This window comes from Triturus cristatus, chromosome 2_1 (assembly GCF_964204655.1).
Source record: "Triturus cristatus chromosome 2_1, aTriCri1.1, whole genome shotgun sequence".
NCBI classification, from domain to species: domain Eukaryota; kingdom Metazoa; phylum Chordata; class Amphibia; order Caudata; family Salamandridae; genus Triturus; species Triturus cristatus.
Genome location: NC_140581.1, coordinates 681068675 through 681357032, shown reverse-complemented (window position 1 = coordinate 681357032; position 288358 = coordinate 681068675). Strand labels below are relative to the sequence as shown.

At 46.3% G+C, this 288358-nt stretch overlaps 1 protein-coding gene across 1 annotated transcript; it reads left to right on the top strand.

Annotated features, from left to right (window-relative positions):
* Positions 1-121679: 121679 nt before the first annotated feature.
* On the top strand, positions 121680-260160 carry REEP5 (receptor accessory protein 5). Its single transcript, XM_085632613.1, has 5 exons — positions 121680-122483; positions 123764-123857; positions 229651-229789; positions 238059-238227; positions 257679-260160. Exons 1-5 carry the CDS (start codon positions 122366-122368, stop codon positions 257726-257728), a joined length of 570 nt encoding a protein of 189 aa, XP_085488739.1. The 5' UTR covers positions 121680-122365; the 3' UTR covers positions 257729-260160.
* Positions 260161-288358: the final 28198 nt, after the last annotated feature.

The following is a 288358-nucleotide window of genomic DNA, read 5'->3' as shown; positions in this document are numbered from 1 at the left end:
AATAGCGATGTGTATTTTTAGTACTACGAGTTCACCAATATATGTCATTATTTATACTTACATTACACACAGTGTAAGATAGAATGCTGCAAAAGGTGGAAATAGTTTTACAATAAAATGGTGCTTCCAAAACATAGATTTTAGAAATGCCAGAGTGTATGTATTGCAAACTTTTATTCCATAGCTGTCCCTTCAACACCTCTTTAGGGGCACTAAGGGCTGTGTAAATACAGTTAAAATTAAAAGCAAGCACTTCCCAGCCCGGTTGTTGAGAACTGCTACCAAGCATCCCTTACACTTTTACATTTGGATTTCATTCAGAGAAGCAGCTGATAATGATCTAAATTAGCCGTCCCTGGAGGGCTGTCTTTTTTCAAAAGGAAAGTACAGGTTATGAATTGCAGGGACAAGTGAAGGTGGGGAATGCACGACCCCCTTGCCAGGACTTCAGGGCCCCCTGGGGTACGCACCCCACAGATTGAAGACCTCTGCAATATAGCATGACAGTGTGCCAGTCTTTTATCAGTGGGAGTGGAACACCTATCCAGCACAACGCCACACAGCGTTTAGCTAAAAGAAGCCCAATGGCTAATAACGGCCGCACTGTCTTGCTAACTGTAAGATCCCACCTCAGGAGGGTCATTTTTGGGTCCGGTTCCAGGTCTGCACTAATAATTGTACCCAGCTCCTGAAACACCTTATCCCAGAATACCTTGATCCCAGGACACTGCCAGGCCAGGGGCCAGAATCCGGCATCCCTGTCCCACACCTCTGGCAGCGAGAGTCCAGTGCCAGCCCGCACCTAAACTGTCGCACGGGGGTGCAGGATGCTCTATGCAGAAATTTATGATGAATAGTCTGTGCCTCCCATTGAGAGAAACTGATCAAGTGGGGGAACATCAATACTGTCACTCTTTATCACTCAACTGGGAACCCAGATCTTGTTGCAATTCTACTCTGACTCGGAGGACTTCAGACCCATGAGTGACCTGTAGACTAGATTGAAATTTAGTTATCAACTTGAGGGGTTCTTTGGTTTTAATGAGATTAGTGAATGTCTCCATGGCTTGCCGTTCTTGTAAATCGTCACCCAGGAGGTCGCGGCACACTTGCCTAGCCCGAAAGTAGTGAAATAACGCTATACCTGTCGGTGTCACCTCAGGTCGTTGCAAATCCTCCCAGGCTGCTAATGTACCATCTCGGAAGAAATCTACCATTCTATTTATGCCAATGGATTGCATTGCCTGCCTGGCTCCCGTATCCCGACTCAGCGAGAACCACAAGCCCCACTGAAGTTGCATTTCTGGGGTATACAAGAATGCCCCTGCCTGCAAGAGTAGAAGCTTTTGCCATGCATGTACTGTGACTGCCAGAGAATAAAAAATTCGCAGTCACCTAGAGGACGGAAGGTTAAGTAATTGGGGCAATGAAAACGGAGCCGCCGCATTGTTTTCCAAATGTAAAAAGGGAACGTCTTGTGGACCATGAATTCAGTAATGGGCGAATGTGCTATTAGCCGCATTGTAATATTTTCTAAGTCTGGGGTGCCCAACCCGCCAAGTTTATAAGGAAGAGTGAGCGAATCACATCGTATTCGGGGCTGTTTACCTGCCCACGCGATTCGAATCAATTGCGTGCGCCAAACTTTGAAAATATATTTGGGTAGAAGAATGGGTATATTCTGAAAGAGGAAGAGGAACTGTGGTAAGATTACCATCTTCATTATAGAGATCCGTCCCATTAATGAAAGTGAGAGCCGTATCCATTTGTCTACATTTTCCACCAGCTTTTGGGTGGCTTTGACGTAGTTTTCCCGAATCACTATCGAGGGATCGGTATGAAATTGAATTCCTAAGTACAGTACTGACTCATCAGTCCAGCGTAGCAGGAACTCCATGCTGGGCTCTGTGGTGGTGGGGTGAGGGGGGAGTATGATGGATCTAGTCCAGTTTACTCGAAGCCCAGAATGCCCACCAAACTGAACAATTTCCCTCAATATGGGGGATAAATTTACTTCTGGGTCATAAACATATAGTAAAGTGTCATCTGCATAGGTGGAAATATTGAGGGTGTACTCGGGGAATCCCAGCCCTCTACGGGTGTGATATTCATGAATAGCACAAGCCCGACTATTGCGTACAGGAGCGGGGACAAAGGGCACCCCTGCCGCGTCCCGCGTGTAATGCAGAATGGTTGGGAAATTGCGTCTCCTATCCGCACTCTGGCTGTGGGTGAGGCATCCAACACCTGTACTAGATGTAGGAATATATTTCCGACTCCTATCTTGCGCAGTACCGCAAACATAAACCCCCACTCTACAGAGTCGAAGGCTTTCTCAGTGTCGAGAAACACTGCAGCAGCTTTGACTTCTGGGCTTAATCCCTTCACCGCCCCAAACAAGGTTCTCAGATTATGAGATAGATTACGGCTGGGGACAAACCCCGCCTACTCTGATCGTATAATGCCAGGTAACAGGGGGGCAAGCCTATTGGCCAGGATTTTGGCATATCTCTTCACATCCACGTTAAGCAAGGACAGGGGCCTATATGAGGAACAGTGGCTAGGTGGCTTACCCGGTTTTAATAACGTGATGATAATAGCCTCACGCATAGAAGGTGGCATGATACCCGACTCCGCCATCTCTTCATATAGCGTTTTAAGGTGGAGGATCAGTATATCCAAAAATTCTTCATAAAAGAACACCGGAAGACCATCCGCCCCAGGGGCCTTCCCTGCTGCCACCCCACTCAATGTACCCCGAATCTCATCAGTTGTCAACAGCGCCATTAAGTGTTCTCTATGTTCGGTCACCAGCCAGGACATTTTTATGTATGAGAGATATTCCTCTAGAGCCTCGCTATCTGTTGGAATTTGCTAGGTGTATAATTTCTCGTAATACTCACGAAAATGTGCTGCGATATCTTCAGTGGTACCAAGCGGGCTCCCGCTCTCATCCAACATGCTTACCATCTTGTCTAGCTCCCTCTTGGGCCTCAGTAATCCTGCCAATACTGCACCCGGTCAATCCCGCTACCCATAGATACGTGCTGTTGCATATTTCCCAATATGTTTAATTTCATCATTAGCGGTATCCTGAAACTCCACCAATTTTAGTTTTAAGAGTGGGGTGCTTTGTGCATTCCTGGTCTCAGACATAGCACGTTCTAGTTGACCGTTTTCCTTTTCTAAAAGATTTAACCTGCCTTGAATAGAGCGCAGCACTCCCGCATGCTTTGAAATCACCACCCACGGAATGTAGACTTTGAATGCTTCCCAGACTGTGGTGAATGATAGGACGGGGCGAATGTTATAAGAGAAGAACTCTTCCATAGCCATTGCCAGCTCCTCCTTAAATACTGTGTCTAATAGAGAGTAAGGTGGAAAGCCCCTTGTGAATGCCAGGACATGAGGAGTGTTGTAGCTCAGTGTTAGTCGAACCAGGGAGTGGTCAGAATATGTACGCGGAAGATGATCACAGGCGATCACCCGACTCTAACCTCCCGAATATTATCCAAAAGTCTATAAGGGTGTGAGAATCTTACACTGATGAGTAATGAGTGTAACTACGCGCTGCGGGATATCTATGTCTCCAGATGTCCAGGAGGCCATCTGCATGCATAATGTTTTGCAAGGCTACTGCTGTGGCTGCTGGGCATCTGGGCGGGACTTGTGACCTGTCCAACTGTGGGTCTAAAATACAATTAAAATCCATCCCCCCTCAAAGTTGTGGGATGCCTCTCCATTGTACCAATTTGGCCGCTAGGGAATTGTAAAATTGAGGATCATCTTAATTCAGGCCATACACTCCCACTAGTAGAAATTGCAGGTTGCCTTTCTTGCAGAGAGCCATCGCAAACCTACCCTGTGGGTCACTCAACAAGCCTGTCATCTCCACCCCAGCTTTTCTATTGACCCACAGCAGAACCCCTCTAGCGTGAGAAGTGAAATCAGAGGAAAAGCATATCCCATGTAATTTACGTTGCGTGTCTCTACTACGTTCCGGGGTGAGATGCGTTTCCTATAAGATTGCGCCAGACACAGAGGGGCCGATTCCGATTCCGGCCGCAAAACGAACCGACCGACACGGACCCGGACCAAATACCGACCGACACGGACCAGCGCCGTACGACCTGTGCAGTACGATGCAACGCGAGTGAATTACAACCGACACGTACGGAACACAAGCCGCACGACCGAGCCGTAGGGAAAATAGTGATCCGGCCGGAAAACCGACGCGATTTTCACCGACCGACACAAACCCGGAATGAACCCGACCGACCCGTACCCGTGATGTCCGATCCGCGCAGTACGATGCAATGCGTGTAAAACCAGACTGACTTGCACGGAGACCAAGCCGCACGACCGACACGCACAGACAACCGGGCACACAAGCAATAGAGATCGCCGCGACCGACGCGTATCAAACACAGAAGATAGGCAGCGTGAACGAGGCGGAGAAGCCCGCACAAGACAACAGCAGCGTCCGTTTCAGTCACATGAACGTCTCCTTCATGCCTACAATACCCTAAGGAAAAAAGACAAAATAAGGACCAAACAAGCAATGACAAAGCCAATAAATGGCAAATAAAAAACAAATGGGACACAGACACACCCACAACTCCAACTATATAAAGGACTACAATCACTACCATCATCCCTTTCAAACTGGAGACACAGCCAGCAGCAAACACCATTACACAGCAACCACAGACACACTCACAACTCACCCATCACACAACTCACACACCATCAGCACCTCATAAAAAAAGCCCACACATACACCCAGCAAAACCAACCCACCCTCACTTGCACCCTCACACACACATCCCTTACCACCACCACCCATCACCATGCCCCCAAAGAAGAATCCAAAGTTCACAGATAGTGAGTTAGAAGTGCTGGTAGACGAGATCATCAGAGTAGAGCCACATTTGTTTGGTACATTGGTCCAAAGGACCCCCATCTCACATCAAACAAAGATGTGGGCGAGGATTGTGGACAAGGTGAACGCTCAAGCACCAGCAAGGCACACAAAGGACGATATCCAGAACAGGTGGTATGACGTGCACAGGAGGGTCAAGAAACTCATCGAAAAACATCACGCCCTGAGTCAGTGCACCGGCGGTGGCCCTCCTGCCAAACCAGTCTACTTCAGGACCTGGGAGGAGAAGGTGCGGGACATCCTACCACCAGAGAGCATCCATGGCCTAACAGACCTCCCAGAGCCTGGTGAGTACACAAACAACATACCCAAGATTGTGTGGCAAGGGGACAGTGAAACCATGCACCGCAAGCAAAGCTACAGTAACCAATAGATAATCATCCAATTATGTGCATGCCAGTCAGACAAACACAATACCTGCCATCTCATAGTGACGGGGAACTGTGTCATGACATGCACCAACCTACAAAAAATAGAGCAAGCCAGTGGTACAAAGCTAAATAGACACTGCCAGACAGTTTGCCACCACAAAAACACTACCTCACAGTGCAGCTGACTGACAGGAAGGAAAAGTGGGGATGCAGGTGAAGTGAGTGTATCCAAAAGCATGATGGGACCTGTAGTCACAGATAATGCTCCCCCTCCTGATTGGCCCATCAAGACCTCTCTGAAACATGCCCACATCACAGGGAGTGGAAAATGACTGACAAGATGGCTGACACTGGGTTCTGCTGTGGGGAGCACAAGAACCTGCTAGGGGTTGTGTGCAAATCAGAAGCAGGACACCACTGACTGACATCCTGAAAGACAACTTGCACGCCCTACAATGGAAGCACGTTTCATGATGGGAAGGAGGACTGACAGCCCTGACCATACTTACCACCATGTGGAGACACACCCCCCCTCAACAGAAACTCCACACAACTCACCGGGTAGAATGCATTGACACACACCTCATTGAAATATCAGCAAAAGATACCCCGTGTGAAGCACAGGGGCTCTCTTTGGACTTGTAGCCAAACAAACACCAGGACACGGGTACTCATAGTACGGCCCGCGGGCCGCTGGCGGCCCGCCCGCCCTTCATCGGCGGCCCGCGGACCCTTGCAGCATACACATTCATACAGTATGCAAATTCGTAGAGATGGCCGCAGGCGCATACGTAGTGAATACGTATTCAATACGTTTGCTCCTGCGACCATCTTCTCTGCTTATCTCGCCTCTGATTGGCCTGGGCCACTGAGACGTGACGTGACGTCACACACGGCACCCGGCGCGAAGCAAAAGCCCTTTAAAAGTCAGCTGTAACTAGCGCTTTTACAGCTGACTTTTAAAGGACCTTTGAAGAAGCTTCCAGTGTCCGTGTCCGCGTCGACGTCGACCTCCTCGCAGCCCGCAGCCCCCAGCCCCGGGGAGGATCTGCATTGCAGCCGGAAAAACTCCCGATATCAGTCAAGCTGCAGGTAAGTGTAAATGTAACGGTTGTAACCGCTTCTGTTTTGCCGGGTGCTGGCTGCGTCCTCTATCTCTCTCCTCCTGCGGCTGTGTAGTTTGTTGATGGAAGCCAAAGGCGCCCTGTGAACACGCATGACAAATTAACTATGGCATAGTTAAGCAAGGAAAACATAAAACCTAGTTAAAGGAGAAAATGTGATAGCCCATTACAGGGACTGCATTAAAATGATTAATCATTATCCTCATCCCCAGCACAAGGAACAATCTCTACTGAAAGCACCCATCCCAACCTTTCCCCCTCAGAGGTGGACAGAGTGGGTAGTGCGACGCATATCAACCCGCCTGAGGTGGATTTAACAGCCTTGGGAAATCAAACCAATTCCATATCCTGACCCAGGGCCGGCTTTAGGTGCCACTGGGTGCTGGCTTCCTGGGGGCGCCGTGTTTTTAAGTTTATTGTGCTTTTGAAGCACCTGCTGCAGCGTTTCTTTCCGCAGGCAATTACCAGGCCTCTCATAACTCGTGTGATTAATTATCTTCCTGGAGAGAGATCAGCATTTTGTATCTTGAGGTTTTGACTTTTCGGTGAAGTTAGTGCACAGGGTTAACATGCCTGCGGCAAAGAACGTGTATCAAGTAGAGTACAGAGTGCGTATGATGTCAACAGATCAGCAGATTACTGCTTTTAAGGGAAACATCCTTTTGTTACTTGCAATTTATAACTTAAAGTCCTAATATAGAACAGCGAGCTATTAACTTTCATCCCAGAACGGCATACACTCTGCAAAGTATACATCATTAGAACATTGATTAATGTTGCAAAAAGGGTTAATTTTGCTAGAAATCGATTCTTATTATTACAGAAAACTCCCAACTATGCCGTTTCTTTTTCGACTCTGCGTGTGTGCTTCTCCACACCAAGCACTCTTAAACTATGCTGCCTACCAGTATGGATGACATGTGACTCCTACACTTTCAGTCCTTTGGCTTAAGTAACGTTTCCTATACACAGATTTACACACGTATGATTGATTGTCTCTGTAATGTGTGTGTGAGATGCAAAGTGCTCGGACACCCTACACTGGTATGAGTGGCGCTATATAACTAATTCAATGCATCTGAGAGAGTGTGGTTATGGTGACTTGGTCACTGTTAAAGGGTGCTGGTGAGAGAATCCGTGTTGGTGGTGGTCATTGGGGGGGGAGGGGCGTCAACAAACATTGTCGCACAGGGCGCCACCAGCACTAAAGCCGGCCCTGTTTGGGAAGGCAGGACGTTGAGAGCTTTGCAGAAGACTCCGATGCTGCTGAGGTCGGGTGTAACAGACTCCGATGCAGTACCAAAGCTCAGATACCATCTCTCTTTCTCCCCACCTGTCTCAGATGCCATTGTAATAATGTTAGATCAAAACAGCAACTCGCATATGAGAAATGGGAGTGGTCTCACAGACATTACTTGCAGTAATATTAGTGCGCTGCTGCTATGTTACAATATTGAAAACACTATTACTAACCATGATTACAAAATGTAAACACAGTTTTTTTTTTTTAACTAATAGGACATTTCTTTTCTTTGTGAAGTGAATGGTCCTTGATTGATGGGTGCATTTTGGTTGATCCTAATAAAAAAACATTATAAACATGTGCTCCATGTAGTTACATCTGCTTTGGAAATACAGCATTGTCTAGTAATGTTTTGAAACAGCAGTGATTTTAACCCCCCCCTATAGCCCTGCCCCACTGACCCCGCCCCCACTGACCCTGCCCCCACTGACCCCACCCCCAATGACCCCGCCCCCACCAGTGCGGCCCTCGGCCAGAATCCACACTGTAAATTTGGCCCCCGAGAGAAAGTTTGTGAGTACCCATGCACCAGGATTTCACAGTCAGCCATCTTGCCATTGCTGTCACACCCTCTCACAGGGAAGCAGAGTCAAGAGGGAGGAAGTTTGGGCATGCTGGGAAGGGGATGTAGCCAAGAGTATGATGGGAGTCGCAGTCACAGACAATCTACACCCACCCACATGGCCCAGCAAGCTCAAACTGAACCATACTCGCCTCACAGGGAGTGGGAAGGGACTGCCAAGATGTCTGACACTGGGCTCTGTTGTGGGGAGCACAAGACCATGCTGGGAAATGGCCAACAACAAACACCAGGACTTCACAGTCAGCCATCTTGCCATTGCTGTCACACCCCCTCACAGGGAAGCAGAGTCAAGAGGGAGGAAGTATGGGCATGCTGGGAAGGGGGGTGTAGCCAAGAGTATGATGGGAGTCGCAGTCACAGACAATCTACACCCACCCACATGGCCCAGCAAGCTCACAGGGAGTGGGAAGGGACTGACAAGATGTCTGATACTGGGCTCAGTTGTGGGGAGCACAAGGCCATGCTGGGAAATGGCCAACAACAATATCAAACTCTGTCCGTGACAAGCTGGGAAAAAGCAGTGTACAGGCAGGCATCTGTTCGAAAAGTAGAAAATGTCATGTTTGTAAACCATCGATGCATGTAGAAACATAACTCACATTGTGTGTCTCTTCCAAACACAGGTGGTGCTGGGCACCCAGCACCAAATGATGAGGATACCCAGTCCCAGACTCTGGCGGACACTGAGCTCTCTGGTCTGACTCTCTCTCTGTCCTCTTCGGATGACGACAACCAACCTGGCCCCTCCGGTGTGAGCCATCATGCAGCACCATCAGCATCAACATCTGCACCCCCGTAACCATGCCTCCAGCATCTAGACACCGACAGGGCACCCCCGCCAACACGTACAGACCAAGGCCAATCAACACCCACAGCACAGGGACACAGGACCCCCCAGAAGCTACAGCAAACACCACCAGCAACACCACCCAAGGGGTCCCAGTGTCACCTGTGTGTCCCGCCGCTGGTCCTGCCCGTGTGGATAGGGGTGCTGGGAGGGGTGGGAGGCAGAGGGCGCGCCTTGCAGAGGGGTTTGGACTGTATGATGACCCCTACCTGGTATGCATCATAGATGCGTACCAGGATAGCACCGGAGGATTTGGCCAAGTAGTGGGGATCCTCAAGGACAAGCAACACGAGCAGGTCGCCCACCATGCCCGCATGGAGGCCAAGTGGGATGCCATTACTGCGGTGCATCGGGACATACTCCAATGCCTCCGCCAGATCAACACCAACCTGTCCACACCTCCCTGTGTGGCCTCAACATCTGTCGCAACACCATCTGCCAGCGCCACAGGGAGGGAGGAGGACTCTGGCGGAGAGTCCCCTGCACCGCAGAGGCCTGCACCTGAGGAGATTCCCCCCCCCCCCCGGAAGAAGAGGGGTCGTCCGAAGAAGGACAGGTGAGAGGCAGATGTCCCAGCACATCCCCCAAGGCCTCTAAACCTGTTCTGGACAATGTCCTTTGTGCGCAACCCGTTCACCTCGTTCAATCGCACACAACTCACCCTCATGACATGGAGGGTTCATGTTGGGCCAATGTAGCAGATGACTGTGGACTTTACTCTGGACATTTCATCTACCAGCACTTCCAACTCTAATGTGAACTTTGGATTCCCAAACCAATGTACAGCACCCACCATCCTGTGCACTTCCCTCACACATGTTTGAAAATAAACTCACCAGTACACCATACTTGCCTCTGTTGTGATTCCAACTTGTCATGTTCAGGGAGAGTTCGATCTGCTACACAACACTGTGCATACTAAATACTGCAACAATGTGACCAACGTAAGGTGAGTCATGGTGATGTGACACATGTGAGGGAGACACACCACTATGGCACCACAACACATACTCACCATGGCCATGTTACTCATCACACACAATGATGTTGACCTGAAACACATTGGCATGCACAGACACAACACCAATCCCAGTCAGTAGTAACAAGTCCACAGGTGAGGTAAGCAGATGTCACTCAGATGTGGGAAGACAGACAACGCACATAAGAAAGCATAGCACAGGTTCATTACACATCAGCAACACGTTTATTCCACAATAGTTGGAAGCCTACAACAATGTTGCAATTTCAAGTGTTCCATGAAGGTGAAGATTTGAACGATGCGGAAGGCGTGTACGAGTCGTACATTTAAATGGATTCGCCAGATTCATAGAATGCAACCGTGATGGACCTATCACTTGGGACACATGGCACAGATTCTGCCTCTGCAGCACAGATTTAAGGCTGGCTGGCACCCAGGGAGCTCACTTGCCTGCACTACATGCTACTGGACCACATCCTTGCTACCACTGCTGCTGTCTCTGCATCCTCTGGCTCCTGCTATGGCACGTACTCTGGAGAGGGCCCCAGCCTTCACTGAGGAGGAGAACCAGGCCCTGCTGGACGGGCTCCTTCCACAGTACAGCAAGCTCTATGGGAAACCAGGGGAGCAGGTCAGTGTGCAGTCCACTGCCTTCCTAATTATGCATGTTGTCTGACTAGCAGTACTAGCAGTGTGTACACCAGTGGCAAGCATTCTCACTGACTACTTTCATCCCCCAAAGTGTGTAGGTACATGTAATGAACAGTTATCCTGCTGCTAAAGTGCATTAGTGCAAGCTTAAATTATCCAGGCATTGTTAACATGCCAGACATGCAGGGCATTTGTCCTTCACCATGGTTGCACTACCTGTGTAACTCATTTCCCTTTGTGATGATGACATGTCTATCCAAATGTGTGCAGCACAAAAATGGGGCATGCGTGTCAATGTACTTTTCACTTTGTCATCGTCACAGGTTGATGCCCACCAGAAGCAGGAGATATGGCTGACCATTGCCCGGGCAGGTCGTTCGGTGGGGGTCTACAAGCACCGGATCCGCAACTGCCAGAAGAGGTGGCAGGACCTTCGGGGCTGGACCCGGAGGATAGCTAGAATCCAGCTGAAGCTGTCACCTCCACGCAGAAGGGGCAGACACCGGACCCTGACTCCCCACATGCTCCGGATACTGGCGGTGGTCTTCCCGGACCTGGATAGGCAGCTGAAGGCCACAATTCAGCTGGAAGGGGGTAAGTCCATGCCTAATCTGTGTACTATGTCTGACATGCTAATAGCAATCTTTTGGCCTGGTCACACTTCCACATTACGTAGGTCTTGTAGTCCAATACTCAGGTCCCTCAATTGTGTGATGCACCCTCCTCATCTGTTCCACAGGTGTGGCCCCTGCAGTCTGTTGCTTGTGTCACTAGGGCACTGTGTCCCTGCAGTCAGCTATGCTTCAGCTACCGGACAGCATCTGTTCCCGTGACTATGTTGTGGGTCTCATGGGTGGGTCAATTGTTTACACAATGCCTGACATGTGATCTGTGTGTGCCCTTGAGATGTTTTCCAATTGCTGGTCTGACTCGCCACATGTGGCTGGGGTATTCCAAACAAACCCATGCAGCAGGGGACTCCAATTTTGAGGCCTCAGGAGTATGTATATCAAGTATGTCACACTTGCTTAGCCACCTGACTACTGTCCAGGGCCAAACACTGTTTCACGTAGATCTGGCCAGTCATGCCTCCTCAAGGGCATTTAGAAACACTCTGTAATCCCACTCCTGTGTATGAAATTGCAGGTTGTGCTTAGTGACATGTGCCCTCAGGTCTGCCTCTGTTCATTAGGGTGTGGCTTGTTGTTACGTACAACTGGGGTGTCCATGATTCAGAGGGTCAGCATGACATCTGAGATGTGACTGTGAGAGACAAGACCTGTGTGACATATAGGTGTGTGATCATCTGACAGCGCACAATGGTGTATGCAATTGTGTCCTTCATGCAGCTGGGTTACATGCATGGCAGACTGTGATGTGTTAATGTACAGGGATTTGTGATGCAGAGACTCATATGTCTGATTTGCATTATGTGGGGTCTTCTGGGTCCTGTATATGTTGTTTGCAGGGGATGGGCAAGTGCGCCAGTCATCTGCAGAGTTAGCTTTACCCCTGAGCTAGGATTGTGAGTCAGTGCATATTGTTGTTGTCCGGATGCCCTGCCCCTGTGACAGGAGACAGGGTTGACTGACTTTCAGGGCATCCCAGTGCCATGGCATTTAACTTGCTATAAGTGATCCTGCATTGTGCTCAAGTGTGCACCATGCACCCCATTGTGGCATTGCCCATCAGGACATGAGAACATCATAGTGGGTATTGCTGGCATGCATCACAAGCATGTGAAATGAGTCTCTGCCCATCCCTGCATCCGGACACCTGTACCGAGTCAGTAGCAAGAGATGTGCTGTGTGTATAGTGACATACTCCGACATGTTCACTTGTATGTCGAACTAATGTGTGGGTGGTGCATGTTGGCACATTGGGGTGTTAGCATCCAACATGCAACAGACATATGTGTGAAAGTCAAGGAGGGATATGTGTGCCATGGTTGATGTTGAGAATGACAATTGGCTTATTCTAAACAGTGTTGGCACTTTGAGCTGTGTTCAGCTGATAATGCCAGGGCTTGCCCTGTGATGTGATGTACTCACTGTGGTGTGTGCAGTTGGTGCAGGTGACTGATGTTGTTCTCTTACTTCCTATTCCTATCCAGATACATCCACGGCCACAGGAGGGGACAGCTCCACTGACCAGGAGGAGCCACAGAGCCTTACAGGGAGAGAAGGAGAGGAGTCGGGGGGACCCAGTGGCACGGAGGGCGAGTGGAGCCACACAGAGGAGTTGTCAGCACCATCCCCCCAAGCTGAGGGCCACAGCAGCTCTGAGGATGACTCCCTTGTGGAGGCGGGTGTCAGCAGCCACCAAACCCCAGCTAGTGAGGCTGTCCCCGCCACCGCCACCACCACCACCACCCTCCCATCGGCTCCCATCACAGAGGTCCCTGTAGGCTCCCGTGTTCGTGAGCATGTCTCCTTTGTGCCAGGCACCGCACCCCCTGCCCCTGTGTCCCCTGCTGCCCTGAGTGAGGAGTCTGTGGACTTAGACAGATCCATGTAGGGCAGACGTCGATGCTGAAGGTCCTCCATGCACACACAAGTCTGTTGACACAACTGGTGTCATTCATGGAGGGCATTTCCTCGGGCATGTCTGCGAAACAGAGGACCAATCAGTCCGTGGCCTCCTCCCTGACGGCAGAGGTGTCCCTCCTCCAACAGTCCCACACCCCTCCTACCCCCGCACCACCCACGATTCCCAGCAGCCTACCTGTCCCAAGCACACAAACACCCAAACCAAGGTCTAGACGTGCACACAAGAAAGCGCAGGGGGCTGATACCACACTCACAGGGGCTGGTTTGCAGACACACACACAGTCAACAACAACCACTCCGCAGTTCTCCGAGACCTCTCCCTCCCAGCCCCCTTCCCTTGCATCACCTGCAACCCCATCTCCCCAGAAGCTCTTCCTCTGTGACCTTGGCCTCTTCCCCACCGACCCAGCAGATCCTGATTACAAGGGGAAGAGGAAGTCCCCACACACAGAGGGGAGTGCCCTTCACACCCAGACACCCTCCCCCAGGCCCAGTCAGACTGAGACCCCCACCCGCAAGTCCCCCCGGCGCCGGAAGAGCAAGACCCCCCCACCACCATGCAGCTCCAAGGCAAAGTCTCCGTCCTCCATCCCCCAGGCCACCACTCCAGAGGTTCCCCCGCCACTCCCTGCCCCGGGTTCCCCCACCCACAGATACACCATCCCCAAAATACTAAGGCCATCCCCCCTAGCACTTGCTCCGCCACACCTGGTCAGACGGCTAGTGCCACTGATGTGGGGACCGTGTCCCCCCCAACGTCCTGCCAACCTCACCTGCCCCCCATTCCGCTCCCATGGATATAGGCACTGCAGTGGAGTCCACGACCACCCCGTCTGACTTGGGCACTGCAGTGGTGACCCAATCTACTCCATCTGACCTGCCCACTGGAGTTGTGCCGGCACCCACCCCATCTGACTTGTGCCCCACAGTTGTGACAGCACCCACCACTTCAGTCAGCTCCACTGCAGTTGCAAGTGTCTCGCCTGCATCCACCACCTCTTCACTGCCTCCTTCTGCTGCGCTATGATCCTGTCCCTGCGGTGTCTGGCCTGCCCCCATGTATGCCCCTCCGAGGGGATGACCCCAGTCCTTAGCAGTGCAGGCAAGCAAGGTGTGACAGTTGTCACTCTACTTCACTCCTTGGCATTTGGACATGGACTGGCCATTGGCCTTTTGTTTGAACAGACGTTTAACTTTTAATATGCTGAATAAAGCTTTTTTCTTTATCCCTGTGAACTAGATTTAGCTGTACGTTATGTTGATGATATTTAACATGCCCTTGCACCTGTGATGCTTGGTTTCCAATGTTGAATACTGATGTGTTGCTGTGAGGTACTCCCTGTGGTCCATGAGATATGTATCCTATTCTGGTGGGTATCCATGTCATCCTTTGCAGCTACCTGGGTGTGTCAGCATCAACTATTTGTGGACATCTCTGTGAACATTTCATTTGCATGGTCACATCTCTGGCTTGCACCCATGCACATATGATGTGCTTCCCATTGTCCAATTTGTCACTTCCACAGACTTTGTGCGCATCACCACTGGACCTACAGGTGTGGGCATCATTGGTATAGAAGCAACTGGGTCCTCTGTGCAACTTGCTAGACATATGTTTTGGGTATGTGCAGATGACTTAGGGGAGACTCACGTACCCAGGCTTTTGTGACCAGAGCCTTCATTGTGTGGTAACTAATGGCTGACTGACCAAGTGTTCTGCAGGCATGAGTGAGACGTGCGGTGAATATGTTTGGCACAGCTGGGCTTCCACAGGAGTTGGGTCCCCTCAAGTAAGTGTGTTGTACCGTGACATAGCCTGGGCCCATGGTGTGTGTTGTATGAGCATGTGTGTGTGTGCACATCCCTGTTCATACACAGTGTTCCCTTGATATGTTCCTGTTGGTGATGCTTGCTGAGTGGTACTGGGTTCATCCCACTACTTTTCCAATGGGCTACCAGATGTGTGTGTGCATGACACACTACTGTTAATTGGTGTATCATCATTGTAATTTGTCAGTTCTGAGTGGTGATGATGTTGTCAGACACAGATGGGACACAGTCAGGGTTCCCCAAGGCACCTGTTTATTTGCTAAATCATGTAGTTGTCCCTAGGTGGTACCTTTCAGTGATTGAGACATTTGTATGTGTGTGTGACTGCTCCCACTTGTCGGGTTCATGGTTGCAATGCTGGCAGGTGTCAGCATGTGTGCCTTGTGGTTCTCCTTGGCTTCTGCATTGTCCTGGGACTGTGGCAGGGATTCTGAAGGTTACGTGAGCTTTGAGGTCATGGCCATGTACCGCATACTGTGCAGTATGTCTGTCATTCCCCAGGGTTGTAAACTGTCCTTGTGTGATGTGTCTGTACACCTTAGTTCCTCCCAACATTCCCTTGTTTGTCATGGGTGCATGTGCAATGCCACCTGTCCATGTGGGCTTCACAGATACACATTGTTGCAGTTCAGGGTGTGTGGTGTTGAGGGTGGACTGATGTAAATGTTTGCATGGATGGTCCCCTAGCTCCCGTTTGTCCATGGATGAGGGGCCATGCTGAGTGATTTTTGTTTGTGTATGTGTGATGTACGTTTGTGGAACAGGACACATGTCTGGGTTTCCCAGTTTGTACGACATCTGCCTTTGTCATCACAGAGGAGGTGTCATGCATGCTTGTGTCACCCCAATATCTGGTCTCTGGAGGTAGTGCTGTTGTGTGTCAGTCTCTTGCTGTGTTAGTTGGTGTTCATTCCAGCTTGTGTCACATGTGTCTGTTGTGCTCCCTCTCATCTCCCAATGCCTGATTGCCTACTAAGGGTGTCCCAATGATGGTTTACTTTTGTATGGCACGGTGTCACATCTGTGTCACTGTGGTTCAGCCCCCCTCATGTGTTGTGTAGATGCCTGGGGATACTGTGACACACACACACACATGCTGTGTCAGATGTGCAGTGTGAGTTTGCCTGTTTGTGCCTCTGCACCAGTGCATTGGTATTGCTGTTGTGGGCCTTTGTCTGGATGCTGTTTCTGTGATTTTGCCTGCTGTCCCTGTGAGTCATATCACATCATTGTGCACATTCATCCTGGTTGTTAGGTGCCATTGCTGGCATGGAATGTGAGTTTGTGAGCTGACACCTACAGTCTCACATGTTGTTTTGATTAGTGTGTCTATTTTCGAGATGTGTGCATGCTTGGTGATGGTCACTTCTGCTCTTGTGTATGCATTGTCAGCCCCCATGTGTGGTGCTTGTCTGTACATGGCTGAGAGTGTGTTATGTTTTCACAGCACTGTTAGCCTCACCACATCTCTGTGGGAATGGGACACAACCACTAGTTTGCCACAGAAGTGTTTAATGTGTTGGGAGCAGGGATCATACATGCTGTTTGTTATTTGCAGCTTTGACCATGATGACCCTTACCTTTTGGTCACTGTGATGAGGGGGGGTTTAGAACCCATCACCATAATGCTCAACATCTGCTGCAGTTTGGAAGCCCCCACTTAACTTCTATTCTACACAATGAGGGGGTGTTCTTTTTACATTGCCACAGTGCTATAGTGATGCTTGCCTTGTGTATGGCACACTCATGTGTTGGTCACACATGTGCTGTTAGTTACATTGTATGTTCGAAGTCATAATCACTGTTGTGGGCATTTGTCACAGACTACACACTGTTGTCATGATGTTAGGGGGGATGTATTTTGCTGACATACCTGATGTTGGAGTATGCTGGATGTGTGGCGCATCACCCATCCTATGGCTGGGGGTGGCAGGGGTGATGGGCAACATATGCCCTATGGGTGGGGGTGGCAGAAGTGATGGGCAACATAGTCCCTATGAGTGGGGGTGGCAGTAGTGATGTGCAACAGGTCCCCTATGTGTGGGGGTGGCAGTAGTGATGGGCAACAGGTTCCCTATGAGTGGGGGTGGCAGTAGTAATGGGCAACATAAGCCCTATGGCTGGGGGTGGCAGTAGTGATGGGCAACATAGTCCCTATGGCTGGGGGTGGCAGTACTGATAGGCAATATAAGCCCTTTGGCTGGGGGTGGCAGTAGTGATGGGCAACAGGTCCCCTATGAGTGGGGCTGGCAGTAGTGATGGGCAACAGGTCCCCTATGGGTGGGGGTGGCAGGGGTGATGAGCATCATAAGCCCTATGGCTGGGGGTGGCAGTAGTGATGGGCAACATAAGCCCTATGAGTGGGGGTGGCAGTAGTGATGGGCAACAGGTCCCCTATGGGTGTGGGTGTTTGTGGTGCTGGCCATGCAACCCCTATGGTGGACTGTTGTTAGTAGCCAGTATGTGTATCATCTGTGTGTGTGTGCCATTTTGCGGGTATGTGTCGTTTGTTTATGTGGTAGGTGTCTGACTTACCGCCTGCGCCGTCGGTGTCCGTTCCTGAGCTGGTCATAGATGTAGAGTACTGGTATGACCTGCGCGATGGGATTCATGATGTGTTCGTGTCGTACACGCTGCTTGTTGCTCCGTCTCGTACCCGCTGCAAGCTGGTCCGTCTCGTAGCCGTGTATTGAGTTGTGGCGCGAATCGTAGCTGATATGCTTTTTTTCCGGATGCTGTGACGTCCCGTACGTGGCGAGCCGTCCGGCGCGTAGGAAGTACGCATCGTACTTGTCATGCCGGAAACTGCTATGGATACTGCTTCCAGGCGACTCGGTTCAGTGTTAGGAGTTACGGCTCGTACGGAGAATGGATCTTGAATCACAGCGTACGTGTCGGTCGTGTTTTTGGCAGTTATGCGCATCGTACTTCCTCTGCAGGACGGACCAGCTACGGGTACGTGTCGGTCACACGGTAAGGCTACGGACAGCTCTCGGAGAGCTGTCCGACCCGGTATCGGAATCGGCCCCGGAGTGTCTTTTGAAATAAGCTCCGATTTTCCTAACCTTTCTGTCATTATTTAGGCCACGGACTTTCCAAGTAATGAGTTGTAGACCCTGTGGTCCTACCTTGTCAGTGGCCATGCGATGGAGGTGACCCCAGTGGCGGACGGATTCCCTTGCCCACAGTGTACACTGAGCAAAACCAAGATAGCGAAAAATACACTCATGCAATCGGGCACGTGAAGAAAAACAACATTCCCTCCCACCCACGAGCACCCACAACTATCGCAGCTAATTGCATTCCCCCGCCCCACCCAAACCCTCAAAAACAAACAATAACCCCAGGAAAAAGCAAACGAACAGTGTGATACACTTGGGGGCAGATGTTGCCATCAGAACTAGTTCCCTCTGCCACCTTGTCAATAGACCAGATCTCTAACAGCTGATGCCTACCTCCCCATAAGGTGTCAAATAAATTGGTATATGCACCCAGCAGAATGCGCCTACAATTGACAATCAGTCATTGTGCTCGGTGTCATTAATCGAGCCCGCTCCCACTTTCACCCACAAGGTCTGCCCTATTTTCACAGTGTTCACTTCTCCTTACGCATCATGGCGCGCTAGTTACCCATAGTGTCACTTGCCGGTCCTCGTGATATCTTCAGCAGAGCAGTTTTTACAATCACTCTTCCTGCACATGTTCGTCGTGTGGACTTGGCGAGTCTTCCACCTGGGAATGCGATGCAGTCGATGAACCACGTCGTCTCGGGGACTGCTCTCTGTCTTTGAGGAGAGTACGTAGGACGGCTTTGGGGTAGGTGAAAAAATTAACCTTGCTGTCCATTTTGATTCTTAGTTTGGCGGGATAGAGCAGATTCAAGTCTCAGAGCTTTTTCTTTGCTGGAATGAAGAGCCTACGTGCCTCCTGCACCTGCAGTGTGAAATCAGGGAATAGGGATATGGCTGATCCCTCATGATGGAGCGTTCCTAACTCACAGGCTTTACGTAAGGCAGAGTCTCGGTACCTGTACTTCAGGAATCTGGAGATTATAGGCCAAGGAGGCGCTCCGGGAATTGGTCTTCGTGCCAACGATCAATGTGCCCATTCTATGACGAAACTTTCTGAGAAGGTGCTCTGGCCCAGGAGTGTGACGAGAAGTTGTTTCACGTACTGCTCCATGTTGCCCATATTGGACGACTCGGCCACTCCTAAAATGCGCATGTTGTTCCGCCTCGATCGTGCTTCCAGATCTTTGGCCTTCACCTGTAGTGCTCATAGAATTTTGCCTCTTTCTTTATCGGTCTCTGCATCCGCACGTATTACATCTACCATGTCGGAGACCCGTTGTTCCGCAGTGTCGAGCCGCTCCCCGTGCTGTCCAGCCGTTCCGACATGCGATCCATCCGGAATGAGAGTGCGTCAATTTTACTATCTATTTTAGAGAGACTTTGTTGGCTTGTGCGTAATGTGTGCTTCGCATCTATGTCAGCGCCCTCTTCTGGGTCATTTGAAGCAGTGTCCTGTTCAGCGGAAGCAGAGTCCTTCGACCTTGGAGTTTTGCGTAAGTCGAACTGCAGCTTGGACTGGAGCTTATCTGTCTTGCCCATGATGTGAGGATGGATGCAGGCTAAGTGAGTTGCACAGAGTGTCTTGCTTGGCTTAACTCACAGTGATGCAGGAGTGCACTCTTGTTGGGGTCTCAATGCTGCGATAGGTCGTAAGAGCAATCTCTGCCCCTGCGTTGTGATACGCTCCCTTCCCCCACTTCATCAGCACTCACAATTCATGGGTATCTCCCTCTTTAGGATGGTTTCGATGTGGCGCCGACCCGCATCAGGTGAAGCTAAATTACCTGAGTGGGCCTTGAGCAGTTCTGTCCTCAGGAGCCATGTTCACCTCTACACAGTGACCTGGTTTCCCAAAACTAAATGTGCACTTTCTGGAGAACACTCGCGTGCTGAAGTGTCCTGAGTAGTGGTCTCCTAGTAATCGAGCACACCGTCAGGAACTGCAAAGTGGTTGGGGCCGCAAAGTGGCGCCTGCCGCAGGGCCCCCACTCGTCACCTCCAGCCTGCACTCAGGGCCTCGATACACTGGATCAGGTTGGCAGAGGCCGCCACGTGGAAGAAATGCGCACCAGCTTTATAGGAGCCTGCAGTGAGAACGGGCAGCCGCAGACGTATGCGGACACCCACAGGCAGATTCTTGGCCCCGGTCCACTGCTCCACCAGTCCCCTTCACGGCCCAAGCAGCTTGATTTGGCGGTACCTGTGTGTCACAGGGGTTCCGCCAGCCGCGCCGTCCGTGTCGGTCACTGGGCCCGTGACAATCCACAGAGAGGGCGTTTGTCCGAAGCCTCCCTCCCGAGACGGGTCACAACGTTGATCGGGGCCGCAACAATGCTCCACGCTAAACGGCTGCCGAAGTGCGTCATCATCGGTAGTTCCATCAATGCCGCATTGATTTTCACACGGCTGTGCGCGTTAGAATACTCTCAACTACAGAGAGGCGATGGCACCTCCAGATCAGGGCACAGACTGGATCTTTGTACGGATTTTGTCGGATTTCTGGTGGTGATCGGGGGAGCTGCACTATCTCGTGGCCATCTTAGAGTCAGGCAAGCTCCGCCCCCGAATATTTACTAATTAAATGTCACACTCTAATGCATCAATTCCTATGGCATTTTTTTAAGTCATATAGAAAAACCGGAGCACTTCTGGTACCTGGGTATACAAATGGCAATAGAGTATGCACAAATACTGCAACTCAACGTCTACAAGACTGTTGACGCTCTGGATCGCTCGGTGAGCTTCTGGACTACCCTTCCTTTATCATTAATGGGCAGACTAGCGTTGGCCAAAATGATGGTGCTACCCCGCTGTCTATACATGTTGCAAAACGCATTATGTCACATACTCAGGCGGATATTCAGGACGCCGGACTCCATCATAATAGAACTTTACTGGGCAGGACGCCGAAGCAGAGTGGCACTTGCCACTCTGACCCACACATATGAAGATGGCAGTCTCGATGCACCTAGATTGGATCTTTATTATTATGCCACACAGCTTCAGCACGCTTCTCGTTGTCTAGACGAAGTGAACAATTGGGAAAAGTGGTTGCTACGCAATAGGACACCAGCTGTTAGCCTGCCAGCGTTGTTGCTGGAGGGAGCGAGAATCTCTGATGCAGCCCCATACGCAGTGAGGCAGACTGCCCGCACCAGCAGCACTTTGTGGAGCGAATCTTAAAGCTAGCTCTATTTCTCCGGGAGCTATCTGTGTGGGACCTCGCCCCGGTTAGGAGGATGATGTCCAGCATGTCATATCGGGTGTGGCAGGAAAGGGGATGCAGCGTGCTGGCGGACCTGTATCCAGGCAAGAGCTTTATCACTGATGAACAGGCGTGCGGAGACTTTGGGCTGGGGCAGGGACAATGCTTGAAATACACCGGATTGTCCAACCTATTTAAAGAGATATTGCCCACACACCCCTCGATCCCAAAACACATGCTGACCTTAGATGTAATGCTTACATGCGGAGCTGGGCAATGCCTCATTTCCTTGTTGTATAAGGTCATAAGGGCAGAAGCGGTGGAGTCGCCCCCAAGGGAGTTTGCTACATGGAACGCAGATCTGGAGGAGCCACTGGAGGTTGGAGACTGGAGAACAGTGGGCGTGCTCACACGCATGATCTCATGCAATGCCCGCTTTAGGCTGGTCCAGAACCAGGGAGTCCAATACACAAGAACGTTTGACATGGGTCACCACTTTCTGCACCAAGAGCAAATAAATTTAAAAAAATCAACAAACATTGGCATCAAGTGGCCGACGACCTAGGTATACCAGATCCTCCCATGCATGCCTTTAGGAAAGGGAAAAGCTTGAAACACCATTTGGTCAAATCTCTACTTCCCTCAAAACCCAACAATAGTCAATTGTCTCTGTGGAATAGTCCCCTAACTAAGGGGCATTTTAAATGTGGCAGCTGTAAGGCCTGCTCCATGACAAAAGAGGTTAAAAGCTTCACACATAATGGGTACACTCACACCAACAGAGACCATACTAACTGCAACTCCGCAGGGGTAATATATGCCATTGCTTGCCCCTGTGACTTCCTATACATCGGCCAGATGACACAAAAAGTCAAGACACGCATACTACAGTACTGTAGTAGGATACGCTGTGTGGTACAAGGTGCCCCCCTAGTTGAACATTTTGCCACTTTTGATCACTCGGCTGAGGACCTCAAGTGGTGGGTCATCGAGACAGTTCATATTAATCCCAGGGGTGGTAACTTCTCCCATACCCTCAATCTTCGCGAGTATAAATGGATCCACACTTTTGACACCACGTTGAGGGGTTTGAATGAATATGAGGAGATAGCCAGACAGGCTGCAACATTAAGTAATGGCTCAATACACTACCTAAACCCATTCTGGGGTTGGTATCATTGGTTTGCACTGTGTCTGTAAACTCATGCTATTGTACATATGTAATTATTCTGTAACTGCACGCCGGGGGATTCATTTTCCTTACCCCCGTTTTCTGTATATATATCCTTCTTTGTAAATAGGTTTGTTTTTATTGCACTACAGACTGTCTCTGTTTACTTGTATATCGTAGTCACTGTACATATATGCTGAGCACACTTAGGTTGTGAGACTTTATTTCCACAAGATCATGAATTCAGGGAACTTTCACAAAATGGGAAATGCATCTTGTAATTTATGTAATTGATTTACTTCAAATGCTGGGCAGTGTTTTCCTTTTCATACATTCTGCAGTTCATTCACTTTTTTAAGCTTCGAGTACTCCAGCCTTGGGCCTTGCTTCGCATTGTTTTTTCATCAAGTAAAAGGGTCTATACCACGTGTAATGGTCTTATGCCACCCCTTTTGGAACACTTTGGCATGATTGGTTACTAGCTCAATTATCTCTCTAGTCCCGGGGCGTGTTGGTTGACATGACAACCATTGATTATTCCATACGGCTCTATCTGGGTTCCCCATTAGCCTGGGTGACGCACCTTCTCACGCATGCCATCAAGCCTATGGATGGTGCACGTGCGACGTGCACGCCGGACCTGCCAGGGCTGGTTCCCTTTAAGAGATGCCGCGTACACCTGTCAGTTCCCTTTGAAAACTGACAGAGCAGCTTTTACGAGGCCGGGCGCGTTATCATTTTCACAGGTACGACTCATGCTCTTAGGAGTTTACCCCTCTACCCTCCTTCAGTTTTGTTGGAAACAGTTCATTTGTACTGTGTTTTCACTATATTCCACCTCTTTCTTTGGCCCTGAGGAATATGGACTAATCGCCATCCCGGTGCTAGGATTAAACTATTAGGGTCTTCAATACCCCCAAGAACATCACATTTGTGTGGATCTCCTCAGTGCGTCATACCACACTTTGCGGGTTAGTTTCCTTTGCGCCCACATCACACCCTGTGTTGTATTATTAAGTAGACTATTACTTAATATTACATTATTACAATATTATTAAGTACTTGAGCAATTTAACACAAATTGTTCTTTTGATAGACTATTCACCACTGGGGAATAGCTAACTGGGACGCCCTTCACTGGCACCAGGACTAGGTTAGTACATATAGCCTTCTTCCCACACTCCTCCATTTGTGGAGTTTGCTTCTAGCTAACACATCCTTCTCCATCCTTAGTTTGCCCTTTCCACCCGTCTGTCCTGAAGAAGACCCGCAAGCGGAGGTAGCAAATTACCCTCATCACACAAGTCGAGTTAAAACTCTGACACATTCCCCCATCAAGGACCTGTACTATATCATTTCCCCACCATCAGGATGTTGCATTCATGCACTTACAAAATAATGCAAAATATGTTTTAAATAACTGTCCAGGACAGGGCATCTTTTACTGTTTTTTTCGTAAACCAGCATCATCTTTAAACAAAGGAATACTTTGCAACTCTAAATCCTGTGATTTTCACCTTTCCCCCTCTAACATGAGCACTTCCTTTTCCCTCTCTCTTGAGCATCCGTTCATTACATCTGTGTGGTAATGTCTTTACCGTTGGATTTATGTCTGTATTGAATTTTCAAAATATATAAAAAATGAATTTTACTCAACTAAAGATTGTGGATGTATTTTATGTATACGCAATGTGTGTCTAGGAAAATTTCCTTTTCTTTTCAGGGTGTGCATTTGGCTAAAAACTACAGTTGAATAGTATGAATTACAAGTGGTTGACCAGTCTGGCAACCCCGTATGATAAAGTTTCCCTCAATAGTTGTTTTTTTCTCCAAGATTAGTCAAGGACCAATTTTTTCATATCATGTTGTACCTAGGTCCTGTGGCGATGATCGGGTTACCCCATTAATTTGTAATGGGGCTCATACGTAAACCTAAAATCCAAAGCAAGACAGCACACAAGCTTCTGCTACTCCTTCTAGTGCTGGCGCGACGTAAAATAGCGATTGTCTGGATGGGAGTACAGGCGCTTAAGGTCACAGCGTGGCCGAGAGATGTGCACGAGTGGACACTAGCCGAGGAGGTACACATGAAAGCGTGCCACAGAGATGAGAAGCTGGAGGAGGATTTCAGGGCATTGAGGGAACTCTGCCATGACTTTCTAGTCAAGGAGCCTCAGGGGAGCCGACAAAGTACATCTGTGGAGGGCAATAGTACAAGCTCAGAAGGGGAAAGGCACCAGATGGTTTTCAAGAACGGGGGGACTACTATGTGGTTGCTCATGATAAGTAGAATTGCTGGGATGGCAACCAACGTGTCTAATATAACAAGGGGAATCCCTGCAAATAAATGTAGGTAGGAACTGAGGGGAAAATAAGACATTAACATGAAAAAAAGAGCTTTCTCTACCTATATCTTTCAAAATGTACAAAGTATCATCAATTTGTATACTGACACTTAAACTAAACCAACAAACAAAACGTTCAGCACATAGTCAGAAGAGAATTCATTACTGGATTTTATTTTTCATTTTTATCAAAATCAAAAAAATTAATTCAATGCGATGGCTAATTTACAGTTTGTGAGGAATGCATCAAGCATAACAGTATATATACACAGATGTTGGTCAGACTTGAAGAAAGGCCCCAGACATAATCATACACAAACAAGCTCACAGACTCATACCAAAATCATACCATACCATAAATACATACATCACAAATCTACAAACGAAGGATCTAAGTAACACAAAAAGGCCCTACAATCACAGCAGTCAATATATAAAAATCATCATACAGGATTTCAATACTGTGCAGAGTTAAACATGTTCAGATTTAAAGAATTGGAAATTAGATGGGCCTCATGGAATGCGCCGACGCGCGTTTGGGTGAACGCACCGAGATGTAGGTGCCACCTTCCTCAGGGCGTACAAAGACCATGCAAAATAGTTTTGGTGATGTACTGGGACCTGACAGAAATAAAATAACATGAGGGAAATTACAAATCTACATTTGGTCCAATTAATAATTGATATCTCAATAGCGTCATTTGTCCTAATGAATGCATGTCATACAGTGATCATCAGTCATAAGTGTCAGAAAAACAAAGCAAAAAACAATTTATCAAGGTTGAGAAAATGTTAAAACACGAGAACACTAGATTAACCTATTCAGACACTAGTATCAATTCAAAATGACCATTGATGAAAGAAAAAGACTAGACCCCTCCCCTCTATGACGTTATCGTTCATTGGCCCATTTAAACGGCCCTGAACACCTCCCGTGTGTTCTTCGGACCGGCTTGCTGCTTTTCCACCTGAAGGATATCTTTCACTCGGAGTCTCCCTGGTTGGCGGCGATTCAGACTGTTCGCGTTTTTCCAGGTATATATATTAGACGCCTTTTATTTTTTTAAATTGTCGGATGGATCATTAAAACGTTGGAAAGTTACTTGCATGATGCATTGTTAATTTTGAACAACAGGCCTTTGACAAATGCAGAAACTCCAGTTTATGGAGGAATTGTTAAGAAGGGGTCTACCCGAGCCCTTCTTACTGTGCGAGGACAGTGAGGGTTCGGCTCCACTGATAAGAACCCAGGAGCCAAAGTATGGATTGAATCCCCCAACAACCACTCCCCCCAAGCCTGCTGAAATCATAGCTGCAGGAAAAGACAACATCCTATTTGTAAGGAGACCTGAAGAGGAGAAATGGGAGCATATTCCTGCTGATAAATGCTTTTTTCAAGAATGAATAAAACTTATTTGTTTTTCTAGATCACAGCATGGCGTGTGTATGTCCTGATAGCGGTGTTTGGACTGTGTTGGATCACGTCTGGAGAGGACCGGGAGGGTTCAGGGATGCCCACAGCCAAGGGACTCAACCGCCAGTATCAAATGACAAGATTATTACAGCAGCTGGAGAACATATGGACTTATTTGGCACAAAATGTGCTCAACAAATCCCACTTCTGTATGCAGAACATTAAGAGCACCCTTGACGTTATCTCCACTTGTCTGGTTACTGTACCTACTCCTGTTACTGTTCTCTTACATATCTTTAATCCTACCAATGCTGATTAGATGGTGGAGAAGAGTGATAGAAAATCTGTGGAAAAATATGACTTGTATCAAAACATTCAATATCTCTGCTGGTGATACCTGTTTCATCCTCACATGTGATCCTGCTAAAATAGGTAAGTGCCAGCAGCTAAAGCTTGATGGTTCTATAAGTAATATCTCTAGAGAGCAACATACCTTGTGTAAGTTATGGAGCAATAGTATGTGTACCATTGTACATAACAATATGTCTTGCAAACACCTAGGGGCCTACCTATTACGATGTCGGGTGGACGTAACCGGCTCAGAAAAGGGACCAACCGATCTCCGGTTATGCTTTCCCGACCGCCTCATCACTGTTCGGTCGCATACTCCCATTCCTCTATGGGAGCTAGTGTTATGGCCTTAAACCGGCCGTAACACAAGCTCCCATAGAGGAATGAGAGTCTGTGTTCATACCTGCACCTCAGTGTGCCTGCTACATGGCGCAGGGATGAACAGGGTGACACAGTAGGTGCCCCCTTAGCCCCCAACTGGAGGGCCGCAGAGGCAAGGGGGCCCTTCTAGGCATCCCCATACTCGCTCTCCAACAGGTTTTCCATGTCGGAAAGCCCGACATGAAAAGCCTGCCGAACACAGAGTATCATAATTCAATGGGCGGAAAGGCCGCCCTTTGGGATTAAGGGCCAGGCTCCGACAGGCTGACGGGCTCCTTGAACCTGTTGGAAGCCAGCCGGAATAACCCGCTGGTTTAATTTCCGACCTCCAGCATTGTAATGCGGCGGTAGGAAATTAAACCGAGATGCGGCCCGGAAAGGTTCCAACCGATGGTCGGAGCTTTTCCAGGCCGCATCGTAATCGCCCCCATAGTGTCTGTTGCCAGTCACTTTAGGCATGTTAAATTAACCGTTCTCTTTTCTTAAGGCAATACGTCATACACCCATATTCCAGCGAACCTGACTGGTGGACCATGTGCCTTAACACGATTAGGACGTATGATGTTTCCTTTATATTCAGCTTTACGCCCTCGCTATGCTAGAGACACATTTCAACTGTCTAAAGACAGTAATTCTGATATTACTTTGTTATCCAAAGCTGAATATATTAGTTTAGCTACATCCATAGTAGGTGTTCCTGGGTTCACTGTGTACAATACTAGGATAATAAACAAGCTTACATGTTTAATGGAGAAAAATATAAATGAAACTTCTACTGCTTTAGCTGAATTGCTAATAGATGTTCAGGGAACAAGAAAAGCCGCTTTACAAAACATAGCTTCTATTGACTATTTGCTTTTAAAACAGAACCATGGCTGGAGGTGTGGCCAAGAGTGTCAAGATGGAGGTCGTACTCCCTCTGCATCCCCCTGACACAGAGAAGGCTCCAGTGGTAGCCCCTGAAGTGATGCCGAAGACCGGGTGCTGGGCTCATGGCTCTACCCTCCCCCACAGAGGACTGCGAGAATGCAGGGGCTTGGTAATGGCCTAGGGTGGCTCAGCCTGTGAGAAAAGACCTGCTGGTGGCTGTCCGTGTCGCCCCTGGACAGAACAGCGTCTGCTTGCAGTGGGGGCGGAGCAACCTGCGCAGGATGAGCCGCAGGCCGGAGCAAGTGTGCCCCCCACCCTGAACCGCAACGTAGCAATGCTGTGGAGCCACTGAGACTTAGCTGCCGGCACCACGTTTGTGGTGAGGTTTGTGGTGAGGCACCCCGCCACCGCTTTGTGGCCCAAGACCCGGACCTACCTGCATCTTTGCCTGCCTGGGCTGCCCGGTGGTGGCCCCCACCCCGTTGCTGCCCGTGGTGGTGTGGCCTACTGTGAATCGGCAAGGCGGGCCCTGGCTTACTCCTATGGGGTCTGAGCAGTGGCGGCTCCTCCATTGGGGCGTTTGGGCGCCGCCCCACTACTTTCTCGCAGTGCGAGAAGGCAGAAACATAAATGGTAATACCTACCATGAATGTTTCTGCTTCTCGCACTACGAGAAAGCAGAAGTGCCTGGTTGGGGGTGGGCGGTCCTGCTCGAAGGCAGGGGGGGAGTGGCCTGGCCACTGTTGTGCATACTGACTGTTTGGCCGGCCCTGGGGCTGACCAAACAGTCAGTATGCGCAACAGTGGGCAAGCCACTCCCCCTGCCCTCGAGCAGGACCGCCCACTCTCCCATTTTCTCTATGTAGGCTGCTGCATGCAGCAGCCTACATAGAGAAAATGGCCCAGGTGGGGCGCTCTCAGAGTCGCCTCACCAGTTGTGATTGGAGGAGGGAAGGGAGGGAGGCTGCCTTACCTGATGACGCGAGGAGAGCTGCAGCCGGCGGGCCTGGAATTCGAAAACCCAGGAGTCAGGACCGGACGTCGGGAACCTTCCAGAAGATGGCGCGGAGCGGCGGGACGGTAAGTTTTATTTTATATATTTTTTCCCATTAAACCCCTCCCGCCTCCCCCCCCGCGCGGCGCGATGACCCAATTTCAAATTACACCCCCCCCCCCCCCCCCGTCGAAACACGCCCATAATGCTGGCCGCGACTGTAGAGCAGTCAATGATGTGATAATTTAAGAATCTTTTTGGCAGAGTGCTAGCAAAATGAGGATGTAAAAAGGGAAGGCTCAATAGCCACTAAAATTCCAGTCTGCAGGGTAAGCAACTTCGAGTGTGTTGTAACACCCCCAATAGCTTAGCTCTTTGCCATGCTAGCAGTTTCAGGGCCTGTTCTTGCTGTCAGCATGTGGGTGGTTAAATACAGTTCATTTCCAGAGATACTCCCAAACTGAGAATTGATGCAGCCACTTTAGTCTGCTAATGCCCCTACATACATCCAAAACCACAGTCCTTCCTCTCAACATGCTGTTATTTCCCTCTTCCTATCCATCGAAAAGTAAGTCCTGGAACAAACTATGTGGGCGTAAAAATGTGAAACATTTTGTTATGTGTTTGGTACCGTAAGGAAAAGCTCAACGCAAATATTTACAAACTAATCACAATGGAGATTTATCAATAAAAATGTCCAAGAGTTCAAACAAGAAATCGGCAAATCATATCTTCTTTCTGCATAACTCATTGCCGGGTTGACATGGTGAGAGCACGTACTTTCTCAACACTAAGTAGGATTCAGATTTGCTCTTTGGCCTCTCAAGTGATCTCCTGCAAAATTCTAAATTATGGCAAAACCTTATTTGGTCTCTCCCAAAAAAATACTCAAAGTTAAATGTGAAGAAATGAATAAATACATAATTTATAGCACCAAGAAATCTCGTTTTCCTGGTCCGAAGCAGTGTTGTCCAAAAAAGGAAACGCAGATTGTAATGGTTGGGGGCGGGGCATCTTGAGCACCTATTTGATTAACACAGCCAATACCATCAAATACCGCGACTGTAGAACAGTCAAAAGAGGTTCCAACCCTTCAAATCTCAGTCGTGTAGATACGTGGACCGTAAGACTCCAGGTAGCAGTGGCAGAATTAACCTGGTAAGAGTTCAAATCTGAGACCACATTGCTTCACCAGTGTTCAAATGAGGGGGGCTATTGTAAATGAGTCCCTCATTTTCCACCTGCCCCATTCTTTTTTCCCCCCAACCATTTTGATTACGTTTTCAACTGTACATAAACATTTAAGCGGTAAGCAGACAGGCATCATGGGAAGTGTCAACATGTCAGTTAATACGGTAATTATGCAACAGTATGGTGCAGATGTGTAATACAGTAACAAAAAAAATAAAAAAGAAGAAACGGTTAGGGGGATGATCATATATTATATAAATGTGAGGTTAAAAACATGGGAGTGTTGAGTGAAGGTGTATTCCACTGTGGGTGTATAGCCCCAAGCCATGAAATGTCATCTGTAGGAAGCTATGATTGCGCGATTAGCGCCATCGAATGAGGGGTGCACAATTCGAGGACTGAAGTCATGGTAAGGCTAGAGTAGGCTGGTGTGACGTCGTCTTTGCTGTCACTTTTGAATGTGAGGATCATGCAGACACAAGGGGGCATTTACAAAGACGTCAGCCCCTCCTCGCTATGCAGTGAGTTTTTACACTTGGTATGCAGAAAGCGGGCCACACATAAGGCGAATCTCTTCCCTGTGTCAGCGATCCTGCCTTTATTGTCATGTCATGTTATTTGCGTAGCGCCCAATGCTGCATTTTAAAAATTGCTGAATATAACATCTGTTTGTTGGCATTTCTAAGGTTAAGAGTATTCAGTTGAACTCACCCCCACTTTTACGCCCCACTACTTTGAAAAGTCACCAGCCGCCACTGGGTCTGAGTGACAGTCCTGCCAAATACCAGAATCAGATGTTAGACTAACGCATTTCAGTGCGGTGATCGGCATCCCCGCACTGAAAAGCAAAGTCACGCATTATGCATAGCGCCTCATCTGTCAAGACAGTTTATAGCGCTGCCTAAATAAAACTTCTGAGGGGCAGCTGGCAGCGCGCACGTAGGCAGCTTACACGTAGCCTGCGCGTGCTGCTGCGCAGGCTTGGGGTTCCCTCTGCTGAGAGACTTCAGAGTTTAATGCTACAATGTAGCATGAGGCGCACGGGGACCGACATGACGTCACGTCCTGCGGCCGGAATAAATTTGTCCGAGGCAGGAGTTGCAGCAATCAACATGGCAGGGGCTGGTAGCGCTGCCTGCTCACACTGCTGGCCGCCGCCTCCTTCGTCATCATGTGGCTCACCTGTCTCAGTGTGAGGAGTTGAGCAGCTGCTGTAAATTTGACCCCCGGCCGCTGCAACAAATTAAATTATCGAGAGAGGAACTCACAGGCTGGAAAACATGCGAGTCTGTTCTCCAGGACCCACTGCATACTCTTTGCAATGACCTGATCACCATGAAGGCCCGCAGGTAACACATCGGTCTCGTGCCCCTTAAGACCACTGGGACAGAGTCAGCTGCCTGGCAAGTGGATTGGAATGTGCTTGCTGATACGTCACCTCTTTGCATTTATGCAAATGGAACATTTCTTCATGGGCACATTAAAGCCGGGGTGAGGCATGCATCTTGCCTTGGAGTACTTTAGGGGTCATGTTCGAGACAAGCATCATCTGCAATTGAAATGCTGGGCCGGGGTGACATTGCGGCTGGAATGCGCTGGGCTCGGAGGTTTGTGTCAGCTGAAGTTATAATTCTGTTACATAAATTGCAGAGTTATGGAGGAAAGGAGACACTGGGATAGTAAAGAGAGTGAAGGGAAAGAAAGGTATGGACAGAGGAGAGAAAGGCAAGAGGAAGGAGGGGGAAGAGAAGAGGGATGAAGAAGGAGAAGAGAAGGTGGTGAAAGGGAACAGGCTGAGGTAAGACAAAGAAAGGAGAGAGAAAGCAGACGTGTGACCCTATGAGAACAGATGTAAAAATTATTAACGAGAAGAGGGGAAGAAGATGAAAAAGTTAAAAGTGAGAGAGAGAAAGGAGAGAGGCTTGATGGAAGCCAGTGTTTCATTTCAGTTTTCAATCTATGATGCCAGCTCTTCCCTAACTACCAGTGATAAATTAGCTGAGGATGGAATCACCTTCCTTCCACTGTGAAATTATCTTTTATTAATTTTATCACAGTGAAATTATATATTTTTTTATCATATTATCATAAATTGCTTTCGAAGAGCTGCTGCCTAGATGAGATTATTCTCTCTAAAAGGGGTAAAGGGCCACCCTCGAAGACAAACCAACAGGCCTCTCCTGCCTTTCTTTGATTACATCTGTTTGGATGTTGATACCTATTGTGACATCATTCATTAGATGGCCCCTTTAATCAATGGTCTTGTGTAGCACACACAGTATGATCTAGAGACAATCTTTCTCGCGCAAATGGATGTAATGTCAGACATTTATATGTTTCCCTCAGCTTCGTTCCTTGATTTTGCTCGCCAGAAAGTGTCACTCATAGTCATTGAAATATCACTCTTTTTTTTTTTTTTTCAAAAATTTTATTGAAACAATAAATCAGTTACAAGCATGGGCCTACAACCACCAGGGCCGGCCGCTAGATTAGAAAGGATCGCACATTAGTCAAGGCAGTAGGCGACACCTGGGGCCCAGCCCCGTAAATGGCTCAGGATAGCTCGAGAGAGGCAGGAGACATACATTTAACATAAATAACAACAAGAAACAAAAGGCGAGGCATACGGGCAGAAAACGTGGGTCAGGCTACATCCGGGGGACTTTTACTCCAAGACTTCAATTAGCTATCAACAGGAGGGAGTACTGAAAGATCGGGGGGGGGTAACGGGAAAGGAACATCTATATTCGATTATCACAATCAGTTGCGAGGAACCATCAAGGGTCAGGGGGACAAAGCAATATCGATGTCCACTAGGGGGGGCGTACAGATACCCCCACGATATACGTTCCATTGCCCCCAAATTCTACCCCATGCCCCGGGTTTACCGCGGGCCACATATACAGTCTTCTCCCTGAACATACACCAGTCCATGTTTTCCTTCCATACTGACACGGTGGGTGGCCGCTGGGAGCCCCAAAGCTGCGCTATATCCCTCTTGGCAATCATGTAGCCCAGGGCCGCCCACCGAGTCTGCGCCGCGTTATAATCATTGGGCTCCCACACATTCAAGACACAGCGACGCACCTCCGGCAGCAGCGCCACCCCGGTGACTTGTCCCATGACCCCATGAACCCGACGCCAGTATTCCGCCACCTCCCGGCACTCCCAAAGGATATGGAGAAAGGTGGCACGGAGCCCACACCCCCGCCTGCAGAGCCCATCCTCCGAGAACCCCATCGAGACCAGACGGGGGCCCGTAACATACACCCGGTGGAGAATCTTTAGCTGAACCAGGCGGAGGCGGGCTGGAATGGCAACTTCCTTGGGGGATGATAGTGCGGACTGCCAGTCCTCGTCGTCTAATTCCACCCCGTCCCCCGTCCACGTCTCCCGAAGGCGCACCAATAGGTCAGCCCGATTATTAATGAGTTTTTTATAGATTAAGGAGATAGTACTGTCGGGAACATGACCATCAAGTATGCGGTCCTCGAGGGGCGAAGAGGCCGGGATCTTGGTCCCCTCCCCAAAGACAGAGAGCAGGGCGTGCCGAACCTGGGCGTATCGGAAGAACTCCTTTTCCGTGAGTTCGTATTCGCTCTGGAGCGCCGCGAAGGTCTTAACCGCGCCCTTCATCCATAAGTCTCCCACTCTACTGATGCCAATCGTGTCCCAACGGTCAAACCCCTTCGTTGTCCAGAGGCTTCCCAGTTGGTCGGAGGCAAATAAAGGAGTAGCGCATGTTAGTCGCTCACTCCAGCCCATGGCTACATTGGCCGCCTTCCAAATCCGCACCGCGATCTTAGTGGGGCCCGTCAGGGTCCGTCCAGCCGAGCGGGAGTAAAGCGCCCTGTTATAGTTCCCGCCGGGAAGCAGGAATTTATCCATCTCATACGCCGGGTTCAAGCCAGGCGCATACGTGGCGTGGTTAATGGCTGATAGCTGTGAGGCCCAGTAATACCTGCGAATGTCGGGAAGCGCGATGCCCCCGTCGTACCAGGGGAGAGTGAGTTTGGCCAGGGCGATACGCGCCCGTCCGTCCCACACCAGTCTCCTCTGCAGGCTCTCTACTTCCCGAAAGTAGGCCACTGGAATGATGTCGAAGGAGTTCTGAAGTGCATAGAGGAACCTGGGAAGGGACATCATTTTAAACAATGCGGCCCGACCCAGTGGGGACAGGGGCAGCCTACACCACCGAGCCGTGTCTTCCCTCAAACGTCGAAGTGGAAGCAGGAGATTGTGCTCATAGCGAGCTACCGGGTCCAACGAGATGTGTATCCCCAGGTATTTAAAGCCGGACAGAGATATTTGGATCGGAAGCCGAGGCGGCAGGAGAGGGGGGCCACCGGAGATAGGATAGACACAGGATTTAGACCAGTTAATCGTGAGACCCGAATTTCTCCCGTAGGAAGTCAGAACATCGAAGAGAACGTTAAGCGACTGCCGCGGCGAGGTAAGATACAGGAGGATATCGTCAGCATATAACGAGACCCGATCCTCAAAGCCCGGGGCCCACCGGATCCCCCTGATCGAGGGCTCCCAGCGGAGCCAAGCGGCGAGTGGCTCCAGGGCGAGAGCAAAGAGCAGAGGGGACAACGGGCACCCCTGCCTCGTACCCCTACCAAGAGCGAAGGGCCGAGAGACCCGCCCATTAACCACCACCTGAGCCATGGGTCCCGTGTAGAGAAGCTTCACCCAGCCAAGAAATCCCTCCCCAAAGCCGAATTTGGTCAAAACAGCCCAGAGGAATGGCCACTCGATGGTGTCAAAGGCCATCGTGGCATCTAAAGAAACCAGCACGGCCGGTTCGGAGAGGTACTCTGCCCTAGCGAGGGCGCCATGGAGACGCCGCAAGTTAAGGGCGGTGTTGCGATGTGGGATGAAGCCGCATTGATCAGGATGAATCAGATCGCAGATGACGCTCAACAAACGATTGGCAAGGACTTTAGCCAGGATTTTAGGCTCTGCATTTAGCAGTGAGATAGGCCTGTAAGAGGCACAGCGGTCCCGTGGCTTACCGTCCTTGGGGATCACGACTATCGTGGCCAGTCGCTGGTCGACCGGAAGGGAACCGGCCTCGAGGGACTCCTGAAACATACGACGGAGGAAGGGCGCTAGTTTATCCGGGCGCAACTTATATAATTCGATAGGTAGACCGTTGGGACCCATGGCCTTGCCCGAGCGAAGGGACCGAATCGCAGTCGCGATTTCATCTACCGACAAGGGAGCGTCCAGCTGCTCACGGTCCTCGGCAGAAAGGCCAGGCAAAGCAATGTCCCTCAGGAGAAGGCGAGAATCTTCCTCATCCCTATCAGTCACCGGGGAGTACACAGTCCGGAGGTGGTCGGCAAAACATTCCACAATCTCACCAGGCTCAGTCACACACACTCCATCCGAGACACGCAACTCCGGGACCACACGATTCACTCTCTCCTTCTTATCCAGCCACGCAATCAGCTTTCCCGCCTTGTCCCCGGCATCATACAACCGACCCTGCTGTTCCCTATACATAGTTTTGGCCGCGTCGGTGACAAGAGATCTGTATTCAAACTGTTTCAGGTTGAGGGCATGGAGCCCGTCCGGAGTGACACCCGCCTCCAAGGCCGACTCCAGCCCCGAGATGTCAGTCTCCAGCTTCACCACCGCCTCACTCCTGAGCTTCTTAGCCACCACTATCTGGGAGAGGGCGTGTCCGCGGATTACGGTTTTAAAGGCTTCCCACAGGGACATTGCAGACAACACAGACCCCTCGTTTTCAAGAAAGTATTGGTCCATAGCCTTAACCAGACTCTCGCGGGTCGTAGGGTCTCGCAGGTACCACGGGTTAATGGGAGCGATCCGCCCTGCAGACCGCGACTCGGTGTCAAAGAGAAGCCACAGCGGGGAATGATCGGAGATACCCCTCGCCAGGTGCCTGACCTCTCGAATTCGACCCGTCTGCGCCGCGGGCATAAGGAAATAGTCTAACCTAGAAAGACTCCCATGTGCCCCAGAGTGAAAGGTGTATTGACATTGGGTCGGATGCATTAATCGCCAACTATCCACCAGGCCGAAGGTCTCCAACAGACCACCTAGCCAAGCCTGGGCAGCGGGGAGGGCCCTGGGTGGGTGACGATCCAGGTCACCCGAGACCACCGAATTAAAATCCCCGCCCATAAGCAAAAGGCCATCCGGAAGTTCAAGCAGCATTCGACCCAAGTCCGCGTAGGTGGAGTTCTGGAGGCCCGGTGGGACGTAAATTGAGACCAGGGCAAGGGGATGCCCCTCCCACCTCCCAGTCAGACAAACATAACGCCCTCTGTCATCCGAGACCACCCTCGTGATCTCCAACGGAAGTGAGGATCGCAGGAGAATGCCCACCCCCCTGGAGCCAGTTGTGTAACCAGAGTGAGCCACGAGGCGGTATCCCCCCCTGTTCATTGCATGGCAGACATTACCAACCAAATGCGTCTCTTGGAGAAACACCACATCAGGAGTCAGACGACGCAAATACTGCAGAACTACACCCCGTTTGATACGGTCCCCCAACCCATTGACGTTCCATGACATCAGCTTCAACCCGTCCCCCCCCATCCCCTCCAATAGATCAGAGGTCCCCCCGCAAGTAGCACAAGTCCCAAAAGTGGAAGAAAATCAATACCTCGCCCTGCAAACAAAAACCACACTACAAAACAACCCCTCCTTCCCCCCCACCCCCCCCAACTCCCCCCACCCTGCACCCCTGCGGGCCAAAAAACCCCCCAAAATTGCAGTGTGCCTGTCGCCCAACTAACCCCAGTCTACAAAAAGACCCCGGAGGAGGAAAGGGACCCGTCCCCGCCCGCCCCCCATACAGGTACTAGCAAAACACACTGAACCAAAGAAGTACAACCCAGCTGAGCAGTGCAAATTGGCAAACTCAAGGACCAAAAGTCACTCCAAAGGGGACCCGTCACCGTTGGCACCCGCAGAGGGCCCGGGACGGCCACCTCTGTCCGGCAGCGAGTCCAACCAGTCACTCACGGCCACAGGAGAGTCAAAGAAGGCAGTCCGATCCTCATGTTCCACTCGGAGTTTGGCAGGGTAGAGCATAGAGTACTTTAGGCCCAGCTCACGAAGACGACGTTTCACCCCCTGGAATCCCATCCGCTGCTTCTGGACAAGTTGAGTAAAGTCCGGATAAAAGTTAATGGATGAGTTCTCATGTCGAACCGGGCCATGGACCCGCGAGGCCTGCAGAATCGCATCCCGGTCTCTGTAGTAAAACAGTTTGGCCACGATAGGCCTCGGGGGGGCCCCCGGCCGTGGCCGCCCGCCCGGAACTCGATGAGCCCGTTCAACGGCAAAAAATTTACTCAAGCCCGCAGGGGTCAGCTGTTGGAGGATGAGTTCCTCGACCAGGAGGTCAACCGGGCGGTCGTCGGAGGACTCCGGTACGCCGATGACACGGATGTTGTTGCGTCGGGCCCGTCCCTCGAAGTTCTCCAGCCGCCGGGCCATCTGCTCATTGACCACCTTGATGTCGCCAAGCGCGGCCTGCAGGTCCGACACATCCGCACCCAGGGTGGAGGTCCGCGCATCGAGAGTTTGAACCCTCTCGTTTGTTTTGGAGAGGTCCGCCCGTATTAAGGTGACATCAATCGCCACCGTATCGATCTTGCGGGCCAGGGCCTCGTATTGCGTGGCGATGGTCTCCCTGATGCCATCAATGGCGCCCATGATGTCCTGTAGGGAAAGTTCCGAAGAGACGGATGTGCCACCACCGGCGACGTCTGAGGGGGGACCGGCCGTTCCAGGAGAGCCTCTGCCCTGAGTGTAGCGGTCCATGTTGTTGGTCTGGACCGATCCTCCACGGAGGGAGGATTTAGTCTTACGCCCCTCGGGGCCCCCCTTGCCCCCCATGCGGCCACGGACTCCGAGGGGGACCGCCGATCAAAAGTAGTTGGGGTACCGGCCCTGGAAACCAGCGCCTCACCCGAGGCCACAATATGGCGGTGCGGGGGGACCCAAGGCGATAGGCACTCTAGTGGCAGGTGGAGACAAAGCTTTGTGCAGAGCTTAGGGAAACACCCCGCCACCTCAATCGCTCCACCGGCCAGCCCCCTGAGGTCTGAAAGTGAAACCGAAAGTGGCCAAGCGGCCCCTGGCACCGCGCCACAGCCGTTGTTGTTCAACTGCGACACGGCCCCACGGCTCACCTTCGCCCCGGGCACCTCCGTCGGGTGGGTCCCAAAAGTTCAAACAACGATATTTCAGGATTCCCGGGTCCGATTAAATTCCTGAAAAGAGATACGTGCTCAGCCGGTCGTCATCTCCCAGATTCCATAAACCAAATCAGGATATTGTCAGGATAAATTCCGAGGAGCAGCGAGGGTCCGGGGAGCCCTGTGCTCACGCGACCATCTTGGATGCGCGCTAGGCTCCTCCTCTGAAATATCACTCTTAATGACACTGAAATTATGAAAATGTCACTCATAGGAATCTGAAACCTTGGCAGCTATGCAGTGATCAGGGAGAGCCTGCCACCTCTAACCCTAGCTGTGCCATGTCCAGAGAGCCACTCCCTCAAGATGATCCTGTTGGGCCAGGTGGGCCCCTTCCAGGACTGGTAATAGATCGACAGGGAGGTGGCGGGGGCCCCCTTATTGGTGTGACCAGAGGACATTGTACTGTGCATGATAGGGCACCCCATGGGCCGTGGCCCTCATTGGCTATACCTGTTCGGGTCTAGACAGGATGTAGCGCAGATAGGAATGTGCAACCTGTGCGCAGTGGGCCACGGCCAGCCTGTGGGGCTATAGACGGTGATCCCACCCAGGCCTCCTGCAGACAGAAGTGGTGCCGCATCAAAGCGCCTCCCTCTCAAGCGACTTACAACGCAGTGGTGGACCTTCATTGCACCTTCAGTCCCTTGCCATACCTCTGGTCCCCTGGTTCTTGGGATCCTGAAGAGTCCCTTAACAGGGAATCAGAGGCCAATCCTATACCTTTGCTTTGCCTTTTGGAACTGCCAGTTCCTCCGAGGCTGTAGCTTGCGCACCATTTGAACTGCGACCCGAGCAGTGGACCCAGGGTTGTGTGAATATTGCTCCTGGGGCCCTCCTTTAATGGACTGTGAACTGCGCATCGCATTGCCCCAGGTCTGTTGAACTACCTGACTGCCTGAAGCTATGGCCTCATCTCCTATAAGTGAATAGATCCTAGCCCCTGGACTGACTGAACGTGTTAGGTGCACTGTTCGAGCGCTTGCGCCAAGCATCCACCTCTACACTCAGGCAGTTACCCTCTCCCATCGAGGGCACCATGGGCAAGGACAAGCTGATACATCCAGCAGAATCTCAAACACACATAGAGCAGTATGCCGCTAACCAGGGTAATACCACCAGCGCCTCGTCGAGCAAGACGTCACCATCCGAGGGAGACCTCACCACCATTTTTCAGGCCTTTCACGCCTCTCAGGCGTTAGTTGAAAACAAAATAGGGGAGGTGAGGGTGGACATTGCACTTATTTGGCAGGACCTCTGGAACGTGACAGCGCGGATTTCTGAGGCAGAGTCCCGCATATCTACTGTGGAGGATGATGTCACCACTTTATAAAGCATGTCTCCCGCCTGCTCCCATACACAGCTGAACTTCAAGTCCGGACAGAGGACGCCAAAAACCGATCTAACTGCAAAAACCAGCAATTTATTGGCCACCTGAGCAACCACCTTTCAAGAAGACTGGATCAGATCATGGATTCCCTCGGAACGCCTGTCCCTGTGGTTCGCAATAGAGCGGTGCACCGTGCCTTGACGCCAAAGTCACTGACTGGTGCCCTCCACAGGACCATGATAGCCCGAATTCTCAAATTTAGGGATTGCGACGCCATTCTGCAAGAAGCTCGTACTCGCCCGGACCTATCCTACCAAGGGCGCATGGTCCTAGTGTTCCCAGACTACACTAGGGAGGTGCAATCCTGGCGACGATCATATGCAGCAGTCAAACAGAAGCTCAAATCATTTAACTTCTGCTGTTCCCGGTGCGCTTAGGGTGATATTTGACAACAATTCCTTCTTTTTCAACACCCCTGAGGCTGCCTGGACTTGGCTTACAGAGGAGCAGCCACTACTACCCTTGTATTACTCCCTGCTTGTTAACCCTCAAATGACTTGACTGACCAGGACAGACACAGCTCCCAAGCCAAGAAGGCATTGTACGTGCTCACGACCGGGGCGTAACACCAAGTCAGGGAAATCACTGTCGCCTTCTCCGACAATGGATAATAGAGCTGCGTCCTTAACACCTGCACTTTCGCCCCTTGGTCAACTCGATGCCGCCGCCTCAGGCCGGCATAGCCCTTCAGAACACGTTCCTAATCCGCTGGCTACCACAGCGGATGACACTGATCTATCAAGGAACCCTACAATCGGTAGATGTACTGTCATAACCAGTGCTGACAAGATGTGCCTTTCAACAGCTGCTTGGTGATCTTGAGTCATGTTATGCCAAACGTGATTCTGCAAAATGGAGGAGTCCACCTCTCAGTTCCCGAGTTCAGACTGAGTTCTAGTTTTGTTTTCAATTGTGGGACGACAGAAGCTTCAGGGCTCGAAGTATGGGGAGGGGGTTTGTTGAGGGGGAAGTTGGAGAATATGTTTTGCTACAGCTGTTCCTTTTTTGCTCTCACCACATGAAAAGACCCTCACTGTTGCTTTCTTCTCACACACCTAGCACCACTCTGAAAGTGCAATACGGCCCTTCCGACATAAAACACTGCTGCCACCTGACAGCCCGCACGCCGAGGCTGGCCTGCTCCCTACCTGGAGCCCGTTTGGGTGCTCTCCTAGAATGTTAGCGGGCTGTATGAGCTGTATAAAGTGCACTGCAGTTCTGAAATACTTGCACCGGTTTCTTCCGGCTGTTCTGATGTTGCAGGAGACACACCTAATGGGGAACCACTGACCCTTTTCAGTGAGGCAGGGAAACAACAGGGTCTTCCATGTGGGCTTCTCACAGGGTTCTCGCGGCGTGTTACTAATACTGCGCCGCTCCTTCCCACTGACAGTTACGAAGACAACAGCTGACCTCCAGGGGTGATTCCTAGCCCGGACCGGGACTACATGAGGATTAATATTGAATCTTGTTTCAGCCTACGCACCCCCAGCAGCCATAGAAATATTCCTCCACAGCCTTTCTGATATCATCTCTAAGTTTCCAGAGGGCTTGACTGGTATTGTGGGTGGCTTCAATGCAGTAATGGCTTCTCACCAGGATGCCACTGGAACACCTTTGTCGGGACAGCGTTTGGGTGCTTAACGACTTATGAACTGGATGACCACACTTGGCGTGTGTGATGTCTGGAGAGTATAGCACCCTCTGCAGCACCAGTACACCCACACATTGGCAACCCATCATAGTCAATCCCGCATAGATTACATATTTATGTCAGCCCCAGACTGTGGCGCAGTCACCCTTATTAAAATCCTTTCTCACGGCATCTCGGACCAGCCCTCTACTTCTTCATCTGGGTACTCCTGCAGGGGAACTACGACCCATGTGGCAATTAAACACCTACGACATCATTAGGATGGCGGGTGGACAAAGTTCGCCCGCCATCCCGACGTACAAAGGGACCGCCCGCCATATGTGCGGCGGTCCCGTGGAGGAGATTAGGATGCACCTGCCACACTGGCGGGCGCATCCTGCATTTTTAACATTGCGGCAGGGGTGCTTCCAGCACCATCCGCCACAATGCCAAAAATGCATGTTGTGCATTTGCACGCACAATGTGGCAGGCACCGCGCGGTGCCTGCCATGTTGTGCATGCAAATGCAGGGGGGTACCATAAGTACCCCCCATGTGCACCCTTGTTGTGTGTGCAAGGTTTCCCCTAGATACTTTTAGGTCCAAGAGGAGGGGAGAAAGACAAAATGAAAACGAGGAACCTCTTATCTGACCTATCTTTTCTTTGTGTATCGTGTTACTCACTGATTCTTTACAAAAGCCCAGGAAACAAAGTTATTTCAAAAACATTTTCATTCTTTTTATTATTTTCTTTTTTTATATAATAGATAATAAAACATTCATATATGTTCTTTTTAGTGTACAGTTTATATACAATTCAGATATTATTACATAGATGTTTCTTTTTGAAAGACAAAACAGTTTGAAAAACTCATACAAGGAACCCCCAAACTAATCGTTTCCAAAAGAATCTTGCAATCACATGCTCACCTATCAGTCACTCTTACATACCATCAGACATTCTACCCACAATTAAAGAAAAAATGACAAAAGAAATTTAACTTTTTTGATAAAAACATAAACCAAATCTGGTATGAGATCCTACTCCATGTCAACCACAAGGGTTGGATTATGAATAGTTCTTACAAAGTCCTATGATTATGTAGTCAGGACGTTGGCATTAGGTTCCTTCTATGGGTCTCCCAGATATGTGGTTGGTGCTCTTGATCCACATCTGAATTGTATATAAACTGTACACTAAAAAGAACATATATGAATGTTTTATTATCTATTATATAAAAAAAGAAAATAATAAAAAGAATGAAAATGTTTTTGAAATAACTTTGTTTCCTGGGCTTTTGTAAAGAATCAGTGAGTAACACGATACACAAAGAAAAGATAGGTCAGATAAGAGGTTCCTCGTTTTCATTTTGCCCCCCATGTGCACCCCCCACTCCCCAGAATTCCTGGGGACCCGCTACAGGCCCCCAATGGCAAGGACCGCATGCCTTTCCGTGGCGGCAGCGGCAGCTTTCCGGTGCCGTCCTAATATGGTTGGCGATGTCTAACAGACACCGCCACCATATCAGGCCCCTTTTCCGCCCGGTCACCTGTGTGACCGGTGGAAAACCGGCGGACGGTCTTTCCGTCCGCCGGGGTCCCCCCGCCATACTAATATAGCGGGGGGAAATGGGTGGCGGGCGGGGAAGGATGTAGGGCGGATCGCCACCCCCATGCGGGCAGTGGCGATCCGCCCTATATCCTAATGGGCCCCCTAGTTTCTCCAGGACGAGAATTATAAAGGTGCTGGGGGCGGAGACTCAGACATACTTTTAACTTAATGATGGTACGGTTCAGTCATGGGGCACGCTTTGGGCGGCAGGGAAAGCCACCTTTATGGGGTAAGCCAAAGGATACCTTTGGATGAAGCAGCAGGCTCCTGACCACAATCTATCCCAATTAGAAGCTCAGGCCTTCCACTTGGAGGGAGAGTTGGCCACTTAAAACACTGAGGGTCAAGTTTCCCGCCAGCTTGACCTTACATGGGAAGAATTTGATGCCTCTCCCTAGAGACAGAGAAGCACATGTGGATGGCCTCCACAGCCAGGGTCTATGGGTAAGGGGACAAGAATGGTAAGCTTCTCTATTGGCTTGCATCCCACCCCTCACCAACCGGATCATATAAGAGATCACTGACAATCATGGGCACACCCAGCGCACCCTCCGTGGTATTACACAGACTTTTGCAGAGTACTATTGCACCCTTTATACAGCAGTTCTACTGGCCAATCCTGAGCTACGGTCCCACTTCCTGCAGGAGATACCGCTCCCATGACGTTCTTCTATCAAAAATCAGCTTCTGGATCAGCCGATTTTCGTGGAGGAGGTGGGTTCAGCCACCTCAGTGGTGGCGTCTGAGAAGATCCCTGGCCCTGACGGGTTCTCTGCGAAGTAATACTCCACATTCTGGGAGGACTTGATGCCACGTCTCCATGTCTTGTACAAGGAGGCGGCGAAAAGGGGCTACTTAGCCACAGACATTGACATGGCCATGATTGCATTAATACCCAAGACACAACCACACTCGACCTCCTGTCCGGACTTTCGGCCCATTCCCCTTAGCAATACCGACGTGAAAATCTACGCAACCGTACAGGCCACCCAACTTAGACCAATGCTTAATACCCTCATTCACCTTGACCAGTGTGGCTTTATGCCTCATAGAAGAACAAGACATTGCCCCCGACCCCTCTACTTTGCCCTGGCTCATCGGCACCTCCTCTCATCGAAGGTAGCCCTTCTCCTTATTGTCTTTGAAAAGGCTTTCAATACCGTGGCATGGGGATACTTGGAAGAGGTGCTGCTGAGAGGGGTATAGGTCAGCGATTCTGGGGACTTGTCCATGTGCTTTATTCGAACCTCACGGTCTGAGTTCAGGTGAATGGAGTCCTCTCAGACCCCTTCCTCATTCGTAGGGGAACTCGCCAGGGCTGCCCCCTGTCGCCCCTCCTCTTGGTCCTGGCAATTGAGCCCTTGGCCAGTATGATAAGGTGCGACGCCCAAATTAGAGGCTGGCATTTGGGGTGGCCCGGGAAGACAATATGACTTTGTATGCAGACAATGTTCTTCTGTTTATGGAGGATCCTGAAAGAACAGGCCCACGCTGTCTTCGCATACTCCATCATTTTGGTGAGGCATCTGGACTGTGGGTCAACCAGGTTAAATCCACTCTGGTGCTCCTGACCAACTCTCGTGATTGTGTCGCATGGCAATCCACTATCTCAATTTGGTGCTTAAGCTTCCAATACCTGGGGATCTGGGTGACGCTGCTCCTGGAGCTTACTTGAGCACTGAACCTTACACCAGTGACTAAGAGGGTGCAATAGTATCTGCAATAATGGACAACGCTGAAGTTAAATCCAATGGCCAGAATACCCCTATATAAATGATGATCCTTCTCTGCTTCCTAGATGTCTTGCAGAATCTCCCGCTTTGCCTACTGCGTCATTGGTTCCTAACTCTAGACAAACTAACAACCTTGTTCCTGTGGGGTGGTTCTAGACACCGACTGGCTCTTTCCCATTGTCAGCGAGGCCCCTAAGATGGTGGCCTGGGGATGTCTAACCTTTATTTCTATTACTTAGCTACCCAACTATTAGTGATTACTGATTGGTTTTCCGGAGGGTGGTCCAACCCAGCGTATCAGCTGGAGCTCACCCTCTTGGGGGTTTCCAAGCTCTAGGCAATGCTGTATGGGTCCCCCATGCCTAACTCCATCCCAGCAGTGACTCGTGCTTTCTTTCTTGCATGGAGATATGCTCTTCAACTGACACATCGGGATGCAAAACTGACGCTACAGACCCCTTTCAAGCATGGCACCTGGTTATGGGAAGAGGCCACATTGGAGGGTTTTGAGAAATGGGACCTATAGGTATTTCACAATTGGGTTATATTTGGTCATGAGCCCATATACATACCTTCCAGGAGTTGCAGGATACTTATGGGAATCAATCCAACACAATTTTACAAATACTTGCAACTCAGTCATGCGCTTAACACCTGGGAGGCCAAGATTCTGATGGGGCCCCCAAAAACTGGGGGATAATATGGGGCCCTTGGCGGAACTACTGGGGATCGTCTCTGGAGACGTGATTTAGCTACGCACCTGTAATTTTTTAACGTGAGAAGGCGGGGTGGTATACAAACTGTTACTGGAATAGAAGCTAACTTGTTGTCACTCATGTATTTAAGGGATGTGGTGGACCCACCCCATAGAGTGCCACTCAGGCTGTGCTGTATCTGTATACCCGCAATGTACTTTCAGACGCTGCACTGTTTGATGAGCTGGTTTAATTAGAAAAAAGATTATTTAAAAAAAATGTTAAAAAGATTCTGATGGGGCACTGGGGAAAGGGGGTGTTTCCCAATTTTACCCTACACTCGTTATTAATGCCTCCCCTCGACTACCTCAGGGCATGCTGGGAAAATTGACTGGGCCCCCAAGACAAAGACATCTGGTGGGACACCCTCATGACCCACCGGGTCACTACCATTTCTTCCCGACTGAGACTAGTCCAAATATATTACCTATACTGCGCTTATCTCACCCCAGTCAGGCTACACCGGGGGAGGGCCTTTTACCGAGCCCAGACTGCCCACACTGTGCAAGACCCCTGCAAGCCTTTACCACATGGTGTGGGTATGCCCGGCGATAGACAGGTACTGGACCACTGTAGCTTCAGAACTTACTTGGGTGTTGGGCTGGGAGGTTCCCCGCGTGCCTGTGGCCTTTCTCCTTGAGGTTCTGGAGGGCGTCGGAAGGGTTGCGAGCACATTTCTGGGCATGGCCCTCATAATAGCGAAGAGAGACAAAGCCACCAAATAGAAACAGCCCACTTCCCCCAGATGTCGCAGTGGCACAGAGGCTTGGAGTGGGGTGTGCGCCAAGAGAAACAGGTATTTATAGCACTGGGATGCCCACAGAATGACAGGGGTGGGGCAAATAGTTGGGTCAAGCGGAATAGGATGGGTGACTTTAAGCAAACAGTATGTTCAGATGGGGATGCATATGCACTTTTTAATGTTGTGGCTGAGATTTTACAAATAACACAAACAATAAAGTGGGTTGAAAAGCACTTTATTGTGCGTGTATGTTGCTGTATTGTATTGTTTGCATTAAAAACAATAAAATTGATTATCAAAAAAACCATAACCATGGCTGTGCAGATTTTGAAGGTTTGTGTTGTTTCAATTTTCTGACAATTTCACATCCATCCATTCACATCTTAATTCCTTGCATGAATTATTCAAAGGAGTAAAGCAGGATGTGGACAAGAGGTGGTGGGATTGGTTATTTGGATGATTACCACATTTTGGGCAACTTTGTTATATTTTAAGTGTCATTTTCATTATAATTAGTATTTTGATATCTATTTGTTACAGGATGCAATGTGTGCCTAACATTATATCCTTGTTGCATCCTAGAAGTATGACTTTTACGTCTGTAGGTTATGCTAATTATTAGTCAATGGTCACGGGGTGAAGTGTAACGCTACAGGCATTTATATATTGTGAGATCATGTGTTGACCATTGAATCCATGTTGCTTTAATCATATTTTTGAGCACCGTTTCATCTTGAGTCTTTGTGACCCTGCCTTTCAGCACCGAACGCAGGCAGTCCCCAGGTTACTTGCGCACACAGAATTGTTTATGTTTCTCACTTAACCGAGCGAGAGGGAGAAGCTACTAGAATAGACAGTGTGGGAGGTATGCAATATTCAAGGATGAGAAAGTGAAGAATCCTGCCTCAGCTCTCATTGGAGCCTGGCCAGCTCCATTGAGTCACCTCGATGCAGATGGTGTAGCCAGCACCTACAGTGCAGATGAAGGGAGGGGGAGCTTCTAGGAGTCTCTCTCTGTGTTAGTAAAGAGTATAAAGACGGAGGCCTCCTGACGCTTTGGCAGAAACTCTTCTAGGAGCGGTGGACCTGCCTAGAGCCTTTTACTGGCTGAGAGCTCCTGCTAAGACTAGCAATGGGTTCCCCAGTCGTGCTGGCAGGATGAAGCAAGATAGACAGCCGGTGAAATATTCCAAGTTTTAATTACACATGTGTACATGCATTTAATCTTTTGTATATAGGTTCACTATATGCATTTATTTTACTTGTGCATTATTGCCATATGATATATGGGAACTTGCAGTAATAAATATTCCCCTTTTTTACAAATGAGTGATGGGATTTTGTTTATGTTGTATTTTGGTACTCTAAAGTGTGTAGAGTCCTATTTTGAAGAGTGTTCACGTTGTGTCCTGATATTTTGAAGTCTTGCTCAGGTGTCCTAAAACGAAAAGCAAGACAGCAGGTTGTGGCGGAACAGAGGGAAATGATTTTGAAATATTGATCAATGACTCGCCTAGAAGCCCCAAATCTAGGGGAATGATGGCAGGAATGGCGTAACTGCTGGCGGTAACCTTGCCTTCGGCCACACTTGCCGTTCGGAGCGTAGACGCAGTGAGAACTGTCCCGCGGTGGTGATGAAAAAAGCTCGACAAGATGGTGGTGGGCTCTGCCAGCCCCTGAGAGCCGCTAGAGATTTGGGCGGCGGAGATGCAGGGCGCTTGGACGGGGCAAACCTCCTAGTCAGCAAGCTTTCCTGGGCTCCAGTCGCCTGAGGACTGAGGTGAGCTCTCTGGTCCTGCGAGCTGCAGTGGGCCGGGTCCCTGGTCGTGGGGCTCGCTCCCGGTTGCACCGAGACGTTGTGGACGGCCTCTCTGCCGGGACGCTTGCAAGGTGGGGGCCTCACCTGGACATTAAGGGACACTGGGGGACCCGCCTTGGGGATCTCTCCCGGCCGCACCGGGAGTCCATGTGTGGCGAGTCAGGCAATCGGCCTGATCTTAAGATGGTGCCCGAGGAAGGAGCACGGCCGATCAGCCGACACTGGCTCTGTGGCGGAAGAGAGGACCGGCCGGAAACAGGAGCTGTCCCAGTTGAGGTGGGCATAAAGTGTTGTGTGGCCCACCTGGTGCACTACTTGGAAGAGGTGAGAGGGTGCACGTAGGGGGACTTACATAAACGGTGGAGGCAGCCAGCCTAAGATGTGACTCTACACATAATCACTGCGAGGCGACCTGGGGGAGCTCAGTCTGGTGTACCTTCCCCTCCTTTGTGACACTCGTGCTACTTTGGTGGAGGTTGGGTAGGGAGTGGACGTGCAGGATCGGTGGCCAGCGACCATATGCCTCCCAAAAAGATGCAGAATAACTGTGTCTCAAGTTACTTTACTTGTGCGGAAGCCCGGTGGACAGAAGGGGGACGGTACAAATGGAGGCTGACACGACACTCACCAGAGAAGACCTTCTGGAGATTCTACGAGAGTTCAAGAAGGAACTCAGAGAGGACATCAAAGCCGACACAAGCTCCACCTTTGAAGCTTTTCATTCAGAGGTGGACTCCAAGCTGACGGCGCAGCAGGCTGATGTGAATTAGGTTGGGACCCACACCTTGGACTTGGAATCAAAATATCAGGAGTTTGAGGCACATTTAGTGCCACTGGAAACGGGTTCTGCCAAAGCTGCTGGCCAACTACACACCACCCTCCTCAAGTGTGAAGACCTCGAAAACCGCTCACGCAGGGACAACATCAGAATAAGGGACCTTGAGGAGGGATGTGAAGGCCCCATTCTGGAGGCGTTCATGGTGGGCCTTTTTTCCAGTATCCTGGGAGAGGATGCCCCAGAGGTCAAACTAGAACAGGCGCATAGAGTTGGCCAGAGAGCGGAAGGGGGGAGCAAGCCCCGCAGGGATGTTCTGGTGAAATTCAGCTCCTTCAAAACTAAGGCACTCGTCCCATGAAAATCCAGAAACTCTGATTCAGTCTCCTTCCAGGGGTCCCGGTGTTCATTGTTTCAAGATGTAGCACAAGCCACGCTGATTCGTCGGCAGGTGTTTCGACCCTTAACTACGGCATTAAGAGACCGTCAAACTAAATACAGTTGGACTTACTCTTTTGGTATTGCCTTCTCGTTCAATCACAAGCAATGCCACTTCACTGAGCTGTCTGAGGTGACTGCTCTGCAGGGATTGGAAATAGCGCCAGCAGAGAACAATTCAAGACCGGCTGCAGCGGACTGGCCACTGGAGAAGTGTGGTTCGGGACCCTGGCAGACTCCTAAGAAGGGTGGCAAGTCGTCATCTTGGCAACAGAAGCTGGATTCCTGACACTGTCCTATTTTTGCTCCTGTAAGTGTACCCCCGTCTCACGGTACAGCGGGGCGCTTATGCCATCAGGGTGGGTGTATAGCAAGGTCCCGAGGCACAATGGCTGGTGAAGTTCTCTTTCGCATGGACTTTCCGGACTCGGGTTCCCTCCTGGGCCCGGAGATGAAGTTGCCGAGGGATATTGAGTATCCAACGATTAGCAATGCGTGGTGCCGGGAGTGGTCATGGATACACTCAGGAGTCACCACCAGTGAGACGGTCTCGCCTTTCTAGAGACTCTGAATTCCTCTGTTGTATTGTGTTTAGGTTATTAGGTTATTCCTGTGATGAATTTAATTTATTCTCTCAGGGGGGTGGGGTGGGCAGTGTGCGGTTGGGTGTTGAACCTAGGGGCGTTCAGTGTTCTCCCCACACAATTTGATGTTTCAAGTGCATGACCTGGAATCCCCTAACAAGAGGCAGCTCATTTGGAAGTTCTTGGGGGACGACCAGGCGCAAATAGTCACCCTACAGGAGACCCACTTGAAGAAAGGGAATGAACTATGCTGGACAGGGCGGGAAGATACCCTATGGTTAGAGGTCATCTTGCATGTCGCCCATGCACCATCGCCATGCTCTATGTACCGAACTCAAGTCAAGCGGACTTTCCCCGCACATTCCTCACGACTCTTGAGAGTTTCGCCATGGGGGACATAGCTCTACTGGGGGGTTTTAACCTTATCTGGGACCCCTCTCTAGACACCACTTACCCACACAGGGCTCCTGCAGGGGTTTTCCCTCAGACTCTTAAATCCACCCTCACGAGGATGGGGTTATAAGATATCTAGAGAGTTTTCAATCCTTCTACGCATGACTCCTCTTTCTTCTCACATGCACACAGAGTATACTCGAGGATTGACCACATATTTCATAGCCAATCACTCCGCACCGCTACCCTGACTGCTAAACTTTACTCTATATGCCTGTCTGATCAGGCGTCACAGAAATAGGGATGGACTGGCCTGCTCCTTGCTCCACACTAAAGAGATGGTACTTCCCTGATATTCTATGTAGAGACCGATTGCTAAGAGATGAACTACGGCAGTCAATCAGGGACTTTTTTCACAACAATGACCCCAAGGACAACTTTCCCCTGACTAACTGGAATGCCTTCAAGGATGTCATTCGGGGTAAATGTATCGCCCTGGCCACCACCCTTTGACGCCAACAAACCTCAGAGAGGGTGGTTTTGGAGGGGAAATTGCAGACAATGGAAAAATTGCATAAGGAGGCCTCTTCTTTAGCCACTCAAAGAAAGGCCACGGCAGTCAGGGGTAAACTTTAGTCGATCTACGCTAATGGAGCAGAAAAGACCCTTTTACGCCCTCAGGCCAGGGGGTACGAGGGAAATGACAAAATAGGCTTGCGGGTGGCGAGGCAGCTACGAGCCAAGCAAGAGAAGGAATATATTAGTTCCTTAACTGACGACCCAGGCACGTTGCATCATGGGGAGGAGGGGAAGGTGGGAGCTTTCCGGGAATTTTATAAAACACTTTACAGGGCAGACCCCCTTAGGGAGGGAGACCAGCTCCACAATCTGAGCCCGCTTGAACTACGCCAAGTCTCTGCGAAGGCCAACAAATCTCTCAGCCAACCCATAACACATGAGGAAGTACAGAAGACAATAGATGCCTTAAAACTTCAACGGTCCCCGGGGCCTGATGGTTTTTGCGCAGTTTTCTACAGAACTTTTGGGGCAGAGCTGGTATCCCACCTGACAGAACTTTTTAATGCGATTGCAACCCTTCATCAGGTATCCCCTTCAAAGGGAGAGGCGTTGAACACGCTCATCCCTAAGGCAGGGAAAAATCTACAACACTGCTCCTCTTACAGACCTATAGCACTACTCAGCCTGGATGCGAAACACTATTCAAAATTCTAGCCCGCACACTTGAGGAGCTGCTCCCAGGCTTGATCCACCAGGATCAGTCTGTGGTTATTAAGGGGCACCAGGCACACTCCGCTACTTTACGCTATTGCTGCTGAACCCCTGATTAGTGCAATACGCGAATATCATGGGCACAGGGGGCTCCGATTCCCTGGCTACAATTTAATTGTCTCTGCCTACGCAGATGACATGTTGCTATATATTCGAGATCCGGCTATTAATCTCTCCCCGATAATTAGGGAAGTGATCCGCTTTGGTGGGCTGTCCGGTCTTACAATAAACTGGGATAAGTTGCTCATTCACCCACTAACTCTGACTACGTTACAGATCCCACTGGATTTCCCCCTGCAATGGAAAACTGACCTGGTCCGATATCTAGGGATTCAGAGCCACGTGGACGCAGACCGAGTGATTAGGGCCAACTACGGAAGGGCTATTGCCAAGTTGAGCGATGACATTGACAGGTGGATACGTCTTCCCCTTTCATTGGTTGGCAGTCTTCCTAATGAAAATGATAGTGCTCCCTCGGTTTCTATTCCTTTTTGTGCACATACCCATAGTAGTCCCTCAATACATGTTTCGGGAGTTGGGAGTAAATTGGCGTGGGCAGGGAAAACCCTGCGCGTAGCTTTTAAAACCCTCACAATGCCATACTCTTCTGCAGGCCTAGGTGCTAATGATCTGGAACTATACTATAGGATAGTGCAGGCTTCCCATGCATATTCCTGGATTCATGGCCCACTTGACCTTCCTCATTTACAAATAGAGAAGGCCGTTGTACATCCTAACCCACTGCCACGCTTGTTGACTCACCCTCCCACACGGCGCTGCGGAGTCTTGGATTCGGTAAACTTCACAGTACACGCCTGGCATACTCTCCTTACACTACATGCAGGGTCCCACTTATACTCCCCATTGCTTCGGTTGGAATGGTGCCAGTGGCTTCCCCTTACCACAGAACGGAGTGCTGTTCGTGCCCTTGAGACTCTGCGAATACAAGAAATGGGGGATTTGTTCACAGGGGGGAGAGCCCGTACATGGGAGGAGGTGGCTGAGGGTCTGGAGTCCCCCACTGCACTGCACTGACACAATTTTATTTTTTCAGACTGCGGCATGCCTTACGTGCTCTACTGGAAGACAACCTGATGGAGCCTCTGGAACTCCCAGCATTGACCATACTGATTAGTTCTAAATCACCGGTGAAGTTAGTCTCACGCCTCTATGCCTCGGCACAGGTGACTACCCATACGGCTTCCACTAAAGCTAGAATGGACTGGCAAGCAGAACTAGGCACCCCAATCACAGATGAAATTTGGCATTATTGCTGCGAAGTCACACATAAAATCTCCCTCAATGTTAGACACAGATTGGCTCACTTCAAATTCCTCAACAGAGTGCACTAAACACCGCAGCGATTATTCAGATATGGGCTGCGGAACTCAGACTGATGTGATAGATGCAATATGGCGGGAGCTGACTTCCTTCATGTGGCCTCGCTCTGTCCTGCTGTAGAAACGTATTGGAGATATATCTTTCAGTCCCTCACGGATATAACGGGGTTGCCGATCACTCCTGACCCCATATTGGCATTGTTAGGATACACTAAGCCGATTCGCAAAGGCATTGGAAAGTTAGTCGCCATGGGCTTATTGCTAGCAAAGCGTAGGATAGCCATACGATGGAAACGGGGACCCACACCTATTATAGCTGAGTGGGAAAGAGACATGTTGTTTTGGAATACTCAATCCAATGCATATAACGAATTACTGCCTCCTAAGACTAGACCGAAGAGTTTTTGGGGTTTATACCCACAATACAATCTAGTGAGGCAAAATGTAGATGATGATCAGGGCCGACCTATCCTTGCTCTGGGCTCCTTGATTCTTGCAAGGAGGACTGCTTTGTCTATTTGATGCGCACTATATATATTGCATTGGATATGCGGAGTCTACGATAAATTAGTATAACCTGCTGATAGATGTGGCTGATGTTGCTGTAGGATATGGTTCCTCTTGTTAAGACCCCTTGATGTCGCACAGAATTGTGATGTATGCTGGTTCTCATTGTACACTTGATGGCTATTATTTTCGGGATATGATGTAATTTCCTTTGACCATGCCAGGATGATGTTATGATTTGAGTTTATTATTGATTTTTCTTTTTTTTTTATTGAATTGTGCTTATGTTTTTCTTTGAAGAAAACTTAATAAAAATTATTTAAAAAAACAAAAAAGGGGCACCAGGCACATGATAATCTATGCAGAACTGTACACCTGATCGGGAAAGCACAAAAAAAGGCATTTCGGAGGTCTTACTATCACTGTACGCAGAGAAGGCCTTTGACTGGGTCAATTGGTCCTTCTTGAGGTGTTATGTTATGTTATGTTAGGAAAACGTATACAGCGCACGGTTACCCTGAGGTGTCCTGTCGCTTGCTGCAGTCCTCCCGACTTAAGGTTGCGGCCAAAATGATGTTTAAAACAGGCATGTTTTCAACGCCTTCCTAAAGGCCAATAAATCCTTAGAATTTCTCAAGTAGAAAGGGAGCTTGTTCCAAGCCTTGGCTGCCCCAGCGGAAAAGCTTCTGCCTCCCCATCTGACTTTTTTTATAGGCGGTACTACTGCTAATTTTGCTCCTGACGAGCGTAAAGATCTTCTGGGCACATACCACTGAAATTGTTGTTTCAGATGGGCTGGGCCTGTGCCCTGAAGAGCTCGGAAAACTAGACAGTTTTAAAAAGGACTCGTTTTTTAACGGGCAGCCAATGAAATGTTTTAATTGCACTCGAAATTGATGCAGATTTCGATGTTCCAGTAAGCAGTGTGGCTGCTGAGTTCTGGAGCATCTGAAGTTTTTGTATACTGCGCTCCTGCATGTTTAAATATAGACTATTGCAATAGTCTAATCTTGACATAATCAAGGCAGTTACCACTGTGCGCTTGCAATCTGCTAGCAAAAGAGGCAGAATTTTCCTCTTGGTCCTGAGAATAAATGAAGTGGCAGAGACCACGGCATTGACTTGACCGCGCATGTCAAGACGTTCATCTAATACCACCCCCAGGTTTTTAACTTTCCTGGAGGGTATTGGTAGAGTCCCCATTGAATTTGGCCACCAGCTTGTGGGTCCAGAAATTAACATTGTTCCCAAACAGGATGACCTCTGTTTTGCTAGCATTCAGCTTTAAACAGTTTTGCGTCATCCAGCCTCCCACTGCTCCCATACAGTCATGAAGCCTCTCTCCAGTTGCCTTCTCCTGCCCTGGTCGGAGGGATACTAAAATGTGAGTATCGTCGGCATATGATGTAAGACAGAACCCGAATGACTCGATCAAGGGAGCCAAGGAGGATACATAAATATTAAAAAGCGTAGGGCTCAAGAATGACCCCTGAGGAACCCCACATGGGAGAGAGAAAGGCTTTGAGACAAACTCACCCAACGTGACTATCTGTAGTCTGACCGAGAGGAAGAATTTAAGGAGAGTCCAGGCTTTATCCTGCACTCCGCAAGCCAACAGACAGTCCATCAATACTCCATGGTGGACTGTATCGAAGGCTGCGGAGAGATCAAGCAGGGTCAGTACAGCCTTTCCTCCCTGATCCAACGCTCTCCTGATCTCTTCCGTGGATTTAAGAAGGGCTGTTCCAGTACTGTGCCCTTTCCTAAACCCAAATTGAATGGGGTCTAAGACCTTCGCCTCACGTAAATAGGTACTCAATTCAATATTCATATATTTCTCAACCAGTTTGGAAGGCAATGGGAGGCGTGAGATGGGGCGAAAGCTGTTTGGGTCTTTCAAATCCAAACTTGGCTTTTTTTAAAGTGGCATAACAGATGCAGTTTTCCACACTTTAGGAAAATGCCCTTCAAAAAACATAGCGTTGAATAAAGGAGTGAGTGTCAAGGCTATAGGTTCAGAAGCCAGTTTTGCCATTGCTACTGGGAAAGGGTCATAAGGTGAGCCTGATTTGGCTGACAGGAGGAGCTTGAGTGTGTCTGTAAAGGATATTGATGGAAATGTATCCATACTGAGCTTTGAATCTAGCCCCGATTTGTGGCCCTGTGTTAAGTCACCTGATCCGCTGCCAACTGGACCCTTAAAGGTGCTAAAGATAGTTTCCACCTTTGCCTGAAAAAACGTTGCGATTTCTTTGCATAGTTCCTGGCTTGTTTTAATAGTTGCAGGTTGTGGATGTACCAACCTAGTTACTACTTTAAAAAGTTCCTTTGGAGAATTAAGAGCTAGATTAATTTGTCCAGCAAAGAACTCTCGCTAAGTTTCAAACAGCAACTGTTTATAAAGTAGGAGGCCTTGTTTATAAATTGCTCTCTCAGCTGGACGGTACTCCTTCTTCCAGGACCGTTCCAACTGTTTACATTTCAGTTTTTGTGCCCTCAGTTCCTGAGAATACCATGGGGCTGTGGGCTGTGCCCTTTTGGGAATAATTGCTTTCTTAGGGGCTAGAGTGTAACAGGCATCTTCTACCCAGGCCGTATATGCGTAAGAAGCTTCCTCCACATCCAGGGGCAGATCTCCCTGAGCTGACACTAAAAGTTCTGTTAGCTCTTTCCCTCCCACTTTATTCCAGGCTCTAACTTCCTTGTGTTTCTTCGGGAGAAGGTCCAAACCCTGATGTTCTTGGATGGCCAGCTCAAATATAATGGCCGCATGATCCGACTACGCTAAAGGCAACACATCAGCAACCGTAAGATATGGGTGATTTGAGAAAATCCAATCTAACGTGTGCCCTGCCATGTGAGTGGGCCCATTAACTAGTTGTTTTAGCTCGGCACTGCTCATTAGATCTAAGAGGTTTGCCGTGTCTATGTCAGAGTCTGCCTCCAAATGGAAATAAAAATCTCCCAGTATAGTGTAGGAGTCTGAGCTCAAGCCCTCCTCTAATAAACTACCCATCAAAGATAAAAACGGGCTCCTAGGACCAGGTGGTCTGTATATTAGGATTCCCTTAAACGTATGATGGTGGGAGAGGCTAAGAGAGAAGGACAATGCTTCATATGAGATATTAGAAATTATTTCAAAAGTCGCTTTAATTGAACTATGATTTATTTATTTATTTATTTATTTAAAGAGTTTTATATAGCGCTGGCTAGACCCGGAGGTATCAGAGCGCTTTACATGATAAATTACTGCCAGTCCCCCTCCTTTCCTGAAGGGTCTATTGACCGTATGGCATAAAAGGCCGGGGGGCGTCGCCTTCACTAGGTCTGGGCCAGACGCTTTATCTGTCCACGTTTCTGTAATGAAAGCTAATTTAATTTTACCATCCACTATTAGGGCTGCACATTCAACACTATGTTTTACTAGTGAGCGTGCATTCAACAATAGACAATTTAGCACTGCTTCAGCCTCCTTATTGTTAGGAATCCTATCTGGTTTCCCCCTAGAGAGTTTTAATAGCCCCAGCCCCGGCAAAGTCGTTTTACAAAAATGACAAGATCTCACAGTAAGTACAGGCTCTGTATCAAACGTGAGACAAACACATCCAGGTTTTCTTTTGCAGCCATTCAATAACAATAACTGCTCACCAGAGTATTTATGGGAAGGCGGCTTACCTGTGGTCATTTGAGCTGGGGTTGTGGCACAGAGCGCGATCTGAGCGCAGACGGGCACAGACGGGCTTGCCTTAGGCGTGCTCGCGCTATGTACCGATATATAGCGTCAGGGCCAGAAGACTGGACCGCTAACCGTAATTCTCCCAAAGATGGCGGCCCCGCACAAACGAGCAGTCCCCCGGTATTGCAAAATAGTGCAAGACGTAGACTGCAGGCTTGAAAGCCCTGCTACCCCGTAAGTCCCTTTCTGAAGGTTCCCACCTCAAAATTAAAATAAACAATACAATTACAATTTTGACTATTTAAAATTAGCAGCAGTTCTAAGAAAATAGCAGCAAGAGAGGAAAATAGCAGCAGATTACGATACGAGCAGCAGCCTAGGGTCTCCTGGCTCAAGCCTCAGGAGGTGCAGCGGTGCGCGCTCGCGCCGTGTACCGATATATAGTGTCAGGGCCAGAAGACTGGACCACTGACCGAAATTCTCCCAAAGATGGTGGCCCCGCACAAACGAGCAGTCCCCCGGTATTGCAAAATAGTGCAAGACGTAGACTGCAGGCTTGAAAGCCCTGCTACCCCGTAAGTCCCTTTCTGAAGGTTCCCACCTCAAAATTAAAATAAACAATACAATTACAATTTTGACTATTTAAAATTAGCAGCAGTTCTAAGAAAATAGCAGCAAGAGAGGAAAATAGCAGCAGATTACGATACGAGCAGCAGCCTAGGGTCTCCTGGCTCAAGCCTCAGGAGGTGCAGCGGTGCGCGCTCGCGCCGTGTACCGATATATAGTGTCAGGGCCAGAAGACTGGACCACTGACCGAAATTCTCCCAAAGATGGTGGCCCCGCACACACGAGCAGTCCTCCGGTATTGCAAAATAGTGCAAGATGTAAACTGCAGGCTTAAAAGCCCTGCTACCCCGTAAGTCCCTTTCTGAAGGTTCCCACCTCAAAATTAAAATAAACAATACAATTACAATTTTGACTATTTCAAATTAGCAGCAGTTCTAAGAAAATAGCAGCAAGAGAGGAAAATAGCAGCAGATTACGATACGAGCAGCAGCCTACAGTCTCCCGGCTCAAGCCTCAGGAGGTGTGCCCTGCAACGGTTTGGGGATGCCTTTTTGGGTATGTTGCATTCAAACTATCACTGTCCAAAATCCCGGGTCCAAATTAACTTTGTTAATCTCTCACGGGGCACGCGTCAGGGTTGCCCTTTATTGCCCATGCTTTGTGAGCTATGTATAGAGCCTCTTGCGGCGCGTATTAGGGCCAATCCGGAGATACATGGGATTAAATTCGGTCCAGATGACCATAAGGGATCTTTATTTGCAGACAATGTCCTTTTACCCGTCATGGAACCTCGCTCCTTGCTTCCGGCAATCCAGTCTGAGCTTAGTGTCTTTGAGAAAGTCGCGGGCTTAAAATTAACCTGCCAAAATCCTTCCTACTTAACAGTTCCTCAGGGTGAAATGGCGGCAATAGCGGCATCCTTGCCATTTACATGTGTACACAAAGAAATAACCTACCTGGGCATCAAAATCACCCCTAACCCATCATACTTATATAAAGCCAATTTCCCACCACCGCTGCAACAGCTTAAGGAGGACTTTAAGAGGTGGGGCTCTGCATTCATCAACTGTCTAGCTAGAATCAACGCAGTCAAGATGAATGCGCTGCTGTGGCTTCTCTATCTTTTCCAGGGCCTCCCATTCCCGGTTGGCAGGGAATTATTTACGGAGCTGAAGTTGATCATGACAAAATTCATTTGGCAGGGGCAGAGGGCCCAGCTGGCTCACCGACTACTAACCAAACTGCGACTTGCGGGGGGTTGTCCCTGCCGGACTTTCTTCTCTATTACAGGGCGGCCGAACTCCGAAGTCATATCAGGGTGGTCCCTCACGGCCTCCGATAGGCACTGGCCCCATATGGACCGGATGGTGGTGGGTAGAACCACCTGGGACCGCCTGTGGCAGTCAAAGCAGGACAGTACAAAGAACGCTTACCTGTGCACCTCTATGGCTACATGCTCCAAGCATGGGACGTGGTCACAAAGTCGTCCCCTTAACGACATTCCCGTCCTCTTACACTCCCTCCACTTTAGCTCGGGCTTCCTGTAGTAAAAAGCCTTCCACAAAGTAATCTGGGTGCAGAAATAACGGACTCGAGAAGTTGCGATGAATGTCTATGGTTAATGAAGAAGACCATCAGGTCCGAAAGACAGATGCAGAATGAATATAAGTTACAACGCATTCCTCATCTCCCCTCACCCGACATTCAATAAACAACATTCTTTTCCATGAGAGACAAAAGACCTCTACAAAGACCACTTATGAAATGGGCAAGAGCGTGACACAACGCTGACCCGCTCGTGTCCATCAAGCAGCACATAGTGAGAGCGCACGAGCACAATGATTCCCGAGTGCACTCAACACACCTTCCCCCTTAAAAAAAAAAGAAAAAAACCACTCAAATAAATGATAACAGAAGAGATTAAAACATTTCCTTAACACATGACATAATCTTGGAATCTCACAGGAGGGCGGCGAGACCTGACACACTTTGGAAGAACAATAGCATTGCTTGCAGAACACGTGTCCCGACTGATGGCACTATCTTGCTCTTTAATGTCTAAAAATACATTGCTTCCAGGATCTTCCAGACTAACTCTCCCTCCTTTGAACAAGGAAATTCTGTTTAGATTCCATATGCTTCCACCATCCACTCTAACTGCATTTTTGTAAACATCAATAAGCTTCCTGGGTGATTACCAAATTGGGTACCACTTGCCAACCTCATTTTTCATTTTGATGCGAACCATGGCTCCAACCTCAACTGCCTGTTTGCTTATGGTTCCTTGCTTCTGTCTCATATTTTGTTTAATCTTTTCCTTATATTCCTCAAACCTGCGCCGTATCTTTTCATAATCCACATCAGTAAACTCACACATTTTGCTTTGTTTCTTCTTCAGCCACCAGGGAACTAACCTGGTGCTGGGTTTGCATCCCCTTAACAATTCAAAAGGGCTGACTAAAGTCACTGAATTGGGTGAAGTTCTGTATAACATAGATTGTAAAGCGTTTCTTCAATTCAGACCTCCTTTCACAGATAATTGAATAACCTCTTTTATAACACGGTTGAACGCCTCAACCTGACCCTTCACCTCTGGGTGGAACACTGCAATTTTCTTATACGTGATTCCACATTTCTCAAAGAAACATTCCGTCTTTTTACTAATAAATTGGGGTCCATTGTTGGTAATAATCTCTTGAGGGATACCTTCCCTACAAAAAACATCATCCAAAAATTCAATTACCTTTTCTGAAGTAACATCTTTTACCATTTTCACTTCAGGCTATTTGGAATAGTAGTCAATTAACACGATTCCGAATGCTTTGTGCCTAGGCAAAACAGAAACTCCACAGGATGGGGCTCAGGACGCAGAGCTACAGCTGACTTGTCACTGGAAGCGCATTCAGCACACGTTCTCACAAGATGTTCTACACACATGTCGATACCTGGCCACCAAAAGGATTCTCTAACATGTTTTCTCGTACTTGATATCCCTAAATGCCCTTCGTGAGCTGTTTCCACAACAGTTTCTCTCAAATTGAAAGAAGGAAAAAATGTGTCCCCTCTTAAAACAATGCCATTTTCGACTGCTAATTCTTCTTTCACTTTGAAATAACTCATCAAATCACCTGACAACTTTCTTTCCTCAGGCCACCCTTGCAAAATGTGGTACATCACCTTCCTCAACTCCTCATCCTTTCCCATTTCATGCAACCACACATTCTCTTGTACAATGGTTTGTTCACCACATACTAAACTGACATCACGAAGGGTAAAAGCTACCTCACAATCCTCCTTCTCAACTTCCCCCATATCAGATATAGGAGGAGGGAACCTAGACATGCAATCCGTGTGCAAATTGGATCTACCTTGCACATATTCCAATTGATACTGAAACCTCTGCAACCTAGACGTTAATCTGGCTGATCTCGCAGACATAGTGTGTCCGCCACCCGGTGCCATCATGTATATTAGAGGTTTATGGTCAGTTTTGATAATGATTTTGGTGCCCCATAGAAATGTTCTAAAATGTTCAGCACACCAAACGTAAGCTAAAAGTTCCCTCTCTATAACAGATTAATGTTTCTCTGCATCAGGTAGGGCTCTGGACGCGTAAACTAAAATCTATTCCTTCCCACAGTCTCTTTGAATTAGAACACCACCCAATCCACTATTACTAGCATCAACCATGACAATACATTTTTTTCCGCTTACAAAAGGTTTTAGACATGGTGCATTCACAACAAATCCCTTCAAGGCATTGAACGCTGCAGACATTTCTTCTGTCCATTCAAATTTTGTGTTCTTTTTAAGTAGACATCTAAATGGGTCTACCTTGGATGCATAATTAGGAATGAACTTGGCATAAAATTCGGTGAGGCCAAGGAAAGCTACAAGTTGCTCTTTGGAAGTGGGAGTTGCAGCATTAGTAATATTCTCAACATGCTTACGTTTGGGTTTAATACCAACACCACTGATAGTGTGTCCTAAGTATTCTACTTTTGATGCTTTAAATCTGCACTTGTCTGAGCGAAGGGTAAGACCCTTACTGGATAATGCAGTGAGTACACGCATTAAATTTCGATCATGTTCCTCAGTCCTTGTTACCATATACAAGTATATCATCTTGGAATGCTATTGCGCCTGTTAACCCCTCAAGAGTTTCTTTCATCAATCTTTTGAAAACGGAAGCAGCTCTGGCGAGGCCAAAAGGCATGCGACAGTACCTAAACAATCCTTCAGGAGTTATGAATGCAGTGAGGTTTTTGGATTCTTCATCCAGGACTACTTGATGGTAAGCCCTAGCTAAATCAATGCAGGAGAATACTTTCACACCAGCTAATGTGGACACCATCTCATGTAGATTAAGAAGAGGGTGGGCGTCCACTCAAATAGCATTGTTTAGGCTGCATAAGTCCACACATAGTCTAAATTCCCCTGTGGATTTAACTGAAATCACCAGAGAAACCCATGGTGATGATTCGATGGGTTCAATGATATTCTTACTACACAAATCTTTGAGGATGGCCTTGAGCTTGCATCTGTACAATAAGGGAACATTTCTCTGTGACGAACCGGAATAGCATTGTCACAAAGTTTAATAATATGCTTAAACCCTTGGTACTCTCCTAATTTATCGCTGAAAACACTTGGAAATTGAGTTTTTAGGTCAGAAATAAACTTGGAGTTATTATTAACGCATGCATTTGAAAGTCCTATCACATAAACAGGAGGATTAGCTCTAGGGTCAATTTTGATTCCTATTTGTTCTTGGTGTGGCCAAGTGATTGTCCTGATTTTGCCACATATACTTTGCCAAACGTGTGGCGTCCTGAAAACTCCAAGTTGGACTAAAAATAGCCGACCAATTCAATTTTATGTCCACTGTACCCTCCAGGTATTACATCAGGAGCAATCAATTCCTTGTTAGGACTTTTATCGTTCACAATGTTTTGCACCATAATTGTATACCATGCACAGGAATCTACCAGAAGTTGTAACTCAACCCCATCAATAGAAATTATACAGGAGGGAAATTTGCTGACACCTTCATTCCCACAAATATTAATGACAGTGTTGATTTCGTTTTCATAGCTATCATACACACGGTCACATTCATCATAGCATTGAATCATATTTACACTCTTGAACATAGATCTACATACTCTGTTGAAATGTCCCTTCTTGCCGCACTTTGAACATGTTTTGTCACTGGCAGAACATAGCTTGGAATTGCCTAAATGCCCACTTCTCCAGCACCTGTAACACAATAAAACATGCTTTTTGTTTTCCACCCTTGTCCCTTTATATCTCCCATCAGGTTTTTAAAAACTCTCAGTTTTTTGCATAGGTGTTTTCCTAGATTTGTCAACATGTTTAGAAATGCAAAATATTTCACTTTTTCATTACCCCTTATTTCTTCAACAAACTTCTCAGAATGCTCAATAGATTTGGCAATGTCAATGGCAGAATTTAAGACATATCAAATGTGGTCCACAACCTTTCTTGTACTTTTTTGTTATTTGTCCTCAAAAGAATCTAATCTCTAAGTACTTGTTCATACGTGATATGCTAAAAGTCACACGTTACTGCGAGAGACCTAAGAGCTGAAATAAAATCTTCAATGGGTTCTTCAGGTTTTTGTTTCCTTGAGTAGAAAATGAACCTTTCCATTACAACATTTTTCTTTTTTCCATATCTTAGATTTAGTTGCATAGACGCATACTGGTATACATTGATATTGTCAGGGTTAACTAATGCAGGTAGTTTTTTTTTATTCTTTTAAGCCTATACCACCTAAACAATGTTTTAGAGGAGCTAATTTTCTTTCTGGTTCACATTCCTCTCCCTCTAATACCTCAACATATGCTAGAAAAACAGGTTCCCATATTTCCTAATCCATCAATGGTTCGCCTGGTGTTGCCAGGAAAGAAGGGGGAGGTACAATGCTAGACATAATATCCCACAAAGTAATAAAAATAAAGAAAGGAGCAATAATGATAAAAGAAGTCAACGTGGATACTTGACCTGAAATGTACAATGTGTGCATATCACAGAAATTGTGTATGCAGGGAGGATAAAAACCTGTGATAATGCATTGCGTTGGTGTTCTTGTTGTAATTGGCAGTATTCTCCAGGAAGAAATAACTCAGAAAGAGATTATAAAGGTCAGGCAATGGTGCGTGGTAGCGTTGTAGTATGTGATCCAACAATTGGTTATAATTGGTTATAACAAAAGCGTGCCTATTGCTGTATACTCTAGCCACGACAACGACAGGCTCGATTCATAAGCGTGCCCGTCGCTGTGCAATGTATCAAATATGGTCGCGTTGCATACAATGTTGTTGCCTGGGATACCGTTGTCTAGCATGCAGACACCGTTGTCCTGGGTACCGTTGATGGCCCTTAGAAATGTACAATTCTTTCTTACATTCAGACGTCACCACGTTCTCGTGCCGTTCAGACGTCCCCACATTCTTGTGCACTCCTTACGAGAACGTCACCAACAGGAGGGCGAGACACAACACACCAGCTCTTGGAGAACCACGTGCAGGGTGCTCGAGCCTCAACAACTGCACAGTCAGGCAATGTTGGAAGAAATATAGAAGTATGACTCACTGCTGTAGTGTTCCAATTCTTCACAATCCTTCGTAATAGCCCGAGTAGAGAGCAATCCTTGTAAAAAAAAAAATGATGAATCCAATATTTTCAGATCCCGTAAGATAGTAGATGCCTTGTACAGTAAAGACACCGGACGTCCACTTGTTGCGTAAATGTGGGAAGTAAAAAACCAAATATGAATAGCGCAGCTCAGTGCCCGCTCATCGCCAGTGTAGGAAAAAGCCTTCCACAAATTAATCTGGGTGAAGAAATGACGAACTCGAGAAATTGAGATGAATGTCAATGTTTAATGAAGAAGACAGTCAGGTCCGAAAGACATATGTAGAATGAATATACGTTACAACACATTCCTCATCTCCCCGACATTCAATAAACAACATTCTTTCCCACGAGGGACAAAAGACCTCTACAAATGCCACTTGTGAAATGGGCTCGAGCGTGACACACCGGTGTCCCACTCGTGTCCAAGAAGCAGCACATAGTAAGAGCGCACAAGCATAATGATGCCAGCGTGCACTCAACACTTCCCCCCTGCCCAATTAGAGGGTCCCTTTGATAAATGGTGGGCGAGAGGCTGCTGATGGTATCGGACATGTTTGTTTGGGGTGAACTACATTCTTTTGAGTGTTGAATAACAGCTTTTAACCTCTCAGTGACAGAAAAGTACCATTATTTCCAACTGAAGCACTGGCTGCTACGACCCCAGATGCGACATGCTGCTACACGAGACCTATTCCCTATAGAGAGCTTTGTGAAGTCCGGGGCCACGTCGAGGGGGTGTGTCTCATTTCTCTACTCACTCTTGCATACATCAGGTCAAATGCTGCCCCCAAGACACACAGCTTTTTGGGACAATATACCAGAGACACCGTTGACGGAGAAACAATGGGGATCACTCTATTAAGATATTAGGAAATTTAACAGTTCCATGTTTTCCAGAGAAGCTCATTACAAAGTAATGTATGACTGGTACTTATATCCCCAAAAGCTCCATACCCTCTTCCCAGGCGCTTCATATAAGTGCTGGAGGGGCTGTGGACTACTGGGCGACTTCCACCATATCTGGTGGGATTGCCTGCCATTCAACCCTTTTGGAAAGAAATCCTTGCCCTGATCAGGAAGATCCTAGGCTACCCAATCTCAGAACCCCTGGAACATGTTCTTTTGGGGGTGCACGGGGGGAGACTGCTCCATCTTCTGGCTATGCTTGGGTGCGGCAAAAATGGTGGTGGCAGCGGCATGGAAGAAGGTAGAACCCCCTTCACTTTCACAATGGCATGCCCGGTTGTGGCAAGCTTTAGTGCTCGAGCGCATGGAAGATATAATGGTAGAAGCCCGTACAGGATTTGATGACATTTGGAGCCCGTTGTTAGCCTACCTGTCGGCGGGGTTGCTGCTTTTTGCCTGTGGTCCCAGACTGCGTGCTCTGCATCTCTTCCTAACCTAAGATCCCACACCCTACGATGTTGGCCCTGGGAACTTTGAGAAACTCAGGCCCTCGATCTGAAAGTCTCTACCTCCCCGGGCCTAAGGTGGGTTGGATGCTGGCTCCGTTGCTCCCCTCTTCCTACCCTGCCCGCCCCTGCATACCCATTGGACCCCTCTGATTCTTAGTGCACATGTCACAGGTTTGTTTTGTTCATCCGGTTATTTAGTTTTTCTGTTATACTGTGATCTTGTGTAATTGTAGCACAGATGCATCCAGTATTAAGGTGATGGTTAGTTGAACTAATTGTTTAAGAGGGCAGTTGTATCTGTGAACTCTTTAGACCTTGCCGAGAACTTGTGAGAAAGATGTGTCCTAAGTTTAGCTACTTTTCGCTCCTGGCTTACTGTACTGCTGAATTGAGTATCACAAGTTGTTACTCTTTTGAAAATGCAATAAACAGTTTTTGACAAAAAAAATGTCCTTGCAAGAGATCTTTTTTGGGTTGATCTTTCTGGGTATAAGTGCACATTGTGAGTGACAAAGCACATTTCACGGTAGTGGAGCCTTAAGGAAAGAATGGTAAGCCGACTAGAAAGTGTTTAAACAGCTGTAAGTAGAAAAAAGTTTTACAATTATCACCGGCTAGCCCTGCAGCTCAAGGTAAGGAGGAGACAAATTGCATAAAATAAGTAAAATTGTTTGGTGCTAGTCTGGACAGGGAGAGTAAATGCACAAAGTGTAGCTGCATCAATGCCTAGATGTGTTTTGAAGACAGGCTGCATGGACACAGATCTACAAGAGCAGAGTAATGCATAACTTCTAAAATTGACAGGTATAAAATAGTAATGGTAAAACTAACTTTACCAGTAAAAAGACACTCAATATAATTGTTATACCTGTAAGGGGAGTAGGACTCACAGTAAGTGAAAAATGAAATTGTGTCTGACACCACCAGGCACTAGTAGCATTTAATTACAGATCCTGGGCATATGGTACACCACTTTATAATGGACTACGCAGTAAACTAAGGGGCATATCATCAACAACCGGCGATAATTATCGCTAAGCGCACTTATCGCTAGAATAATTATCGCCGGCTATCGCTTGTTATTATCGCGGAGAGGGCACGCTATCAGCGACACTTATCTCCAGAGTGAAAAAAATACCCGAGTTAGCTGCCAAATGTGCAATTATCGCTGGGATTCCAGCAATAATCGCACAACGTTTGGCGCTACATTGTTGATAGGGCACGGCATACTTAACCATGATATCCACCTTCCATTGGATACAATGGCTAAGTCAAACTAAAAGCAGGCGTAAGGAAAGTAGCGATAACCGCGGTTAGCGCTACTTTTCTTATCGCTATGCTTGTTAGCATGCTGATTGATAATTGGAGAAATTTCGGTTAGCGACATTTCTCCAGTTATTTTCGGAAGGAACGCCCACTTTGCATCTCATTAGAGATGCAAGGGGATGCGTAGGGAAAAAGGGTGCTAACATGTGATTTTGCATGCTAGCACCCTCTTGTTGATAGGGCGATGGTTTTATCTCCGCTTTTTTGGCTTTTAAAGCTAAAAAAAGCGGTGATAAAGCCCTTGCTGATATGCTCCTAAATACGTAAATTGTGTATACACCAAATGTAACCATGTTCATGGGAGAAGCACATGCACTTTAGTATTGGTCATGAGTGTTCAATGCATACACTCCCCCTCACCCCACCCCCTGCCGCCCCAGAGATGTGGAAATGTTACTAAAATAGTAAAGGGGGTGCGAGCTGGCCTGGGTTTCTCTTGCAGTAGATGGTATTCAATATTTGACAGAGGTCCTATCAATATTGTTTGCACCTCGAAATAGAGTAACACAGTTCCAACATCACAAGATTAATGAGTTAATATTGAATTAATCTGTAAAATGCATTTCTTCGAACGATAGGCACCAGATAAATGTACTTCAGTGTTGACCTTTCTTCTGGTGCTACAACAAGTACAGTCACTTAAGCTAGAAAAATGACAGTGATGGCCCTTCAAGCGCCGAGATCACATACAAAGTAATTCTGCTGGCAATTACTAACAGTGTTGGAAATGTTAGCTGCTCAGAGCAAACCTAAGTAGAACTAATGCAGTATACAGACTTCCACCCACAGGCTTTCAATGGCCCAAATGCAGCAGCCTCATTTGAATATATTAAAAGTAAACTTTAATGAACACAAATAAGAACTTTATTATTATGTTGTGTCTCACTCGCACTTATGTGGAGTCTGAACGCTACCTCATTTAATGGTACTGAGTTCACACAGGTTGGAACAATGGAGGAAAGCATTAGTAGGCCTTGCTAGGGTTCAAACTCGGGATAGCGACCGCTAACCAGAGCTTGGTCAGTGAGAAGAATGATATTTGGCAGTCTCATTCTTCTGTACATATCACAATATCATCAGCATCATGATAACTTTGTCGTCCACAGAGATATTACACTCAGTCACTGTCTGTGATTTGACATCAGTTGCCGTGATTAATTCTAGGATGTCAAAAGGGTGATATATGCATTTTATAATAATGTCGCAGGATGATATTGGCCTAACTAAAAATTGTGGCCTGGTCCCTTTCGTAAATATTTTATTTTTATTCAGGTAGAATGTTTTCAGTGTTTCCTAGAAAATGTGTTATTTAGACTGAGTTGTAGCAGTTGGTAAGAGCAAATAGAATGAACTATTTTAAGATTGTATTTAATACTGAAAAATATATGATTTTGAGTAACCAATATACTTAATCAAGACAATTAGACAATGTCAAATACAAGTTTGTGTAGAATTCTGCAGAATAACTACATTAATAAGTGTATTAGAATTCTAAAAAATCATACCAGGCAAACTATATTCTTGCTACGTAATGTGTTCTAAAGAACCTTTACTAGAAGTGTAAAATTGCAACTGTGCATTATTTGCATCAAACTCCACGTATAGTCCCCTGTTCAACGCCCTGATGCCTTTGTCCGCATGGCCCTCGCTATTTAAAAACAATAATGTCAAAATAAAGAATGAGAGCTCATTCAAAGCGCTATGGGAGGTATTATGTAGAGTTATTCAAACTGGTTTCTCATCCTTTCTTCATTCTTTATGCAGTGGAGCATAATATGTCCTGTCACAAAATAAGACAAACATGTTTGTTCTGTTTTTCTCAGAGGAGCGTTTCAAAGTGTGTGTAATGTTTTCCTATGTGTGCTGTCTCTTGAGCTTTATTGAGATTTATTGCCCACGTGTAAACACATAAGGGCGCCTCTTTCGTGCAATGCCAGGAGCCACGGGCTAATACTTCAACAAACTGGTACTGGTGTCAACTAAACAAAAAACAAAAGTACAACTAACCGACAGAGTATATACATTTGAAGCACAGTAAAAGTGAACAGAACCTATCCGGTTACTGCAAGGCTCACAGAAATATGACATTACTCGTTTTGGCTACCTGCATAGGTAATGGGGTCACTTTTATTGTGGTGCCTGGTCTTATTTTTTTGCCCAGCTCGACACTGGAAAAGCTAAGTGAGTCTGATGATAGGGGCAGCAAGGCTTCGCGTGCATAAAAATGGCAGTGTCCTTTATTGCCGGACAAGACCTATCTATAGGGCCATGTGCGCAGGCTATAACAAGAGTCAGCACCTGCCCTCGTGCCTCCAGGAAGCCGAAGTAGCAGCTCAAGCAGTAAGGAAGGGACAGCACAAAATATCTTTCATGCAACGTTTCTTCTTGTTTTATGATGATGAAACTGGGAAACATCGATTATTTTGCTCGTGGTGCAGTCACCAGTGCTTCTTTCCATAGCCTTGAACAGCACCCCACAAAGTAAACCATTCACTGCAAAACTCAATCGGCAGTCTGCCCTCCTTGCTTTCTCGTCAGTGTTTGCGCACTGCTCCAGCGCTAGCTGATGTAAACACTCTGGGCACAGAACAGTGCATGAACAACGCCCACATTTTGAAAAGGCAGTAGCAGAAAGCAGTCGAAACCTGGGCAGGACTTGAATACATCTGCAGCACTCTCATTCAGACCGTAAAGAAAAAGAGAATGGTAAAATGCTGACTCAGTACTACCTCTGGCATTTATTAGAGGCTGCTCATAACACTACATTCATCCACTGTGTCATTCTGAAAAGGAGCCTCCAATCTGCTAATAAGCTGTGCCCCAAAAGCGACAGTCTACCACAGTAGATCAGGTCTCCACAACCTCACCAGTGAGGCACAGACTGCTCATAGTGCCTGTCCCAATTAGACTTCCACATCTCTGCCACTGCTTGTGTTTGCCTGCATAGTGGTGATGGAATGGAATACTATGCGGGTTAATTAATAGTAGGTATATTTATTTTTTCTACTAGCCCTTGACAGAAAACAAACAAGCATTGAAAATGCAATCAGTCTCGCCTTTTATTAAGTTAAAGCCATTTGCTTTGCTATACAATACCATTAGCAAAGCAAATGGCTTCAATTTAATCAAAGGCGAGACCTGTTGCATTTTCAATGCTTGTTATTTCAGAGGAGCTGGGCGCATTTCTTCTCACCCGACAAAGGCTCCGCTGCCTCAACGACACGTCCTAAATGTCAGAATGCACCACAGCACAATGAAGCGCTGTGTCCCCCTCAAAGCACCCAATGTGCTGCAGCCAAATGACCGGTTTATACGGGGCTGACGAGAGGGTCGTGCTGCAGCCAATTACAAGACTCACATCCTCGTGGCAAGTAATGCGCGTCCATGTTTTAAACCGAGAGAAATCTTCAACAAGGGGAGCTGGTAGATGATTCTTATCTATAACATATGGACATATTAAAAATAAAATATGTTTTAAAAGTGCACAGGACAGATCCAGTGCTTCGCAGGGGCGCTTAAGGTGTCATCAGGGGGGCGCTAGGTGGCGCTGGAGCAAGATGGCCGCACGGAGGTGAGGCTCCCGTAGGTCGGCCCGTCGATCCGCTGTTAACTCCTGATTACCGGATGATACCCCCTCCCAACTGCCTCTGTGGGATCCTGGTGACTTTCGACACCCTCGCTGCGAATTTGCACGCTGGGAGCAGCGGAGCGCCGGAGCTGTGCCCCTGTCGGATTCTGGCCGGGGAGCTGCCCTGACTGCCGGGAGCTGTGCGGCGGAGTGCGAGCTGGCGCGAGATCGCGGCTCCCACGTGGCGTGAAGGCCGTGGCCTGCGGGGACGCGCTGAAACCGGAAGGTGAGGTGCGCTCGACCTGGCGGAGCACCCCCGAGAGGACTGTGGAGACTGCCCATCCCTGCGGTGAGTGGACACCCTGTCTGTGACCACTGGCGGCCTCTGTAGCTGGCGGGTGCAGTGAAGGAGGAGGCTGACGCGGCTGTGACTGGCCTGGGAGGTGCGCTGCGACCACGAGAGACGCTGAAGCCTGATTGCTGGGGGAGGCAGCTGCTGCAAGCGCCCGAGCGGGGCGCAAGCTCGGAGGCGGCCTGCCTGTGGGACGCCGACTGGATCACCGGCAGCTTTCGCTGGACAGCGGGCTGGGCTATGAGAGGCCGCCTGTTAGGGGACCCCGGATTCTATTCGGATGTGTGAGAGTGGTGCTGAGAGAGGCACTGGGACCTCGCCTCCCCATCTGGCGGGCCTGCGGGAGGGGTGAGCCGGAGCTGCTGAGGCGCTGCAGCCCCCACGGCCTTGCCCGGACACTACTACTGCGGATTGTGGCGAGGGGCCTGGCCTGACGGGGCCCGGATTTGCTGAGCAGAGAGGGGACGAGCCTTGTACACGTGCTGGGGGGCTGGCCTCGAGGATCCCGACAGGAGAGTGTTGCTGCTGGGGGTCCCGCTGAGAGGCTGGCGCAGACCACTGTCGGGGGTCAGAGCGGCGGCCCAGAAATCGTTGGGGGGCCTGGCTGGACCTGTTGGACCTCTGGGGCTGCCCGTGACCTGTTGCCGCTGCCCGAGGATCCCTGAATACTTGCCCCTGCCTGCGGATAGGAGTGCTTTGATTGTGCCCGGAGCCATGGGTAAGCCCAGGACCAGGGTGGATTCGAGCAGCGGGCCGGCGGGGGTGCCCTCTGGCTTGCCGCAGGGGGCGGCCGGGGACCCTGTGCAGCGGCAGCTGCAGGAAATCCTAGCAGCTATAACGGACATGAAGACCACCCTCCACCAAGACATTGCGACGGTGTCGGTCGGGCTCGGCCTACTGCGCGACGAGCACAAGAAACTAGCGGGACGGGTCAAAGACACTGAAACGCATCTGGCGGAATTGATGCCGGCTAAGGCGGAGGTGGCCCAGCAGTTGCACGAACTCACGTCGAGGGTGACCACCCTGGAACGCCGGGCGGAGGATGCGGAAGGAAGGAACAGAAGAAACAACGTCCGGGTGGTGGGGCTGCCGGAAGGCGTTGAGGAGAACGACATGGTGGGGTACCTTGAGTCCTGGCTTAAAATGGAAGTGGCCCCGGAGGGGTTGTCTGGCTTCTACACCCTGGAGCGGGCCCATAGGGTCCCGGCTCGTCCCCTGGCGCCGGGGAGGCCGCAGAGGCCGGTGATTGCCCGTCTACTCCACTACCGCGACCGGGACCTGCTGCTGCAGAGGGCAAGAACAGTGGGTCCTTTTGTGGTGGGGAATAGCAGGGTGACGCTGTTCCCTGATTATACACTGGAGGTCCAGCGGCGGAGGGCCTCTTACTTGGAGGTCAAGAAAGCTCTGAGGGCGGCGAACTTGCAATATTCCCTCTTGTTCCCGGCGCGGCTCCGCGTGGTCCTTGAGGGAGCATCCCATTTTTTTGACTCACCTGCGGAGGCCTGGGAGTGGATGGAAAAGCATACGGGGGGACTGTCGACTGCAGACCGCTGCGGAAGGACGGCGCCCCGAGGAGGACGATCTGGAGGCTCTGTTCTGCGGCGACGACGAAGGAGTGCCCAACAGGGACCCTCGACAGTGCAGGCGGAACTGGAAAGGGCGGCGGCCTTGCGGGCGGTTGAGTCGGTGTCCGGCTCGCCTGGCCCGTTGGTGCGGGCTGCGGCGGGGACTTCCGCGGAGGAATCAGCGGAGAGTGGAACGGATGACTCTTCGACCAGCAGTACGAGACTCCCGGTGGTCACACCGCAGAGTGTGGACGACATAGTCTGACTTAGGGCTGAATCAGGTTTGGAATGGGTTGAGTCCCTTGCTGCAGTGCACTGGGTCATGTGCGAGTTGGGAGGCTTCTGGGAGGGTGGTTTTACTCTAGGCGGTTGATGATGGCTGGCTGATCGGGGTGTCCACCTTGGGCCAACTTTGTCCACCCTTGCCTCTGAAGTAGTCGGAGGGATGCGCAATCAGTTACAGGATGTTTGGATGGGTTCTAGTTTGGAGGTAACTGTCCTTGGGAGGGGGGTTGGGGAGTTATGGGGTGTTTTTTGGGGTTTCCGGCATGACTGCAGTGAGCTGACCTTGAGACACTGGATGTATTACAAAACATGGCTACGCTGAATGACCTAAAGTGCATAACGTGGAATGTACGGGGCTTGCATACCATGAGCAGACGACATAAGATTCACGCATACCTGATCAGACGAGGGGTGCATGTGGCGTTCCTCCAAGAGACGCATATTGCGGGTGGCGAGGGGTTGGCGCTCCGCCGCAAATGGAGGGGGCAGGTGTACCACACCTCCTTTTCGGCATTTGCACGAGGAGTGCTGGTGTGGATCAGGGCTGGTGTCCCCTTCCAGATGGCGCAACAGATCGTGGACCCGGAGGGGCGGTATGTGCTGGTGCAGGGCAGGCTAGATGGGCGCGACCTTACCCTGGGTAGTATTTACGCCCCGAATACTGGGCAACAGGCCTTCTTTGATTCACTATCCAGTAGGCTTTCCTCGTTCTTGACTGGCCCACTTATGCTTGGGGGTGATTTTAACTCGGTGACAGATGTTGCGCTTGACAGGTCCCACCCACCGCTTTTGATAGCGCCGTCTGTTGGGGCAGCCAGGGCCCGCGGTGCATGGCAGGCCAATTGGGGGTTGGCGGATACTTGGAGGGAGCGCCACCCGGACGAGAGGGATTACTCCTTTTTCTCCCCGATTCATGACTTGCATGTGCGGTTGGATGCAGTGCTTTGTTCCCCTGATGTACACGTGGCAGTCCAGAACAGCGAATATTTGTCCAGAACCTTGTCAGATCATAATCCCCTGTTGTTGCGGCTGCGTTGGGCCCCGCGGCGTCCGCCCGTGTCTGCGTGGCGGCTCAATCCGGAGCTGTTGGACGATCCGGTCTATCGAGATGCGATCGGCGAGGGGGTGTCTCGGTACTTCCGGGAGAACGAGGGCACTGCCTCCACACTGGCGGTGGAATGGGACGCCTTCAAGGTGGTAGCGAGGGGGCTCTGTATTGCGCAGAAAATAGGGGTGCGGAGGGACCTCCTGAAGGACATTGACGCCGCTGACCAGCGCCTGCGCGTCCTAGAGCGTGATCGCCCGGAACGCCCGGAGAGGCAGGGGGACCTATTGGAGGCCCGCGAGGCCGTGGGGGTGGAGAGGCTACGTTCCTACGACCATAAGCGATATCTGACCAGAGCTCATGCAGAGCGAGACAAGTCTGGTGCGTTGTTGGCGTGGCTTGTGAATCCCTTGAAGCAGTCGGGCCCTATCTTAGCACTGATGGGCCCAACAGGGGAATTGTGTTATACCCAGCAAGGTATAAACTCCATATTCGCTGGCTACTACGAGACACTGTATACCAGTAGAGTAACCTTAGACGACGACCGGCTGGAGCATTTCCTAGTTGGTGGCGATTTGCCAGCCCTCAACAAAGGGGAGGCGGACATCTTGGGCCAGGAGGTTACGCTTGGGGAGGTCCGAGGGGCGATTAAGCATATGGCGCGGAAGAAGTCCCCCGGAGTGGATGGGCTCCCTATCGAATTCTACGCGGCTTATGCTGATGTCTTGGCACCTCGGCTGGTATCCCTCTATAATCAGTCACGGGCTGCGGGCAGGCTCCCTGCTACGATGCGGGAGGCGCTGATTGTGCCTTTGTTGAAGCCTGGGAAGTCCCCCTCTGATGTGGCCGCATACCGCCCGCTGGCAATGCTCACCGCCGATTATAAGATCTTAAGTCGGATATTGGCCTCTCGGCTTCTGCCCTACATGACTCGGCTGGTGCACGGAGATCAGGCAGGGTTCATCCCCAGGCGTGATACGGCCGGTAATGTACGGCGTCTCCTACGTGTGATAGAGGCTATGTCGAATAGTTCGCAAACTGCCACCATTTTCTCGGTCGACATGGAAAAGGCCTTTGACAGCTTGGAATGGCCGTATTTGTACCGGGTTCTGCGTGCCTTTGGCCTGGGGGATCGCTTTGTGTCTTGGACGGAGCTGTTATACAGGGGATCCACGGCCCGAACTAGAACGGGGGGACTGGTGTGTCCCCCGTGCGCAGTGGGCAGGGGAACGCGCCAAGGATGCCCCTTATCGCCACTGCTGTTCGCGCTAGCCATAGAGCCGCTGGCGGCTCAGGCCCGAAGGGGAGGCTGGTTCGAAGGCCTCCGGGTGAACAATGATACCCACTATATCGCGTTATATGCGGATGACCTCCTCCTCTTTTTAAGCAATACCCAGGGTGATCTGGAGGGAGCCAAGAGATTGCTGGGTTGTCTGGAGGACTTGGCAGGCCTGAAGGTGAATTGGGCTAAGTCGTGCCTCTTCCCCGCTTCCAGAAAGACGGGAGGTCCCTGCTCTACGGAGGGGGTCAGCTGGGAATATACTTGCATCACATATTTGGGGACGCGCATTTATCATGACCGCGCGGACCTAGTGGAGGGTAACATCGGCAGGGCGGTGTGTGGCCTTCGAGGTACTATGGACTTCTGGCAGACGTTGCCACTCTCCCTGATGGGACGAGTGGCTCTTCTCAAGATGGTGGCACTCCCTCGGCTACTATATTACTTCAGGACGCTGCCAGTCTGGGTCCCGGCGTTGACGTTTAAACGGCTCCAGCAGTTGATCACGGGGTTCTTATGGAACTCTGGCCGACGTCGGGTAGCTTTGCACAAGCTGATGAGACCGCGGGGGGAGGGCGGCCTGGCGGTACCCGATCTAGAGACTTATTACTTAGCTGCTCAATTGCAGTGGCTGACCCAGGCCGTGGCTCGAGAGTTCAGGGGAATCGGCGAGGGTGCGAGGGGGCGGATCCCGGCCCCTATCCTGGCAAAGATAATCCTGCAGCAGCCGCTCCGCGTGGGGGATTTGCCTGCTGAGGTACAGACTTTTCGGCAGTGTTGGTCCAGGAGTCAGCAGAGAGCGCGGACCGCCCGTCCTTTTGCGCCCGAGATACCCCTATTGATGTGCCAGCAGCTTCCGCATGGGGGCAACTGGGCGGCGTTGTCGGAATGGTGCGACGCGGGGTTGATGACGATAGGGGATCTATACGAGGATGGTGTGCTTCTGCCTTACGACTCTATTCGTGAGCGTTATGGACTGCCATGTGGGGATTACCTGCTTCACTCGGCCCTGGTGTCGGCTATTCAGCGTCGGTGGCGGAATGGCTTGTCGGAGCCACAGACCTCCATCTCTTGCCAGTATGTGGTATTGGCGACGGGCATACTCAAAGCGGTTACGAGTTTATATCGGCGGATGACGACGGAAAGACTGACCCCTCTTGACAGGTTAAAGCAGCGCTGGGAGGAGGATCTTGAACGGGTTATTCCTGATAGAGTGTGGGCCGAATTGCTAGAGCGCCCTTGGAAATGTTCTAGGAATGCTCGTTTTCAGCAGATTCAATTCTTTATTTTGCACCGGGCTTATCTTACCCCAGCCAAGATTCAGAGTTATTTCCATACTCTCACGGCGCCCTGCCCCCGCTGTCGGATGGAGGGTGCTGATCTCTGCCACATGCTTTGGGGTTGCCCTCAGATTAGGGACTACTGGCGGGGGGTGTGGACATTACTATGCACTATTACGGACAGGGAGATTGACTTTGGTATCAGCCCGAGCTTACTGCATTGGTTTCCCCACACCTCCAAGAATAAACTGACTAGTAAATTTATTGACCTAGGGTTGGTATTAGCCAAGCGGGAAATAACTGCTAACTGGAAGCTGCAACGAGGACCACGTTTGCAGAAGTGGAGGGCAGAGTTCACTCGGTGGGCGGACTGCGAGGTGGTCCTTCGAACGCAGTCGGCTACCCGGGCTCATAGTGACAAGGCGTTGGAGTCGGCCCGAGCTTGGGGTGTATTGGTGGAACTCTTGAAAGTTGCTGACCCTGTAGGGGGTGGGGCCTCTGATGCAGAGATCGGGCAGGCCCCGGCCTCCCCTGCATCTGATTAGGGAAGAGCTTTGGGATTAGGAAATAGCACAACTGGGTGGTCGGTGGTCCTGGGTTGGGAAGGTCAGGGATGTAGAGTCCAAGAGTTGAGTGTCTTGCCATGTATCCTGTCAAGCAGTCATGCCGGTGGGGGGGGTGGGTGTAGGGGGGGTGGTCGGGGGGAGGGTTGTAGCATGGGGTAGTTGTTTGAATCTTGTTTGGTTGCTCCAATTACACGGGGGTACCTCCTGCATTGGGACTCCGCGTTCTGCGAGTATATGGTATGCCTATGGGTGGACGCCGGGTGGCGGGCTTCCAAGGATTATCCTGCAAGGTTGCTGGGGGGCAACGCTTCACACCATATATTGCGGACTCATAAATGGGACGTTTATGTGATGGGAGTTGTATATGGACATGCCCAGGCAAGGGATAGTTGTTGATTGTACTGCTTTTTGAGTGTTTAAATGCAAATAAAAATATTTACCAAAAAAAAAAAAAAAAAAAAAATAAGGTGTCATCAGTGGGAGGCCCGAATTTAAATCCGTGCACCCGCCTTTCTTGCAATAAAACTTTACTGCATGTGGCTTAATTAATCAGACATGGCTTGTTCTTGACGCGGAGTAGGACTTGAAATTAGTTGTTCAAAGCGTAAAAATGGAGATGCTTGGGCACTTTAGTGGAGTTTGAGCGAAGAAACTAACCTACGAAACATGGCGTAAAAAAGAAATAATAAATACAGGAAAAGGAGAATATAAACAAACCGTGACCAACCCACTTTCAAAAGAAGCACAACACGAAAGAGTTAAAATTATACCCGGGCGAAATTCCCTGACATCGGCATAATCGTGCATACTTTCTTGAATTTCGTGTTAATGTTTGTGCCATAATTACGCCACGGGAACTACACAAACGACAGAAAAAAATCGAACGGCTGTTGCTCACAGCACTTGTGGGTGTTTTTTAGGCTTAAAAAAAAACATCTATTTTAAGCACGAAATGGGTGCTCCCGTCATAATGAACCTGATTTCGAGGTTACATATAGCACTAAATGTCGGTGTGACGTAATTGTTGTAGAATTTGACTTAATTACGCAAAATACATTTCCAGACACCCCTACAAATAATAAAAGGTGTACGCAGAATAATATAATTAATTATCTGGTGGGAAATCGCTTTCCTTAATTTTTCCCGGTTTTGGAAGCAAAGGAAGAAACGACGAGCTTACCCTGAGGGAAGAGGACTTCGTAGCCAGGTCTCCCACACGTAAACGTAAAGTGCTGAGGTGATTAGAGAGTCGGGGAAGAGTCCTCGTGTCTGGAGATCTGGCCAGCTCTCCAGTGCATTCCTTCAGAAAGGAACTCTCAATCATTCCCCAAAAGCTGGCCCTGCTGCAATACTGCCTTAAATTGGCATTCGGAGGACGCAGGCTTTTAAAACAGATTAAAAGCATTTGTGCCGGTCTCATCGCGGAGGCGGAGCCGGGACTGCTCGAACGACCAGCGTGAAGTCGGCACAGTAGGGCTGGTAGAGGAGGCAGAACTCGGCAAGACACAGTGTGGAGTGAGGCGGGGGTTCGACAAGACACCGGCTGAAGGGAGAGCTGCCCGACAGGGAAACAAAGCGCTGTCTGGGGGAGAGGGCACACACTAGACATTATCTGTAAGAAGAGGGCACCACCAGAGAAACCAGGAAATAAAAGAACAGATTCTTACCCATCCCTTTTGCATCTTTGATATTGGGGGACGGGGGTTGCCTTTCTTTAGTACACATTTCTGTGCAGCGCGTGTGCGGGAATGGCGATGGCAGAGAGGGTGGAGTCTCGCCACGCCTGGCTGAGCTGCTAAGGCACGGTCGGCTTTCACTTTCGTCCTTTACGAAAGCTTTCTTGTCTTTATGGGGCCATATGTTTGAAACACATGGCCCCATAAAGATAAGAAAAGCTTTTACCACAAACGTAAAGGAACCGAGCCAGTCCAACTGGGACGGCTCTAAAAGAGAAAAGTGTACGTAACTAGACGCTCTTTTCCAATGGCTGGCCACCGTTTAGCATAAACGGTGACGCCAGCCAATGGAAAAGAGGGGCGGGGCTTAAAACCCACTAGAGAAATCCACCCTAACTCATTAAATCTCGCCAGCGAGACTGCGCATGTCTGCGCAGTCCATGCCAGGCGAGACCTAAAAAGGACATCATGCAGAAAGGTGCATGCCCTCAAGGCACAACGCATCAGTGTGTGATATATATTCTGTAGAAACAGGGATGGAGTGCAGAAGGAGGCTTTGGATTCCACTTGCTGCCACACAAATATATGTCAATATCTAATGGCAGATTACTTTTTTTTAAACCCGTGAAGATCAGGACAGGCTGCTGCAGCAGCAGGCACATTAAAACAATATGCTGAACTTGTGTTTTCGTAAAGTATAGGTTGAACATTTTAATATTCTTTCCCTCTTAACTCAGAAGCAGATTCTTTTCATACAAAAAAATAAAAAAGACAGCAAAGGTTGGTTTAGAGATATGTGTGGGGTACTGGTATATCGCTTCCTGTTTTTCCATGTTTTTCCAAGTGTTGTTTGCCCAGCATGTTAGCAAGATAATGTAATGAACTGATCCAAAATACAAAAAGCAATTATTGAATTTAGCTACTTGGCTGTGACCGCCTCCACTAAGGGGTTTATTACGATCCTGTTCGAAAGGACTCCGAATCGGATTCGGGTTTGCCTAATCCGATTCAGAACCCTTGTTTCCGACCGAATCGTACCCAGTTCCAAGCGACCGATTTGATGCCCAGAAACCGTAAGGGCTGTACGAATCAGTTCTGAAAGGCATTCGTATAGTTCGAGCCTTTCTGATCTGAATTGTACAGCTCTATGGACTTGGTTTCCGAGCGAGTGATTACGATGACAGATTCAGACAACCAGTCTGATTCGGTTTGCCCAGAACAAAACGGCTGTCAGAACCTGTCTTTAGGGTCGCATAACTAGCCCCCTTTCACCCGGGGCCCTCCGAATCAGGCCTGTGGCAGTACCCACAATGCACAATGTAGCAGGCACAATGGGGTGCCCGCCACAGGGTGCACGATTTTCACCAGCCACCCCTTTTTTCAATGGTAGATTGTCTTCTTAATCGGAACACAGGCTCCCATTGAAGTGAATAGGAGTTCGACCGAATCGTATCCGGAAGCATCCAGATGCATCCAAATTGCTCGGTCGTCCTCCCCCGATCCGAGTCTTCCGGAAAGCATTACGGAACCGATTCGGTCAGAAAGCTTTCCGGAAGAGATCGTAATTGGCCCTAAGAGTGTGAGTGAAAGTAACTCAACCCACTCTAAAATATCTAACACAAAGCTCAAATTCACTTGCTACATTATAGGTTCTAGGACACAAAAAGTAGGCAAACTGCATTTTTAAAGAAAATTGTGCAAATGGATACTGATGTTGAAAGACAGCTCCCACTACATCAAGGTTTGGCTGCTTTTTACAGTCTTCCCATTTGTGATCTGTTAAGCTGCAAAAATACCTAACAGACACAAGGGGCGGGTAAAGCAACAATGAGGGATAAATGTTTGGGGGGATGGGACAAAGCAACAATGTGGGGGGGCAGGGGGTAGGGCAAAGCAACAAAGCAACCAAGCAGGGGAGGGCTAGGCGAAGCAATGGGGTGGAGGGGAATTGACCAAACAAAGAATTAATTGGTAAATATTTATGTTCTTACACCCTAAAAAATCGTGCCATTCCTCCAATCTTGAAACATTGCAGCTTCATTCACTTTTGACCTACTCCAGAGTTAAATTGTTGGTCCACTTTCTTTCACTTGTGCAGTGAATTTGATTTTCAGTTAAAAAGGACGCAGCTACTTCAGAATAGAGCACTGCCCACTTCCCCATATTTTCTGACACTGATCCAATTTGAAGATACTGGGAGAGCGAATAGCTGACAACAAAAGTCACTCTGCAAAATCATCCTTTGGGTTTTCTTTCCATTACAAAAGGTGAAAATATGAATGTCAGATTTCTCATGTCTCCTTTATGCCAAAGACCAATCATGGCAAAACCTGCAAATACAGTTTGAGCACTTTATCCATGAGCAGCGATCAAAAATCCAAAGACAAATGTGCTCTTGAAGCTGAGAAGCAACAAACAGCTACACAAGGATGCGCTGCCTTCCATCTCCAGAACATATGTGGAAGATATCACGCACTTCTGCATGCAGAGCAGGAGAAAACAATGTCAATTAATGTTTCCTGTACGTAGCGATGTGCTGCGTTGGATGTGGCAACCATGTGTAAACAGCACAACACTTTACGTTCCCAACCGAGCATTGGCAAAAGCAATAAGTTTTGTCTACACGAAAGCTGGCGGATTTGTCAATGTCTTTTAGCCATGTTGTACAGCAGTTCGAAAAAATTTCTTTGGCGGAGCAGGAGGAGCTGCAAAGCAGCAAAGTTGTAGGAGGGAATGGGGGAAAGGGCAAAGCAGCAATGTGTGAGAGGGAGCAGGGAAGGGGCAAAGTAACAGCATAGGAGGGGCAGGGAATGAGGCAAAGCAAAAACGCAAGAGGTGGCAGGGCAAAGCAACAACAGGGGTGGGTGATGGGGCAAAGCAACATCAAAGGAAGGATGGGGCATGCAATGATGGAGCAATCAGCAACGTGGTAGAGGGGTGGACAGACAGGGCAAAGCAACGATGGGGCAAGCAACAACGGGAAAGATGCAATAACAAAGACAGCCTGCAAAAACATTATTTTTGCAACTAAAAGAAAAAACAAAAGCACCTTTAAGGTCCAACGAACAGTGGAAGAGCACACACTGGGCAAGGAAGTAGTACTTGGGTCTAGCTGCAGGGCAGGGTAAACCACACAAAGAGGAAGTGAAGCCGCCACCCGCTACCCAAGGAGAACCAAGGAAATGAGAATGAAGGTGAAGCAATCCAGTGGTAAGTAATCGGCAGGCTAAAAGCCCCCTCTACGTAAACAAAGGGACTGATTACCGAGATGAGGTGTTATTTATAGCCTCTGATAAATAGCAATACCACAGGGTACGCCATTTATTTGGGTGCGATAAATAACATCTAATATGAGTTTATGGGGAGTTGGTTTTTAACGAACCAAAAACTGCATGAGAGAGTAAATACTGTATATTTTCTCTTGTTAAATTTGGAAAGTTTGCCCTGCTGAAATTTAACAAATGTTGTGTTACTTAACGCATCCAATAATAAATCTGTTTCTTCTTCTCTCTTGCTATGTGAATTCCTATCCTCTTTCTTTAAGAATACGTTCCAAACCATGTAGCAGTCGTTTTCCACTTGTTTTGCAACTACTCCTGCTAATTTACTGTCACCTCCGATGAGGCACAGGAATTTGCACATACTTTATTCAATCCATTGAACAATAGAGCGTACAATATGCCCTGCATGGATAATGCAGTTGATACCTCTTATAGCTTCTCCAGTATCACGTAAAATAGTAAATGTATCCTTTGAATCTGCCACTCTTCCTCCCGAATGGAAAAGGGCATGCATCATTCCCCTACTCATAAAAACTCACCTTAAATACTTCCTCATTAAGCAATTATAATCCCAGCTCTCTGCTGGCATTTAGTGCACAGCTAGTAGAAAAGGAAGCAAAAGCTCAACTCCCTGAGTTCTTAATAGATAACAATACTTAATCCTGCTCAAGCAAGTTTCAGGTCCTATCATCGAAAAGTTGTGCTGGTAGCAATTTGTAATGGATTCCATATAACTTTACACCAGGGAGGTGTAGAAGTGATGATTCTCCTTGAGCTCTCTCTGGCCTCTGACGCTGTATTTCATGCAGCACTAGTGAGTAGGCTTAGTGGTCAGAATGTCAGGGAAGTCTTTACTTAGGATGTATTTGACCATAGGAGGATGCCAGGTCAGGCCTGCTCTGACTTTTGGCTTTCGTGTTGGCATGCTGGCAGCTCAATGTGGCTGTGGCACCAAAGACACGAAGAGTGGAGACAGGCTTTTCACTTTTCTAGAACACTTCCAGATAGCTAGAAATAGCAGATTCTGGAAGAACAAGCCATCTGTCAACATTAGCAATTGTAGATTTTAGCATGCGGCAGCTCGTGCTCCCATTACATGTCCGATTTTAGCAACCAATGGGGTAACCCAGTATCCCTCTATAGACGCGGACGAGCTGGGACTTTCGCCTGCCGTTCTTTGTGATATTCGGAGCAAGATCGAGTATAACAGCAGTTTGAGTGACGTTATATCGCCTCAACCGAGTCTAAAGAGATTGGATCGCCCTGTACCATTCTTTTCCTGAGAAATAGCAGACGTAGCGACATCCTCGTGACTTAGTAATAATCACGACGGCCAATATCGAGATACATTCGATCCTAATAATGAATCATTAACTGCGGAATAATTGAAAACCCCGCCTATACTATAGGCCATCATCACGTTGCTTTTGTCCTGATGAAGACCCGCACCGACTTGCTAGTAGTGCATTTAACAGGGTTGAAACGTCGACAATTTTCCCCGGACCAGTAATTAGAGTCTGCCTAAACACTGAATTGCCTTAGTTCGCAAGACTACTGTAAATCTTTGTTCGCTGGCCAATAATAATTGAGACCATTTAAATTACACTGTATTTGTCTTGCACTTTGTTCACTGAGCACCAAGATTCACTTTGTCACTATTTGTCATGATTCTGTATTGTGATGGCCTTTGCAAATAATCTTTGGAGATAAGCGTATAAATGAATGAATTTATATAAAAACTGAAATATTAGAAACATTTGTTTTTTGTTCCTTGTGTCACCTTTGACTCACTCAGACTTTTGCTGTGTATTTAGTGGGATATGGTTTTACCCGACAGAACCATTGTGCTTTTGATACCCATTACATGTCCATCACAATTTTTGTTTTCTTCCAGATGGGTCCGCCAAACAGGGACATCTATGGTTCTCTATGCTTGCTCCTATTTTTCCCCTATGTCTTCACTTCTCTACCACCAATGGAAGCCACTGCTCCTGTGGCACAGGACAGCTCCTGTTTCCCTTAGCCGTAGCCATTGATACTACCTTGAGTAGGGAATACTTCCCTTTTGTATTTGTCACTTACTTCAATGGTATTTTACCCGTTGAGGCAAGATTGTGACTATTTCCACTTATGTAATTAACTGTTTTTCAGTGATCCATTGTAATTGCTCCCTTCGCCTGTAAGTATCTTGGGCTCTAATACTTCTCAGCAAGATTCATGGGAACTAATCTCTTCAAATCTCCATCTTAACTGCTTCTGGGAGTGAAACCTTAACACCTACACCCTAATACAGTCACCTTCCTCCTTTTGTAAGATCTAGGTCTAGATTTTGGTATTAAGATCTATTGTTCAAAGTTTGGAAGTCTTGGGGTTCACATTGAGTATCCAAGATATATCCCTTTTACAGTATCCTTTAGAGGACTCTGCCATGAAAATAGAAGGATCTGAATAGGAGTCACATCTTTCTATGGAACTGCAGTCAGGCAGTTTTTGTGCTTCACTTCAAGTTATCAGTAGGGTCCTTGTTGGAGTTCTACTAGTCTCTTCTCTTAGCCCCACACTTTTTAATCTGTATATGGCCATGCTTACTCGTCTGTTTGCCTACTTGTTCCTTCAAACAGACTTGTAAGTGCCAAGCCAACTAATTCTTAGACTGGATGGAAACAGTGAACTTGCTTTCCACAACTTTTGCTCCTAATTCATTATGGTTATGGACTGGGATGTCAGGAAACTATTTGAAACTGATCTCAGACAAACAAAGATTTTGGTATTGAGTGCCCCCCTTCACTCTGGTTATCTGCTTGGTAGCTAGATATGGCTGTGTCACTATTTTAGTCCTCGATTAGCATAAAAGACCACATAACTAATATAAATATTGTTTGAAACTTTTGTCTCTATGTTTATTTTATTTTCCCTCAAGCTGAGCAAGATGGTGCAGTGCTCACCCCCTAAAGGAATGCATTGGCTTTGCATATCAGCCTTTTTATCCGCTACATTCAGTGATTATTTTACAGGCAGTATTTCGACCCCTTAGAAAGCCCACTGGTCCTGTACTTGGGCAAGAATTAAGGCAGAAACATGTCATCCTATCCTCTGGGTCATAACGTGCCCCTGTATTTTTAACAATACAGACTGAGGACAAAGCTAAAGTTATTAGTCCACTAGTATGTCTTTTTAGTCTCCATAATTTGTATCCTCTCTATTCTCAACAACTGAGCGCACACACAAGACATCATTTGGGCACCCATAATTAACACATAAAGAGCTCCCCTGTCTTTCAGGGGTATAGTCCACATTGGCAACCATGCTAGCCAATGGGAGGTGGAGCCCTATGATAAAGCATGCCACCCTCTGAGGGGCGAGGGCTTATGTTCTATTAATATGAATAATTTCAGAGGAATTCCCTCTGTGTAAATTTGACAGACATTTCACAAATCCATTTACTGAGTATCTCATTGTGGTTATTGTGAGGTTTGATGGTGTCACTGAAGAAGACATAAGATCCCACTGACATACCAAATCATTAATAGACACTCAAGAGCTAGTAAGGATGCTGTTGCGGGTCCTCAGAAGATGACTCACAGACTTGCTGTCAAACTCACAATAACTATAAAGTCTGCACTGCCAAGTGACAGATTACATTGCTATGATGTCCTAAGATGGTTTACAGCACACATGAGAAATACAAGTTGTCCAGTCAAAAGGGTGCTAGAGAGGTTATGCTCCAGGGAAAAAACAAACAGAAGAGGAGCAGGGACTAAAACAAGAATGACAAGGAAAGCCATTGCATAAAAGTAAGCAAATAAAAGTGGCAACAAAGGCAACCAATGCTAAGCAGTGGTTTGGCCCACAGTGCGTTTTTGGTATAGTCCACAAGAGGCATTCGCCCACCAGACAGGTAAAGGCTGTCTGGTAGGCAAGATCTAAAAGGCCTGCTGTGCTAGTCACATCCTCCTTTACTTTACAGATGGGGGCCATAGCACTGCAGACTTTTTGCAAAACTGAGAACGCTATCCTGTGTTAGATAAGCCTTTGTGGTGTTGCTGTGCTACTGGAGCTACTTGTACTATATGATTTTCTTTTTTTACGCACGCGACTGCAATTGGGCTCATGTTTGGGGGAAATGCTCTAGCGTCAAAAATATAAGAGAGAACGAGAGGTGGAGCGAGAGAGAGAGACGAGTGGAGAAGGGAGAAATTAAGGATAAGCAGCTAAGAAAAACAGTGTGAAAAAGAAAAATGGAAGGAGAATGAATAGAAATTAACAAACAACTAAAGAGTGTTCCTGAGGAACTGGATATAGGGAGAGGAGAGCAGGAAATAACCAGAAACAAGAACAAAAACCTCTCCCTAAACCTTGATTAATACATAGGTCATAGATCCTAAATATGATCATTGTCCCACAGAGCAACTATTTTTTTATCATTATTATTGTATCGAAAGATATGATTTTTTTTAATATATATGAATTCATTTGTATAGAAAGAATAACATGCTTGATTCAAAAACAGAAACAGAAAAACCTGAGAACAAAAACAATACAGAAAATATACAAGTGAGGAAAATAAAATATTATAAGGCCTATGTGTCCCCGTGTGTTCCCCACCACTCATGTGCACATACATGTCACCTATGTATTTCCCCTCCATGGCCTGTCTATCATGATGCTTATGCTATAACGTGGCCTGCCATAATCCAGTCTCCCATGAGAGAAACGACAAATCTGCTCTGAGGCCTACACGTTTTGCATCATGTTTTCCCGCATTCCATTATTGTGGTCCAGCCAGAGCCGAAAAGAGGTTTCAGGCCTCAGAACGCTCTGAAAGCTGTAGCTGCGTATCCTTGGCCTTGCACACTTGGGCCTCAGCCAAAGGGGCCCTGTCCGAGACAGTATTGAGCACGGTTATCTGCTTACTCCTACCGAAACCACATTCCTGCCTGGAGAAGGAGGGATAAACATGACCCATCTGCAAAGGAGAAAGCCTAGCCTTTCTGTCTCTTTTTGTGCGATTACAAAGCTCACGTCAGTGAAAAGCCCATAGCCCCATGTAAGACTTCAGCAGTAAACGAAGAAATAAATGCCACATTGGCCCTTGGTGATGGGCAACCTATGTCACGAATCAGTCCCTGCTCCAGACTTTAGATATCAGATAATACAAGATGTGCTGGTCGCCCTGACACTGAAGGCCTCATTTTCAGACTCCAGACTCCCCGGTTGCATAGCAACCCTTTCACACGTCAGTTACACGTCATGCTCGAGTTGAGCACAAGTAAGGCAAAGTTCCAGTAAAGTTCCAGCTGATCACGCAACCCCCTCCAGGCATCCACCCACCTATGACACTTACCTATTATCATCAAGTGGACGCCCACCTTCACGCCTACTTACACACCCACATGCTCTTATCTCACTCTCTCTTGCTCCGCCTGAAGCACTCTTGCTTACGTATATTATTACAAACATATATATACTGTACTCTGTGAATAAAGTTTGAGAATATCTTTTTGAGAATCCTGGTCCTGATCCCTTGTGGTGATGGAACTATTCTCCCTATAACTCGAGTTATTTGAATAAAGCCCTTTTGAACCTGACACCACAGACTCAGCCTCTTGCTTCATGCATGATCATATTGATATATAGAAATTCGGAACGCGTAATAATTTATTTACGACATTAATGGCGCCCGCATAGGGACAAATCTCCTTCCCCATGCGCCGGAGATGAAGGTCCAGTTTTGCCCCCTTCCACAGCTGTGACGGACTTCGAGTGTACACGTCGCGGGTTATCCCGCCAACTCCCTCAGGCCAACGAAGGAGACGGACTGCGACCAGGCATCCATACGAGGCGGTGAGGATTGCGGATCGTCCCGACCCAGAGCCCACCCTGCGAGAGAGCTGTGTCCGAGGTTTCTAGAGATCCACCTAAGATACGCCATTCCCTGCGCAGCGTCAAGTGTCCGAGGCCTTCAAGTTCAAGTTCTGCTTCCCGGTGAGTTTCTCATGGGGGTTGCAATAATGACGGGTTCATGTAATGAACACGGTAAAGACGTGTCTCACTTGTGAGACCGGTATGTTCAAGAGCATGCATTCAAGAATTCAAGTCCAAGTTTTTAGGTGCACCGATATAACTGTATGAATGTTATTGTCTTAGTAAGGTTCAGTTAGGTTTGAATGTGTCAGGTTTTTTGTGTAAGTTTGTTTCATCGTGATTTTTTGGGTTTTTTTCTTTTGTTCATTGTGATTTTTGTTTTCGGTTACATTCCAACATGCCGTTATTTTCAAAACTGCGTAAGATATGTACCAGAAAAGGTGTACTAGAGGAACCAGTTAACATTACGCCTAGGGACACACCTGGACATTTCATGTACTGTAAGCATGGTTTAGATGCCGTGTTGTTTTTAGAACTATGGGTGGATTACACGAAGGATTTAGAGACAAAATATAAATGGCCCATTACGGGAACATGGGATGCAGAATGCATTATAAAGGTAGAGGAAGAGATATGGAAGAGAAAATCTAGACCTGCTCAGAAGGATGCCATAGAGTTATGGCGCAAGGAGTCACATAGAAGAACAGAGAAAGAGTTCCACAAAGCAGAGAGAAGTAGACAGGAGTCCGAAAAAGCCAAAGAAGAGAAATTACAGGAAGAAGGGGAGCGGGTAAAAAGAGAGCAGGCTGAAAGAGAAAGAAATACTGCCGTTGCTGGTATTTATCCCGTCCTTTCAGAGGAACTAGCAAAAGTGGCCCCAGTAGAAAGACCAGTTAGAGTGCCACCGCAGGTACCCCGAAAAATAAAACAAACAGCATCCGAAAGGTTCATTAACACCTACCTAGAGGAACCCCCACCATCATACGTGGACGGAATTTTCCCTGCACCCCCAACGCAAGAACAGCTCCAGGAGCTCGAGGACGGCGGGGAGGGAGGATCCGGGGCAACATCAGGAGGGGGGCCGACAGTAAAAGTAGACATCTCCGAATGTATATATGACCCAGATCCAGGAAAGGGCAGAATGCTCGTGTTTTCACTACGGCTTAGACGAGCAGTCGCAGATTTGGAAAAATTACCAGATATGGATAAAGATCTAAAGAAAATGTACACATTCATAAGAACAGGGGAAGGTTCTGAGTATATAGCAGAAGCTGTACAGAATAGAAAGGTGATTGTTAAGAACTATATCCTTCGCTTCCTAATTAATTGTCTGATCAGGGAAAAAGACGAAGGCGATGGGGACGTAGACCATTGTTATATTGGTTGGAGTGATCACATAGATGCCGGTCAGCATGATAAATCAGGCCACAGACAGACAACATGTTGACCAAAATCCGAAAGGCAATAATAGCGTCACACGAAGGAGGCCCGAACGAAACAGCTGAGTTATCATCTGATGACGAAGCAGGGGACAAAGACAGAATACATTATGTGGGCCGTGCCCGGCGATTCGAAAGGCCCAAGGGCCTCAATCACCGTAAACAGGGAACTGCCATAAAAGAAAGATATTCCCTTGAAAGTTTGTTCCAGATCACCGAAAAAGCGGTGAATAAATGGCTAGGTAACGATCAGCCCCTCACCCCGACCGAAAATGAATTAGCACGATCAGCCACCCTGTGGATATCCCAATATGATATATATAATAATGATATCGTAGCCCAAACATTCTTGAGCCTCCCACCAAACGAACAGCGCATAGCTGGTGTTTACATGGTCCAACATTTGATTACGTTATATGAGAGTCAATATTCTGGTCCTGGTCTATTGTATAAGTTGCTGGACGACATAATACTAGACAGGTGGATGAACATGGGTACTGAACTGATTAATGTCATTCTGGATCAGCGACACAAGTATATAGTATACGTGACTAGATCCCTGCTTCCCGCTCCACCCCAGGTTAAGGGACAGTCATACGACAAGCTGAACCCCCTACGAGAGGTTCATCCTGTAAAGGATGCAAACAATGACCTGCAACGGGTGTATGTCTACACCCCCTTGTCGAAATTAGAGATACTGGAAATGAAAAAAATGTTACCATCCCATGATAAAGACCCGGGGGGTTTTCACCGAGAACTAAAGGACATTCTTCGCTTAGGAGAATATACATATGCTGACATTCTAAAGTTATTAAAAGTACTATTGCCTGCTGGTATTTACGAGAAGTTGAAAGGACAGGACTGGGAGGTGGGAGAGAAAAGGCTCAGCTGGGATCTGTTGGAAAGAGAGGAAGTGGGAAGAGGCCCGGGGGTTGGTCTGGGTCCCCGAGCTAAAGACCTACCTGAACTCCTTGTACAAGTTTTGCCCAGATTACTAATTACCAAGAAAGAAGACTGGGATGCTATTTCAGCCTGTAAACAGAAACCAGACGAAGACACTAGCGATTTTTACTCTAGGTTTGAGAAATGTTTTACTATCAATAGTGGTCTTAAGCCCGGTAGTGATTCATATCCCCATCTTTTCGTGAGCAAGCTAGTAGAGAATTCCCTACCAGAGGTGAAGTATAGGGTACTGAAGGTTGAGAGTACTTGGCAAGCAAACAGCCCTTCACAAATGTTACAGATGTTACAATACCACCAGAACAGAATTAAAGAAGAACACGAACAGGACAAGAGACGCATGAGAGACACAAAGATGAAGATGCTGGTGGCCCAATCGACCCCAGCAAACACGAACACGAACAAGAATAGCACGAAACAAAATAATGGGACTTGTAATTATTGCAAGAAGCCAGGCCACTTCGTAAATGAATGTGCGGTCCTGAAACACAATATAGCGATAGGTAAAACAAAGCCACGATCTTATCCTCCCAAAGAAAATAACACGCATCAGACATCAGATACATTTCCACCGCCGCCGCCGCCTGTCCATGCATCTGCACCAGCCCACGCCACAGCACAAATGTACGAGCACGCTCAGACTAACTATCCAGAATACCAAGCATATTCGTGAAGAAGCCCAGAGAGGGAATTCGACTTGCCCCTTATTCCAGTTCCTGTGGACCAAGCGGGTCCCTATGTGCATGCACGTTTACTAGGAAAGAATAAAAAGTTTTTGATTGACACTGGGGCAAGTAGAACTACCATCAGTCATTCTGAGGTTCCAGGGGCACCCCTCTCGGGCTCAAAGAGTATATCCCTGGGCTTTTCAGGGAAGCCTATTATCAATGAGGTTTCAGAACCAGTCTCTTTAGGAGTTGGTCCACTAATGCATACAACAGACTTACTGCTTACTAAATCATGTCCAGAAAACTTACTAGGCATAAAAACGTTAAAGGAACTGGGGGCAATTATCTGTTGCTCGCCAGAAGGAGTGCGACTGTATTTACGAGATTTCAAGGGACATTTCGTTATGAAAGATATTGACATCAGGCTTCAAAATGTACCACAGCACCTATGGGCACAAGGCCCGACTGACGTAGGTTTCATGAACATTACACCATACCAGGTCACCCTCAAGGAAGGAGTGGTGCTGCCACGGATTCGACAATATAAAATTCCACCAGAAGCTAAAGTAGGGTTGCTGAAAATTATCGATGAACTCATCGCACAAGGGGTGGTGATAGAGACAGAGTCAAACATATGCAATTCACCTGTTCTTCCTATTCTTAAAAGAACTGATCCCAATGCATCACCTGTCTATAGATTAGTTGTGGACCTGCGAGAATTAAACAAATGTGTGGTGCCACAGTACCCTGTGGTCCCGGACATTTCTTCATTATTGACTGCCATTGATGCGAAGGCTACGTTCTTTACAGTTATCGATCTGAAGAACGCCTTTTTCAGTATCCCAATACATCCGGACAGCCAATATCTTTTTGGTTTCAGTTTAAAAGGCCGCAGCTTCAGATTCACAAGAGCACCACAGGGCTTCACGGAAAGTCCTAGCATCTACAGTCAGGCACTCAAAAGACAACTAGACAGTATTCATATGCCTACCACTACAGCACTGATACAGTATGTAGATGACATTCTCATTACTGCACGATCGGAAACTGACTGTGAAAATGCATCACTCACTGTTTTACATTTCCTAGCTGACAAGGGGCACAAAGTGTCCCCTTCGAAGTTACAATTCTGTGAACATCAAGTTGCGTACCTTGGGCACTTGCTATCCAAGGAGGGTAGGCGACTGACACCAGAACGTATTCAATTGATTTCTGGCCTTTCACAGCCCAAGACACAGAAGGAGGTACGTGCATTCATTGGCCTCACTTCATATTGCAGGCAGTGGATTCCCCAGTATGCTCACATAGCCAAGCCCCTAATACAGTTGACGACACAGGAGGTAGCTTCTACGAAAGTCCTCCCTTGGACACAAGAACACACTGTGGCATTTGAAGAATTAAAAAGAGCTTTATGTCAAGCACCAGTTCTAGCGATCCCTGATTACAACAAATCTTTTCTGCTTTTTGTGACAGAGCGGGATGGAACAGCACTATCTGTCCTAACACAAGATCATGCAGGAAAACACAAGCCCTGTGCTTATTTCTCTAGTACATTGGACCCAGTAGCACAGGCTTTGCCTGCGTGCCTAAAATCTGTTGCAGCAACAGCCTTAGCCATAAGACAAAGTGACTCGATAGTGCTAGGCCACCCCCTGACAGTACAAGTACCACACGCAGTAGAGGTTCTCTTGAACCGAACACAAACACAACACCTGACTGTAGCGAGACTGACAGGTTATGAGCTGACGTTATTTCAACCACACATAGAAATCAGACGATGCAACATACTGAACCCTGCTACTCTTTTGCCCTCCAGTACAGAAAACGTTTCCCCACATGACTGTGTTGAAGTAATACATACCGTGACTAAACCAAGACAAGACTTGACAGATGTTGCACTCCCAGACCCTGACCTAACACTCTATGTTGACGGCTCATGCATGAGGACGGGGGCGGGAGAATTAGTGGCAGCATATGCAGTGACCACTGCTACTGAAATCATAGAGACTAAAAGAATAGACATACTGTCAGCACAAGCAGCAGAGCTCATCGCTCTGACACAAGCGTGCATAAGAGCTAAGCACCTGAGAGTAAACATTTACACTGACTCACAATACGCATATGGGGTAGTTCATGACTTCGGCGTACTATGGAGGGAAAGAGGTTTCTTGACTTCTCACGGGGCCAAGATACAGCATGGCCCCCTTATTCAAGCCCTTCTAGATTCTATACATTTACCAACAGCCATAGCTATCCTGAAATGCAAAGCACATACTAAAGCCACAGATACCATTTCTCAAGGCAATGATCTGGCAGACCGAACAGCTAAACAGACAGCTCAGACCCCACTAGACATGACGAAATCACAGGTACCATTAATGTCCAAAGCCATGTCAGTTAGGGATCCTTCCAAGGATGTACAAGACATACAGACACATGCTACTCTAGACGAATTGAAGAAATGGTCGGAACAAGGAGGGGTACTGACTGATCAGGGTCGGATGACTAAGGGCAAAGAAACATGGTTTCTTCCTGATTCGATGGTACAAGTGATCATAAATACTGCACATAGTCATGCACGCTTAGGAGAGAAAGCAATGCTAGACAGCTTACAGAATATATGGTTCAACAAGCACCTGCGTGCAGCAGCGAAACAAAAGGTCAGAACATGTATGATCTGTTGCCAATTCAATGCAGGTAAAGGCATTCCAATGGAACAAGGTGGATTCCATCCACCTGACCATCCTTTTGAAGTCCTCCAAATGGATTATATCCAAATGGACAGATGCAGAGGTTACAAATATGTCCTGGTAGTAGTATGTTCCCTATCAAGATGGACAGAGGCCTATCCAGTCCCTGATTATACTGCTGTAACTACCGCCAGACAATTGGTACGAGAGTTTTTCCCACGTTATGGATTACCGCGTGTCGTATATTCCGACAACGGTCAGCCTTTCTCCTCTGAACTCATGAAACAGGTGTCCCTTCTGTTAGGGTATACCTGGAAGTTCCATTGTGTACGACATCCTGAGGCAGCAGGCCTTGTAGAAAGACATAATCAGACCTTAAAGATAAAACTAGCAAAGATTTGCGCAGACAAAGGCGTAGATTGGATGGTAGCCCTGCCGGTTGCCCTCTTTTACATGCGAATGGTAGCCCATTCTAGAACAGGCTTATCTCCCTATGAAGTGGTCTTTGGTAGACCGCCGAATATGTGGGGCACTCCAATGCCTAAAAAGATCACTGATGTTGATAGTAACATGCTGACAGATTACCTGGCTTCCTTGATGTCTGCACTACTCTCTTGTCGTTCGCAGGTTGCTGCCGCCTTCCCTGACAACACCCAGGTCCAGGAACATTCCCTCGTTCCTGGGGATTACGTGGTCATCCGGAACTTTGATAGAACGAGCCCTCTTGAGCCAAGGTGGAAGACGCCCAAGTTGGTGTTATTGACCACGAGGACCGCTGTTAAAGTCGAGGGACGGAAAGGATGGGTTCATCTTCATCATTGTAAACGCTACTTTGGAAATAACGATTCGTTTAAAAAGGACATAAAGACTTCAGACTTTGAGCCCCCTTTACTAGAGAAGACTCCCCAGCAGGAGTACAAAGCTAAACTTAGATCTAAAAAGTCAGAACCCGTTTGATCAATTAAGTCCACTAGGTGGTGAAGCGGTTGAACATGTATTCTGGCTTGCATAAGATCTTGGATACTGCGGATGAGAAAAAGAGCAAGATGAAAAGCAAATACTGTAAAATATTACGTGGTAGATGTATAGTGACTTTGATTTTTTTATTTTTTCTGTGCATAACGATGATATGTATCAGCTTAATACTACATGCTATTTTTCCTCCTATTGCCTCACTCTTACACTCTTCTACTAATGATACCATAAAGCACACATTTAGTGATCTGCCATCCCATGAGCTATCATATCGACTTGCCTTACGCAACAATACCTTTATTCAGATGCTGCACCATTCACATCAGACTAGCAATGCTACAGACTGCTGGGTCTGTGGCCGACTTCCCCCGTATCAGAAGGTGAAGGGAGTGTTGCCTCTTTTCCCTTTTCCATTCTCCCATAATGGTTCTTGCGGAGCATGGTATGCCTTAATGACATCCATCAACGGTGATGCCAAAGAATGTCAAGACAAGGAGTGTAGGGGCGACTGGGTATGGGGTAACTTGAATAAAGTCATGAATGAAGCATGTTTCCCAGATGAAGAAGGTCTTCCCCAAAGGAAAGGTACAGATCTAGAAAATGAAGAGTATCTGCAAGGAAATGCGACCCTTGACTTTATAGTGTTGAATGTTAAGCCCATACACAATTTAGGTCCATCCTCAATCACAGTCCTGCCAGTAAAAGGGAACTTGTGTGTCAGGAAAGAAGGCTCAGTACATTTGGGGCACAGCGAGTGTAACACTATACTGGTGTTTAAAGACAAAGGAAAGTCATACTTCAGAGCATCACGACACACCTACTTTATTTGTGGCCAGACAGCCTATGTGCAACTGCCCTTAGACTGGGGTGGGACGTGCTATATATCATTTCTTTTACCACCCGTTTTCTTGGCCCCATCGAACTATCATCAAAATCTCCAACTAGCACTTATCAGACACAGACGAGGGCTCGATGCCTCCGGCATTGACCAGACTGAAACAGCTTGGGAACAATATACAGATTTCAACAAAGGATTCTTTTTCTTCATAGGTCCCGTCCAGAATAGTAAACTTATCCGCAGACTAACAAGGATTCTAGAAACAGTTGCTAATGAGACTGCATCAGCCCTGGGGAACTTGACCCAGGAACAGTCTGCTATGAGAATGGTCGTTCTTCAGAATCGTCTTGTTCTTGACGTCATCCTAGCGGATAGGGGCGGGGCCTGTAGGGTCATCGGTTCCAGCTGTTGCGTTTTCATACCTAATAACGCACCGTCTGTATACAAAGCAATAACAAGACTCCACAAGATTGCCCAAAGCATTCACCAAGACCCAGGCACGTGGACTTGGTCCAGTTGGCTCTGGGAAATAATATCAGCATGGGGAAGGAAAGTGTTGACAGTCTGTGGACTAATACTACTGATGATATTCAGTTGTTGCCTATGTCTGCAGTGTGTGCTACTGCATGTGTTCCACATCCCCATTTACAGCGCATTGAAAATGGTAAAATAATGCTGCAAGAACAGATTGACTGTCTCATGAGAATAGATATGACATAAGGGTCCACTAGGGGACAAGGAGGGAATGAGGAAAATAAAATATTATAAGGCCTATGTGTCCCCGTGTGTTCCCCACCACTCATGTGCACATACATGTCACCTATGTATTTCCCCTCCATGGCCTGTCTATCATGATGCTTATGCTATAACGTGGCCTGCCATAATCCAGTCTCCCATGAGAGAAACGACAAATCTGCTCTGAGGCCTACACGTTTTGCATCATGTTTTCCCGCATTTCCATTATTGTGGCCCAGCCAGAGCCGAAAAGAGGTTTCAGGCCTCAGAACGCTCTGAAAGCTGTAGCTGCGTATCCTTGGCCTTGCACACTTGGGCCTCAGCCAAAGGGGCCCTGTCCGAGACAGTATTGAGCACGGTTATCTGCTTACTCCTACCGAAACCACATTCCTGCCTGGAGAAGGAGGGATAAACATGACCCATCTGCAAAGGAGAAAGCCTAGCCTTTCTGTCTCTTTTTGTGCGATTACAAAGCTCACGTCAGTGAAAAGCCCATAGCCCCATGTAAGACTTCAGCAGTAAACGAAGAAATAAATGCCACATTGGCCCTTGGTGATGGGCAACCTATGTCACGAATCAGTCCCTGCTCCAGACTTTAGATATCAGATAATACAAGATGTGCTGGTCGCCCTGACACTGAAGGCCTCATTTTCAGACTCCAGACTCCCCGGTTGCATAGCAACCCTTTCACACGTCAGTTACACGTCATGCTCGAGTTGAGCAAAAAGTAAGGCAAAGTTCCAGTAAAGTTCCAGCTGATCACGCAACCCCCTCCAGGCATCCACCCACCTATGACACTTACCTATTATCATCAAGTGGACGCCCACCTTCACGCCTACTTACACACCCACATGCTCTTATCTCACTCTCTCTTGCTCCGCCTGAAGCACTCTTGCTTACGTATATTATTACAAACATATATATACTGTACTCTGTGAATAAAGTTTGAGAATATCTTTTTGAGAATCCTGGTCCTGATCCCTTGTGGTGATGGAACTATTCTCCCCATAACTCGAGTTATTTGAATAAAGCCCTTTTGAACCTGACACCACGGACTCAGCCTCTTGCTTCATGCATGATCATATTGATATATAGAAATTCAGAACGCGTAATAATTTACATTCGATCCTAATAATGAATCATTAACTGCGGAATAATTGAAAACCCCGCCTATACTATAGGCCATCATCACGTTGCTTTTGTCCTGATGAAGACCCGCACCGACTTGCTAGTAGTGCATTTAACAGGGTTGAAACGTCGACAATTTTCCCCGGACCAGTAATTAGAGTCTGCCTAAACACTGAATTGCCTTAGTTCGCAAGACTACTGTAAATCTTTGTTCGCTGGCCAATAATAATTGAGACCATTTAAATTACACTGTATTTGTCTTGCACTTCGTTCACTGAGCACCAAGATTCACTTTGTCACTATTTGTCATGATTCTGTATTGTGATGGCCTTTGCAAATAATCTTTGGAGATAAGCGTATAAATGAATGAATTTATATAAAAACTGAAATATTAGAAAAATTTGTTTTTTGTTCCTTGTGTCACCTTTGACTCACTCAGACTTTTGCTGTGTATTTAGTGGGATATGGTTTTACCCGACAGAACCATTGTGCTTTTGATACCCATTACATGTCCATCACAATTTTTGTTTTCTTCCAGATGGGTCCGCCAAACAGGGACATCTATGGTTCTCTATGCTTGCTCCTATTTTTCCCCTATGTCTTCACTTCTCTACCACCAATGGAAGCCACTGCTCCTGTGGCACAGGACAGCTCCTGTTTCCCTTAGCCGTAGCCATTGATACTACCTTGAGTAGGGAATACTTCCCTTTTGTATTTGTCACTTACTTCAATGGTATTTTACCCGTTGAGGCAAGATTGTGACTATTTCCACTTATGTAATTAACTGTTTTTCAGTGATCCATTGTAATTGCTCCCTTCGCCTGTAAGTATCTTGGGCTCTAATACTTCTCAGCAAGATTCATGGGAACTAATCTCTTCAAATCTCCATCTTAACTGCTTCTGGGAGTGAAACCTTAACACCTACACCCTAATACAGTCACCTTCCTCCTTTTGTAAGATCTAGGTCTAGATTTTGGTATTAAGATCTATTGTTCAAAGTTTGGAAGTCTTGGGGTTCACATTGAGTATCCAAGATATATCCCTTTTACAGTATCCTTTAGAGGACTCTGCCATGAAAATAGAAGGATCTGAATAGGAGTCACATCTTTCTATGGAACTGCAGTCAGGCAGTTTTTGTGCTTCACTTCAAGTTATCAGTAGGGTCCTTGTTGGAGTTCTACTAGTCTCTTCTCTTAGCCCCACACTTTTTAATCTGTATATGGCCATGCTTCTCGTCTGTTTGCCTACTTGTTCCTTCAAACAGACTTGTAAGTGCCATGCCAATTAATTCTTAGACTGGATGGAAACAGTGAACTTGCTTTCCACAACTTTTGCTCCTAATTCATTATGGTTATGGACTGGGATGTCAGGAAACTATTGAAACTGATCTCAGACAAACAAAGATTATGGTATTGAGTGCCCCCCTTCACTCTGGTTATCTGCTTGGTAGCTAGATATGGCTGTGTCACTATTTTAGTCCTCGATTAGCATAAAAGACCACATAACTAATATAAATATTGTTTGAAACTTTTGTCTCTATGTTTATTTTATTTTCCCTCAAGCTGAGCAAGATGGTGCAGTGCTCACCCCCTAAAGGAATGCATTGGCTTTGCATATCAGCCTTTTTATCCGCTACATTCAGTGATTATTTTACAGGCAGTATTTCGACCCCTTAGAAAGCCCACTGGTCCTGTACTTGGGCAAGAATTAAGGCAGAAACATGTCATCCTATCCTCTGGGTCATAACGTGCCCCTGTATTTTTAACAATACAGACTGATGACAAAGCTAAAGTTATTAGTCCACTAGTATGTCTTTTTAGTCTCCATAATTTGTATCCTCTCTATTCTCAACAACTGAGCGCACACACAAGACATCATTTGGGCACCCATAATTAACACATAAAGAGCTCCCCTGTCTTTCAGGGGTATAGTCCACATTGGCAACCATGCTAGCCAATGGGAGGTGGAGCCCTATGATAAAGCATGCCACCCTCTGAGGGGTGAGGGCTTATGTTCTATTAATATGAATAATTTCAGAGGAATCCCCTCTGTGTAAATTTGACAGACATTTCACAAATCCATTTACTGAGTATCTCATTGTGGTTATTGTGAGGTTTGATGGTGTCACTGAAGAAGACATAAGATCCCACTGACATACCAAATCATTAATAGACACTCAAGAGCTAGTAAGGATGCTGTTGCGGGTCCTCAGAAGATGACTCACAGACTTGCTGTCAAACTCACAATAACTATAAAGTCTGCACTGCCAAGTGACAGATTACATTGCTATGATGTCCTAAGATGGTTTACAGCACACATGAGAAATACAAGTTGTCCAGTCAAAAGGGTGCTAGAGAGGTTATGCTCCAGGGAAAAAACAACAGAAGAGGAGCAGGGACTAAAACAAGAATGACAAGGAAAGCCATTGCATAAAAGTAAGCAAATAAAAGTGGCAACAAAGGCAACCAATGCTAAGCAGTGGTTTGGCCCACAGTGCGTTTTTGGTATAGTCCACAAGAGGCATTCGCCCACCAGACAGGTAAAGGCTGTCTGGTAGGCAAGATCTAAAAAGCCTGCTGTGCTAGTCACATCCTCCTTTACTTTACAGATGGGGGCCATAGCACTGCAGACTTTTTGCAAAACTGAGAACGCTATCCTGTGTTAGATAAGCCTTTGTGGTGTTGCTGTGCTACTGGAGCTACTTGTACTATATGATTTTCTTTTTTTACGCACGCGACTGCAATTGGGCTCATGTTTGGGGGAAATGCTCTAGCGTCAAAAATATAAGAGAGAACGAGAGGTGGAGCGAGAGAGAGAGACGAGTGGAGAAGGGAGAAATTAAGGATAAGCAGCTAAGAAAAACAGTGTGAAAAAGAAAAATGGAAGGAGAATGAATAGAAATTAACAAACAACTAAAGAGTGTTCCTGAGGAACTAGATATAGGGAGAGGAGAGCAGGAAATAACCAGAAACAAGAACAAAAACCTCTCCCTAAACCTTGATTAATACATAGGTCATAGATCCTAAATATGATCATTGTCCCACAGAGCAACTATTTTTTTATCATTATTATTGTATCGAAAGATATGATTTTTTTTAATATATATGAATTCATTTGTATAGAAAGAATAACATGCTTGATTCAAAAACAGAAACAGAAAAACCTGAGAACAAAAACAATACAGAAAATATACAAGGACAATGAAGCACCACACATCACACAACCATCAGTCATACCATACACATCCCAACTGAGCAAAGCATAAGTTGTACACAACACACTAACAAAAAACAATTGCCATATACATTATACATAAATAATTGTCATATACAGAATACAAACATTTCAAATCTAAGAACAGCGCAGACACGCGTTTCGAAGTGGAACCATTTTACAACAATTCCTTCGTCAGGGCGCAGCTGATACAGTTTCACTTTGTAGTCAGAATTCCGTCAGTGGATCATAAACAATTTATATAAAGTGGTGGTACGGGGTCTTTATAGCATAGCATTCACATAAACAGAATCCCCGAAATATATAACGCTAATAGGCGAGAGAAACACCACATGGGGGGTTTCTCACTGTAGTTAGGAGAATGCTTGAACAACCACAGTCGTGGTGGTAGGTGAATCAAAAGACGTGGGGCTAAATCAGAACTGTCGAGGTGGCAGGTTGATGGAGCAAGGTTTCATATAAAAAGAAACTTGCTCGTATGCAATCCTCTCGAATAACATGTAACATTATAACCAACCTGTTTGTAAGTACTAATTTTTGCATCACATTTTACATATCGTATCTAGGGGAAGCTTTTCTATGTGCTTCACTAATGAATAACCCGAGTGTCCTTAAAATGGCCGCCGAAAACGCGGGAACTCTTCTGCGCATGCGTCTACTACATCTACGTAGTATGACTTCTTCTTTAGCTTGGTGGGAAATCTTTGCAGCTGCGCAATAGCTTTTAACATGGCTGCTCGAAAACCTCACATTAATGCACATGCCGTGCTGAAAGTAAACTATGCAAGTTTTACTAAGCCACTAATGCAAAAGAAATATTAGGTAAATGGGGTTAGAGTAGAAGTAAGTGACATACAGTGAATTCATTTAATTTTGTATTCTAACATGTTATTTTCTGACTTTATTAATAGCTCGCATTTGGGCCTTGGAGGGTGACCGATGTCCTCATCCTTTGTGTCAACAACGCATGCGCGCAACGTCCTTGTTTTGAAACGAATGAAACTATTGAATGATTGCCAATCCATGTGTTTACCACAAAAGAGCTGCTCCTAGTGTGATAACCCAAACGAGTTACAAGAACGTCGTGAGTGTGGGCATCTCACAAAAAGTTACGGACTGGTCTCACACACCACCTGGTGTCATGCTTCATCATTGACCAGTCCTCGCCCTCCAAAACCTTCGTTTGATGGAGGGCGGGAATACACTTGACGACAAGGATGCACTTCTAAGTGACTAAGTGGGGGCCCGTGAATATGTGAGTGGGGTTAAGAATCATTATAGTAGTCAGAGGCGTTTTTAATGTGAAATGAAAACTATATGATATTAAAATGAAAATGTGACGGTGATTGGGGTGGTTAGTGTCCCCTACCGTCTAGTGAATGGTCGACATGTTTCTGCCCAAGCGGCCCAATTGGGTCCATGGCATTCATCAGGACCTAGAGATGAGAAAAGGGGCTCCGTTCTTACCAAATGTTGGTAAGATGTTACCACTGTGTGAGTGTGGCGTTGGTCACACTTCACCGTTTTATAGCTGCTTCCAAAGGTGAAGCCTAAAATAGAAATATGGGAAATAATGATTAATGTAACTCGCTGGGTCATTTGTACCTGTAAGAAAAAAAGGAAGAAAGACAATGCATGAATTGATTTCTAAGCGTGAAAAATGGTGTGTACGTGACTTGGTGGCACTCTAATTGTGTACACTTGTGTGAAACTTTGAAGATGGTGGCAGGCGGCGCTGCTACCAGTCTTACCCTAGTTAAATGGACTACTTGTCCCATGGGGGAAGGGGCGGAGGGAATCCACAGTTTTTGTCTCCTCTGTAAAAGAAAACATAGAAAAAACCACACTCTTCATAAAAGCGTTTTTTGTTTTGAGAGAAATCTCCCAAAGCGAACAAAGAAGTGATCCATTCAATCCTCATAGGGTAAATGGGCATACACACTTGTAAACATAACCACACACTCCCTGGTCTCTCAGTTCAGGCACACTCTTACTATGACATGTGATGGATGCGTCCCGAATCCTATACGTCCGCTCCCGGTCCTCCCGAATGTAGAAATGGCAGGGAGCGGGCGTCGTCTATATAGGTGGATCGCGGGTGCTTAATTGAAGTAATTAGCAATGAGCGTTAACATGTGCGCGTTTCCCGGTGTCCCGGAGTATCACCGCCTGGAGAAAAGATGTCGGTTGTAGGCGTGTATAATTCTTGTAGATACGAGCCTTATTCGTGGAAAGGCGAGTGGGCGTTTTCAGCGGAGGGTCGGTGCCGACAAGCCCGAACAGGCGAGGGTGTGCCAGGAGGTGGAAATCGAAGGGGGAGGTTTCATTGGTTGCGAAGTATGTGGACTTCTTACGCCTTGTCTCATTGGTTGCAGTGAGGGAGGGGGAGTTGGCCCAAATGACGAGATCAAATGGAAAAAACTTGTTTGAGGCTGTGCGTTGGCATAGGAACTGAGACTGTTGTTAGTGCCCTCTGTAGCGTGTGCGGTGATCGCGTTATGTGGAGAGCATTGCGTACACTGCTTGCCCTGGTTGCAATTCGGCAGGGGCTGTGGCTGACCGATGTCCTCATACTTTGTGTCAACAACGCATGCGCGCAACCCCCTTGTTCTGAAACGTAAGAAACTATTGAATGACTGCCAATCCATGTGCTCATCAAGGACATCGGAAGAACAACTCCTGACCCTACAAGAGGAAGAACCTGAAACATTGTGTTACAGATTTATCGATCCACATATGAAATGCTTGTGGGAATAAAGCTTGTGGGTATTAAAATTAAGGGGCGGAGAAGTAGACAACAGAACCAAAGAAGAGTATTGCACTTAGTATGGTGTGATGTCCTCACCCCATTGCCTGGCCCAATCAAATTGAAGGGTGTACATGGAATTGAAACATTTGGGGGTGGATCATACATTTGAATTGGTATAACAGAGGTAAGTTCTAGTTAGTTAGACACACTTGACCCACTTGACGCCGATGCTATGCTGAGATGCTGCCCGATTTTGCTGCAATCTAATTGAAGAATCCAACACTAGGGAAAGATCACGGAACAACCGAGGAGGCACATCTAGGAAGGGGTCCGGACGAGCCGGAGAGAGTAGCCCCAGGATTTAATAGAATAACTCCTAGTGCCCCGATGATAAAAACAGCTTTTATTCCACAAATAGTACATGACACAGCAGACAGGGTACTTCAAGAGAAAGAAAAGGAAGCAATAAATAAGAATAGAGATGAATTGATTCAGAAAATAGCTCAGATAAACGCACATCCTGAAGCATTGACCATACCAGTGACAATAGGTCCAGTAGTCCCATTGTATGGTGAAAAGTCAAAATGTCCCAAAGTTCCAGTAATACCTACCCCAAGCATGGAACCTAGAAAAGAAAAGGTAATAATAGATGATCAAGCAAGTGAATGTGAATCAGTAATATCATTAATGGATTTGCCCATAAGAGAGCCAATAATGGAAACCCGAGGAGGAATCTGCCCAGTTGTTCAAAGGAAGTTAGATTGGAAACTTCAACAGGAATAGAAGTGCCACAATAGTAACTCCAGAAGATATAGAGAGATGGTCTCAAGAAATGGAGAAACCAAAGTCACAGCCAAAATTATTAGACATTTTCAAATTGAGAGTACAATTGGAAGAAATGGTTGCCGGAAATGTGGGTTTAGACAGATTAAACACATACAGTGAGGAAGAATTGCTGTTTATTTGTAGAAGCATTACACGAAATACAAAAGTATTCCATGAAAAACTGACAAATCTGGCATCTGAAATGGGAATTGACATAGGGAAGTCAAAGGTGTTACAGAAACCATATAGAGCAGAATTTTCTGATCGGGATTTGGAAAACATGAATGTGTCTGGAATACAATTACAGATCAGAGAGTTGTTATTTCTGCTACAAAAGTGGGGAAATCTTGAAAGATGAAAAGTTAGGTGGGCAAAGAAAAAGGAAGAAGCACAGGTAAATCGAACAACATCTGAATATGCAATGAGAGAAACAGAAAAGGCTGAGAGGTTGTATCCGATGAGGGAGGTACCCGGAGGGGGGTACGTACATGTACCATGGATTAGACAGGATATTTTGTTGTTTACGAATGATTTCCCAAAATTTTGAGAGAAACCAGTGGAGTGGTACAGACAGGTTGAGAGGTTTGTGAAAGTTTCAAAGGTTTTGTTAAAGGATCTGGATGGTCTGTTTGACATAGTAGTACCTGCAGATTTGTGGACAGAGTGTAAAATTACTGTAAATTGGCCTAGTGAGGAATATCCTAGAGACTCAAAAACAGGAGCCCCGTCAGAAGATGTAATGAAAGAATACCATCATGTAATCACTTTTCTGAAGAGTAAAATTCCCCCGAAATAAACTGATTGGGTAAAAATAGACAGAACAACCCAAGAGAAGAATGAGTCTGGACATGCCTACTACGAACGTCTTTTTACAGGTGTACAAACAGTATAGTGGGTTTGAAAGTTTAGAGAACAAGGACATGACACATTTTGTGTATCATTTTGTGTATCGATTTGTGACAGGGCTAAGATTGGACATATCTCAAATGATTAAGCAGCACATGCTGTGCTGGCCTTCAAAGCCCATTTATGAGATTTTAAAATATGCTAAATATTGTGGGGATGAAATTGATAATAAACGAAAAGCCTTAGAAGAAAAGGTAATTTGGGCACAAGTAAAATTAGCTGAAGAGCAAGAGCTTCAATTGAATAAACAATCAGAAAATCAAGGAAGAGCACAAGGTCAAGGTGATAATAATGCGGGAAAACCATGGCGAAGGTTGAATCGGGAAGAGGCAAAGAAAATATTTCCCTGTCACGGGTACGGAAAGTTGGAGCAATGGAAAAACGAGTGTAAACCCATACAAGTTAATAATGGCCCGAATCAAAATTTAAATCCACAGAAGCAGAATGAGGTGTTAATGAGTCATCAGCAACAGGGTATAGATCTTCAAAGTCAATTGCCACCTGCCCCTAAGTCACATTTTGTGAGTCAAGCCAGGTCAGTGTGGACGCCGGATTTCCAGAAGGAAGTGGTAAGAAAATGTTTGTGACATCGCAGTTTCTTTTGCAGGATCCACTGATTGAATATGAGCAGGAATGACGGTGCCTGGAGGGGGGGGGGGGAGGGGCGTGCATCCTTGGCACTTCCCTACCGGTAGATCAGTCAGGTCCATACGTAGAAGGTAAAGTAGAAGGAAATTATATCACTTTCTTGTTGGATACTGGTGCTACCAGGTCTACTGTGAGAACAGCAGACATTCCTAACCTGCCCCTCTTGGGTGAAGACATCCAAATTGTAGGTGTTTCGAACAAACGGATTAGAACTCCAATCACAGAACCAATGGAGGTGCGAATTGGAAATTTTAAAGAAATGCATAAGTTCGTGGTGTGTGATTCAAGCCCTGTAAACTTGCTTGGAAGGGATTTATTGTGAAAAATTAATTGCACTATATTTTGCACACTGGATGGTGTTGCAATACAAACCCCAGATGAAGATGGAGTTTACAAGTTCATGCTAGCTAAACAGGGAACAGAAGTAAATGAATTATATTCGATGGTGACTCAAAATGAATTACCTGCCGAAGTCAAACTGACTGTAAATGCAGAAATATGGGATTTTACTGGAAAAGAAATAGGATTGATGGCAAATATAGATCCTGTAAAAGTGACAGTGAAAAAAGGTGCTGTCTACCCAAATACTCGACAATACAAAATGAGTCCAGAACTAAAGGCAGGTGTTGCAGCAGAGATTGAGCGATTAGTCGAACAAGGCATCCTGAAAGAGATAATGAGTAGCCCTTGTAACTCACCTATAATTGGCATTAAGAAACCTAACAGGAAGTATAGGGTGGTTCAAGATCTTAGGAAAATAAATAAAATGGTTGTACCATGTTGTCCAGTAGTGCCCAACCCAGCTGTGATTCTTTATCAGATACCATGGAAAGCAGGTTGGTTCACAGTAATCGATTTATGTCATGCATTCTTTTCTATTCCATTGCATCCAGATAGCCAGTTCTTATTTTAATTTAAATTTGAAGAGCATGTTTACGTGTGGAATCGTATGCCTCAAGGGTACACTGAAAGTCCTTTAATCTTTAATCAGATTCTCAAAAGAAGTCTTGAATCTCTTGTCAGAGTCAGTCCTGGTGCAATATATTGACGACCTATTGGTGGCGTCAAACACTAGAGATGACTGTGTTACTGATTCAATTGTATTGCTAAATCATTTGGCAAAGGGTGGACATAAAGTGTCCTCTGAGAATCTTCAGTTTTGTAAAAATTCAGTTAAATATTTGGGACAACAAATAGAGAGAGGAGTCAGAAGAGTGACCTCTGAAAGAATCAGAATAATAAGACAAATGCAGTTGCCTCGAACCCAAAAGGAAATAAGAATGTTCCTTGGAGTTGTAGGATATTGTAGGCAGTGGATTGTAGGATTTGCTTTACTAACTAACCCCCTGATACAGAAGACCAGGAAGAGAGCGAAGGACCCCATAGAATGGGATGATGAAAGCATGGGATCATTTAGAAAGTTGCGCGTTTGTTTGTGTGGAGCACCTGCTTTAGGAATGCCGAACTAGTCAAAAGAATTTGCATTATTCTGCTATGAGCGGGATAATTGTGCACTTTCAGTTCTGACACAGACACATAGATTAATAAGACCAGTGGCATATTTTTCTGCTACTCTAGATCCTGTAGCCTGTGCATTACCAGGTTATCTGAAAGCTGTAGCCGCAACTTGTGTGAGCATAGAACAGAGTGAGTCAATTGTGATGGGACACCCTGTCAAGGTGTATGTTCCCCATGCAGTGGTGATCTTACTGACCAGAACTTTAACGCAGTAACTTACTCCCAGTTGGCTGACAAAATATGAAAGAATAATACTGGGGGCTGAAAACGTGACTATAGTGAGGTGTACTGTTCTTAATCCAGCCACGTTAGTGCCTGATCCATACCAAAAAGAGGTGAAAGATGAGGCCGAACATGAATGTTTTGACGTGACAGAACTTAGCACTAAACCAAGTCCTGACATACAAGAAGAACCCTTGAAAAATGCTGATCATGAGTTATTTGTAGATGGCTCATGCATGCGACACGAGGAGGGAGGATTGAGTGCTGCTTACGCTGTCTGTAAATTAACCGGAATAGTCGAAGCATCCTATTTACCAGAAGTCAGATCTGCACAAGTATTGATTGATTTAATAAAAGCATGCAAAATTGGGGGAAATTGGAGAATAACCATATTTACTGACAGTCAATATGGTTATGGGGTTGTGCATGATTTTGGCCAAATATGGATGGAAAGGGATTGCCTGACTTCCTCAGGAACTCCTATTAAAAATGGAACGTTTGTGAGAGAATTAATTGAGGCAATTCAATTACCAAAGGAGGTGGCGGTGGTTAAGTGTGCTGCTCACCAATCAGGAGATGACTATGTGACAGCTGGTAACCGATATGCTGACCAGGTTGCCCAACAATGTGCGAGGCATAAAATTGCCCTAAACAAGAAAGTCGATACCTGTGGAATCAACTGCCAACTTATGCTACCTTGCAGGAGTGGGAACCTGGGAGGATGTGAAAGATCTGCAGGATGCAGTAGACATGAGGGAAAAAGAAGAGTGGGTGAAAATAGGTTGTCAAAGAAGGGCAGAAGATGGTGTGTGGGTTAGTTATGATGGCAGACCAGTAATGCCAGATATTATGCTTGCACCAATGGCTAGAATGTATCATAGAGACACACATGTGGGCAGAGATGCAATGATTAGACTTTTCAGACAAGATTGGTTTAACGCGAAGTTCAGGAATGTAGCAGAGAGTCTTTGCCAAAGATGTTTAATATGTCAACAAATTAATCCTGGCAGGAAAACTGTGGTTAGTATGGGAAAGATTGGAAAGGCAGAAGGTCCCTTTGTAAGACTCCAATTAGATTTCATCCAACTGCCTGCTTGTCGAGGGTTGAAATATGTACTTGTCATAGTTTATTTATTTTCAAAGTGGGTGGAAGCATACCCGAAGAAATGACAGCTTGACAGTGGCCAAACTTTTATTACGAGAACTCATCCCTAAATTTGGTTTTCCAGTAACGATTAAATCAGATAGAGGGTCTCATTTTAATAATGAAATAATTCAACTAATGTGTGAAGCATTCAAAGTCGAACAAAAATTGCACTGCACTTACCGTTCAGAGGCTTCTGTGGTGGTAGAACAATTAAATGGCACGATCAAGTCAAGACTCGGAAAGGTGTGTGCATCCTCCCCACTGGAATGGCCTGATGCTTTACCTCTGGTTCTGATGGGACTCAGAAGTATTCCAGACAAAAATAATGGATTGAGTCCCCATGAAATACTCACGAGAAGAGCCATGAGACAAGCATGTGTACCAGGACACAAGCTGTTGAATATAACGGATGACTTGGTTTTGGAGTATTGCAAAGAGTTGGCTGACAGAGTGCGTTCTATCTCTCATCAGGTATGGGAAAGACGCAGTCAACAGACAGCTGAGCCAAGCGCATGATCTGAATCGGGGTGACTGAGTAGTTGTGAAGAATCACACTCGAGAATCGTGCCTAGCACCAAGGTGGGACAAACCGCATCAAGTTATACGGACTACTTCAACAGCTGTAAAGTGTGCAGGATTGCCTAATTGGATTCATGTAAGTCTCACCAAAAGGGTACCAGCTCCTGAAGAAGAAGAATTTCAATTGAAACAAGAAATTTAAGTTGCTGAAGGTTGTGCAGTTGAAGATCTTCCTATAGAAGATCCTGAGGTAGCTACCCAAGAACAAGCAAGCACTTATCAGGACGACTGGATCCCAGTGGTGGACATACCTGAATTATTTATAAGAACTAGGAGTCAAACACAGTTAGACAGACAGGAAAAGAATGAGGATCAGTCAGGTGTAGAAGAACTCGCTCAGGAGAGTAGGGAAACGACTATTAGGGAACCTGAGCAGGAACGGTTAAGGAGAGAACAATATACTCAGACAGAAGAAACCAAAAGCCTCATTCCTGAGTCTGAGGAGGGACAGATAGGGTTTAGAGAAAACGTTCAGGCAGAAGAAGGTAAAGAAGTAAAAAGACCTGAACCGGACCAGATAGGCATAGAAACACAAGTTCAGGATACAGAAGAAAAAACAGACATCACCAATCCTGAACAGGGTCAGATGGAGTTAGATGAACCGATCCAGGCAGAACAGACCAGAACAATAAGACCTGGACAAGGTCAGATAGAGAGGAAACCTGAAGACGAAGATGATCAAATTGTGCCGAAAATAAAGGAAAATAAAAGAAGCCTTGAAGAACCTGGCAGTGCAGTGAAATTTAAGAAAAGTCGAAAGGGTGATAATTGGCCAAGAGTTATCAAGAGACTGAGATACCGCCTTAAGACAATCAGTGAAGAACCTGATCAAGTAAAGGAAGTATCTAGTCAATCTGGACCTTCCACAGTAACACCAAAACGAAGGAGTCAAAGGTTGAAGACATTGAATAACAAATTCAAGGGTCCTGAGTGGACATGTATCATTCTTGAAGATTTTGAAAATCTCTACTTAAATGAAGACAGTGATGAAGAGCTGAACGACGAACAAATTGATGAAGAAGTGAGACCGACTTGAAAGGGAGAGAAGACGCTTAAGGTGTAATCTCATACCAAGTTCTGAATTAAAGAAGAGAAAAATCTTCTTGTCCAAAATGTCCGATACTAAAGTTACTGGAAAACCAAAACAAAGCTGTATAAAGAAGTGTTGTAGGATCTGTATATGTAGCTTATTATTAGTTTTCATAATATGGGTTATCTTGGCAATAACTATTCCCTATTTGATGGTTACTGACAAACAGAATAGTACTAATGCACATACAGAAGTAGCAAACATTAAAGGAGACAGAGTAGATTTAGAAACACCAGACGAGTTAGATTTACACCACACTGTAGACAAAAACAAAACTGATTTAAATGTATTTGCAAATCTCTAAGTGCATTATGTAGAAACAATTGATGTTAGTGATTGTTATGTTTGCATGAAATTACCAAACTCAGTAGCTAAAGGGGTAATTTATCATCACTTACCTTTGACATTTGGTATTTCATGTAGCGTATTAGCTAGTTTATTTCATAGAACTGGAAAACTGCAGTATTATTATTCAAATGTAGATGTCATATTTTCAGAAGTCCCTATGCGAAAGAGCATGAACCCTGTCCTTAGTACTAGAGAGTCACAGTTCAAGGGTGAATATTTCATAACAATGAAGACAATAGATATAGCCGATGCACATAAACGCAACTTAACCTGTAAATTGCATGAGGAAGAAAATATATTTTTGAATTTAGTAGAACAGAGGAGACAGGATTTCCAAAGAAGGGCCTCAGTACCAAAACCTCAGATACCTAAATGGGCTGAAACGGAAGACCTTTTGGTAACTGGCAATACTCATGCTGCTATATCTCTGGATTTTGAAAAGAAAGGGAAAATCTGTCTCCATAGGCTAAAAACAGAATATATAACAATGTATTTGTTGGTTCCAGTGAATGTGAACATAACGTCTTAGTAATTGGGGGTTGGGGACTAAAAGGAGGAACTGATCCAATATTTCCTGGAATTTATTATATTTGTGGAAACAAAGCATATTTTAGATTGCCTGATCACTGGTACGGGAGTTGCTATTTCGGAATAGTATTCCCTAAAGATTATCATGTTAAAAGAATCACTGGAAACAATAATGACAGTAATGGCCTAACCCGAAATAAAAGAGCTAGTTTTTCGGAAATAGTAGGTGATATATTTGGTGCATTGATACCTTCAGTGGCAGTTCTGCTGAATTCTTGAAAAATCTGTCAAATGTCAACAGTAGTTGATCAGTTATCTACTGACACTGCTGGAGGATTTTTACTGATCAATACAGAATTAGCTGCTGTTAGATCTATGGTTTTGCAAAATCGACTTGCCCTTGATATCTTATAAGCAAAAGAGGGTGGAGTTTGTAAAATGTTGAAAGCGCAACATTGTTGCACATATATACCTGACAAAAGTGTAGAAATTGGAAGGTATATGAAAAATATTACGCATTTGGAAGAAGAACTGAAACCACTGGAGGTTGACAGTGTATGGAAGAAGTTAACCAATAGTTTTTCCACTATTAGTAGTTGGTTTTCTAACATAGGTAAGAGTATCTTAGGTCAAATATTACTGACAATCATGGGCATAACTTTGTTAGTTTTAATGATAATGTGTTGCCACAAATGCAGTGGAAAAAGGAAAAGGCACGAAGTGAATGAGAAGTGTAGGAAAAGAAAATTAGATGAAATACGGCTTGAAGAATTGAAGGGAAATATCTACAAAAGAATGAAAGGATCACAATTTAAGAAAGATAAAGGAGGGAATAAAAGATTTGAAGAAATCGAGATGATAGAATGCTAAAGTTGGCATCTGATTTAATAGAAGCTAATGATGGCATAAAATGCCATCAGAGAGGGGATTGATGGAGCAAGGTTTCATATAAAAAGAAACTTGCTCGTATGCAATCCTCTCAAATAACCTGTAACATTATAACCAACCTGTCTGTAAGTACTAATTTTGCATCACATTTTACATATCGTATCTAGGGGAAGCTTTTCTATGTGCTTCACTTGTGAATAACCCGAGTGTCTTTAAAATGGCCGTCGAAAACGCGGGAACTCTTCTGCGCATGCGTCTACTACAGCTACGTAGTATGACGTCTACTTTAGCTTGGTGGGAAATCTTTGCAGCGGCGCAATAGCTTTTAACATGGCTGCTCGAAAACCTCGCATTAATGCACATGCCGTGCTGAAACTAACATATGCAAGTTTTACTAAGCCACTAATGCAAAAGAAATATTAAGTAAATGGGGTTAGAGTAGAAGTAAGTGGTATACAGTGAATTCATTTAATTTTGTATTCTAACATGTTCTTTTCTGACTTAATTAATAGCTCGCATTTGGGCCTTGGAGGGTGACCGATGTCCTCATCCTTTGTGTCAACAACGCATGCGCGCAACCTCCTTGTTCTGAAACTTAAGAAACTATTGAATGACTGCCAATCCATGTGCTCGGCAAGGACATGGGAAGAACAACTCCTGACCCTACAAGAGGAAGAACCTGAAACATTGTATTACAGATTAATCGATCCACATATGAAATGCTTGTGGGAATAAAGCTTATGGGTATTAAAATTAAGGGGCGGAGAAATAGACAATAGAACCAAAGAAGAGTATTGCACTTAGTATGGTGTGATGTCCTCACCCCATTGCCTGGCCCAATCAAATTGAAGGGTGTACATGGAATTGAAACATTTGGGGGTGGATCATACATTTGAATTGGTATAACAGAGGTAAGTTCTAGTTAGTTAGACCCACTTGACCCACTTGATGCCGATGCTATGCTGAGATGCTGCCCGATTTTGCTGCAATCTGATTGAAGAATCCAACACTAGGGAAAGATCGCGGAACAACCGAGGAGGCACATCTAGGAAGGGGTCCGGACGAGCCCGAGAGAGTAGCACCAGAGAGGGGTGTAACACTGGCGTTACACTAGAAGAGGTCACCTTCCCAGTCCTGAACCTGTCCTGAATCCTTGATACTCTGCTATCTAGGTCCTCACACCATTCTGGGTAAATATAGTTCTGTGGGTTGTGTTTCGTGCTTTGCTCTCTGTTCTTTCTCTCCTCAGGTACTGTCATCACATGAGATTAATCAATGTGAATTGAATTATAAACTAACTGAACTACTTTTCCTGATGGAGAATCTTAATGTGTCTACGTGTATTTGATTCACAAAAATGTATTAATTCAGATAAACTTTTAAAACTCTGAGTCTGTGGTTCTTTGAAAAAAACGTTGAATGTATTGTTATTTGTATTATTGTTTCCTCCCTATTCTAATCTACTACTAGATCTTTTGACAGGTATATTTACTTAGGAGACAGGATTGGTAAGAATACTGGTGTAAAAGGTTCTCTAAGGTAAATCAAAATTGATGTCCAGCGGATATTTACTATCTCATTGAATGTATGAATGTTTATGGGCCCAAATGAGTGTTGTGTGTATGTATGTATAGAGTTGGTAAACTCCGCTGCATCAAGGTGAATAGAGGGACAGGGGACCAGGTCAGAAATGGAGTGCCATATACCATACAGAATCCAGCACCATAGACGTCCTGGACTTATCAAGAACAAAATAGAGTGCCATATAAAGAAACCGAAATTGGCACTATGGATGTCCGTTATTTGTCATGGTGGAGCTGGTGTGGCTTCCAGTGTCTCACGAACAGGGTGTCTATTACTCCGTCGGAGTCAGTAATCAGAAATTAACTCCAAGACCCTGGCGTGGGACTTTTCCTACGCCAGGGCGTGGGACTTTTCCCACCCCGGGGTCCCCGAGTTGACGCACCACACCCAACAATTGCGGGTTGACTGGCAGTGAATCCTCTCTGAATTTGCCAGTGGACCACTGTGCAGTTTTGTTTTATTTCATTTTGAGCACATTTTCTTTGAGCAGAAACATTTCTTTTTATAAGTCCTGACAAATGCCAAAACTCCTCATCTGAGGGTATTATGGCAGAAACATGTTGACCTTTTCTGGTGACACATTCAAGCAGGACTAATTCACTCTTGCAGTGGGTCCCTTGTGAAAATCCTGACCCAGGGGTACATGAATAAAGGTTTACGCGTACCCTGTGGCCAGTTTTAAATGACTAGATCACCCACAGCACCCTCTGCTTACCTCACCACCCTCCAGCTCACTCCAGAGTATCTACTATATCTGTAAAAAAAACATCCATAGAGCTCCTACTTCATAGTGAGGGAGTTGTAACCAGCACCATGAACAGCTGTCACGGTGCAAGGAGATTCCCGATGAAGAAGCATGCCACCTTTGGTGGGTGAGGGAAATTGTCCTTAAAAAGAAATATCCCATTTCAGGTAGATTACTATTTTTTTTTTCTTCTTGCTTTTTCTTGTTAAAGACCCAGGTGTTTCTTTGTATTGTTTGGAATACATGGCTATCCAATCATTGCCCTCTCTGTAGAGCACACAGAGCAATAGTCACATATTCCAGTTTCAATTGCAATTCTGTGCAAATGGGTTTGAAGGAGGTACACAGTTGCAAAATATTGACAGTGCAAAAGTAAACAAATATATATTGCTTATACGGGAGTGGATGCATTGTGTCTGAGCGATGGTGAAATTAAGGAGATGTGAGAAAGTGCATTCAGGAGAGAGTGAAAGGAGCGTGCCGAACAGGAAAGAGATGAGGTGTACGATATGCAGATGGACGAGATTTGAAGAGAAAAAGGCTATACGTGTCTAACAGAATTAACATAACTGGTGTGATTGAAACACTCTGAAGACCACCACCCTTTTCAGAGGCCTGAGTAATGTTTAATTCATTCTCACAATTTCAGAATGCAAACAACTTCAATATTATTTACAACAAAATCATTGTTGATACTCATTTATCTTAAACAGCTTACAACCATTAATAAAGCCAATGGTCCTAGTTGGGTTTAGGTGTATGTCAGTAATTGTATTATATGTCTGGATGGGATGATAGAAGGCTTTGAGAGAAAACAAAATACCAGTTGGGTGACACACTATGGGAATCAAAGAAATGTAGTTTATGTGTTTAAATCACGTTCTTAATTGCATAGGCCATGCCCCTTTTAAAGAAATCCACGTTTTGAATCCCACTTAAAGCCCTGAATGTAGGCCTGATGAACTGTCAGCAGCATCACGTCACCAGCTGTGACTGCCAGCACTACTACAAGGTGATCAAGGGCACCTGCCTGTCACAGCATGTCCACATTCACCTAAGTGCCAGTTTACCTCTGACCCACACTGCACGTTCTCAGCTCGTGCTTTGGCTCATAAGGCCAAGCTGGGCCCCTGGATTCTTTCTTGCCTTGAATTCCCTGGCTTGCCCACTTTTATTACAAAATCAACAGTACAGATCACTGAACGCAAAGTAAAAACTGGACTTTGTGACCTACTTGCTTGTGGACTTGGGAAACGTCAGACCTCTGCAACGTCCAGACCTGCGGACTTAAAACTTGTGAATCCGTTTTAAATTCCAAAATCTGTAAAATACTTACTCTAATCTGGTACTCATGTAAAGCGATTCCGTGCCTTACTTAGGTCGAGTTCGCGCTATATAAAACTGCAAAAAAAAATGGTAAGGGTAGGTCCCACGGTAAGCGTTCTTCTAATGTTTGGCTGATTCTATTACAGGACCGGAGGCTTCGTATTATGCTTCTCTTTCTATTTATTGCTACCCACAGCAGCCAATGAAAACTTTTGTTACATGAAAAAACAACACTTTTCTCATGATGCATATGTCACATCACTTCCTGCAGGGCCCCATAAGAGCCAGCCATACCGGAACTAGTCCTCTTTCTTTGCTGCTCACGCAGACAGTTAAGTAGAGAGCTACGATTTGATTTAATTTTAATGCTTATGTGTTTTACTAGCGATGGCTATTGTAAGCTGATGCTGATAATGCTTATGTTCCGGCGCGCGCGCCCTGACTTGTGTGCAGCCTTTGGTTTGCTGGGGATTTGAATCGCGCTGTGGCGCCTGGTGAACACCGCGGTAGAGCGCGGTTCGATCGACGGCATTTTTTGCCGATTAGTGGGCCGAGGCGCGAAAAGCGCATGATTTCAAACTTGGGGATTTACACCGGCCGCACCGCATGCCCCGTTAGCGCGTTGCGCTTACCGATCAGCACCTGGTACCGCCCCGCCTCCGGTGGGTTCAAAATTGATGTCTCATGGGCGCTGGGCTTCCCTTGTACGCCGCTGACGCCAGGAGCCTGTTAGTTTTAGTTTCGTTAGCGTTTCCACGTGCGTAGCCCAATCTAGTAGGATTTAGTAGGATTTGGGCTACGCACATCGAAACGACCCGATTAGTTTCGTTTTCAGCATTTGAGCTGTAGTTTTTACCGAAAGAGCACTGCTGACGCCTGGCTGGCTGTAAGAACGACCTGGGCCTGGAGGGAGCACACCTCCTTATATTTAATATTGCTCTTGGCTCCATTACGCCCTGTGGGCTGAAATAATTATTCTACAGCTGTTGGCTGAGGAGCTAGGTACCGGTGCTGCTGTGCTGTGGGTTGGCTCCCCCCTTGGATTCCTCTTTGCTCTTGCCCTATGAGCAAGTACCGCTACAAGTGTGGTTCCACTATGGATACGTGGGTGCATTATGAGGAGGATGATACCTTGTACGAGGAGGAGGTAGGAGGACCTGCCATTGAGGACAATATTGTTGAGGCCCTGGATGCTTCTGTCCAGGAGTCGGTCAGCAAGGCCCTAGAAAAAGCAGTTCCTGGAACTGTACAGCAAGCTCTGGCGACGGCTTTAAAGCCCATCACTAAACAGCTGGAGAGGTTTGCTAAGAAGCATGGCTTCCCTAAACAAACAGAGGGGACGTCAGGGGATTCCCGGGGTCAGCCTTGGCCACATTCACAGTCCTACGAGGCGCTGCCGCCCCCAACTCGAGAGCGTGAGAGGGTTCAAGACACTGATACAGAGTCTACGTCCACTTCCTCGGACACACCGGACGACTCCCCTCCTAAAAAGAAGTCCAGGAAGACCAAGCATGCGGAACCCCCAGAGGTTCCTACACCCTTTACTTTTAACCCCGCAGATATCGTGCACCCCCGATCATCGGACTGGTTACCGGCTCCGGAGGTGGCTGCGTACCTGCACGAGAATTTACGCAAGGGGTTTGACAAGGAGGTGCGCAGTAGGCTAAAGTCAGAATGCCCAAGACCGGACCTCTCGGACAAAGTGGCGGAGACGCCGGACATTGACCCCAGCATGCTAACGTTCCTAAAAAAGTTCGCCAAGGATCCCAAGAAAGGGATTGATCGCGCTTGGCGGGGTTGCCAAGACAAGCTCCTGGATGTGGTCGGGCCCCTGGCAAAAATTTTGGAAATGGCCCTTGAGGCGCAGGAATCTCGGAGTGCGATCGATCCACACGTGCTAGCGGGCTGGACCCAACGAGCTATCTGCTTGTTAGGGAATGCCAACTGCGAGATATCGACAGAACGCAGGAAATCGATATTAATGCGGATGGACGCCAACCTTACTGAGCTGGCCGCGTCGGAACCTGGGCCGTTGGCGGACGGCAACCTCTTTGGGGACCGGTTTGTTAAGGATGTTGCGAAGTATGTGGGCACGTTTACTACCCTGGACAAGGCTCAAGCAGGGATCAAGCGCGTGTTTCACGCCGGTGTTTTCAATAGGGCCGGACGAGGGCGGGGACGCTCGTTTGGCCGTCAGCACACTCAAGGTCCCCAGCGAGGAGATTTCGGACGCGGCAGGGGTGACTGGGACTCCACCCGTGGTGGTACCTTCTACCCCACCAGACAGCGCTTCAACAAACGGCGCTTTAACAAAGGCTCCTATCGTGGAGGATTCCAAGCCGCTGATTCCTCAGGTGAGCGCTTCAGATTTACTTCCTCTTCCCTTGGGGGGGCGTACTCGGTATTTCTTTCACAATTGGGCTCAGATATCACAAGACGCTTGGGTATTACAGACTGTTCAAGGGTTCCAACTAGAGTTTTTTCAGACGCCCCGTCAGGTACAGCGCCCCAGACAGCTTTCTTTTTCCCAACGCGAGTGCGATTTCATAGATTCAGAAATAGACGCATTGCTGCAGAAACGCGCGATAGCTCCTTGCAGAGAGGGCCCTCGCGGTTTCTGCAGCACTATTTTTCTGGTACAGAAGAAAGGAGGCGGTTACAGGTTAGTACTCAATTTGAAGGATTTCAACCACTTTCTTACTTACAAACACTTCAAGATGGAGGGCATCCATCTATTGGCGGATCTACTGAAACAAGGGGACTGGTTGGTCCGTCTGGACCTGAAGGACGCTTATCTGTCCGTTCCCATATATCGTCCCCACCGCAGATTTCTTCAGTTTCAATGGCGGAACCGGTGGTACGAGTATTTGGTCCTTCCTTTTGGACTTTCCTCAGCACCGTGGTGCTTCACCAAGGTGCTGAAGCCGGTCGTGGCCTACCTCAGAGAACAAGGGGTTCGCATGATCGTCTATTTGGACGACATGCTCATTATGGCGCAGTCTCCGGAACTAGTGGCTCGGCACCTGCGCATGACCATTCATACTTTGCAGAACCTGGGGTTCGTGATCAACGAACCGAAGTCGGTCCTCTCTCCCACGCAGACGATAGACTTTCTGGGGTTCGTCATAAATTCTCAGACGGCCCAACTCTGTCTCCCGAGCTCCAAGCTACGGGACATCAAGAAGGAACTACGCTCGTTTCTATCCAAGCAGATGGTCTCGCTCAGGGGGATTGCCCGCATAGTGGGCCTCCTTGCGTCATCCATTCAGGCGATATTCCCAGGCCCCCTGCACTACAGGGCCCTTCAACGCCTAAAGATCCAGCACTTACAGAAGGGCCTTTCTTACACGGACGTAGTCCCCCTCACCCAGGAGGTGAGGGAGGAGATGCAGTGGTGGTTGGCCCACGTCGAGGCGTGGAACGGCAGAGCAATCTTCGGCTCATTGCCAGAGGTGGTCATAGAGTCCGACGCCAGCCGTTGGGGTTGGGGAGCGCGCTGCGGAAATATGTCCACAGGGGGACGGTGGTCCCTGGAGGAGTTAAATCTTCACATAAATTGTCTGGAGCTCCTCGCAGGATCCTTTGCGATCCGGACGTTGGCCCCCCGGCAGATCTCATGTTGCATCCTTCTTCGGATGGACAACGTGTCGGCAGTCCGATACATCAACAAATTGGGGGGCACGAGGTCCTCGATGCTGGTGGAGGTAGCGAAGGCCTTTTGGCATTACTGCCTAAACAACCAGATATCGGTGGTAGCGGAGTACATTCCGGGTCAGGCCAACGTGGTGGCGGATTGGAACTCTCGCCACCTCAAGGACTACAGCGACTGGCAACTTTGCCCGCGGGTGGTTCACTGGTTACAGGAGATTTGGGGACGCTGCGAGATCGACCTATTTGCTTCCAGGCTGAACCGTCAAATGACGCAGTTTTTCAGCTGGAGGCCGGACCCTCTGGCGCTGGCGACGGATGCCTTGGCTCAGGAGTGGTCTCAACAGTTGAACTATGCGTTTCCACCGTTCATCCTCATTCCCCGAGTGTTCACTCAAGTGATGCGTCAGAAAGCGGAGGTGATACTGGTGACTCCCCTGTGGAAGTCGCAGCCTTGGTTCCCGTTGCTGATGGAGGCGAGTTGCGACTTCCCCAGGCGGATCCCTTGGTCCTCGACCATGCTCCAGGGCCCTCAGGGGGAGACACACCCGATGGTGCTATCGGGGCACCTGACCCTGATGGCCTGGAGACTTTCAGGCAGCGTTGGCAAATGCCAGGATTTTCGGACCAGGCTGCAAACTTTATCAATCAAGCATGGGCCCCCTCTACCAAGAAACGATATTCTTCAGCCTGGGGATGCTGGGTTCGTTGGTGCGTGGGACAACATGTGGATCCCGTGGGGGCAGGATTACCCTATGTTGTAAATTTTCTTTCGGAGAAGGCGTCGCAGGGTTTAGCCTACCGCTCGGTTAATAACTTCCGCTCCGCCATCTCGGCAGGCCACTCTCAGATCGAGGGCAAGCCTGTTGGGATGCATCCTCTCATCTGTAAACTCCTAAAGGGCATTAGAGTAGCCAATCCTCCCAAACCGAAGTATTCCTCTTTGTGGGACGTCTCGCTGGTTCTGTCTCTCTTCAATAGTTGGCCGGACAACAATAGGTTGTCCAGGAAGCAGTTGTCGGCCAAACTGGCCATGTTACTTTGCCTAGCGGCTTGCAGACGTTCCTCGGATGTTAAAGCGCTCGATATTACAGGTAGAGTATTTACTCCAGAGGGCGTTTCGTTTAATATTACGTCTAGAACAAAAACCTTGTCACGTTGTGTGGATTATCATGCTTTTCCTGATAATGCTAAGCTTTGTGTGGTTCAATGTCTCAAGACTTACGAAGAATGTACCAGGTCTCTCAGGCCTGATGGGGTGGTACAACTGTTAATTGCTCTGCAAAAACCGTATAAACCTGTTACTGCGGCTACCATAGCCAGATGGCTGAAAGGTGTTATGCAAGAGGCAGGGGTAGATACCCAAGTGTTTGGTGCACATTCTGTTCGAGGCGCCATGGCCTCCAAGACTTTCATGTTGGGTTCTACGGTGCAAGATATAATGCGTTCTGCAGACTGGTCGTCTGAATCCACGTTTAAACAATTTTACTATAAACCGGTGGGAGATATATCCTCTGTTGTTTTTAATCAGCGTTAAACTAGCATAATACGAAGCCTCCGGTCCTGTAATAGAATCAAAAATTAGCTAGCATTCGCGCCAAGAATTTTCAATTCTATTAAGGACACGGAGGCGAGGATTATCCCACCCGGTTAAATTACTGTAATGTAATTTCTTGCCCACCCGTGCTGTATATACTCTGTTTTTGACAGAAATTACGGGCTGTTTATTTCTATTCTTTCAGGATCTGACAAGAAGATGGATTGATCCGTCGTACGGAGTGGCGTGTTTCCCAGCTGGTCTGGTGTTCTTCCACGTTGGAAGCTGTTGTTGTTGAACTTTAATACTTTTGAACTTTAATACTTATTGGACTTCTGTTCGGAGCAAAGAAAGAGGACTAGTTCCGGTATGGCTGGCTCTTATGGGGCCCTGCAGGAAGTGATGTGACATATGCATCATGAGAAAAGTGTTGTTTTTTCATGTAACAAAAGTTTTCATTGGCTGCTGTGGGTAGCAATAAATAGAAAGAGAAGCATAATCCTCGCCTCCGTGTCCTTAATAGAATTGAAAATTCTTGGCGCGAATGCTAGCTAATTTTTGATTCTGTAGGTGCAGAGACAACGCGAGAGTAGTTTTAGCACTGCGAACTAAGCTATACACTGCGAAACTAGTCCTGCTCCAACACATATGACTAATGGAAATGTGCCCCTTGCCTGCTGTTTCATTTATAAAATACAGCAATACTCAAAGGTTCAGTGGGCGCCTCAGGCCAGGTGCCACTGCACCTGCTGCACCAATTGAAGTCACGCCCCTGATGACACGTCTTAAAATTCCACTGATCAATGAACAAAAAAACGTAGCAACAGCTGGTCTTGTAACAAACATCCTTTCGTTTGACATCTTGTGATCCCATCAGTTCTCATGGAATCAGTGCGCATGCGGTTTCGCTGCAGGCGATGGTTGCCTGACGATCTGCTTTTTGAGCTGCAGTAACCGCTGGGTGTGGCGGTTGCAGTAATCTGTGGCGACTGTAGGGGAGGAACGGAGAAGAAACCAGCTGAGCCAGGAAGAGCTTCAAAGAGATACAGGGGCTGAAGGGCTGAAGTAACGAGTCGGACCCCCTCGAAGCGTGCTTATATTTTGTAATGATTTTACCTTAAAGATAACACGGCATGTTTATGTAGACTACAAAGCACATTTGTGACTAATTTGGTGAGATATAGGTCATGCACATAATAATATTGTTAAGCAAAATACAAAACTTAATTTGAGAATGTTTTCCCACATTTCTCATTTATACACTTATGCGACACAGAGTGAGCAAATTACGCATTTTAAAACGTTTTAATTAATAACATGTGCGACTCTTTGTTTCCACACGATGCACTGAGAGGGTGAGGTGGTCATTTCAAGATGGCCGTCACGCGTCACCTCCCCTCCAGGGCCCCGTCTTGTGGAGCCCAGCCCTCTTGGCACTCCCTTGAATTTGCAGACTGAGCTACACGGAAAGTATAGATCAGGCCCGCCTACCCGAAGCACGACACCTAAGCGCTTTCTTTCTTTGTCGATCGTTGTGTCTCATTCGCCGACCTACAGGAGAAGGGGAGCTTTCACCATGTCTGCGTCCTTAAAGCAGAGGTTCGAGCATTTCCTGCACGAGAAGAATATCGTGACTAACCTGCTGGAAAAGATCGAGAAGAAAACGGGGGTGAACAGGATTTACATTGCAGTGGGTAAGACGCCACGCGAGTCTGTCAGTGCGTTCTCCTCTGGCTGTGTCGTAGAGCAAGGATGTCCTGATTGCTCGTTTCCACAGTAAGGTTGTCCTACCGGCTGTAGGCTAGGACAAGGATGCTGCTAACCAGGGCAAGTTACTCTGTTCTGGTACTTATGAAGGCTTCGCGAGGGTGTTTTAATAAATAGACTAAAATGTGCCTGTCAGAAATGCTGCTGATCACTAGAACGCAAGCCTGCCCTGCCTCTTGTCGGCGTACAGAGAAATCCGAGAGTGCCTACTCGGAGCAAGGCTAGCCTGGCGTGCCTACTGTAGACTACTAGGTAAGGCAAGTCAGGTCCACCCTGACAGCTGCTGACTAGGACAGGGCCAGCGCTCACCCGGTTTCATCAAGCAAGCTCACTGACCGCCTTGTTTGAAGTAGAGAGGTTAGTTAGTTAACACATTGCTTGTCTTAGGCATTTGGTTTGTCACATGTTCTATGACCAAGCAGCACACTTGATTCAGCCGTGAAGGAAGTTCACGATTCTCATTATGACTTTGAGTTTGTATAAATGACGTAAATAATCCCCGCCTCCCTATTTGCGTTCATACCATATGGCGATTGAGCCCACGTCCTTAACAGGGTCCGAAGGTTTATGTAGCCGGATGGGCTTTGGGTAAAATATGAGTTGATCCGAATTACAGTCTCAACAAAATCGGGCCGCAGTCCCTCAATGAGACTTCAGTGTTGTATTGTCCCGGCGTGTTTGTTATACTGCTTCAATTCCGGTGCCTGACTTTACAGGCGCACACAGACTTCTATCACGATGGCTGGTTTGCCGGGCGGAAATGAACTGGGGACTAACTTTGTGCTGGCCGCCCATACCTGCTGTCAGCACATAGCCGACCCGCACCTGTCTGTGCCCCGAGGCCTTTGTCTCTCCCGTAACACGACACTGTGTGCGCATAGAGGGCCGGCTGGGCACACACAGGAGAGGGCGCCTGGCAGCGCCGCCTCCTACCGGCCCAGCCCGAGGAGTGTGGGAGGCAGAGAGGGGAAGCGCCGTGGGAAAGGTTGGGAATCACTTTAGGAGATGCCCGATACGGTGCTAAACTTTGCACAGAGCCATCTGTCCAAAGGTGAGGAGGGTGGGCACAGGTACCGCTGTGGAGGAGAACACGACTCATCCGCTGCACGTGCCAATTTCGATGACAACCCCCTTTCCCCAATTCTTCAATTGAAAAACTGAACTAAATAACCATTTGACATCAACCCGTATCCTTTCTTCTCCGCAGCCATCATCGCTGTCCTCTCCCTGTACCTGGTCATCGGCTATGGCGCCTCCTTGCTCTGCAACCTCATCGGATTCGTCTACCCTGCATACATGTCGTAAGTGCATGACATCACCTCGGCTCAATCACAGTTAGGATGTGTTATAATAGGATTCCAGGCTGCTCTGACCCGCTAACATAACTTAGTCCTGACCTTCTACATCAAGTACACAGCTGCTCGTTTTGCCCTGGTGTTATTTCAGTCATCATCAGGGTTGTTAGCTTTTTAATTATATTGTTTAGCTGCCTCGCAGAGATGTAATTAATCTGTTTTATTGTTCCTCAATTTAACGGTACTCCAAGCAGTTGTTAAATTTTAACAAAAGCATTGCCCAGGGCTTATGCGTCCTAGTATGGCGTTTTCAACTCCTACATTTTTAGGACAACACAAACATTTTATATTGAATGTCGTTTCTTAAGAAATTCTAACCGCCATCTGCTTTGTGTGTTCATTAAACTTCTGCAGAATAACTACAGCACATGTGCAGAGGAACGTATCAACGCAAAACATAATTTGAATCCAAGCATAAGGCTTTGCTTATTTTTTTAATGTCTCCCAGAATTGATGTTTGTGCTTTATACAGTGTCTTAATTGTATTGCTCTTATAAATGTTATAGAAGTTGGATTGTCAGTACTCTGTCTGCATTGTGCAATTCCCACGTGTTTTTCTGAAGTGTTAGTCATCATGTGGTCTCTGACCTTGTATGAGGATAAAGGAAATGGTCCAGTTTTTCAGTCGCTACCATGTCACTGGTACAAATGCCACATAATTTCAGCAGGATGTTTGTATGTTACGTTTTGTTAATTGCGATTTATTTATTTTTTTCTCCCAGAAATCATTTGTCCCCCCAGTCGCGACTTCCCTGGCCCACTCCAACATACAATAAATACTTTGGAATTCTATTAAGCATCTTATTTGTTATATAGGTCTGGCTGTGACATAACTGCATGTCATACACTTTGTCTGAAATTTTCTTCTACACATGAACTATAATCGTGAACCAGTTAACTAATTGTTACTTGTGTCTCCAGTCATATTGGTGATCACAATTAGTTTTTTGGATGCTCAGATAACACTTAGTCTTCTTCAAAACATTGCACGCCAAGGTGTTTGGAAATATTAATGGGGTAGTTGGTCACATGCACAGCATTTGAACTGCATTCAAGGGATCCTCCTTCATAGCAAATGATAAATGTAATGCATGGTTGGTGTCATCTCTGGACCAGGTCCTACCCAAAAAATCGATTTGTAATAAGGTACAGGCCAATCACAATCCTTGGTACTCTCCTAAACTTTCCGAACTCAAGCAATCGTGTAAAAAGCTTGAAAGACGATGGAGAAAGAATTTTTTCAGTACCCAACAAAGATAAATATAGTGAGGCTATTAGAATCTACAAAGTTGAACTAAAATTGGCTCAGGCTTTCTACTTTGAGGAGAAAATTACATCAGCCTCCAACTCCCCACGCAATATCTTTCGCATTGCAAAATCACTTATCCAATCCCCCGCCTCTCCCATCGTATCTGATTATACTTTATCTCACTGTAATAAAATGGCAAAGTTCTTTAAAAAAATAAATAAAATACAGGATATATACTCCGCCTTTCCTCAGGAGATATCCCAACAAAACGTAACATCTGTGGACATTATGCCCCAAGATAGAGAATGCTTATTTGCCGAAATCCCTTTTCTTAATTTGTCCATTCTTCAAGGGATTCTCAGCCAATTAAAATCTGGCTCGCCCATAGATTCCCCCCCACCCCCCTCCTCAGTTTAGTCATGGAGACCGTGGCCCCTGTGATCCTCAACTTGATTAATGCCTCACTCCAGAAGGGACTTGTCCCCCTTTGTTGGGAGCGGGCAATGGTCAAAGCATTGTAAAAAAAAAAAAATCTAGATCCGGAAGTGGGATGGAATTACCACCCCATTTCTCTACTGCCAGGAAACGGCAACATTGCTGAGAAGCATCTTAACTCTGCTCTTTCTGCTTTTTTGGAAAATAATGACTCTCCACCCTTCACAGATGAGATTTTAGACCCCTACGAGGTACAGAGACCGGTCTTCTGGCAGTAGTAGAAGAGTCTAGAAAAATCCTAGATGACGGAGGCTGCGCTGCTATTATTCTTCTAGACCTCAGTGCAGCCTTCGATAAGTCAATCATCAGCTGCTGATCCAGAGACTTACTGATGTGGGAGTGGTCGGGACAGCACTTAAATGGTTGCAGTCCTTTCTGGAGGATAGATCTTTTGAAGTCTGCGAGGATGATATCACCTCAGAACGGATGCCGCTCAGATGTGGGGTTCCTCAGGGCTCCTCCCTAAGCCCCACACTATTTAATATCTACATGAGGTCTCTGGCGGAGGTGCCTTTTCGGATTTCAGATTCACATATGCCGATGACACCCAACTGGTTGTCTCTTTCAATCAGCCGGATAGTACTGGACATGGTCTAACAAGGTGCCTTGAGAAGGTTTCATTATGGCAGGAATGTTCGTATTTGAAACTTAACGGAGCAAAGACGGAGTTGATGTTCCTCAGCAATTCACCCTCCCTCAATATAGGACCATTCTGGCCCAGCCTCCTCTCCAAAAGACCAGCTTAAGAGCCTAGGCGTCTGGCTTGATCGGAACCTTGATTTCAAGGTACAAGCACGGAAGGTTGCAGACAGTTGCTATGGGATCATAAGAATGATAAGGAAAATCCTCCCTTTGCTACCTTTTGCAGCCAGAAGATTGCTGGTGCAAGCATCGATTCTCTCCCAGCTTGACTATGCCAATGCCCTCTGCTTAGGAGCTCCATGCCGTACCACAAAAAAATTACAGATTGTGCAAAACAGCGCAGCACGCCTGTTATTGAACATCCCCAATCGTTTATCAGCTAAGCCTGCCCTTGCGGTTCTCCACTGGCTTCCTATCCACGATAGGATCCAATTCAAGGCATTGTGCATGGCTCACAAAGCACTATCAGGGAAGGGATCCTCCTTCATCCGATCTACTATTCTGCCCTATCGTGCTAACAGGGCCTTAAGGTCCGACAACAAACATCTGGCAGTAGTACCAAAAATAAAAAGATTGAGGCGTGGAAGACACCTTTTTTTAGGTTGATCCTAGCACAGCGCGCAAGCGCTGATCTAGGAAATGACCTTTTGGAATCGGTCTGCAGTTTTCAAACGCTCGTGCTTAGGTTTGCATCCACCTTGCAGTGGCACCGGAGCCAGTGGCATTAGGGGCATAATTTACCCAAATGATGGCTGTATTTTACTGTTCAGCCAATTGCTGTGGGCCCATTTACTTGCTTGCACCACGGCCCATGCAAAATGTGCACAGCCACTGCATAATGCCATTACATAGGCTTTATCTGTCTGGCCCAGCGGTCTATGTGCATTAAAAATAAGCATTGGCATAGCCAAAAGGTCTCGCCTTTGGGACCTTATAAGTGTTTAGCCATGCAAGAGTTGATGTTGTTGCACCAAGGATATTGTGCTGGATAACTAAACACTTATAAGGTCCCAAAGGCGAGACCTATTGGCTATGCCAATGCTTGTTCATATAATGTTGCCAAGCTGTGGAATCGCCCTCCCCTTAAGATCCGGCTTGAACCAAATTATTTAATCTGTTGAAAACAAATTAAAACGTTTCTCTTTCCTTAAATACTGCTCGGAGCCTTTGATCGCATTGTCGCAGCGCTGGGATGCCCTCTGGTAACCATGCACTCTACAAATGTTGCTTCAATTCAATTAATTCTTGCTTCAGGGAGAGACAAGGGTACATTTTTCTTGTTAACAAAACTTAAAATGATTTTTTTTTTTTTTTTAAGGTGTGTATTGTTGGCTTCACCAGCTTTGTGAAAAGCTGATGAAAAAATTGCACTCAACATTGCTCATGTTGGAAAAAAAACACACCGCTTTTTTTTGGCTGTTGAAGTTGCCAGAAAAAAAATCTTTTTGAAGGTAAAATTTCCTGCAAACCTCCGTTTGCAGGACTTTTTGCGTGTAGGCGAAGTTTCCAAAAGTGACAAACATTGCATTTTCATGAAGTTGCAGAGTTTGTCTCCTCTGCAGACATTTGCCAGTTACAAATCTATTTTGGCGCATTATTAATCCTAGCTTTTTCCAAAACTATACTTTGTTCAAATTTAGAAGTTGGTGATTTTGGGGTTACTCGCCATTCTTGTTCTGTTTGCTGGCGCAATAACCTACTGCGTTTCTGCCAAAGCAGTGGGACACCTGGATGGGAAATAGTGATACTAGTGGTGGAAGTAAAGAATCCCTTCTAGTAGGCAAATATGCATTTATCTTGTTTGCAAAGGCTCCCTGTTTCTGCCTCTCTGATGCTATTCTGTTTGACACGTCTGTGGTCCACTGTTTCCCGTTAGCATGGCATCACAACATATCTGGTAGTCCAGGTGTTGGTTTTCTAAGCAGTTCTGACATTTCCATCACTTTTTGGAGTTTGGGTACGTTTATTGAGATATGGTGTCAGGACGGTAATGAATGTACATTATTTTTCTGTATTCTTTTTGTTGCTCTTTCAATATCACTTGCAAGGCCTAGAGTGATTTCAGGGTGCTCCAAATGTGTTTTTTATGTAGCACTTTATACCTCTGGTGAGGTTGTGAATTGATCCTGATTTGTATTCGATTTCAGCGTGCTATTTAGAGTGCTTGGTGTTTGTAACTTGGTCTAAATGGGGAATATTGAATATGGTTTGAACAACTTGGTGAAAGCGTAGTGCACCTAATGTGAATAAGCATGGGGGCTAGCAGAGAGGCTAGATGTCGTTACACATGCAGGTACTTATTGTGAACCGTATCAAGGTAGAACTTACTGTTGATGTGTGTCAGTTGGGTAAGTAGGGGTATAGGGTTTCAACTTACTAGCATCAAAACCCAAACGATTGGAAGCACTGTGAAACAACCTAGAGTGTGCTACATGGGCCCACACAGGGTCATCAGGCCTATTGTGCAACTAAGGGAGTGCTGTATGGAGTCGTCCCAGGAGCAACAGAGAGCCCACTATTTAAAAAAAACGCATACAAACCAGACCCCTTAGGGCTTGTGGTGTTCGGGTGGGGGTTGTTTTTTGGTATAGGTATTTGTATGGCTAAAACTGGAAGGAGATTTTTTGTTGTTGAGCATCTTGCGGGTACCAAGTCAGTGCATCAAAGTAAAGCTCCCGTTCAGTATCTGTAGCTATATCCAGTCAGTAAAAGCCCTTGTCACTTAAAGAGACTTGAAGATTTCTTAAGTTAACAGTCCACTCGAGCATCTTATCCATAGGATCATTTTGGCCACCTGGCATAATGCCAAGGTAAATCTTGGGACCTAGCACAGTGGGGCTGCAAATACATTTTGAGTTGCAGTCAGATCCGAAGGTGCTAGCACTTTTTGTTTTTTGTTTGCCGATGCAATTTCAGGAGTAGTATTTACATGTTTATAAACTTTCTTTTCATAAACTAAAGCACTGACTGGACATTGAAGTAGTTCAGTGTGATCTATTGTATAAAAAATGGATCAGAGTCTCTAAACCCTTCTCCATGTCCTGGAGTGATCTTTGACTTCTCTCCTATGTTACACTGAAGCAGTCAAGTGCTTGAAGGGTGTCTCTCTAATGTCCAATTTGGAGTGAACCATTGCACAGACATTGCAACACCATTGGTCAACAACAGCAGCCACACAGGATCCTGCTGATAACCTCTTACTTATCTAGGACCCAATGACAAGGCCTCTGAAGCAGGGGTCAATTTCCTGGAACCATGTTACTTTTTTTTGTTCCTCCCCATTCGCTACTCAAATGTAACAGCATCTTTCAAATTCAGATCAGTTGAAATTGTGTTTTTAGAAGAAACCGTCCCTAGGAAGATTATATAGCTGAAGGCCTGTTACATCTTGCTAGTCCTAAAATTACTTTATACCTTTATCGCTTTCCAAGTTACACACAAGGTTCTTGTCGCAATACAGGTGCCATTTGAAGCTAGAGGCTTAGAAACTTGACCCATAAATGAAGAAACATTTAAGTTTCCTCTTCTGGGACAAACATGGGAAAGCATCAGGCTTTGCGTTTGTCTGCACCAGCCTACTTTCAGTGGTTGGAAGAGCACTTGGACATAGTGACCTCAAGTAACCTACTTGTTTTCATATCACTTTCTAGCTTAAAGTTGGGCGTAAATCCTCCCTAAAAAGCAGTAATCAGCTCCAGTACTAGCCAATTAATTGGCAGCAAAGCTCAGTGGCCATTAAGTACTCCATTCCAAAGGCCTTGCTATTTGCTCACGAACACATGTGAGACTTCAGACTCACTTGAAATCATTTCGTGCATTTAACCAAAAAATGTCTTAACAATGAATATAACAAAAATATTTTGTTTGGGAAGACAATAAGGAAATGGAACCTAGGTCAACAAAAAAATGATTCTGTTGCTACTTTGGACACCAAGTTAACCGCTTCTCAACATCTGACAAAATTAAAGTCTAAATCAGGGTCACTCACAAATATTTACTAAGGGGCAACAGGTAAAGTTTTAGGGTTTGACCGGGGGCCGCATTGGTGGGGAGAGAGGGGTTGGGGGCGCAATCATAGATGCAAAGTAAGATTGAAAAGAATGACTGTTTTTTTCTGAAATCTACTTAAAACGTACATTTCTGTACATTTGGTTTTTCCCTCTTCTTCATGCGTTTTCAAATCAGAGAAAATTAGTTGGGAAAAGTTCACCTAGGAAAACAATCCTGAAATAAGACAATGAATTACGTTTTAGCACGATAAGCTAAAGTGCCTTAGAAAAGTGTTAATTTTCTGTTATGTACGTTTCTTTAGTGCCCCTCGTGTGTATTGAATTGCATTTTTACATTTCGATAATAAAACAGGCAGGCACTCGTGACATGAAAATGACTGCTTTCACTGGTTTAGGTTTTAAATAGCAATGGAATGTTCACAAGGAGGGCCTCAAGAAAGGGCCTGGCGGGCCGCATGTGGCCACCGGGCCATACAATGAGTATCAGTGGTCTAAATCATCCACAGTATCTAAAGCCAAAAAAATGTTTGCATAAATATATGGCGGACAAGCAATTAGCCCAACAATCTGAGCTCTGAACGCAAAACTTATTCAAGTTTTAACTTGTTCTAGTGAAAAGAATCTGGATCAAATGGAAACCATGTGTATACAAGATGTGAGAGCTCTAGTCAACCTTCTCATTTCGACAACTCCTTCGATGATTCGTTTAGAACTCAAACTCTCATCTGTCACACTGTTCCAACTATCTCATAAAATTAATTATTTCTGTGAATGTGCTATCTCAAATTGGGACTCTGTCTTTTGTTACAACAAGGGTATTTATAAGTATAATGAGGAAAGATCGGCACTGAAAACAGGTCTTGCGTGATGTGGATGTAGCTCATAGTCCTTGTTGAAGTAAAATGTTAAATTTTAAAATCAAGTCCTATAGCTACTCCAGTATGTTGGTCTTGATGCAGGTAGAAGAGAAAAGAACTGCTTTCTAATGAAGGCTTTGAACCGGTTGAGGCTGAACCCATGCAACACAGCTGCTCAAGTTCTTGGGCGTCTGAATTGCGTTTGATATCCCAATTAGCTAGTACACAGAAGAGTCACAACAGTAATTCATTTGTACTAATTGACCCATTTTAGTGAGCCATAGAAGTTCCGGCTGGACTACTCCTATTGGAGCAGGGCCAAGGCTGAGTGTAGCCTGAGGTGGCATAGTGGGCAGAAAAATGATGAACTGGGATGCAGCTCGAGTAATTACTAGCGGCTGAAATTAATTTGACTATTTTGCCTGTCACTTTAGTGTTTACTTCAGTGTGGTAGGTATGCCTAAATGTAGGTCCTGTGCTCACTGTGCCACTGGAACCTATCTTCACCCAACTGAAGAGCCCCAACTAGAGTGAAACCTGTCTTGGGTCACTTGTCTTTCTGTTCAGAGAGGACGTGGCTTGTCAATTAGGCCTGGACTGTTCCTATTGGAGCAAAGATGATTTGCATATTTTAATCTGCGGTGGCATGGCGGGCAGAAAAACGATTGAACGTGGCAATAATAGTGACTGGAGTGCTTCATGAGTAAAAAGATTTTTTCATTTACAAGTTTCCCTTATGGTGAACGAGGAAGCAGCTTGGTTAAAATTGGATTAACAGTGGCAAAAAGTATGTGTTTGGAAAAGGGAGGTTATACCAGGGATGAATCTACCAACCTTGCAGCAGATGCAGTGATTCTGGGGCCCAGGGATGTGACTTCGACTACTTTCGTTTACTACGCACCTGTGGGCCAGGGAAACCATTTTCCTTAGTTGTGTAAGAGCCCATGGTACTAGTTTGCTAGGATACTGCGTTACACATTGTACTTGCACTACCCTGCATCACCTTGTGGATTCTAATGAAGAGTTTACACAGAGGTTTTGTTTTGGCCAGAAGTTTGGTTTCCTTTTTTCGATCGTTGTAAACATGTACCGTTTTTGTTTCACTTTTGGTAATATGTCAAATTAATCTAGTTTATATATAATTTAAAGTCTTGCTTGACAATTTTTCTAAATTAGCTTAGCCCTTATGCAGTCCTTCCTTCTTGTGGCTCGTAAGGACAGCACATATACATGTATCCTTTTTTAGGTCTTGCCTGCGTTCCAGCCCAGGCGCTGCTCGCCGTGGCGAGACCTATTGTCGTTGGTTTGGTGGCCGAAGGGGGACAGGTGATGTGCACGCTCACGGCGTCTCAATCAGCTTGCTCCCGGACAGCACATAGGCACGCACACGGCGTCTATTCACTTTCGAGCATCGTGGGCCAGAAATGCGTGTGTGCATGAGTCGCTGTTGTGCCGCCCGCTTCCTGTGAATACGCACTTCCGGAGACCGTTCCAGCGAGCTCTCTCGGGGAAACTCCAAGGGCCGTTTGATAGAGTAAGGGGGTCCACCACTGTATTCAGAGGTCACCAGACGTTTCCTTTACGTTCTTTTATTTTTCACAGTCAACATTTCTGCCACTTAGGAGCCTCTTGAGGCTTCAGCCCACAGAACTACCCACAGCGACAGCAAAATAAAATGCAAAACACCACGACTACAGCAGTGTGGAGTACGTCAGGAGCTTGGGGCAGGGCAGTGTGTGTCAGGCGCGTGGGGCAGGGCAGTGTACTTCAGGAATGTAGCGTGGGGCAGAGCAGTGTGCGTCAGGAGAGTTGGACAGGGCAGTGTGTTTACGGACCGTGGGACAGAGCATTAAGCATGAGGGTCCTGAGCATAATGATAGTGAGATAGTCTGATGTAGTTTTGTGAAATTATCATTTCTAACCCTGTTAGCGTCTACTGCCAACTTCATATTCCAGCACTATGAGCCGGCAAAAATTCGTTTTTAGGATGCCTTTAGTATATTGTTCGTAATTACAATATAATTAAAATTCCATGTTGTTTTGCATGGTCAGGTCCTCCTCCTCCTTCAATTTATTTCGGAACACGGCAGGTCCTTGGAGTGCTTAATTTGTTTAAAAGGAAAAAAGGTGCCATGGCTGCCCACCTAATTTAGTGGCACTGCTCACCACCAATTCACCCCCCGCCCACCTTCTCCCCACGCGTTACAGCCCACCAGCATTGCCGAGGCTGCCAACTTCCTCCAGTAGTGCTGCTCACCACCAGTGACAAGGTCTCTTTCTTCTCCCCTGTGACGCCGCCCACTTATTTAGACCCTTGATGAAAACAAGAAGGGTTTGAGATGGTCACATATAGGCAGGGCCAGTGGAATTATCCGGCAGGAGAGAGCCCAATTATGCGTTAGGGTAAATTATGTAGCAGAAAAGGCAAATTATGCAGGACATTTTGTAATAGTATTTCTTCATTATGTCATCATTTTTAAACTTGGTAATACTACCTGGGCATTGGTTACACCTCACTAGCACCAGTTTAACACCAAAACATAGTAATAAGCAGCAGAAAGGTGACCATTCCAGCTTTGCAAAGGGCCTTAAACTGCACGGAAACACGTTGCTGCATTTTTAGTAACTTTTGAACGTTTGAGCTAAAACTTTTTATTGTTGTTAAAACAGCAGATTATGGATTATGTTCCAAATGCAGCAAATCTATAATAATGCAAACATTGCAGCGGCCGCACAATCGCAAAATTACAGTGGTTCTGCATATAGGATTAGGGTGAGTTGAGCAGCGGAGGACAATGAAGTGGTAACCCCGGGGTCCATGAGGCTTTACTAGGTCCACATACTCTTTAGCTACCCAATCCTACCTCCTTCCCACAAAGTATTTAAAACGGACACATATTTGTTTATGCGTTTTTATATAGCGTGGACAGTACCCAGATGTGCTAGAACAGTTTACAGTAGACATATGTTGTTAAATGGGTAGTTACAGAGGCTTCAAAATTACCAGATGGTACCAAAAATAGTTGCCTACAGTCAAGAATTACGAAATGGTAAATCATTATAGAAAAATTGTACAATAAGTATATACATCAGTGAAAAGGTTGTAAGCGCTTGATGAAATGGAGGTACTGTAGTTCTGTGCCGAGAGATGATCTTGGATCACATGCTGAGCACGAATGTCAAATAGTGTGCGATAGTCCCAGAATTGTATGAGCGTGTAAAAAAATGCTAGAGGGATGAATCGGTTTAGCAATCTAAGTATCCGAAGCAGTGAGGCTTATGTGTACTGTAAATAGTGTTTTTGCCTGTCTGCACAAACTTGTCTGCTTCTACACGGTGGTGGCTGGCCCACAGAAGCAGGTGGAGTCCATTCTTCCTTGCCGCAGTGCCGGGTCCCTTGTGAGTCTGACCGGCGAGTGCATGCAGGAGAATTGGGAGAGGGCCGCCCATGGCCCTATGTGGCACCGTGCCCAATCGGCCCAGGTAGTGACTGTTTACTGTGAGTTGGTTTTTTTGGGGGGTGGGGAGTTTTGTATAGCGCAAACTCGTCCTGAAGGTAAATGAGCGCTTTACACATGCACCAGTTGCGTTACAGACGGACATATTTCATTTTGTTAGGCACGGGGAGATTACGTGATTTGTTCGAAATCACAGGATGTTGAGCTTCCCTGCTGAGACGCAAACCCAGTTCCTCAGCTTCGAGGTCGACTGCTCTAGCCGTTAGTTATTGATGGTCCTGCCTTGTGAGTCCCCACAGTAACGATCAAAGCTCCCCACTGCTCCACTGCCAGGTGGTCTCCTGTGCCAGCCCAGGATAGGGCACTCAGGTTTTCGAGATCAGGCTCTCGGGTGTCTGGGATTGTCCTGGTTTTTCAACATCTGTCCCAGCAATTTTCAGTAAATTTAGCATGTGTCCCAGTTTTCAGAAATAGTTGGCTGAACACAGAGGCAAAATTTCATTTGTTCCACCTGAGCAGCCACTTGGCACATCATAGGGGCCACTTGTGCAGTTACTGCTTGTCTTGTTGTGAGCATGCTCATATTCACGTTTATGCACATATACATTTTACGTGCAGATGGGGAGCAAGGAAAGAGATGACTTTCCGATTTGAATGCTTTCGTTCAGCCTACCTCACTAGCTCTAAATGTAACCACTCTTGGCAAAGCCAGTAGTTCTGGGTTTAAGTCCCTCATGCATGAAGCGTTAGCACACTAGAACGAGGCACTGAATAGGGAGCCAGCAGCAGTTGCCAGAAAGGACTTTAGTTGTAAAGTAATTCCTCATGCATTTAAGTGCAAACACTATAATGAGGTGGATGTATACAACCAAACAAATCTTTAGCATTAGGTGAGAAATTAATGTCCTATTGGGCCCAGCCAAGGCGTTATTTACAAAGTCTTTAGCCAGTGGCTAAAAGAGGCTGTCGATGACTGCCAATGGTTGGAAGGGGCTGACCCAAACCTCATTCTATGTATATTGTGAGTAATATGTCTGTTTGACAGCTGCACTATCAAAACTCCGACCTAAAAATGATAACGATATAGCTGAAGAAGACGCTAAATATATTTGTACAGGTTTATAAAGAGCTATCATGTCGCCTTCTGGCAGCCTGCAAGTGGTGGAATCTAGCAGTTTTTGTACTTTGGCTTACAGGTTGCAAGTGGGTGTAATCTCAGTCCAGCTATCGGCCAGTACCATGAAACTTCAGTTTGAGGGATGCCCAGGAGAGGCAAGTAGTAAGATGATGGAGTGATGTACACAGCAGGCAGTTAAGAGCACTGCCTGAAGCTAAGGCCGGGATCCTCACTGTGTGTGTGGTGATGCAGTCACTCCTTTGCCCCTACCTACCTAGCAGATGGAGCAGGCATTGCTCATGCTCATTTCACGGTCATTCTCTCTTGGCGGCTTCTTTTAGAGATCAGTGGTTCACTCGAACCCTTTAACAATTTATTCCATCGGGCTTCCTATTCATTATTGTTTCTAGCATCTGCTTTTGCTCTGCTCAGCCCTTGTTCAATTGCTGTTGAGGCTGAGTGAGGGCTCAATCCACTGAAAGCTTGGCACACAATAGCCAATGTGTAAATGCATCGCATAATGTGTTGAGGCATTGTGATGGGCGCGTATGTCTAGTCTGAATGTGAACACAATTAATTTTAACTATGGACTTGTGCCGATAAAGTACATGCATGCACGCATTCCAAGCGCAGACATTCCCTTTTTACCGTATTAGAAAGTAGATAAAGTTCATCTTACTCTTGAATGATGGAGCTTTATGTGTGCAGCAGTGTCTGTCCAATCCCAGAGTGTTTGAATATCCAAATTCAAGTCATCCCCTGTGTCTTGTGTTCACGTCAGTAAATCCCAGGGCTGCGTTTTCTCTATATAGGGCTGGTAGGAGTCTTAGACTGATAAGTTCTCTTAAATACACCAAACATTTGTTAATTTTCCACATCAACGTGATGCATTTTTGATTGAGATTTTACGAAATCACCTTTAAACCGCTATCCTTTTCAAAAGCTATATATTCCTCGCACCTCACATTGGTTGGCACCATAAGACGCTGATTTCTGCAAAGTTGGCAGATCTTAAAAACCTTCGGTGTCTGGCATTAGCCAAGACCCTTTGACTTTATTGAAGTTATGCTTAACATTTTTACAAAGGGTTTTCACCCAGCCCTCTTCATCCCTTGGTCTGTTTTGTCGTTTGTGTTTTTTTGTCTTCCCACTAGTTTATCACATGGGGTTAGTGTGTCGGCCAAATTCAGACATTTATTAACTTCATTGTGAGTTGTGGTATTCTGCTCTTTCACAAGGTGCACATCCGTGCACAAACAAGTTCTCTTCAGTGCCGGGGGCTACTATGACAATGGGTGTTTTTTGAGACCAAAACATTGTTTTGCTTAATGACATTTTTTTAATATATATATTTGTATGGCCCTGGGTGCTTCCCCACCACAAAGATTTTACAGAAACAATGACCAAGCCAAAGCACGAATAAACAAAGCCAAAAGGCTAGCAGCCTATGCCATAACTAGTGGCTTTGCCAATGCTTGTGAAGTATACGCCATGTATTAAAAGTGCATGCGCCTAGTAACCACTTTGGCTCCCAAAATGTGCACACAGACCCGTGAGGTATTATGATGAGGCAGATTTGTGACTCCAGTTGTCCATCCTGCTGCATAAGAAGTATTTTCAACCATCCCTGGTCGATGGTATGTAAGTACCGTTTAAAACAAGCATTTGCAATGCAATAGGTCTCGCATTTGCGAGAGTTTGAGCTATTGGCATTATAAATGACACTGCCTTTTATTTGAGTTTTCAAAAGCAACACACATATAAAAGGCAGTCATTTACAATGCCAATAGCTCAAACTCGCGTAAATGCGAGACCTATTGCATTTTAAATGCTTGTTATATCCTGCAAACACTGAATTGTCTCCGTCTTGTCCCAAAAATGGAGAGAAGCAGCATTAACCTTCCTCTCGCTGTAGCAGATTGATGCATCGGTTCACAGTCAGCCAAATAGAAACTCCGATATTAAAATACACTACTCATCAGTTGTCTTGAGTGAATTCGGTTGACATTGAGGTTTGTGTGCAGACTTTGTTCTATAGATGCATGTATACTGATGGTGGATGTGGGCTACCAGACCCTTTCGCTTGGCCAGATTGCCTGATTGCCCCTGCTATGTGGCAGTTATACTCTCTAATTAGTGTTCAGCTATTGTCTGCTCCCTTCCTGTATTATTATTATTTTATTTTTTTTAAGGCTATTTTATTGATTTTGCAAGTACTACAGACAGAAAGTAGGAATTTCCATCAACAGTACATATAATCGACAAATATCGTAATACTAAGTGCACAGTGCAATTCTCTACAAAGATATGACCATTTGTAGTGTTAATAGTCACAGGTGTGAGAGACATGCATACATGTGATCACTGCTAACTGTAGGTTAGTAAATGGAGCAATCCCTCACTGTTCCATGGAACGCCATGTGCCCCCAAAGTCCTATATGTTATAGGCAGTCTCTCTGCCATCCAAGTGGTATGATCTCAGTCCCTCTCAAGATAGCCTAGTCATTCCATATCCGCTTATAAAGGGTTAACCTTTGCCTGAAAATTCGGCTGCTCCAATGCCTTGCAGTGGTCTAAGCCAGTGGCCCATGCATCCACACCCTGGGAGTCCCATGCTCCCATTTCCTGGCTATGTCACACTTAGCCACATCTGGGCTGGAATGCAACAAAGCATTTTTTATTTATTTAATGGAGTCCGTGCCGATAGACAGATTTAGCATTACTAGTTTGGGATTCCGGGGCAGTCTCCAGACCAACATTGTACCTAGCGTTGGCATCAGTGCCTTACAGGAAGATGTAATCCCTGGTCAGCTCAATACAGTGTGTAATAAACAAATCACCACAGGAAGTGTTACTTCTCAGGCAGAGAAGTGGTTGAGTGTATCCTGCCCACTGTAGCCTATCTCTAGTGCAATATATGCAGTGTAGATATGTAAGTTGTATGAGGTGAAAGTGAGTGGCCATGGCAGCCCCCATAGAGACATCCTAGCTTCGGTCCAATCCTCCTCAGCGAGTTTCCCCCAAAACCTTTTTCCCATGCTTTATAAAGGATCTCAAAAATATCTGGTGAAATAGTTGTTAATCTGTTCCTCCTGCCAAGCTACCTAATGAGAAGTTTCTCCTCCAGAAGAGTGAAATCTGCTATGTCAAACACTCCACTAATGTAGGCATTTATGACATGGCGTTCCTCTAAGTTACCAAAACATCTGATGTCTGTTTAAGTTCGTCAGAAGTATGGCAAATGACACTACATGTGGACCTTTCAACAGGTCGCAAGTTTAGACTCACCCATGGCATCCCACTTCCGAAAGCTCTGCAGTGTACTCCTCTTGGACAATACCCTGCCCTCCCAAAGGGGAGCTTCTCCCTCCTTAATCTCCCATACGATACGGCGCAGGGTAATGTGCCAGATACTTATCACTGTTTTAGTGACTGGAGGGATGCTGGATTCACCATGCCATCATTTAAGAAATGTAGAGTATGTGCCGCTTCTATCATCCAGATCTCTGTGGCATATGTCGAATCAGTGGCAGCTCATGGAGCCACTCGTTAACAAGTGCCAAGTGTGCAGTACGGTAGTTTGACTCCAGATCCGCTGCCCCAACACCCCCATCATACGCCAACTTGTAGAACTTAAGTCATTCCCATCCTAAAGAAAGTCCCTCCGCATTGAGCAATTCTTGACAAAGAACCCTGCAAGAATTGTATATAGATAATTTTGTAGTTGGTACAGGATCCTGGGAAGCGTAGCCATCTCAACACTAGCAGATTATCCACGTCTTGCTCTTTTTCTGTCCAGGTCAGTCTCTTAAAGTGTGGTTAACATCAGGAAATCAATAAAAATTAACTCTATGTGCTAGTAGTAAACATTTACTCTCCCACGAAGCAAGAGAAATGTTACTGTGTCTTTGGAGGGTGTTTGTCGCATCTGTTTTTAGGAATCGTAGTATATTCACCATTCAGTTGTGATCTGTTTGGTAAATATATATTCTGACCTGCAGTGAATAAGTAGAGTGTAGGAGGCCACTATTAACCTGTAGTGTTTATTTACGTAGAGGACTTTAATACCATACATTCTTCTAATGGAGCATGTAGAGGCATAAGGGCTCACCTAGAATAAACACTGACTGTGTGAACTGCAGTGTTTCAGGATACTTGGATTTAGGAAAGTGGCTGCTGAGAAACGAGCAAATGGCGAACTCCAGTTATGTGATGGTTGGAGAAGATTATGCCCCGGCTCTCCTTCTAATGACAGATGGAAGCTGGCTAATAAAAAGATCGTGATCAAGACCTGCCTGCATCTCTGTTGGGAAAATGTGATATGCAGATTGGCAGTCAGTAGATGATGAATTGTTTGCACACAGCTAACGCGGGAGTCTTGCCTATGGCCCCACGCAGAAGGGCGTGAGGAAAAGACATTGACGTGTCTCGAGAAGCTATGCCAGCATTACCTCCTACCCTACAGCTGGTATACCTCTCATATTATTAACCATGACCGATTGTGTAAGGATCAGTCAACCCATGTTTGGTGAACTATTCGGCGCACCTCGTGCCTTTATGTCAGCAATTGCCTACTTTCATTTACCCCAGATTTCGGCCTCTGCATTGTTTTTTATTAAAGCCTTCTAATATTTCATGAAATGTCCTCATCAAGGCAAGGTACTTTGCATTTAAAAACCATGAACACTAAGTTCTTCTTCTAACTTGTGCACAGCAATTTTTTAAAGTCTTGTTGTCCTTAGAGCTTTCATGTTATGAGGGGTCATGCCACACAAGTCTCCATGTGCTCTTACTTGACTGAACTCACTGCTCTCTTCCATATTGGTATCATTCCTTCTCCCCCCCCACCCCTCCTCCCCCCGCAGTGATTCAAGGTTAGGGCACTGCTGTTGCACACAGTGCACCTCTGGCGTATATTGAAGAAGCAAATATTGCCAAACAGATTTGCTAGCAACTGATTGTTCGCCTAATCTCTCTAATCCTAGTTTCTCTTATCGTGGCAGTGACTTCAACTATAGGTGTTGGCTACTTTTTACAAACCTGATTTTCTGGTTCTCCTTGGACCGTAGCAATGGAATACAGCAGAAAGCTTATCTTGCGGATGTACAGCTAGTTATCATTTAGTCATCGCCCCTATAACACCTGCCTGCGCCTCCTCTGCAGGCAGAAATGCGACTGCAGAAAAGATGATGAAATGGCAAGTGCCACGTAAGAGTAAACATTCTGCACAGCGCTGCTGCTTCCTACTCGGTAGTACTCCTAGGAGCTGCCACTCATTGTATAGTACATATATAGTACATGGTGTAGTGTACATTTGAGGCCACCACTCCAGCGAATGTTACATTATTTTGGAGGCTGCTATTGCTGTAAAGTCATTACCCGGTGAGTCTTCAATGGAAGCCAGTGGAGGAAGGTCTTTTTGCTAGCGTGAGTAAAGATATTGCGTGCTAATACAAAAAATTGTCTGTGACGTTGGAATTTATGATTTGGCCACTTTACAATTAATACGTAAATTGCAGTCATTTGGGTGCAAGCAGTTTGTTTGCATGAGCACATATTTGGGGGGGGGGGGTTTGAGGCTGTCCTAAATGACCATGTAAACTGAAATCATAAGGCAAAGACTTGAGGAGTTTAATATGGAGCTGCAAATCTTCCATGTTCTGTTGTAGAGAATTAACATGTACAACCTCGTCATGGGATTAACTCCTGCTCTTCCTCGGTTGCTCCAATTGTGAATTCTATGTCAGGACCGGAGGCGAGGATTATGCTCTATCTTTCTTTAATTCAATAGCAGCACTTCAAAGTTAAAAAAAACCACCGTTCCCATGAACCATAGGGAACATAGTACAAAACAATAGAGTGTGTCCGTGGGCAGATAGTCTATCATCCATGCACCAATCACAGGGCTCCTGGGGGTATGTAGTCCTCTGTCCTTATCTATTCCTCCTCTTTCTTTAATGCTGGCAGCCTGAGAAGTGTTGTTTCCCTTTCCTTGTTTTGGGTGTGGGAAATATCAAGTTTTATGGTGACAGTTGATTTCATTCGCGCTTCACGCGCGCTGTTTGCTTATGTAAATTAGTTAAATTGTGATTAGATCAGCTGGCTTGGCTGACGCGTTCATTTGTAGCGCGCTCGTTTTTCCACACAACTTCGTTTATTGTGTAGATTTTATCAATAGTATTGTAGATTGTTTTGTTTCCTTTCAGCAGCTGTGCGAGGGAGCCGCTAGTCGGTTTCCCTCGCTCGCACGGCCGTGGGAGCGTTCTTCCTCCCTAACGGCTGATTGTTGGTGCTCAGGCTCGCGGTGCACCTCCTACCGCTAGAGGGCGCCTGGCGCGCGCCTCATCGGTGAAAACGTCTGGCTTTCTGCGCATTCCTCGCGCGTTTTTCCCATGACAGACGTTTCACCGACGAGCCTGCCCTGCCTTACACCTGTGTGGTCTGTTTCCTGCCTTGAGGCAGTGTTAAAGTAAACGCTCCCCCCAGAGCCTGTGGAACGCTCGTTTAACGAGTCTGTATCTGCCATTAGGCAGTAAGTATTAAACTGCCATTAGGCAGCAAGTCTCTTGGCGATTACAATCGCCTTGGGGGGGGTCTGTATCATTTCTTCTCCATAACAACGCTCTGCAGAGCCTGTATTTGGACCCATATTGTTGGCAGGGTGCCCTAAGTTTTACATCGCACCAGGGCTGTGGGTCCCAGGGCTTGTTCCCTTCTTAAACGCGAGCGCTGCCCGCACCTTATTGAGGCTGACACCCAGCCCCCTACATTTGAGGTTACCCTCTTTGCCCCACTTACCTGCTTGACGCTCTTAGGCATGGAGTCTTACGACGAGGAGCCTTATCAGCAGGACGGTCAGTGGGAGGAGGATCCCTTAGCTGACCTGCAATGGGAGGAGGACTATTATGACACGGTGGATGATTCTATCCACAGGGCGGTTGAGCAGGCCATGGGGCCATTGGAGGATCGCCTTTCCCGTAGGATAGAGCAGGCGTTAGCTAGGGCGCAGAATATTCCTCTGCCCTCCTCCGTCCCCGATGGTACTCTTGGGGATACCCAGCCTCCTCCTGCCAAACGGCCTAAAGAGGCTGGAGTGGATGTGGATGCTTTCGCTCGCCTTAAGCAGGCGTTCCTAGCGAGTAACCCCACACCGGCAACTCCCGCACCTTCGGGAGAGGTCGCAGACACTACCGACGACGAGGCTGGCCCATCCCGGCCCTGGCGGCCGTCCCGTCCAGAACCGGCTACCGAGGCGCAAAATCTTTGCGCCGATATGCTAGACCCGGATGATATTTTGCATCCCCGCTCCTCGGACTGGGCGCCTTCAGAAAAGGTCGCCCAGTATGTCGCCAGCAGAATCCGTCGGCCGTTAGAGGCCACAGCCAGGAGCTGTCTTAGGGCGGAATGCCCCCGCCCTTCTCTGGAGGGCAAAGTTGCTGCTACACCTGAGATTGACCCACGCATGGCGACTTTCTTGCAAAAATTTGTCAAGGACCCTAAGAGGGGTATTGACAGGTCCTGGCGAGCTTGCCAGGATAAACTCCTTGATGTTCTTGGGCCTGCCACCAAAATTCTTGATATGGCCGAAGACGCCAAAGTATCAGGTTCTCTCATTTCTCCTGACACCCTCTCTGCTTGGGCTCAGCGCGTTGTGGTGTTCCTAGGGAACGCTAACTGCGCGCTCTCTACGGAGAGACGCCGTAGCTTACTCATCAAGGTGGACCCCAAGCTTGGCGACCTCGCTGACTCTGAGGCGGGCTCCGTGGCCCAGGGAGGCCTTTTCGGAGAACCCTTTATTAAGAAATTGGGTAAATTTGTCAATACCTTCACCTCACTGGACAGAGCCCATTCCACAATTAGGAAAGTTTTCCGTCCCCGTGTTTTCCGGGGGGCCGGACGAGGCAGGGGCCGCTCGTCCGGCCGTCCTAATCAAGGCAGAGGGCAAGGCTCCGGTAATGGCAACTACCAGGATCAAGCCAGATTCGGAAACTTCTACCCGACAAGAGGTCGCAGAGGAAAAGGCAGAGGCGGTCGAGGCGGTGGAGCCTCCAACTCATCCGGTGAGTGTTCTCCCTTCTTCCCTTCTAAGAGTGGGGGGCCGTCTGGCGCATTTTTTCCAGGCCTGGACTTCTGTCACGGGGGACGCGTGAGTCCTGCAAACGGTCCGAGGGTTCCACATAGAATTCCATGGGGAACCTTTCCAGTCGGCTCCCCCTCGCCCTCTTTCTTTTTCGGCCGCCGACATGGCGTTGGTCGACCTAGAGGTCTCCGCCTTATTGGACAAACACGCTATCGTCGAGGCGCAGCCTCACTCCAGAGGTTTCCTCAGCAATATTTTCCTGGTCGACAAGGCCGACGGGACTCAGCGCCCAGTTATCAATCTTCGGGAGTTCAACGAGTGGCTGGTTTACCGCCACTTCAAGATGGAGGGCATTCATCTTTTGCGCGATCTCCTCAGGCCCGGCGATTGGATGGCGCGTCTGGACCTCAAGGACGCTTACCTAGCGAATCCGATTCACCCCCCTCACAGGAGGATTTTGCAATTCCAGTGGCGGGACACGGTGTACGAGTTCACCACCCTCCCGTTCGGTCTGTCCTCCGCCCCTTGGTGTTTCACCAAGGTTCTTCGGCCCACGATCGAACGTTTGAGGGCGTCCGGCTTGCGCATGATCGTCTATCTGGACGACATTTTGATTATGGCTCAATGTCCTCGGGTTTTATCGGAACACCTTCAGTTGGCGGTGAATCTTCTTCAGAGTTTAGGCTTCATTATCAACGAAGCGAAATCCGTCCTACTTCCGGCCCAACAAGTGACGTTCCTAGGATTCGTGATCGACTCGGTGGCAGCCACCCTCAGCTTGCCCTCTCGCAAAATGACCAAAATACGTCACGAAATCAGAGGGTCCCTCGCTCAGTCGCGCCTCTCTCTCCGCCAACTGGCCCGCATAGTCGGTCTTCTCTCAGCTTCCATCCAAGCGATTTTTCCGGGCCCATTGCACTACAGGGCTTTACAGCGCCTGAAAGCACGGCACCTTCGCAGGGGCCTCTCGTACTCCCGGAAAGTCCTCCTTTCGGACGAGGCCAGGGAGGAATTGCAGTGGTGGCTTGCCAATATGGAAGCCTGGAATGGACGGGCGATCTTTGGTTCCGCGCCCGATATCGTCATCGAATCCGACGCCAGCAGGTCCGGATGGGGCGCATGATGTGGCGAGTATGCTACCGGAGGTGTGTGGTCTCCGCAAGAGCAGCGGCTTCACATCAATTGCCTAGAACTGTTGGCAGGGTCCTTTGCGATCAAATGCTGGACCAAGGACTCAGTCCGTTCTTGCGTCCTTCTCAGGATGGACAACGTATCCGCGGTGCGTTACATCAACCACCTGGGGGGTACCCGCTCTCGAGCGCTATCCGACCTGGCGGCGAATTTTTGGCAGTATTGCCTCGACCATCACGTTTCCGTCACAGCGGAATACCTTCCGGGCCACAGCAACCAAGTGGCGGATTTCCACTCTCGGCATGTTCAGGACGTGAGTCTGTGGAAACTTAATCCGGGGGTGTTTGCGGACCTCCAGAGCTTCTGGGGCCCGTTTTCGGTGGATCTTTTTGCATCCCGGTTGGATCATCAACTGCCCCGCTTCTTCAGTTGGCGTCCAGATCCTCTGGCGACAAGCACGGACGCTTTTCTCCAGGATTGGAGTCAGGAGACGGGTTATGCCTTCCCCCCGTTTGCCATGCTAACGAGAGTTTCAGCGCAGGTGCGTCGCCAGGGGGCGGACATTGTGCTGATTTCCCCGATTTGGAGATCTCAGGTTTGGTTTCCAGTTCTTCTGGAACTTTCCTGGGATTTTCCAATCCTACTACCCCGCTTCCCGACTCTTCTCCTCGATCCCGACGGACTTCCTCACCCGCTCATAGCGAAGGGCTCCCTTGCCCTGATGGCCTGGCGGATTACCGGGGACGATGGGCGATCCCGGGCCTTTCGGGAACAGCTGAGAAGCTCATGTCAAGGGCTTGGGCCGATGGTACGGTCAAACGCTACCGATCCACTTGGAGACGTTGGGTGCGTTGGTGTGTGCGACGGAATCTCGATCCCGTGGCGGCTGATGTGACCTTCTTAGCCGCTTTAGCTGAAGACGGGCTGGCTTATAGGACCATCAATACTTTTTGCTCGGCCATTTCGGCCGGACACTCCTTAGTGGACGGCTCCCCGGTGGGAGAGCACCCTTGGGTTTGTCGCCTTCTCCGGGGCATCCGTCTTTCAGTGCCTCCGGAGCCTCGTTATTCCCAGCTGTGGGACGTGAACCAGGTCCTGAATCTTTTCTTGTCTTGGCAACCGAACCGTTACTTATCTCGGAAGGAGCTTTCGGCCAAATTGGCTATGCTTCTTTGCCTCGTATCTTGTCGACGAGTGTCGGATGTGCGGGCCTTGGATGTCTCAGGAAGGATTTTTACCCCCTTTGGGGTTACTTTCACTATCCGAAGGCGAACGAAATGCGGTACCACCTCCATTTCCTACCCGGCTTTTCCGGACTCTCCGAAACTGTGCGTAGTATCCTGCCTCAAGGCTTACGAAGAAATTTCGGACGACTACCGTCCTCCCGGAGAGCGTCAGTTGCTTATCGCACTGAGGAAACCGCACAGGGCAGTCTCCTCCCCCACGATAGCCCGTTGGGTTCGTTGGGTAATGCAAGAAGCAGGCATTGACCTCCGTCTTTTTGGGGCCCACTCTACAAGAGGGGCCATGGCTTCTAAAGCGTTTACCCTGGGAGCTCGTCTAGAAGACATTCTCAATGCGGCAGATTGGTCTTCGGACTCCACCTTTTAAACGGTTTTATTTCAAACCAGTGCTGGATATGGCACATTTGGTGGTGAGCAAGCTTTAAACGAGCATAATCCTCGCCTCCGGTCCTGACATAGAATGAAAAATTTCCTAGCTAACGTAACGGAAAGTTTCAATTCTATTACGGACTCGGAGGCGAGGATTATCCCACCCAGGGTATCGGTGCTGGGGATACCTTCCCACCCTCGTACTGGGGTAAGTAACAGGTCTTCTTCTGGATTTGTATTTTGCTTGTACCTGTTAAATGTGCCGACATTCTTTCCTTGCAGGGCTAAACCTTAGCCAAAGTTCTCGCTTACGCTGTCCTTTGCTTCTACAGGCGATTCTGGCAAACAAGATTCATGAGGATCTGGGACTGGCTGGCCTACAGCATCGAAAGAGGAGGAATAGATAAGGACAGAGGACTACATACCCCCAGGAGCCCTGTGATTGGTGCATGGATGATAGACTATCTGCCCACGGACACACTCTATTGTTTTGTACTATGTTCCCTATGGTTCATGGGAACGGTGGTTTTGTTTAACTTTGAAGTGCTGCTATTGAATTAAAGAAAGATAGAGCATAATCCTCGCCTCCGAGTCCGTAATAGAATTGAAACTTTCCGTTACGTTAGCTAGGAAATTTTTCATTCTCGGTGCTTTTGGTCTGTGTGTTAGTCAGATGGTAGTCCTGCTGCTGCCCGTTGTTAAAACTAAAAGTACACCAATATACTGTTGTGTTTAATAATGTTTTAATCTGACAGATAATGGATTACCTTTATTTTTAAATTGAACAATGTGTCAATTAGTGTTTTTCACGTTTATTAATATGTTTAGTGGGGAATGCCAGTATGACTCTTAGCACCAACGTCCTATACAAACACCTGAGGGAATACATTGCGTGATCAAATGGAAAGCGTGGTTTCCAAATGGCCATTCAGGTTCTTTCTAAGCGTGAGTTTTTGGGTAAAGGGACCTCCTGAAACCCTCATGGCTTTCATGCGCATTACAAAAACCCAAGTAACATAAAATGAGAGTAAAACATGCAAGTGCTGGAAAGATTCCATCCAACAATGCTTTTTACCTAGTACTATGAGACGTACATAAGGCTAAGGTTCCCTTCAGAAAGGCAGGGTGAAGGCTCCACCATAACAGTGCAAGGCAAACCAGTGTGCTTTTACAATATTTCATATAACCCTAACAATATTTTCAGTTTAAAGCTTTGGAGCCCATCCTCTTATTTATTTTGTCTAAAGTGATTGCTTGAACTATTTGTGTCACGCATCCTCGCTGAACAATAGGTTTTTGACTACAAATATATGCAAAAAGGACAGTTCTCAAGTTTAGGTGGAAAGCAGCTCCTGTGTACAGCACCCTACAACACCGACACTCTAAGTTTGCTTACCTCCAATGTCTGCTTTTCTATCAGTTTTTAAGCATAAAATTAGCACAGCGCCATCCACACTGAGATAGAAAAGGACAAAGTCTTTTGCCATTTTTACAGCAAAGTCTTTAAGCATGGGATTAGCACAGTGCTATCCATGGAGAGCTGTAAAATATATTCTTTTCACCCTCTCTCTGGTATGGTTGAGGCACTGATGCTACGCGAAGGACCGCACACATCCACATTTTTAATTCAGCTTAAGTTTTATTAACGTGCTACTGAAATACCAATCGGACTCGTTTTGGCTATCTTCAGCCTTGCTCAATGATAGCGAGGCGCCATATTGCTTGTGAATTTACAAAAGTGGTGTGTGACCTCATCACAACCAGAAAAAAGACTTTCTTGCAATATCTCAATTACATATCCTTAAATATATTCAACAATTTATCATAATTCATTGCCTACATTAATAAATATATGCATTATTGTAGTTTAAACAATAACCTGTATTTACAGCACACAGTGTCTTTAAAAAACGGCGTAATACACTTGCTTATATCACAATTCACGTGGTACCAGGTCAGCCACTATGAGTAAACACAATTTCCAATTGAAACATTTGAAAGCAAGTAAAATTAAATGGAAATACAAAATGAGAAATGAGAAATGAAAACAATCCCATCCAAGTGGGCGATTCATGTAAAATGACATACTGAAGTTATGTTGTTGCCATAATCTCATCCGGAGTATAACATATTTGGTTTGCAGCATTATGTAAATCTTTATCAAGCCCAAGTGGGCAATTATTCTGGCCAAATAATCAAAAGGAGGGACAAGGAGCTATATTTAAAATGGTCCTGCACCCATACTCCTCCAGGGTCAATGTATAACAGACACAGTGGGGGCAGTCCCTAAAACAAAGGGAAAGGTGGACCCTAATAGGTGGACCAAGAGGTCTGACCAGTTGGATCCCGGAGGATCAAAGTGCCCTCACACCTGGCAGGTTGTCATGCTTCATCATCGTGCGCTCCTCGTTGGGCCCGCGCTGCAATGCCTGAAGGGCCCCTCAATGGGGGGCTCGTTAGCGGAAATCTTTTGATTTTTAAGCCGTATGCTGAATGCAAGATTACTTTTTTTTCCCTCCCACAGTTTTATATTCCGCAAACTCGACCCTATTATGGTGTTGTACTTTACACTAACACCAGTTTCATTACACTAGGTCGCAATCATTTTTTTAGTGATTTGCCCAGAATCACAGGAAGTTAAGCTGAAGTACGTCATGACTCAAACCTGTTTCCCCAGTTCCAAAATTAGCAGCCTTGGCCATAATGCTATGGCCCCTCCCCTACAATGGTAATGTGCTTTCATTTCTTCAAAGCTCTGAAGCTCTGTATCCTAAACCCTTCAAACCTAGTTTGGTGATGTACTGTCATTTGAGTCCCAGTTGGCTAGAAATTAACTAGTTTTCTAAGGCTATTTTAGCAATCCATGTTAAGCTGTTCCAGACTTCCTGATCTCTCCGCTGGTAATGGTTTTAGGACCCTGAAGACTAATCACTTGTACTTCTGTGGATTGCCATGCTGGATCGACTGTAACCTGCAGAATGTGGAAATATTTTCCTGTTGCCCGTTACTCATTCATTTTCTGTATAAACCCAATAAAATTAAAATCCAATAAAATGTGGCCTTTTAGCTTTTGCACCACATGCTGGGAGCTTTCAGATTCCTGGAGTTCCTACTGAGAATCTCTTCTAGTCAAGGTTTTCAGTACGTTCTGTTATTTTTAGCCTTGAGTTAATATTAGAAGAAAGAGGTCTTCAAGTACCAGGATATATCTAAAACACTAAACCAGCTATTCACGGGTGGGCTCATTAAGTGCATTCAGCAGGACAGGAGCAATCTGGGCTCGGCCTCGAAATATTATTACAACTATAGTAGAGTAATGAGCATATTTACTCATACAAACTTTATTTCATAGGTTTATAAAGGGGAATTATTTTTATTTTTGCCTCAACTAACGAGATTAACTGTGGTTCCAGAGGCTGGGCAGCTTGTGGGGCAAAACATTGGACTTGGCAGCTGACATGTTACCTGTGGGCTCTAGGTAATGGTTGGCTAATGTGATGGTCTGTGAGATCCGTAGTAAGGCTTTTTCCGAAAAAGGCGATATTGTAGTATGATCAGAATTGGTAAGCCATAATATAATTTCAACAGGCAACCATTTTTTAAGCATAAGGATTTTGTTTTGATTGTATACCTTTTTAGGTCGGTCCCTCAGACTTGCAACAAACGACGAAAAAGACCTATTGTATACAGTACTTGTACTTAGAGTGGGCTTTGGGCCAGCCCATTTCTTATCCTTGTTTAGCTTTCTTCTCTGCTATTTGCTTGCTTCCTATTTAATTTCTTTCCTTTGTCTTGCGTTTGTCCCTCACGAGGAACCTTATAACACTCCTTTTGATTGGATAAGTTGTATCCTTCCATGGCCCACATCATGGAGCTTTTTTTTTCTTTTTCTTTGAGCACTTTTTGAAAGTGCATATGTTTTCTTGCTCTCCCAACATGTAGTGCTCACCCCTCTTGTGCCCGCTACCTCACTCTCCGTGTTCCTTGCCACCCCTTCCACCTCATCTGTAACCAGCATTTGCAATGCAATAGGTCTTGCAGTACTAAAAGTTTGAGCTATTGGAGTTGCAAATAATAATGCAACGCCAATAACTCAGACATTGGATACTGCGAGATCTATTGCATTTCAAATGCTTGTTTCCTTTATTATGTCATTATAGACCAGTTTACTTTCTGCTATAAAGTAATGACCCCATGTATGCTATCATTCTTTAGGGAAATAATGTAATTCTGAGCATTCCCATTTGTTTTTAATAAAATGAAAATGGATTTGCAGTGGGTAGCTCACCTACATCTGTCAGGTCATGTTCACCCCCCACTAGATCGTTTAACCCATGATTGTTGCCATCAAGATAACAAGCATTGGCATAGCCAATAGGTCTCGCTTTTGGGACCTTATAAATATATAGTTTTGCAGCACAATATCCTTGGTGCAACAACATCAGCTGTTGCATGGCTAAACCTTGTACCTTATAAGTGTTTAGCCATGCAACAGTTGATTTTGTTGCACCAAGGATATTGTGCTGCATAACTAAATACTTATAAGGTCCCAAAAGCGAGACCTATTGGCTATGCCAGTGCTTGTTAAGTTTAAAAAGAAAATGTTTCTAAACTGGTACATGTAAATTGTGTAGAACTGGAACCGACTGGGGATTAATACGAACCGAGAAATTAAACAATGACAGGGCATGGGGGGAAAAAAAACACACGAAGCAGTTTGCAATGCATTTGCAATGCAATAGGTCTCGCATTTGAAAAAGTTTAAGCTATTGGGATTGTTCATGACAATGCCTTTTTTTATCTATTTTATAAAACAAACACATAAATAAATGCCATTATCATTTAAAATGCCAATAGCTAGTGTTGCGTTATTATTAGCAAAGCCTACTGCTCACACTTTTTTATAATGTGAGACCTATTGCAGGGACATGCTGTTCTTTTTTAAAAGTCGATATAAAATTGCCGAAATTGCCTCCAGAGAAGCAATGTTGTCTGGGCCACCATCAAAAACACATACCCCCCCCCCCCCATCTCATTTGTTTTAGGGTGTTTGAAGTATGTAGGACACTAGGGTTAGTTTTGTTTAAGCACAGGGACAGAAAAAACTATGTTTTTTCCAAAGAAATAAAAGACTTTTATGCAACTGATAATAATGCGTTCATTTAGAGGAATCGTGCAGATATACTTTTAATTAGTCCCATGGGGCTCTAGTTGCTCGGAGTGGAACATCCCAGCTTTTATGTCTTCTAATGAAACGTTCTCTGGAATCACACCTACTACGTAGCAGCAGATAGACGTAACGGTGTATATGTGTTCTCCAAAAACAATACAGGATCCCATGTACAGCACATAGCGGCCAACATTAGAACTGACATAGGTAAACCTAGCACACCATCAGTTGTTGCCGGTTTTAATTTCAGCATCTGACCTTGCAAATCAAAGGAGATATATTTAGGTCAGACAAAGAAAGCAAATCTGGTTCACAGTGTTTTTGGAATATAGTTAATATGTGCCCTGTGAGTTAAAATGAAACCAGGCATCACTTCCTTGAAGGCATGGAGCAGTGACGTATTACAAAATAGAGTACAGTCCAGGTGGCTCAAGCCAGTTCTAACCACCAAACTCTGTAAAATTGCACAGGGGAGCTGCTCGCCATACTCCTTGTGTAAAGGTTGGGACAACCTTTTAAATTTAATTAAGTGACACTTTGCTTCGAAAAAATGCGATATGACTACAGCCAGCGTTGAAGGGGCAAGCAACAATAAAAAGATGTGGGAAGGGTGGGTGTACGTGGAAGCAAAGACTGTTTGGAGGGGAGTTGGGATGGGGAAACAAATCTATGTTATCAATGTGGCTCCCCAGAAGCTGATAATGCGCAGGGCTAATGCTGTTGAAACTGCACATGAAAACGCCCTTTGATCTTGCGGAGTCGAACCACCCAAGCAATTAAAAGCCCCGACAGGACGACCTTTTGGTTGCATGCCGCCTCCCTCTGCCCCCTCCCACCACTACGAAGAATGGAGTGTAGGAGACAGGTAATGGAGGGAACCAAAAGCTATGCGCACACCGTACCTGGAGGCTGACCAATGCACGGTACAGCTCATCGGCACATCGGACAACAGCAAGCAGTTATTAGAAGGCACGGTTTCTGCCAGTCACTGATGGGCAGGCGAAGATCAGGGAAATATGGTGCTGCGGCGCGAAAGTGCCGATAGTTATTTTTCACAAGTGTAATTTGATAACTGCAAGGGGAAGTGGGGGGGGGGGGGTTGTTTTTCGAGTGAGGTGCATACATAAACAAAATATATAATAACGGGCACCTTTCTAAATAAAACATGAAGCGCAGCGTCTGTATAGATAACTGTTATGTGCGGGCGCTGTGATGATTAAATAAACGGTGGCACAGAGTAATAAAAATAAGCAATGAGGACACAACACAAACAGAAACAAGCATTGGCCGCGCGGCCGTAAAAGCGAAAGTCATCACGATCGCAAACACTCGAAAAGCGTTAGTGATCGCGATGCGTGCACCGCAGCGGTGGTAGGGGCATGGTGCTGAAGGCTGGCGCAGGAAAGTGGATGGCTGGGCGAGAAGGGAGGGGGGAATGCGGGGAGCAGCTGTGCACGTGCACGCCATCTTGCACTGACGCTTGTAGCCAGCACAAAAATGTGGGTAGCACTTTCCAAACCCACCTACTAAATGTCTCGCCAGACCAGCGCATGCGCTGGGTCAGGCAAGACCTAAAAAGCAGAAACTCACAAACTGAATTTAATTTAGCTTTTTACATGGCTGCCAAGAGGCTGGCTGACACGTGATACCATCAGGCAGTCCTTTGTTTCCAGCCCACATATTGCATTCTGGTGCGTGTAGTTCTGTTTGTAACACTCCCATCATGGGTGCTGAGCTGCTTACAATAAAATTAGAATATATGTGCCGAAGAAAAGAAAGGCACAGCTCACTAAACTCTATCTTTTCCAATATTGTACGTTTTTCATAAGCAGAGCATCACATTGCCGTTATCTTTAAGCAGCTGACAGGGCAGCGGCCTGCTATGCTGCATACGGAAATAATATAATATTACAAAAATAGAGTTTGGCGATCCGCACCTTTCGGTGGAGCGGGGCAAGTTGTGTATTTTGAATATAAAGGCGCACGGCCGCCATTGGCTGCTTACTCAGACGAAAAGAAAGGTGTGCGGCCGCTATTGTTAAAGCGTGCCGAGCTGGCCTAAAAAACACACTTTATAACTGAAAAGGTGCAAGTCAAGCGAGCTGCCATTTTGAAAATCTCATGCAGCGGCGTCTATTCCTAATAAAAATGAAGCGCAGGGGGGAAAAAATACAAATTTGTAAAAAAAAAAAGTTATGCGAGCCGCGCTCAACGCAAGAAAAGTCACGCAGCCGCCATTGTTAAAGTCCAAGCATGGCATACTGAGCTGCAAAAAAAAATTCTTTACGTTACGGGTGAGTTTGTCGTGTTTTGCAACAGCAGGTAGGAAAAAGTCATGTACGAAAATAGTACTCACAGAGAGTAAATAAAACCTACTGAGTAACAGCACATGTAAGAGGGGCAGTCCTTATGGGAGGTTAGAACATAAGGAAAGGAAGTACTAAGGAGGGACTAGTAAGCCTATTAACAAATCAAGTCACCATTTACAAAGGACAGTAACAGGAGCCAGTCGAAAAGATGGGCAGAGCTTCAAGTCCATACCTGAAACAGCATGTCTCGAAGAGACCACGCAAGCGCTGCCTAGGTGAGACCTAAAAAGGGCAACAACTGGTATATTTTTACCTGGGCTTGACTACAGAGCAGACACTTTTGGGTGGGTTTTGTTTGATTTCCGGCATGGTGCGTGTTCCATGAAAGCCTATGCTTTGGCGCACAAAGGCATCATTTATGGCGATGGGGAGGGATGGGTGCTGCACCCACTCAGATGGGGCTTGATGCATAAGGTATACTTAGCATGACTGTCAGATGTTTCTTTTCCTGGCGGCCCATGAATCTGGACCCAGGTCTGCTGCAAAGCACCAGATGGCCAGAGCATTTGTTTCAGTTGTAAGTCCTATGGAAATTTAATCGGGCCTTCGCACTTCCTTTAAACTCTGACGCTTATTATTCAAGGCTTCAGACAGCTGTTATGGTCTTTTAAAAGACTGCAACTAGCCCTCTTTGTTATTCTGAAGTACACTCACTTGCTACTGTTCTTTTAAATTCTGTTCAGTTGCTTGCGTTAAAACTATTTGAATAATAAACCCCACCATTTATAAAGAGTGATTGATGTCTATATACAGGTTTGAAACTTTTTCTTTTACAGCATATTTGCACTTGTCTTCCTGTTTTTTTTTTTTTCTTAAGAGTACTTTACGAACAAGAATTTGAAAGCACATAGCTTGACATTCTCATTGTATAGACCGACTGGTTTTGCCAGTGCTTTTACTCGTAATTCCAGATGAACAGGAACTCATTTAGTATTTTTTATATTGTATTTTTAATAGAATTGCATACAGAATGTGAAATTTATATTACAGCAACTCTGGATAATTGTGATTGCTACATTTTGTAATGTTGTCATTGAATAGTCTAAAATGGCGAAAGCAGTTTTGGTTCTGTGTGACACCATGCTGTCTGCACAGTGTGGTCTGGGAAACAGCATTTCCAGATACTTTTCTGCCGTTCCATAGAATTCTTTTTGTGGCAGCTCAACTTTTAACTAATACATTTAGTTTATACACAGTTTGAAGCTTGTGAATTTCCCCTTTCGTGCTGGATGGGAAGCATAATAACTCTAACCAATACAAACCCTCATGTGCGTGCACAGCATCAAAGAGACACACACACCACACCACACCACACCACACACACCCGGGGGACGGACACTCCCCAGCAATTGATCTTGCAAGAGGTCCAAGCCCTGGTGACACACATGACCAGGGAGGGGAGAGAGAGAGCAAGATACTCTATATTCTCTCTCTCTCTCCCCCCTCTCAGAGAGAAGGGCATATTTCCCTAGATACATGCACTGCCCCCTAGAGACAAATGGAAAGCTACCTCTTCCCAGCCCCATCCATTTTTCGAGGTGTCCCTTGTTGTAGAACGACCTATTGTGAACTGTACCAATACTAAAAGTAGGCTTTGGATGAGCCCATTGCTCGTCATTGGTTGGCCTTCACGTCAGTCCCTTATTAGGTCTCGCATGCGTTGCAGCGCAAAGCGCTGCTCCGCCTCTGCGAGAGATTTAGTAAGAGAGGACTTTGAGAAGAGGGCTTTAAGCCCCACCACTCATTTCCATTGGCCGGCGTCACCGTTTATACTAAACGGTGGCCTGCCATTGGAAATGAGGGTTTTTGGTTGCCACCCTTTGGCTTGCGATCCGGACTGGGTTGCTTGCTTCACGGGTGTCTTGAAGCACTTTCTTATTTTTATGGGGCCATGTGTTCAAACACATGGCCCCATAAAGACAAGAGATCCCCATGCTCCGGTGCGAGCCTCTTTCGCTTTTGGGACTGCGCTTGTTTTTTTTAATGTTCCATGACTGAGTAATTGCTTCTTCTCCACAGTGCTGTAAAGCCGTAATCCCGCCTTTGGCAACACTGTATTTCCCATGGCAGAGAGGCTAGCCTGTAGCAAGCTGGGTTTAATCTGTGAGCGAGATCTCGTGTTTTTTCCGAGACAAGCCGCTTTTAAAGTATGTGACACCTTTTCTTCCCTCTGTTCCGCCTGGATGCGCAGCCGGGAGTGTGCCGGTGATTCACAAGTGGCTTGGCAGCTGATCGCCGTCAGCTGGTAGCTTTACACACAAGTGAGAAAAGACTCTACGTGTTTCTGACAGGCCTCGTTATTTTTAAAGGCTGTGCTAGCACATTTGTAAACTTGCTGTAAATATTCAGCATTGTCGCTGGAAACGCGGAGCCCTCGGCCAGGTGTAAAAACTGCTGGCTCGAGACTTGGTAGAAACACAATGAACGCGCGCATTGGGCGACGTGACAGCTGGTTGTGAACTCTCCTGGACAGGGCAGCACAGCCTCGGGAGAGCAGACTGGGGCATGGTGCAAAGTCACGCACTTATAGCACCTCGGGAAGCTAACAAGCAAGAGATGGGGCACAGCTATAATTGGCACTCATTGAACAAAGCAACGGGGACGTGCGCTATTTTAACAGCAGAGTGTGTGACAGAGCGCACTATTGCACACTGAAGTGCACTGCTGCCATGGTGTTGGGTTTGTTTAGAAACGTTTACATGGACATTCATATTGTGCCAGAGGGGTTTAGTCCGTCTCACAGGCCTCGGCCTGGCCTGAGGCTAACTCCGCTGCGCTCACTGCAGCCAGCATTCACTGCAGCATTCAAGTGTCTCTCACAAAGAATGCAACAATGTGCCAGTTTGCAGACACTAGGCAGGCGCCGCGACGCGAGTGGGCGCCAGTTACGTTTCTTAGTTAAGTTTGGCGCCCGCTCTGCTCACACCGCTGCCTGTGCCTCTAGTAGTATTTGGTGCCTCTCCTCATGCTGCCTCGTGATTAGATCAGCCCACGGCTGCCGCAAACTCATAGCGGCTGTGGCTCTCTATCAGAGTCACTCTCAGGTCTGTAATCCTTGAAAATATATTTGATATACTGTCACTGTCTGAACCTGTTATACCTTACTGTTCTCAGGCTGTGCTGGAGTGGTGCCGTGGAGGTCTAGGAAGCGCTCTGCTCATCTTATCCAGATATTATTAGTGGTATTCCATTGAAATATTACTATACTATTAGAGTTGCATCCTACTATTCATTTGAAAAGTCTGGTCAGGGTCATCTTTCTTACCAACGGTTCCGTGGATTCTGGAACTCGTATCTTTGATTTAAGGCATAAGTTTGCTCTCAAAAACCCCAGCATTTCACTGGGACGTTGCTAAAAGCTCTGAGCTGATAGTGGCTGTCTGGGACTGCCTGCTGAAGGTTGGTTGCGGCCGTGATTCACAGGCACTCTCAGGTCTCTAATATCCGCTCAAATCACTTCAATTAGATGTCTAAATAATAGCCCGTGCTTTCACTTTTTGAAGTCCTTTGGATTGAGAACGAAAGCAACTGCAATCAGGTTTTATATATGGGCGATTAACAAGTGGGAGGTAAGGATGCACACATGGACACCTCCCGCCTCAATGGGGTGAGCTGAAGTGTTTGTGCCATTGGAAACTGACAACAGCCATAGTCAAAAAGCCTCAGGCGATTGAATGAATAAAAGCTGGTGCCTCTGCAAGCGAGCATGAGTGACTGCAGACAGTTCAGCTAGAGTGACCGTGGCAGTACGAAGCCGAGGCTTCACTTCCTATTACTGTGAGACTTGGTAAGTCCAATATCAGGCTGGTGATTAATGTTCCCGCTGTTGGAGGTCAGAGTTTTGTCTACTGGCAGTTTTTACCCACCATGAAGTAGCACAGAGGGTTGATATACCTGCTGCAAAGAGAGACTACCAGCATATTACAGGACTGTATTTTATGTGGATAGCTCAGTGGGTTGCTGCTTTTGTCACAGAGATCACTTTGTTACTTGTGGCTCAGCAACACCTGGCGCTGAGGTTGGGGTGGAGGGTGCTGATTATTTAGAAATAATAGGTTTAAAAGCGCTTGCTGCAGAGTTTTTCATCTTTGCTCAAATGGCTGTCATTTCTGATATTTGTCTGTTTCCATGTACTTCAGTGCATGATTTTGGTCGTGAGACCGTGCCACTCTAAGTGTCACACATTTAGTCATAAATGTCACTCATAAGTACACTGAAACTATGAACATGTCACGCATAAGCAATCTGAAAGCGTGGCAGCTATGGAGGGGGCTTGCTTTCATCAGCAGATTTTGACAAAGAGCAAGAGAGAGAAAGGCACAAAACTGAGAAGGAGAAAGATAGGAAATAAGTAACAGAGGGAGAAAGCAGGGTTTGAAAAAACCTTCAAGAGTGAGAAAAGGAGGCGGGGAGTGTAGAGCAGTGAAAGGAAGGTTTGAGATTGAATCAAGCCTACTTACCCTTGGTGCTTAGAACTCTACATTTAACGGAGCCGATGGCGCTCTACAGGAAAGCATAACACCATGTGTCGACAGCTTTTAACACACTGATGGAGACCAAAAGCCGGCCGGGCTGTACAATGCTGTCGCGTTTTATTTGGTGCGTTTTAAGTGTCCATGCTCTTTATGTTCAGGGAAAGGAAATAAGGTCCGCATTGGATCTGTTGTATAACTCCACATGAATTATCATTAAAGTAACTGCTTTCACTACTATAACTTGAAAATGCCATAATGTTGCATCCAAACGTTCGCTTTATCAGATTCCGAAAATATGAAAATACACGCATTTTGCCGTCAAATACAGGCATTTCATTTTGGGTAAACAAACAATTCTTTAACCCCTTGTGTGCCACGCCCTTTCCCCACCCTGTGCCGGGCGTTGCATTAGCAGGCGGGGTTCATGACGAGCTGGACTCGTCATGGGCACAGCGCAACCGCGGCCCATGACGAGTCCAGCTCGTCCTGGGCACAGAAGGGGTTAAACAATAGCTTGTCATTTCCTAAAAAAATGAAAGAAAACATTTATTTTTCGCTTCCAAAGACCATTTTTATTCTCAATAAATATGTTTGATCACTATATACCAGCTTGTCAATGTCATCAAGAACTAAGGAGTAGAACGGATTCATATGCCCTTGAATTACCGTAAGGTTCTAAGGAAGGCTACGCGGAGCCCTCGGCCAGGTGTGACAACTGCAGGCTCGAGACTTGGCAGAAACACCGTGAACGCGAATGCGTGGGGCAGGGCCGACGTGACAACTGGCTGTGAACTGCCCTGGACGGGACAGCACAGTCTCGGTAGAGCAGACTGGGGCATAGAGGGAGAGGGGGCTTGCTTTCATCAGCAGATTTTGACAAAGCGCAAGAGAGAGAGGCACAAAACTGAGAAGGAGAAAGATAGGAAATAAGTAACAAAGAGAGAAAGCAGGGTTTGAAAAAACTTTCAAGAGTGAGAAAATGAGAACGGCAGTGTAGAGCGGTGAAAGGAAGTACTCTTACATAAAAAAGCCTTTGATTAAGTTAAAGCCATTTGCTTTGCTATACAATACCATTAGCAAAGCAAATGGCTTTAACTTAATCAAGGGCGAGACCTACTGCATTTTCAATGCTTGTTACTTGCTTGTCATTCAGTGGCTTGCCTTTCTCAACGTATGTTTGTCTCTCCTCTGGAGCACAGCTTCTTTACGTATTGTTTTGATCAGATGATTTGTATCTTTCCGTTGCTTTCATTCTTTTCTTTTCCTTTTAGCACACATGGGAGTGTGCATTTTCTTTATACATTTTAGAAAGATTTGACAGCTGCGCTCTAGTACTAGACAAAAATACACTTTCTCATGCATTTAAAAAAATTTACTGCTCCAAGATGGGCATCTTCCATCTTGGTATGGGAAATTGAAATAAAATGACAGCCATGTCACGATGTATGAGCAAATGTGTGATGACGCATTCATGTATACAAGTCATCACGGAAAGGTCACCTTAATCATGATGCATGTACACGTATATTTCATCACATTTTTTGCTATTACTGATGAGCAATGGCAATAACACAGTTTTCATCGTTTGCCTTATGCAGATATCAAAAAGCATCCAAAATAGTATTGGCAGGGCTATTGCGTTTGCTTTGGCAAAACTTAATTCATGTTGGCATGACCAATGTTGTTGCTCTACTATGTTTCCTTCAAAGGTATTCTGGAGTCTCAGGGAAGAGATGAGTAACTTATCATTCTACCGCTTTGGGGTCATTGGAAAGTAAATGTTTTACAGGTGGAAAAAGCCATAGTTCATGATGCTGCTGGCAACGACTTAAGGCAATTCCATGTTGCTACTTGGTCACAGGTTTGCTCTGTAGCAATCCTTTTCATTCCAATATTGCATGTTGGTTTGCTTCACAGTCCTCATTTTACCCACGCTAGCATTTCCCTGTAGCCATATAAAGTGTGCCACATCTTATCAGCCTCAATATTTGGACCTTCTATTTTGGTGCGTTCCGTACTTCACCAAAGAACTCTAACATCTGTTCGTGTTTGAGAACAAAGTTCTATGCGGATGATGTCTTGCTTTTCTTAAATGACCCAGCTCAATCTGGTCCTCGTTGTCTCCAGATCCTGCATTCTTTTGGACAGACCTCAGGCCTCCACATGAATGCTAATAAGTCGATCCTGGTCCCGCTCCATCTCTCCAGAGAATGTTTCGACTGGCAGTCTAGGCTGCCGCTTCGGCGTCAGTCCTTTAAATATCTTGGGATATGGGTCACGCTCCTCCCGGAATTGGGATGGTCCCTTAATATCACCCCGCTTGTGAAGAAGGCTAGGGCGGATCTCCACAGATGGCAGACATTGCCGTTGAACCCCTTGTGGAGGGTCGCCTTGTTTAAAATGGATGATTCTTGCCAGATTTCTCTACGTCCTCAAATTCCCCCTTTTGCTTTCCACGGGTGTGGTTTCGGGAGATGGACACGATGGCTGCTAAATTCCTATGGGGTGGGGGGGAGAAAGGAGGGCCCGGATGGTGTTTTGTACCTGTCAGATTCCATCATTCGACGGGGGCATGGGGATGACACATTTATACCTCTACTACCTGGCAACTATTGAGTATTCATGACTGGTTCAATGGGGGGTGGTCAGACCCAGCCTATAGGCTTGAACTAAGTGAACTTGCCCTGCCCCAAATCCAATCTATGGCACGGTACATGGCTCCGGGAGGTCAGTGGGCTACACGGGTTCTGACAGTGGGATCTCTCAGCTTGGCGATGTGTGGGCGAGCAGCCATATGCGCTCCTTTAAGGACCTCCAATCCAAATATTCCCTGCATTCATCACAATTTTACAGATATCTACGACTGCGACATGCCCTCCATGTACATTTACCTGAGGACACTAGGATCCCTGAATATAGTTCTCCCCCCCCCCCCCCCCCCCCCCCCCCCCGAGGCACAGACCATGTTGGGTGAACTGGGGAAGGGGGGCATTTCCCGTATTTACAAGACGCTGGTCAACAATACCCCCACTTCGCTTGACCGACTCAGGGACCAATGGGTGGGTCCCCTGGACGAGGAGGACTGGCGAGTTGCCCTCATGTCGCCTAAGACGGTCACCACATCCGCCAAACTCCGCCTGATTCAATTATACGATATACACACGGCCTACCTAACCCCACAGCGCATGCATCGAGCCGGCCTCTCCCCATCCGCCTCATGCTCAAGATGCGGTCAAGACCCGGCCGACTTCTTCCACATGGTATGGGCATGCCCGCGACTGGCGCAGTTCTGGGGAGAGATTGAAAATTAGCTGTCCGAGGTCCTGGGGTGGGAGGATCCCCACGATCAAAGTCACTCCCAGATGTACTAGACGGGTCCAGGAACGAGAAATGATTCTACAATACAGCCATGGTCAGGGCAAAACGGGATATAGCCGCCTCCTGGAAACTCCCTACACCACCAAGTTCTGATAAATGGCGAAGGGGGGTGGATTGATGTGCGGCACAAGAAAAAACAATGTATGATGCACGGAGGTGTCCTAAGAAATACCAGAGGGTGTGGGGAAAATGGCTGGGCGCCGTTGAGTAGCATGTTCCTTCTACACAATGTTCTGTACTCACTGCGGGAGGGTGGGGTCCGAATGCAATGTCTGTGTTCCTCCAACTGTAATATCTCAATATTGGTATTATGCAATGTCGTGTCAATGGTGTTTGCATTCTGTTATAACAATGAAATTGTTTATCCAAAAAAAAGGAACAAAGTTATGGGAATTGGGAATGCACTCCCAGAAAGGAACTATCATGCAGCTATGAAAGCAGTGGTTTCAGTTGTGCATATTATTTATGATTGTGCCTAAACTGCAATCTCTCCTTTCTAGGAGGAATACATTCAGTTCGTTAGTTTAGCCTTTGTGGTGCTCTATGCAAGAATGTGTGTATTTAGCATAGTGTTTACTACCGTTCAAACACCCAGTTCATCTGCTCATTATCACTTATAGGGCTACTGTTTAAAAGCTTCTACTCGTAGGTCTTCACACTATCCTATTCCCAACCTGTGGGTATCCTTGCCAACTAGTTGCTGGCTTGGAAACTGGTTCTATAGTTGTTCATGTACAGTGCTCTGTTCCAGCAGCACTCTTTTCCGAATCAGTATGCAGTACCAGGAAACAGATTCATACGGATTACACTGGTTAACTCCAGCTCCTGGTATGCGACAATTAAGGAGCCTCCACAGAGTGCTGCCAACTTGAGTGTCACTTGCTCTGCTCCTCCCTCACCTTCCTGCATTGTGGTTACATTGTGTCTGGTAAGTGCCATGGGGTAGTTACGTCAAACTAGATGTAAAGCATCTGTGTGCTATGTTCAGAACACTTCATATACGTTTTACACAGATGGAGCCCAGAACCCAAATAAGATTTATACATGTCTATTCCCTTCACCTATTAGACCCAAGGGCAATGAATCTGAGTCCTCGTATACACTGAAATGCTGTTAATTACTGGCCCGTGGTCTGATTAAGGATTTATATTTTTGAGCAAGACTTCTTGTCTAGACTATCAGCTAGCAGAGGGTTTTTCATCTATCTACTTCTATTATCCGTTGGCAGTATTATAAAACATACTCTATTTTATTACATTCTGTGAGTTATTTTCCTTCAACAAAGAAATGTTGCTAATTCCTGGATGTAGGGCAAGGATTTTCTGGCAGGCGCTCCTAATACATAAGGTCTTCTAATGACCAGAACCCAGACTTCTTAAAAAAATTTCATGCCAAGATCCACTTGATGAATACAATTATTTAATTGGGACACCCCAAACTGATAGATTTTATTTCAATATTATGGAAAATGTTAAATATTATTATGAAAGATTTGGTGATCCTCCATGAAACAAAAATCATATTGCTAAGTAGTTAAGAATGTAATTCATTGTAGGAGTACCCAATAAGTCAAGTGAGAGGGGCGTGGCTTGGCAGCCAAAGATGGCGGTCGCAAGTTAACAGAGCTCTGTGCCGCCGGATCAAATCCTTCATTTATCCTGCCCCATCCTGTGGATTGCTAGCCCTCACACTTGAAACTGGGGGACAACCTGCATCGCTTACTATGACCTGTAGACGGCTGTGAGACTTGATGAGCGACAATTGATGGAGTGGGCAGTCTGGCCCGCGAGGCCATGGGAAAAAAGCTGAGACCCGGACCGTCCTGGGGAAGGGGAAAGTGGTGCTGCCGGCTGGCCCGGGACGACCCACAAGGAGTGGTAGCCAGGATAAAACAGTGAGGGAATGGTGGTGGTGGCGGCCATGAAGCTGCCTTGGCTTCCCAGTCACAACATTGCCGGATGCAGCGCCGCACTCTGCTGTGCTGTGCGGCCGAGGGGGCCCTCGTAGACCAGACCGCCTCGGCAAAAGAGCGGCATCAGGAAGCAGCTGCTGAGGAGGGATGTGGTAGCTTAAGGGGCTCCGAGTGGCCTGTTAGCTCCCAAGGCTGCTTGTTTTTTGACTTGGCAGCTGGGCCCGGCACACAAACTTCAAAACTCTTGCCTGCCTACGCCCTATGCAACCCCATAGTGAAACTGAGCTGCTGGACTAGATGAGACAGCTTTGTGAGACCTTAAACGGGTGTCTGGGGGAACACATGCTCACTCACAGGACTCCAAGCTGCATACACATACCCACTGACCCCTGATAGTGGAGCAGCGTGCCAGGAGAGATGCCCAGGACCTCGGCTGCTAGGACTGAGTGAGAGATGCATGTGCCGTAGTACACCTTGCTGGAGGGCGACCTTCCTGGACACAGTAAATACACATGTGCTTGCAGTGATATCGACCTATGGGGAAGGAGCGGGGCATGTTTTCCACAATAACTGTGTGAAAAGTGTGCTACGGTGAAACTGGCTCTCCCGGGCCTAGATGCAAACGAGAATAGACAGTGGGGCAAAAGAAGTGCCCAGAAACCTTCCAGCTCGGCCTACTCTGTTATGGTGAAGGACAAGGCGAGGGCTGTGACCAGACAAGCAAAGATGGATAGGGCTGTCTCGGTCGTGGTTGGGTCTGGTGGGACAGTGGAAACGGTGGCCCCAACCCATCCACGAGATCCCATTACTCAAGCCACAATTTTGCTGGCGATTAAGGACTCCCACAAAGACTTAAATAAAAAGATTGGGGAAGGGGGTATTGCGCTCTCAATATTCAAGCAAGAGATGAAAAATCTCTCTGCACACACAGCGGAAGTAGAGCACCCCATCTCTACCCTCGAGGATGAACTGAACCCAGCACTAAAGGAGCTCAAACTGCTACAAATGTTAACTGACATCCTGGAACAAAGGGTGGAGGATGCCGAGGACTGAACCCACCAAAAGAACTTGCGGCTGATGGGCTTCCCTGAGGCTGATCGCCTTCCACAAAGACTGGTTCAGATCCGGGGTGGCACCATCATCCTAGAAAGGGCTAACGGAGCCTTGGCATCAAGGACTTCACCCGGGCCTCTCCTCACCCCTTCATTCTCAGGATACTGGCTGGCCTGCAAGCAATCGGACCTATGCAGCACCCCTGCTGAGATCCTGCTGGTCCCAGACTACCCAGACCAAATAAAACTACTGCGCAAATCCTTCCTTGGGGTGAATCAAACACAGAGAAATAGAGAAATTTCCACTTACAATATACGTAACTTTACACTGCATGGTTGGAAGTCCTGTTCCAGGGTAAGTTCTACTTCTTCGATACCCTGGAATTGACATGGGACAGGCTGGAGAAAAGGAAGCATTTTAAGCAAAACATGGGCGAGCCCCTGACTTCTGGAGGAGGGTTGGGTTTGAAAAAAGTCCCAACCCCCCCCCCCCCCCCGCCCCCCCCCACACACACACACGCCAGAAAATGCCCAGATTAGAGGACACAGGAACCGTAAATGCTCCAGGGCGGGGCCACATAGGACGAAGCCACCTTAAGAGGCTCAGGTGAGGACGTCAGACCACAACTCCCGTGAAAGATCATACTGATTTTTCTAGAAGGCCCAAATGACCAAGAACTTGGGGCAGACTACTGGCAGCACACGTCACAACTTTACTGCATTTTAATAATGGCAGATTGGGCTCATTGACCTGTATGAACTCAGTGGCTTTTGGAGCCTCTCCCCAGAATCCCAGAGATCAGCACCTCTTGCATGGTCTTCTGTTATCATTTGGTTCTTTAGACTTCTTTACTTTCTTTTACTTTTTACCTTACCATCTTTGTAAAGCTTATTTTCAATGTGGGTGACAGATGCTTCGCATTCAGAATTGTGGGGTCAGGGGGAACGGGGAAAGTTCGCAGTTTAAGTTCACTAAGGGTACAGGTGGTGCCCAATCATTAACACCTACCATGCCCCCTCATGCTAACCAACCTGACGCTTCACAACGAGGTCCCATCATACAGAATCCTGACATAGAGCTTAATGGCCTGAATGCTAAAATAAAAGGATAGCTCTGCGTGGACTAAAACCCTGCGCCCTGCCATGCTCCTCCTCCAGGAGACTTATCTCCTGGGCTGTAACTTTGCGTTCCTGGGACGCTTCGGATACAACAGGATTTACCATGCAGGATTTACTAGGGGATCTTGAATGGGGAATATCTTGTTACATAAAACATTGCTATTGGTGGTAACTGGTACTCAAGTTGACCCCCCCCCCTCCCAAGGGATGCATTCTTGGGATTACAGGCACAATTGAGAGCAGAGTTTGGTCATTTTGTAGTGTGTGTATATTTCACCAGTCTTGCGAAACCAAACCCCGACAGACCCTACGAAAGCCATAGCTGCAGCCCCTCGGGCATGTATAATTGGGGGTGACTTTAACGCACTGATGCTGTCCCTCAACACTAAGGACTAAGAGCCACATGGAGAGCAAATACATTGGGCAGACTCACTGGTGGTGCACGATGTGTGGAGATACCTACACCCAGATTCTAGAGAATATACCACCTTCTCATACACCACGCCTCCTACTCCAGACTAGTTTACATGTTTTTTCGAACGGCTGACTTGCTGGAAGTCAAGTGCGCAACGATCCATCCAAGTGTGGTGTCAGACCACTCCCTCAGACTCTGAAATGCAGGTAGTGAGATGAAGTAGGCAATAATACCTCCACGCTGGTTGGCTCAAGTACACTGACTTTTGTGACCGCTTTGGAGAGGGAATTACAGATTACTTTAAACTAAACGCCTCCCCAGAGTCAACCCACATTAATCTCTGGGAAGCAAGCTATGAAGGTGCTGATATGGGGACAGATAATATCCTACATAGCAGGGAGGTGCAAGAAGAGACAAAATCTCCAAGCCCTGGAGACTCAATAACTCTCCTCCCCAACGGTTGAAAAGCGAAGACAGTCTGAGCCTGCCTGACTGGCCCTCAATGAAAAATTGACCAGCAATTCGAGGGCTGCTTTAAACGAAACACAGCATTGTATCTACGAATTCGGAAACCAATCAGGAAAGCTGATCTATTGGCTAGCCTCTAGGGAAGCAGCCTCCAGACTGATGCAAGGTTTGAGGGTGACCTCTGACAAAATGGTCTACCATGCCTAGGGGGTGACAGATACATTTGCGGACTACTAAGAAGCCCTCTATAGTTTATACAGGGGTTGGGTGAATAAAACCATGTTCTGACAGGCAGCAGAATTGGCATGTTGTGAAGTTTCAGCATGATGGGACAAATACTTTAAATTATGCTTACCAGCCTTTGAGAATAAAAGGGCTGCTTGGCCTGATTGGGGATCACCCATGGTTCATTACGGCCATAATATCGCCATCCAGTGCTTGAGGGTGCCCACCCCTGGCATATTACTGTCCATCCATAGCATTCTGTAGGTTGCAACTGGCAAAATGCTCATAAGTATATTTATAGTCCTTATTTAAGATGTAGACTTCAAAAGGCCATACATGTTGCATTTACAAATACTTCTTTCCAGTTGCAGGACTTTGGGTGGAGCCCATAAACAGCATGATCTGTGTTCACTCTTCATTTATATGCACAGTCTATTTCAGAAGCAGGGCTAATGATCTGGGGGAGGATGTCTCCCTTCTGTTACTAGCTGTAGAATAACGGAAAGTACATTTTTAAAACGTGGTTCATCGGTGATGGAGCTAGTGGCAGAAATACAAATTTCTGGGAGAGGTGTTTGCATTTGAGGAATTTGAATATGCGCTGGAAAAATATTTTAATTAGTAGGATATTATATTATTTTATGACGGTTTTAAGACTGTAGACTCGATGAGAGGGAATGTATATTCAAATAACTGCGAGCAAAGGAAACTATGAAAAGCCTGTGAGGAGTCTTGTTGTTTTTGGTTCATTTCAGCTTCAGGGAGGCTATTGGTTATGTGGATTGGTTGCTGTTCTTTTATCTAGCTCACGCAACACTCCTAAACCCAGCAGATGCATGCAAAGCATACTGGATATGCAAACAAAGTGCTGTGCGTTTGGCAGTTCTGCATTTACATCCTCACAATACATGTTAACATAATCCGAATCAGTTAAAAGTTGTCATAAAGTAAAAGGAATGGCGTAACTGTAATCGGAATAGCTTTGTCTTGTGTAATTAAGCACGTTTATAGTTAATTGATTCTATTGCATATCTCCTGTCCGCTTTATTTGTAAAATTGAAGATGTCATTAAATTGATGCAGACAGATAAACCATTTTTTGCTTGCCACTGATGTTCATTTCCAACCTGGTAACATTTCTCATAGTCAGTTAATAAACGATATCACTCAACCATACCCTACCACACTCCACTCCCCAAATCTACCCCATTCCACTTCAACTAGTGTACCCAACTCCAGTCTAGCTCACTCGGCTCAAATCTATCCCACTCCACCCCAATGCACCCCACTTTAATCTATCACACGCCATTCCTATCTACCCCATCCCAATTCACCCCTATCTACTCCACTCCAATCTTCCCCGTTCTACTTCAATGTACCCCACCCTACTCCACCTCACCCCACCGCAATCTACCCCACTCTAATCCAATCTACTCCACTCCAAAGTACCCAACTCCAATCATCTCACTCCACTCCGGCCCAATCTCCTCCACTTCACCCCATTCCACTCCAATTCAACCTTCCCTACTCCCCCACTCCACTCCACTCTACCCCAATCCACCCACTCCAATCTACCCCATGCATCCACTCCAATCTTCCCCGTTCTACTTCAATGTACCCCACCCTACTCCACCTCACCCCACCGCAATCTACCCCACTCTAATCCAATCTACTCCACTCCAAAGTACCCAACTCCAATCATCTCACTCCACTCCGGCCCAATCTCCTCCACTTCACCCCATTCCACTCCAATTCAACCTTCCCTACTCCCCCACTCCACTCTACCCCAATCTACCCACTCCAATCTACCCCATGCATCCCAATCTACCCCACACCACTCCAATATAACCCACTTCCCCAATCTACCTCACTCCACTCTACTTCAGTCTACCTTACTCCAAACTACCCCTACTCCATTCCATTCTATAAATAAATAAATACATTCTGTCCTACTGTAATCCACCCAGTCTACCCCAATCCAGTCTATCCCAATCCACTCAAGTCTACTCCACTTCAGTCTACCCCAATCCACTCCAATCTTCCCCAGTCTACCCACTCCAACCTACACCATAACATGTGTATTTGTAAAGTGCACGTTCACCTGGTAGGGTATCTTGGCACTCCACTGCAACACACCAAGATATATAGCCAATAAACTGGAATTATCAGGCGGTGGCAGAACTTTGAGAAGCACCATGCTATTGAAACCTCAAAGTTCGGAAAAAGAAAACTCGCAACCGTACCTTCTCCGGTCTAGCACCCAGGACCTGGAACACCCTGCCCCCGGAAACTATAAAACTATATTATATGCAAATAAGCCCAGCCACGTCCTGTCCCAAAAAGGGCGATGTATCCTTAAATGCTACCTTGAATGAGTCAACAATGGACCTGTTTGTGAGGTGTAGCTAGATCTGAAGAACTGGTCACGCCGATTCTGTTTTCTGAGCTCCTGTCATCTGAAGGGCCCAGACAGCAGAACAGGAAGCTGATCGTTGGATTATTTTTCACAAGCAGCAGTCCCTTGTCATCACCAGTATGCTCACCCCTGGAAATTTGTGATAAGCTCCTTGGTAAATTGCATCATGGTTGGTCCTTTTTAGGTTTAGCTTGACAGAGTAACTTTTCGTAGACCTTAAGTGAATTATGCAAAGAGAGATTGTTTAGAATCACCACAGAAAGAGGAGTTTTGACTCCACCCACATGTTGATAAACATGAATGTATGATTTGATTGGGCAGAAGTTGTGGCCTGCTGTTGAAGCAGTGCTTATATTGCTGTTCTGTTGACCCAGAGAGTTTTTTTCTCATCTTAGATGGCTGCTACGGTTAAACAAAATGATGTGGCATGAAGGAAGGAACACCCCTCCATCATGCTTTATTTCTATTTGCAGAGATGGTTTGGTCATCCTCATGCTGCGTGAGCCAGCAACAACCTGGCTTACTCCACTTGATTTGATTTTTATTTACTTTATTTTTTTGAATTGTGAATGCCAGTCTGCATAGTTCCTGCATGTGAGGTGACTGGAAGTTGTGCCATGCCGAAAACAGAAGTGAGCAATAGAGGGGTTAAATTGGGTGAAGGAGTTGCCTCTGTGACCCTGCTGCTTTTTTTCCTTCATTTTTCGGGAGTCCCCCCCCCCCCCCCCCCCCCCCTCCCTATAGAACTCTACTGGGCAGAGGTCTTCCATACTATAGAGGCCTTAGTGGAGACCGCAGTTAATCGCACCCTACTTATTGCCCTGTTAGGGCACACCAAAGCTATCCAGAGCGTGGTGAGGGGGCTTGGTGGGTGTGATTGTCCTGCTGGCTAAGCAACAACTGGCCTGCTGGTGGATGAGAAGTACCCCTCGTCTCCCCCCCCCCCCCCCTCCCCCACCTAAAAAGAAAAAAACAAAATTGGCTTGAGATGTCCTCTCAAGAGGACATGCTGGAAATTGTGCAGAGCTGCGACACTCTCAAGCTCACACACGAGAAATATGGCTGGCTAATGAGTCTTACTCACTATAACTGCTCAGTCCAATGTACTTTAACTGTAACTTTCACTCTGTATTTAATCGCCTGAACCGCTGTTTTATGCCTCTGGATACTCCTGTTTCATGACACCCCTCTCTTCAGGGCAAAAACATAGCTTTGCTTACTTTACGACGTCTGTATAGAAAAGATATGGAATTGATAACCTACGCTTTGAAAAGGTACTGCTTCTCGTGATTAATGTGGTATGAAGAAAACGATAAAATAAAAAAAAAAAGAAATTGGATGAAGGAGTATGGAAAATCATGCAGCTCTTAGCTCTCTCCCCTACCCCCCCCCCCCCTTTGCATATCACAGCACGTGTTGAAGTCCAAACCTTTACCGGTGTGGGTGCGTTGAAACCATGCTCTTTATCAAAGTGTGCCACGGACAATGACCCCTACTAGTGCAAGCTCTTACTGTGCAGTCTACCAGTTGAAGCACATCCCGATGCCAGCACATTGTGCAGTTTGGCTGGGAGACAGTAGCATCCCTTTCGTTCTGCTGGCCCCCTCTTCCCCACACACCCTGAAGTTGCACAAAGCCTTCCAAAAGAAAATGTGGTCAGCTTTGGCTGCTTCATGAAAAGGTTTAAATTGATTTGTCCACAGTACTCTGTGCCTCTTCATGCTAGAAATCTCAACTTTTTTATTTTTCATTCATAAAGTATAACACAAACATGACCCAGGCGGGTATCGGAGCGCTTCATAATTTGGATGGGTAGGAAATAATAGTATTCTACCCTGTACCACTCTACTCTATGCCAATGCACTCTTCGCCACCGTACTCTACACCACTGCAGTCTTCGCCACTGCACTCTACACCACTCCAGTCCATACCATTCTACTCTGCACAACTCCACTCTGTCACCATACTCTATGCCACTCTGCAACACTGCACTGTACGCCACTGCACTCTACGCCAATGAACTTTACTCTTTAACACTCCTCTATGCTCCTGCACTATGCCAATTCACTCTACGCCGCTCTAATCTACTCTGCATTACTGCACTCTACGCCACTGCACTCTACACCACTTTACTCTATTCCATTACACTATATGCCACTCTACTCAACTGCATTCTACCCTGCACCACTCTACGCCACTTAACTGTACTCCGAAACAATCTATTCTACACCGCTGCACTCTGTGCCACTGCACTCTGTCACTATCCTCTACGCCACTATTCCCTACACCACTTCACTCTATGCCACTGCACTCTACTATGCATCACTCTTAACCTATGCCATTGCAGTCTATCACACTGCATTGTACGCAGAGTTAAATGTCGGTGCGGTCTACACCACTATACTCTGCAGCTCTCTGCTCCAATGCTCTCCAGTCCGCTCTACTCTACACCACTCTACTCGACTCTACACTATGCCACTCCAATACGCGACTCCATAAAATGCTACTCCGAAACACGACACACTCTGCCACGCCACTCTATAACACTCTACTCCACTCTTTGTCATTCCATTCTATGACACTCCACGTCACTCCTCTACGCCACTAACCTTTAGCCATGTTGAACAGCAGCCACACTATTGTACAACATGGCTAAAACACATTGGCGAAGTCAGTAGCTCTAGCATAGGCGAGAGCTATTGGCTTTGCCAATGCTTGGTAAACTTTGAAACACCTCCCAAAAGAGGCCATTCACTGTTAAACTTACTTGGGATCACCCACATAAGGTCTTCACATGACATGCAATTTTATGTCAGAAAGCTGATGGATATGCAATACCTACTGATAACACCTCTTCAGCCAAGCCCTATGGGCAACCCTCTGTAGTTTGGTAAAAAAACACTAAACACATTCCGGAGTAAAGCATAATGGATTGCAACCATAGAGACATACTTGCAAGCACAGTGTGCCACTCCAATATTCAGAAAATCTTCAGCAACGTTCTGCATCCCAACCATATAAACATTCTCTAAAAATTAGAATTTGTAAAATGCACTGTCTAACAGCTATTTAAAATGAGCACGTTCCCAGACATCAACTGCTGGACAATATATTATGGACATAAGATTTGGATTTTCCCACAGGTTTCTTTGCAGCCTGCTTTGGCTTTAAGCAACAATCCACATCAGGTGTGTGAATCCTATACCTTGTTTACCTTGGAGGAGTTGCACTTGAAACTTTGTTGCAAACCGTGCACCATATTAATTTTCACTTTGGAGAATTGCATCTATTTCCTACGATATGTCAATTATATGCATCCACCTGTGTACACATGCTGTATTTGACTGATAGCACTTTACAACTAACTTTGTTTTTAAAACTATGTAAGGGTTTATGGAGTAATGTAAATAGCAGTATGGTGGATGATGTCATCAGTGAAATCATTTGAGATGTCATTTCCATGTCATGAATGATGTAATACGTGAGATCCTAAGCAATGCAAGAAGGGGCGCAAGTTATAGTTGGCTAATGTGAAGAAAGAAGCAAGACAAAAGAGGCAACAGAAGTCCAGAAAGACGAAGAAAAGTGCAGGAAGAAGCAAGAGATGTGCAGAAAGAACAAACGGAGGAGCAGAAAGTCCTCCTGGGCCCCCAACATTTTGCTTACTGATACTGGTGGTAACTGACTGACTAACCAGGCCTAGATCCAGTTCTATGCTAAAAGACACTTAGAATACAGTGAAAACCCCTACATACACTAGGGAACACTATGCGTTGGGGTACCCCTGTGATTAGCATGACCTCCTCTGTATTTGCCATGAGTTAGTGCCTGGGTCATTGCATAAGTACATGGGTACTGACTGGATGATTAGAGTACTGCAAGGAGAGTGCATGGTGAATTTAAAAGTGCTTGGGTTTTGGCGGAGTCATTGGATAAGTACACACGTCACATCAGGCCCGCCCCTTCCCTTCACCACTGTGCAAACTCGCCCCCTGGCAGGTTTTAAGTTGGGGGATTAATTCCCCTTGAATCCTGAAGGCCCCTTGGGTCCAATTAACCCACCAGGTACCTCCAGTAGGCTCCACAGAGCTGCGTTGCAGAGAGGTGGTCCAAGGCCACACCTTTTTAACACCTCTCTGCAACGCAGCTCTTTGGCGCGTACTGGAGGTACCTGGTGGGCTAGTTGAACCCAAGGAACCCTCCGGATTCAAGGGGACTTAATGCCCCAACTTGCAATGCACCAGAGGGCCCGTTTGCACACTGGTGAACGGAGGGGATGGGGCCTGATGTGACAAGTGTGCAAACGCACCCTGTGGTGCGCTTTAAGTTGGGGGATTAAGTCCCCTTGAATCCTGAGGGTCCCTGGGGCCCAACTAGCCCACCAGGTACCTCCAGTAAGCACCACAGAGCTGCGTTGCAGAGAGGTGGTCTGAGGCCAAGCCCCTTTTTACACCTCTCTGCAACACAACTCTGTGGCGCTTACCGGAGGTACCTGGTGGGCTAGTTGGCCCTAGGTGTGGGCGGAATTTGCGAAATTCACTTTCGCAAACTATCACGAAAATGTTTAAAATCGCCGCAATCACACGGAAATATCGCGAAGACGCAGAAGTTTTTTTTCCAGCCCGTTCGCGGTATTTTCTGCGTGATCGTGGCTCGCCAACTTACCCATGCGGTTGCCATATTATTTTCACTTGTCTCGCGGTACATGATCGCGCGACGAAAGACGTGATCGCGCGACGAATGGCGTTAAAGCGGGCGCAAACTGTCGCGAGACAGCGCAAATGGCTACCAACAATCCAACATCTCGTGGAGAATGTGACCGGATCGGGAAAACTTGCCGGCGAACGCGGGGATTCAGGTAAGGCGATCGGGCGCATGCGAGAATGTATTTTTTTTTTTTTTACAGCGCGAGCAAGAAAAAAAATTCCGGTAAGAGTCGGATTGCGGAAATTTTGACATTTTCGCGCTCTCTGCGAAAATGTCAAATTATCGCAATTTCCGCAAGCGGAACGGAACTTTCGCCCAGGCCTAGTTGGCCCCCAGCTACCCTCAGGATTCAAGGGGACTTAATCCCCTAACTCAAAACACGCCACAAGACGTGTTTGCACACATGTCACATCAGGCCCCGCCCCCTCCCTTCACCACTGTGTAAACGCGCTCCGTGGCGCCTTTTAAGTTGGGGATTAAGTCCCCTTGAATCCTGAGTGTCCCTGGGGTCTAACTAGCCCACCAGGTACCTCCAGTAAGTGCCACAGAACTGTGTTGCAGAGAGTTATAAAAATGGGTGTGACCTCGGACCAACTCTCTGCAAGGGAGCCCTGTGTCGCTTACTGGAGGTACCTGGTGGGCTAGTTGGCCCCCAGGGACCCTCAGGACTGAAGAGGAATTAATGCCCCAACTTAAAACGCGCCACGGGGCGCGTTTGTAGAGTGTTGCTGGGAGGGGGCCACTCCTGGCCACGGGTATCCCATCCCCCGGGGCCTGGCCACTTCGTTGGGGACTGTGGGGGGAGCCCCAATTCCCCCACGGTCCCGCCAGCTCCCCACCTCCTGCAGGAGCCGGCATTGCTTTTCCACATGGGGAGCTGCTAACATGCAGCTCCCCTTGTGGAAAAGCAATCTGCTTTGGCTTTTGGAAGAGAGAGTAGGTTTCCCTGCTCTTGCTTCCAAAAGCCAAAGCAGTGTTTGCTATGACAGGGCGGCTCCCGCCCTGTCATAGCAAGCAGCAGTGTCCCGGGGGTGGGCACCCCAGGAGGGACACTGCAGGAGCTGTCCCTGGGGGTCGGCGGTCCCCAGGGCCATCAAGGGCTCCAGGAGGATGGCCCCCCTCCCAAAGTGTGTGAAGCCCCGGTAAAGTGGTGGTCCCCGGGCTTGGGGGGCGGGGGGGACAAAAGATGCCCTGGGGAGGTGGCGGTCCCCATTTACTTTCTGGTTTATTTCATGTTGATACTTCAAGCGGGAGCTGAGAATGAGGAGGTGGATCCCAAAATATGTTTTCCCCATTTATGTTTCCACATGAAATTTGAACAGCGATACGGCAAACACTGCTGAACCGAATGACGCCAATATCGTCAAAAAGCTAGATCTTGGTCCAGGAAGCCTTCTTTTTGTGATTTTTGGTGTACATTCATTTAGTAGCTTTTGAGAAATTATGGCTCAAAAACTTTGCATATTTTAAGCAGCAGTGGATCTGCAAAGCAAACAGATCTTAAGATAAAATCTGATTGACCGGTACCACATCAACAAAGCTGTGATAACAGCCATTTTAGAACTCGGGGACTCGGTCCTTTGTCCTGAAAATAAGTGTGAAAAAAGATGTCGTGCAGAGTAGGAATACTCTGGGACTCCCATAGGCCTGGTTGGGGGTAGGCCACCCACCTGGGGCCAAAAATGGACGCGTTTATTTTTTAAAAAATTAAACGCAGCGGGCAGCTGTCTAAAAAAAAAAAAAAAAAAGAAAATTATAAAGCCCCTGGGATGGGCCCGGGCCCAGGGAGGGTGTTGAATAGATATTTTTGGGGAAGGGCAGCATCCTCCCTCAAGAGCCGTGTATCACCCGGGGCTGATAATTTCAATATGGGGAGTGGGTATGCAGACCCCCTCACTGAGCCTTTGATCTGGCCCCAGGCACCCCATCCCTTGGACACAGTAGTTCCCTGCTGGAGTGAGTGCAAGGCTTGCCAGTGTGTACATGCAGGTGAGACTGTTCTGCGTATAGTGGATGAGTACAAAGGGGCAAGGTCGGACAGACCTTTAGGGCAATCGGGCCGTGCCCAATCGGCTGGTCTGACAGATTAGTGTGTGGGCTGGTTTTTTAAGTGTGTGTGTGTGTGTGTGTGTGTGTGTGTGTGTGTGTGTGTGTGTGGTGGTTTTATGGACAGGTGGGCCCGTTTTTACTGTCCATCTCCCCGATATTGCCACAAGCATTGCCTGCAGCAAATACAAATGCATGCAGTTTCCCATTCCTTGCAAAGTACCCGTACAGCTTGTCTTTACAAGTTCAAAACTGGCCTGCATTCCAACTGTGGGCCGCTTTTTTAGCAATCTGATTTGCTAATAGAGGCCACTTTCATTGTGGTGCCAGTGACTATATTTTTAAGTCCCAGTCCGACCCTGCAAAAGGGTACCTGTATGGGGAAGGTTCCTGCGTTTATGTGCAGGATGGGTCTGTGTGTGGTGGTTGCACAGGAGTGCAAATGTCTTGTGTGTGTGAGTACAAGAGGTTCCTGCACTGGGGAGAGTGCTGGGACTGTATGTGTGCAGCTGGAGCACATTAAGCCAAGACCAGTTGGCATTTCCAATCCTTGTTAAGAGAACACTATCTCTGCAGACGACTAGATAGGAGAAGGCGCCTTCACAGCAAATGAGATTGCAGTAAGAGTAGTAGCTTCTGCCCAAAGTGCAACATTTCTTAAGGGTTGGGCATTTGTATAGCGAGAAGCAAGTTGAGGAACGTTAGATAAAAGTTGAAGGTCTTATTGTGTTTAAAAAAAAAAAGGGTGTCCTTTTTTTAAATTTGTATCAACAAACTACAAATGGATACTATAAACAATTGCTATTGAATACAATAGCACATTTGTATGGAGTGGAAGATCCAAAGAGACCAAAGAAGTCTTGGGGTTACAAAATACAAGGGTAGTCAATAGCAGCCATTATGTTCCCGTATACGGCATGGAAACCTTTGGATGGTCTTGTTAAGGAGTGAGTATGTCTGTGTATTCGGTGTAGACAGTCTAGTATGGTTTTCCCTGTTTGTGGGAGTGCATTGGTGGATTGTTTGCGCACCTTATACCTTTCTGATGGTAGGTGGGACACTGCTTTGATATCCCTTAAATCAATCTGACGCTTGTCTTGTGGGAGAGGGGTATCTGGGGAAGATCGAAAGCTTCTCCCGACAGATTGTCAGTCTCTTTGCACTTGGTTCAAGAGCTGGATGTAGCAGGTGGTTTACTTTTCCAGGCTTGAAATAGAGCTTCTCGGTGGTTGTGTAACTACTTGATGTGCTCTTCCCTGGTTACTAGGGTATCAGTGGGGTAAGGGACCGTGGGAGGATGACGTGTGTCACTAAGTTGTGTTTCAAGCTCTGTTAGTGGGTTGTAGTCCTATGAGGGCCCACCGGCGTGAATGTCTGCACCCAGTGAAGATCAGCTGCTTAGGAAAGTGTACGCACAACTAGTAACATATTCGGATTTGTTTCTGCCTCTTGTTTGAGGCGCTGTGATAAATCATGTTTATTTGATATCTTGTCAGATGGACTTCAGGCACAGAAAGAACTTCAGAGTGTTTATATATATTTTTTTTAAGATCGGCTATTTCCCAAAAATCAAAATTTTCACTGTTTACATGTCTCTTTCTAAGTATGGGTTCTGTTCGGGACGGCAGTACCTTGAGTTTTTCCAGCTGCTGATACTCTTATCCCTGCTTGGATGGTTGCAGAAGGGATGTGCATTGGGGACAGAAGAGCATAAATCCTTAACACGTTTGCTGTTGACCTCAAACTAATCCATCAACGTTTGTATAGAGCAGCAGTAGAAGGTTCTTTTCGTGTTATGTAGAAATAATATTCCTACCTCAACCCAGGGACTTAAGAGAAATGAATTGTCCAGAAATCATTTTTAAAAGGCTCACTTATATTTACTCTTGTCATTTGTTTCCTCCCCCCCCTCCCCCCCCCCCCCCCCCCCCCCCAATGTTTGAAGTCCCGCGGTAAGCAAATGTTTATCGATTGAGGGCTGTGTCCGTGTTGAATAACGTGGGCTTTGCTGTATTGCATGCTGCTTGCTCCCAAAGTAAACAGATAATGATAAGGTCGTTTTTAAAGATTAACCAGTCCGTGGTGGTGAGATACTTTACATGTTTGTCACAACTTCCTTCTCACTCTTGTAATCCAGAAAAACACAGAGAGGGTTTTGGGAAAGACCAGGCAAGCCTCTAACTATAAACTGTCTCTACTAATACTTACCATGCAGCCTGTGTCCTTCCATTTTAATTGAAGTTTGTGTCCCGAGTTCTTTCTGTTCTGTTTCATGCCACACGTTTAAGATGGCCGAAGCCATGGACCAAAAATTCTGCCCTCATTTTCTCATTCTCCTAATTCAGAAACCATTTTTGCAGCCTTGTGCCAGGACTGGAAAATGCCCATATGCTGTATAGGCAGAGGTTGTGCAAAATGAGTAACATGAATGTGTAACATTGTGCGCATACAGGCATTTGCCTCCTGTGTACACACCCACACCCAATATTTATTTTTTGCCAGACAGTCTGGACTGTAACCTGCTTCACCCTGGCTATTCTAATGGTGGATTTTCTTGCGTGCACATTTGAAGCTAGGAATGCACTTTTTATCCTCCTCTTTATTTTGGAGTTACTGGAGCTTTTTGACTCTGCTTATAAACCTATCTCCATACCTAAGCAGGCATCTTCATAAATGTATGCCATTAATATTTAAATTAGTACTTGCACTTTTGAAGCTCTATTGTGGTGTTACACCATCAGTAGCCATCGGATCCTTCGTTTGAGACTACCCCTGCGTTCACTTCTCCCCATTCCAGACTCCCGTCAAGTTTATTTTCCTCATTTCCCTTATATTATGATTTTCTTTACACGAAGAATCCGCAACATGAAACTTTCTCTACTCAACTGCTCTCATCACCTGCTTTAGTCTTACCCACTCTAGTCTAAACCCGTCTACTTCAACCTCACATCTGCCTTATTGACCCGTTCCTCTCCAGTCATTGACGTCTCACCGTTTTGCACATGGCTAAGTATACGTGACTATTGCCAGCTCCTTTGCGATCCTATAGGCTAATTTGTCTATGTAATGAGTCAAGTGGTACATCTATCTCAGCCCCGGGGACTGCCACCTCCTTGGGACAAATAATTGAAAGAAATATGGGGGCCTGCGGCCCCCCCCCCCCCCCGCAGTCCTGGGGACCACAAGCTACCCAGGCCTAAAGTAAAGATAGGAGGGGGGCCCGTGGCAGAAATCGGCCAGGGAATGGGGCCGCACTGCCTCCCTCCGCTTGTGTTTTTTTTTTTTTTTTTTTTTCATTTATAAAATAAGGGAAAAAACTGGGCAGGGGGTGCACGGCTCCCCTCCCATTATTTAGAAAAAATAAATAAAGGTCGGACCCAAGGGAAGTTTTACATATCAATAAATAAATAAAAATCAAAGGTTACAGGGACGTTATAGTTAGGGCTCAGGTTTCCCTTGTACAAAACCAGTGAAATTCAGCAGTTCTAGTCAGCTGAGCAAAATATAACTCGCGCCTCTGCAATGCACTGCTTGTGACCTCACATATTACATCACTAATGACATGGTCAGTGACATCATACACAGACTCACTGACACACCCACTCTCACTCCCATAGAGCCTTAAATACACACAGACCAGTACTTACACACCCACTGATCCATAGATCTACCCACACACATCCACTCTGACACATGAAGTTACTCATACAACCACTCACACACTAATACAGCCACTGACATATCCACTCATACACCCACTCACACTGAGTCAGTCACCCATAGAGCTACTCACACACCTAGTCACTCACCCATACAGTAAATCACACAGCCACTTACCCATACAGATACACCCACCCAATCACTTACTCGTACAGATACTAACATGTACTCACTCACCTATACAGTTACTGACACAAGTACACATCATCCATACAACCACTCTCTCATTCACTCACTCACCCATACAGTCACTTATAGACCCCATCCCTCACCTATACTGCCTTTCACATACCCAGATACTCGCCTATATACCGTGGACGGACTCCCAGACAGACTCCCACTCATACAGCCACTGACTTGCCCATCCACTCACATGGCCAGTCACACACCCACCCACTCTCACTCATGCGGCCAGTCACACACCCACCCATTCACCCAGCCACACGGACAGTCACACACCCATTCACCTAGCCACACGGGCAGTCACACCCATTCACCCAGCCACACGGGCAGTCACACACCCATTCACCCAGCCACACCGACAACCTTACAGGTACTCGGACAACCAATCACTCACCCATACAGCTGGTCACGTACCCACTCTCACACTCAAATACCCAAACAGCCACTTAGCTGATACAGACATTCACACAACTAGTCACTCTCCCATACATTCACTGAGGCACCTTATCACTACCTTATACAGTCAGACCTGCACCCACCGAATCATCCATACAGGCACTCGTACATCCACTGATTCACAAATACATCTTGGTATATATATTTAACACTCATAAACGTTTTAAAAACACTCAGTACCTGGATGATGTCATCAGTGGTGTCATTTGAGATGTCATCAGTGAGGTCACTGACCATGTCATGAGTGATGTAATATGTGAGGTCATAAGCAGTGCATTGCGGCGGTGCGAGTTATAGTTCGCTCAGCTAACTAGAACTACTGAATTGCATTAGTGACGGGGCTAAGGCCGCTTCTGGAACCGACATTCTTAGGCGGAGAGCAGCATTCTTGAGCAGCCTGGGACTGGAATATAAATAAATATATATATTATTCACTACTGGAGATACCTGTTGTGCTAGTTGGCCCTCAGGGACCCTCAGTATTGAAAGAGTTAATCCCCCAACTTCAAACGCGCCACAGGCACGTTTGCACAGTGGTGAAGGAAGGGGGCGTGGCCTAAGGTGATATGTGTGCAAACACACCCTGTGGCGCGGTTTAAGTTGGGGAATTAATTCCTCCTCAATCCTGAGGGTCCCTGGAGGCCAGCTAGCCCACCATGTACCTCCAGTATGCACCAGAGAGCTGCATTGCAGATGGGTGTTCAGAGGCCACACCCCTTTTTACAACACTCTGCAACGCAGCTCCGTGGCGCTTACTGGAGGTACCTGGTAGGCTAGTTGGCCCTCAGGATTGAAGAGGAATTAATTCCCCAACATAAAGTGCGCCACAGGGTGTGTTTGAACACATGTCAACTCTGGCTCTGCCCCCTCCCTTCACCACCGTGCAAACGCGCCCCATGGCGCGTCTTAAGTTGGGGAATTAACTCCCCTTGAATACTGAGGGTCCCTGGGGTGCAACTAGCCCAGCAGCTACCTCCGTGCCACAGAGAGAGGTGTAAAAAGGGGCGTGGCCTCAGAACACCTCTCTGCAACGCAGCCCATTGGCGCATACTGGAGGTTCCTGGTGGGCTAGTTGGCCCCCAGGGACCCCCAGAATTCAAGCTGAATTCTTTCCCCATCTGAAAATGCGCCAGGGGGCGCTTTTGCAGAGTGCTCAAAGGAGGGGGCGTGGCCTCCGGAGCGATGCCGGGCCTTTTTTTTTTTTAAGAAGGGGGGGCTGTGGCCCCCCCTTCTTTCCCTAATATTCTTGGCCCTGGGGACCCCATCCCCCAGGGCCTGCCCCCAGTTTTGTATTTCTTTTTTAAAATTTGGGATGGGGGCCGTGTGCACCCGCCTCCCCCCCCCCCCCCCCCCCCCCCCTTTTTTGCGTTTTTTTTTTTTTTTTTCCTGCTTTCTTGTGCCTCGGTTCTACCGAGGAACAAGATAGCTGCCAACACTTCCTGGTTTGGAGTGTTGACAGTCAATTAGCATACAGCTCGTGCTTGGCAGGGTGCGCGGATCCACGGCGCCCATAGATATACATGTGATTTTACTTTTGATTTTCTCAGGAACTACTGAACGGATTTACACCATTTAACCAAAAGGCACGAATCTGAACCAAGGGCTACCTTTTTGCCAAATTTGATGTAATTCCGTTCAGCAGTTCGGGCTGTAGCTGCGACTAAAGGTTCCTATGGAAAATTGCATGGGGAAAACACGTTTTGGGACCCCCCTTTTTTCTTGGCCCCTGCTTGACGAATCAATCTGAGACTTTCAGGATAGGAGCGGACCGGAGCTGGCCAAAAGTTTTGAAAATTTCGCGTAGATTCGTCAACTGGCGCCAAAGTTATTGGGAATAGAATGTTGCAGATTGCCTATGGAAAATAGGTCCCAACTATAACTACCTACTGGCAACCGCCAGTAGGTAATATATAATATATCCAAACAGAACCTCCTTCTCTCACATCAAAGGAGGCGCACCGACACAGGATAGGTTCCAATTCACATAGTTTTTATTGTGAAACAACACGAAGGTAAGAGGCTCTCAACTCCCAACGTTTCTGCTCTGGGCACGCCTTGATCACGGGAGGCAGTCTCTGATTGCAAAAGGGCCCACGTGGTTTCCCTTCTTTTCTAAGTGGGCCGTATTCTCCTTCAAAGTGCGCACAGGGAAGGATTTCAGCATATCGCAGGTGAATTGCGCCGTTGTTTCAATTATGTGAATAACATGCTGCGCAACTGCTTCTTTTTAATAACCGTTTCCCTGAGCACAATGTACTAGGTAAGCCTCAAACACAGTTAGTTTTTCAATTTCACCATTACTTTTGAAAAGTCACTCCAACCTGCAATATCGGAGAAACTCCTTCTGCTCCCAACTCGCCAACACACTGCGATAGCATTCCCAGGGGGCGTGCAGGTCAGGCTCCAACACTTAAATCCATCCAAATTGCCCCGCATAACAAGCCCGAAGCTTGAAGGGCGGCCGGTGCCAACAGTGCGAGGCTTCTGATAAATATTCAAACAGGTATGAGTAAGTGCCTTCTGTGAATACCAAAATGAGTAAATGGTAGTAGGTTTAAGATTTTGTCTCAAGGTAGTTCTGTTAATCGGGCCTACGGTGTCTAGGATATGTTGAAAGTACTAGCCAGAGTAAGTCTTTGTTAATTAATTGCTGGGTTGAGATAGCACTCGCTCTATCCTGTCTATGGTTATGAGAAAACCTATTCCACCATCTCATAAAAGTAACATTTGTGGCATCTTTCCAGCTAGTTGTAATTATTTATAAAGGAATAAGCAAGTCCACAAATGTTCCAACCATAAGATTTTTATTTCATATGTGAGTAACTACCAAGGAAAATATGCTGCAACTCAAATGGGAATGTGATAGAACAAGTGCTTGAACTTTTTCCCCAAACTTTTAACCAAAAAACAAAACTGATGGACAGTAGAAAAACATAGGCAAGAGTCGGTGTTTTCAACTCCAACACTTCTCATCTACTGTAAGATTGTACTTATGTAGAGAAGTAGCAGTCAAAAATAACCGTTTGTAAAAATAATGGAGCGTATGTGTGGTAATAGCGGAACGTGAGGGGAAATAGATTTTCGGACAAATGTTGTTCCAGGTCTGAATTGGAAAAATGCATTTCAAATTTAATTCCCAATCAATCTCTACTTTGAACATGGATCGATTGGAAGGGGAATAATCAAGATGTTTATAGAGATCTAAAGCATTAAAATTGATGGAAAAGTTAAAAATGGAGGGGAGGTGTACTGTGAGTAGGGGTGTTGGGAAGATTCAAGGACAGACATGTATTGGGAAATAAATTGCTTTGGCAACTAATATTTAGACTTCTAAAATGAAGGCATATTATATTTACTTCGAAGGTCCGGACGGGAGAAACATAGCATAGAGGATAATAGTTAAAGAACATAACTGATACCCTTAACTACTTAGTTATGCCAAAAAATTGGTCTATTAAGAATTTTATTATCTTTAGCGTACCAGATAGAAGATTCGAGAAAGCCCTGCAGAGGCAGTGATGACTGGTTAATAATCAGTTTTGCGAAGTTAAGGAAATTACGAACAATCGGAGAGAAATTTATTTGAGGCTTTGATATATGGACCGCACTTCTAAAATTAAAGGGAGAAATTGTTGCTTCTTCCAATTGACCCCAAACTGTGGGTATGAACTATTCTCCTTTGATAATATAGGCTAAAGTTGTTTCAGAAGAAAGGCTGATTGATAGTTCCCAAAATCGGGAAAGTTCACTCACCCAATTTTTTTTGTTTTTTGTGAATCTGTTTTATTTGGTTTAATGATTAGTACTGCATAAGTTATATGAGAAACAAGCAATGTTGGGCACTTCAATTGATATATAATGCACAGCATAGACATATAGCATATGTACATTTCTCACTCGGAGTAGCGTACTGAGTGTACAAGAATGAAGCGGACAGATACATGTGCAGCATATTGTAGTAGACCGGTGAGGGGCGAGAGGACAGGAGGAAAAAATGAATAAGAAGGTATGATAATCATATCTCAGTCCACAAGGAGAATGTCCACTGAGGTAGAACTTCTGGCGAATGTCCGTTGCCGCACATATGTGAACGTACTGTCCCATGGAGCCAGCAGGATACTGACGCTTGTTCGTAGTTTGGTGCCAATGACCAATTCACTGTTAAACAACAAACTAGGAACTGTGCATACAAAAGAAAAAAAAGGGAAAAGAGAAATGCTCAATATGTGCAACCAAACATACAGCCCATAGCCCCCCCCCCCCCCCTTTCATGTTACCATGTATAGTATGATTCGTGGCTCGTGTGCCCAGCAGCACCTAGCTGCCGTTCACTCCACCCAAATCTTTAGGTTTTTTGTAACTTATATAATGACATATGTGACTTCATGTTGTTCCACAGAAAGTTGGTGAGCAAACAATTTAATGTTTAAAAAAAAATCTGAGGGAGCTTGATTGGAAGCGTTGATATATAGAAATGAATAATTGGTAACATTATTTTGATGATATGTAATCTACCCCACCAAGATGAATACTAGGGTGACCATTTTTCTGACAAGGTAAATATATTATGCTGTATGTCTATTAAATTAGAATTAGAGTACTACATTTTTTGATTGAATCTGTTTTATTGTTATTTAAGCATAAACCGTGTTAAGGAGTGACCATGTCAGGACAAGTTACATTGCCAAGTGTACATCAACATCACATGTAAAACACATGGAAGCATTATAGCACGAAATGTGTAGTACACAGTAGTTTCACATGTAACATTGAACAGGCATTTGGCGGTATTTAAAGGACAGTGGGTATGATTATGTCTGTGCATGGGGGTTGCTTCTGAGCGCTCATGTACTTTCTCCTGCAGGGCCAACGGTATGCGGCATTGGTAAAGTGCAATTCCTTTTCAAAATTGTCAATAATGAAAGTCAACAACGAACCCAGCAAACCTTAATTGTGATGTGAGGCGAGCATGAAAATATTGATTTTCGTCTTGCGCATCTATTATGAAATGGGAGGTTGGGTCTGTACATCTACTGCCGCTACTTCAGCTGTAGCATCCAGGTTATCCAACTCTTGACGTGGGTCGCTTTAAAAGTCATGTAATAAAGTGTCCAAGTTGGCAGCTATAGGGATCTTACGAGAGAACTTTGCATCACACAGTGCTCTCGGCTTGGCCTGGAGACAATCGCTTCCTGTGTGGGCCCACCAGAGGGGAAGGCTAGGGTGACTGCCAGCGTCTCGTGAATAGATGCTTGGCTCCCAGCATACCCAGATCAAGGAAGTGGCCCTTTGTCTCTTACTTCTGCAAAAGAGACCCAAGATGCACGTTTCTCACATGTACAGCCGGACAATTGAATCATAATTCCTCACCAGTAGGTGGTAAGAAGTGGACAGGCCTCTAACATGTGAAGGTCAGCGACTGGCAGGTGACATCTAGGGCAGTTGATGTCAGTACGGTGAAAAGTATTGGTTTATCTTGGTGAGGTAAGACCTCTGGACAATGTAGTATTGAATGAGGCAAAAGCGAGCATTTCAAGGGACTCGGATTGAACTTTCTAGTATGGCAGCCCACTCTTTATTTGTGCAGGAACGGGCCAGATCTTCTTCCCAGTGACGCCTCAGAGACAAAAGTGGTGCCACTGTGTGTTGGTGCATTGAGGCCGCAAACCATCTTGTGAGACCTGCCTGACCCCTAGCATTAAAGTATTTCATGCCTAAGCATTTGATACCTTTTGAGTTACAGTTGAATCCAGAGTCTTTGAACACATCCTTCAAACAGTATTTATTAACTGGCATAACTTCTGATTTATCAATATTTAAATTTTAGCCAAAAACATCAGAATATTCTTTTAATAGATGTAAAATAAACAGGAATCGAGGTCTGTGGCTGTGAAACATAATAAAACATCATCTGCATAAGCAGTACATTTAACTTCTGTATTCCCATATATATAACCAAGGAAGCTGCAAGACCTTGGAGTTTATAAAAACGGTTTCACAAATAGAATAAATAATAATGGGGTCAAATGGGATCCCTGTTGCGGGCTGCTACTCTAGATTAAAACATGAGGATTGTATACCATTTGCGAAAATGGAAGTTCTAGGAAAAGTGTATAGAAGACTGATAAAATTCAAGGTACCTGGGCCAAACCATGCCACTGTAAGGACTGCATCATAAATTTCCAATTTACAAAGTCAAAGGCCTTTTCCGCGTCTAAAGCTATGGCTGCAATAGGAATATAATTTTTTGAAGCAAGATGAATAATGTCTTAAACTGTCAGATTTATCAGTAATATATCATTATTACATAAAGTTAAGTCTTTGTCTTTTTTAGGAATTAGACAGAACATTGCTTCCACAAAGGAATCACCGGCTTTATCCTTTGCAAGAAAATGCTGATATAATAATAGTTGTGGTACTAAAATGCGTGAGAATTGTGCATAAAATTCAACAGATATGCCATCTTGGCCCTAAGCTTTATCTTCCCCTATTTGGGCTATGGCTGCTTTAATCTCGGATAAAGTGATATCGCTGTCTAAAGAAGAGAGGTCAGCTAATTGATCCCGACGCTGTAGAACAGAGTTAAAAAAAAAATAAAAAAAAATGAATTAAATGCTTCCTTAGAGAACGCTCAGGTGTATATAAATGTTGATAGTACTCCATAAACCACTGCAAAATGTCAATCTCTGGTATGCATGTTACTGAATCTGAAATTATGTCAAATTTTTATTTCTGTTTCTTAACTTTCAGATAGTTGGCTAAAGGTTTTCCAGCTTTCTTGCGACCTTCATAGTATTTTGCATCCATTTTTATTAACTTACCAGACTTACTTTCAATGGACTTTTTATTATAATCTAATTTTGCCTGAATGTTAAAAAGTGGATTCATAGTTGGAAGTGTAAGATTCATGCTCAAGTTTTTTTATTAGAATCTAACATCATGGAGGAGTCTCTATGTGGAGCTTTTTTTTTTTTTTACTGCAACATAATCAAGCCTCTGGCAGTTGTATTAAATTCATCCCACTCAAAATTAAGACTTGTATCTAAATGAATGTTAGTATTATAAACCAATCCCTTAAAAACTGACCAAACTCTGCCACAAAAACCTTAACACTTGACACATGCTTATTTAAATACCATCTATTGGAATGTGAGGTATCCGGCAGTAAGTCAAGATCAACAATCACTGGTGCATGGTCTGAAATTAAAATAGCATCTATTCCAGCTTTAATTTAGGAGCCGAGTAGATTATGAGACAAAAAAACATATTCACATCTAGATTTGGAATGGTGAGCAGGAGAGTAGAAAGTATGTTCCATTCCGTCTGGATTAAAAGCTCTCCATGCATCTGTTAACCCTCTAGAAAATGTCTTGAATGTTTTGCATTTTATTAGGTACATATTTAACTGTAGAACTTCTGCCTAGAAAGGGATCCATGAGTTGATTACAATCGCCTCCAGCAATAAAATTTGCATTAAAACAGCATCAGTTCAGTAGAGTCTGTTCACGGAAATGAACATCTACGCCGGTGAGACCATAAATATTGATAACGGTGTATGATTAATGGTAAGTTAGAGGAGAAGCCATCTGCTGTCATCTGTCGTCTCTTCTCAATAACCAAATTGACAAACTTTGTTTGTCAGCAAAGAATCATATTTACCACCCAAATTTCTTTTATTAGATAGTTAAGATCTTTGTCTAGAAGATGAGTTTCCATTAATAGGGCAACTTGAAATTTAAACTTCGAAAGGTATGTGTGAACTCTGTATTTTTTGATGGGATTACTTAAACCTTTGACGTTCTAGGAGACCATTCGGAAATTACTCATCATATATATAGTTAATTAAAAGTATATTAGCAGCGATCGACCTGGAAAAGGCCTTCGGCACAGTAGATTGGGTTACCTGCTCCAGGTTCTGCAGGTCATGGGTTTCGGCCATCGATTCCGCAGATGGGTACGGCTTCTTTACACAGCGCCAGCCGCAAGGATGAGGGTTGGGTGGGGCACCTCTGATGCCTGGACACTTGGTAGAGTGACATGCCAGGGATGGCCACAATTCCCGCTTCTATTTGCATTGGCGATAGAGCCGTTGGCCATATGGGTGCTTCGGGAACTTCAGTACTGGGGCATACAATTTGGAGAGGTGCGACATGTCATATCACTATATGCAGACATTGGGTTATTTGATCTCTTTCCCCAGGATTGCTTTGCCACGACTTCTGCAGCTGCTCGATGACTTTAGTAATATCTCTGGTCTTTGTCTGAATTGCAGAAGTCCTTAATATTCCCACTTGCCTTTCCAGTAGGCATACCAGAGGATTGATTGCTGGCCTTGGGCCACGTTGGGAACTGGTGCAATTCCGATACTTTGGGATAAAAGTGCAGCTATGCCTCAATGCGGAAACTGTCTTATCTGCATTGGGAACGTCTGTGGCTTTCTGGAATACATTGTCCCTTTACTTAATGGGTTGGATGGCTATTGCTAAAATGGTACTGCTCCCTAGGTGCCTTTATTTTTTTACAGGACTCCCTATGTACTCTCCTGAACACAATTTTTAGGCAGCTTGATTCCATTCTAAATTCTCTCCTCTGGGCGGGGCGGCTCATCCAGGTGGACCTGTCGACATTGAACCAAAGGTTTCGAAAAAGGGGGACTGGAAGTACTGCGACTAGACATACATTACTATGCTACTCGCCTTCAGATGTCTAGACCCGGGTGAGAAATGGGCGAAAATGTTGTTGACGGGCAGCGCTGCTGCAGGCAGCTTGCCGGAGTTACTGATAGAGAGTGCGGGGACTTCAGCAGACCCCTGGAACATAGTGCGGCATATGGCTTTCATTTGGCAGCGATTCATTCAGACTGTCCTGAAGTGGGCCTTTTTCCATAGGTAACTTGGCGTTTGGACTCTGAAACCGATAAGGCAGTTATTGGAGAATATGTCCTTCCAGGCGTGGCAGGAGGTAGGGTATGCGCAGTTGGGGGATTTATATCCTGGGGAAACATGCATCTCCTTTGAAGAGGCGCATCAAGAATTTGCACTTGTCCTGTTCACTTTTTACATCATGCCTGACTGAAATAGCTAGAATCACTTGGCCTTCTTACCCAAAGGCCCCACTCGTTCTCTCACACACACACTCAGTGTTTTACTGACTTGTGGCTCGGGACAACACCTAATAATACTGCTATGCAGAGCCATGCAAGCTGAGGCAGCTTGGCAACTACCTCTAGCGCACATAACATGGAATTTAGACCTCGACGCCCCACCAATTGACGGAGATTGGATGAGGGTAAATGAATTAACACGCTCTGTTTTGGGTAACGCCCAATTTAAGGGTGCACACTATAACTTCCTTTACAGGACTTCTCAGTCCTTGGGGTCTGCGCCGCATAACCTCTAACCGTGCGGATACCTGTCCCTGCTGTGGTGCAGACAATGCCGACTTTCTACATTTAGCTTGGCATTGTAGCTGGCACCAAGTAGTCGCTGATATTGCCAGGACCACACACTGCATATAGTCCCCTCTCACCAGTGCTACCTCTTAGGCAACGTCAAATTACCAAAAGAAAGGAAAATGCAATATCAATTCTTACAGTTGGTTTTGGCTAGACGTAGGGTTGCCTTCACCTGGATGGCTGAGCAGGCGCCCGACATAGTGCACTGTCACAAAGATGAATTGGAGTGGACTCTGGCGGAGTAAACTTGCATGAAATTTAACAGACGAGACACGTTGACTGATGATTTGTCGGATTAGACAGAATTATGCAACGTGCTCCGAAATCCAGCATCAGATGGCACTTTATTTAACAGTGATGGTACTGATGACAGTGGGGAGGACATAGATCGGCGGGCCCTGACTTAGACAAACTGAAGGGAGGTAAGGTGCAGTCCTGCAGAGTGAGGCTGGTTTGTTTCATAAGGAGTATGATGTGCCTAGTACACTAGATTATGACAACTGTAAAAATGTATTAGATTTATGTGCACTTCATTTCCTATCATATGCGCCACTGCTTGCTGTTCTTCTCTGTATGGTTTCATAAAACTGAAGAATAAAGATTTTAAAAAAATATAATATATTAGCAAACATTACACTTAAACCATAGGAAAGGACAGATGATAAACCAATACAGCCTGTGGGTGAAACCTACAGTAACACAAAAAGAAGAGAAGTACAAAGACAGAACAGAAAGAGGAAGGAAAAAGAGAAAGCCTACTATGATTAAAATTGAAGGGATGTTTAAAAGCAAAGCTTAGATTAGCATCTGAATCCTTGAAAATGGTTGCAGAGGAGGGCAAGACAGTAGCCTTGATCCTGTTAGATTTAAGTGCTACGTTTGACATAGTCTCACATGGCCATCTTTTGAAACGCCTATGGGAGCTTGGAGTGAGGGGTACTGCGTTTGACTGGTTGACTACTTTTCTACTAGTTAGATCATTTCAGGTCATCCAGCAGTCCCATAAATCTGAGGTGTGCCCTTTGCGACAGGGTGTACCTCCGGGGGTCATCCTTGATTCCAACTCTGGTCAATGTGTACATGCGCCCATTAGCAGGGGTTGTGGAGCACCATGAGGTGCAGATGGTGTCCTACGCTGATGACACTCTGCTAATCGTCACGCTGACACAGGACATAGCTGAGACGGCTCCTAAGTTTAGACCTTGTCTGGCTGATCTTGTGAATTGGATGACGCTGAGCTGTTTGTTATTAAACACTGGAAAAACAGACATCCTGATGATGGGGAAACAACTGTCCTTGTGGTCCTTGGTGTGGTGCCCCCCGGATTCGGGACAGGTCCCTATCCCCACACCTAAAGTGAAGAACTTGGGGTTTTGGTTTGATACAGCGCTCCGCTTTGACCACCAAATTTCCTCACTGGCTGGTACTTGCTGTGGCATCTTGAGGATTCTTCGAAAAATCCTAGAGTTACTGCCAGAGGTAGCTAAGAAAATAGTTCTACAGGCATTGATACTGTCACACATGGATTACTGTCTGTAATGTGCTGTATCTTGGAGTATCCCAGAGCAGATTAAAAATGCTGCAGAGGGTGCAGAACACAGCTGTCCGTATGCTACTAAAATTCTGAGGTGATAGTCTTTGGGCTCTGCCCTGGCTCAGCTACACAGGCTTCCTATGCAGGACAGAGTGGCTTTTAAAGCATTATGTTTCTGCCACAGAATTCTAAATGCAAAAACAGTTGATGGACAGAATGTAGATCAATGTCATACATTCACCCCAGTACAGAGATCTGGGCCTAAATCCATTGTTTTTTTGCTCACCATGCCGTTCCAGTTTGAACCCAGCCATATGCAAATCAGTCTTGACCCTATGCCTCATGGGAACAGTCCAGCCCGAACTGTCAGATCTCTTGACTGGGGGAGAATGATTTGATTTGTTCTGCATTCCATCCATCAATTGTGTGTCTTTTGCTTTCTTGCCCTAAGTGTGACGGGTATACCTAGACGTAGGTCCCGGGCTCACTGTGCCACTGGATTCAAGCAATCCTGGCTGAAGAGGGGTGAAACACCGAAACCGGTCCTTGGATGCTTTTTTCCGGTCCAGGGAGACCTGGCTTGGCAGTTTGGACTGGACTGTTCCCATGAGGAACATGGTCAAGACTGATTTGCATATGGCCAGGTCTAAACTGGGGTGGCATGGTGAGCAAAAGAATGATGGATTTATCCCAGATCACTTGACTGGGGGAGAACATTTTGATTTGTGCTGCATTCCGTCCATCAATTGGGTGTCTTTTACTGAATTTTAAATGGCAAAGGCCCACGCTTCCTACTCCCGCTGATTAAACCTTATCAGCCTAAAAAGGAATCTCAGATCAGGCACAGCCAAAGTAATGATTCCTAAAGTTTATAGGGCTCGCTTGGGTGGCAGATCTTTCTATCTGCTGGCAGCAAAAATTTGGAATCTGCTCCCCTTAGACTTAAGCATGCAGTCTTCTGAAATGCGGTTTTGTAAAGATTTAAAAACATGGTTTTTCAGGCAATCCACTACCAGAGAATGTTAATGGCTAGCAGGCAGCTACATCTAAGATGAATGGCAAGGATTATCTTAGCGCGGGGACACTTTGTTGGAGTAACCAGGCGCTTTATAAAATATTAACATAACATGATGTGAGAAAGGAGACAGGAAAGCTGCAGTGTAACAGTGAGACGAAGCGTGGAGATAGCAATCAGCCAAAGATAAATTCCCCTGAGCTATATGTAAGGAGAAAAACAAAGAAAGAAAGCAATACAGAGAACAATACTAAGAATGTGCTGCGGGAAATAAAATCACTTACTTACACAGAAGAAATCGACTGTGAAGTTTAGGGTAGGATAATGGGCAAACATTTAGGACAAGGTTCCAAGTCGAAAATACATTCAACTCCTGTAAAAAGATATGAGAGAATGACATCCAAAACTGATGACCACAGTCCAGCAAACGAAATGATGAAATAGACAACAGAGGAATAAAACAATACATTGTCTATCTCCTCCTTTATTAAGATGGATGAACCGTTTGAGCTCATCTGGAGAATTGAAAGATATACATTTCTCTATCGGTTACCTTAAAGAGACAAGGACGAACAATGCCATAATGAGCTTGCATAGATCGTAAAGCAGTCAACCTGGCCACATCCTGTAAAAAGAAAACCCTCTGGCCCGACCATATCATTTATTTCCTCTGCTTCGCTGACAATAGCTTCATAAGGTCTGTGTATTGTAGAAAGAGCACTATAATACCACGATGTTGAGCTGAAGAGGGTGCTGCTAGACGTTTAGGGCCCACACGATGAACTCTTTTTAGATTAAGAGCGAGGCAATCTTAAGGCCTACAATCTTAGTTTTGAAGAAAGCGACCATATCTGGGCCCTCAGCACCCTCGGGGACTCCATAAATTCTCATGTTGTCGATTGTGGTTCTTCAGCTTGTCTGCTTGTTGCCTAAGAAGAAAGTTATTTGGACAATGACAATTTTATTCGACACATCTTAAACATCACTTATTTGTTGTTCTATTTCAGAACCCTAGAGTCCAGATTGTACCATTTTTCTTTAATCGCTTGAAGAGTAGAATTTATTTACCTAACAAAAGGTTTTAGGTTTTTGAGTTCATCCATTGAAACCTCCAGGGTTAGAGGAAGAGGAGATTTTGTCTGAGACATTTGTTTACATTAACAAGTGACTATTTGCGAGATGTTGGCAGATTTGTGAGTGAGTTGAAAGATTTTGAATTTGAGGAGATGGAATGCTCCATAGTGAGGTAAATTGCATTACATTATGCAAAGGTTCATTAGAATATACAAGACCAACTCTGTTCCTCAAATAATGAAATTTTTTATCTCTGTACGAGAAGTTATCATAGCTCCAAGTATTAAGCATTAGTTCTCAGAGGGATAACAGAAAAGTATGGAGTTGCCACTCAGCAAGAAAACACAATGATGTCAGTATTATGATCAATATATATGTACAAGATGTATGGAAAACAGTGAAAGTTCATTTATAAGGTGTTGGTGACCTTAAATGTGCACCCTAAGAAATAAGACACCTCAGGCCGGCAGAGTGAAATGAAAGTTAATTGCTGTAGTACTCGCATTGCTTACTCACCTAGAATATAGATTTGCGGTAGTTCCCAGGTGGCAGAAAGTGGAGAGTAATGCTTTGTTATTATGAAGAGCAGGACGCCCGCACCGGTAATTGCAGGAGAGCGTCAAGGCCTAAAATGTCGACTGTGACAGCCTGTTTTGAGGAGCAGCTGTGCACCGGTGAAATAAGCCTCTCGGACCATGCAGTGGTCTAGAAGCTCACCAGTCCGCTCTCAGATAGTTCTGGCGCTGCTGCCACTTGTTTCTGTAGTCAAAGCGAGGAAAGGACATAAGGGTGATGTTTAGGAACGTAAGGCTTCAGGAGCTCTTAACTCTAATGGTGTAGTGTAGTTCCTATTTCCCTTATAGGCTCTGCGCATTGGAATAGTATACACTATAGTTTTTGCATAGAACTAAGGTCAGTATGCCTCTATCGAGTACATTAACCTCTTCCGTGCTCATGACGTCTCCTGGCCGTCATGAGTCACGATGGGCGTGTGCGGACGACGGCCGGGAGACGTCATGACCACGCCTGCGATCGGAATGCCAGCACTGCGGGAGCGCTGCGGCGGAATTTGCGCCGCAGCGAAGAGGTTAAACTTAATTACTTGTGTACCAGCTAACTCAGAGGTCACTAGAAACTTCTCGAATAAACCAAACATGACAACTTTGTTCCCCTTAGAATTGGAACCTGTCTCAGAATTGTGGAAACAATAGATAACAGTTTCACTCAGTCAATCGTGCATGCTTAGTTTCTTCAGAGTTACACAGAAATAGACTGGCGTTTCAATAAAGGATTTATTGAACAGTCTTGTTTCTCGTGTAAGATGTGAGCTGTTACAATCATTAGACAGTAAGCAAGATATAATACGCACAGCGTAAGCAGTCAGAAGAAATAATACTGCGATAGCATTGTCTTTTAGCTATGACATATATTCATATATACATACATAAATAACACAGGCTAAAAAGTGAATACTCGTCTGATGCTTCTAAATAGTTCTACACCAGTGTACCTAACCTAAGTGTAGTACAAGGTAAGAATTAGGTGCTGTTTTCTATAGTATGGTATATACTAAGTTTATATGCCAAGAGTCACTCTAGGTTCTAGTCAGCTCCATACCTTAGAATGAGAGAGGTGGGATTCTCTTTCCGGGTCTCAAACTCGTAACACCCTGCGAAATGGGGAGTCAGAACACTGGAAGCTGGATTCTCTGCGAGCAGGGATGACCGCGTCTGGTCAGTGCGTCAGGCGGGGACTCTAATTCCTTCCGAACTTGCCGTGGCGAGCCGTATTGAGCTAAGCTGTGCCGAGCTGTGGTTTGCCATGACAAGGGAAGGTATATTTATACCTGGAAGGTACTTAGGAATGCTAGCATTGACGTAAAGTCGGGCAGAGGAAGACGTCATGAATGAACCCCTAAGGAATAGTAGTTCATGCATAATAGATGAGTTCTTGGAGAAATCAATAATCCTAGCTAGGGAAAGTCCCGATGGCTTATGGGTCTGGTTTCTAAGAACTCGTTGTGATGTTGGGATGGACGGATGTAGGTGACCATGCCTGTATTTGGATAGCATGGCTAATGCCTAAATGAGGACTGGGATTCTATGCCTAAATAAGGGCAATGCGAATTGTGCCTATATAAGGACATGATTCAGGGAAACCTATTTACGGACATCTAAATTGAAACAACACCCACTCCATTGACGAATGATCGCTATTACTAAATGCTAAACACAAATAATTGAGTATCACATGTTCGGAGGCCTGGGTTTTGTATCCCATTACCGCTGGGAGCACAGCACGGTACACCGTGATCGGCGCGCTCGATGGAACTTTTGACTATGCCCCCCCTAGGCTGAAAGTATAACCTTTCTCTATGTACTGCGGAGCCCCAGCAACCTTTGGCCGATGACCGGTGGAGCTGTCCCACGCAGCTATAGAGGAGTTTGGCTCTGGTTCATCCCTCGGCCGTCACCTACCCAGCCGGATGTCGGACACTGTTTTTCCTCATCTCCCATTATGCCTCCTACACCCTCTCCCTCTTCTTCCCTCCATTATTCTCCGTTTACCTCCCCTGTTCCTTCCCTCTCTCCCCTAATCTTCTCTCCCCTTGCCTATTTTTTCCTCATGTTTATGCTATGCTTGTGTGCTCTGGTATTTCCTGTAACTACGCTCCAGTAACTGATGTAACTTTGTAACCATATTCTGAAACAATGTTTCTTCCTCATGTAAAGCACTCTGATACCTCCGGGTCTAGCCAGCGCTATATAACACTCAAATAAATAAATAAAATAAAATAAAAATACTTAACCCCTTGTACACAGTCGCGCTGTGCCCATGACGAGTCCAGCTCGTCATGAGGCATACCCTAGGGAATCCCTCTGCAAAAATAGCCTCGGGAGCTGGGGAAGAGCTTCCCCAGCTCCCGAGGCCCCCCCCCCCCCCCCCCCCTTTCACTGTAATGACGATCGGCACGCACGTCGCGCCGACGTCATTACAGTGAAAGTGAAACTGAAATGAGCCAAGAGGCTCATTTCAGGTTTCACTTTGTACGTGCTCAGGGGGCTATCTCAGCCCCCTGAGCACGTAGAAAGACACAGGAGGGCGATCCCCAAGCAGGGATCCACCCACTAGACACCAGGGAGGGGGGAGCGGCCCCTTGGGCAAGGGCCTTTGCTCCCCCTGTGTATTTTTGGCAATTTTAGTCTTTTTGCTCCCCCTGCCCCCCCCCCCCCCCCCCCCCGGGGGGGGGTAGAAAGCCCACTAGACACCAGGGAAGTTTTGTGAAAAATAAAATAGGGGTGGGGGCTGCCCAAAACGGGCAGGCCCATGCCCCCCCCCCCTCCCAATTACTAAAGTCTTTCTTCCCCCTCCGGGGGGCAGATGGGGCATTGGCCCCTAATCTGCCCCTTCGGGGGGGCAGCAAGCCCACTAAACACCATGGATTAGTTTTATTTTTAGGGTGGGGGCTGCCCGCAACGGGCACGCCAATGCCCCCACCCACCCGCCACCATTACAGCCTTTCTGCCCCCCTGGGGGGCAGATGGGGCATCGCCCCCAATCTACCCCTTCGGGGGGGGGCAGAAAGCCCAGTAAACACCAGGGATTTTTTTTGCGCAATTGTTTTTAGGGTGTGGGGTGCCCGAAACGGACACGTCAATGCCCCCACTCCCCCCCCCCCCCCCCCACCCCCCACACAAAAATGTCAGTCTTTCTGCCCCCCAGGAGGCAGATGGGAGCTGTAGCCCCCAATCTGGCCCCCCCTGGGGGCGCGGAATGTCCACTAGAAACCATGGATTTTTTTTGTTTTATTAGTGTAGGGGTAGGGGCTCCCCAAAATGGGCATGACAATACCGCACCCCACCCCCAGAGAAATTCCAGTCTTTCTGCCCCCTCGGGAGGGCAGATGGTGGCAGTGGCCCCTGATCTGCCCCCTTGGGGGGCAGAAAGCCCAGTAGGCGCCAGCGAGTATGCAGGCTTTTTTTATGCGTGGGGGTGGGGGCTGCCCAAAATGGTCATACCAATGCCCCCACCCCCACAAAAAATAGCCACAGTCTTTCTGCCCCTTTAGGGGCATATCGGGATGAAACCCCCTTCCCCCGATTTCCCCCCCAGGGCGGCAGAAAGCCCACTAGGCTCCGTTTTTTTTTTTCTTTTTTTTTTTTTCTTTTTTTTTTTCTTTTTTTCTTTTTTTTTAGCAATGTGCATACCTGTGGATTTTGGGCCCTAGCGCAGTTGGCACGTAGTTGCCTCTGGGGACAACACGGAGCATGGGCCGTTATCGGGTCCAGCAGCAGAGTATCGATATCCGTTGGCATGACTGATGGGAGTGTTAGACAGATGTCTAGCACGCATTCTTCACCGCAAAGCAGGCATCGTAGAACAGGTAAGATGCAATCTTGCCAGATTGGTCTGAATGACAGAAACCATGTGGTATTTAGTTCTCGTAGACTAGGTAAACCAAATGGCTGTACTATGTGCTCACAACACTTCCTCTCCAGGAGAGCTTTCTCCAAGTCGCAGGGAGTCACGCTAGTAGATTGGCTTGCCATAGCGTTGTAGTAGGAATAAAAACAGGATTCCTGCAACGAGCGCACTTCGGCTACGTCCTGTAGACTGATTCAGCAGGCATTTGTTTCGTTATACCCTGCTAATGTCCAGAACGGAGACCAGTAATTTATGTATGTATCATAACAGCACTACTCGTCATGCAGACCGGTTTAGCTTTTAGAAATTTTGGATACAGTCTTCCATTTTTCCACCTATAGTTCACCTCTCCTGGTCACTTGGTGTCTTGGAAGCTTTTTCTGCTCTTCATCCTCCCCAAAAAATAACAGCAAAGGTTGGATCATGGTTCTGATCTTGAAGGAGAGCATGTTCAGAAACAAAACTCTCCAATTTGATCATATCCCAGGCCATCAAAGTCTTCGATTTACAGTCTTCTGCAAAGCCAGACCTGTTTGGAACCCATTCGGAGCTTTTTACTTCAGTGTCTTTTGATCACAAATTTTAAAATGCCTGTCATTGAAAAATACAGTTTGGGCTACCTCTTTTAGATTCAGAATCTACAGCCTTTTTAACCTTGATAAAAGAATCCTACCAAAACACAGATTCTCCCCTCTGGAGATTGGTGCAACCATGAAGATGACTTGCTATATTGTTCACAAGTGGATAGATGAGAGAAATGTGATCACTGCCTTATAAAGGTCACCAAATAATTGGGAGTTTTGCTTTCAAAAGGCTTGAGGCTGGCCTATAGCGGCCAGAAATAATGAAGCTCCTTCTAATACAGCATCTGTGCTAAAAGTGGATTAGTTGCTTCCAAAGAAAATAGCATATTCCTTGCAATATAATACTGAATATGTTTTGTCCCAAACTCAACTTTACTCCATCCAGAGGAGTCTCATTTCTGGGAGTACAATGTCTGCCAAAGGTCATCAACCCTAGATTTGTTACAAAAAATATTATTCAACAGGGGCATTTTGTCATCTTCGAACCCTCCTTTCAGCCCCCTACAAAAACTTTAAATTTCCTGAGAGCATTTTACTGGTCTTCAATAGTGTTCACCTTTGAATGTATTGCCATTGAAAATCAGAAGGTCTAGGGACTTATATAGGTCTTTAAGACCTCATTCAGTCTCTAACTCTCGAATGTTTCCCCTTGGCAACTTTTTCTGAAATTATGGTGCTAGTGTATTTGGGGAATTGGATGGGCTCTGTAAACATTTAGGATGCCTACTTGAACATTTCCATTAAAATAAATTCAAAGGCCAAAAGGTTGGCATTAGATGGCATCATTAGGTCTCGCCTACGCAGCGCACATGCGCTGCATAGGAGGAGCTTTAGCCGTCGCTCTGGTCATTTTCAAGCACACACTCGTGCTTGTGGCGGCATCCACCTTGCGGGAGCGAACAGGGGCGCGCCACAAGCACGAGTGCAGTGCTTGAAAATGAGCTGACTGCCCTTGCGCGCGCACCACTCGCGGGTGCACCCCTCCGCCTCTCTCTCCCGCTGCAGCCTGCATGCCTTTTTTTTTTTTTTTTAAACTTTCGAGGCACATGCTTGTTTTACTTGCAAACATTATTACCACACATTTCAGATTTTAGTGGTGTATAGTGAATTAATTAGGTTTTGTGCCTCTTAAATGCACCGTGCCTAATCTACTTCCAGTCGTTTCCTCCAGTGTTTACCATGGCACGGTTCCATCGGTATCGCTACTGTAACTCGAGAAAACAAGTCCTCGCTGTATACGGGGAGTCCACCAGCACTTATGATTGAAAATGATGGCTGAATCACGTGGGAATTGCCAATTTATGCTTCATGCTTTTTGCTAACTTAAATTACTCATAGTTTAGTCACGGACTGATAAGTCTTCCGAGAATGTACACGCAGTGCATCCGCCTTGAAATTGATCATTAAGAAGTCAATTCCACTGGAACTCCTTTTACGGCAGCTGAGAGTATAATGGCCGGATTGTAAGCTGCTGGTCGCGGCTACGAAGAGCGATCTGACCATTTTCACTTTCTTTACCCTGTCACATAATGCGTTTACTGTATGTTACTTGCTGTTCTCCGAGGCTCAGTGCAATCTCTGGGGAACTAAGCTATTTCTTTGTCGCCCTGCCCTTGATGTATGTAGGGTCGGAGACTGAAAAAATTTGACAACTGTTGTTCTGTTCGCTCTGAACAATAGCCTCGTAATTGATTTCTGGACTCTGCCGTCCATCTTTCCAGCCCTCTGAGAGCTGCTGCGCAGTAAGTCGACTCCTTTGAAATCTGCTGCTACTGGGGTCAAATGCGCAGGTTACCAGCAGTTTAACAACAATCTTCCCACCTGACATCTGGGCCGTGTTTATTTACTGTGCGCTGACATCACCTTAATGAGATCTCATTCATCAAGGTCTGCTGCTCTGCAAGACTGTTGTTGTGGGAGGGGATGTCGGTGTGTGTGCGCCTCTGTGATTATGGGTCTGTCTCTCTGACGTGTGATTGTGTGTGTCTGTCTGATTCTGCCCACGCGCAAAAGCCAATCGGTCTTGCTTTAATATACTAATGCATAGAGACACGGGCATGCACAAATGCTTTACCCTTTGCCTTAGCAGATGAAAACCAGACCAAGTGGATTTACACATTTTTGCTTTTTTCAAGATATGGTACACAAAGAGGGCCAATCACCGTCCAGTGTGGAGTGGCGTGCAATTGGATATATCAGACCATGTTATACTGCATTAATGCTTTTTCATGCAGCGATATTTGACTGTTTAGATGAAAAAATAAAATTGCATTCCTTTGTATGTCTATTTAGGATTACGCTAAGGAGCTGAAAGATTGCCATCCATATTCTATCATACTGTTAATCATGAATGTAATTGTTTAATATTTTAGTTTTGCATCTCTGAAATTCCCTTTCAAATGAAATGGAATAGGAATGTAAACACTGGAAATCTCTTGTCTGCACAGCGATGCTTCAATTTGCTGTTAACTATGCCCTGGCGGATTTTGCAATTGCTCCTAAACAGTGAAGTTTGAAGTCTTGGGAAAAGTGGGTAGTTGCCCAGGGTGGCCCCACCACCACCAAGAGGCCACCTTGGAAAGCGAGCCTCTTCTCTTTCTCTCTCTTACCGCTTTCTATTTCTCTTTCTTTACCTCTCTCCAGCTATCATCCTACCCCTCTCTCTATCGCCATTTACCCAATGTTATCATTAGGATCCCCCCAGCCCCCCCCCCCAACAAGACATACTACAGCTGACCTCTCTGAAAGTTTAACATCAATATTTGGCATAGCCAATAGGTCTCTCCTTTGGGACCTTATAAGTGTTTAGCCATGCAACAGTTAATATTGTTGCACCAAGGATATTGTGTTGCAACACTAAATACTTATAAGGTCCCAAAGGCGAGACCTATTGGCTGTGTCAATGCTTGTTTTTGGTATAGATGTCTTCCTTTAGTTTAAATTAGTTCTCCCCACAATGGGATATCTAATGCTTTTGATTCAAAGGAGTTCTATTTTCAGCTGTTTGGGCAGCGTGGTTATCATGTGCACCTTATCCATCCTTTGCACTTGTAAGTCTTCACGTATTCTTAAAATGGGCTTTCTGTCTTCAATAGGGTGCACCAAGTCCAACTTTACAGCTCGGAGAACTATGTGGTGGGCATTTTGTTTCCCCCTCAAAGTAAACTGTAGAGCAGGGTTCTGCATACAATTAAAGTCAAATTGGCCCTAGATTTGAGAATGGGGTAAAGGAAGGGCGAATGGATAGGCCTTCTAAGCTTTTAATAGATCTTGGTAGCCATCTTGTTACACGTTTGACCAAGTAAACTGTAAGAATCCAGGAGCGCAGGCTTAGTAATTAAGATCAGTTTATTCTAAGAAGAGGACTCAATCCACAGATGAGAAGTTACAATCAAACCAACAAGCTCTAACTGAAGTCTCTTCTACTTTGCATCATAACATTCCATTATACAGCTTTGCATCATAGCATTCTGTGAGTCTTGGCAACCAGTGCAGAACCGCAGAATGCCACACATCTCCCTTCTTTACAATAAAAAAACATTAACTTTTCTAAGAAGATTACAAGAAGAAGAGAGTACCATAAATAACAAAAATATAAAGATACAATATTTCAAATAAATTTCACAAGCTTATTTTACAAAGTCTTTCAAATAGGTTGGAGGAGATGAAACCCTCTGACTTGCGGGTTTGAGGAGATTCACCAGAGGTGTGATCTGTAACTCCAGAAGGCTCTTTAGATCCACAAACAAAGTCTTTTCGAACCACCACCACCACCCTATTCAAGTTCCAAATGCGATGGTCAGAGGTCTTGATGGCATTGTTGAAAGTTTTAATAACCTGAATAGGTTTCAGAAAAGCATCAGAAGACTTACTCTTACAAGGATTTTTTACCACAACCCAATCACCTACTTTCACCACCGTTTAATTTACACATTTCCTCTTCTTATAAATGTTCTTCCTATCTTCAATTCTCTTGGATTCAGCTAACCTCCAGTCCTCATTGTCCTTCTCATGACAGAAACCTGATTGCATGTCATTGACCCATGTAGGAGTAAGGTGTTTGCATGCCTACCCCTAAATAATTCAAATGGGGTTTTCTTGGTAATAGCATGGGGAGACAACCTATAGACCTCCAATTTTCTTAAAAATTTCTGTACGCCAATCTAAGTTTGCAGCCTTAGCCATCTCTATGGTTTCATTGATTACTCGATTGAACCTCTCAACCAAACCACTGTTTTCCGGGTGGTATAAAGACTTCTTGTGCTTAATACCATGTCTTGATAAGAAATCCTCCATCTCTTTTTAAACCAGTTGTACCCCTTTGTCTGTAAGGATGGCATTAGGTATCCCCTCTCTAGCAATGAGTTTCCCCAGAAAGGTTATAGTATGTTTCGTTTCAACTCCTCTTGTTAGGGCTATTTCCGGCCATCTTGAAAAACAATGTACCAGGACAAGAATATACCACTCAGTGGCTGAAGAGCGAATAGGACCAACAATGTCTAAACCAACCTCCTTCCATGGACCATCTGGGCGGTCCCTTATGATCATTTGCTGTACCTTTGGTTTTGCCACTCTCTCACTCATCGCACACTGCATACAATCTGTAATCTTCCGTTCTACTTGTAGATTCATGCCTGGCCACCAGTATGACAGTCTTAAAGTCTCTTTAGTCTTGGACACTCCCTGATGACTAATGTGTGCTAACACAAGAAGTTCTTCTCTAAGCGAGCTGGGGGGTACGAGCCTTAATCCTCTAACCAGTAATCCGTTTTGTTCAGATAATTGATCTCGGACATGCCAAAATTTGTCTAAACTATCGTCTTTTTTTACTTTAGTTTCCCAGCCTTTATTAAGACACTCCAGGACTTTTAATAAAACATTTTTATCTTCTAATGCTTTTACCCATCTTTCTCTTTCAATAATGTTTCCCTCAATGGCACATACCATTTCCTGGTCCTGTTCATCATCCATTTTTGAACAACAATCATCCTTAACAACTAGACGGGATAAAGCATCAGCTACCTTGTTCTCTACACCAGGTAAATATCTCATATTAAAGTTATAATCTTGTAGAGCAACAACCCTTTTTGTGATACTGCTAGAGACTGCATCGATGCCCCCTTTTATGAAAATTTCACACAATGGTTTGTGGTCGGTTCTGACCTCGAATTCACTTCCCCAGAAGAGATTTTTTAATTTTTTTACTGACCAATATACGGCAAGAGCTTCTCTTTCCACGACTGAATATAGTGTTTCAGCTCCCCTCAAGCTTCTAGAAAGAAAAAGTATAACTTGGTCACACCCATTAACACTTTTGTAGTAAAACAGCTCCTAAACCTTTCAGGCTTGCATCAGTTGTCAAAACAGATTTTTTTTTCTCTGGGTCAAAACTACTCAATCTAGGTGCCAAGCTTAATTTTTCCTTGAGGGTTTTAAATTCCTTTTCACACTTTTCATCCCAAACAAATTCACATCCTTTACATAGCAGAGCTCTCATACAATTACACAAGGAAGCAAAACCTTTAATAAATTTACTATAATATTCTGCCATCCCCAAAAAACTCATCAACTCTTCTTTGTTGGTCAGAGAAGGCATGTCTTGTATTGCGGTGACCAGATTCTGCTTCGGTGAAACACCACCTTCAGAAATAGTATGGCCTAAATAATCAATAGACTCTCTCCTGAATTTGCATTTTTCCATCTTTACAGTCAACTTCGCTTCATCAGGCCTATTTAAAACATCAAACAATATCTTGTCATGTTCTGTGTTCTTTACACCAAAGATCAGAATGTCATCCTGATATATTCTTACACCCGAAAGCCCTTTCAATACTTTTTCCAAAGCCCTCTGACAAACTGAGGCCGCTGAGACCAAGCCAAAGGGTAATCTCACAAAACGAAATGTGCCAAACGGGGTAACAAAAGCTGTTAAGTCCTTTGACTCCTCATCCAATCTAATCTGGTGATATGCAGATTTCAGGTCTATTGTACTAAAAACCTTAGCACCCTTTAACAGCATTAACATATCCGTTATTTTTGGAAGAGGATACCGATCTACAACCACGTTCTTGTTCAGTTCCCTAAGGTCCACACAGAGCCGAAGAAAACCATCGGCCTTTTTAGCGGCTACAACCGGAGCAAGCCATTGTGTGGCCTCAACCTCCTCAATGATGCCATTGTGTTTTAATCGTTCTAGCTCGGTCTGTACTTGTTCCCTGACAGCAATGGGGACACTTCGTACCTTACTGGAAACTGGTTTTGCACCGTCAACTAAACGAATGTGATAAAAGTAATTCTTTAAGCATCCTAAAGTTTCACAAAAAACCATTGGAAATCTTTGTGTTAGCATTTCTGTGAAAATCTTGTTGGAATCACTATCTACGCTAGCAATTGTATCTGGATTAAAATTCTGTTTGAGTAAAATGGGGGGTGAAGAATTGGGGTCTAAAATTACTCCAAGATCCCTCTGGTGGAACCAGCTCATAATGCTGTCCCCTTTCTGTGATATATATATTTTCGCATTTGTAAGTCTGTGTTTATACTCAAGTAAACCCCAGAAAAATCCAAAAAGCTTAATTGGTTCCCCTCCATATGCGAAAGACCTAATGTCTGGTGGAAAAACCTTTATTTTCTTTCACTTCATTTAAATGGGACTCTTTAGAAACTATAGTTATTTTTGCACCTCAATCAAAAAGTACATTCATGCCTTTTCATTCTACCTGAATTTCATCTGTTGGGCATCTCCTACTTTCTGCATTATGAATAGATTGTACTTGAATCTGACCACGATCTACTTCCTCAAATGACTCCTACATATCATTTGCATCACAATATATTTCATTAACCTTCCCTTTGTAACTTCCAGCTTTACATGCCACAGTAACATGGCCCTTTTTTTTTTTTTTACATTTACTACAGGTCGCCTTCCATCCTGGACATCGTTTGTCATTAGCTAGATGACCCGTCTTACCACAACGGTAGCATTTAGCTTGGGACGAACTAAACTTACTATTATCCTCAGACAGCGTATCTTTTCTTTTAATTACTTTGTCCCGCACTTTCTTTTGTACTTTGTTTGTTTGACCACTTGTACTGAACTTTTCTCTTTCTTCTCGGAATCTTTCTTAATGACTTCCACACACTTAATAGAATGTTCTATCCTTTTTGCAATAACAAGAACCTCCTCAAGGGTAGGTTCATCCTTTTGCCATAGCTCTTCTCTTACCCGCTCTATACTACAACCCCAACATAAATTGATCTCTAATCCTTTCTTCTAGGGTTGAACCAAACTTTCATGATGATGCCAGTTTCCTAAGAGATGTAATGTAATTTTAATAGTTTCATCCTCCGATTGAGATCTACGTCCAAAATGGTGCCTTTCAAGAATAGTACTGACCTTCGGTAGGTAATGCAAGTCCAATTTAGCTATGCATATTTCATATTCATTGAGGCTCCTATCTTCAAGCTCAGATAGGGGGTCAAAGACTTCTTGGCCTTCAGATCCCAGGCAATGTAGCAACAATGCCGTCTTTCTCTCAGCACTTAAAGAAGATCCACACACCCTGGCATACCTTTCGAAAACTTTACGCCATTTTTGCCATTTTATTGGTGGGTCTCCCGGTGATGATAGAAAGAACGGAGGTGCCGTCACATTCTGCATATTTGCTGCCCTTTTCTTTTTTTTTTTTTAATTCATAGAAACACTTCCTTCTATGCAGTATGACTGTCAAACACAAAAAAAAAAAATATTGCACTACAAAAGCAGTAACACAATAGTTGCGCAAACACCCCAACAATTGTTGTCGCACAAAATACATTATAAGATTAGGTTATCTGTAATGACACAAGTGATCAGTTGATTCAGAACAAATTCCAGCAAACTTGGCGTGTTGCTGACTCAAAATGCAGATTGTTTCACAAAAAAAAACTATAAATATTTAATTGTTGTTTACATTTCTGGAGATCAACTGTTTAAAATTATAAGTGTGCATGTCACTGAAATGGCACGCAAAGAAAAATCCCTGAAAGAGCGTATTGCTGAAGAACCAAACAAATACCTTCCAAATGTTCAATTGAATCGACGTGTGCGTTTCACGGATGAGAAACGCTGTATAATGGTCTCTCTGCAAAGATGTCACAGAGTAACGAAGACGAGACCCTTCCAAGTAACGTGTGCGTATCACGGGTGTGAGACGCACGGAAACAACCTTCCGAGAGCACTGATGTTACTTAGCAACGCCTTGAGAACGTGACTCCAAGAGGTGACGTGTGCGTATCACGGACGTGATACGCAAGAAGTCTTCGTGCACTTAGGTTGCCTGGCTACCGCTCGGTCCGAGCTACTTATCTTTGAAGATGGCACGGGACCCGCTGCTCAGCAACCACCACGCGGTAAGGTCAAGCTGGTTGAAAACGGATGTCACATTTAAATAATGCGCAGATCCCAAAAGGCTTGAAACTTCACATAGGAGTGTAACTTTCACACCGTTTCGTCACCAAGCAAAAACACTGTGCACGAGAGCTCGATCTCTGTGCCCGTCACACAAGTCCCTTCAAACGTGCGTATGATGCAGATCTCTAGACAGTGAACATACAACGACCATGCATTAAAGTCTCAAATTGGGACGAGGAGAGCACCACAGCGGGCATATTCCATGAAGTAGTCTAGTGACTAATGGCAACGCCATTAAAACGAAAAAATAAATAAATGCTACTTCGTAAAATCTCCCGTTCATTACAATAGTGTTGAGGTCCTCCTTAATCCTTCTTCTTAGCAGTGTAGAGCCATCCTTGTCGCCAAATGTAAGAATCCAGGAGCGCAGGCTTAGTAATTAAGATAGGTTTATTCTAAGAAGTGGACCCCATCCACAGAAGAGAAGTTACAATCAAACCCACAAGCTCTAACTGATGTCTCTTCTACTTTGCATCATAACATTCCATGATACAGCTTTGCATCATAGCATTCTGTGAGTCTTGGCAACCAGTGCAGAACCACAGAATGCCACACAAACCTTGGTGCACTACTAGCTATGCAGCCATATTCAGAAACCAATGATAAATCTGTACCGCCGGCTGGTTAGCTTTTGGAAACCGCTCCAATTGGTGATTGCCATTATATAGCTTGTGCTAATAGTACTTCACGTACGGTAACTTTATTTGTTTGCATGTTTCATGGAATATTATGTATATTTTTAATTCTTGTTTTCCCTTGTAAACGCTAGCGTGCGAACCATGAAGCTTTATTATGCCAGACGTTTTTGTGCCGTTTCTTGTGTGTTCTGTGCTGCTTCCTTCATGCTTACATATTTCTCTTGGAACCGTTCTGTGCTCTCAGGTCAGCGTACAGCGTGTATTGTTCCATCTATTCAACTGTGTGGGTGGCTTCAGACCTGCTCGTGGCAGTGTTTCTTGTTTTCAGTGCGGTTTCTGCCAGTCTAAGGCTTGAAAACATAGCTGATATGTCACATCTTAACCCACAACAGCAACGTGACAGGAAGCCACGAAACTGTTGTGAAATGTTTTGTTTTTACTTTGTTTCTGATTGGCAGTGTGGTTTTGAAGTTTTTTTTCTTCAAGATTCAAGTCTAAAACTGACGATTTAGACACCGGAGCAGGCAACTGTTTTATAATGCAAACAAAAGCCGTGTAGGACGTGATTTCAGAGTTTGTGTCAAGGAAGCGAGTTCACTCTAGGCCTGCTCTATCGCAACCAGGCATTGTGCCTCCAAATCATGGTCTGTAGGGTTTCTGTACTTGAACAAGCTCTAGGTTATCGATAAAATATTTGTGTGCCATTAGCCCCAATAAGCAATAAGCTAGATTGTTGGTTATGCATTTATTGTAAAATCATAAAATGTATTTCTTTAAAAAAAACAGTAAAAAATACCGTTGTTATAGATAGTCTGTAAAATAACATTTAATTATGCGGATTAACAAAAAATTCCTAATTTCCAGTTCAGATTCCAGCTAAGTAGCTCCTTCTAAATTGATAATCATGCAGCACCCGTTTATTTTGCGACAGTTGCCATCTCCTGACCAATATAAACAAGCATTGGCAAAAGCAATGAGTCACGCCTATGCACTAGCTATTGGCTTTGCCAATATGTTTTAGGAATGTTGTACACCAGAGATGCTACTGTTCAGCATGGTCAAAAGTTAGTGGGGGTTGAGAAGACCCAGTTCTACAAGTACTTGCAACTGAGACACGCACTGACTCCCCTGATCCGTCTGTTAGAAGACCTACCAGAATTCCACCCCCTAGAGGGCCGTCTGCTGATGGGAGACTTGGGGACACATAAGATTTGTCAGATCTACCTGACACGGAGCACCCAAAACCGCACCACATTACATAAAACAAGTGGGGCATGGGAGGAGGACCTGCCAGACATGACGGACGATGATTGGACAGAAGCCCTCGCCAGTCCCCGAGGCGCTGCAGTTTCCACGTGCTACCGTCTCATCCAATTCAAATACCTCCACCGCCTATACTTCACACGTACCTGCTTGTGGAAGATGGGTGTCATTTAGTCCCCTATGTGCCTCAGATGCGGGAATGCCTTCTTTCATACAGTCTGGAGCTGCGGGGTGCTGCAGCCATTCTGGCGTAGGCTTTCGTCCTGCCTGGGCCAGATCTTATCATGGGATTTCCCAGTGGACCCTAAGATATTCCTGCTCCATAGTACAGAGGGGATTGGGGGGATCCACTATAAGCAACACTTACTTTTCCTGGGCCTAACACTCACTAAACTGGACATTGCCCAAGCCGGGAAAGGGACATCCCCACCAGCAATAAGAGGGTGGAAGATGGCCTTGGACAGATGCATGGGAGCAGAGATTGCAGTTTTTCAGGCGCAGGGTTGCCCGCAGAAACCCAGAAAAATTTGGTCCCGCTGGGCAACATATCAGGACCTAGTTCTACCCCCCTACTGCAAACAGACCCTCTGTACAATTCGGCCTATACATCTACCTGATTACTATGATACACAAAATGTGTAGCCCTGTCATCGGTACATGTACGATTGGACATTCTGCATTCAGGGAATTGTGGCAGCCTGTGTTACGTTTTAGTTGTTCGGCCTGCAAGTTCGCAGGCTAAGAGGTTGTAATATATAATTGGTACTCTTGATCTGCTATGTTTATACAATGTATACAGTGGGCTCCGGTCCGTCATGTGCAATGGAAATCTAATACAATTTGTTTTAAAAAAAAAAAAGTGGGGTAATGGAGAGTTAAGTGGCGTAGAGTTGAATGGAGTGAGGTGGAGGCTCATGGAGTAGCATACAGTGTTGTGGTGTGTCCTCTCACTTTGAAGTCACAGAAAGAAAAGTAAACGCCAAGCTCTCTGGAAGACACAGCCTGACATTTGACCTCTGTCTTTGAATGCACAGCAAATGTGACCAGATAAGAACAAGATTTAAAGGCCTGTTTACAGAAAGTGAGTTTGTGGAAGAATACAGTAAACAAGTTTTGGGCAACGGGAGGGAAGAACTGGAGCTGGGCAGCCTAAAACAAATAAAGCCAGCAAATAGAAAGACAGAAAATGAGTGACAAACCACAAAGCCAATGGTAAGCAACTGACGGAATTCATTCCTAGGTCAACTTTCTGAATGTCCCCAATTAGTGCTACTTTGTGCATCAATGTGCTCATTGAAAAGGGCAGAATACCATAACTCACAGTGGAATTAGCCAGTGACCGAAGTGTGCTGACCTATTGTTATTGTGGGCAGTTGAAACATGTGAATGAAACACAAAAACACCCCAATGGCTCAAGAGGATGTGCTGAAAGGCTCTATAAATGAGTGCAGTGTTTCCCAAACTATGGGTTGCAACCCACTTGTGGGTTACCAGACGATTGTTGGTGGGTGGCAGAAGCTCAAGCAATAATAAAGAAGCCTTTAAATTCTGTATTTATCTTGTCTTCAAAGACAGAGTTCAAATAAAAGTCTAAGTCTTCTAACAAATTGCTGCTTATTTTTAGGCCGAAGCCTACCGGACAGCACAGCTGTCTGGTTTGCTTATTACTTCTTGATGGCATTCTGAAAGCTTACCTGGGAATACACACTGCCCATTGCTGACCATTGGCTTCGTAGTTTGTAACTCACATTTGCTTGTTTTTTATTTGCTGGCTATATTCCTTTTAGGCTGCCCAACTTGAGGTTGTCTGTCCGGTGGAGCATTGCTTGTGTACTGCAACCTTGCAAGTCCTTGTTCTTTTGTAAACCGGCCTTTAAATGTTGATCTTATCTTGTCAAATTTGCTTTGTATTCAATGTATGTGACTATCTTGCTGTGAAACGAAAGGCTTTTTTCTATTTCAGAATATACCAGAATTCGGAAAGAACAGATTAAATTTGTTATGTAATTCTGAAGAGTGGGTGGAACAAATATATATATATATATATATATATATATATATATATATATATATATATATATATATATATATATATATATATATATATATATATATATATATATATATATCGACATCGCTACTTTATTGATGTCCCGGACCTGCAACCAATGGGATTGTGAGGGTTTGAAAGACTCGTTTTTGCCCAGTAATACGCCGCAATCCTTAACCTGACTACGTTCTCAGCCAGCCTCCAATTGGATGTACTGCAAGAATCTGGCTATCAGGATCACTCACCGCGACCTCGCGACACGAACAAACTGCATGCTGGGAGTTGCAGTCTTTCTACCGGTGTGATTCCTGCTGAACGAAGCTCAGGTGTGCAACATTCTACTTTAGATGGGCCAGCATATAAACCACACTCAGGATTGCAGCGTCAGTGGCATTTGGAAAGGAACTGCATCTGATGAAGGCGAAAGCTGAAACGCGTCATGCCATTCCTTTAAATAAATGAACTTTCAAACCCCGGCGTGCCCCCTTGTCTACTTGGATGGAGTGAGACTGTTTTTTGCATATATATATATATATATATATATATATTACCATAGTTAGGACCCTGTTTCCATAGGAAAACCGCAACATTCTATTTTGAATAACTTTGGCGCCGGTCGACGAATCCTCGCGAAATTTTCAAAATAGGTGGGGCGCTGCGCTCCGCTCCTACCCTGAAAGTCTCGGGGGGGATTCGTCAAGCGGGGGCTGAGATAAAAGGGGGGTCCCAAAACGCGTTTTTCCCATGCATTTTTCCATAGGACCTTTAGACACAGCTACAGCCCGAACGGCTGAACAGAGTTCCTTGAAATTTGGCAGAGAGGTAGTCTACAGGTCAAGGAAGTGCCTTTTGTAGGTTTGGTGTAAATCTGTTCAGTAGATTCTGAGAAAATAGCCTTTAAATCAATATATATATCTGAGCCAGCTTACGGTGCGCGTACGGTGACGTGCGCGAGCGCGATTCTGATTGGCTGTTCGATCTAAGTAAACATTCGAATCGGTCGAAACCAGAAAGCGGTGGCCGCCATTTTCTCTCTCGCACTCTGAGGGGGGCAGCATAAACAAAGTCAAAAAACATCTAAAGGGGTGGTATATTTATTTCTTAACCACCCTGCATCGATATAGGTGTCCCCCAACAACCCCCAAGGCCAAAAAAACAATTTTAATTTTTTCGAAAAATCGCCGATTACGCTTACCGTACGTACGCGTACGGTTAAAATTATTAAAAAAAACTAAATTATCAACACTTTACCCACCCCGTGTGCAAATGGTGCCCCAAGGGCACCATTTGTGCATGGCATATGTAAAGCAAGGAAACTAAAAATGAATACCTTTCACAACGAAGCACATAATATGTCCCCCATGTGCGCACGGTGCGCTAAGCGCATCGTGCGTACATGGCCCATCCCGCGTAACGTGGGCACGCGGTGCGCGCAGCGCACCGCGTGACCACCGTGCGTGCACGGCACTAACTGCGTAAAGTGGGCGCGCGGTGCGCGAAGCGCACCGCGTGCTCACTGTGCGCGCACGGTGCGCGAAGCGCACCGTGCGCGCACGGAACGAACTGCGTTAACTCGGCGCGCACGCCACGAATGGCGTAAAGTAACTTAGCATTTAAAAAAACGTACAAATTCACTGAAAAAACCATAGGTTTCACACAAGTTATAGTTAGCTGTACATTTCACTCGTAAAAAACCAATGAAATTCCTCCGTTATAGTTAGTGCAGGCAACTATAACTCACGCGACCGCAATCCTCTGCTGATGACATATGTGTCTTTATGAAAAAAAAATATTTGTAATATATGTATAGCTAAAATTTAATGGAAGAAGACCTGGGCAAATAAGTGTATAAATACAGTATTAGCATCAGCAGAGGATTGCGGTCGCGTGAATTATAGTTGCCTGCACTAACTATAACGGGGGAATTTCATTGGTTTTTTACGAGTGAAATGTACAGCTAACTATAACTTGTGTGAAACCTATGGTTTTTTCAGTGAATATATATATATATATATATATATATTTTTTTTTTAATCTATTTTTTTTACAGATTTTTATTGATTTTCTGAGAAGGTCAAACAAATAGCTTCATAGACAGCATACATTAATGATTCGGGGAGCAATACATTACAAGTGCAATTAGTGTCATAGCTGCAGCTTCCCATGGGGCACCGCTCAGTGACTCCCCAGGGCACTCATGCGCCAATACTGAATCCCCCCCACTTGATGCAATTATACAATCCCTAGCAGCTCCATGTATATTATCATTCAGAGTGCAGGGTCATCGTAGGCATGAGGGAAAAACAATAAAACACCCAGCCCCCCCCATTCCCTACTAACCCTCAAGTCCCCTGTAGACCACCCTTCCTACCCCCAAGCATGCCGCTGGCTACTAACTAAAAGGTTCCAGGTATTCCCAGTTCTTCTCCATGGACCGCCTGACTCCCCAGCACTCAAATCTGCTTTCTTGGTAGGGCAGAACCCCCCCCCCCCCCCCCCCCCCGCTGCCCTGCCATTGGCTGCAATGCACTTCTCCGTCAGTTAGAGCCCGCAATATCAGATGTCTTGAGCGCCCACCCCCGTCTCAGCCAACACACTATCCTCATCACCAGGCGGATGCTTAGTCAGTTCCACAAGCGCCACCCATGCCCTGGCCAGCTCCATTGATTTCTCATTTCCCGTACGTCTAGCCATCCTGCAGTTGCCTTCACTCTGGAACAAATATTTTAATACGATCAAAACACATCAACACACTAGGTGATAACATTTCCACACATGATTGTTTGTGCGCAGTAAAACTGTCTGTGCAAATGTTTTGATACTTACACCATGCATGCTCCACACTACTCCACTCCACGCCCCTCTACTGTATGACCCTCCAGTATACACCAGTATACACCACGCCACTCAATGGCACTCCATGCTGCACCTCTCCGCGCCACTCTGCGCTGCACCTCTCCGCGCCACTCTGCGCTGCACCTCTCCGCGCCACTCTGCGCTGCACCTCTCCGCGCTGCACCTCTCCGCGCCACTCTGCGCTGCACCTCTCCGCGCCACTCTGCGCTGCACCTCTCCGCGCCACTCTGCGCTGCACCTCTCCGCGCCACTCTGCGCTGCACCTCTCCGCGCCACTCTGCGCTGCACCTCTCCGCGCCACTCTGCCCTGCACCTCTCCGCGCCACTCTGCCCTGCACCTCTCCGCGCCACTCTGCCCTGCACCTCTCCGCGCCACTCTGCCCTGCACCTCTCCGCGCCACTCTGCCCTGCACCTCTCCGCGCCACTCTGCCCTGCACCTCTCCGCGCCACTCTGCCCTGCACCTCTCCGCGCCACTCTGCCCTGCACCTCTCCGCGCCACTCTGCGCCGCACCTCTCCGCGCCACTCTGCGCCGCACCTCTCCGCGCCACTCTGCGCCGCACCTCTCCGCGCCACTCTGCGCCGCACCTCTCCGCGCCACTCTGCGCCGCACCTCTCCGCGCCACTCTGCGCCGCACCTCTCCGCGCCACTCTGCGCCGCACCTCTCCACGCCACTCTGCGCCGCGCCACTCTGCGTCGCACCTCTCGCGCCACTCTGCGTCGCACCTCTCCGCGCCACTCTGCGTCGCACCTCTCCGCGCCACTCTGCGTCGCACCTCTCCGCTCCACTCTGCGTCGCACCTCTCCGCGCCACTCTGCGTCGCACCTCTCCGCGCCACTCTGCGTCGCACCTCTCCGCGCCACTCTGCGTCGCACCTCTCCGCGCCACTCTGCGTCGCACCTCTCCGCGCCACTCTGCGTCGCGCCTCTCCGCGCCGCACCTCTCGTGCCACTCTGCGTCGCACCTCTCCGCGCCATACCACTCCAGTCTACCCCACTCTTTGCCACCCCACTCTTTGCCACCCCACTCTTTGCCACCCCACTCTTTGCCACCCCACTCCACCCCACCCCACTCTTTGCCACCCCACTCCACCCCACCCCACTCCACCCCACTCCACCCCACTCTTTGCCACCCCACTCCACCCTTTCCCACCCCACCCCACTCTTTGCCACCCCACTCTTTGCCACCCCACTCTTTGCCACCCCACTCTTTGCCACCCCACTCTTTGCCACCCCACTCTTTGCCACCCCACTCTTTGCCACCCCACTCTTTGCCACCCCACTCTTTGCCACCCCACTCCACTCCACCCCACTCCACCCCACTCCACCCCACTCTTTGCCACCCCACTCCACCCCACTCTTTGCCACCCCACTCCACCCCACTCTTTGCCACCCCACTCCACTCCACCCCACTCCACCCCACTCTTTGCCACCCCACTCCACCCCACCCCACTCTTTGCCACCCCACTCCACCCCACCCCACTCTTTGCCACCCCACTCCACCCCACCCCACTCTGCCACCCCACTCCACCCCACCCCACTCTTTGCCACCCCACTCCACCCCACCCCACTCTTTGCCACCCCACTCCACCCCACTCCACTCTTTGCCAGTCCACTCCACTCCACTCCACTCCAGTTCACTCCACTTTACTCCACTCCAGTTCACTCCACTTTACTCCACACTAATCTACTCCACACTAATCTACCCCCTCTGCTTCACTACAATCCATCCAATTCTACCCCGACCGCAGCCTACTCCACTCCACTCTCATTCACTCCACTCCACTCTCATTCACTCCACTCCACTCTCATTCACTCCACTCCACTCTCATTCACTCCACTCCACTCTCATTCACTCCACTCCACTCTCATTCACTCCACTCCACTCTCATTCACTCCACTCCACTCTCATTCACTCCACTCCACTCTCATTCACTCCACTCCACTCTCATTCACTCCACTCCACTTCACTCCCCTCTCATTCACTCCACTCCACTCTCATTCACTCCACTCCACTCTCATTCACTCCCCTCTCATTCACTCCCCTCTCATTCACTCCCCTCTCATTCACTCCACTCCACTCTCATTCACTCCCCTCTCATTCACTCCACTCCACTCTCATTCACTCCCCTCTCATTCACTCCCCTCTCATTCACTCCACTCCCCTCTCATTCACTCCACTCCCCTCTCATCTCATTCACTCCACTCCCCTCTCATTCACTTCACTCCACTCCCCTCTCATTCACTTCACTCCAAGCGACACCACTCAATCTATAGAGCGCTCCACTCCAAACCACCCCAATCCACCCACTTCACTCTAACCCACTGCAATCCATCCAGTCGACTCTACCTCAGTATACCCCACTCCCCTCTCCCTCAGTCTACCCCACCCGCCTCCAATCTACCCAATTCCAATCTGTCCAACTCCACTCTAGCTAGTCCACTGCAATCTGTCACATTCCACTCTACCCCAATCTACTCCTCTTGTTGTGTGGTTATGTAGGTCGTGGACAGGGAACACCACCATTTTACATTTTCACATTTAAAGTTGATATCTTTCTTAAAGGTTGACTCTTTTCATACATTTTCTCGCACCTACATACAGAATAATCTCTGAAATGGATTTACTTACATTTACACTTCTTCATAGGCATATTATCAGGCTTAAGGTCGCAAAATGTTTTGTTGTTGTACGCTCAGCGATAGCCCTGCAAGGGTAGAATCAATAACGATGGCCTGACTGGGTCTCCGGCATGGCAACGTGGGTGAAGTTTATTATATGAACAACACCAATTCTTTGGGGAAAGGAGCACTTTGCAGTCACTGTCGAGGTCGACCCATGCCGAATTCCAGCCAAGCTTAATCTTGTTTACCTTCCTGAGAAAGACAATGGCTTGCTCTGCACAAGAAAGGGCTCCCAGATGAAACACCCAGGCGTATTCTGGCAGATTCACACCTCCTAAGTTCACTAGCTTAGGAAGCGCTAGGTAAGAGTATAGATATGATTATAAATGTATAATCAGTGTAACAGTACAATGGTTGAATATCTTTTACACCATTCTAGTAATACTGATTACTCTATACTGTTTCCTTCTATTAATCATTGCAGTGCACACATTTAACACAAGAATCATATTGCGTCAAAATAAATAATTGAAATGCCAATTTGATTATTTCTTGTCTCCCTTTGGGCAAGCACTGGTTACTAACAAAAGGCACTGTTCTGTTTCCACCATTTACTTGGTGAGTCAAAGTGGTCATTTTCTGAGGTTGCACATACCGTCTGGTACCTTGTAAGGTTTAGAGGTCCAGATGGTGCACTGTGAGCTTGCCAGGACTAAGGCCAACATACCCAACATACCCTGGTGGTGTGTGTGGACTCAGTCTTGCACAGTTTTTAATGTTTGTTGTCCAAATGCATAGTCTAGTCTTACTGATATGGTATGAACCTTACGACACTCCGGAGTGGGGTAGACTGGGATAGATTGCAATCTACTCCACTCCACCCTGCTTTACCGTACCCCAGTCTACCCTCTCCACCCCAGTCTAGGCAACCCAAATCTACCCCACTCCCACACTTCACACTACCCCGATCCACCCCAATCCACCACATGCAACTCTAATCTACCCCACTCTACAATACCCCGATCTACAATACCCCAATCTACCCCACCCCACTCTACCCAACCCCACCCCTATATACCTCACTCTAGTCTATCCCACTCCAATCTTCCCCATCCTATCCAACACCACTAACTTTTAGAAATGTTGAACAGCAGCCACACTGGCGAACAACAAGGCTAAAACACATTGCCAAAGCCAATAACTGTGATAGGCGAGACCTATTGGCTTTACCAGTGCTTGATTTAACATGGGGATTGGGATTTACAAACTCATCTCGCGTTGAAATCTGAGAAAGAAAAGTAAAGTGAATTATGTGACAATCTTGCTGGGGCACAGTGAGTGAAATGAAAAGGCTGTATGATGTCAATCAATTCAAGTTTTATTTTGTCCGAAAGGCCATAAAAGCACAGTATAAGAACAATGTACACGGTTTAAAAAAAGTTAAAAATCACCTAGTTGTGCAAGTCTAGAGAACAGAGGCTGCTTATATACAAATACATAAAATAGTATAGTACCTAAAGTTATTGTACAAATAAATACATAGAAGTGTAACTCCATATAGTAGTAAAGTGCTGGATGATTGAAAAGCAAGTGCATCAGGGTATGCAATAACTGGGAGAAGGAACCAGTAATGTATTGGAGAATCTTGAGGAGTAAAATACAATTAAACTGATAAGGGTGGTAAATGCTATGTAGCGAGCCTAGAATCAGAACATTAGTGGTGGTCAGCATTCATATAATTTCAAGTGATTAAAAAGGAGAACAAAAACCTCAAACCGGGTCCGTCATGTGCTCCTACAATTAAGATAACTGTGTTCAGTACTTCGTGCTTGTTCAATCCGTCTAAGATTCTCAGATAAATGTGAGGGAAGACAAAAACGTAGGCATAGGGTCCATACTCCCATAATGTATTTCTCCAGCAGGTACTTGGGTTCAGTTATCTGTTTTTGGGGGTGTCCCCTAATAATTCATAAATAAATGAATTAAAACATTAAAAGAATCCTGTTCATCCATCTAGGCTGACACAGATAACTTGTTTAATTTTATTCTTTATGCCCACATTCGGAATCTAGAAACCGCAAACAAAATAAATTTTTTGTTTTGTCTTAATATTCTAGATGCTTCCCAGTAGCGTGAAGTGCCCATTAGCTTGCATATAGGGATAATCCATTTTTTCGGCAAAGAGTGTAATTAGAAGGGGAAAAAACGAGTGCTCCACACTTTCTTCAAGCTTTGGGTAAAAAGGACAAAGGAAAGTTAAGGAACTTTTTTTTTTTTTTTTTTTTTTGTCCCATCTAGAAGAAAGAATTTAGAGGAAAAATTCAGATTCTGAACTTTAAATTCATACTTTTTGCTTGGACGGGGTGTATCCTGCCTGAATATGGTTCGAAGCTGAAGAAGAATTTGTGGCTCTGGAATTTTTCCGTTATGCTCCACACTTTTGATCTTTCCAGATTTGCTCCATCATAAGGTCCCAATAGGCTTACTCAATTTAAGTAAGGATACCTTTAGACGTTGAAGCAGGGGTGAGCCAGAGCTCATTCATTTTAATGAGCCCACACAGGGTTTTCATATTCCTAATCCACGAGATGCGGACACCCTTGTCTTTGGCAACTATCGCCATCAAAGCTTTCCTATAGAGCTCAAGATGCGATGTCGTCCAGGGTTGTACCCAGTATATCAGAAGTTTTAATGGGATCACCTGGTCAATCCTCTTTAGCACAAAGTTTATTCAGAGGGGTGTGCTAGGTGGGAGGTTAAACAGTGTCCTAATGAATTGGTTTTCAGTATGGGGATGCTGATGTGTCCTTACTTAATCAAAGTTCTGCGTGGTATGTTGCTCATGAGAGAGCTGTGGCCCTATAAACCTCAAGTGCAGGCGAAACTGCTCTGTTCGAAGTGGCCTTGTTATCTTTCTATGTTCATTGCCCTTTGGAGCATGATAGTTCTGCTTTTCTCCAGCTGTGGTGCTCAAGCCATGCTTCAGTTATGCCCTCTCAATGCTCATTCTGCCTCTAAAGGAACGATGGGGGTTTAGTGCCATAAATTTTGACTTTGAGGGATTTATCTCCAGGCTCCTTGCAAGACAAAAGGATGCAAAGCCGTCCAGCAAAGCCTAAAGGCAACTCAAGGTCCGGGATATTAAAAGCGTGTCCTCCGCAAACAAAACCATGGCTGCATGATGTCAATTTTTTGTAAAGCATAACAAAATGTAAATACCTGTAAAATGTGAACGGTACACATTCAGCAGTTAGGAAGGCAAACATGAAGCACGTTTGTTTGTAATTCTGAACTGTAATGGATTAAAGATTTAAATAGGATAAAAAAAACAAGACCTTTTACCGGGTAATGCACAAATTATAAATATTCACCGAAATCAGACTTTCACACATTATCATAGTTTTATCAGTACAACTGGATGTGTGTGCACGTTTAGTGGACATATCAATGGAAAATGTGCTGCCTATCAATGACAGATTAAAGTATACAAAAAGTGATGGATGGAATGCTTGAATTAATCTCAGCCACTGGTAGTTACTCTGCTTGCATCCCAATCCAATCAGTCTCTAGCATAGCAAAGTGCCATATCCCAATCTGTATAATTTAAAAGTCTGACATTTATTGGTTGAGCACGCATGCACGGGATTGACCTCTAGCTGAGCAATCTGTGTACCCACTCGACAGTAAGCTTGGCAGATAGGGCATCCAAAAAATAATGTAAGATGCATAGTTTCCACATAGTCCTCCATGCGGCCCATCGCAGATTGTTACTCCTGGAGCGTGCCTCCAGTTCCTCATTCTTCTTGTGTATAACTTTACAGAACTTTTTCCATCTGTAGCAGTGCCTCTCTGGCTGAATGGAGTCCAGCCTCTACCCTGGTGGTGCGCCTCTCCAGATCATTGAGTCTCATCATGCTTGTCTTTCAGGCGATCAAATTTGTCCATCAACCAATCACTTTTAGTATCGATTACAGTCAGACTGTGTTTGAGATCCATGAACATAGCACAAATGTCTGGCTCCTGAGAGGAGCACTCCCCAGAAGCCTGACCCAGCTCTAGGTCGTCTGGGACCAAATCTGATGTGTGCATCTGCCAGCGCTGTTCAAAGGAAAGTTTGAACAGTTTAGCCCTGGTTTCTCCCATTCCGTCTGAGGAGGCCCAGGGGACACACCAGGACTCCGATAGTAGTGGATTTCGCTAATTTCATCGTCACACCCAGGGCTCAGCCACACCCCCAGATTAAACTGGTTGGGGGGGGGGGCATGAGTAGGTTCACTTACGGGGTCTCAGCGGGTAGACAGGGTGGCGGTTAGTCCTGCTGTCCATTCTGCAGCACTCCCAGGCACACAAAGAAAGCACTGCAGAAGTTCTCTGGTCAGATCCTACCACTCCCTTGGAAGGCAACCACAGGGGGCACTAGGAGGCCACTATGCACCAGTTTTTAGGTCTCGCCTAGGCAGCGTGCATGGTTTGCTCTAGTTGATAACCTTTTGGAATTGTCTGCACTTTTCACAAACTCGTGCATGCCACGGCAACCACCTTGCGGGAGCGCGCAGGGGCCATCTGTTAGTAATTAGCGTGGCCGTGCTTGTTGCTTTTGCTGGGTAAACTCCATTTGTCATATCGGTTGTGTGCAGCAGGTGGCGCCGTTGTATTACTTGATACTAAAATAACACACTCATACAGGCTTGTTGTCTGTATTGGTCTGGAACATTTTTAGTTTTGGCTTAACCCCTTGTGTGCGCACAACGTCTCCCGGCCGTCGTGCATTACGGTGGGCGTGTGCGCAAGACGGCCGGGAGACGTCGTGTTCGCAAACGCCGTTTATTTCTCCCGCACAGCGGGAGAAATGAACCCGCACGCAAGGGGTTAAAGAGTGTTGTGTTTGCCATTCATCCATGACAAACGTGGCGGAGATACAAATAGATGTTGAGGTGCGGCAAATGGAATTACCATTAATTTAGAAAAAGGTGTGCAAGAATCGAGCTTTAGGAAACCTATTTAGCTCTTATTCTTTTATTGATGTTATGCGTCTTTTACTACAGACATTTTCTGTTTTTTTACTCACTATTTTCACAAGCTAATCTTCATGCGAATGTGGCATATGCTGTTTAATTGGTGAGAATTGCACTGTTAGAAATGGAGATCTGTCTTTACGCAACTACTTGTAAAGTGGGCATTTACTTTATAGAAGCCTATTTGCATATATGCATATCACTGCGCTTTTATTGATGGTAACAAGCCATCAATTTCAAGAAGATTATTTTTTACATTCCTTGTCGCATTAGAAGGATGTATTGTTTATGACCCAAAGCCTGCAAAGAAATGTAAACATTTGTTTAAGAAAAGGTTTGATAAACCAACAGAGTAACATAATTGCAAAGAATGTGGTAGTGTTTGCTTTTTACTTTGTCTACTAAAGTTTAGTCACGAAACTGTTTAATAGCTTTGGAGGCAGATAAAAAAACGTAAGTGAAACACCAAGCGCTTGTATTGTTTAGTAGTGAAGGAAACCCAGCAAACGTAATTTTGGTATACTGCATAATAAGTAGTTGGTTTGCTAGATTTCTCTCTGTATGCTGGCATCATATTTTTGACCCCGCGCTTTCACTTTTTACATCAATGCATTCTGGGAATTGTAGTATCCTGACACTAATGGTTTGTGAAGTGAAAGATCAGGAATAGCTCTATATGGGGTTATTACACACTGCTGCTAAAATCGTATGCCAAATCTCGGCTGTGCAGTTATTTGTGCTGTGTTGACATGATATTAGTGCATCTGATTTACACAGTAGCTAAAAAAGAATGGGGTAAATCGTAGGCAAATCATTTTGCAAATATTTTTAGCTTGTTATTACTGAATGCTTGCTGTTTTGTGCTCACCAGCCAAAGTAGTTGGCAGTAAGAGTGAGTGTAAAGTATGAGTGAACGCTATTTTCACTCATTTCTAAATCTGTACAATTGATAAGAGGTGTGAACATTTCATTTGCATCCTTTTTACTTCTCACACCAGTTTCTCCTTGAGACCCGGTGTTCCACATAAATTTAATGATGTGGAAAACCTAAGTATGTCGTATGCTATTGCTAGAAAGATAAAGGTGCTACATTCAAAGGCTACATATATATAATTATTCTAGAGTACCCAGGGCTGGACATGGTCTGCAGAGAACCCTGTATTGCTACTTAAAAGCTATCCTTTAACAAGCATTGGCATAGCCAATAGGTCTCCCCTTTGGGACATTATAAGTGTTTAGTTATCCAGCACAATTTCCTTGGTGCAACAACATCACCTGTGCATGGCAAAACACTTATAAGGTCCCAAACGCGAAACCTATTGGCTATGCCGATGCTTGTTGTAATGTGGCAGCTGTCATGCGTCTGAGCACACGCACCCTCCCAAGCACCCAACATCCAGCTCAGAGGGTGAAATATGGGCTCCTTAGTTGTCCACAAGTATTATGGTTCCAGCCACAGCCTCACACTCCACTGACAGTCCCTTCTGGGACTCAGTGACTTATCCACCCATAAGGGAGAGTGCCAGCTTCAGGGCACCAGCCAGCGCACTCCATGCTGGCACCAGGAGCGCAGGGGAGCGATGGCACCCCCTCTCCTGAATCCATGTAGGGCAGCTTCACCATTGGCAAGCGCTTCACTCCCGAGCTCAGCAGCTCTGACCGCCCACACTCTGGTTTCCTAGCATTGGCCGTCCGCTCAGGCCGACAGGAAACCCAGGAAACCTCTTCGCGGCGGAGCTGTCGCCGGCCAGGCCCCCCCCAACATCTGCACTGTACTCCTGCCACACCCCAGCCGTCATGCCCGCAGGGCGAGTGTCGCACAGGCAAGTGCCCGTCCCCATCTCTGCGCCTCTTCCCCACACTCCGTCTTTTGCGGCCGACAGCCACTACTCAGTTGTCTCGGCAGCCCCGTCACCCGGACTCCAGCTGACCAACCGCTCACCCGCTCGGCATCAAACTTTCAAGCGGGGCAGGAGCCCCATGCTGCTTGTCCCGGAGGCTCCGCAATTCCCCAGCCGTCGTGTCCCGCTGATTACAGGGTCGCGCTAAAAGTCCACGCACAGTCCCTATCAACGAGGCAGGTCCTGCACAGGCAGCAATGCATGCTTCTGCTCCACAATCAGCCTCACAACAGCTCTTCCAGCAGAAATTCCGTGCAATACAGCAGAGCGAGTCACACAGACCCCCCCCCCCCCCTACACCCCCCACCCCTCGAAGAACCAGGTTCCATTCTGTGATTCTGAGCAAATCACTTAATTTTCTTGTGCCTAAAAAACACAACAAATTAATCTGACCTTATGCAATTTAACTGGTGCTCATGTAAAGTGCTTCAATGCCCTTGGGTCGAGTTTGAGCTATATACAAATCCCAATATATCTTGCTATAAAGGTTTCAGGGAGGACCATATATAAAAGTACAATGAACCTAAATATTAAAATAATTTGAAAGTCACTTTATTAGGAAAAACTGATTTATTTTCACATATCCTTATATAATCGAATCCAGCTATCATAATATATCTTCCTATGCATCCAATACAGTGTTAGTCCAAGACAAAAAAAAAGCAAATGTATCCCAGTCCAAATATTGGCATATACATTGAATGTCCCACAATGCAGCTTTCAACATGTGTTTTTTGGGTGGTATGCTTTTTCAGGGCCGTAAGTCTAAACCAGACTCCTTATTTCTCATTCTAACATCCCCTCTTAGATAAATAGTATCCCAGTCTTTCATTTGTGTTTTTACCAATAACTTCCCTACATTTTTAGATCAAAATACTGGAGGACTCTGTTGTGTAGTCTACCCCTTCATAAAGTAAAAGGCAGTCAATCACAAGGTCAGGAAAAGAACAGCAAAGATTAGAGTGTATGTGTTTGTATGTGGGCACATATATATATGAGCTCCTATATAGAGCACCCTGCAACATTAGCAACACTCCAAATCTGCTCACCTCAAATGTCTGTTTTTCTAGAAAGGTTTCTAGGCATGGGAATAGCACAGTGCCATCCACGCCGAGCTAAAAAGGCACATAGCCTTTTGCCATCTATACAGCAAAGTCTTTAAGCATAAGATTAGCAAAGTGCCATCCATGCTCAGCTGTAAAAATGAAAAAAAGTATTTTGCCACTCCAAACACAGTATTACAGAGGTGTGTGTTTAGTTAGTTAGTTACCCAGCTTCAGCAGATGTCCAATCAGTTTTCCTCAGGCTAGGATTCAGAGTGTTGGATAAGCTTCCTTCTTTGGACTTACACAGTGTTGGATGCATATGATGCTGTATCATTATAATTGGATTTTATTATACAAAGATATGTGAAAATCTGTTTTTGTAATATAGTGACTATAGAATTGTTTTGATATTTAGGTTGGCTATACCTATATAATATTTTCCCTGAAACCTTTATAGTGTACTTCATACATTGTGACAGGAGAATTTCTTGAGCTTTCAGGTAGAGGATAAGAGGGCCATCAAAACTGACATAAAATCCCACTTTTGTTTTGAAACCAAGAAGTCTGAGCTAAAAGTTAGAAGAAAAAAAAAGTGTGCCATGACGCATCAGCGCACTGCATCATTATGCATTTACAGCTATTCTTACAGCAACTGCACTTACTGTACAACTTGGCTAAAAAAAAAAACACAGACCACGACAATAACTGCCCTTAAAAGCATTATAGCCATGTTTTACAGCAGCGCAGCAGTTTGGGAAAAAAAATCGATATGACGTGTAGCGCAGCAACATAATTTATTTATTTCTTATTTAACTTTCATCCATGTTGCACAGCAGCCATGCTGCTATACAATATGGCTAAAAAAACATTGACAAAGCCAGTGTTTTTTTTTTCTCAATGAATTTGCTTGAACCAGATGAGTTAGTAGGGCTGAGCTGTTAACGCCATATCCACTCTGACATTCCCAATTATCTTTCATGTATCAAGGCTTCTACGTGCATCTGGTTGTTGTAAGGCTGAGGTGTTCTTAACATGTGTGTGTTAATGCCCTACTTATGTCTCCTCTTCCACCACTGTAATCTTTTTTTTATTTTTTTATTAGACCGTTCATTGGATGAATATGAGGGCCCATATAATCCTTTTAACCTAGAATTTGTGCCATGCAAGAGTACCCAATTTCTAAATTTGCTGACTGATGGAAAGTAATCAGTGTGTTCATTACCAATTTTATAACTCAGATAAGACAACTTTGATTGCCTATTGTAGTGCGTTCACTGCTCGACCCTAACCCTCTCTAATCGAAATGTAGCTTTAGCCTGAAACCTTGACATCAGATTTTCTTCAGTACTCATAATGATTTGGTATTATAGAGCTAACCAAACCAGGGAGAAGCCTACTAAGAAATGCACCAACATTTTAATCCATCTGAGGCCGTATTAAACATGTGTCTCAGGGGCGCAACGAGCGTTTGCGCCCGCTTTGCACTCCCCGGGGCTCTTTGGTATTACAGATGGGGCTGCAGTTGCTTGTGCTACCCCTTCTGTTATACCTATAGCGCTGGCGCACATAAAGCACCAGTGCGATCTTCAGAGGGCGTTCCCTCATTTGTATGAAGGAATCCCTTTGCCTCTGCGCCCGTGCATTATTACACACGTGGGTGCAGAGACAAAGAAGCTCTCAGGAGGCGCACTGACATCCAAAGGGTGGTGTACTGTCAGTGCGCCTCCTGATGGCAGCCCTCTGCAGGGGGTAAAGGGGATCCTGTGGACCTCCCCCCACCCCTGGGATCACCTTTCAGGCTGGTGCAGTCACTCACTGCACCTACCTGCAAGGGTATCTCCAATCCCCTTTCAAAGTGCAGGCGTGAAAACAGTGCGGGGCAGCCCATTCATCATAATATGGTGCATTTTCATTGTTTGCGCTGGGCGCACCTTTTAAAAGGTGCGCCCAGCGCAAACAATAAAAATGCGCCTTTTGAGTAATAAGGCCCCTGGTGTTCAAGTTGAAAGCCGCCTAGACTGTCTGTAAAATGAGAACTTATTGTATTGCAAATCGACTCTGGCGGGGGCATTTACAGTCGGACAAAAACAGGCCCCTGGTGCTTTAATACCACTTGCATAAAAATCTATCGGTGAGACAATTTTCGCTGTATAAGGTAGCATGTAAGTGCTTTATGGAGGCGTCCTGCAAAGCACAAAAAAAACCTCTCTTCTATACCTATCTCTTTGCTCTCTCTGGATACATATTTACCCTGTTCTTGTAATCTGCTTTTTTATTGTAGTTGCCTACCTCCCCTCCCTTCTCCACTGTGTTCTTCGTCATCTTCTTCCCTTTTGCACTCCATCTCTTTCGCCTATCATGTTCCTGTGTTCTCCCATCTGAACATCCACACATTCTCCTGGTCTGGGTTTTCTCCCTCTTGCCAATATTGACTTTAAAGCATTAGTAAGTGACCAGATCGACATGTGTAGATACCTTTACTTAGCTTACATTTCAGTCTCCAGAACCTATGAGTTACTAGATGATTCCAGCTGCATTAGATGTAATCCAACTTTAAACCCAGTATTGGCAAAGTCAGTAGGTCCCACCTTGCCGACCAGTTGATTTTCTCAATGGTTTTAGCATGGCTTGAAGTTAAAGAAATAAATCAAAATAACCCCCAATGATTTTAGCCATGTTGTACAGTAGCACGACTGCTGTGCAGCATAGAAAAAGTTTTAAAAAAATACCGCCCTCCCAAAAAAAAAAAATGGTGTGCCTGCTCAGCTCTTGCCATCTCATAGCTTTTTTTTCTGCTGGTGGGAGATACCTACACCCTCAGTGTTGTACACCCTCCCCCACACCTACCCCCGCCCAACTTAGATACCTACCCAACAGTTAAACATTATCATGCATCAAGCACGGACTGTGTTGTATCTATATCATTTTTTACACTTTCAGATATGCTGCACTGCAGCTTTGCTGCTGTGCAACATGGCTAAAAATATTGACAAAGACAAAAGCACGAGAGCTTTTGGCTTGGCCAATGCTGGTTTATTTTTGGTTAAGCATTCCATGATGGTGTATATGTATTCCAGCTAGCTCCGTTGTGTACTTCTTTCTCCTACCCACCCTCTGTTCCTGCGGCTCCCCTCCCACCCACCCTCTGTTCCTGCGGCTCCCCTCCCACCCACCCTCTGTTCCTGCTGCTCCCCTCCCACCCACCCTCTGTTCCTGCTGCTCCCCTCCCACCCACCCTCTGTTCCTGCTGCTCCCAACCAACCCACCCACCCGTTCTCTGTTCCTGCTGCTCCCCTCCCACCCACCCGCTCTCTGTTGCTGCTGCTCCCCTCCCACCCACCCGCTCTCTGTTGCTGCTGCTCCCCTCCCACCCACCCGCTCTCTGTTGCTGCTGCTCCCCTCCCACCCACCCGCTCTCTGTTGCTGCTGCTCCCCTCCCACCCACCCGCTCTCTGTTGCTGCTGCTCCCCTCCCACCCACCCGCTCTCTGTTGCTGCTGCTCCCCTCCCACCCACCCGCTCTCTGTTGCTGCTGCTCCCCTCCCACCCACCCGCTCTCTGTTGCTGCTGCTCCCCTCCCACCCACCCGCTCTCTGTTCCTGCTGCTCCCCTCCCACCCACCCGCTCTCTGTTCCTGCTGCTCCCCTCCCACCCACCCGCTCTCTGTTCCTGCTGCTCCCCTCCCACCCGCTCGGGTCCTGCTGCTCCTCGACCTCCCACCCATCCGCTCTTTGTTCCGGCTGCTCCCCTCCCTCCCACCCACCCACTCTGTTCCGCCTGCTCCCCTCCTTCCCACCCACCCGCTCTGTTCCGCCTGCTCCCCTCCTTCCCACCCACCCGCTCTGTTCCTGCTGCTCCCCTCCCTCCCACCCTCTCTCTGTTCCTGCTGCTCCCCTCCCTCCCACCCGCTCTCTGTTCCTGCTGCTCCCCTCCCTCCCACCCGCTCTCTGTTCCTGCTGCTCCCCTCCCTCCCACCCGCTCTGTTCTTGCTGCTCCCCTCCCTCCCACCCGCTCTGTTCTTGCTGCTCTCCTCCCTCCCACCCGCTCTGTTCTTGCTGCTCTCCTCCCTCCCACCCGCTCTCTGTTCTTGCTGCTCCCCTCCCTCCCACCCGCTCTCTGTTCCTGCTGCTCCCCTCCCTCCCACCCGCTCTCTGTTCCTGCTGCTCCCCTCCCTCCCACCCGCTCTGTTCCTGCTGCTCCCCTCCCTCCCACCCGCTCTCTGTTCCTGCTGCTCCCCTCCCTCCCACCCGCTCTCTGTTCCTGCTGCTCCCCTCCCTCCCACCCGCTCTCTGTTCCTGCTGCTCCCCTCCCTCCCACCCGCTCTCTGTTCCTGCTGCTCCCCTCCCTCCCACCCGCTCTCTGTTCCTGCTGCTCCCCTCCCACCCGCTCTGTTCCTGCTGCTCCCCTTCCACCCCACCCGCTCTTTGTTCCTGCTGCTTCTCTCCCACCCCACTGCTCTCTATTCCTGCTGCTCTCCTCCCGTCCACCCGCTCAGATGTTGCTGCTCCCCTCCCGTCCACCCGCTCAGATGTTGCTGCCCCCCTCCTGCCTACCCTCTCTTGCTGCTCCCCTCACGCTCTGTTACTGCTGCTCCCTGCCTGCTCTTCATTGCTACCTGGCCACCCACCAGCTCTACATTTCTGCTCCTGCTCCTCGCTCGCTCACCCACCAGTTCTACGCTGCTGCTACTTGGCTTCCCCTTGCTGCTGCTGCACCCTGCCCACGCACTTCCCATTGCTTCTACTGGCACCCCACTCCCTGCTGCTGCTACTGCCTGCCCACCCACCCCCTTTACACTTTAACTCCTCTTAAAGCAATAACCTGGGCTTGATATGCTTTTTCGCAGGCAGGATCAAGTAAAGTGTTACTACATTTATGTACACAAATCGAACTTGTTCAAGGTGCACTGCCTACTGGGAAATTGAGGCTTATCCTTCTAACCTTATTGTTTATCAAACTCCAATACGCCATTTTGTTATTACATTTCGTACACATTCTCCATACTCCACAAAATTGCTAATACCTATTTTTTTTCCTTTCTTTAGTATAAAGGCCATTGAGAGTCCCAACAAAGAAGACGACACACAGTGGCTGACCTACTGGGTGGTGTATGGCGTTTTTAGCATCCTCGAGTTTTTCGCTGACATTTTTCTCTCCTGGTTCCCTTTCTACTACATGCTGAAGGTTAGTGGACTATTTAAATACACGCTTATTCTATCAAAAAACTTTGGGCATTTCAAAATATAGAAAACACATGTTTAATTGAAGGAAATGAAGCAGTGGTAGAAAGACCCATGTATTGAGTTGAGGTCCTGATGGACTTAATCTTCCTCTATCTTGTCTGTTTCTTTTGTATTCCAGAGCCACACAAAGGTTTGGAAATGACTTTGCAGCCCTTGGCGGCACAAGGCAAAAGCAAGCATTTCCGTGTCCTTTCCTCCATGTATGATTGTTTTACCCTTCCTTCCTTTTTTTTTATTCATGCCAAACAAAACTGACTTGAACAGATTTGCATCTGCATCACCATCTGATGAAACTGCTCATTTGTCTTTCTTCGAGACATGCTGTATTCAGGATATGGGCATAAAGCTCCGCCTACTTTCGACCCATCTTTTTAATTGGCTCCTGTCCATGTCTTTTGTAAATGATGCCTTTACATTGGCCATTAGGCTTAGCAGTCCCTCCTTTCTACCGCCGTGTCTGTTCTTGTAACCTCCCATGAGGACACCCCCCTGTTACACGTGTTGTTACGCCTTAGGTTTTAATTACAGCCTCAAGGCACTATTTTCTTAAAGGCCTTCAGACAGGACACTCACTTGGTCCTAAACTAGGTTGGCAGTGGTTACTTTACTCGCTAGCAACATCTCACATTTATATTTAACCTTCGATCAATTTCTCTTCATCAGCTCCACAGAGTACAACCTAATTAATATAATAATTCTTTTGTTACATTTCAAAGCTACTAATTGTTTATATGATCATAGCTATTTGAATGTACTCTTGGTACTGTCTTGCATGCAATGCATTATGGGTAGGGTAGATTTACCATATCTTCTGCGGGGTGCAGTTCCATATGTGACCAAACGTTTCTGATGCTCACTAGGGACCTCTGGGAGAAGTTTGTGGAACTGCACCTATACATACAGTGCTGGTGCCGTGCTCACTAGGGACCTCAAGGAGCAGCTTGCCGTACTGCACTGAGACATACAATGTTGGTTCCTGACTCACGACGCAAGAATTTGCATTGCACTAGGTCTCGCATTACTGAAAGTAGGATTAGAAACCGATTTTTTTTTTATTTTTTTTTTTTTTACTTCTGTCATATAAAGTGGAGTTATAGATAGACTTGTTACAAAATATAGAAATAACATGAAAGTGTACTCAAATTCAGGATAAGTAATAGTGAAGTGTATATTATTTAAATGTAATAGCCTGCTTTTAAGGCAAATTACAGTTGTTAATGGCCGAATCGCAGTTATGCAGCGAGGGCTTATCCGGAGGGAAAGGGTCTTTAACAACCACTATTGCTCGAGGTAGAAGGTGTATAGGGCTATTAGAACATTTCAACCACTGGAGTGGTAGAATTTTCTAAAACAAACTGGTAGAAACAGATCGACAAACTTTGGAATGGTGGAACAGAAGGTTATCAGCCACTATGGGCCCTGAGGCACTTCGTTGTCTTCACTGGAGTTCTCAACATTCCAGTTTTCTAATATAGTCTTATTGGACGCTGTTGAGGGCTATACTGGTTGGTAAAGGCCCCAAACCCAAGTTGTAGGCCCGAGGCAAGGGCCTAGAAAGAGGGCCATTAACAACTGGTATAGGCTGATACAGAAGGGCTATTAAAATATTCCACCCGCTAAAGGTAGAATGTTCTGAATTAAAAAAGAAAAACAGAAAGACAAACATTGAAAAATTGGAGCAGAAGGCTTATACCAGAAATGATATGCCCTGAGCCCACTTCATTACCTTCACTGCAGCGCTCAACATTCCAGTGTTCAAATAATTTATAAATATCTGCAAGATCTTGATGTTCGGAAACTTGACTTTAGGAAGATAAACTTTGCAGTAGTATATTCGTACATAGGATGTGCTAGGAGAGGCAGAATATCTGAACGGAGTAGAGACGTGTACAAAAATGATAGCTTAAGCGAATCCAATATTTATGCTAGGCAAAACAGCAGGAGAACCAATCTGCAATGTTAATGGATGTGGCATTTGTTTGTTTGTAAATGCTTGTATTCCACTATCTAGTGGTTGGGTCTGGAAATATTCCAGTAGTTCCTCTGTTTCCTTCTTTTTTCTTGAACTATTTTTAAATTTTGTATGGTCGTCGTTGATGACCATTCGGTGTTGTGCCCTTCCCTGATGGTGCCGGCTCCACTGCGTGGTCACCATCTTCAAGTTCTTTTAATTGGTGTCCTAACCTACACACCCGTTTTGTGGCAGGACAGGGGGGGTTCGCATGTGAATTCAGAAAGTCTTTAAGCTGCAAAACACTCCTAGAGGTAACCATTTTGTTTTGCAGTGTGAATCTTTCTGGATTCTCACATGCTGTGCATTGACTTTACAGCGGTATTCTTTTGTCCTGTGGGTGGATGGGCAAAGAACTAGTTCATATTTGCAAACAGGTGTTCAAGTGCTCTCTGTCCCAACTTCTTTGGTTGAATGTTGATACATTAATGGTTAGTAAAGGTGTGTACTGAGGACCATGTAGTATCCATGCAGCCGTCATTGAAAGAGCCATTAGCTATGAAGGCCAGTGTTGCCCAGTTCTTTCATGTGGAGTGCGCCCTATAGTCACACCTGCTGCTATCTGCCATCTTCGTATTGTTTAAACTATCCACTTTGCTATAATTGCCTTAGTCACTGGCAAGCACTTAGTCGCCTGGGTGCAAGTGACATAGAGCTGGTAGATCTTCCTTATCGTTTTTTTTTTTTTTTTTTTTTTTTTATAAATTTTTATTGAACAATAATTCGGTTACACGCACGGGCCTACAACCACCAGGGCCGGCCGCTAGGTACAGAATGAAATATACATTTATCATGGCTGCAGTCAAGTCCCGGGGCGCAGCCCCGTAGTGGCTCCGGATAGTTCTAAAGGAACAGGAGACTTAAGTCCAACAGACACAAAAACTAAAAGAAAAACAAAAGGCGAGGCATAAGGGCAAACAGTGCGGATCAGGCTTCCTCCGGGGAACTCCAGTGCAGACCGTTAAGCAGCCGGCAAAAGGAAGGAGTACCGGGAGGCTGGGGACGGGGGGGGGGGGGTCAAGGGAGATGAACGTCCATATGTAGTTATTCCAAAAGGTGCCAGGAACCATTCCTTATCGTTTTTGTTTCCTGTATGTAGTGCGTAAAAGTACGATATCACCTCTGGAAGGAATTTGGCATTAGTTCTAATTTACTATTCTGTCATGGTCTACTTGGATGTGTGCTTTCCACGCTGTTGGTGCCAGGAGTTTGCTAACCCCACGCAGTAATGTTATGACTACTATTGCGGCCGTGTTTTAGGTGAGAAATTGGAGACCTGCCCTAAAAATGGGTTCCTCAATTGTGTTAGAAACAGGTTGAGGTTGTATGTGGGCTCAGAAATGATCATGGAGCTCGAAATGCATCCCATTGATACTGTGACATTTATAGATCATCCGAAGAAAAGGGTGAAGGAGGGAGGTGGCTGGCAAATGTAGGCTTCAGCAGTAAGGAAATTGATGGAAGAAATATTTGAGGAACATTTGTAGAATATCTTGAAAGCCATGGGAACACAGGATCTTCAGCAGGAGCTTTTGTCACTTTATAGCAAACAAAGAATATTAAGCTATATTTTTGTTGCAAGGAAGGGCTATTTGAGTGTTGCCTACCTGAAATCTAATTCAAAACGGCTCCTTGAGATCCAAAGTGACTTTGAGCGAGTCTTGTCAATGATGAGCTGTATAATGAGCAGTTGTATTATAGAAGTGTTTAAAAACAAAAAAAAAAATTCAAGTTAGGGTAGGGAATAGTGACCTAGACCAGTACTTTGGCTCATCCCTGTTGTTTTTTAATGATGTAAGCTGTCAAATTAAACAATAACCAGAATGGAACTATTCATTTTAAATTGTCACATCTATGTTTTACCAAAGTGACTTTGTTTTATATTCGCCCTGTTTTTGAACCTGGAACTTTGTTTTGGTGTAAACCGTATATTTGACATCAAATCGTCTTGTGATGCGTGTGCTTGCAAATCATGCACATCAGTTAGTTACTTAACAGTTTAACAGAGTTACATTATATGCAATTACTGTTTCACATAACCTTCCAATGATTATAGACCTAAAACTGGCAAATTAATGTCTGGGCAAGACATTCTAACAATAGAATTGAGTAAAGGAGAGTGGCGATTTTACAATGTATGTGAGCACATTCTTGTTTATGATACAAAGCCAAGCATTAACTTCTTTGAATGCCATGGCTCAATGCCCATAGACACAGAGTGCTTTTTCATAGAGGAGAAAATTCTTTCTTTGCGGAAAAAGGTTATGCTTTACAATACAGCAGTCTCAGACAGTGAATGAACTGACAATTGTATGGACTGTAGCTTCTGTTTAAGAGATGCCTTTAACGTTGTCTCCACTACCGGTAATCACAGAAAAACGGAAGGTTGGGAAGATCTGGTCCTAGTGTTGGAGACAGCTGTCCCCTAATGCAGATCACCTGATGAGAAGCAGGTCCTCTCTGTAACCAAATTACCAGGTGACACAGATGGTCTGCAAATGAGTTCCACTCAACGCAAAAAGCTGTGCTTTAATGTTCAACTGTTCAGGACAGTGGGCCTTGCCCTAATTGTTCGTAAAAACATACAGAACAATATTGTGCAGATCTGGACAGATCAGAGCACAGTCACTTAATGTTCTAAATCGGGAATCATCTACCGATCAGAGAAGCTCAAAACATCTAAGCAACTACTCTTGAGAGAGTGAAAACCTGCCACAGTACCGCGCATATACATAAAACCCACTGATGCAGAAGTGGATCAGGATAGTGTGGCCACCTCTCAAGACAATGAGCCAAATAACTTGGCATAGTCATGATAAGTGACAACGCCATAGATGATCAGAGTGCACCCTAGACGACTCAGATGGGAGCAATTACTTAAAAGAACCTAGTCTCATAATTAACTGAGCAGCATAGCTCCCATTGCCCTAAAATTAAATACTCGAAACGCCCACCTGAATATATCAAATTCTCTGATAGTCTAGGGGACATACCACTAGAAAATTAAATAGAAGACGCTTTTGATATGATGATGATGTGACATCTCATCCATACACTGCATGGTAAAGGATATCTGTATACTGCTAACTATCTTACGTTTAACCTAGATGTGATTTGCATGTGACTCTGAGTACATTTGGCACCTCTTCTGACTTGCAAGAAGTCACAATAAAATGAATCCTCCTGTAGGATGCCTATGACCGTTTTTTTTATGGAATACCTTAAATGTACTTTACTCTTAGCAGGACCATCAAAAGCAAACATTGATCTAAAGTTAGGGCTGAGCAAACTCAAGGTCCACTATTCGAGTGTATTGATCATATTGTGCTGAATTCAATGTTTATTGTTGCCCTTACAACTCCAAGGTTAGTAAGCAAACTATAGGCGCTCTCCATCGAAGATCCTTTGTGTCCTATGTGTCCGGCATATGCAACCGAGGTTCATACGGAAGGTTATATTAAACTTTAGTGACAGATATTCCATTGACTTAATCTCCTTCAAGATCCTGCAGAAGGTACATTCACTCCTAGGATGTGGGAACAAATGGTCATAATAGATCATTTGGATAATACAACATGCAAAAAGACTAAACCCCTCTTAGCCTTGAAGGATTTCGAAAACGCATATTGAAGTTCTGGGGCATGTTTAGGGAAACTCCTCCATCATAAGAGTCAAGGTGACAGTGCTTCCTCCTCATCCTTTGACTTACTGATGAGCACAGATCATACACTACTTCAAAGCCCGATCACTTGGTAGGTGCAGTGATCAGTCAAGTCACAGTACTATTTGGTAACTCTTCTTGTGCCTTTCTGAGCTCTATTGAATGCTGTGGTTTTTCATACAGTCTACATTCTCAGTTTTTTAACTGAGGAGCATGTTGACCCTTGGTTAATATTTCTTGTATTTATTGCCCACATGATAGGATCACTCATGTCCCACAGCTACAATATGCTCTTTGATGCCTTCTCTGACCCAGTACCATGAAGGTAATATTCTTTTACTTCAAGTCACAGGGGTGTGGAATTTTATAAAATATCTACTTGTCCATAGGGCAGGTTGCTTCATAAATCTACTTGTCCTGTAATAAACTCCACTTGTCTCTTTGGTGCCATGTAGTGCAGCGACAAATTATGGCAGCAATCTCATTATATAAGAGCTCTGATATAGACTCTGATTATGCCAGGGCTCATAACATAGTAGTGTTTGAATAGTTGCAATCCCCTTATGTTGCCACGTTTCCGCAGATCTACATACTGGGGCTGAAGGTAGTAATAAGCCATAGTTCCAGGGATAGAATTCCCTTTTGAGTGTCTGCAAACCTACTAACTTGCATGTTTTAAGGGTTATCAACAACTCTTCTCTAATGTTTTTCCATACTGAGAAATGTTGGAAATCTACTGACAATGGCAGAAGTAAACCTTATTCGTGAGTTGGGAAAAAAGTGGTTGGAGAGAAAGTTCACATATTTTCTAAGAGTATTATTTCTTGTCCTACTTTTGTAAATTATTGGGAATTCACAAGAACCTTATAGCTGCACTTAATGCAAGGACATATACCATGGTTGCACTTTTGAGACATTATTTAATAATTGGGCCCCTAATTTGGTCTGACGTTGACCATGACCTTTTGCGTTGATTAAAATTCTGTCTTTCTTTCTCTTTCTCTCTCTCTCTCTCTGTATCGGCTGGCTTCCCTGTGAGTGACCGCATTCTGCTCTCTCACAAGGAGCATATCTGCACTCAGAGTAGTTTTATTCAGTGCCATTAACTACTGTGGTAGTATGTGCTTTTTGAGACCAAAAACTATTTTTGCCAATGTTTGTTTTACTGGCGAGGGCCCGGCAGCTCCCACACCAATAAGGTGTCACATTGACAAAATTAAAAGGCTGACCACCAATTTCTGACCTTCTGGCTTTGCCAATGCTTGTTTATTTTTGTTTCCCATAATCTTATTGAAACTGGTTACACTGATGTTTGAGAAATTCTAGCATGCATCAACACATGTTATTAAATGATGCTGAAAAAAATGGTACTCGAACGTTTATAGTAGTTAAGCTAAACGTTTTTTTTTCCCTGCTTTTTTTCTGAACATTGTTTTTTTGAAAGAAAAGAATCATCAATCTTGCTTTCAAGCTTCTGCAAATGTTTGCATCAAATTAGAGAGCATTCTGGGAGCATTATACATAGCCTCATACTGCTAAACTTTGAAAACGTGTATACACATTTTTATACTGAAACCAGTGCCAGTAGTGCAGTCAGAGCTTACAACATTTACTTAGAGCGCTCACCCTAATAATGAAGGCTTTCAATTAATGAACCATGAATAAAAGTTTAAACTGCATTAACATATGAACAAAAATATTACCTTCACTGCAGACGTTGCCCTTCCCTGATCCATAATGTGGTACAGCAAACTGGCAGCCTAAGGGTTTGTGCTGCAGAGGATGGGGCCTACTTGTCCCAAGGCCAAAATACACATGAAAACCTGTTGCCCTTGACCCCAAACAATATGTCCTGGGCGTCGGGCTATAGGAGTTCCACATCCCTGAAGTCAACATTTTGTATTTCATGTATGTCCTGAAAGCCCATAGTCTTGAGATTCAACTGGTTGTAGCCTATAGATTGTGTATCGAGACTTTTTGCCATATCCTCATAAAACTAAATCTCATTTTCAAATTCGCTGCTTGTGCGTAGTAGTGCAGATGTATTTTACTTGTAGCAACTAATTTAGTATTAAAGCTGGTCTAAAATAACTAGATTCAAGACCGTATACATCTGTGGATAGCACATCAGTTGAGAAGCACCTAATCCCTCGGCCCATGAGTGCTCCGCATATAATGCTTCTGGTCTCTAAGAGGAAAATCCATAACCCGATGTGTGCGTATCCTTGTGCGAGTTTTGATGTACAGTGATGTACAGACGGTCATACTCCATTCCATTGCCGCCTTCGTATAGCTTTGTTTTTTTTTTTTTGTTTTTTTTACTGGAGCATATCTTTCTGTTGACCACACTACCAATTTGAAAACCTATAGTTTCTGGATAATTGGCAGGCTACATGGGATACTTCTACTTTTGCATTCTGTGAATCCATTTATGTTGAGTAAACTAAATTAGTATTTCAATGTTTACCATGTAGCGTTTGTGATGTTGAGAAAGGTGGTGATACGCTCATTGTTGGTTTTCTTTTTTGTCCCATGTAGTGTGGTTTTCTGGTGTGGTGCATGGCCCCAAGCCCTGCCAATGGTGCTGAGAAACTGTATGCAAAAGTAATTCGCCCTTTGTTCCTTAAGCATGAAGCTGTGATGGACCGCGTGGTAAAAGACCTGAAGGACAAAGCTTCAGAGACTGCAGACACAGTTACCAATGAGGGTAAGTAAAGTTAAAGTTTCTTGCTAGAGCAAGTTGTGTGGTAAGCACAAATATGCAGTACGGCCCATTTTATATTGAGTGACCACACCGCATTAGCATGTGACTTAGGAGTATATTTTTTTACATCACGCTGTCAGTGGTTATGGGCACAACATCCCATGCAATACATTTCTGTAAATGTCTGCCCCTGTGCGAGATTTGTTAGATCTGTATGTATGACATCCTCAAACTTCCAGCTTGAACAGAAACCTTTTCAGTCTTTGCTTGACTCCCAAATTCACAATAGAAACCAACAAATAGTCTTGGTGATGCCTTTGACTCTGTATTAATGTAATTTGGTGCAGTGTATATGTTTGAGAATCTTAGTGAGCAGCAGGCATAACAATTGTGTTTCTGCACTGCTTGGATAATCTTGTCTGATAACAGCATTCAGATGGCCTTCAAGATGTACCTCTGGTTCCTCGCTTGGCAGGGTGCTGTTAGGTGGGAGCACTTAAAGGTTTGTTTTAGAGAATGGAAATAATGGTTTAGTATTTGCTCATTATCAGTAAAATTCTTTACATGATTTCTTTATGAAATGTTAGTAGTAGAAAATAGCAGTGGAAGGAAGTATGTAAAGAGATGTTACTCGAAAATACATAATCAAAGAGAGTAAAAGTTAGTCAGTATTGCCTTGCTGTGAACTGTTTTATCATCATAAGAGAAGGCCTGCTAGACCAGTTTGTGCCAGTGTACACCCAAAAACCAGTGCGCCAGAATGCACTTGTGGGACTGTGCACCATGATTATGAAAATAAATGTGCAATTTGCAGCATGTAGACTGTGACTGTCGCATGCACCCCAGACAAGGCTGAGGTGGCATAGCTGAAACCTTATTAGGGCACTAGTCAGAGGCCTTTTGAAAATGAAGGGGCTCTACCCTTGCCCACCCTTGTGAGTACTCTGCCTTAGGGGCGAGCTTTAGAGTGTACAATTTGTATAAATTGAGATCATGGCCTCTGCCATACCAACTGTATGTGTATCTCCCGGGGCAACAAAAGGTAATTAAAACCATGAATCTATCTTCTTTCTGTAGCTTTGGTAGAAAGGGGCGCAGGGCAAAAAAAACAAGAGGCAAGGTTTTACGTTGAACATTGTACCTTATCTCTAGCATTTTGGAGGAATGCGAATATTTCCTCGTCCATTTCGAATTTTCATGAGTCTAAGATGAGTTGGAGCAGATTATCGAGGACTAGGTTTTCTTAGTGTACAATGGAGAAAGTTCTTAGGAATTGGAACAGTGATTGGAAATTGGATCAGGAACATCCGTGCGTATTTGGGTTTTGCAGCATGAAATCTCTTCTAGATGCACATGCTTTGCCTGCCCAGTCTCGTCATCTAGTGGTTGGGTTTGGAAGTTTCCTTATGGTTTTCAAATGTTGCGGTTTGGACGTCGATAGTAATCCCACAATGTCCATGTGTGTGCCCACCATCTTTGATTCTTTTTATTCCGCCATTGTGTACGGAGGTTCATTTGAGGGCAGCTGATGTTTTTTCGATGGAGGTTGTCAAAGGATCCTTAAACTAAGGAAAGCGGTTGAAGGAACAGAGCTCCGCGGTAGAGAGGTTTTTGGGGGGTTTTGTCTGGAGGGATTGACATTTGGAGAAAGTTTCTTGGTCAAAGTGGGGTCCCTAGGGTTCTTCAATGCCATCTAAGAGCATGAGCACACTCTTCAAATTTTTCCCGACTTGCCACCCAAATTTTGCTCTGAACTACAAACATCCAGTCAATATGTTCTGCTTGCCTCGAAACATAAGTCGGACCACTGTTTGTGGTGCTCCTATTTGAAACCTAAAACCCTAGACAACAGACACAAGATCATTCAGGCACACTGGGTGAGCACAGACCTGACGGAGATAGAGAACCGAAAGAAGGACACTTTGTCAATGGGTTTCTCCCATAACGATGAGGTATAGGTGCAGGAGGCACATGGAAGACATGAGGTATAAAAGGTTGAAAAGACACACCATAAGGACCATAACCTCATTTGGCCACATGCCTGTAAAACCCCTGATTCATCTAAAGAAAAGACAATCGCCCAAGCCACCAAAGCATGGTTCTTTGAGCAATATCCCCAGAGTTACTGAAAGTAAAGCCCCCGACGCCCAAGACACTAGCCATCAAAGGAGCACAAAGCACTTCTATCGGGAAAGAAAAATGTACCAGTAAGGATATGCCGAAAGGCATTGCCTCGACTTCTGAGGATGATCGAGAGGGAGAGAGGGTCGGACACCCTTGAATGAGAAGGTTCATAGAGAGCCTAAAACTTGAGGCATCGAGGGAAAGAAAAAGGCATTGGAATTGGAGATAGAAAGCCTGATGAAAAAGAAGAGGGTCTTCCAGGAAGCCATGACTGTTGAAAGTAGCTAGGCTGATAGTTCTTAAAAGAAGTATGCAAGATACTTTATCGGAGGATCAGGGAAAAATACCGAAGGAAAGTCAGAATAAAGAAGTGGGGGAAGAGCAAGAAGGTATCTTTGGCATTGATCCTGAAGAATTGGAAATGGGGGAGCCACAGAGGAAAATGCTGTGGGAGGATGTCTTGACCGTCTCTCCTGTATAGGAGATGGAGTTATCCTTCAAGGCCTTTTTCCCCAATGAGAGTTCCACATACCAACTAATGGTGAAAAAGGCAGCAGATGCCTTCGGGGTGGAGGTTGAGATGGAGGGGACATGTTTTCTCTTCAACACACTTACCCCTCCATATAAGAACCACCAATGTCTTCCCAGGCACTCCAGCATTGTGCAACAAGGCAGGGAGGTTTTCTCTAAACCGGCGACAGCCAAGGCAGAAACACCACAAATAGAAAAGAAATATAGGGCATCAACATAGGCCCCCAAATATATTCGAGGCCATGTGTAACCAGACTCACTACTCGTGAGTGCAAGTCCCCATTATCCATTGGGCCCTCACCAGACAAAGAAAGTAAAAAATATAGGCAGTAGGAAGGAAATTTAAGTGAGTTTCAGCCACACAGTGGTGAATTGATAATTCTATTGTATTGCTAAATAGGCATGCTTAACAAAACTGAAGAAATATGGAAGACCTCGTCACACTTCCTGGAGGAATATTACAAGAGGGTGAAAAGAACATTGCCAACTCAAGTCGTAAATCTACTTTCGATGATACTGCAGCAGCAAGCAGGTAGGTAGCTACGGGAACGGTCATGAGGAGGCATGCTTGGCTATATATCTCCAGTTTTAAGACTGAGGTAAAATCTACTATCATTGGTGAACCCATTGCAGGAAACCAGGTCTCTTTCCAGGTTTGGACAAAGCGCCTAAAGAGTAAAGAAAGAGAACAGAAACCGCTAAGGCAGTGAGAGCACTTCAGGTTTTTGGATCTTGATTCAAAATAGACAGCCTCCAAGAAAAGAGGTCAAGGGAGAAAAATGTTTGGCATACACAGCCAGAAACTACCAGGATCCATGGGGCCATGGCAATATCAGAGCTCCGTTTTGAGGCAAGGCAAACCAAGGGGCGGAAACTCTAGAGGTTCTAGTTCTAAGTGACTCAAGCTTCACACCCTCCTTACCTCTGTAGGAGGATAAAGGACTTTCTCAAAAACTGGAAAGCTATGTTCGAGGCATATGAGCTGCAGATCGTATACTGTGTATTAGATCGCCATCTGGTGTTGGGCTCGGATGCTTGCACATTTTTGTGTTGGAAGAAGTATTTTGTAGTCACAAGATCGGTGACTCCTCCCTTGGACGATAGTGCGCATGGGCATCGACTCCTTCCTCAGATTGTTTTTTTCCGCCATTGGGTTCGGATGTAACTTTTGTGCTCCGGTTTGAAACTTTGTTTTCAAACTTTTTGACGCGCAAACTCTCCGGTATTGTTATCGATCGCGTGATCTTCGACACACAACTCAACAACTTGATTCTGGTCGTCGACGCGGGCTGTTGGGCCCATCCACGCCGTCGGGCCTACAGCTTATGGAAAGGACTCCATTTAAAAAATGCCCCCAGTGTGGAGCGAAATTACCACACAGTGACCATCACAAGGTCTGTAACCTGTGCCTCTTGCCAGAACGCGACGAGAACAATTGCCAGGCCTGCACCTCTTTTCGATCGAAAAAGACCATCCGTGATCGTCGGGCCCGACGACACATCATGGCGCTCAAAAGCAGCTCTGGCACCAGCAGACCTCTTCGATGAAGGCCCAGATGTTCCAGAAGAAGATTCAGAAGACCTCGAAATCGTGTCCGAAGCAGAAGACTCAGACAACTACATCACTCCTGGTCAACGAGTGAGTACAATTGCCCCTACCCCCACTCCACCCCAGAAAAAGAAGGCCCTGGTCAAGACTTCGCCTGCTGGCCCCAGTCACGACCAAAAACAGACTTCAGAAGCCCCGCCTTCCGGCTCGGCTCCGAAGATAAAGGAAAGGCCTTCCGGTAGCTCGGGACCGAGCAAACTGCATATCCCTGTCCCGAAAGCGCCTTCGGCACCGAAACAGAGTGACCACCCCACTCCCAAAAAGAAATCGGCTCAGACCGCCTCTATGCCGAAAGAAAAACCTTCGGATCCGAAGAAGATTTCAGTCTCCTTAGCCAAGCCAAAGGACTCTTAAAACAACTCCTAAGGCCTCGGAGCACAAAACTCAACCCCGCTTGGACCCGAATAAGTCGGCGCTGAAAGCGGTTGTCGAGGAGGAAGAACTTTTTCAACCGGATCCCGTCGATCCAAAACAGAAAAAATTGCATATCGACCCCAAAACAGGACATGTGGCCGCTCTGCCACAAAAGAAGAGGAAGCTGGACACAACAGACACTCCTGCAGTGCCTCTGAAGAAAAAAAGACTGCCACTTCACCTATAAGACCCCCTTCTCCTGTTCTTCCTACACTTGTTCTTCCTCCTATAGCTCTCTCACCTCCCTAGCCTACACCACTTCCAAATACACCACCACCACATGATGATGATGATGATGATGATGATGATGATGTAGGGGGGGGGGGGGGAACAATGACCCTTTCACTGACCCTGACAATGATACGGACACGCCACCGGATGACTGGGACGATTATGACGACCCAATAGATCTCCCAGATCTCCAGCCATATCCGACAAAACAATCTTCCCCCAGATGACAATATTGGATTTGGGCAGCTTGTTAACATGTATTCAGACCCTGCAGAGGAGGATTTCCTCCTAGACACTTTTGAACAGTCGCAAAAATCTGTATAAATACTGCCAATGCTCAAAGGGGTCATTAAACACACCCCAGACATATTCAAGGACCCAGTGAGAACTAGAATTCTCAATCCCAGGATTGATAAAAAATACAAACCTGCCCCCTGACGATCCCGCCTACATCCAGAGGGCAGCTACCCCTAGACTCACTAGTAGTGTCCAATGCTATAAAACGCGCCAACTCACAAACCTCCGGTGACGCACCACCTCCGGACAAGGAATCTAAGCTGCTAGATGCCTTTGGCAAGAGAGTTGCCGCCCAAGCAGCCAATCACTGGCGCATAGCTAATACCCAAGCATTACTTGTGCGGCATGATAGGGCTCACTGTGACAGACTAGAAACCCTATTACAACACTTGCCTGGTCAGTACAAGACTCAGGCAAATGACTTGATTCAGGAAGGCAAATTAATAACCAATGCCTCAATCAAGTGTGCCCTTGATGCAGCCGACACAGCCTCTGTCTAATAACAATAGTGTGCTTCTCAGAAGACATGCCTGGCTACGCATTTCAGGCTTTAAAATGAAAAAATGAAAAAAGACACGGAGACTGCAAAGTCCATGGGAGCGTTAGTCTCCATCCACACGTGGTTCCTTTAGTCGCTCCTTTTATAGAGGAGGATCCAAAAACATGGGATCAGACACTACCTCCACTTCTTACAAAAATACAACACAAACATCCCCCAATAGAGGATATTTTAGAGGAGGATACAGGGGGAATAACAACGAAGGAAGAGGCTGAGGTAACAACACCCGGACCTCCCCCGCTACTAAACAGTGACTTCCGTCCACTCCCCCCAGACCATTCCACTCCGGTCGGGGAAGACTTTCACAGTTCCTGCCTGTCTGGAACTCCATTACAACAGACAAGTGGGTAAGACAAATTATCCAGTATGGTTACTGCCTGGAACTTACAGCAACCCCACCCACCATACCACCCAAACAGCATCCAATGTCCACAGAACATCTCACCCTCTTAAAACAGGTGGTTCTCTCACTGTCTCAAAAGCAAGCCATTGAACCATTTCCCTTACAGCATCAAGAACCCGGGGTTTACTCGCTGTATTTCCTAATCCCCAAAAAGGACTGCACCCTCAGGCCAATACTTTACCTCAGACTGCTCAATCTTTCCATACACTCAGTTCATTTCCACATGATCACTCTTCAACAGGTTCTTCCACTACTTCAACGAGGCGACTTCCTTGCCACAGCCAATCTACTTTCATATTCCCATTCATAGCGGACGCCTACTTTCATATTCCCATTCACCCCGCTCACAGGAAATATCTAAGCTTCACGGTGGACGGACAACACTACCAATTCACAGTCCTTCCATTCGGGGTTACCACCGCGCCCAGAGTGTTCACAAAATGTCTGGCGGTAGTAGCAGCACACCTCAGAAGACAACAAATCCATGTCTTCCCATACCTCGATGACTGGCTGATAGAAGCCAAGTCACAAAAACTGTGTGTTCATCAGACTTACCAAACCATCCAGCTGCTACACAACTTGTGATTCACAATAAACTACACCAAGTCACATCTCCAGCTCTCCCACATACATCAGTATCTAGGGACCACAATAGACCCCTCCAGAGCTCTGGCATATCCCACTGCAGCCAGGATAGCCAGTATGCAAGCCCTAGTTGCCAAATTTCAACAACAGCACTCCCTCCCAGCAAGGGTATTCATGCAACTCATAGGGATGATGGCCTAGCGCATCTTTATTGTACCTCATGCATGACTTCAAATGCGCCCCTTACAGGAATGCCTAAGCACGTCAGTGGAACCAGGCCCAAGGACAACTAACAGATCTGGTGTTGGTGGACAGCTGCACACATCGCGCTCTGCTGTGGTGGAACACACAAAACCTGTCCAAAGGGCGGCCGTTTCTCGAGCCAGTTCCACAGATAGTGCTAACAGCAGACGCATCACTCACCGGTTGGGGAGCCCATCTCCTAAAACCTACAATTCAAGGCAAATGGACCACTCAACAAAAAGTGCTCCATATCAATCACCTGGAATTACTAGCAATATTCCTAGCACTCCAATCATTCCAACTACATCTACAACACAAGACTGTCCTGGTCCGGACAGACAACATGACAGCCATGTATTACATACAAAAACAGGGGGGCACACATTCTTTGCAGCTATCCCAGCTCGCACAAAGCATTTGGAGATGGGCTATTCCACAAAACATATACCTGCTTGCAGAACACACAATCAGATTGCAAATCTGCTCAGTCGACAGATACAGCAAATACACGGATGGGAACTTCATCCCCAAGTTCTTCAACCATTTTTTCAGTTGTTGGGTCAACCAGAAATAGATCTGTTCGTCAAACATGTAAACGCAAAATGCCCAACCTTCGCCACCAGGTTTCCACAACCCTTATCCAAAGGCAATGCAGTATGGATGAATTGGTCAGGCAGATTTGCGTATGCTTTTCCGCCACTCCCACTGATTCCCCTAGTAGTACGCAAGTTCAAACAGCCTCTCAAAATGATCCTGGTGGCTCCCACATGGGCACGTCAACCTTGATTCACGACCCTGTTGGAACTCTCAGTAATTCCACACCAAAAACAATGCCTCTCCCCATCATTGCTAACGCAGAACCATGGAGAGATAAGACACCCCGACCCAGGTCAGCTGAATCTAGCAGTCTGGCTCCTGAAGTCCTAGAGTTCGGTTATCTTAACCTTCCACCGGACTGTATGAATATTATTAAACAAGCCAGACATCCAACTACTAGAGCTTGCTATGCAGCAAAATGGAAAAGATTTGTCATCTACTGCAACAACAATCATATTGATCCGCTGGATGCTTCCATCCAGGTCATCATTTGTTACTTGTTACACTTGCAAAGATGTAATCTGGCATATTCATCCATAAGGTTACATCTCGCAGCACTTGCCGCTTATTTACAAAATAGACAACACTTGTCACTATTTTGAGTGCCTGCAATGAAAGCGTTTATGGAGGGCCTTAAAAGAATAACTCCTCCCAGAATACCACCCTCTCCGGTGTGGAATTTAAACATTGTTCTTACCGGGCTCATGGGTCCCCCATTTGAACCTCTACATAAATGTGAACTTCAATTCCTCTCATGGAAAGTAGCTTTCCTTGTCGCAATTACTTCTCTCAGGAGAGTGAGATCCAGGCTTTAACCATACAAGAACCATTCTTACAAATACATTGTAACAAGGTGGTTCTCAGAACAAATCCAACATTCCTTCCCAAAGTCCTCTCTGCTTTTCATCTAAACCAATCAGTTGAGTTACAGGTGTTTTTCCAAAACCCACACTCAGTTGCAGAGAGAGCCCTTCACACGCTAGACGTTAATAGAGCACTACTATATTACATCAACAGGACTAAGCCCTTTCGAAAAACAAAACAACTGTTTGTAGCCTTCTCTCCACCTCATAAGGGTAACCCCATCTCCAAAGCTGGGATCGCCAGGTGGATAGTAAAATGTATTCAAATATGCTACCAAAAGTCTAAACGCACATTAACAATTCCCCCTAGAGCGCATTCAACACGCAAACTAGGGGCTTCCATGGCATTCTTAGGGAACATCCCCTTAGATGACATATGTAAAGCAGCAACATGGTCTACCCCGCACACCTTCACCAAACACTACTGTGTTGACGTGCAGGCTAAACAACAAGCTTCTGTAGGCCAAGCTGTTCTTAAAACACTTTTTCAAACCACTGCAACGGATACAGGTGACCACTGCTAAGGGTGACACTGCTGTACAGTCTATGCACAGTATACGATCTGCAGCTCATATGCCTCGAACGGAAACTGCTACTTACCAGTATGCATCTGTTCTTGGCATGTAGAGCTGCAGATTCGTACACATGGTAGATCTCAAAGATGCCACTTCCATATACCCATTCTCTTAGCACACAGAAATATCTAGGATTCGTATTGGAAGGAGAACATTACCAATTCAAGGTACCGTTTGGAATAAAGTCTGTGCCAAGAGTCTTCACCAAGACCCAAGCAGTGGTAGCTGTATATCTCAGAAGGTAGGGCATACATGTATACCCATATATAGACGATTGGCTAGTCCAGGCAGACACCTTGAAACTTTGTCAGGAGAACATGACAAGAATAGTGTCACTTCTGCACACATTAGGATTTACAGTGAATTGGGAAAAATGGTCTCCCAGTTAACAAACCAGAAAAACCTTTTTGGGAGTAGACCTAGACGTACAGTTGGCAATGGCATACCCTAGGACAGTGGTTCCCAAACTTTTGACTCCTGAGGACCCCCATTGAGTCACCACTGGAAGCCCGGGACCCCCAAGCAATTTGTATGATTTAAATTTCAAACATTAAAACAGTAATTCGAAAACAATAAACACACGTGTCCACACAAAACAAATACTCGAATTACTGAAGATTTTAGTATTTTATATTGAAAGAGTTTGCAAAAAACAGGAAGGTTAGTGCTGCATCTCCGTGACTAACTTTTAAATGGTTGGTTTTATTTCACAGTACGAGGCTCCTGCCTGGGCCAGACTGGAAACCCAAAGCAGCCCTGGCAAATGTTTTCACACCAGTCCCCACACAGTGCACACCAAGTGCAGTGAGTGAGCCTGACCACTACAAAGGGGGCTTCGGAAGGCTCTCCCCCCCCCCCCCCACCCCCAAGAAAATGTAGGAAACAATGGTGCATTCTACAACAAATGTATAATTATATATTGAATTGTATCAGCTTTTAAAGAATAGTAAATGATGACCTTACTATGCACCAGGATACGACAATCTTTGTTGGGGTTCTTCAATGATTCCCTTATTATCACCCTCCAACAGTGCCTCTCAACTCTCCATAGCCCCTCTGTCACATGTATTTCATTTGTTTTATAGCATCTCTTATACCATTGAAGGATGTCAGAACACTTTACATCTCACACATATAGGGGCAGATTTACAAAAAGTGACGCACCGGTGATGTATTTTAGCGCCCGATATTTCCAAGGCAGGAAAAGCCACCCTGCGTGACTTTTCCTGCTCTTGTAAATATGGCCCATTTGCACACAGCACTTTGCGTGAAAGGGGCGTTCCATGGGTGTTTTCTGAGGGTGTTCCCACGTACCACCGATGAAACCAGACACATTTCCAGATTTACTAGAAATCGTAAACCTGGAAATGTGTCTGAATGCTATGCCTCCCCAGGAGTAGGGAGGCTCAACGAGGAGAAATGTATTAATTTCTCCTCGTTATTTTCCTCTTTCTATGCGTGTTGCATTCTGCAGCACGCATAGAAAAAGGATATCACCTCTGGTGATTGTTTATGTACAGGAAGGTGTCCCTTCCTGCACATAAACAATCAGTAAAACAATGACGTTTTACATGTTCTATGTGTGCTAATGCAGCACACTTAGAAGTTGAAAAACGCCATTTCTGATTGTTTGTGCATGAAGGGAACCCTTCTTGCATATAACCAATCTGCCCACGACGCAGGCATCCTTGCACCATGGTGCAAATGTGCCTGTGCAGGCGCAGGGGGAAGCACAGAGATGCGACATATTGTTGTATATGTTGCGCTACAATGGTCCAGGCAACGGCAGGCGATTCCTACTTGGCGTCTAAACCCCATGCTACTGGAGGATCAGGTTTTCTGGGCTGAGGTTAGCGGTTGTATAGAACAGTATTTTGTGAATAACTTGGAAACGACGTCGAGCCAGGCGTTTGAATGGGATGCGTTTAAGGCGGTCGTTAGGGGGGTATGCATATCATCCACCGCCGGGGTGCGGAAGACGCTGCTGATGGACATAGAGGGAGCGGAGGCCCGACTGCGTACGGCCGAACGCGCGCATCAGGCAGGGGAAAACATGCTGGCTGCGGTTGTCGTGGCACGTGATGGAGTGGCAGTGCGAGTGGAGAAGCTTCGCTGCTTTGACCATAAGGACTACCTTACCCGGGCGCATGCGGAGAGGGATAAGGTGGGATCCCTTCTGGCCTGGCTGGCGACTCCGACAGCCCGAGGTACCCCAATACTTTCTCTGGCCGTGGCAGGGGGGACTCCCAGAAAGAGATTAATAGGCAGTTCTTCAGTTATTATGCGGGATTGTATGATAGCACCATGCAGGATGCACCTGACGATTTGGATGACTTTTTATTGGCGGCTCGGCTAACCCGGTTGGACCCGGAGCACGGGAAAGATTATGGGGACGCCATATCGCTGGGCGAGATCCGCGCCGCGATTAAGCATATGGCTCGAAGAAAGACCCCAGGGGCGGACGGACTGCCCGTCGAGTTTTATGCGGCGTATACGGAGTTGTTGGCCCCGCAGCTGCAAGCCCTTTACAGTGAGGCATGGAGGGTGGGGCGCTTGCCCACCTCCGCCCGGGAGGCGATTGTAGTACCCTTGCTGAAAACCGGAGGAGATGCTAGTGCTCGAGCGGCATATCGCCCGCTCTCCATGTTGACGGTGGACTACAAAATCCTGAGTAAAATATTAGCATCGTGCCTGTTGACCCACATGACTGCCCTGATTCATCCAGATCAGGCGGGCTTTATTCCCCGGCGTAGCACGGCCACCTCCGTTCGACGTCTACTGCGGGTGATGGAGGTGGATCGGGACGACTACCCAGAGGCCTTAACGCTTTCGGTCGACATAGAAAAGGCCTTTGACAGTGTAGAGTGGCCATACCTATTTAGAGTGTTGCAGGCATTTGGTCTAGGGGATGGCTTTGTACGCTGGACCACCTTGCTCTATAATGACGCCACGGCCCGCGTGCGGACGGGGGTTACTATCTCAGCTCCCTACCGGGTGAGGCGGGGGACGAGGCAGGGCTGCTCGCTATCCCCATTGTTGTTCGCCTTGGCCATCGAGCCATTGGCGGCTCATGCCCGACTGGGGCGCTCCTACGCTGGAGTACGGCTGAGGGGGGAGGCCCACTATATATCCCTTTATGCGGATGATCTGCTGATGTTTTTGGCAGACACAGATGGCGCACTGCGCGGAGCGACCGCCTTGTTGGAGGTCTTTGGTCACCTGTCGGGGCTCAAAGTAAACTGGGGCAAGACATGCTTGTTCCCGTTGTTGCCTAATGGACAGGCCCCCCCATCGCTGGGGGTGATACGATGGGAGGGTCGCTGTCTGCGTTATTTGGGAGTTAATATCTATCACACCCAGCCTGATCTGCTGGAAGGGAATGTCGGCAGAGCAATCCGGGGCTTGCGTGGCAGCATAGGTTTTTGGAGTACGCTCCCACTTTCATGTGCTTTCATGTGCTGGGAGGGTAGCGCTGCTGAAGATGGTGGCGCTGCCACGCCTCCTCTACTTTTTTCGTACATTGCCCATCTGGATACCGGCATGGTTTTTTGAGCAGCTTCGTGCGCTGTCTACGGGCTTCATATGGGGCTCGGGACGGCGGCGGGTGGCTTTGACCACACTGCGGCGGCCAAGAGCAGAGGGGGGCCTGGCGGTCCCGGACTTCGAGTGGTACTATCTGGCAGCACAACTCCAATGGCTCACACAGGCGGTGGCTAGGGAGTACAGAGGCCCAGAGGGCCCGCAGGGCAGGTTGATTCCTCGTCATGTGCTTGCTTTCATAGTACTCCAGCAACGGATGGAGCTCGCCCAGCTCACTCTGGAGGAGCGCACCCTCAGGCTGTGCTGGAACCGGTGTCCGAAGAGGGCCGCCATAGTCCACCCTTATGCCCCGGAGATCCCCCTGGGTATGTGCACGGCGCTCCCGCACGGGGGCGATTGGTCGGGACTAGCCGTTTGGGAGGAGCTGGGCATACAAGTAGTGGGCGATTTATTTAGGGAGGGGGTGCTGTTGCCCTTCCAGGACCTGCAGGAGTCTTATGGGCTCCCACGGGGAGACTATTTACTTCACGCTGCCCTCGTAGCGGACCTCCAGAGGCATTGGAATGTGGGGCTCTCGGAGCCGCGGGTTGCCAATACGTGGTTATGGCGGCAGGGACGTCCAAGGCTATTACCTGCCTCTATCGAAGGCTGTCGATGGCATGCTTGCTGCCCCTAGACACGTTGAGGGATAGGTGGGAAGCGGACCTTGGGAAGCCCATCCCCGAGTCGACATGGTCAGCGCTGGTGCGGCGGGCCTGGAAGGGAACGCGTAATGCCCGGTTTCAGCTGGTCCAGTTTTTTACACTACACAGGGCTTACTTGTCGCCAGTTAAGATATTGCAATATTTTGGGGGTGCACACTCTCAGTGCCCGCACTGTGGGGGGATGGGGCTGATTTTCGACATATGTTTTGGTCATGCGCGGAGTTGGGTAACTACTGGAAAGACGTCATAGACTGCCTGAACCAGGTGACAGACCGCACCATTGCTTCGGAAATGCGGGCCTGCCTGTTGCTTTGGTTCCCCCACACCCGCCGAACGAAGGTTACCAGTAAGTTCTATGACTTAGGGTTGATTATGGCTAAGAGGGAGCTAACCATGCATTGGAAATCACGGGTGGGGCCTAGCTTTCTGAGGTGGAGGACGGCGTTTGCGAAATGGGCAGGCGCAGAGGGCACACTTCGGTTGCAATTAGCGCATAGGAGGAATGACGAAAAGGCATTAGCGACGGCCCGTGCATGGGAGGCATTGGTGGTGGAACTTCAGGGGCTGGTGTCTGACACGGGAGGAGAAGGGAGTATACCCGATCGACAGGAGGAAGCGACAAGTGGGGTGTAGGAGGGGGGCCAGGATGATGGGTGGACACATGAGACGCGGCTGGACATGGGGGGGAAAGCCCAAGCTGCCAGAGATAGGTTTGAGTACCCATACACGAATCATAGTAATGGGGGGGGGGGGGGTCGCATCAGGGGGAGGATAGGTTGATGGGGGCACACTGACATGAGTTGAGGGTGGGAGAGGGTGGGGGGAGCCCAGGCGGGAAGGGTGACTTTTCTTATGCACAGCTAGTTGCAATGTCATGTGTAACACTCTCCGGTGGCGGGCTGGGGCTGTTGTGGCATTGTATTGGGGTGTTGGTACAAAAATAATAAAAAAAATGTTTCAACAAAAAAATTGTTGTAAATATGTTGCATCCCTGTGCTTTGAAAGTGACTCAGTGCGGCGCAGCCAAATGGCTTGAGACACACACCGAGTCACTTTCCTTGTAAATCTGCCCCATAGAGACAATGACTCGTATGTGTAAATCAGTTTATAGAAAATGTTACATAAGGAAAATGTGACTACAAGGTGTAGGATTCACATGTCATTCATACTGGTAGGCATTTTTTAAAAGTGCTTGGTCTGGAGAAGCACAAACTCAGGATTCAAAACATAACACAGTGGTTAGCATTGACTTTAACAATAAAAAGGTATTTCCACCCAAATAAACCTTTTTAGCAGCATCAGGATAATGAAAGACTTGGAAAAAAACATATGTTTCCAACTTGCACCATGCAGTTTGCAAGCAGCTCTTTGATGATAGTTTATAGGTCACTGTGCTAGATTACGATTGTCACTTCTGAACTGCACAGTAACAAAAGAATCTCTGTGACAAAAGCAGTAACCCACTAACCTATGCACATAAACTTTTTTTTAAAATGCATGGTACACATTCTTTGCAGTAGGCATATTAACCCTCTGTGCTACATTAGATAAGTCAAAGCTGCCACTTGACAAAACTCTCATCTCTCTCCAGCAGGTACATTAATCACTGACGTTATCTTGGCACTTTTATTGTTGCTGGAAAACTGCTAATTCTACAAGGAACTTTGTTGTGCTTTTAAAATTACTGCCTGTCCGAGGACCCCCTGGGAATGTGTTACGGACCCCTGGGGGTCCGCGGACCACAGTTTGGGAAACACTGCCCTAGGACATGGAGGGTTCATGCCATACTTGCTCAAATTCACCTCTACCAGATGTTACAGTCTCTGGGAGTTAGGAAAGTAATTAAACTTTTAGGGATGATGGCTTCTTGTATCCACCTCATTCCCAATGTGAGAATTCACATGAGACCAGTACAGGAATGTTTACACAATCAATGGGCTCAGTAGTTGAGCGTTGGGCATTTGAGAGGAGCTAGTGGCTGTAACAGACAAGGTCAGCAGGGAATTGAGGTAATGGAGTGCAGGGAACATGCTCATGGGGAGACCTTTCAAAGCTCCCCTACCACAAGCCATTATTACCATGGACGCCTCAATGGTAGGTTGGGGAGAGCACTTGGCTTCTCGAAAGATAAAGGGGTTATGATCCGAACAGGACTCTACCAGACACATCAGTTTTCTGGAACTAAAGACAATCTTCTTAGCACTAAAAGTCTTCCAAAGCCAGATCAGGGGGAAAACGGTGCGAATTCTAACTGACAATACAACAGCAGTGTTCTAGATCAACAAAGGGAGGAGGGGCGCAGTATCATATCCACAGTCACGATTAGCTCAGAACATTTGGAAGTGGACCATGGCAGAGAACATGTTACTGCTAGCAAGTTATGCTCCCGAATGGAAAACCTTTTGGCAGATGGCCACACACGACTTAGAAATAGAACGGTCTGTTGGGAACACCAAACATAGATCTGTTTGCAGCATCAGAAAATCCAAAATACTGGTGCTTCACATCCAGGCACTACCATCCCAGATAACTGGGGAATGCCCTGCCGATAAGTTGATACGGGATCTTTGCATACACTTTTCCACCAATACCTTTGATCCCAACACTTCTAGAGAAATTCAGAATTTTCTACATGATAATGATTCTCATAGCTCTAAGATGCCCTCCAAAGTCCTGGTTCTCTCATTTGATCCCATTGTCAAAACAACAGCATGTCAAAATTCCATTGTACAGGGACACCCCAAACATGCAATAGGGAAGTGTATTAAAATGGTGTTCTTGGTAGCAATCACGTCACTGAGGAGAGTTAGCGTGATACAGGCACTAACATTACAGGAGCATTACATGGCCATACCAACGGATCAAGTAATAATGAGGATGCATCCGAAGTTCATACCAAAGGTTATTTCACCTTTTCACATAAACCAGGCTATCACGATACCAGCCGCCTTCCAGACACCTACAAATGCTGCAGAATAGGCCCTACATACACATTGGATGTCAGAAGGACAGTCATGTACTACATGCAAACGACATCCAGCATCCGTAAGACATAACAATTTTTTGTAAGCCACTCCATTGAAGCTCCGGGGATGGTGTCTCCCAAAACACTATTACTAGATAGATTGTTCAAATTATGTTACTCTTAAGCGGATTTTTGTTCGACAAACCAAAGGCACACTCCACTAGGAAGTAAAGGTCTAGGGTTAATTTTATTGCCAACGTCTCCAAACCAGATACTTGTATGGCCAACACTTGGTCTTTTGAACATACATTCACAAAATATTGTGTGGATTTACAATCACGCAAAAACCTTGAGGGTTGGGCAGGCTGCGCTGAAGAACATTTTTGTCTTCAGTCCCTCTTCTGCTCACCTCCACAAGACAAGTAATACACCACATAAGAATTGAGAAGATGTTTCATACTGCAAAGAAACCAGTTACTTACCTACAATTATAGCTTTGCAGCTTGAAATGCTTCTAGAGTCACATAGGACCCACCTCCCCTTAGCAGGAGGTTCATGGAAGGACCAAAAAAAAGATGGTGGGCACACACATGGGCATTGTGGGATTATTGTCGAAGTCCTATAGGGACTCTGCCCATGCTGACTCCCAAACCACAAACTAACCGACCTTTTGAAGACCATTAGAACACTTCCGGACCCAACCAGAAGATGGCGAGTATTGTGCAAAGCATGTAAATGTAGAAGCGTTTCAAGCTGCAAAACCATAATTACAGGCAAGTAACTGGTTTCTTTAGTAGGGGACAAGGCACAAGTCCTAAAAAAAAAAAAAGTGGGGGGGACTAGCCAGGTTAGGCAATAAGCAAGTGAAATCATGACACGTGCCATCACAGCGCATGATGTCATGACATGTAAAATAACAGGAAGTGACCTCACTGGATGTGACATCACAAGAAGTGACATTGGATATTAAAACCTCCTACATGTTTATCAGGTATATAATGAGAACATTTTAGCACATTTTGAGATTTAACAAATGACATTTGGCGTCACGGTTGTGCCCAAAAAGTGGGGCAACCGGATGCATAATCTGGGTTTCAACTCGTATAGTTATTTTTTTTAAACCCTATAACAAAGAAATTGGAAACGAGGAGAAGCATGGTAGTTGGATCTGTCCTGTTTAATTGGTTGCAAAGTCTGCATTTTAAAATATTTTATTGGTTTCTGCATCTGCTGTAAAGGTGCTCAGCAAATCTCAGAGAATAGTAATAATGGTGAGATAGCTTTGGTGGTTAGGCGTTTGTTGGAGAGATCTGTGTTTTGTGAAGTCGCAGATTTGAATCAAGGTACCATATCGGGTTAATGCATCTCATCATGTAACATGCAGATGACAGATTTTTATTTTATGTAGATAGTAAAGTGGGTTACTGCTTTTAACACAGAGTTCTTTTTGTTACCAGCAGTTTATAAATTGTAATCCTAATTGTAAACCTTGTAATATAGCACAATGAGTTATGAAGGACATGTGACTCCTACATCTTGTAACCCTGTCTCATGTAACTCACCTTGTACATTGATTTACTCCTGTACATGATTTATTGTCAATGTATAATGTGTATAGAGCTCTGACACCCTGCACTGGGTTGCATAGCGCTATAAAAGAAATAAAATAGTGCTATTGAAATAGTTATTTGTGTAAATACTGGGACAGACCAACGCAACCTACAGTGCATGCAACTCTTATATAAAGAGACTGAACAAAGGCAAAACCATGCCTCTCTTAAACACCTGTGAAGAGATAACAAGCTGTGTGTCTGTTTCCCCTCCCTGGCATTTACACTTAAGTGTGAGGTTCCAGGCCGCCTCCAGTCAGGATATTCAAACAAAAGGGGGCCTGATGGCCCCTTAACTTCACCCAGCTGGAGGTGAAAAAAAAGCTTCCTCGCTGCCTGTATGTTGCTGCTGGAAATGGAAGGCAGACAACATACAGGCACTGCTGAACGTGTCCCCCTGTCTGAAAATGACACTGGGACAAGTTCAGCATATTTCTGTGGGGCCCAAGTTCTTGGCAGGGGACGGTGTCCATCCTGTGAAGATAGTGGACGGACGCTGTGTACCTGCGTGTATCCCCGACACGTGCCCTGGTAGGGGATGCACAGTTACTCGCAGAAGCAGATAAAAGTCTTGATCTTAGTAAAAACATACAATAAGTGGCAATTAGGTCCTGGGGGAAAGGGAGAGAAAAATGCGTTTCTGATTTGTCACTAAACCCCAGAGTTATAAGGTGCGACAGCTGTGAAACAGCGGTTGCAAACAGAATCAAGAACAGTGAACACAGAGTGGGTGCAATTTGACAAAAATAAAGCATTTAAATGATCTGGATTCCTGTGGTAGCCTCAAAGCAGTGCAGGTCTTACTCGGGAGACTCTCCCAGGGGTTTCATTTTTCCTGTTACCTGATGGTCTATGCACTTCGGTGCTGTGGTTGCTGGATGGATGTTTTCTTCTTTTGGTCTGGTTAAGAAAGTAGTCTGTAGCCATGTCCAGATGAGAGCCAAAAATGCAAGTTTTTGTTTCTGTCGGCTGGCTAGAGCAATGTGCTGGTTTGTAGCTGTTGTGAGTACTGTGTTGGGCTGTGTGAGAAAGAGCCCTTTCCAAGGAAGGTAGAGCTCCGGTGCAAACCCAGCCACCCCCGGATCTGGGCATCTGCGTTTCTACATTCAGATGGTAGTGGCCATTGCCTCCTGGTCCACTGCTGCCATCAGCTCCCCATAAGGACCTTTTTTGTTGGTCTTTATGCCTTTTTTACCGCCCATCCTCTCTCTCTCCAAATATGGTGCCTTGGTTGCTTTGCTAAGGAGAATTGGGCAGGTGTCGGGAGAGCTTTGTCCCGCGACAAATGATGTACAGGTTTCTCTGCTTCATGCCCTCTGACACAGCACTGGAGGGATGGATAGGTCAGTATAATCTCTGACCCTTTGTGGCCTGCTCAAGGAGCTCTCGTCTCCAAGGCTGTTCACATGTGAACTCCTATTCAAAGAGTTCTGCTGCAGGCAGAGAGAGGCACCATTTCCACTTTAGTGGCCGTTGTAAGATTCTTACAAACCCTGTATAATAGAATTCACTTTACATCTTGCAGAAAAATAATACTAATAACCCTTATTTGATTGCCGCAAAATTATATCACTAACCCTTTTCTTTTTTCTTTTTTTGTCACAGTTAAGCGGGCTACCGTTAACTTGTTGAGTGAAGAGAAAAAAAGCACCTAAAACGGTCGACCAGAATTGAAGATGCCATCACTCTTGTGACACAATCATGTTCTCTGGAATGTCCCCGTGTAATCTTTTAATAATGTTGCCTTGGAAACCGTTTTGATATGAAACAGGAATGTGTTGTATTGTGCTTACTTTTTTGATGTTGTCTGTACAAAAAGTAAGCATTTTATTTAAATGCAATTCAGTGAGAACGTGTACAAAGTGTATTTAAACCTATTTTAGTCATCTCCGTGAAGGGAAGGAAGGCCTTATGTTGTCTCACCGTGCACTAAAACGCACTCTAATAAAATTGCGTACCCTATGAGCTTTGCATTTACTGTTTATTTATACTCATGTGTATGTAGTAATAAGTGATTCACGGATTGGTCTGTATTATTGTTTAGGTCTTGTATGAAAGACATGTGCCACATAAGATTTTCATTGTGAATTGTGTATGCAAAGGTTAAAAGAACTTTCAGTGTCTCATCTCAAAAGAAGGAGCAATCAGTTGGCCAGAAGCTTCTCTTAAATTGTGGCTATACCTGGAGGACAATATCTCATGTTTTGCTGAGCATGCCAATGAGGTTGTACCAGCTAAAAACTAAGACATGATTTTTCAACCTAGAGAGGTTGCCGTTCATAGATACAGCAGCTTGTTAGGGGACACTGTGTTGTAGAGAGAGGCCAATAAAGGTTTTGGGACCCTGTTTGGTACGTGCTAGCCATCTCTGTTCCTTACGATAAAATTGCCCACAATCTTATGGGTAAATAAGCTTTCCTTCAGTGCAATTCATGGTGTTTTTTTAAAGCTGGATTTTATAGCATCTTGATGCATGCTATATCCCACTTACACTATTTTGATGCATCTGAATGCTCACTGTATTCCACTTGCATTATTTGATTGCAACTTTATGCAAGCTATATCCCACTTGCATTATTTTGAGGTATATTTACGCAAGCTGTATCCCGTTAGGTCATTTCTTTCTTGGACTACATACCGCAGTATACTCTTAAGCTAAAAGGTGCAGGTCAGTCATCGTGGACCCATTTGAATACAAGATATATGAAAAGGACCATAAAAACCGCCATGCAATACAGGCATATGTCAGTTTATTTAATTCATTATCAGCTAAGAACACAATACTTTTGAGATGGAAAGATCCCTAATTGTTTATAGATGCTGGTATTGCTGTGACCCAGTGTTAAAGCCAGGCTCACCATTCATCAGTACTCGCATTGCCAAACCGACCAAAGCACAATGTTGATCTTCACACTCAATAGGTCATAGTTTCCCTCACAGATTACATTCTGATGTTGCTAATGTGAAGTGTCCCTATTTAGTGTCTGTATATTTGGTGCAATTGTTTTATTGGCAGATTTGTACGTCCAGGCACATTAGACACCAGTTTGAGGTTCCTTTAGTTAACCATCATTCATTAAACCATTGCTGTTATCTGCTGAATCCGGCCAATATCACATGAAACGTAAAATATGGTCACTTGTGTCTCTGTGCAAGTTCCTGCATACATGGTTTTAAATCGTGGCACCAAGGGGGACATTTACTTAAGCCAAACGGTAGTATATATGAAAAATGTTGTTTGACATTATAGACATGGATCATTGTGGCTGCCAATCCTTAAAGAGCCCTATTCAACTTTTTACTCAGGACAAATGTATTAATCATTTCTTGGCACCCAGTTGTACTGAGGACCATTGTTCTGCTCTACAATACCTACCATCCAGTGTGCCCTATACCTCTTTCTTCTGTGGTTTCAAGAAATCCACAGTGGGAGATGTTTGCTCTGTTGCCAACCTGCACAGTATATTCATGGTGGCGGTTTGGCTTACAGTTTTGTGCAATTTGCGGATGCCAATTCATGAGATACTTGAAAGTGTTTTGTTGTAGGGGTAGAGAGGACGTGTTGTCTGGAAAAGTACAAATAGCAGATCACAAGCTTTGTAACAAGTATTACTCCCTGACACTTTAACCTCTTGCAAATACCACTCCAGGTGAAAGTGAAACCTAAAGCCTGATGGATGTCTTGCGTCGCTGGAGCAGGATCATGGAGTATAAAACCACAGCCAACCTTTAATATGTATCCCAACAAAGAGGCAAAAGACTGTTCACAACACAATTGCGAAAAGATGCACCCATCAACTCGCCGTTTCTCAACTGACCTAGTTGTGCATTGCAACGTTTGTGTTTGATAGCTGTATTTGCCCTGTTTTCTTCTGCACTGTTTACTGTCTTTTCCCTTTTACCTGGAACACGTGCCTATCCTAATGGACAACACTTTCTTAAACATAAATAAACTCTCTCTATTGTATAGTCCCTAGATTAGCTGAACCATAGAAAACTCAATGTTGGTATGTAATTATCCAATTCAGTCTTGTGCTTTATACCAAAACGTAATATGTCGATAAATAAAAGGTAAGCTACTACCAAAGTTGAGGCCCTTGTTTTTTCTTTCCTTATTTGGTAAGAACTGTTTTTATCAACCACTGAGTAGTTGGATTCCTTCAGTGCAAATCCAGTGAGGTTTGAGGCAGACCCATTTATTTTGGGTTAAGTGCTTTCAGCCTGTGTAAAAATATTTCCTGTTGGAGATTTGACATCTTGGGACATCATTGCACAATTACCACCCACTGTAGGAAATGGACAGGAAAAATCCTAATGTTAGCTGCGAAAAACAAATTGTAGGTGTGTTCTGTTTGCCCCTTCCAAACTCCTGGGTGCCCTGTGCAGACAGGTCAGTGGACCTGAACATACTTTGCACAGTACAAAATTAGTTAGAAATTAAGGCTGGTGCATGTACAGTCCATATCTGATAGACGTTTAGTCGCAGATTCCTTACCTTAGAATTATCCCTAGGTGCCAGACTTGATCCGGAAACTTTTCTACAACAGTACCTCTGCGCATCAGCAGAGTCCATATAAGCCCTTCGCTGACGTCCGTTTTTTCCTTTCCACGATTAAACACGCAGATCCGTAGAGCTGTATTTCTGGCCATTTTTGGCCTATCTTGACGTTGTCGACAAAACAGGGTGCTTTTCTGGATATTTTTGGGGTCCTGTTGACTACGATGTCGACACCACACCCTCATTCTTTTTGCATGTGGTGTCTGGTGGTGCACAGTGATTTCAAACAGTGAGGCTCATGTTTTCACTTTCGGCTGTCAGCAGCACCGCATGACACGGTTAGCGGTGGAGTGGTTGAAGGTCCCTTCTCGGTCGCGGTTCGAGGGACCCTTGAGGTCCATCTCCCTAAGTCCTTGCTATTGGTTGCTAAGTCACGACATAGTTACTTGGCGCCATGGCCTTCCCAGACTTTACTGTGTATGCACGGCATCCCTGACATGCCTCCTATTCCTTCGATTTTGAAGTCTGAGTGAGAATCTGTCTCACGCCTTCCAGTGTTTCCTGGTGCTGAGGTGACTCCGGCTCAGATGAGGGAATACTATCTCCCTTCATGCCATTTTTGGTTCTGCACGTCTCGGCCCCAAGAAAGTGGGTGAAGCCTTGACAGACACCAAACTTGTGGGGGCCTAACTCTGTTTCAGTGAGACCCTCTGAATTCATGATCGAACCTTTATCGGCTCCAGTGCACGGCCCTTTGGGGTTCCCACCTGTGACACCAGTGTTGGATCTGCTGGCACCATCTGTGTCGACCGCACCAATCACCCCTTCTTTGTTTCTCCTCTGCGATGGCGATGTGTCGTCTCTTCGACACAGGTCGAAGTCGGGAACAGCGTTGGTGGAACAGTTCTTTAGAGGAGCCCCCTGCTATTTTACTATTCTGACCCATGTATTTTGGTGAAGTTATTGATGACATAACTGACATTTCTGAGCCTCCTCCAGAGTTTCATTGGGTGTCTGACCTTGGTGGGGCTAGTGGCCTTAATTCTCTCCCATTCTCAGGCTTGTTTTCTTCTCCTAGCCTCGCTTCGGAGGCTAGCTCGGCTTTTGCAGAGTTGCTGTGGTTCTGGGGCTGCAGCTTCCTTCTGTGGAGGTGGCCATTGATCCCTACTTGGGGTGCTTCATCAGGGCTATACGAGGACTGAAACTGCTTCCCTTCAGTAAAGCCGCCTTTGATATTTTGCTGGGCACTTTTGGGCTTCTGTGGACCGGTCTATAGCTCATAGGCACCATCCTGACCCTGGAGACCCGCTCTTCCTTTTCTGACAACCTATTCCGTGCAGCTCTGTGGGTCGGGCTGCTACACCTCCCCCTGACATCGGCGCAGTGCATTACGTCCCTCCAGACAGGGAGTCTAAAAGTAGATGCTGTTGGTTGATATCTTTTATGCCACCAGCTCCGCTTTGCGATTCCTTAATACCGCTTGTGTTTTGGGCCATTTTTCTCACGTGTTGTGGGATTTAGTCTTCTGCCTTCTCCCTTCCGTCCCGGATGACACTTGGAACACTCTTACTCAGCTGGTCCAGGATAGCCGTCAGGTGGCTAAATTGCTGATTCGTTGTGGCATGGATACCAAAGATTCTGTCGAACGAGCCATGGCTCTATCGGTAGCTTTTCACCGGCATGTCGGCTACGCACCTCTTGCTTCTGAGGTTGTTCAGTCTGCCTTGGAAATGCCTTTCGTTAGTCAATATCTGTTTGACTCTCAAGCTGACTCTGCTTTACGCTGTTTTCGGGATAGTCGGAGGGGATCAAAACCAGTCCTCTTCACACCATTTTCAAGTGTGGTCTGATGGTCTCCTTGATTTCTTTTCTGTGTAAGCTGTTATAGTGCGGTGTCTGTTGGCATCTTCCTTTCACTCGTCTCCTCCAAGTAGCACCTGGTCTGGAATTCCTGCCCCAGCAGGTATTTTCCTTTCTTGCTCTGCACCCTTTCGATGACTGTTTTTTTTTTTTTTTTTTGGCCTTTTGGATTTCTACACCGGTGGCTGCACTGTGTTCCTTTGCTTTTTTCCTCAAGTTCTCATTTGGGTATTTTCATGATACTGTGCGGATGCACTGCTGCTTTGCTCCCGGTCCTCCATTGTACTTCGTTTGTATGCCTTACAGCTATTCCGCAATCTCTTCTTCCCTAACAAAAGCAGGGGCATGATTCTTGGCTTCGGGTGAATTCTGTGGCGCTGACCTGGATGGTGTTTCTTCTTTTCTGTCTTCAGCGATAGCTCTTCCTATTCTGGCTCTTGATATGCATGGGCAAAAAGAGCTCCTTCCCAGTCTCTTTGGTCCCTTGTTGACGTGCTGTGTCCGTACATAGGCATTACTGGCCTACTCTGCCGATCCTTTCTCTTGTATGCCTCTGCATGGCCTGCTTTAATCTGCCTCTGCCTCTGCCCTGTGCAAAGCTACTATTTGTTTTGGTTAATGTTGTGTTGGAGACATTTCCATCACACCTCTGATGCCAACCCCTATGTTGCTACTGGCCTGGCAGTTCTTTAGATGCCCCTTCTGGGGTATATACCCTTTTTCGTTTCTTCTTGAACATTCATTTCTTGCCCTCCCACTCTGGGTTTGATTCGTACGGAGGTTGATGATCCCTGGTGAGTTTAACCCTCACTTCTCGCGGATACTGTTCCAACCCCTTGGGTGGTTTGCTCTTCCTCACCTAAAGAGTATACCAATTATGATTTTGGGTGACACCAGGACTCTTACTCGTGTCGTCACATGGCTTGTTTTCAGGGCACAGGTAGTCTCGTGCACCCACACCTTTCCTTTTCCTTCTAGCCCACATCCTCGTTAGGCTATGGGCACTACCTCTTCATCTGTTACTTCTGTTCTTTACACTGTTTCTTGGGTTGGACCTTCACTTGTGGCGTTGCTCTTTCCAACGTCTTGTCTGCTGCTTTGGCAAGGTCCCTTCCCCCGTCTGTTATTCTTTCAGACTGGAACTGGCTATCAGCATTGGCCCCCCTATGTTGGCCTTGTTCAACTTGACCCCTTGACAGTTCTACCAGAGTGGCCTTATTTTTCTATTCTAGAAAGATTGTTTCTCCCCTGTTTTTCATTTCACCGGTCTCAGCCGCCTGATTATCACAACTCAGTTGGTGTCTCCTTTTATAGCAGGTCTTTTGGTTGGGTGCCGGCTCGCTGTTGTTCCATCTTAGCCCATGCCCGACATGGTGGTTGTTTATATGTGCCCTTCTTGTACATCTGGGGCCATATAACCAAAGTGCCCCGGGTGTGCAACAGGCGTTTGCACCCCCTTTGTGAGCCCCCAGGGCACTTTAATATTGCAGAAGGGGCCACAGACGCTTGTCTGTCTTCTGTAATAACGCTGGCGCACAAAAAGCACCAGCGCTATCGTTAGAGGGCATTCCCTCATTTGAATGGGGATGTGGCCCCATGCAAATGAAATAATCCCTTTGCCTCTGCGCTTACACCGTATTACAGAAGCAAGCGCAGAGGCAAATAAACTGTCAGGAGGCGCACTGGCAGTGCACCCCCTAATAACAGCCCTCTGGAGGGTGGGAAGGGTCCCATGTCCCCCAGACATCCCCTTGCAGGCGCGGGCAGTCACTCACTGCACCTGTCTGCAAGGAGATCTCGAATTCCCCCTTCTAATTGCAGGTGGGTTACCTCCTGCACTGAGAAATGCAGAGTGGCTTCACAGCAGCCGCTGTTTTTTTTTTCTCCTGAATGCTCTGTCCCAGGGCAGTGCATTCACTATAATGTGTCACAGATTCATGGTTGGCGCTGGATGCACCTACTGAAAGGTGCGCCCAGCCCTGACCAGGAAAATGCACCCATACTGTAATATGGTCCCTGTTATACAGTTTTTCTTCTGTATACATATTGGTTTATACATGTGTTTTTTCATGCAAATATATTTTTTTCCATTTGTTTTACCCCCTTTTTTAGGTATCTCTATAGGGAGTGACCTTTTACCTCTCTTATGGAGGAGTGTGTTTCTGCTTGCATTGTTGCACCCCCCTCGTAACTGGGGAGCCCTCTGCGTGTTTGTTGTTTGGCTTTCTGTCTCTATACCCCGCCCAAGGGTTTGACGTTGAACAATCCTAGAGAGCTCACCTCTTTCTCCAAGTGTTCCCGCTGTCCACGTGTGGTCTGTGGCCTTAATTGTTGTTACTGGCCACAATTCTTCTCTTTTATGATGTTCTCTGCATTGTTTGCTTCTGTGGCTAGCAGCTTTGACTCTGTAGTTTTAGCTACTGCCCTTGTCCTTCCGTTCTGTTCTCTTGGCCTGTTTGCCTTTAAGGCAACAATGTAGTATTATGGTTTATGGACTGTTCTTTTGGACTCATCTTTATTCTTCTGCCACGGTATCTTCTTCCCATGTTTTTGCTCAAGTTGTGTTTCTGTATGGGCTTCTCAATGTTTCTGTTGAGACGTCTTATTCCTCACCTCCTTTCCTGGTAACAGGTGTCTCTTTCTTATTTCAGACTGGGTTGCCTAGTCAGGGAGATTACCTACAGTCTGGTTCGTAGACCCTCGTCCGGGGATCTCATTTTAAGGTAAGGAATCTGCGGCTAGACTTCTATCAGATTAATAAATTACTTACCTTTGGTAATGCCTTCTCTGGTAGAGACAAGATCTAGCTGCAGAATATTTAACCAACCCACCCATTCTTCCTACTCTGCGAACTGATTCTTTTCTCTTTTAATAGTCATTTTTACAAAAGTAGTAATATGTGTATATTATACAGTGAAACAAATGACAAATTTTTCAAAAAGATTATTTTTGGGCACACTGTTTTCATTGCAGTTTCTATATGTGGCTCTGCGTTTTAGCGCAGTAAGTAGTCATGGAAGAAACCAACGCCAGTGCATCGGGAGAGGCCTTATATAGACTGCAGATGTCACATCCAGTCGACGATGTAGTTATGGAGTCGCTCAACACCCTCTGCAGACTTACTGCTGGAGAAAGGTGTTCGAGGCATATGAGCTGTATTCATATACTTGTGCATAGATTGCCATCTGGTGTTGGGCTTGGAAGTTTACACTTTTTCGTCTTTGTAGTCGCGAGAAAGGCGACTCCTCTTGAGGGTGACAGTGCGCATGGGCATCAACTCCATCTCTAGGTGGTTTTTTTCCGCTATCTGGTTCGGATGGGATTTGCTGCGCTCCAGGTCAGTGTCGTTCTCGAACACCCTTCGACGCGCAATTCCTCACCGCTTGACGGTATTGTCTCGATCACGTTCCCTTTCGACGTGCATCTTCAAAAAAAATATAAAATCCTCGACCTAGATTTGACGTGGGCTGTTGGGCCTATCCGCGACGACCACGCCAGGAGTCAATGAAAAGTAATCCTAACAAAAGAGTGTGCCTTGCAAACAATGAATGTAGAGCATGACAGAAGAAACCAACTAGGTTCTTTATAAAGCCCTCACTCACCAACATGGTTGGTGACATGCTTCATCATTGGGCCCCACCAGGAGAGGCCAAATGCCACCCTGGTGTGCTACAACGCCAGAATTACTGCGGAGCTGGTTGTTCGTGTGTGGTGAAGTAGTGGATGTTAAAAGTATCACGATTGTGTCAAAAAAACTATTTTATTAGAAGCCAATCGGACACAGTAAAAACAAAGTGTGGGACAAAAATGCTGAATAAATTGTTCAGCAGAGTCCGCTTAAGAGGTGGTCAACATGTTTCTGCCTATGTGTTGTAAATTTAACAGGCATTAGTCAGGACCGTTAAGTGTAAACCCCGGCGGTATGGGCGCGCTAAGGCCCACCCTAACCTGAGGTTCTAAGTGTGAAAAATATATAGACGTGACATCTGGTTTCCCTCATGTGTGGGAGGAACAGAGTTTATTCTGGATAAACATAACATACACAGACATACATGAAAAGAAAGACAAACATAATAGTTAGCCGTGATACGATCAGTAACTCATAGTTGAACATACAGATACTGGTGCTCTACGCAGTGCACATAAGCAGTAACACTTATCAGTACGTGCTGCTTTTGAGAACAGTGTGCACTAAAGATGATAAACCAAACTCAATTCGGTGGTAGAATCTCACAAGAGAGTCGAATAGTATGCCCATTGTTAATTGTATTGATAAGCACGAAATTGTGTAAGAAACACTATGCGTAAAGCATTCATACATAGTGCAGTTGGGCATTGGATATTTACAAAGAAAAAGAAAGCGGTGTCTCACATAAGATGCAGTCACTAACTACATCATGGGTCTCGGGAGGGGGGTGGTAGCAACAATGGCACACCCTAGAGGGTTAAAAAGAAAGAATACGAAATAGAGAGTGATCGGTTACAATGGAAAGTACTCTTTTAAAAAAATGCCCCGGGTGTGGTGCTGTTTCCACACACAGACTTATACCAGGTTTCTAATCTCTGCCTCTCCCCGGAGCACAACGACAAGAACTGCCAGGCCTGTGCATCTTTCAGGTCAAAGAAATCCATACGTGACCGTCTGACTCAACGTCACGAAATGTCCTGCGGAAGCAGCTCTATTCCAGACGTCTTCAGAGCAGATCCCAGTGTCCAGCCAGAAGAAGCTGCTGATGGAGAGATCCAAGTCTCCGGAACCGACTCAGACATGGAAGACGAGACGGTCACCCCAGCGGTCCGTGAGTACCGAGACCCCACTCCTAACCAACCCCAAACAAAAGGCTCTGGTAACACCTTCGCCCTCAGGCTCAGGTCGACACCGGCAACACATTTCAGATGCCTGGCCCTCGTGCCTGGCTATGAAACCGAAAGAAAAGCCTTCAGGCTCGAGCCAACCCCATTCTGGTGCCGACAAGTCCACTTCGGCACCGAAGCCCAAATCTAAAGATGTGCCACACCCTTCTTCGTCTGCACCGAAAACAGTCGACGCCAAAGCCCTCGGCATCGAAACAAAGGACAAGCATTCAGAGCCGAAACAGGTTAAACAAAAACCTTCAGAGCCGAAAAAGGTCTCGGAGCCCCAAACTCATATTCCGAAAGCTAAAGAGTCCAAGACCCCGCAGAAAACTTCAGAGACAAAGTCAAAAGAACATTCTGACCATAAGTCTTCGGCACCGAAAAAGGACATTGCACCCAAACAGTCTGTACCAGATTTTTCGGATACAAAGCAAATAACACTACACATTGACCCAGAAACCGGATACTTCAGAAGACTCTGAAATACCCATTAAACTGAAGGAAATGGGCACTAATACTTCTCCACCTCCCTCTTTCTCCAGATGATCCTAATTCGTTAATTTCTCCAGCACACTCCCCACAACATACAGTTTCACCTCAACCACAGGATGATGAAGATGATTATACTGATGGGAACAGAAATCCAGATAGGGATGATGACGCACATACCATCCTGCACAATACAGATCCTTGGGATGATTACAATGCAGACCCCGATCCACATAATGACCCAGACCTCCATCCCATCACCACCAGATGACAATATTGGGTTTGCGCAACTAATTAATGGGATGCTCAATACCACGGGGTACAATTACACTCTGATCCCTTAGAGGAAGACTTTTTATTAGAAACATTTGCACCCTCACAAAAGTCTACACAAACACCCTGCCAATGCTAAAACATGCACCAGAAGTGTTTAAAGACCCCGTCAGAGCCAGGGTGGACAAAAAAATATAAGGCAGCTCCCGATGACCCAGTTTACATCAAAGGTCAGGTCCCTTTAGATTCCCTTGTGGTGTCTAATGCACGCAAGAGGGCTAATTCACAAAGCACAGGCGACGCCCCTCCTCCTGATAAGGAATCAAAACTCAAACTCATCCGGGAAACGTTTGTGTCACAGTCGGCAAATCATTCGCGGATTGCCAATGCCCAAGCTTTGTTGGCCAGATATGACAGAGCTCACTATGATGAGCTTGAAAAGCCTATGCAACATCTTGCTGACCAATATAAAGACAAAGCTAATGACCTTATATAGGAGGGAAAATTAATAACCAACACATCTATCAAATGTGCCCTTGATGCGGCCGATATGGCATCTCGTGCTATTAATACCAGCGTTTTACTACGCAGGCACGCTTGGCTCCGAATCTCCGGATTCAAGTAGGAGGTGCAATCCACTATTCCTAATCAGCCTTTTGACCAAGAGCATCTTTTTGGGCACACAGGCAATACATCTTTAGAGAAGAAAAGGATACTGACACTGCCAAGTCCATGGGGGCATTGCAATTACCTTCGCCTAGAGATTCATTTCATCGCTCCTTTTACAGGGCTGGCTCCCAACCTACTGGCTCAGAACATCCCTCTTCATCATATAAAAGTCCCAATCAAACTACCTCCTCCAGAGAATATTTTCGAGGAGGGTACAGAGGTAACAACGGTAAGGGAAGAGGTCACGGTAACAATACCCGCAACTCCTCTGCCACCAAGCAGTGACATCCCTTCACTTCCCCCCGATCATCTCACTCCTGTCGGGGGACGTCTCTCGCAGTTTCTACCTGTCTGGAATTCCATCACAACAGACAAGTCGGTAAGACAAATTATCCAGTATGGTTATTGCCTGGAACTCATATCCACTCCCCCAGAGATGCCTCCCAAACAACGTCCAATGTCCTCGGAACATCTGACTCTTCTTAAACAAGACGTTCTCGCTCTATTACAAAAACATGCAATAGAACAAGTCTGCTTGCCTCATCAAGGCACAGGGGTTTACTCCCTCTATTTTCTAATTCCAAAAAAGGACGGCTCTCTCAGGCCAATACTGGACCTCAGACCGTTAAACCTCTACATTCAGTCAGACCACTTCCACATGGTCACTCTCCAACAGGTGCTCCTACTGCTTCAAGAAGGCGACTTTCTCTCCACTCTGGATTTAAAGGACGCATACTTTCATATTCCCATTCACCCCGCTCACAAGAAATATCTCTGGTTCATGGTAGATGGTCAACACTACCAATTCAAAGTCCTCCCGTTCGGGGCGACTACAGCACCCAGAGTCTTCACCAAGTGCCTCGCAGTAGTGGCGGCTCACAAAGACAACATTCACGTGTTCCTTTATCAGGACGACTGGCTCATAAAAGCCAGGTCACACAGCTGCTGTGTGCAACACACACACAAAACAATCCAGTTGCTTCACCACTTAGGATTCACGGTGAACCTCACCAAATCCTACCTCCAACCGTCCAGCACACAACAATATCTAGGAGCTACAATAAATGCCAGCATTTGTAAAGCGTAAAGCTGTCTCCGGAGAGGTGTCCCTGCAATGGGGGCTGTCGGGAAGATTAAGCAAGCTATTGCCCAAAGTCACATAGTGCTGGGCTAACCAGCCACCGGAGCCGGGGATCGAACCGTGAATTCGGTGGTCCGGAGTCAGGCACCCTGGAGTACACAATCAAATTGCAGATCTGCTCAGTCGTCAAAGACAGCAGATCCACGAATGGGAACTTCATCCTCAAGTAGTTCTTCTATTTCTGGGTGGCCCCACATGTGAAAGATCTGTTCGCCACACACCAAAACACTAAATGCCCAAGCTTCGCTTCCAGGTATCCACACCCATTGTCCAAAGGCAATGCGCTATGGATCAACTGGTCAGGCAAATTTGCTTATGCTTTTCCGCCTCTCCTGCCCATTCAGTTAGTGGTTCGGAAACTCAAACAGCATTCCCTCACAATGATCCTGGTTGCTCCAACATGGGCCCGACAACCATGGTTCACAACCCTCTTGGAACTATCAGTAGTTCCGCATCAAAAGCTACGCCTCTCACCTAAGCTTCTTACTCTGAACCATGGAGAGATAAGGCATCCAGATCTCAGTCAACTCAACCTTGCGATCTGGCACCTGAAGTCTTAGAGTTTGGCCATCTCAATCTTCCGCCAGACTTCATGAACATCATTAAAGAGGCTAGACCTCCTACCACTAGAGCATGCTACGCAGCAAAGTGGAAACAATTTGTGATTTACTGGATCAATAACAAAACCAATCCACTAGATGCTTCTATTCAGAACATTATCTGTTCTCTTGCACCTACAATGATGTAACCTAGCATATACATCAATAAGACTACATATCGCTGCAATAGCAGCTTATCTCCGAAATAGAAAACACTTGTATTAATTTCGAGTACCCGCTATCAAAGCATTTATGGAAGGACTTAAAAGAATAATCCCACCCAGATTTCCACCCTCTGCGGTGTAGAATCTAAATATTGTCCTTACCATACTCATGAGTCCCCCATTTGAACCCCTTTGTAGGAGAGTAGGATCTGCTTCACATGGGTACCCCCACTTTTTGCCGGTGTTTCACTGTTTTTCGACCTTAGTCTGGCTGTGGCCCTGCTAATCAGGACCACAGCCTAGCTGCTTCCTCTCCAAAATGGTTTGCATGTACATTAGGTACATATCTAAATGGATTCTGGAGTGCCTTATAAGCCCATAGTATATGGTATACTATGTACCTAGGGCATAGGTACCTCAGAGGCTGAAGCATGTATTATGCCACCCCTGGGAGGCACTCCAAAATGGCACCACATGTCTGCTACTGCAGCCTGGGTAAGGGTGTGCTTGCACCCCTTACAGTGGTATAGGCTACCTATATCCACATACATATACAGACTCATATAAACCTATAAGCCACTCCTATCGAAGGCCTTGACAATCCTGAAGGCAGAGTGCTTGGTTTTATGTGAGAGGGTGCCCAAGCATGAGCTGAGCCCCTCTGCAGCTTTCGGAAATACTTCCTTATGGCTGTAAGTGACTCCCCTGCTTGGCAGGCACCAAAAAAGCAACGGACCAGTCTGCATCGCTGAAGCCCCCGCTGGACGTCGAAGTCTTTGCATCACCAGAGGTGGATTTCCAGACTTCCCTGAGGCTACCTTGAGTCCACAGCAAAGCTGAGGCCCGTGGCTATCGTGGGTGACGAGAAACCGTGACCTCTGGACACCGTGAACTTTTGCAGCAACACTATCTTCCTGGACCTCCTTGAAGTTGTGCTTTGGGCTCCGAGTAGCCCCAGCCTTGAGCACCTCCTCCACCGAAAATTGTTGGCCTCCACTTCATGAGTGACCCATGGGCCAGCTTCAAGTGCGACCGCTCGAGGCTCCTTCGCGATCACTAGCCCGTTGGCAAGCAAGTCCACACGAGGCAACACCTTTTCTAATTGGGCTTTCCTGCTTGCTCCAGACGTGCCCTGACTCGCTGGGTGAGTCCCTCAGACCTTGCTGGTCTGCACCGCAGTCCTTTCTCTGAATTCCTGTGACTAGCTGTTGCCAAGGCTTGTTGGGTCCATTCTGGTCACCGACACCGCAGCACTCGGCAGACTTAGTGGGACAGCTGGAATCCAGCTCATGGACCTCGTGGCTGAAGAGTCAAGACACCCATCAACTCACCTGAATCACCCGACATCTGTGAGCATTGGTCCATCCTGCCCTTGGTCACTGGCTAGTGACCCAGACTCTGTCCCCTCTGCTTTCAGGTTCCTTCCATCCTAGATCCAGGGTTGGATCTCTTCGGACACTTCTCTTAAAGGCAGCAGCAGTTCTTTGCAGGCTTCCATTGAAATAGACGACGCAACCTGACACCAAAAGACACCTATGTACCCGGCTTCCCTGGGTGAGGTAACTAGAGAACTCTGGTGCTCTCGTGGGTGCTAGCCCTAGAACTTCTCAAGTCCAAAAGGGTTTGGTCCTGACTCGATTAGAAGTGTCCCTAATCTTTAAATTTCCAACCCCGACATTGCCCATAGAAGATAACGGGAACCCGCGGTTGTGTTTACACACTGCATACAGTCCCCGTGGGTCCCCTGTGTCACTACCTTGGGTGGTTCCTTGGGGTCCCAGCGTTTCTACAGGCTATAGGCCTAGTGTCTATTCCAGTCGTGGTTCTTATACCATTTGTTTTGGTATATGGTTTGGTACGCCCCTAGAGCCCAAACGTGTATTTGTTTACAAGTTAGCAAGAATCAGTAATAGCACAAAGTACTTTGAACTCCAGTCTCATAAAGAGACTAGAGGGGTGTGTTTTAACCAAAAAACATACATTTTGAATATATACCTGGTGTGGTTGTCTTTTCATTTGATCATTCAAGAGATTATAGACTGGTAAAACAAGCTGCTTTACATTCCTTCAAGACTTACCCTGAAGGCTGCTCTCCATAGCTACCACTAGGATAGCTTTCAATAAAGGTAGTCTGTTGGAAACGGGTAGCGTGGTACAGAGCGGGTGGGCCAAACTCTGGAGGAAATGTGCAAAGCATCCATGCAGTACACTCAGGCGACACACAAGGCACGCTACAAAAAGAGACGCTACACAAGTTTGTGTGAAAATAACTTTTGTATTGTCAAAACACAGTATGTTCGGTAATCTCTACACGGCGCCAACTGGCGCTGGGTCAAAAGGTACAGTGGGGAATTATATACAGGGCAGGGCCAATCGGGCCCCTGCCAGAACTATTGCGACCTCCAAATATAACAAAGGTATGTGAGGAATAAAGATACAGTCCCTCAGCCTCAATCCTGCAATAAAGTCAACTCAGGGCATAACCTTGGGCGTTAGTCCGGACCACCTGTAATAAAAACATCAGGACCTGACCATATCCTTTAACAACTTGAAGGTCCCCTGAGGCAGGAATCAAAGTAGGCAGTTCATTCACATCAAAACCTGGCATTTAGACATAGCGCTGCACATAGCAAATCAATAGTGCGTCACATAGAGCCTTTTAACATAGCGCTGCACATAGCAAGGCAATAGCGCGTTAAAACATGGCATTTGACATAGCGCTGCACATAGCAAGGCAATGACGCTTTAAAACATGGCATTTGTCATGGCGCTGCGCATAGCAAGGCAATAGCGCTTTAAAACATGGCATTTGTCATAGCGCTGCGCATAGCAAATCACTAGCGCTTCACATATGGCATTTTAGCATAGGGCTGCACATTCCTGTAAAAACAGGCACTCCCTAACAAGATAGCAGTCCCAGACAGTACAGTTACGGAACATGGGGGCCCCTCCTCTGGGACTCTCCATTCAAAGTTAGCAGTGGTGTGGCCCACAATAAGACTCGCCCCGCTGGCGCAGCCCACCAGGGTATACCGACTCCTGGGCGCAACAATGCCTCCTGCTTCGATGCCGCTGCCCTCTGTCAGATGGGGCAGCGGAGAGGACCAGTCCAGGCACTGGGGGCGGGCACTGGCAATGTACCCCGACTTTACCCCCACCAACCATCAGCTGAGCCCCACTCACCGGGCTCGCGGAGGGGCTCCTCTGGCCACCGGACTCCTTCTGGCAGGGGACAGGCACCGATCTGTGCCTCGCCAGTCCCCTGCTCCTTCAGGACTCTTGGGGCTTCTCCCGCCTTCTCTGGGGGGCTCCGGTGGACCTTTCCTGCATGCAGGGCTCTCCTCCGTTCTTGGGGAGCCCTGCCAACGATAGCACCTTCCTCGGCTTCACCCGGGCCCCCTCCTGGGACCCGGGGCTTCAGTAGGGTGGGCACGAGGCTCCAGACGGGGATGCAGCCGGAATCCCGGGCGGTGGGGCAGGCGCCGACAATGCGCCTCGGGCCCCCAACCTTCCTCCTCTCTCCTGGGCCGCTGTGCTTGCGGGGCTCTCTTCACCTCGCGAGAGCCCCGCCTACCAAGGGAGCGGTCAGGTCTTCACCCTGGCTCCCTCCTGGGACCCGGGACTCTTAGGCTCGGCTCGCGGGGCTCTCCCAGACTCCCGGGAGCCCCGCTCGATCACGCGGCCACTTCCTGCTTCGGCTCCGCCCCTGCCCGGCGGTCAGTTGAGTTGGTGGCTGAAGGCAGACTAATTAGTCTCTGCCCGTCGTCCCTGGGTTCTCCTCTCGCTGGGCCAGATCAGTGGGTTAGTTCAGGATCCCTCACTCACTTAAAAGGCAGCACCTAAGCCCTGTCACTTTCAGAGGCATAGGTCCCTGACTAAGCCCTACCACCTAAAACTCCTGCGTAGGTCTCTCCAGGTCTGCGTTGCCCCAACTATAGCTTTCCCTCGCCCTGGGGACACTAGAGGGGGGTAGATAGGCTCATGGCCCAGCACACTGGCCCATGTGGCGGTAACCCCTGGCAGCAGGTCCCCTCTCGCTCAGGTCCACCCTCTGACTGAGTACATGGCAGCCCAGCTCCGCCCTTTATACGCCCCTCACCCCACCTTCCAGACAGTGCCAGAAGCTTCTAGAAGCGTCTGGGGAGACTGGCTCTAACTGGCATAGGGGGAGGGGTAGAGCACCCTGGGTGCCAGGCTTCCCTCCAAAAGCTGGGGTTGCTGGGAAATAACAACTAGACTGGTAACCCAGCTCAGTCAAACGGCGCAACCACACAGCTTTGGCATCCATTTTAAAAATTACATATTTAAAATGGGGAAACTCAGTCTGCGTACATTATCACACAGCTTTCAATCTTGCATTTACACACCATGCGATTTCCCAGAAAAGCGAAAAATTTCAGGGAAAAAGGGCCAAGTCCAACATAGTCTTTAACCATTCACCATAAGGGGTTGTTTAGACTGATCCAAGGTGCCCACTAGAACTAGTGGACAGCATATATCAGGCCACCTTCTCACATTGGTGTGCAGCGTGTGGGATTCCAGCTTGCTATTGTTTCACCAGATAATCTCAATTGAATTGATCAACTGAAAACCACTAAAGTTACCTAAGGTACATATAATATCAAGTTTAGCTACTGTAAGTTCTACTGAACTTAGAGTTGTGTGTTAAGGGATAGCACACCCTTTCTACAACTCAAGAGAGTTTAGTAGGCCACACTAGTGCAGGTAGTGCAATACACCACACCACATTAGTAATGTCTAACCAGCCAGTAACCAGTGGGTCCCTACCAGGAGCCAGTGAGCTCCTCTATAAATATGAGGATCTTGCCTTTGCTCAGCTAAGGGCCTTCTGTTCCATTGGGAAGCTGAAGACAGGCAAAAGTCCATCCACCCAGCATCTCATAAAGATACTTAAGCTGGATGATATCACAGGGCCTAGTGGGCCTGATGATGTAGACATTGTGGGTGGGACAGCACCTGAGGGTGGGTCTAGGGGTGGAAACTCCCCTGACCCTACCTCTAATGCTGACCAGACTGGTGACAATGACCAGACTCTGGTGAACCCAGATCTCCTGGATGAGGAGGATGACAATAATACTCCTTCCTTTATTCCTCCAGGTAGACCTGACATCAGGGTTAGAAGGGATAGATCTCTGTCAAGGGGATCTATCCAGTCTAACTCCTCTATAGGGACCTCTGTTTCTTCTCACAGAGGAAGGGAAACCTCCCAGGAGAGGAGAGAGAGACTGCTGAAGTATGAGCAAGACCAGTTCAACCTCAGAAAGCAGCAGACGGCTTTAGATAGGGAAGCCCTAGAGCTCTACAGAGCTAGTGAAAAGGAGGGACTGAAGTCCCTTGGTGGCAGCAATTTCCCTAGAGATAGGGAGAGGTCTTATTACCATAGAAACCCAAGTAAGATTGTCCCTCCCTACCAGAGTGGAGATGACATCCACAAATGGATAACTGCCTTGGAGAGGGCCTGTAAAGTACAGAAGGCCCCTCAAGGTCAGTGGGCAGCAATCCTATGGCTCTCCTTTGCAGACAAAGGTAGAGACAAGCTCCTCACTGTAAGAGAAGATGATGCTGATGACTACAAAGTCTTGAAAAGTGCACTGATAGATGGGTTTGGCCTAACCACTGAACAATACAGGTTAAAGTTCAGAGACACCCAAAAAGCACAAAATCAAGACTGGGTTGACTTTGTTGACTGTGCTACTAAGGCTCTGGAAGGTTGGTTATTGGGGCAGTAAAGTGAGTGACTTCAAAGGATTGTACAATCTGATAATGAGGGAGCAGATTCTTAATAACTGTCGAAATCAGCTGTTGCACCAGTACCTGGTAGACTCTGATCTGACCTCTCCCCAAGAATTGGGAAAGAAGGCAGACAAATGGGTCAGAACCAGGGTGAGGCAAAAGGTACAGAACCAAGGTGGTGACCCAAAGAAGCAAGATTCCAAAAACTCTGACAAGGGTGGGGACAAGGGTAAAGACCAGAAGTCTTCTCAAGGACCCCAAAAATCTTCTTCAGGTGGGGATTCACAGTCAGGAAAGGGTAAAGGCCAAAAGAAACCTTGGTGCAAAATCTGTAAACAGAAAACTCACTGGACTAGTGACTGCACCAAGGCCATAGAAAATACTCCAGCCCCCACCAATGACCCTAGGCACCTGCTCCACCTAGTGCATTTACAATTGGTGGTGGGAATACACAGAATAAGGGTGTAGTAGGGTTGACCCTGGGTTCTGAGATGGGCTCTGGCCTAGTCAGAGTACCAACTCAGGCTGTGCTTGTCCGTGATGGGGGCATGGATATGTCCCCCTTTGAGAGTCACAGTAACTTGGGCAAATACAGACAGCAGCTTTTAATTAATGGAGTAGAAGCTTGGGCATTCAGGGACACGAGCAAGTGTCACAATGGTGACAAAAGATCTTGTGGATCCTGGGCAGATTATACTTGGTGAAATGTACCAAGTGACCAATGCCAGAACAGACCATTCTCTGGCCGTTGTTAACTTCTCCGGGGGAGGGGTAACTGGCCTTAAGAAGGTTGTGGTAAGTGCAGACCTACCAGTACAGTGCTTGCTTGGCAATGATCTAGAGACTTCAGCTTGGGCTGAAGTGGAGCTCAGGACACATGCAGAAATGTTAGGGATCCCTGCACATGTCTTTGCTGTGACCAGGTTACAGGCACAAATGTCTAAAACTGGACAGGCCCTGGATTCTGGAATAATGGGCCAGGTGCCTCCCAAGAGGAGGAGCAGTAGGGTTAAGGCAGAGCCTTCCCACCTTCCCACCTGACACAGAATGCTGATCAGTCTCTTCAGGGAGATGATCTTGAGCTCGAAGAAGGAACTGTCCCAGAGGAGCTTGAACCTGACGAGGTTGAGCCAGGAGCAGAAAACCTGCCCCTCTCTTGAAACCCTCAGACAGTAAGCTGCTGATGAGGCTGCTGGGCACCCATAAAGTTTATTGGGATGATTGACTCCTATACTCAGAGTAGAGACCCCAAGCCTGGTGCATCGAGGATGGTTACACCTCTGAAGTTTAGGGGTTTCCTATTGACAGTAGCCCATGATATTCCCCTAGTAGGACACCTAGGCCAGAACAAGACTTGGGACAGAATAGTTTCTCACTTTCACTGCCCCCACATGTCTGAAGACACAAAGGAGTTTTGTCGCTCCTGTGTAACGTGCCAAGCCAGTGGCATAGCAGGGGACACTACAAAGGCCCCCCTGATACCACTACCTGTGGTGGGGGTGCCCTTTGAAAGGGTAGGGATTGACATTGTTGGTCCCATGGATCCCCAAACAGCCTCTGGGCACAGATTTATACTGGTGGTAGTGGGGGAAGTGCTTCTGGATACCTGGTGGCATGATCCAAGGACCACTACAGCACCTGTAGTGGCAAGAGATCTCTTGAGTGTGTTCTCAAGAGTAGGCTTTCCTAAGGAGGTAGTATCTGACAGGGATGCAAACTTCATGTCTAGTTACTTGACTGCTATGTGGAAGGAGTGTGGAGTGAACTAAAAGTTCACCACACCCTATCACCCACAATGCAATGGTTTAGTTGAGAGATTCAACAAAACCTTAAAGGGCATGATCAAAGGACTCCCAGAGAAGCTTAGGTGAAAATGGGACCTGCTCTTGCCCTGCCTTTTATTTGCACACAGGGAGGTGCCTCAAAAGGGGGTTGGCTACAGCCCATTTGAACTTTTGTTTGGACACCCTGTCAGGGGTCCATTGTGTTTGGTGAAGGAAGGATGGGAGTTACCTCTCAAGCCACCAAACAGGACATAGTGGACTATGTACTCTGTCTCTGCTCCAGGATGGCTGAGTACATGAAAAAGGCAAACAAAAACCTTGAGGCTAGCCAGGAACTGCAAAAAGTCTGGCATGACCAAAAGGCTTTACTGACTGTTTACCAGCCAGGACAGAAGGTGTGGGTGTTGGAGCCTGTGGCCCCAGCAGCCCTCCAGGACAAATGGAGTGGCCCCCATACAATTGTTGAACAAAAAGGGGAGGTTACCTACTTGGTAGACCTTGGAAGCCCTATGAGTCCCCACAGGGTACTTCATATCAACAGACTAAAACCATACGTTGACAGGGCAGACATGGGCTTGCTCATGGCTACTGATGGACAGGAGGAAGAGAGTGACCCACTCCCTGACCTGCTTTCTCAGAACCCTGATGACGGGTCAGTTGATGGTGTAGCCTTGGCAGGCAGCCTCACTGCTCAGCATCAAACTGACTGCAGAAACCTTCTCAGCTAGTTTAGACATATGTTTTCTCTGACTCCAAGTCAGGCCACCTGGTGCACTCATGAAGTGGACACTGGGGACAGTCTACCTGTGAAGAATAAGATCTACAGGCAACCTGACCATGTCAGGGACTGTATAAGGACAGAAGTCCAAAAGATGTTGTATCTGGGTGCCATTGAACCCTCCGTTAGCCCTTGGGCTAGCCCAGAAGTCCTGGTACCTAAACCTCACACCAGTGGTAGAAAAAGAGAGATGAGGTTTTGTGTAGACTACAGGGGTCTCCATGCAGTCACTAGGACTGATGCCCATCCCATCGCTAGGGCAGATGAGCTAATAGATACTTTGGCCTCAGCCAAGTTTCTAAGCACATTTGACATAACAGCTGGCTACTGGCAGATCAGCCTAGCTGATGATGCAAAGCCAAAGACAGCATTTTCTACCCCTAGTGGGCACTATCAATTTGTGGTAATGCCCTTTGGTTTGAAGAATGCACCTGCCACTTTCCAAAGGTTGGTGAATCAAGTCCTTACAGGCCTGGAAGACTCGTGCAGGTAGTTCAAGTAGTTGAAAATAGATTCCTGAGACATTTGCTTTCTGTTCCCCAATCGACTCCTGTTTTTTCAATTCATGCGGAGGTTGGTTTGGGTTATGTTACGGACAAGCTTAAGATGGCCCCGTTGTGTTGGGTGAAAACCTGGTTAAATCAGGAAATCACTCTTAACCATCTGATCCTTACCGACATCCTAGCCTTGGATAATGTTAAAAGAATACCTTGGCTGGAGTACGTTAGAGCGGCGTTCTCCTGCCTTGGGCGCCCTGAGCTTTTTTCGTCCCCATCACATATTGTCAAGGCAGACATTGCTTGGATTAAACAGTCTTTTCAAGACAGGGTAAAATTGGATCGTGAGGAGCGTGATTTATTAAAACCCTGTGTTAGAGCGCACTTCATGCTCCTTTTATCTCCCTCATTGGAACCGTATTTAAGTATTGTCTCCAATCCATACCATAGATTTTTATTGTTGAGATTTAGATTTGGTCTGATCCACCACTCACTTGGTTTCTATCCGTCCTGGGGCAGGCCTGAATGTAGTAAGCCATGCCACTGTGATGATTTTTCATCTCAAGACACTATGCACTTTATTATGTTTTGCGAATTCTACTCTGTAAGCCGCAAAAAATATCTGCTCCCAATTTTGAAGGAAGCCGGCTTTTTACAAGTTAGACCTGCATTGTTATTTCTTCAGCAGCTGAGTAGCACTCGTATTATATTCAGTGTGGCAAATTTCCTGGTGGCTGCTATGCGCTGTAAGGCGAAAACTTTTCCCAACCTATGTAACCAGTGAGCAACTTTTTTTAATGTTTGCCTTTTATGTATGGCATTTTTAACTGTGCGGATTTACTGCAATTATATTGGTTTATCTTATGTTTTGGATCGTTTGTTTGATTTTTGTATGAAATCTGTACTTTTATGATTTTAATTAATCGAATAAAGTGTTTTGACTGACTGACTGACTGACTGGTGCAGCATATCTAGATGATATTGCTGTCTTTAGCTCCACCGGAGAGGATCACCTGGTCCACCTGAGAAATGTTTTGGAGGCCCTGCAAAGGGTAGGTCTCACTATCAAGGCTACTAAGTACCAGATAGGGCAGAGCCAGGTTGTGTACCTGGGCCACCTTGTAGGTGGAGGCCAGGTTCAACCATTGCAGAGCAAAACCCAGACCATAATGGAATGGGTTGCTCCAACTACCCAGACTCAGGTGAGAGCCTTCTTAGGCCTGACTGGGTACTATAGGAGATTTGTCAAAGGGTATGGATCAATAGTGACACCCTTGAATGACTTTACTTCTAAAAAGATGCCCAAAAAGGTTCAGTGGACAGCTAGCTGTCAAAAGGCATTTGATGACTTGAAGCAGGCCATGTGCACTGTTCCCAATCTGCAGAGTCCCGACTACTCCAAGAAGTTCATTGTCCAAACAGATGCATCTGAATTGGGGGTAGGGGCTGTACTGTCACAATTGAATGATGAAGGTCAAGATCAGCCAGTAGCTTTCATAAGCAGAAGGCTGACCCCTAGAGAGAAACATTGGTCAGCCATTGAGAGGGATGCCTTTGCTGTGGTTTGGGCTCTGAAGAAGTTGAGGCCATACTTGTTTGGTACTCACTTCCTTGTTCAGACAGACCATAAGCCCCTCTTATGGCTAAAACAAATGAAGGGTGAAAACCCCAAACTGCTTAGGTGGTCCATTTCCCTACAGGGGATGGACTTTACAGTGGAACATAGACCTGGGAGTAACCATGCCAATGCAGATGGACTCTCTAGGTATTTCCACTTAGAACATGAAGACTCAACTGGTCAAGGTTAGTTTAATGTTCCTGCCGGGAGGGGGGGGGGGGGGGGTGTTGTGTAGGATCTGCTAGACATGGGTACCCCCACTTTTTGCTGGTGTCTCACTGTTTTTCGACCTTAGTCTGGCTGTGGCCCTGCTAATCAGGACCACAGCCTAGCTGCTTCCTCTCCAAAATGGTTTGCATGTACATTAGGTACATAGCTAATTGGATTCTGGAGTGCCTTATAAGCCCCTAGTATATCGTATACTATGTACCTAGGGCATAGGTACCTCAGGGGCTGAAGCATGGATTATGCCACCCCTGGGAAGCACTCCAAAATGGCACCACAGGTCTGCTACTGCAGCCTGGGTAAGGGTGTGCTTGCACCCCTTACAGTGGTATAGGCTACCTATATCCACATATATATATATACAGACACATATAAACCACTCCTATGGCAGGCCTTGACAATCCTGAAGGCAGAGTGCTTGGTTTTATGTGAGAGGGTGCCCAAGCATGAGCTGAGCCCCTCTGCAGTTTTCGGAAATACCTCCTTATGGCTGTTCTGTGCCATACCACATACTCTTAAGTGCATTATAACCTCGCGGTAAATGCTAACTTTGGAATGGCTGCATCAAAACATGTCGTGTTTGGTGTCAAATGCTTTAGAATACTACCCCCCCCCCGCTAGTTTTGGCGGCAGGGGTAACATTCCACCCTTCTAGAGGGAAAGACGTGTTCACACTGGTCAAACCCAGTAGGCCTCCTGCTGCTGGCTGAAACTCTGGCAGGGGAGGCCTGGACAATAGGTTTCCTGTCAAAGGGAGGTGTAACCACCTCCCCAGACAGGCAGATGTGTATTGGGGCTGGGCGGGAGCACTCTCTGGTGCTTTGAAGTCCTGCACTGGGGGCACGTTTGCTGTCCCTGTGCATAGCCCAGTTCAAACCGGTTGCAGGGGCTACCTGCCCCGGTGCGAAACTGGACAAAGGAAATGGGTGTAACCACCCGTCTTTCCAAGCCCACCCATAGGTGGGGCCTTAGAGTTAGTCCATCCTCTAAACTTGGTATAATTATAGGAATCCAGTCCCTAGGACTGCAGAGTACCCTGGACAAAACTCTGCAACATATATCCTGGACCTTCGACTTTCTATCACGACTAGAAGACAGAAGAAATCTCCCTTGGGGTCAAGGAATGACTCCCCTGCTTGGCAGGCACCAAAGAAGCAACTGACCAGTCTGCATCGCTGAAGCTCCCGCCGGACGCCGGAGTCTTTGCATCACCAGAGGTGGATTTCCAGACTTCCCTGAGGCTACCCCGAGTCCACAGCAAAGCTGAGGCCAGTGGCTATTGTGGGTGATGTGGAACCGTGACCCCTGGACACCGTGAACTTTTGCAGCAACACTATCTTCCTGGACCTCCTCGAAGTTGTGCTTTGGGCTCCGAGTAGCCCCAGCCTTAAGCACCTCCTGCACCGAAGATTGTTGGCCTCCACTCCACGGGTGACCCATGGGCCAGCTTCAAGTGCGACCGCTCGAGGCTCCTTCGCGATCACTAGCCCATTGGCTAGCAGGTCCCCACGAAGGCAACTCCTTTTCTAATTGGGCTTTCCTGGTTGGTCTAGACGTACCCTGACTTGCCCTCGCTGGGCGAGTCCCTCAGACCTTGCTGGTCTGCACTGCAGTCCTTTCTCTGAATTCCTGTGACTTGCCGTTGCCAAGGCTTGTTGGGTCCATTGTGGTCGCCGACACCGCAGCACTCAACAGACTTCGTGGGACAGCTCGAATCCGGCTCGTGGACTTCGTCGACGCCTCCTGGATCTCGTGGCTGAAGAGTCAAGACACCCATCAAAGCACCAGACATCTGTGGGCATTGGTCAATCCAGCCCTTGGTCACTGGCTAGTGATCCAGACTCTGTCCCCTCTGCTTTCAGGTTCCTTCCATCCTAGATCCAGGTTTGGATCTCTTCGGACACTTCTCTTCACGGCAGCAGTTCTTTGCAGGCTTCCATTGACATCGACGACGCAACCCAACACCAAAAGACCTATGCACCCGGCTTCCCTGGGTGAGGTAACTAGAGTACTCTGGTGCTCTCGTGGGTGCTAGCCCTAGAACTTCTTAAGTCCAAAAGGGTTTGGTCCTGACTCGATTAGAAGTGTCCCTAATCTTTAAATTTCCAACCGCGACATTGCCCATAGAAGATAACGGGAACCCGCGGTTGTGTTTACACACTGCATACAGTCCCCGTGGGTCCCCTTTGTCACTACCTTGGGTGGTTCCTTGGGGTCCCAGCGATTCTACAGGCTATGGGCCTAGTGTCTATTCCAGTCGTGGTTCCCATACCATTTTCTTTGGTATATGGTTTGGTAGGGCCCAAACTTGTATTTGTGCTCTTACTGATTCATGCTAACTTGTAAACAAAGTACTTTGAACTCCAGTCTCATAAAGAGACTAGAGGGGTGTGTTTTAACCTAAATACATATATTTTGAATATATACCTGGTGTGGTTGTCTTTTCATTTGATCATTCAAGAGATTATAGACTGGTAAAACAAGCTGCTTTACATTCCTTCAAGACTTAGCCTGAAGGCTGCTCTCCATAGCTACCACTAGGATAGCCTTCAATAAAGGTTGTCTTTAACCATTCACCATAAGGGGTGGTTTGGACTGATACAAGGTGCCCACTAGAACTAGTGGACAGCATATATCAAGCCACCTTCTCACACCCTGCACAAATGCGAATTACAGTTCCTCACTTGAAAAGTAGCCTTCCTAGTCGCTATCACATCTCTTAGGAGAGTTAGTGAACTCCAGGCATTAACCATACAAGAACCATTTTTGCAAATCCATCATAAAGTGGTTCTTCGAACTAACCCTAAAGTCGTTTCTGCCTTCCACCTTAACCAGTCTGTTGAACTCCTGTTTTTTTGGTTTCTCTCTCTCTACCAGATTCAGCGGCAGAACGAGCTCTTAACACGAAGACGTTAAAAGAGCAATACTCTACTACATTGAAAGAACAAAATCCTTTAAAAAGACTAAACTCTTTGTGGCTTTCTCCCCACCTCATAAGGGTAATCCCATTTCAAAAGCGGAGATTGCAAGGTGGATTGTTAAATGTATCCAAATATGCTATCTTAAAGCCAAGCGCACATTAACCATTCCCCCTAGAGCTCATTCCACACGTAAACTAGGAGCTTCCATGGCATTCTTAGGGAACACTCCCCTAGATGACATCTGCAAAGCAGCAACTTGGTCTACACCGCACACTTTCACAAAACACTATTGTGTAGATGTGCAAGCAAAACAACAAGCTAGTGTGGGCCAGGCTGTATTAAGAACACTTTTTCAGACCACTGCAACAGATACATGTAGCCACCTCTAAGGAGATAACTGCTGTATAGTCTATGCACAAGTATATGATCTACAGCTCATATGCCTCATACGGAAAATGATACTTACCAGTATGCATCTGTTCTTGACATGTAGAGCTGTAGATTCATATACGCCTCCCCGAATACCTCTATCTGTTGCAGTACTATCTTACATAGATGCATCACACATGGACATCTATTTCTTACTAACTCCATCATAACTCTTCATGGCGAAAACAATCTGTAGGATGCCCATGCGCACTATCACCCTAAGGAGGAGTCACCTATCTTGTGACTACAAAGACTTCTTCAAAGACAAAAACAAAGTGCAAACATCCGAGCCCAACACCAGATGGCGATCTATGCACAAGTATATAAATCTACAGCTCTTCATACCAAGAACAGATGTATACTGGTTAGTAGCATTTTCCTTCCAGATCCAGTCTGGCACCTGGGGAAAATTTTAAGGTAAGGAATCGGTGGCTAGATCTTATCTCTACCATATAAGGCGTTAACGAACATAAGTAACTTATTTTCGCGACAAAGTAGGAATTCTTCTGATGGAGGAAGGTAGCGAGTTCTAGATTATGTTTTTGCATTGTGGAAGTGGGGTGGCTGGAGCACACGGTCTCTGGCGCCCCTGGAGTTTCTGGTTCTCCCAGATATCACAATTTTCTGGGCAAGAAACTTCGGGGTGTTCGTGTACAAGGCTTTGTGAGTAATGCAGGCCAGTTTGAGCTGGTTTCTGCCTTCAACAGGAAGCCAGTTCAAGGCCTTCAGATATGGTGAAATGTGGTCAACTTTTTTTGTGCAAGATAAGAGTCTAGCTGCTGCTTTGAGGCAAGCTTTTAGCGGGGCCGTTAAAGTCTTTGGTAGGCTAGATAGGGTAGAGCAATCGTATTCAATTCTGGAGATACCCAATACCTGAATTGCGGTTTTTAGGTCGGCAGTATCAAGGAATGGTTTTAGTTTTCTCAAGTAGCTCAGATGGAACCTGGCAGTTTTGGCCATCAAATTGATGTGTTCTTGCATATTCAGGTTGCTGTCCAAAATTATCCCGAGCAATTTGGCAGAATCCACTTTGGTTGGCGTGTAGATGAGTGCTTTGATCGAGTTAATCCATTCAGGGATGCCATTGGATTTTTTTTGGGGGGGGGGGGGGGGGGATGAGGGGGGGAACAGAAGGAACTCCTTTTTTGGGGCATTCAATTTGAACTGGTTGTTGGCGAGCCATTGAACAGTCAGATTCAGGGCATCATTCAGATAGGTTCTCTGCTCAAGAGAAGAGATTTTGATGTATATCTGAGTGTCATCAGCATACATGTGGAAGGAGATGTTGGAAGTGCAAAGAATTTCAGCAAGTGGTTCAAGGTAGAGATTAAAGAGGGTAGGGGACAGAGTAGAGCCTTGAGGGATACCGATAGAGATCGGGGAAGGAGCAGATAGGTTGTTGTTGACCAAGAATCTCTGGGTGCGGTTCTGGAGGAAGGAACCAAACCATTTGATGACGGTACCTCCTAGGCCCTTCCAGTGTTCGAGGCGTTCAAGATGTTTTGCATGGTTGACTGTCGAAAGCTGAGGAGTGATCCAGGAGGATCAAGAGACAGGTTTTGTCTTGGTCAAGGGCTAGGAAAGCATCATCTACGATGTGAAGAATAGTGGTTTCAGTGCTATGCCCAGGCCTGAATATGTCAAGTCAGTACCAGTTTAAGACCCAAACAGAGCAATAATCAACAGAAAGGTGACCAGTCAACCTTTTCAAAATGACTTCCACTGCGCAGGAACTCGTTTTGCTTTGATTTTAGTAACTTTTGAACTAGAATCAAAATAATTTTGTTAAAATCTGCAATAATGAACTGTGGCATATCCATAATTATGCTGCAGCCACACATTCACAATTCAAATGGCCCTTTCTGCATCTAAGAGGTAGGGATGTAAAGGGGACACTATTGCCTTGATGAATCATTTGGCTCACAGGGGACATGGGTCCCCCTCTCAAAGCTCCAATATTGCCAGCCTAAAGTAATTTATTTAGGGCATGAATTGGAGAAAGGAATGAGGAATTTATCCTAGTAGATGATGATAGTTGTATTAACCAGCATTGAAAATGCAATAGGTCTCGCCTTTGCTTAAGTTAAAGCCATTTGCTTTGCTAATGGTATTGTATAGCAAACCAAGCATTTTAATGCTCGTTTCAAAGTGCACTGTCACTCATCCAAGGTCTATAGCGCTGTAGCAAACACTTTACAATGAATAAATGGGATGTTATTTTTCATCTGCTTTAAGAAAATACCACAAGAGGCTGCACAAAAAAAGCATTTTACTCTGTGGCTGTGAATTGACAACAGAGATGGGGCTGTTGGCTTCTTGGTTATAAACTGCTAGGGTTATCTTTCCCCAGAGTTTATAGAAGCTATGTGGTCTTTAATTAAGAAGGACCGTTGCGCCTAACAACCCCGAGTCCCTCCTGGAGGTGGTAATTGGCCAAGGAGAGCCCCGCAGAATATCCTGTGAAGCGGAGGGCCGAGGAATGTCCGTATTTCGCAGCCCCTTCAACCTCTGGATAGGAGCGCGCATCTGACTGCTGCCAGCATAAAACTAGAACACATTTTTGGTGTTAATTCTGGTTTTTATTAGGATACTTCAGTTGTATATAATGTTTTCTAGGTTATATATAAAGTGACAAATGGTTAGAACACTTTTTTAATTATTACTTATAACTTTTAAACATGCTGCGCAACATTTACAATGCTCTGCAACACAAAAACGTTAAAGCCAATAGCTCTCTCTAAACACTTATAATGCCCCAAAGGCAAGACCTATTGGCTATGCCAATGCTGGTTTTATTTTGAGAGGTAGAGTACCGGCACTTCTCAAGACAGACATAATACATTTAATTGGAGAGTACCAGCACTTCTCAGAAACAAGCAGGTACTCTGGTACAGGTAGAGTACCTGCACTTCAATTTTCCCATTTCTAGCACTGCCCTTTACATCTTTTGAAGGCCGGATACAAATTCTTCTGCTGCTAGTCCAGATATAAACAACCTAAATTTAAATCTGTTTTCCCCCAGCTCTCTCTTTGTATGTAGGGCCCACAATGTAAAACTCATTGTATACATTTTATGGTAATTAATTCCCACTTGTGAAACAAATGCAATGAATCTGTTTTAGACAACTCTTGTAACTTGTTTCTTGATGTAAATATACTTATCCTCTTTCCAGACATGTCATGTGCAAAGCACTTTAGGGTCTCTTCGGGTAATAGCTTTATGCAAAAAAAAAAAAAATAAGACTAGTAATCCAAAATAACAAAAATAAAAACATTAAATACATATCAAAAACTACCTGAAATCTCTCCCTCCTGGCGCAATGCCTTCCTCTGCAGTAAGCTGCCTCTTATTGTAATTGTATTTATATAGCCTGGGCTTCGTGCCCACCTCTCATAAAAGTTCTAGGAAAGTGCTCCTCTTTTGTGCTCTGGGTAGTACGTCCCTCAACCACACGCACACGTTTTAAGGGTGTGCCCCTTATCACTGCAACTGATATCTCTTTCCCATTCAGCTAGTCCTCCTGCCCCCTCCCAACCCCGGCTGCCCAGATCTCCTGCCCACACAGGCACCAGTTGCATACATGGCAACTTTACCTCTCCACGTTCTCCCATGTTTCAGCGCTGAGCACCTCCTATACCCCCTGATGCCCCCCCACACACACTCATTCATTGTCAGTTTCCCCCTCTTTAGTTTTCTGACATCTCTGCCCCTGCCCTCATTAACACATG

Excerpts from the sequence above, each read along its gene's own strand:
- REEP5 (XM_085632613.1), top strand. The coding sequence starts at position 122,366 with ATGTCTGCGTCCTTAAAGCAGAGGTTCGAGCATTTCCTGCACGAGAAG. Across the intron at positions 229,790-238,058 it reads CTTTCTACTACATGCTGAAG|TGTGGTTTTCTGGTGTGGTG; the intron begins GTTAGTGGACTA and ends TGTCCCATGTAG. Across the intron at positions 238,228-257,678 it reads AGACACAGTTACCAATGAGG|TTAAGCGGGCTACCGTTAAC; the intron begins GTAAGTAAAGTT and ends TTTTTGTCACAG.